This window comes from Spermophilus citellus, assembly GCF_964194105.1.
Source record: "Spermophilus citellus genome assembly, chromosome: 5".
Taxonomy (NCBI): domain Eukaryota; kingdom Metazoa; phylum Chordata; class Mammalia; order Rodentia; family Sciuridae; genus Spermophilus; species Spermophilus citellus.
The window spans coordinates 114,349,258-114,637,615 of NC_138186.1; the positions used below are offsets into that span (position 1 = coordinate 114,349,258).

At 39.4% G+C, this 288,358-nt stretch overlaps 4 protein-coding genes across 4 annotated transcripts; 3 read left to right on the forward strand and 1 right to left on the reverse strand.

Annotated features, from left to right (window-relative positions):
• Positions 1 to 1,675: 1,675 nt before the first annotated feature.
• CRYBG1 (crystallin beta-gamma domain containing 1) lies at positions 1,676 to 53,458 on the forward strand. Its single transcript, XM_081295588.1, has 20 exons — positions 1,676 to 3,293; positions 7,557 to 9,864; positions 13,095 to 13,142; positions 13,224 to 13,342; positions 15,240 to 15,405; positions 17,257 to 17,396; positions 24,039 to 24,165; positions 26,183 to 26,218; positions 26,863 to 27,011; positions 27,642 to 27,768; positions 27,873 to 28,018; positions 34,468 to 34,594; positions 34,929 to 34,961; positions 36,100 to 36,212; positions 37,977 to 38,106; positions 40,764 to 40,903; positions 43,132 to 43,255; positions 43,670 to 43,828; positions 45,651 to 45,813; positions 51,956 to 53,458. The coding sequence occupies exons 1-20, from the start codon at positions 2,599 to 2,601 to the stop codon at positions 52,042 to 52,044; spliced, it is 5,139 nt and encodes a 1,712-aa protein (XP_081151714.1). The 5' UTR covers positions 1,676 to 2,598; the 3' UTR covers positions 52,045 to 53,458.
• A 3,776-nt stretch (positions 53,459 to 57,234) lies between these two features.
• Positions 57,235 to 101,879, reverse strand: RTN4IP1 (reticulon 4 interacting protein 1). The gene is made up of 9 exons (XM_081296562.1): positions 101,180 to 101,879; positions 95,513 to 95,664; positions 94,491 to 94,559; positions 93,505 to 93,629; positions 81,231 to 81,279; positions 73,850 to 73,986; positions 70,231 to 70,414; positions 66,554 to 66,646; positions 57,235 to 57,367 (listed from the first exon to the last, which is right to left on the reverse strand). The coding sequence occupies exons 1-9, from the start codon at positions 101,451 to 101,453 to the stop codon at positions 57,260 to 57,262; spliced, it is 1,191 nt and encodes a 396-aa protein (XP_081152688.1). The 5' UTR covers positions 101,454 to 101,879; the 3' UTR covers positions 57,235 to 57,259.
• An 83-nt stretch (positions 101,880 to 101,962) lies between these two features.
• Positions 101,963 to 139,144, forward strand: QRSL1 (glutaminyl-tRNA amidotransferase subunit QRSL1). Its single transcript, XM_081296556.1, has 11 exons — positions 101,963 to 102,108; positions 107,455 to 107,614; positions 107,907 to 108,005; positions 109,010 to 109,106; positions 117,712 to 117,888; positions 121,295 to 121,470; positions 121,553 to 121,665; positions 123,961 to 124,153; positions 125,029 to 125,146; positions 130,428 to 130,633; positions 138,898 to 139,144. The coding sequence occupies exons 1-11, from the start codon at positions 102,085 to 102,087 to the stop codon at positions 139,116 to 139,118; spliced, it is 1,584 nt and encodes a 527-aa protein (XP_081152682.1). The 5' UTR covers positions 101,963 to 102,084; the 3' UTR covers positions 139,119 to 139,144.
• Positions 139,145 to 200,421: 61,277 nt separating this feature from the next.
• LOC308649794 (small ribosomal subunit protein uS8-like) lies at positions 200,422 to 200,808 on the forward strand. Its single transcript, XM_081295636.1, has one exon. It carries the CDS (start codon positions 200,425 to 200,427, stop codon positions 200,776 to 200,778), a length of 354 nt encoding a protein of 117 aa, XP_081151762.1. The 5' UTR covers positions 200,422 to 200,424; the 3' UTR covers positions 200,779 to 200,808.
• Positions 200,809 to 288,358: the final 87,550 nt, after the last annotated feature.

Here is a 288,358-nt window from a genome sequence, read left to right on the forward strand (position 1 = left end):
TGGACAGGGATAAGTAACCTTGGCAGATGGGCATAAAAAAGACTCCCTACCTTAAGGGCTGACGGGAGGATAAAATAAAAATCTATGGGACTTAGGTTTTGACTCCCGACTTTATTGCTCCTACAAATACACTGTATTACAGTCTCTTGGTCTTCCTAGTTTCCTTCCCTCGTCCCTCTGTGAGGTAACAGCATTACCTCACTAGGCTGTAGGTAGCACAACTACAGGATGTTACACTGCCAGGACTGTCTTAGAAGATGCTTGTTGACCCTGTTCATTGCATGCTCAGGTTTTTTTTTTTTTTTTTTTAATTTCCCTCCATATTCAAACTCCATTGGCTGCTTGTAACTCAAATGAAATGGAATTGCTTTAGGGTGATTTAGAAATCTCCCTGTAGTTAATGTAGTTCACCTTCCTGAAAAGGTGGAGATCTTTTCCGTCTCACCAGCTACCATCTGGGTTTTGAGTGTATGAGTTAATTCTGAAGTGATTGTGACCACACCTGAGAGCTCGGTGTCACTAGGGGCGATTATCCGGCACAGGTTGCCCTCTTATGGAGCCAAGGTCCCTTTCCCAGCCGGCCTCCTCCTCTCCTTGGCCGCCCTTTGGCTCCACCATCCTCCGCCTTTCCAGCGCCGGCGAATCCAGGCGAGCGCCTCGCCCACTGGCGAATTTGTTTATTTGTTCTGAGGTTTCTCCAGGCTTCCGGCAGAGGCGCCTGGTACCGGCCGTTTTGCTCCAGGAAATGTTAGAAGCGCAGATTTTTCTGCTTCTTGGGACCCAGGCGCATAGTTAGGCGGCTCGGACCTCTCCCTTGGCGGGCGGGTCCCAGGAACTGCAGCCAGTGCGCACCTGGGGCATCGCGGGGTGTGAGAGGCGGGTCCCAGCGCGCGGGCTGAGTGGGCAGAGCCCCGCGCGCAGCTCTGTGCCCTTGGCAAGGGGACAGGTGTATGGAGGAGGTTTCGCGCCCTTTTGGTACAAAGTCCCTCCTATTTACTATCCGCGGTGGAAAGGGAGGAGGGAGAAACCTTCCACTGAGCCCGGAAGAGGCGGGACCGGCGGTGGGGTAATCGCTCCGGGAGTTTGAATGCTCGCGCGCATCTCCCATTGGAGAGTAGCGCCCTCCTCTCCCCGCCGCTGATTTGCTAAGGGCGGGGCCAGGTGCTTGATTTCAAGTTTGCTTAATGTTTTCATTTTGCAAGTCTGTGGAACCCAGTTTTTTTTTTTTTAAACCTTCTGGAGAAGGGCTATGATTTTTTTTTAACCCTTCCTCCCTCCAATAAAAAAAGAACGGTGTTCTGGAAAAACTTCCTAAGATGCTTTAGTAGTGTACTGCTGCTGCATACACTAAACAGTATGGCTGTTTTGAAAATGCATCTTTATTGAGGAAGGAAGTAAAAAAACAAGCTAGTGAAAACTGGAGTTGTTTCATTTGCCTATATGATTATTTGGACCTTTCGAATTTTTTTTTAAAAAAACATGAATTTTAAAAAAGGAAATGCTATCTAAGTAATGTAGTGCTGAAAAACTTGTGGTGTTTTAAGAAAAATTCAAAAAGTAAAATGAGAATTTTGTTGGAAAAAACGTAAAAAAGACACAACTTTCGCATTTTCAATTAGAAACTCTACTTCCATTTAGCTTGTAGTAGTTCTGTAATATGCTACTAAAGGGGAAAAACAGATTCTTATATTTTCTCTTCCCTTCCATTTTATTTTCCAGTCCAGAGCACAACCACCAGAAGACAACAGAAGGAAGCCTGTTTTGGGGAAACTTGGCACTCTATTCACGTCAGGAAAGAAAAGGAGCACCAGAAATGGGTTAGAGAGCCCCACCAGCCCAAGTGTCAAATCAGTCTCTCCCAAAGATATAACCTCTTCTAAACTCCCTGAAAGCGAGAGCGACAAGAGTAAGTCTCAGAGCAGCCAACCAAAGCGGACAGACAGGAGCGAGGAGGGATCCTTTCTGGAGGCAGACAGCGAGCATTCGGAGAGTTGTGTCCAGGCAGTCCCCTCTGATGCCGAACCGTCACCTTGCTCAAGCAGCAGTGCAGCGGCTGTGCAGCAGTGCCATGAAAGTGATTCACCCCAATTAGAACCTCTGCAGGTCGAGGGAGAGACTTTCCCAGATGCCACCACCGCTGCCAAGCAGCCGCATTCCACACCAGGGAATTCCTCTAGGCAAGAGCACGCAGAGACGCTCTCCCGCAGTCTGGGGGCGGACCCTTTGCCTGGCACTGGAGGTGAACAGGAGACAGCCTCAGGTGCGAGGAGTGTGCTGGGGTCGCCCACCCGGGAGCAATCCGCCGGAGGACTTGAGGAAGCCCCTAGCGTGGGTGCGCAAGAAAGTTCCCTGCTGCGCTTAGACCCGCGCATCCAGCCAGGTGAAGGCGCATCTGCTCCGCCAGGTGACTGTCCTGCCGAGTGCACAGAAAATAGGAGTAGCTCCGGGCAGGCCAGCGGCACAGCCGCGCGTGGCGATCGCGCCCACCCCGCCAAAGTGTTGACTTTGGATATCTATTTGAGTAAGACTGAGGTGTCGGAGGTGGAAGAACCTGTGGTGATTACTCCCGGGGCCGAAGATTGCGGCGATTCTGAGGACATGGAGAGGAGATCCAGCGGTCGCAGATCGGGCAGGCGGAGGAAATCTCAGAAATCCACCGACTCTCCTGGCGCAGACGCCACTCTGCCCGAGAGCGCGGCGAGAGACGACGCGGTGTTCGACGACGAGGTGGCGCTCCATGCGGCCACCGAGAATGTCTCTGCTGAAAAGAAAGTGAAATCTCCGCGGGCGGCCCTCGACGGGGGCGTTGCCTCCGCTGCCGGCTCGGAGTCCAAGCCCAGCCCTGGCCCCAAAGGGCAGCTTCGAGGGGAGTCCGACCGGAGCAAACAACCACTCCCGGCTTCGTCCCCCACCAAGAGGAAGGGCAGGAGCCGCGTACCGGAGGCTGTGCCCAGCCAGCCTGCCAGCGGCCCGCGGTCTCCTGCCAAGGAGTCCCCACCCAAGAGGGCGCCGGCGTCCGACCCCAGCTCCGTAGCCAAGAGCACCGCGGCCGACTGCGGGGAGGAGGCGGCCCGGGTCATTCCTCGTGAGCTCACGGTCAAGAGCAGCTCCCTGCTGCCAGAGATCAAGCCCGAGCACAAGAGGGGTCCGTTCCCCAACCACTTCGATGGCCGGGCAGAGGGAGGCCGAAGCAAAGACCTGGGCAGATCGTACGGATCTTCGGATGCCGACGGCTTAAAGCCCAGGAACCATTTCGGTGTGGGCAGGTCGACGGTGACCACTAAAGTGACCCTGTAAGTAGCTGCGGAATTGGTCCTGAGTTGTGTGTCTGCAGACGTGCTGGGGGTGGGGAGCTCTGAGAAGTTCACGGTCTTTGCATTTGTGGAAGAATTGTCTGTGTGCTGAATTTTCTCCTCTGTGTTGAACTTTTGAGAGTAAAGGACCCAGTCCTTAATCAATAATGTGAGTTAAGATTTAAGAAGATGGGGGAGACATCTTAATAATTCTTATTAATATAAGTTCTAAGTTAAATTGATATAAAAATTAGGATATCCCTTGAGGCTCACTGTTTATGTGAATAATGCAGATAAGACTTAATGATGTGACACGAGCTAATTATAGCCTTTATTCAAAATGTACACGGGCATACCTGTAAGACATTCTTGAAATATATATGGAGCAAACACTAATATATTCAGTAGCTCTGACTTGTGTCCTATCACTGTGGAACTTAGTGCATTGCCCTAAAGCTCTTAAAAACAACAACAAAATAACTTCTTATTACAAGAATCTTGGTTGCCTCTTTCTCTGATGTTAGAGAGCCTGCTATTTTTGCTCCCAGGTTGAAAATCAGTTTTCAGTTACTGAAGTAAAGAAAAAAGTGTTCTTACTGGAAAATAATTTACTAAGTGAGAAGGCACAAAACAACAGACTGTAACTATGAGTAGTTAGTTAATTGATTTAACAAATATTTATTGAGTACCTTCTGTGCGGAGTATTGTTCTAGGTACTATGGGAGGAAAATAGTATAAATATGATTCAGCATGCCACCCTTGAAATGTTTATGGCCCCTTCTGGCACAAAAGAAGCACACAAATCAAACAACGTGAGGTGATATCTGATAAAACTGCCAAATGGATGTTGTTGCTGTGAAGGCTGGGGGAGTGCAAGGGAGGACAAAATCACTGAGGGATTTTTGGAGGAACTGAGGCTAGTGCCTTGAGGGTAAATGTGATTTGTATAGATGGGCAGGATCAGGATATGATGTAAAACTTCCCCCATTCCTATCCCGCACTCCAGTTAGCACAGGTGAAAAATGATTACGGTGCTCTAGTTTTTCCTGCATTCACACATTTGTTAAGTGAGCGGGTATTTTCACATTAGCATTCTTGAATGGTTTCATTCTGTTTGATTTCTTGGAGAAGTAAGCTTTGGAGTAGAAAGTCTGGTAAACACTTGAGGAAGATTTGCTTAATGAATAACATGAGCTACCTTACCAGCTGCCAACTTAGAGACCTTTGATATAGTCAGCTATTTATTCTGTAACAGTAGCGTTGGAGACATAAGCTGTGAATGATGCTCATTATTTGCAGAAGACCAGTGTGACCCAACACTGAAACCTCCTAAGTGTGAGTTTAGAGAAGTTGTTGTATACTAGATTAAGGACGTTTCACTTGTCTTCCAATCAGGAGAGAGCTGTGAAAAAACCAGAAAAGTTATACTGTTTAGGAATAGGGTGAACAAACAGCAGGAAGTGGCTCTTACAATGGAACTCTTCTTCCTTTGTTGCTTTCTATTGAACTAAACCAACTGTCTTTTTCTCAGAATTGATTAGCTTCTACCTAAAACTTTTCTTTGCCACTCGGTTTATTTAATTTTGTTCTGCACAGTGCCTCGCACTTGGTGAATTGGTAAACTATTTGAGATGGAAAATTAATAATTCTTTCTAGTCCTTTGACCCATTTCTGTTTGAGGGTCAAATTAAAGGGGTTCTCAGACCCTTTTAATGCTTCCTGTGGCTATACTGCAAGTAACGATGTTAATCAGGTTATATTTAAAAAACAATTTGAGACTGAAGAGTTAGAAAAACCATTGTATATTCCCTGAAAAATAATGACAGTATAAAGAAGCTGAATGCTTCTTTATAGTATTAGAAAAATTACTTCTTCCAAGTTCTGTACCAATGAATGTTGAAATTCTTAAAATGATAAGTTTAAAAGAAGGGAGAATTTTCCTCTTAGAATAACTTTGGCTTTTTAGACTTCAGATTCTTTTCCCCTCTCACATTTTAATGAAGGCATTACAACATGAATTATGGGAGCCTTCCTTTTAATCAGTCTGAACTAGGTTAATTGCAGTGACTCTTGGTAGCAGAATTTAATAGCACAGAAAGTCTGGTTGTAAAAGGTATTTTGATCTGGTGTAAATCTTTAATGTGCAGATGTTTCCTATCCTTAGCTATTGGCTAACCTGTGGTGTTTTCCATTTACATGCAAAGGTACACTTTGATGTTTGACTTGAGGACTGTTCCTTGAGCTGATTGGTGGGAATTTTAAAAATGTATATTCCCTGTTATGTGGCTCTCCCTCATTGATTGAGACAGCATTTGTAAACTTTTTGTAATCATCTCACTGGTTTTACAATTTAATCTTTAAAGAGATGCTTATAAGTAAATTTTGCTTTCAAATTTAAGATGTGGGCCTAAAATAAGAGAGCCTCAATATTTTATGAAGTCAATGGGGAAAGCAATGCCTGGAAGAAAGTTATGAGTATATATAAAATTTAGTATTTAAATAAAGTTTAAAAATCAAAATCCAAATTCTCTTTTGAGGAGGACTTGCTGGCAACTTAGCCCAGACTTCTCATTTTATCCAGAAGGATAAGGTGTCTCCCCCAGAGTTATTCTGCCTGTTCCTTCTGGAAGCTCCACCTGCAAGGAATTTCTGTCCTTTTCCACTTTTGTATTCTATGAGAATACACTATCTGATCAACTTATCTGATAGATCTCCTGATAACTCATTGACTCCTTAAGTGATAAAGATGGAAAGAGGAGCAGTCTTTCAGGCCAGTCTAGCCTGACCCTGAAAAGGAAGCAGCATGTATAGTGGATGGGAATATGGTGTCTGAGAGCAGAAGACTTGCTTCCTGGCTCTGCCAATTACTAGCTGTGCAGCCTCAGGCAAGTTACTTATCTTCGATAAGCCTCTACTTCCTCACCTTAAAACAGAATATACAAAGCTGTACATTAAGTAAACCAAGCATTTCTCAAGTGCTTGGCAATCAGTGACTGTTAGTGGTTATTATTTCTCTCTTCCACTTTATAAACACTATAGCAATTCAAAAAAAATCTTTAGAACCCTTTCTTCTAGAAAAGCCACATAGAAGCAATATATAAAACAGGTAAGCAGGAAGTGATTGGTTGAAAGGAGGTGGGCATCCCTGTTCTGCAGTCTCTACTGACCCCAGTCAAGGACTTAAAGAGGACTTCAAGACTTCTTTCAACTGTATGTAAGGGGAAAATAAAAACAAGTCTGTTTAAACCATCTAGGTGTTATTATTTTTTTCTTTAAAGATAGAGAAGGTAGAGTCCAGAGAGGTAAAGTAACTTGACCAAGTTCATACAGATAATTAGTGTGAGAGCCAGAACTAGAGCCAGCACATGCCCAACAGAGCACATTTTGTTTTTATGAAAGAAGGCACTGTGTACATCCAAAGCCATTATTTCCATTAGGGGGTAGTCATATCCAAGAAATGTGACAGAGAGGGAGCCCTTTTGCCTGGTAAGTGGTAACAAAACCAACAACTGAATAAATAACAACTAAATTATGGTTAATGTATAATGGACTTTAATGCAGAAAGGTGAAGCTTCCTTTCTTTTTTTTTTTTTTTTTTAAAGACAAGATACCAAACTCTATGAACAGAATTACTTCAGCTCTATTAAAAAATACTTAACTATGTATATAAAAAGATGGGAAATGAACTAAAATATTAACAGGGGTATCTTCTGAGTGGTAGGATTATGAATGATTATAAAAGTCTTTTTCAAATTTCCTATAGTGAACACAATGTAATCAAAATTTTTATTAAAGAAGGATGGGAACAAAATACTATTGAACAACATTCAATAATAGATGAACTTTTTAATAATCTAATCTTTTGAGTTTTTTTGAGAATTAAGATAAAAGCCATTGATGTTTGGGGAAATAATTTATGTATTTTAAGTACAGGAATGCATTAAGCACTTGAATTTGTTCTACTATTCTTCAGATCCTGTAATATCTTCTGACTCTAGTGCCAAGCATTAATATATGTCGGCATTTAGTAAACTTGTTAGCCCCTCACCCTTAGGATTTCTTAACTATATAATCTTCTCATTCTTAATATGCAAGCAAAACATCCATTAAAAATAAATGATGGCATATTTAGCATAGCTTAAAAATTTTCACTAAAAATGTTATCAGAAAGATATTGGCTTTTCATACTTTTCTAGTAAAATGGCCTGTGTGTTTGCTTTTTAAAACTAAGCCAGTAACTACCCTACTTCTTTTTTCTCACAGCCCTGCCAAACCCAAACACGTGGAACTAAACCTGAAAACCCCGAAGAATCCTGACAGTTTAGCAAATGAGCATAACTCATTTAGCCAGCCAGTTCATAAGGGAAACACTGCTACCAAAATCTCCTTATTTGAAAACAAACGGGTGAACAGTAGTCCAAGACACACTGACATTCGAGGCACAAGGAACATTCCCTCTAATAAGACATTTGTTGGGAGAGCAAAGCTGAATTTAGCCAAAAAAGCCAAGGAAATGGAGCAACCAGAAAAGAGAATAATGCCAAATAATCACCATAATGGTGTGGTGGTGAAGGAACCCTCTACAGAAACCAAAGTCACTCTCCCTAAAGAAGAGATTCTCTCAGCAGCCAGAGAAATGGGAGGGGAGCCCACCGAAGGTCAAGCTCTTGGTCCCCAGCCTAACCAAGATGACAAAGCAGATGTGCAAACAGATGCTGGCTGTTCTTCAGAACCAGTGGTTGCTGCTATGATTCCTGTCAAGGACCGTAAGCTCTTAGGAGAGGACAACTCTGAGGCTGCTGAAAGCAAAAGACCTGGACTTGAAAATATGATTGATACAGCACAAGACACCCCCACAATTCTTGATGCCAAAGATTCACTTCCAAAGCCCCAGGGTACATTGCCTGACTCACAGCCCCAGGATGAGTCATTCAAGAAGCCTTCTCTTCCTCTGCCTGTGGATGTTCCCAAAGACGAATGTGCTCAAGCTCCCATGAGCAATTTTGCCTGCACTGATCTTAAAGCGTCAGAAAACCATAATGGGTGTATTTTGCCTGTGTCTCATCACAGTGAGAAAATTCCCCTGTCCAAACTTGGAGGAGGAGAAGGAAACCCTCCTTCTTCCCCAAAGCCCAGCCCAGAAGCTGTGGTAAATGAATGTCCATCCAAGGTCCTTGTCCAGGTCAGGTCCTTCGTTCTTCCTGTGGAGAGCCCTCAGGAGGTGAGCTCCCAGATCATTTCAGAAAACTCTGAAGTTAAAGAAGTGCAGTTGCCAAGTTGTCACAGTAATGAACTTGAAGTGGTTTCCGTTGCAAGTTGTGCTCCCCAGCAAGAGGAAGTCCTGGGCACATCACCCAAACGCACTCATGGCAAAGAGGAACATGTGGCAAAATCTGTCCCACACGTCACACCACCAGAGTTCGAGAAAGCTCTGCCTATCCAGGCTGAAAGTCAGGGCAGCCAAAAACACCCGGTGGCTGAGTGTAGCCCTGTCAACTCTCCCACCAGCAGAAATCATTCAGAAACTCCTCCGAGGCCAGATCAAAACATGGTGAATGGCAAGGACACCCCTACCAGTCTTTTGAATGTTTCTGCTGGTAGTGATGATAGTGTATTTGATTCTTCCTCTGATATGGAAAAATTCACGGAAATTATAAAAAATATGGACAGCACAATTTGTGTGCCTCAGAAGAAAAAGAAGACCAGGATGCCAAACTCCCCTGCCCCTCACTTCGCTATGCCTCCTATTCATGAGGACAATTTAGAAAAGGTGTTTGACCCTAATGTGTTCACCTTCGGTTTGGGGAAGAAGAAGGAAAGCCAGACAGAAATGTCACCTGCTTTACATTTGATGCAGAACCTCGACCCCAAATCCAAACTGAGACCCAAACGTGCATCCACCGAGCAGAGTGTCCTCTTCAAGTCTTTGCACACTAACACTACTAATGGAAAAAGTGAACTTCAGTCCACTTTAGAAAAAAATGACAAAGAGAACAGGGACATTACCAATGGTGGAGTTAAGAGATCAAGGTTAGAGAAGAGTGCGCTTTTCTCAAGCATGTTATCTTCTTTGCCACAAGACAAAGTCTTCTCTCCCTCTGTGACATCAGTCAACAGTATGACCACTTCTTTCAGCACTTCTCAGAACAGTTCTCTGTCTCGGTCTTCAGTGGTACAGCCCCTGAAGGAGGGTGCCCCGCCCTGTGGCTTAGACAAAGAGCAGCCAAGTCTTCCACCTCACCACTCCTTAAAGGTCTTCAATTTCAACTCGGCAAATGCATCTCATTCAGATCTGAAAAGTCCAAGCCACATGGAAAAACACCTGCAAAAAGAGGAAAACAAAGAAGACCTGAATTCACGAAGCAATCTACACTTGCCAGAATCGAAATTTTCAGAATTTTCCAAACTGAAAAACAATGATGGTATGGAAAAGGCTAATCATACTGAAAGTGTTCTTAAATCCAACTTGCCAAACCATGGAAACAGTGATACCGACTTCATGGGTCTTTTCAAATCAAGCCTGTACGACCCAGGCATTTCTTTTTCTGGAATGCCATTGTCAGATGCCACGGTAAGTACCAACATGGTGTCATTTATTTGGAGTATTGATAAAGCTAGAGGAGAGAGGGATGATGAGCAGTTCATGTTGTTCTTTAGAAATGGTCATGCTCGGGCGCAGAAGTTTTGATTCATCCTTTGTTGGAAACCCTTCTATGTAGAAGGAATTGTCAGGGCCCAAGAAAAAAAGGTACTAAGACTCTTTTCTCAAGACATTGCGTGATCTAGGAGGGCAAGTGAACTACATATTTTATGGCACATATGAGTTTGCAACTTGTATTATGACAAGTATAGAAAAAAAGCTTTGAGAATTCAGAGGTAGATAAGACATTTTTTCTTAACCTCTTCGGTGTAAAAACACTCCATACTATTCTTAGAATTCTGAAGATTTGTGAAGCAGCTTCCTCTATTGGGAAAGCCCTACACAGCCAACAAAAGCTTTTCTTTCTTCCTTCTTTTGGGTTGTGAAATTTTACTTTTATTCTTCCTGTAAGTATTTATCCCCTATAGTTGAGAAAGCATTTTCTGTTTACTAGGAATAAGTTTTCATCAAGGAAAAAAAATGTTTTCCTGCAAAGTTTTAGGGCAGAAAATTTTTGGTTTACATTAGATCTTTCTTTAAATATTATAGAGAGGACAGCAACATATGATTTTGAGGGACAATTATGATTTCTCCATCTTCTTCACCTGACTGTATGAAGTTTTGTTTTTTTTTTCCTTTTGCCTGTTTGTGTGTGCATGTGATTAAACCCAGGACCTGTGCATGCTAAACATATATTCTGAGCAATATCCCAGCCAGAAGTTATTTTATTTTTTTTTTATTTTTTAGTTGTTGATACATGTTTATTTCATTTATTTATATGTGGTGCTGAGAATCGAACCCAGTGCCTCACACATGACAGACAAGAGCGCTACTGCTGAGCCCTAGCCCCGTCCCCAGAGGTTGTTTTCTTTCCTCGGTTTTTTCAGGTGAATTTGTGCCGTTTTGCCACCAAGCTTGATACTCAAGTTGAGGGAGGACAATGAAAGAGGAAGGCAGAATATCAGGTTTAGAGCTCAGCTTTCTTCACCTAGAAACCAGAGTGGAACTGAATAAACAGGAATGGAACTGAATCTCTGTGGTCCACCTGTGAGCCAGCTACCTGGCAAGCGTGGACCATGATCCACCATAGACTGCCCAGGCAGAAGACACCTCGCTCTCTCCTCATCTGGCCAAGGCACTGCAGTATGATTCAGTGTGTTGTGTTGGCTTTCGCAACAATCCCATCAGAGATTGTGATTTGGAAGCTCTTGTGAAATGTAGAGATGGGTTTCCACGGTGGTACAGATCCCCTCTTTCATGTGATTTTGTAAATCCGTGGGTTTCAGACTTTTTGGTCTTAGGATGCATTTACATTTTAAAGCTATATAAAATATGGTTTCTGCCTATCAGAATTTAGTATATTAGAAATTAACATTGAGAGAAAAATTGAAACACCAGAAAACACAAATGCACGTTCCCTTAACCTTCAAAGCAATCTATTGTCACATGTCACAGAGCCTTGTACTCTTCTGCACACTTCTGAGAAGAGAGAGATGGAAAGGGGTAATTGCCTCATGTTATTTTGAAAATAGCTTTGACTTCATGGACAGCCTGAAAGGATCTTGGGAACCTTCTAGGGACATCTGGATCATACTTTGAAAACTGAATTTGCCTATAGCAGTCAGAAATCATAAGATTCCTAGCCAGGCATGGTAGCGCATTCCTGTCTCTAAATAAAATAAAATAAAAAAAAATAAGGCTGGGAATGTGACTCAGTGGCCAAGTTCCCCCGAGTTCAATACCTGGTACAAAAAAAAAAAAAAAAAATTGAGAAATCATAAGATTCTTAACTCTTTCTCTCAAGAACAAAATTTCTGCTAGTCTACTTCCCATTCATTGTAACTTTGTTCTTTTACAATTATTCTTAGATCACTTCTGTTGTTTGACAATCTGACATGTCTGACAACACCATATATAAAATTTCCTTATGAAAATCTAATCAGATGGAGTAAAAAGGAAAAACCAAATGCTTTGGGGTTTTTTTTTTTCATAGGACTTTTTATAATTTTTGTAAAAAAAAATGTTTTTTTGTAGGTCCTATCCTTTGTTGACTATAGAATTATTTTGCTTTAAGTTGTAGGTATTTCCTTTAGTTTGTCCACTTCTAATGTACGCATGTAAAAACATAAGTATATGCTATTTTGATTTGTAATAATGCTCCAGTGGGGTTTCCTGTGATCTTGTGGACAGATCCCACTTTGGTATGATGTAAGAGCAGTCAGATCAAAGGCTAGTCTAGAAGAGGCATTCTGGTCAGCATTGAAAGTAGTTCATGTTTTGTAATATTTTTACATGTATAATTACTGTTTTTATTGTCTTTTGTGTTTCTGGTTTTACTTGTCAGATAGTCTTGAAAATAATTAGTTTCAAAGTCATATAAAAGGTATTCTGTTCATCAGAAAGGGGGTATTAAATATACCATGTGCAGTGTACGCTATGAAATACACTATACTCATTTTTATTTAAACTAGTAGATGTTACTATGAAAACACAATATTTACAGATTCTGGTAGAAAGTGTCTGAACACATAAAACTGACTCAATTCTTTCTAGATAAGTGGTTAGTACATTCCAATTTCTTTTTATGTACTTGAGATTACACGGAGATGATCTGAATTAGAATCTCTCAGTTGATTCTTATTCTGTGAATTGACAAAACATAGGTGTGACTTTTGGGCCCTGAGTTTCTAGCATTGGTGGAAATATTCTAGACATTTAATTGAAGAAAACCTGAAATGATAAAAACAGTTGGGGCAGAGGGAAGCTCTTTTTTTTTTGGTATTAGGGATTGAATCCAAGGGTGTTTAACCACTGAGCCCCATCCTCAACCCTATTTTATGTTTCATTTAGAGACGGGGTCTCACTGAGTTGCTTAGGACTTCACTCAGTTGCTGAAGCTGGCTTTTAACTTGTGATCCTCCTGCCTCAGCCTCCTGAGTTGCTGGAATTACAGGCATGTGCCACCAAGCTGGTTAGGGGAAGCTCTTAATTATATAAACTCAAAAGAGTTTTAATACAAGTTTGGCATAAAGATGGACATGTTTCAAAACTGTTAAACCATGAGGTAAATTTAATCATACTTAAAGAATTATAGGTGGGAAAAAGAGGACTGCTATGTAAAGTTGTAATTATTTGTTGTGTTTTTATTCATCTCATTACAGACACTGAGAGGAAGTAGTCAAAATAAACTCAATCCCCGACCTGGAAAGGTAAGATTATTTTCTATTTCTAGTCTAGATTTTTTATCTTGATCTGATAGGCAAAGTGCTACCACTTCCACTTTCTTGTAGGTGGTGATATTCAGTGAGCCCTATGTCTCGGAGAAGTGCATTGAAGTTTTCAGGGATATTCAGGATTGCAGTTCTTGGAGCCTCTCTCCAGTAGTACTCGTGAAAGTTGTTAGAGGATGGTAAGAGTGGCCCTTGGGCTTCCTGATGTACAGCTTGTGTGTTTTACCTTCTTAAGCACCTTTTTGGTTCTCAGTAGTTATTTATTATTATGTCTTTATCAATGTACAATGCAGAAAATAGTATGTATAGTAAGAAAGAATTTGTATTTAATATGGTTAAACATGTTTCTGATTATAAGAGTAATTCATGTTTATTATAGAAAATTTAGAAAAGTGCAGTAGAACACATATCCCACACAACATTGCTTTGGATTAATTGTACATCAGAGCCCCTAATATACTTTTAGCTGATGAATTTTAAATGAGGTTGTGAAGAATTGCAAGATCAGTCGGCTGTGGTGGTGCACATCTATAATCTCAGGAAACTTGGAGGCTGAGACAAGAGGTTCACAAGTTTGAGACCAGTCTGGGCAACTTATCCAAACCCTATCTCAAAATCAAATAAAAAGGTCTGGGAGCATGGCTCAGTGGCAGAGTGTCCCTGAATTCAATCTCCAGCCCCTCCCTCCAACCCAAAATGTACACACTAGTCATATTGTTGGGCCACATGTGACTTTTAAGAAATACATGACAGTTCAGTACATTTAACTAAAGTTTAATTTATAATTTTTGACAAAAATAATTTTTGATTAAATAAAGAGACTGGTGAGAATATAAACATTTTGACAGTTTCTAAAATTGTTTTACCATTTTAATTGCCTCTTGCAAATGCACAGGAAGTTGAATAGAAAGCAACTGGAAAAAAATCACTGATCTGGCATACTTATCTCTGGTACCTATTTATAAACTTGTTTGAAATAAAGAGGGTAGAGCTCTAGTCTATGGTTTAAAAATTAGTAAGCTTTTCTTTTGGCCTCTGTTCGATTAAATGTATAACACCTTTCCTGTTAGGATTTTAGATACTTTAACATATTTCTCTATGTATTCAACAAATACATTAGAATGAATACATTAGAAAAATAAATTTTCTTTCATTCTTAAATTTGAAGACTGAAAATTGTAGTAAAACAAATTTTGCATAAGTTTTGTTTTTAATTGAACAGTGCTTTTTTTCTTTCTTTTGCAGATTTTGTGGGCTTCTTTTTTTGGAGGGGGGGTTACAGGGACACTCAATCACTGAGCCACATCCCTAGCCTGATTTTGTGTTTTATTTAGAGACAGGGTTTCACTGAGTTGCTTAGTGCCTTGCTTTTGCTGAGGCTGGCTTTGAACTCCTGATCTTCCTGCCTTAGCCTTCCAAACTGCTGGGATTATAGGCATGTGCCGCTGTGCCCAGCTTGCTGGCTTATTTCTTTTCTTGAAAGTATAAACACTTAAGAGCAGCAGTGTCATATATCCACATGTAGTTTTTTGTAGCATTTGACTGTTATTGGGAAGAATAGTTATAAGATACTTTTCCCATTAGTATGCATGTGGTCCTTTGTATTAAGATTCATTGATTTGACCCCAATATATGTTAAAATTCCTTTAAGAGACATGATTTTTACACATCTAAGGAAAAAAAAACCCACCACAGTTAACATCCACTTGTCTGACATATCATTTGCAAATTTCCACTAACTGGTGATTCCATAGAATATTGATAGCTCTGTAATGTTTATAGTGATAACAAACAATTTCTCTATGATCCTGATATTGTTCTTGAATCATCAAAGGCTTCATTTACCAAGTAAAGTTTGTTTTAGGGAAAGTTTGTGCCATTTTAGTTGCTAGAGAATTGGTCACTGATATAATAATAATAATTATAATAACAATGATAATAATAATAAATGTTATATATGTGTGTGTGTGTGTGTGTGTGTGTATATATATATATATATATATATACCAGAATAGTTTAGAATTAAAACCTCTCTCACCAAGATTAGCTAATGGTTTTGCTGTGTTTTATTCTTAGTTGGATTTTGTATGAGAAACCAAATTTTGAAGGACATTCCATCCCCTTAGAAGAAGGTGAACTGGAACTTTCTGGTCTCTGGGGGATAGAAGATATTTTGGAAAGAAATGAGGAGGCAGAGTCTGATAAACCTGTAGTGATTGGTTCAATCCGACATGTGGTCCAGGTAGGTTATGGTAAATCTGAATTTCATTCACTCAGCAAATATTTATTGAATAAATGTTTATTGATTCTTACTTTGAGGGATGTATTCATTTTATTAAATAAGTGATTGGGGAAAATTTGATACTTTATAAATGTTCTATAATTTAAGTATTGTACATTTCAAATGAGTTAGAAAGAATTTTCAGTTGGTTAGATTTTTTTTTCCATAATAAACAAAGACAAATTTGTCTTAAGACTAATCTTCCACCCCTGAACCCTAGTTCCAATCTCCCAAATGGTCTTTTTGTAGTAACCTGGTTGTAATAAGTTCTATGTGAACAGATTTATTTTTTCCCTTTACTTAGTCTTTTTGGCCACTGCATGATTTCTGATTACCTTGAGTAGTTTACAGATACTGTATTTTGGAAACATAATCTAAAAATAATTCAATTGATAGTTCAACTCTGGGGTTTTATGTGGATTTAAAAACTGTTATTTGAGATATTTGAAGTCACTTTATGGATTGCATAAAATTTCTGATTTCTTATTTGTTGATGAGCAAGGTATAATCAACATCATTCTTTTTTGGTGCATGGAATTTTAAAAAATGTGATTCATGGATCTTCCAAGAGGAAAATTAAAATTCCAAGTTTGTATGATAAATATGGGTGTCATGAAGTGCAATAAAAGGCCTCAAAACTAGAACAATCAACAATTTTTGGCAGAGGAAAGCTTTTCATGTTGCTATGTGATTTGAGGTTTAGCTTAATGTTATATCTCATTGAAATGATATTATTTATCATTTAGTACATAAATTGGATGTCATCATTTATTATTTCCTCTTTCAGTGGATCTTAAAGTTATTTCTGGGTTTTCTTTTCTTTCTTTTTTACTACTTTAAATAATGATGTGTGAACCTTTTTTGTTTAACAGTTTCTAATTTTCTGATTTAGTCCCTTGGGTTAAATCATTCTGAATTATACCATGTTGGAAGGCAGGAACACATTTTTTTAAAGAGATTGTGTGCATGGTTTCTTGAAACATGAAACACATATCATATATTCAAGAGAGTTACCATTTTAGTTCATTAATTCCTCATTTTGGTAATGTTTAAAAGAGCCTCACCTGAACTGACCCCCAAAAAATTAAAGTGGAGAACATAGGGCTGGGATGTAGCTCAGGCAGCAAAGCATGTATGAGCTTTCTTTCTTCTGTATTATAGTTCACACAGCTCAGCAGCATAGAAGAGATTTGATAAATATTTGATTAGGCCCTTTGAAGAGTATCTGATGGACCCTGGCTATGCAGGGCATGAAACAATAACCTAAGTGTGGAGATTCATAAATCACCATGAATGTGGGTTTTGGCTTTACATTTTGGACCAAACCAACATATAGCGGTCTAGTCACAGTCATGGAGAGTTACCCCAGTGGTTTTGTGGTCACAAAACAATAGTTGAGGAAGAGAAGGGCAACCATTCTATAGATCAAGATCTCTGGACTTGGAGAGTTGCCTCTAAGCAAAGTAGCCAGAACTCCTGTGACCAAGGAAAGCAAGAGAGGATGTGAGAATGATGTTCCAGAATGCTAAAAAAATGCATTTCTGAATTTTTTGAATGTAATGTTAAGATATATGATTAAAGTAGCGTGTCTACCCTGAAAGAGGCATATTATGAAGTCGTGAGTACAAACAGGATAGAGATAAAATGGCAGGCACTCCATAAAATGTAAGTGTACATTTAAACTTATTTTAATTGGTTGCAAAAAATAAGAGAGAGAGAGAGAGAGAGAGAATAACAAGCATACTGTAGAGTTAAATACATGGTGTAATTGTTGTATCTATATCATATATGTGTATATATATATTTTTTCAGGATTACAGAATTAGTCAAATTGACTTATTTACTGAACCAGAGGGGTTAGGACTCCTGAATTCCTACTTTGATGACACTGAAGAAATGCAGGGATTTGGTGTCATGCAGAAGACATGTTCCATTAAAGTGCATTGGGGCACGTAAGTGTTATATTTCAAATATAGTTTTAATGAATCTTTTTTATGCCTGTATTATCAGAGATAATACTAACAATATTTGGTTTCTGATTTGTTTTCTTGCTAAGTAATTATTGACTGAATGGTATTTTTAATACAATACATGAAGTCCTGATTGTTTTGCACCTGTGTTACTATGATTCACCTCTCTTATAAACAATAACAATTTATTAGAGGAAGTATGAAGGAAAATGGATTTTTAACATAGGCCTTTTTCCTTCATGTCAGAGGAATCTGATGCATTCAAAGCTGAGTAGCAGATATACCTTCGTGGTAATTCAAAGGAGGTGATCTGAAGCATGTACCCCCAATAGTTCAGGCGGGATGGAAGCCAAAATGTGGGGCACTTCCTTTCATATTTTCACACAATGCTGTCAGAAGCCTCTAGGATGTTGTCACAAATCACAGGAAACTGCAAGAATATTTTGAAGGAAATGGGACTATCTCAGATAGGGGAGAAATTAGGATAAAAAGTGCAGACTGCAGCAGTAAAGAATGTGGTCTCTAAAGTAGAGGATAGTGGGAAGGGAGAATAGAAAGAAGTTCAGTAGATTAGACAAAGGAGAAATGAAGGGAAGGGAGAAGGGATGGGAATAGGAAAGACAGTGAAATGAATCGGAAATAACTGTCCTATATTCATATATGAACCAGTGAATCTCCACATCATGTACAACCACAAGAATGGGATCTTAACTAGAATAAGTTATACTGCATGTATGGATAATATGCCAAAATTCACTCTACTGTCATGTATATCTAAAAAGAACAAATTTTTTTAAAAAGAGAAAAAAATTCAAGTGGAGAACATAGGGCTGGGGGTGTAGCTCAGGCAGCAGAGCATGCATGAGGCTCTAGGTTCAATCCCTAGTACCACAAAAATGAGCTAAAGAATTCACATAAAGGGGAGTGCAGAGCCCAAGGCATGTGAAAGGCAGCCACTGAATGTAGGGAGAAAAAGCCACCAAAACTTCTTTATATTATATTTAACATCTCCTTTTAAGATTTTATTTTTGTTGTATGCATGTATTAATATGTAACAAAAGATCCCACCATTATTTACAACTATAATACACCAATAAAAAAATGTGGAGAAAGAAAAAAAAAGGATTTTTTGTTTATGTATTCTAATATGCATAATATATTATTTCAGTGTTAATGCATATTATTTAGAAATATTTACATATTCAGCAAATGTGCATACGTTTTTATTAGTAGGATATGTAGTCTCTCCTGTAAAGTGATGTAGAATATCTGTACAGTGAATGGTAAGGCAGTCCTTCATCATGGTGTTTGAATCCTGTTGAGTACTAAAAATCTTCTTTTACTGTTGTTCTTATCTTGGAATAATGATTTGATTTTGTAGAAAGTACAAACTGGGTAAATTAGAGATTATAGAGTCTGAATTTTGTTTCTCAGAAATTAGAAACTAAAAAACTTCTAGGTAACTTAATAGGGACTATGATTTCCAATTGGATGTCCCTTCTGTCATGGAGCTATCCATTCAGTAGGACCAGACAAACACAAATAAGTGTGTAATGTGTCAGATGGTGAGGGCTACAGGAAATGTTACAGAGAAGGGCAGGTGCAATGCCATTTAGATAAAGTAGTGAAGAAAGGTCTCTGGTGACATTTAAGCAGGGACTTGAAGGAAGTGAGAAAGTCTGCATGGGGTCAGCTGAAGGAGAAGGGACAGGGGATGCCCTAGGCAGAAAGCACAGTCTTTTTGTGGGGGGAGCCCTTCAGGGCAAGCTAAGAGGCCTAGGTGCTAAGCTAGGAGGAGGGTGAGGAAAAAAGCCTCCTGTCCTGGCAAGCCATTAGGCCTTAGGGAAGGAATTGACATTTACTCAAAGTGGCTCCAGTGATGCTTGGAGAATTTTGATGGACTTTGTATTTTAGAATGATTACTCTGATTGCTGAGTACAAATAGACTGTAAAGGCAGAGTAGAAAGAAACTCGTAAAGAAGCAATTGTAATCATACAGACAAGAGGTAATGGTGGCTTAGATAATGTGATTTGCAGGAAATGGGCGGATTTTGGTGCATTTTAAAGGTAAAACTGACAGCATTTGCTGTGTGCATACACACACGCACACACATGCACTACACACCATACACACACAGCCACATACCATGTAGACATATACACATGCATCCCCCACACACTTATTTTTGGCATGTTTCTAATAAAAACAGAGAACTTTAGAACTTCATAGGGTATATAGCATCTGGTCTAATGCCATCATTTAAGCAAGGAAGATAGGCTTTGGTCTCCTTCTCTAGGATAGGGTTAGTTGTTAGCAGAACATGTTCTAGAAAATAGATATTATGAAGTGAAGGGGACGTTTTTCCCTGGGTAGTCTTTGATTATTTTTACTATGAAATACTTGATATAAACAGAAAACATTTATATGTATATGTGTGTGTGTGTGTGTGTGTATGTGTGTGTGTGTATGTGTGTGTGTGTGTGTGTGTGTATAAGTGATGGAGCCCAATAATGGGCCTACCAGCCAACTCATAACTTAGACCATTATCAGCACTGTGGCAGAAAATTGTCACCCACCCTGGTCCTAGTCCCTGAATCTTGCACCTAACCTCTCTCCTAAGATTACCCTTGTTGATGAGTATGTCAATTTGTTCTTTTTCATTACTGTGCAGTAATCATTCATTGTGGAGTATACCATATTGAAGCTCAGTTTTTCTGTTTTGATAATACTAAGGATGGAACCCAAGGCCTTAGTGGCAAGCACTTTACCACTAAGCTACACCCCTAGCCCTCAGAGCCCAATGGGTTTTTTTTTGGATGTTGTTTTGTTTTTTTACAAAGGCTTTCAAACATACATAAAAGTAGAAAGAATAGTTCAATAAACACCCACATATCACCCCCAGATTCAATGATGGGTAATATTTTGCCATTTTTTAATTATTATTATTAGTTGTTCAAAACATTACATAGCTCTTGATATATCATATTTCATACATTTGATTCAAGTGGGTTATGAACTCCCATTTTTACCCCATATACAGATTGCAGAATCACATCGGTTACACATCCACGTTTTTACATAGTGCCATACTAGTGACTGTTGTATTCTGCTGCCTTTCCTATCCTCTACTATCCCCCATCCCCTCCCCTCCCCTCCCATCTTCTCTCTCTACCCCATCTACTGTAATTCATTTCTCTCCCTTGTTTTTTTCCCTTCCCCCTCACTTCCTCTTATATGTAATTTTGTATAATGATGAGGGTCTCCTTCCATTTCCATGCAATTTCCCTTCTCTCTCCCTTTCCCTCCCACCTCTCGTCCCTGTTTAATGTTAATCTTCTTCTCATTATTTTGCCATATTCATGTTATCTTTTTCTGAGCCCTTGACAATAAGTTGCAGCTATCATGTCCCTACACTGTATTGGCTTCAGCCTGAATCTCTTTGTAATCACATTCTCCTGCCTAGCTATCTGTGTCATATCTAAGAAAATTAGCACCATGTCTGTGACAATATGTAGTCTGTGCCCATAAACACATTTTCCCAATTGCCTCAGGAATATCTTTTAGGAGTTGTTTTATTTTTGTAAAGTCAGGATTCATGCCTGGGGTTGTAGCTCAGTGGTAGAGCACTTGCCTAGCATGGGTGAGGCACTATGTTTGATCCTCAGCACCATAAAAGTAAGTAAATAAAAAATAAGGGCTAAATTCTTTTTTTAAAAATCAGGATTCTGTCAAAGTTCATATTAATATGTTTGACTGTCCTGTCTCTGTAAGTCTCTTTTAATCTCTGTTTCCCTTGCTACTGACTTTTTAAAGAACTTAGGCTGGCTGTATTAGAGAACATGCATTTTTTCCTTTGAGATTCATAGCCCATCTTCTTTTGAATAATCTGAAGCTTGGCATGTTCATATTTAATCCTTCAAGTATCCAGTTGGTTTCTATAAATGGCCATCACTTATGTTCAACCATGTCTTAAGGATCCAGCTATAAATGCTGTAAGTTCAGCTTTGCCTGCTAGGTGGTATTTTCAAGTTACTTCTTTAAGAACAAGTGGATAAGACAGGACTGAATTTTTTCTTAGGTGACTCAAAGGGTATTTCTAAAAAAGTAATTCCATAGATATTTTTCATATGCATATGCATGACTATTGTTATTACTTCATCAATATCCATATGTATTTGTCATTAATATATTTGCATACATTTATGTTTGTTAAAAAAGAAGCTCATGCTTTATAGTTGCACAGTTTAAGCACAACTATAAAGTGGTATTTCTTTCTGTATATGGTATTTCTTTCTGTATATTGGCAAAATCTCATTACCTAAGTGCACAGGAAAAGAGAAAGAGTACCTTTAGAAACTGAAATAGCATTGCCTGAAGATAATTTCCCCCTTTCCCCCTTTCCTGATAACCTCATGAATACTGTATCATGTTGGCACAGAATGAGTCACACTGTGTTGTAAACGTCTGTCTGAGTTATCCAGCAGGGTCCCTTGCCAAGGAAGTGCCCTTAAAATGTGGCCTTTTCAAATATAACAGTTTGTATCTTTGTTTTTTTCTTTAGCAATTTCCCCTCTACCCCAAATTGCCTTCCTTCTATAAATGTTATATGACTTATCCACATGCTTCCAGGAAGATGAAATTTTAGTTTCAGATGAATAAATTCCTTCAGAACTTAAAAATACTATAAGACCTAGTAAAAAATATGCTTGGGTAAATATCATTTCAGAATTTCAGAATGATTCATGAGCCATATATCCTGTTTATGAAGAATTAAGCCCATTCACTTGTGAAGGAGTTGAACTCTGAAGGCTTTGTCTTATTAGCATAATAACAGAATTTATTGCCCAACTCCTATTAGTTAAGGTACAGAATCCACTCGTAGCTTTGAACTCCAAAAATACTTAATGCATCCTTAACTGTCATGCTTTAAACATAAGGAAGTTGAAAGTATCCCCTTCTTAGCCTCTGTTTGCATGTGGTTTAGTGGCATTACAGTGGTATTCAAAAAGACAAGCCTCTTTTTTCCTTCAGTTAATTTATTCTCAAGTGTAACATTTGTACAAAAATATACACATAAGTGAATAAGCTAAGTGAATTTTCAGAAAGTGAATACATAAGTATAACTATCACCAGATCAAGAAGTAGAACATTCTAGCATGTCAGAAGCTCCCCCATTCATGCCCCCTCCCAGCCCTGCTCACCTCCACATCTGCTCTTTTCCTGACTTCTAACACTGTAGATTAGCTTTGATCCCCACTAGTAAACCACCCCTGGCCTCCCAACATTCCTTGGTGTGTGTTGACAGGTCTTGGGTCAGATTCTAGTTGTAAATCCCTGTGTAATTAGTAAGTCTAAAAGAAGTTACTGATTTACCCAGGGGAATCTTTAACAGAAACCATTACTAAAAATCATGCCTTAGGCCCAACTGCAAAGAAGAAAAAAGCTAAGAGTCCCAATTTGCTGGTAGAAGATTTCATTTAGGATCATCCTGCCTTTGATGGTGTCTTGTGGGGGTGGGGGGAGGCATATAACATGGTGGAGGACCACAGCCAGACATTTTAACCACACTAACAGATTGGAGAGTTTATGTGATCTCCAAGAAGTCTTGGCTCACGAAGGGGTACCTTAACACCTTCCATCTGAAAGTCACTTCTCCAGCAGCCTCACCTTCCCGGAACCTTGCCTGCAATGAGCAAATTTACCAGACCTTGAAGTCTTTAGAGGCAGTTCTAACAGGCGTGATTTTATGGTTTCCTGCTTTTAGCACAGGAGAGGAGGGTGGGGCCGCTGGTTCCCTGACTAAAGCAGAAGTGACAGCTGACAAGCTTGGTAGAAGGGTGTGGTATTGCACAGTCATTAAAATCAGAACCAAGACCTCAAAAAGCTTTGCAGCCTGGGAACAAGCAGCCCTGCAGACCTTCAGAGCCTCCGGGGACATCACTATGCATTAAGTATGCTCATGGTGATGATCCTGAGTAACTATGAAAAGAGTAAATGAATGTTTGGTGCACTCTCTGCGATGAGAAAAAAATACCATAAAAAAATGATTGGGAGCCTGGTTCTGGAGTCAGCTTTGATCATCCCTGTGTGGCCTGGGGTGATATACTGAACCTCATCTGTAAAATGGGGACGAAAATATTCCTCCCTGGTAGCATTCTTGTGAGGATTAGATGAAATTCTGGGCAGCACTCCTTGTGAGCTTGAAGAGGATGTTAGCTATTATTAATTTTGACAGCATGAAAAATGATTAGGTGGCACTCCTCAGTCTTAGGTTACAAATGAGGTGTTTCCTTTTAAAACAGTCCTTGAGATTTCCCAAGAGGGCCTCTCCAAATACAGTGCAAAAAAGAGAACTCCTTTTATTACTTGGAAGTAATAGAAAGGTTTACAGTTAGAAGCAATTAATCATATGAATTAAAAACAAGTAGGCAGAGCCAGCCAAGGAGAGATGTAGGAAGTCAGGAAGGGGAGCCCAGCTTGTTCCTCCTGACACTATCAGCTAAGTGCAACCGTCGTCATATGGGGCCACATCCTCTGTTCCTTTCCCCTCTTGTCACAGGAGCCCTTTTTACCAGAGAGGAAACACTGAAATAAATGATAAGTTGTCTTTCTTTCCTATTTAGATGGCTGATTTATGAAGAACCTGGATTTCAAGGTGTCCCTTTTGTCTTGGAACCAGGAGAATACCCTGACTTATCCTTCTGGGATACAGAGGAAGCCTACATTGGATCCATGCGGCCTCTGAAAATGGTAAAAATCAAATGTGGTGTTCTTGAAGGTGGTGACTCTGTCAGCTTGACATTGATAATTCACAGGATGTGATGTTGAAGCAACAAACGGGCTTTACGTATGTATGTATATGAGAGTTGAGTCCCGAGAAATACAGATTTTTCTTAATGAGAAATTTTGTCAGTTAAATAAAAACAAACACACACACACACACACACACACTTAGTTGTAGATGGATACAATAACTTAATTTTTATTTATTTATTTTTATGTGGTGCTGAGGATCAAACCCAGTGCTTCATCTGCATGAGGCCCATTGCTGGATAGAAATAATAGAAATGATAACTTCCTAGGTGCTACAGGTCAAAAAGTCGATAAGACTGTCTTTTGCCTTCAAGGCAGCCTCAGCCTTGCAGAGCTGCAGATGTGTGCTCAAAGTATCAGCCTAGTGTAGAAAGTGAAGGATTAAACATGCATGGAAAAATAGGAGGAATGACAAATAAAATTCCAACTTGTGGATGATGTGAGAGAGGAGGGGGATGATTGGGGAAGCTTTATGATAGATCAGATTGAGTCTTAAACCATGAGCAGGATTATTGTAGATAGAGGTGCCAGAGAATGTACTGTGTGTGCCAGGGTGCAGAGTTCTGAAAGGGCAGGACACCGAGGACAAGCCAGTTGTGACAGGAGACTCAGCTGGGTGGCACTTAGGCAGGGAGGGCCTGGGGCTGGATGTCCTCCTAAAGATTTGCCTTACACTAAAGCAGAGCTAGTAATGCTTTTTCTAGTTTCACATTGGCTTATTTTAACAGGTTGAGATGTTTGTTCTAAGACATGTAACCTAACTTTGTAGTCTAAAGTGTTCCACTACCAAGTTGTATCCCTTAGTAGACCAGACCAAATCTTTTGTCCCTGAAGTGTTCCAGGATAGACCTTGATGTTTAAAAGAAAGATATTTGTTAAAATGGCTTGAGTTTCATCTCATTACGATCCCCCATAGTTACCCACTGTGCATGTACTAGTCCTCTAGAACCAAGTATGTGAAACAGACAACTGGCTGGGAGGAACTCTACAGGGCTTGTTTTCCAAAGAAAAGTATTTCAAGAAACAAAGCTTAAACCTCCCTTAGGTGTGTTACAAAGCTGTTCAAAAAGTAACTCAGTAAGGCTTGTGAATGGAAATATGTAGTGCCCAAGTCAACATTCTGCTTTAAACAGTAATAAATGCAGATGAGTTAAGGAAAAAAAAAAAGATTTGCCTTAGCCTTGTATTTCCTCTACCTTATCCTTATATTTTGCATTGGTCTTTGTCTCTTGTGCTTGGGAGGGACTATAGGTTTGGCTGTGACTCTCTTGTCCCCTCATGGGACACTGTGTGTGCCGTGTTGTAGTAGGTGCTCACTAAACACTTGTGGTGGGACTCAAATTTGCGAACCTCCTGCCTCAGCTTCCCAAGTTGTTGGGGTTATATATGTGTGCCACTATGCCTGGCTGGGATTTTTTATATTTAATCTAATAGTTTATTTTATAACTTTAACAGTTTTATAGGTGGTGGATTGCAAAATCAAATGCCTCCAATAGCCAGGCAAGAAATAAAAATGTGGCTGGCTGGGAGTTCAACCACAGGGAATGGTGGGGACAGCAAACCCCAGCCTGCATCCTGCTGAAGGCTGAACTTCATGCAGGATCAAAGAGTGCAGAAGGTGAAGGTTGTTGCTTGTGAGAGTTTAGGTCCCGAGATGTCAGATCTTAGGATTGTTTTCAAGAGAAATGAGAAATACATATTTTTCTTAATGAGAAATCTTGTCAGTTAAACAAAAACACACTCTATGTGCACCTTGAACATACAGACCACTGTGTGGGTTTGTTCTAGGTGGACTTCCTGTATCCTCATTGCTTTGTTGGTAATTTTAGCACTAGTTCACATACATTAAAACAAAGTGGAATGTAATCACACCATGAGATTCACCTTCTATGGATAATATAAAATGGTAAGGAATCAATGAAAAACCATTTTTCTCTGTTATTTTTCTTTTCAGGGTGGTCGTAAAGTTGAATTCCCAACAGATCCGAAGGTAAGTGTGTATGAGTGTGCGTGCGTGTGTTATTCCACTCCACCTCCATGAATATAATGCTTTTGTGACTTCACCTATAAAGCTTCGCCACACATAGTTGCCCCCAAAGGAAGATGTCCCAACTTACACGTGCCATCCTCCAGGCTGGAAAATACTGCTAATGGCACAATTATCATTAACAGTATGTGGAGCCCTGGTTCAAAAGGTTGATGGTTGCATTCAATGTATAATTTTTGGGTGTATTTACTAATTGCAGGGCCTGTTGCTGCTTGCCAGTTAGCCAAGAAGAAACTTTTTCAAGACAAGTTCTCCCTACTCCCAAATGCTGTTATTCCTATTTCCCACATCTATGCCACATACTTTGATGGTATAGATTTTTAAAAAAATTTAAAGCAACTTTAGAATTCTGATTTCTAAGCAAACAAGCAAAGTTTGTCCTAAGTAAATTAGTAAACTATAACAGTCTGTCCTAAGCAAAGTTCTACATATCGGTTCTCAACATTGAACAAAATCCAGTGATTTAAAAACTGTCTTTTATGCTCTGGCTCTGGGCTATTTCACATCAGGTCAGTGGGTGGAGGTGGGGAGACCTACTGCTTTTTTTTAAACTATGTTATCACTGGTCTATCTTATTTCTGTTGTAGGTTATTATTTATGAAAAGCCTTTCTTTGAAGGAAGATGTATGGAACTAGAAACAGACCTGTGTAGCATTGTCACTGATGAGACAGAAGTGACTGGAGATGATCACTTGCCCCTTACATCAGTGGGGTCCATGAAAGTTCTAAGAGGCATGTAAGTAGACAGGCATAACTGGAAGGATTTCTTTTTCCTTTAAACAAGCAGTAAATGTGTCCTCCTCCCTGCCAAAGGTGTTATTTCCAATTCTGTGGCATGATGAATTTCAACAGCTTTACCCACGCCTCTATCTCACCCATTGTGACCCGTACTTGGAATTGACCATCCAGACTAATTAAATCTGCAGTCTTGTTTATTAGAATTATGCTCTAAATTATACTGAACTGTTATAGTTTGCTTTCTAATTTGTGTGATCTTTTGTAATTTTTAGATCTTACCCATTTACTATAGATGTAAAACCTGGAACTAGTCTTAAAAATAGCCAAAAACTCAAAATATTTGAATTATTACTTTAGGAAAGCCTATCCAGTTTTATTTGCTGGGGTTCGCTTGAGTCAGCTGAAATAATCTCAAATACCCTCATACCCTTTTAGTCCTCTGAGGAGCTTGTGTCTTAGGTTATGTTCTTCAACATAGTCTCTTAAATTTTAGAGAATTCCAGTAGTGAGCGCGTTAGTAAAGTAATCTAGCTTTAAAACTATAGGTATTTGTCAGTTAAACTGATGTGTGCATGAGGAAAGTTTTAATCTGAAAATCACTGTTCCATGTCTGTTCTTTCAATTGCAGTTGGGTTGCCTATGAGAAGCCTGGATTTGTGGGTCATCAGTATTTGCTAGAAGAAGGAGAATACAAGGATTGGAAAGACTGGGGAGGTTATAATGGAGAGCTTCAGTCCTTACGACCTATATTAGGGGTAAGTTGAAGGAAAGCTAATGGCTTGTTCTTAGTTTTTCTTTTTCTTTTTTTTAAATAATAAATGGCTACTGTTTAAATTTTGAATATATTTTTTTTCAACAGGATTTTTCAAATGCTCACATGATAATGTACAGTGACAAAAACTTTGGATCCAAAGGTTCCAGTATCGATGTATTAGGAATTGTTGCTAATTTAAAGGAGACTGGATATGGAGTGAAGACACAGTCTATTAATGTACTGAGTGGAGTGTAAGTGAACTAATCCGTTTGGGATCTTAAACATGGATTCTGCCTTGGTTTATGTTAAACTAATAAGTCTGTGACACAGAATAGGCTACTCAGTAAATATATCAACAGCTCACCCTTAACTCAGGCACTTAATATTTACTGCCATGCCTTTTCATAACTGATTTAAAATATTTCTCGTAGCCAAGCATCATGGTGCACACCTGTAACCCCAGCCACTTTGGAGGCTAAGGCAGGAGGATTGCAAATTGTCCCCAAAGGACTAGCCATGACAGCTTAGCATGACCCTCTCTCAGAATGAAAAGGGGTGGGCATGTACCTCAGTGGTAGAGCATCTATGGGTTCAGTCCCCAGTACTGCAAAATAAATAAACAACAACAACAACAAAAAAAAAACTTGTTATAACATGTAATAAAATGTTGGAGTAAGCTTCAGGGTATCTTCATGGAAATATCATTAATTTCTTTTTTTTTCATTTAACTTATATTTTATTTATGATTCAATGAATTAATAATCAAGGATATTTGCATGGGCAAGTTTTTTAAGCAGTGGAGTATCCTTTGATTGAGTTAGTATTTCTCTTTAAATTATATTTAAAATATTAGCATACTAAAGCACATTGAAGTAAAATCCAAACACCCATTTGTGAAAATTTTTCATACCTTAGGCAGATATTACCAATCCAAATTAGTAGTCAGCAAGGGATACTTTGTACAAGCTAAAGTCCATCTGTGACAATGTTTGTTTTGATAGCATTTTCTTACGGTAAAATTAAATAAAAATATGTGACTTGATTGGTCTTTTAGCTTTTAACCTAAAGCAATACCCCTCAGCATTATTTTTCTAATTCATGTCTAAGAAGCCTTCTCAAGTAAGAATCTACATAAGTTCAAGAGTGATAAAGTACGTAGAAATGAATACTATTTATATCAGGAGACTGAAGCATTCAAGGAGGCTTCGGATTCATCCAGTATTAATTACAATTTTTAGGATATCATTAATTTCTTAAGATGAGAATCAAATAATTAGTAATCTAACATTGAAAACCCAAGGGTGGAACAAAGTTGAATGTTTTCCCATGTTCCTACACCTGCTCCCAAAGGTTTCTTCATTATTATTTGGTCATAAAAATAATTGTTTCAATCTACCTGGGGTTAGCAATTCAATGCTTTATTAATGATAAATCAAGTTTTTATTGAACGATGACCAGTCAAGAGGCCAGTGACTGTGAGCCAAACTCAGTTGGCTCAAGTGATAAAAATAGAACTCTGTGGCTTAGCAAACTGAAAAGTCCTAGAGAAGATTTTGCTTCAGGCATGGCTGGATGTAGGGGATCAAACACTGTCATCAGAATTTGGTCTCTGTCTCTTGCCTAAACTTTTTTCTATGCTGGCTCTGTTTCTAGGCAAGTCCATGTCACCTGGCATCCTTTGGTCACATCTGGCTTTTATTTTCCCAACTCATTGATCACAGTGGAAAGTTTTTCTCTTTCCCTCACAAGTTCCAGGTTTGTCTCTGATTCCCCAAACATGGATCACATGCACACAATGGCCATGCCTGTGTGATGTGCAGATCCCTAGCGCTGAGGTGTAGGTGGCTCCTCCATCCTGCAGGAGCCACTTAGGAAATTATTGGAACATAAGAAGTGAGGATAGATGACAGATGTGCAGAAACTTCAGGTGTGATTGTAGGGAGTTGTAGAATTCTTTTTTTCCAGTGTTTGGGATAAACCCAAGGCATCGAGCATGTTAGACAAGCTTTCTATCACTGAACTATAGCCCTAGCCCCCCCCCCCCAATTATTCCTATAATCCAGGCTCATGTCTGTACTAATTTGTTATAAATGGTTATATGAAATAATTTAACACCATTGTTATTGAAAGTGTTTGACGTTAGGGTTTTTGTTTTTTAATTTTCGTGGTACTGGAGATTGTTAATGGTAGGACTCCTGCCAGTGACTGTGAGCCAGGAAATGCTAGGGAAATGTTCTACCACTGAGCTGCATTGCCAGCCCTTTTTAAAATTTTTAAATTTTAAGGCCAGGGTTTCTTCAGTTGCCCATGCTGGCCTTGAACTTATTATCTTCTTACCTCAGCCTCTGGAGCAATTGCGATTGCAGGCATGTGCCAGTGCACCCCAGCTGATGTTAAGTTTTTGGTGTCATGAGTGACATAACCTATTTGCATCAGTCTAGCCTCAAACCTGTTGTATTTCATGGCGCCTCCCACAATAGCCCTGCATATTTGAGATGTTCCTAATGTACAGTACTTTTTACTATTAGAAATGCTCACTAGATTCTCGTGTAGATTCCTGCTTGTGTTGCCATCCTTGCAGAATAATATCAGCTGCTTCTGGATCTTAGCAGTCTTAGAAAATGTGTCCTGTTGTGTCCTATCCTGGAGCCCTTGTATTTTAGAATCACAGTTGACCATCTATGAAAGATGTCATCTGAAATGTATAGCAGAAATCCTTTGAATTGGTGCTGTGACTCTGTGGTATTTTAGATTGCCTTTACAGCTAGTCAGATGGGAAATAGAGAGACCAATTCAGTCTGGCAAAACAGTTGTGTATTTTGATACTCATCTGGCGTGTTGATTAGTCACAAGTCAGTCATTCAACTTAGCAAAGGAGGTCAAAGGATGCTGGATAGCATTTCCTTTTATGTAGATTATGCATTTATGTATATTATGCTGTTAGCACAGGTAGAATTATTATGCCCTGAGCCATTCTTCTTTCCTTTTTACCCAGCCCCTGTTTACTTGAATTGGTTTCCTTTATAAAATGTGGCTTTTATATGTTTCTATTATTAGTCATTTCTAGTTGTATTTCCTGGCTTGGGTTTTTTTTCTCATTGCAGCCGTTGAGTTTTGATGTGGGGGAAGCCGAAGAGAGGTACACATGCACACCACTTCCTTTTTAATTCTTTGGATGAAGCAGTGCTTCTATACTTACCAAGACCAGCTGCCTCCTCATTATTTCATGCACCTTTGTCACTTGACAAATATTTATTAAGGTCTACTGTGTGCAAAAGCATTATATTATATCCTTACAAATGTTACAGCATTTATATAAAATATAATTATTGCTACAAAAGAGATGGAGATTAAGTGCTTTGCACAGCAGAGAGAGATTAATTTCTGGCCCCGAGGAGTTTGGACTCGAGTTAGGCCTTATAGGGTGGGAAGGGTAAGGTATGCCAAGATGAGGAAGACTATTCAGTCTTACTAGTTTCAAAGAAAATTGGTTTTACTTTTAATAGCTTTATTTTTATTGGTTAATAAGCATTTTAGCTGATTCTTTATTTCTTTAGTTTGTTCTTTATTTCTATTAGTTATAGGAAAAAAAATAAAATTTTTTGAAATTCTTGTTCTGTGAAAGTATCTCCCAGGAAACTCACAGGTAATAAATTCCCTGGGGAGCAAACTTGTGATTAGCTCTGAAACAGCCTTCAGGAAGCATGCTTATGAGACCAGAGTTGAGGTTTTGAGGAACTACATTCCATTTCTTATTGGAAAATCAGAAGAAACTCCTTTACACAACTCTTGCTTATCAATTTCTAGGTCTGAGCTATACTCTTCCTCAAATAATGGAAACTGGGCTAATTTTTTTTTAAAATAAAGAGCAGAATGAAATTTTCTGGAGCATAGATAAAAAATAACTGGGCCATTGTCTTAAATTCTTTTTCCTTTGGCCTACCACAGAAGGGCAGGTTTGGTAATTCTGAGCCATTACACTGCCAGGCCAGGACCTGCTAGCACTTGTACATGCCTCTCTCCCGCCCCTTGCCAGCCTTTAAACATCCTGATTCACATGTACAGAAAACGTTTGAATTGGGCCAATATGGCATACAATCTAAAATAAAACAGAAACTCTGCAACATTCGTTTCATTAGTATAATAATACTTACATATCTTTTTTTTTTTTTTCCTTTTTGGTGGTGCTGGGGATTGAACCAGGGCTTCATACATGCAGGCAAACATTCCTCTACCACTGAGTCACATCCCCAGCCTGAATATGGGGTTTTCTTGAGTCCCAAGTATTAGTAGATGCTCACCTCAGATGGTGTATTTGGGTTTCTTCTCCCTCCTCCAGGACCCCCTCCATAACACACAATTCATGGAATCCAGTTGGGGCTGCATCTTGGAGAACAGCAGCAGTCTGAATTCATGTAGCATCTTCATAAGTTGTTTTCCTGTCTCAACTTTGGTGAATTAGATGGGCTTACCTGAGTGTTGTGTGTTTACTTGCATGTAGTTTGTTTTAGTTTTATAGGGAACTGGAGTACCCATATTTGTTAATTCAAGAATAAAGGGGAAAAAAATTTTAAAAAGAAGGATTGAGACGCTTCTCCCAGACTGACTTAGTGGCTGTCCACTCACCTCGGGAGCATTCTCTCTCATCTCTTGCTCTTTACTGGCTTTTTTTCTCTATATACATTAAAGTGGGATAAAAAGCCCTTTAGCCCTTTGTTCTCTAACTTGTTACAAGGCCCTTCTGGGAACACCTTTTTTGAGATATGACTTTTTAACTTAATTTTTCCTTTTTAAAAGTCCTGTTCCTTTTTTTTTTTAATCTCCTTGCTAAGCAGACATCCCCCTCCCTCAACACACACACCATACAGCACCCTGCTACTGTCACTGTCACTGCTCAGCATGTGGTTAGCCACAGGCTGCATGTGCAGAGGCAGTACTACAGGTACCCATGTGCCTGTGACCTCACCAGGTCAGTGCTGGGATCTCAGCCAACTCCCTTACCTATAAAGGAAAACACAAATTTTCACAAAGATTAAAGGGCCTCTTCAAAGTCACCTGAAAGTTAATGTCTTGACCACAGCTGGAACAAGGTCTTCTAGTTACTCATCATGACAAAGAGTAGGTTTTTAAAACTGCTAAGGAAGCTCAGAAATGGGGTGTCCTTATTTTCTGAAAGAGACTGGGATTGGTGTTTATAGCAGTTCCTGTCAGATGGCCAGAGGTGAGTGTTCAAATGTAAACTGTTGGAGCTACTTAACTACCAGTTGAGATTTCTGCAGCGTTCTTTTTCTCCTTGGTGGCTGTTCATTTCCTGGTGATGTCTGGGCTCACATTTTTGTTTAAATTGGCCCTTAGTAAAATCTGAATCTGATTTCTGCATGAACTACACAGATTGTTTTAGGAATGCTTTAATAGAACAGTAAATGGAAGGAAACTACACAAGACACATGACAGGTGGGTGGCAAAGCAAAGAGAAGTAAGCCTCAGGAGATGTAGGTTTGGTCATGTTCTGGCCACTAATTGATTGTGTCATCTTGGACAGGTCACTTTCCATTCAGAACAAACAGCAACAAATAATTCCTTGTCATGCTTCTTACTCATCTAAGAACTTAGGGATTTTGTTTTTTTCATTGTATTCTTAGTGCCAGTCTAGTTCCTGGCACATGGCAAAAGGGCAGTCAGTGTTTACTCAGTGTATATGAATGAATTAACTTTTCTTTGTCTTTAGATTTTTCCCATCTGTAAATTGGGCACACCAGTACTTCCTTTGATAAGTGTAATTTAGTAGATGTGAGAGCACTTTGGAAGGTTCTGAATACAATATATTGTATTATGGAACAATCATTAGATCAACGAATTAACTAAGGAGTAGACACCGAATCTTTCTTGAATACAACAGAATTGAAAAACCATTTTCCCTTCAAAGACTTTATCTTTAAATAGGAAATAACATAGGAATAGTTAGTTTTGTTGATTTTCCTCTCCAAGTTTAGATCACTGAAAAGATAACAAATGAAAACATTCACAAGAGATTTGAGTATTTCTGTGAGTTTGTTTGGTTTTGCTTATTATACCATTCTATGATGCTGGAAATAATGTTTGAAACAAAATCTTAATTAGCTGCATTTTTTTAGCATTTAACTTTTTTAATGTGTTTTATTGTATAATAGAGACATAACTTCCTGTTAAAATTTTCTGCAGAAATATTTTAATGTTTATAACAAAAAGAATTTTTGTTTGTTTATTAAAAGGAATAGGTTCTTCTTGAAAGTTCAATTTGTTTCCTTAGAAGAGAATTAGGAAAATACACAAAGAAATACCCTTATTGGAGCTTCCTCAAGGAATAGGGATTTGATAAATAAGAACACCACAAAGTTAATGTAAAGATACTTTGTTTTTTTGTGTGTCTTTTGGTGATGAAGTCTCACTATCTTGCCCAGGCTGGTCTTGAACTCCTGGGCTTAAGTGATCCTCCCACCTAAGCATCCTGAGTAGCTAGGACTTTTTAGATTTTGCCTACCATTTTGATTTGTCATGTGGACAAATCCATTCCTAAAGATTAATGGAGATTCAGAAATATTATGGTTGTTGATTAGTAAAACAAATGAAGGTTTCCATATGATACCTATTTACCCATATTTATATGACAGTTTTATATGTAAAATAGGGGTGATAATGATCACTGTTTTTGTTTCTTTAGATGGGTAGCCTATGAAAATCCTGACTTCACTGGAGAACAGTATGTTCTGGATAAAGGTTTTTACACCAGTTTTGAGGACTGGGGAGGCAAAAATTGTAAGATCTCTTCTGTCCAACCCATAAGTTTGGTAAGGACTTATATGTTTGTACAAGAATATTTAACTGGGGCTAGGGCTGGGCTCACCGGTAGTGCACTTGCCCAGCATATGTGAGGCACTGGGTTAGATTCTCAGCACCGAGTATAAATAAATAAAATAAAGATCTATCAACAAACTAAAAAATAAAAAAATATTTGTATTAATTTGGGATTTTCATAATGTATACTTCTGGTTCACACACTATTGACTGCTACAGGAAATATTCTGAGGTTATTTTAACAATTGCTAATGGTTCGAAAGAGAAAATTTCTTCAACATGTCTGCTCTATTCATTTCCTTTTTTCTTCCTTTTTAAAATTTTTAGGATTCTTTCACTGGCCCAAGGAGACGAAACCAGGTAATTTTTAAAAATATTCCAGTTTTGTTTTGTTTTCTTTTCTTTTCTTTTCTTTTTTTTTTTAAATAATTAAGGGACCTTTCACTGAAAAGCTGACTTATGTGTTAAGTGTCAGATATGTGGGACATTTTGTTAATTTCACCCATTTTTATGCTGGAAAACCTAATTGTATTTTTTATTTTCTTTTCATCCTCGTCTCTCTACTCCTTTCCTCCTTTTTTTTTTTTTTTTTTGGCTAGGGATTAAACCTAGGGCTTTATGTACATCAATTGTATTATTTATTTATTTATTTATTTTGCATTACAATTATTAATACACCATTATACAATAATTCATCAGTTGTATTTTAAAAATAAGATGTTAACTTTAATGCCTAATTGGTAGCACTGACCCATGTCTAAATTTTTCTTATATTCTTATCATGTAAATTATCATGTAAAGCTGAAATCTATATCATCACATTGAATCAGTTTACATTAATATACTAAGGTAAATATTTCAAACAATAGCATATAGTTATCATGATACGTGGTAGAATGAATTTTCATATTTGCTGTGTCTGCATTAGACAGACATTTTATATGGTCTCACTCAAGCCTTTTGATGATTGCGGACTCCCAAATCAACTGCAGTGTTGCATTTGTTATTTAAGCTTTTTAATGGAAATGTTCAGACAGCCATAATTACAGAGGTACAAACATCACTATAGTTTCCTTTATTGGCATATGAATGTTTCTAATAAGTCAGCAAGTATCTTCCATTGAGAGGGAGGAAAACTATACTATATATTTCCAAAATGCAGTTTATTGTTAATGTTAGAACAGATGAATAATTACTTTTGGCCACAATAAAGCTTTAAAATGCCTCATAGCTTGTTAACAATAGGGTGTTCTATAGAAAGTTGCCTCTGTTGTTGGATTGTCCTTTGATGCTGCTGAATTAAATAGTCATGAATGATATAGCCAACATGTTTCTAATTGATCATTAATACAGTAGTAGAAAATTAAAGGATTTGTAAAGTTCACACCAGTTTGCTGTAACAAGTTAGCAGGTCAGTTTTGGGTCATCAATTCAAAAGCTGAATGTGTTAACATGTTTTAGGGAAATAATTTTGTGTGTTCTGTTTACTTTTGCAAAGATTCACTTGTTTTCAGAACCACAGTTTCAAGGTCAAAGTCAAAGATTTGAAGAAACAACAGATCACATTGATGATTCATTTTCTACCAAGTCCTGCCGAGTTTTAGGAGGCAGGTAAGCAAAACAATGGAGTTGCAGAGTAGGACCACTGGAATAAAATACAATTCACAAATCAATTTTGCAATAGTCATCAGGTGCCTGCACTCTATGAAACCACCATCTTAGTCCAGAAGTACACTCTGCAGCATCTGAGAGCTAGATGCTAGAGGATGTAGACATCAGTGTGGGTTGGAGAAGTTGAAGATCACCTCAGTGTGCAAGGAATTCATATCAAATTCCATACTCCAAATACCTGCTCCCTCATCTATAAAAGGAGAGCTGGACCCTAGATAATCTCCAAGGTACCTCACAAAGTAGATTGTTTTATAGGCAGACAGTAATACAATAGGCACATTCTGTACACTAGGCAGATGAAGAAAAGTACCTGGTTGGGGTGGGGTTGGTGTTCATGCTGATCCAGGAACACACCATCCCTCCTAGCTGGAGCCTCTTGTTGGAAAGAAACAAGCCAGCTTGGCCTGGGAGGGTGATCTCACACTGCAAAGATTCCCCCTAGACCATATATGAGTTTCTTTGAATGCAATAGGAAACCCAAGATGGTTTTCAGCCATGCTGAAAAACAATGGTTTTACCAAAGCTTCCTTAGAAAGGGGAGGGTCTAAGGTCTGGGAAACTTGGTCAGGAAAATGTTGGAGCAGTCTGTATAAGAATTGATGAGGAATTAAATCTAATGATAATAGTAATGATTCCTTTGATCCTATAAGCCACACTAGCATATCACTTAGCATCTCACAGTGAAAGAACACTGGCTTCATGTTCAAATACACACACTGATGGTGAGGCTTCAGAGCTGCTTAGCACATGGCTCCATCCCAACCTGGCTTCTCCTTATCTCTGCTTGATTCATGTATTATGCAAGACATTTACCTGGTTTTGTTGCCTATCTCAACTCTTTTTAGAGCATAAACTTAAGGAGAGTAGGGACTTGTTTTGTTTTCTCCTGTGTCTCTAGATCAGGAAAATGCCTGACATGTAATTGTCCTCAATGAGCGTTTGTAGAATTTAAGGGGGCGGAGGAAACTTCTAGGGAAGCATGATATATCACCATTTTATCAATAATCTTGAGGCCTTGAGAGGCCAAGTGATTTGTCTAAGTCACTGTGATATTTTTGAGTCCTGGCTCAGGCCAGAGCTATTGGAAATGAGGGTAAAGAGTAAAGGGAAGTGTAAGAGAAATTTTGGGAGAATATCAATATATCTTGGTGACTGACAGCTTTGATGGTTGAAGAAAAATTATGACAGAGGACTCCTGGGACTGAAGCTACATGAGCTGGGAACAGGTGGCACCTATGAGAGGAGCAAGGAAGGCTGGGAGGTGGGGAAGTAAAACCAGAGGTCATTGCACAGAGAAGAAAGTTTTGTTTCCAAAATGCAATCTACTTATGAATATGAATTTGTCATGATATGAAATGAAGTAAATATATCCAGATATTTTTGAAGAAAGAAGAGTTAGCCATAAGCCTCATGTTTATGGTATGGCAGTCTGCTTCTAAAATTCAGACTTATTGGGGCTGGGGATGTGGCTCAAGCGGTAGCGTGCTCGCCTGGCATGCGTGCGGCCCGGGTTCCATCCTCAGCACCACATACCAACAAAGATGTTGTGTCCACCGAAAACTAAAAAAAAAAAAATAAATATTAAAATTCTCTCTCTCTCAAAGAAAAATAAAAATAAATAAATAAATAAACATAAATAAAATTCAGACTTATTGAGTAGAAATGCTCAAATTGCATCCTGTGTGTGTGGTTTTCCTACTGTAGCTGGGTTGCATACGATGGAGAAAACTTCTCCGGCAATCAGTACGTGTTGGAAGAAGGCCACTATCCTTGTCTCTCTGCAATGGGATGCCTGCCTGGAGCAACTTTCAAGTCTCTTCGTTTTATAGATGTGGTAAGTATGTCAGTGTGAACACAGGATTTCAGAAATGTATGGTCCACATAGCTGATGATTAGAGCAGGAAACCAGCATCTGGAACTTACTTAGGGATTAATGTTGGAGACAAGAAAACAGTTGCAGTGAGCTCTCCATCCTGTCACTTTTGATGTCTTTATATGTCTGTAATGTATAAATTGTTTACTGTTTTCTCAGACTTCTGGGGCAGGGTGTTAGGTTAGTCACAGGCCACTGTCATTCTGGGATAATTCAAGGACCCTCTCCTGTGTTGTTTTTCCCTACTTCCTACCATAATTCTATCCTTCTCCCTTTCACAGGCACCCATTCTAATGTGTTTTTGGAATATAGCTTGGATAGTCTTGTAAAATGTATGTTTTTGAAAGGTCTGTATTTAGGCTTTCAATTTATATAAACCTTATGCTACAATTCTTGTGCTTATAAATGTAACTACTTAACATTAAAATTTGCAAGAGCCATCCGTTTTGCTATATGTACATGTAGATTGTTAGCTAACTGTACATGTATTCCACACCTTGTGTTACTTATTGGATCCTCATACACTTATCCTGCTGGGACATGTGGGAGTCTCTTGGGGATGACTAGGGAGTTGAAGGACTGGGTCTCACTTGGTGCTGCCAGATCCCACCACCTCTTTCCACTGGTGGGGCACTCCGATTCCTGCTTCCCACATTGTCACAACTGTGTATTCTCTTTCTCATGTCAGTTTGATGGAATGGGTAGGAAGTATTGTGTCATTGTTGGGTTGATTTGTACATCACTGTTAGGTTGGTAGCTCATGTAATTTATTTGTCATATTCTGATTGGTAAATTGCTAATTTATAGCCTTTGTCCCACTCCTTATTTGTTTTTCTGTATCTTTTAGGGTTGTTACTGATTTGCAGAAATTCCTGGTAGTTTTTTTAGACTATTATGACTCTTGTAGGAGAAATTTTCAAATGACTTCTAAGTGTTAATCCAGGTTATAGTGCCCCCTTTTGGACAGAAATTTTTCATTTTGACTTGGTCCAGGTAATAGAACAACACAACTGCAAGATAATTTTCTGATATTTAAGTCTAAGTGTGTCTGCAATTTTAGAAATTTTTTTTTTAGTTCTTGGTAACTGATCTCATAAAAAACTTTAAACATATATACATGATGATTTTAAAGATAGGAAGAATGTGTGAGTTGGCTTTCTATTATCCATGCCTGCCTGTTTAAATAACAAAATGCTATTGAGACATGAAAATAGTATTGGTGAAACATGGAATGATGAGGTAAGATTCATTAGCTTACAAGTAATGGAATAAGACTTTCTGATAGTTACTTTTGCCTAAAATTCTAAAGGCTACCTTCAAGTGTATATTTTGAGGTTTTCAAATGCCATTCCTTAATCAGAGCTTGGCATTTATATTCACAGCTCTCAGACACTTACCTGTAAGTGTCTATATCATCTGTGATGTCCTTTTAAATTTTGATTGTGAGGAAACAGACATTTTTGCCCCTAGTAAAAATATACATTTTTGTGGATATGCAGAGCTGGGGATCAAACCTGGGGCCTTGTTGCAGGCTAGACACTCTACTACTGAGCTGCATCCCCAGCCCTATATATTTTTAATTGTAATTTAATACTTCAGAATTGTTTAATTGATTCTTGATATTAATCTTGAGTGTTGGGAACATTTTGGTAAAAGGCGAAAGATTTATACGATCTGAAGAGAAACCAGAGTATATTGGGAACATTTTGGGCATGCCATTTTAGAGAAAATTGCAATAAACATGCAAAGTAGTCAGATGACTACAATTTTTGTCTTGTTTCCTCCTTGTGTGTTTTATATAACCTAATTCCTAGAACATGCAAACCACCTCCACATATTAATCTGCTCTGTTGATGGGTGGACGAAATCTTTCCTACATGTCAGGGCATATCCACATAAATGAAGCAGTAAAGTGCCGCACCCTTGCCACAGAACTTTAAGCAGGTGGGGAAATAATTGCAATCCCCACCTACTTTTTTGATGTATCATTTATGATCTTAGGAGTATTATCATTAGAGCTTAGTCTAGGGTCATAAGGGTTTGTAATTTGAAAACAAACATAAGCTGCCAACGTTTCATTTTTCTGAAATTCAGTGAACTTGTGTGTTGTTGTTCTCTTTAAAATGATTAACAGTTTGAAACTGGGGCTTCCATCCTGTTTTCTTTCCTCCAGACAATGATGCCTACAGGAAGGTTTGGGAGCGTGAGTATGTAGAATCCTAATCTTATTAACAGAAAAAACAAAAACATTTGAAAATAGTTGCAAAGGGATATCTCCTTAACTAGGAATACTACTGAAAAAGGCTAGGGTGAAAATAAATTCTGTCAAAAGTGTTGATATTCCACGTATGTCTCCATTTCTCTGGCTGGGATCTTTTCCCCTGCTACTTAACATGATTGGCGTGGACCTGTCTTTATGTGCAGTGGGGAAACTTGCAGCCCCTCTATCCTTTCCCTGCACTTCGTAGCATGTAGTCACCAGGCTTCCCAGGAAAGGGAGTTTATGAATCAGCCACATCTGGCAGGCTTGTGCTTTGTCCTTGTACTCAGATAATTTTCACATAAGCTTCCAATTATTAACAGATGAATAACAGAACATTATTTTTGTTTCCAAACAGGAATTTTCTGAACCAACAATTATTCTTTATGAAAGAGAAAACTTCAAAGGAAAAAAGATTGAACTTAATGCAGAGACAGTTAATCTCCAATCCCTGGGATTTAACACACAAATACGCTCTGTTCAGGTTATTGGTGGCATGTAAGTGAGTTATCTACTTGTTAATCCAATAAAATAGATTTTTTTCCCCTTTAAAGAGATAGGGTCTCTTGGGGCTGGGATTGTAGTTCAGTGGTTGAGCCCTTGCCTCACATGCATGAGGCACTGGTCCAATCCTCAGCACACCATAAACTAACTAACTAAATAAATAAAACAAAGATATTGTGTCCATCTACAACTAAAAAAAAAAAACGTTTTAAAAAAGAGAGAGAGACATGGTTTCACTGTGTTGCCCAGGCTGGTCCTGAACTTCTGGGCTCAAGTGATCCTCTCATCTCAACATCATGAGTAGCTGGGACTATAGGCATGTGCCACCACCCCAGGCAAAAAATATAATATTTAAAATCAGGGTTTTAAAAAAGTTTATTTATTTATTTATTTATTAGTTGTAGATGGACATAATACCTTTATTTTATTTATTTATTCATTTTTATGTGGTGCTGAGGATCGAATCCAGGGCCTCACATGTGCTAAATGAGCACTCTACTGCTGAGCCACAACCTCAGCCCTAAAATTAAGTTTTTAAAATATTTCAAATTGACTGATAATTGTATTACTTATGGGGTACAAAGTGGTGTTTTGACACATGTATACATTGTGGGATGACTAAATATTACTTAGCTTATTTATCACCTCAAATATTTATCATTTCTCTGTGCTGAGAAAATCCATTTAAAATCCTTTTTTAGCTATTTTGAAACATACATTATTCTTCATTATAGTTACCTTGTTATTCAGAACAACACTTACTCCTCCTGTCTGTTCCTAACTGTAACTTTGTATCCATTGACCAACATCTCACCCTGGGGCCTTCTACCCACTGCCTGTGGTAACTACCTTTCTACTGTCTACTTCTAAGAGTTCAACTGTGTTAGATTTCACAAAGAAGTGAGATCATGTGGTATTTGTTTCTCTGTGCCTGCCTTATAAAAATTAAGCTTGGTCAGATTCCCTCTTTCCTTCTTTACTTAAATGAATGGACATATAGCTTTTCCTTTCTTGGTAGGAAAAGCCATATGTAAACCATCTTTCGTCTCCTTATTTGAATTTTTAGCTTCAGATAAGGACTTTGTCTTTAACACCTCTTGAAGTCCCCAGGGGAATGCTTTGCATACAGTGCTCAGCAAATTTATGGGGCACCTTTTTTAGCAAAGAAGAAAAAGCTGATTTTTCTTATTCCTTTGAAAGACCAAGTCCTTTGATTTGGAAGCTACAGGTTAAGCTTTTTCTTTGACTAGAAGTGACTGACAGATGGGAAGATTTTTTTTTTCAACTTTGATTTTGAAATTGAGCAGGACATACAAATGAATAAGTAGCTGGGCACTGCTGCACCTACCTATAATTTCAGCAAATTGGAAGGCTGAAGTAGGAGGATCATGAGTTCAAAGCCAGCCTTAGCAACTTAGCAAGCCCTAAACAAGTCAGTGAGACCCTGTTTCAAAATAAAAAAAAATAAAAAGGGCTAGTGATATGGCTCAGTAGTTAAGCACCCCTGGGTTCCATCCCTAGTATCAGAAAAAAAAAAAAGTAGTAGTATCATTAATGTAGTAAATTTTTATTTATAAAATAACAGGTATGGTCTGCCTGTATACATCAAATGTTGGGGTGAGGGGACTGTAGTTATTTTAAAAATTAGAACTACGGGTGGTTTTTTTCAGTAGGTTCTATTAAATATTTTATGATAAGATGGCTAAAGTAACATTTTGGTGTGCCAGCTCCAGCATTTGGGGGGAAGGAACCTGAGTATCTTTTTAACATTTTTATTGATTTTACTCATTTTAAACAAAAATTTATTTTTTATTTAATCTTTAACACTAACTAATGCTGCATATTAAGAATTTGCAAATATTAACTATTTAAATAAAGATCCATAAACTGAGGATGTTTTAAGAACAACTCTCAGGAAGGACTGTGGAGTCCTACTAAAATATCATCTTTATTTCATTGTTTTATTGGAAAAAAAAGATTACCTATTTCTTTTTGAGACTGTACCCAAAATCTGCTATTTGTCAAAAAAAAAAAAAAAAAAAAGGCTGACTTAAGTGTTCTAGAAAATAGTTTCATTCCCCTACCAATGTATATTTAAAGTATAAAGTTCAGTCCAGAATTTGAGAAAGCATTCTAAAAATAGATGTAATTGTTAGGGCCCATTGTCAAAAGAAAATTTCCACTTCCTATGGTTATCTCCTTTCCTCTCCCCTCGCCCCCAGATGGATTACTTATGAATATGGAAATTACAGAGGTCGACAGTTCCTATTGTCACCAGCAGAAGTACCTAGTTGGTATGAATTCAGTGGCTGTCGCCAAATAGGTTCTCTACGACCTTTTGTTCAGGTATGTTTTCCTTTTTCCTGCTGTGTAGAATCTTCTCTGAAATTTTTTTCTTTTTTGAAAGTACAAGTCAACTTTGAGTTTCTAAAGTTTGAAATTGGCTCCTCCCCCACCCCCTCAGTATTTAGGCTCAGTATTTGGGCAACATGAGGTGTGGCTGCTTCAGAAATGCTACCAACATCAGACATGGTGTGTTCCAAGCTCTGGTGTGTCCATAGGCAGGCACCCTGCCCTTGGCACTTTGAAATGTTGTCAAACTCTTATCATTGAGAAAATCTTGAAACCTCTGAGGCTCTCAAGTATAATAATTATCCCTTATCCATACCTCACTTTGGCTTCTTCCAAATATTAATGCTTATTCAGTGCTTCTAACAGCACAGTTTGTATGTGAATATTGCTGGGGTTTTTGTCTTCTAGAAACGAATTTGTTTCAGACTTCGAAACAAAGCAACAGGGTTATTCATGTCAACCAATGGCAACTTAGAGGATTTGAAGCTTCTTAGAATACAGGTCATGGAAGATGTTGGTGCTGATGATCAGATTTGGATTTATCAAGAAGGATGCATCAAATGCAGGGTGAGCTTTTTGGATTAGGCATGGGTCTAGAATACCTTTGCCTAGGAGGTGATTCATCCTTTATCATGCCTTTGATCTTTCTTCAAGTAGATACTACTCATGATTCCTGGAGCACTTTCCAAATAAATTAGAAGGTGTTTTTTTTTTTTTCATGAAAATATTTCTCAGCTCTGATGAACCAGTCTTAGGAACCTAAAATGGGAGGTAAATTTAGTACTGATCCAAGATAGAGTATTTCTATTTATACTCGGTTTTTATATTGTAATAGAAAAAGGAAATGATTGCTATTCTTCTCCTTTCCTTAATCTACTTATTATAGAAGTAAACTCTAGCCCCAGTGCATCAACCAAAATCACTCTTGGTTTGTTTCTGTTTTGGAGAACACACAGTACAGGAGGAAGGGTGAAGAGAGGGCCCTGGGTGCACATCATCCATTTCCTAATGGTCACATGCCGTGAAGTGGAGGATGGCCCATCGCCCTCGTGCATCACTCTTGTCCCCACAGACATTTAAAAGCTGAATGTAGACAGATTTTACGAGAGAGGTTCCCGCTTCTATTGTAGGTCTCTTCTTTACTCCTTAACTTTATGGGCTTGACTGTTGGCTCCAGGTATTTTAAAAACTTGGTGTCCGTGAGTCAGCCTCATGGGGAGGAGCACATTTGCTCATTGGGTCTGCCATGCTTGAGGGAGAATCAGCCTTTCGAAAACAGAAGCACTGTTTAGAAACGCACAGAAGCAGCGGCATGAGAAACAGAAGTAGCTGTAACATAGAAGCATGAAGAGAAGCCCATTTCTGTCTTGGAATTATCTTAATGCAATAAAGTAGTGCTTCCAGCAGTTATTTCTAACAACATTTCAGTGATATTATTTAAAAAACTTTTAATTCATTAGGTAAATGAAATAAGTGAAGTGTCACAACTGATCTCAGTGCTTTTGTCTGGACATAGAATAGGTACATTAGACTAGGTACTGACTGATAGATTGATTGATTGATTGAGGTGCTGGAGATTGAACCCAGCAGGGCTTGGAATATGCTAGGCAAGTGCTTTACTACTGAATTTCATCCCCAGCCTAGAATAGTACTCTTTTAGTGAGCTTTTTAAAAACTTTTATTTACTTTTATAGCACTGCGGTGTGTGAACTTATGACTGTAATACAATGTTTATATATTAAGGGTAAATTCTTTTCAGGGAAAGACTCTTAAACTCCTTGCATTAAAACACTCTCTAGTGAGCTTGTAGTTTCTTCTCTTTTTATAGTGGATAGCATGCCTATTTAGGAAATTTTAGACATTTCTCCTGAAGGAAAGACAAGAGAAGCTAATAAATGCAATTTCAATTTTATTAAAATGATAAAATGCCCTGTAGCCACTCCAGTGCTATAGCATTAGAAGTGCAGTCATATACTAGAAGGTCAAGCCAAGCAGAGGCAGGTGTGTGTGGTTGGGGTGAGGGGAAGAGATTGAGCTACAGACCCAGCCTCAGATCACAGTCACTTCTAACAGAGAAAAATATCACAATGGGGAGTTTCAATGTCCTGAGACTTATCTTAAGAGTAATACAGAGTCTTGTCAAGGGCAGAAGTCTCTTTATGATGGACGAGAATTGAGAACTTTCCATTACTCATGTCCTCTGAAATAAAGGGCATAAATAGTTGTTGTTTGAGCCTAGTTATTCTGGCTAAAAGCTAAAATGCCTCATGTGGGATAAATGAAGTCAGGAACTATGATAATTTAAAAAATCATTTTAACTGGAGGAATAATTGCTGTGAGACTTGAATATGTCTCCTTCTCTAATGCTTTGTTTTTTTCCACTACACAGATAGCAGAGGACTGCTGCCTGACAATCGTGGGCAGCCTGGTAACATCTGGCTCAAAGCTGGGCCTGGCACTCGACCAGAGTGTTGACAGTCAGCTCTGGTGCATGAAGCCAGATGGCAGGATCCACAGCAAACTGAAGCCCAATTTAGTTTTAGATATCAAAGGTAAGGATCATTTCCTTTATTATAATGTACCTTTGCTTCAGTTAAGGAAAAATCTCCTCTGAAAATGATAAGTACATTATGAATGGTGAGTGTTTTTGTTAGCTTTTTCATCACTATGACCAAAACACCTGATAGGAACAACTTATAGGAGGAAGTTTTTTTAGGGGGGCTCACAGTGTCCGAGGTCTCAGTTCATTGTTTTGGGTCCTAGTGAACAGCACATCATGGGGGAAGGGCCCAGTAGAGGAAAGCTGCTCAGCTCATGGAGGGGAGGGATCAAGAAGCAGAGAGAGAAGGGGTGGGGGAGAGACACACCTTCTGGGATACCTCCTCCAGTATCCACCTCCTCCAACCACGCTCCACCTGCCTTCAGTTAGCACCCAGTCAGTCCATTCAAACTATGATGGACTGATTAGGGCATAGCTCTCATAATCTAATCATTTTACCTCCAAACATTCCTGCATTCACACAGGAGTTTTGGGAGGACACCTTACCTCTATCATAGTAAGAGAGCCCCTACTAGGTGCCAGCCACTGTGTTGAACATGTCACACACATTAGCTTGTGAGATCATGCTTCATAGCAGCCCTAAGAGGTCTGTGTTCTCTTCCTCCCTCCTCTTTCTCTCCCCATTTTAAGCCCCAAATCCTAAGGCTCAGAGGCATTAGTCAGTTTGGCCATGATCTCACACCTGTGAGTGCTGAGCTGGATCTGGATACAGGCTCATTTCCAAACCTTTTTTTTTTTAGGTGCTAGGGATGGAAACCAGGGTCCAAGCATGCTAGGCACGTGTTCTATCACTGAGCTACATACAACCCCTACCCTGTTTTTATTATAAAAATAATAATCTAAAAGGCTGTGATCATAGTATAGTTGATGGTTCTCATGTATATACATGTAGCCTTTCATTGAAAAGATCTAAGATCAAAAGGAATTAACAGAGGATGATTTCAGTAAAACATGTGTTCAATGCCGTTTATCCAGGGTAAACGGATGGTGCTTCTTGGAAGAGTGAGTTGGGCCAGTGGTCCTCAAAGCATATCTGTTATAGAATTACCTGCAAGACTGTTTAAGCACAGACTGCTGGGTCTCATCCTCAGAGTTCCTGATTCTATAGATCTGGAGGGATACCCAAGAATTTGCTTTTCTAACAGGTTTCCAGATGCTGCTGATGCTGCTGGTCTGAGGACCAAACTAGGGGAACCATTGATGGTACTTCAAAAAAAAAAAAAATGGAAAACAAAACTGACCTAATATTATAATGGAATTCAGAGAATTACTGTTGTTGCCATTTACAAGCAAATGAAGACCAAGTATTCATGTCATCTGGGGCAGTTTTGTTTTAAATTATTAGTGGGCACTTTTCTATTTCCTATCAAGAGAGCTGGCATGATTGTTTTGCTACACAGTAAACCAGTGATAATGTAAACATACTTCACTCTGTACTCCATTCTAACCACTAGAAGTTGGTTCGATTTTTACTTTAATCAGGGCTGTAGGCCAATGCCGTCATTAAAAACTAAGATGTAAAAGTTTAAAAAAAAAAAAAAAACAACTGTAGTCTGGTTTTTAAGACACTTCTGGACAATGGAAAATACAGCATGAATTTTTTCCCCCTTATTTGTTATTCTTAGTTATACATGACAGTAGAGTATATTTGACATATTATACATACATGGAATATATCTTGTTCTAATTAGGATCCCAGTCTTGTGGATGTACGTGATATGGAGATTCACTGTAATGGATTCATATATGGACATAAGTCATGTTAGATTCATTCCACTGTCTTTCCTATTCCTATACCCTGTTCCTTCCCTTTATTCCCCTTTGTCTAATCCACTGAACTTCTGTTCATCCCCTCCCCACTTTGTTGTGTGTTAACATCCACATATCAGAGAGAACATTCAATCTTTGATTTTGGGGGGATTGACTTATTTCACTTAGCATGGTAATCTCCAGATCCTTCTCTTTACTGGCAAATATCATAAAGTAAGTCCTTTTTATGTCTGAGTAATATTCCATTGTGTATATATACCACATTTTCTTTATCTATTCATCTGTTGAGGGCCACCTAGGTTTGTTTCATAGCTTAGCTATTGTTAATTGAGCTGCTATAAACATTGGTGTGGCTGTGTCACTGTAGTATGCTGATTTTAACTCCTTTGGATAGATGCCTAGTAGTGGGATAACTGGTTCAAATGGTGGTTCCATTCCTAGATTTTTGAGGCATCTCCATACTACTTTTCAGAATGGTTGCACCAGTTTGCAGTTCTACCAGCAATGTATGAGTGTACTTTTTCCCTCACATCCTCACCAACATTTGTTCTTACTTGTATTCTCAATAATTGTATTCTGACTGGAGTGAGATGAAATCTCAGTGTAGTTGAACATTTTATCATATATTTGTTGGCCATCCGTATTTCTTCTTGTAGGAAGTATCTGCCCATTTATTGATTGGGTTATTTGTTTATTTGAGGGTTTTTTTGTTTGTTTGTTTGTTTTGGTATTTTGAGTTCTTTGTATATCCTGGAAATTAACAACCTATCTGAGGTGCGGGTGGCAAATATTTTCCTCCCATTCTGTAGATTATTTCCTTTGCTGTGAAGCTTTTTAGGTTGATACCATCTCATTTATTGATTCTTGATTTTGCTTCTTATCAAGAACATTTTTTTTTTATCAGGGGTTTTGGTAACTGCTTAGGGATAGAAGTGCCTATCAATTCCTGTGATCTCCAGGTAGGTAGAGTGGCCAATCCACTTAACAGTGGAATTAAAATCACAAAGAACTTGAGAAGTTGGAAAGGTGCTTAGACAGGCAGACAGACCAAGATGAATGAAGGCAGAGGCTGAGCACAAATTAAGCAATGTGCTTGCAGGCTGGATGGGGACAAGAAAATCATGTAAAATGTGCATAGGATCCTTGCATATGAGAAAATAAGTCTCACATTCAGAAAATGAACTACTATGTAGCATACATCCCTCATATCACATTTGATATAACAGATTTCTCTCACTATGCAGACAGGCAAAAATACCCATTTTACAATTTTGAGAAGATTACTCAAAATTCAAACTGGCTAACAGTCACTGACCCAGGCCTTTGTTCTTATTTTGGTCAACTCTGTGGCACTGGCACTCCTCATTCCATATAAAATAGCTTCAAAATCCCCAGAGAAGACAAAGAAATGTGACAAAATTGGAAATGTTAGAAAAACTCAGATATATTTAGTCCCCAAAAGAAGGCTAGGCAAACCTTCATGTTTCTTACAGGTGCCATCAATGCCCTATCTCCAGGATTAAGGTCCCAGTAATCCTTGGAGCTTTTCTTCTTTTGTTCCTTCAACAGCCAGTATTCACTGGTACCCACCAGATGGCAGGCTCTCAGCTGAACTGTGGAATACCAAAGTGAATGGTGACCACTGCCTTGGCTCTGACCTGAACTTGGGACTCTAGGAGGTTCCTCTCCAGGGCTTCAAAGCCCCTTCCCTAGAATAGGTTATACATTAGTCAAGTGCCTCATGAGTAAGGACAGTGGCCTGTATATTTGTGAAGTCTCAATATGTAGTATGGCAGCTGCAATAATTACTTAATTTCTTGTTATACTGAATTTAAATTTCTCAGCATGTGAGAGAATGATGCCATCTTCTGGACAGGGAGGTGTAGAGCACTGACCACACTCAATGCAAGGAAAATAATAAGCACATCTGTCCTCTTCCATGCACTTAGTAGGAGCCTGTGGTTTCTGTGAGCTACCCCAGAACCATTCAAATTGCCAGAACCTGTTAAAATTGCTGTAACACTTACTAGATCAAGTGTCTTTCCTCTGTGCTTCTGTTTGGTGAGGAAGTTGTTTGGATAGTCCCGTATTATTCCAGGACTTATCTTATGGTAACAGTGGAAGCCGATTCATGCGCACTTAAACATCAAAAGTCTGGCAGGATTATACTATTAGTAGATGAATGAAACAACTGTATATCACAAAAACTAAAAATGAACCAAAGTAGAAAGGATATCTTTCAGGCAATATCTTTCTATTGTTATGTGTTTTAAGGGAATATTACTGATTTCTTTTAAAGAGGATGGAAAATTTGTTCCAAATTACTCTTCCTCAATCCTATTTGCCAAGAACTCAGATGTAACTGGCTAAGAGTCATTGACCCAGGCCTTTATTCTTATTTGATCAACTCTGCGGCACTAGCACTCCTCAATGTAAGATAGCTTCAAAATCCCCCAGGGAAGACAAAGAAAGGTGATGAAATTGGAAATGTTAGAAAAATTAGGATATTTAGTCATTTCACACACATGGCAGGCATGCGTGTGATCTCAGTACACAGGTGGTGTAGATATGATAGGACAACTGGTGGCCTCATTTACACCATTTATACATGTTGTATGGGAAGGTAAGTTAAACAAAAAACCCACGTAGTGTCTTCCGGTCCCCAAATACGTGTTTTGTTTTTTTTTTTAAAGGTGTTTGTGTTCCAGTTTTAGTCATTTATACTCTCTACCCATCCCACACTATCTTCTATATCACATAGTCCAATAGAAATCTACCTGATTTTTACTTGTATTTTTGTGGTGCTGGGAATTGAATCCAGGGCCTCACATATCGAATCTAGCACTTTACCACTGAGCTCTTCCCTTAGCCCTGAAATATACCTATTTTCTAAAAAGAGAGAAGAAAAAAAGTCTAGAATGATTAAATTCTTCCCAAGGGCAAATTAATGACTCAGATTATTTCTCAAGATCTTTCTAGTCTTCATGGGTCCAATTAGAATTGGTATAATACACATAAAAAGTATATTAAGATACTCTTATCTTGGACTCTAGAAGTACAGCCCCTGGATTTGATCCCCAGTACCACAAAACAACGACAAATTCTATAATCTTGAAGATTGAAAAGAGAAGGCCCTGTGCCCTGACTACTTTCTGAAACCTCAGTGGGGCATGTTGCTTCTTGGTGGAGAGTGTACGATTTACTAGTCCCTACTGCTGACTTGGATATCAAAAGGCCCAAGGCACCTTGCCCCTGTACCTTATCTTCCATGCTGCATGTACCTGGAGAGGCTCTTGACTATTAGTGATGACAAATCGATTTCTTACAGAAGTATAAGAGATGACTTCCTTCCCCATTTGCCTTGGTCTATCATATAAATTTTCAGACCTTTTACAAATGATTTAAGGGAGAGAAGTTGTTTATTTCTTCTTGGCCTGATGATGAAGCATGATTTCAATACCAATCATGCCCTGCAACCAGACACACAGATTTTTATTTCCCTGAAGCCCCTGGTAATGCACCTTGGTGCAGAGGCTTATGCTAAATAAAATAAGGTATCTGAAAGGATGTTTATTCCATAATGGAAAGAAAATCAGAAAGCCTTTATCGGGTTAATGATACTTCACCATCAGGGGTATAAAAGATACTTCTCCATTGAAAGAAGGTGGTTTTAACAAAGTATCAAAAGTTTCCAATAAGTATCCTTGGAAAGTCTTCTTGTAGACATTCTGGTGAAGAAAAGTTATGGGGTTCATGACACGACTCTTACAGTACAAAGGTACTTAGCATTTTAACTGCTGGGTATTTTTGTATGCCAAGTTCCCAGTGGTGGGAGTGCTTCCTGTCTCTGTGTATGCTTCTGGGTGTCATTAAATCCTCCCCTTGGACTTAATATCACCATTTTTTTCATTATTCACAAGAAACCTGTTGCCTCTGATAGCCACTCCCACTGCCTTTCTGCCAGTGTAGGTCTGTTTATTCCTCACTAGGAGCTCAAATTCATGATCTCACCACTGACTCCACTGTATCTCTTTGCTTTTTTCCCCCTCTAGATGTTTCCCTGTTTCCCCCAGTTTCAGGCATGGTAAGAGGGACCATACACTGGCCTTTAAGAATCAGGTAGAAAAGGAGCCCCATGAGGTAGGCTATGCCATGGGAAGCTGCCGGGGCCCCATGATGAATTTCATTAGACTGGCCTATGATAGGTTGAGCCTCTCATCCCACAGGAGTTCAGGGCTTCCTTCCTGCTGTTTCCTTGGAGCACGCAGTTTCACGCCCTGTGCGTTTGCTCTAGAGTATTGGTATAAATTGTGTCTGCTGTTGCCCCTTCACCTTGGGCATATTTCCTCTTTTCTTTCTTTCAGGGGGTGCACAGTATGATCAGAATCACATTATCCTCAACACAGCCAGCAAAGAGAAGTTAACACAAGTGTGGGAAGCCATGGTCCTATGAGCCAGAACAACGGATACAGAGGGAACCTTTCTGGAGGTCTTTCCAGCTGCCTTATTTAAGAAACACAAAGGACAATACTGATGGAGGAGCCAAGTGGAAAGTGGATGGACTTCTTCTTCCATCTTGAATGACACTGCCATGGCTGGGAGAATCATCTCATCTTTTCAAAAGACTGCAATAATTTTAAACCAATACTTTGTCCTCTCATTTCTTGCCTTTCATTTTCTCTCAGTAGCTACTTAAACAGGTTGCATCACTAGCAGCTTTGGGGGTGTTTAAAGATGCGATAGGAAGACTTCAAGATTATGAATGTTTAAAATTATTTCCAAAGATTGTAATGGAGAGAACAGGATCAAGTTTACTTTGTGGACTTAAAAATCCCTTCTACTTTAAAGGGAAGAATAAAAGCCTAAGTTTGTAAGGTAGAAGACTATTGAGCATCTGAGAAACATGCTTTATTAGGCCTGTACCTTTGGTCCTTGGCCTTAATGTTTTCTGGAACCATTAATTATGCTTGATAATAAAGTGCGAAAGCCTTATATGTTCAGAGACATTATAAGTATAAACAAATACTATTTTCTTTCAGTTAATATTTAAAAATTAGTAAACTGATTAATTTCATGTCTATGTCTGCTAACATTTATTAGCAGAATTTGGATTATTCTAGGGGCTGCTCTAGATATCACAAGTGAATGTTTAATGCCTTTCCGATAGCTGCTACTGGAACAGTATTATCATGGCCTAATTTATTAGCCTCTCCTTACTTGTCTGCAAGTACTGAAGCCATGTTCTATAGATTTTTGCTAATCTAACTTCCAGGCACTACTGAGTGGGACAGGCTCAGGTCCGAAGGTACTGGGGGTACTGCAGCCCTGTATCACTTCCTTCTAGTAACAGAGAGGTGTGCAAAGCTGCAGGGGATGATCAGCACTCATATCCAGAAAGTAAAAGAGAAGAGACCCTGAAGGCTGGTGTTGGCCATAGGTTACAGCTCTGAGCACCTGTGAATGCCATAAGCAATTCAAAAATGCAAAGGAAATGTTTCCCTTGCTGCTCTGTTGGTTCTAGTTTTGAACTAAACTGCTAAATGTTTCCTTGAGTACATCCTTCCTCTTTTATTTTTTTTTTCCTGTCTTTGTTCCTGAATACCGGTGCTCTTATTACAAGTAGAACAAATCTTTCCATTTCATCAGTTCAGGTGTTTCCAATTCTGAAATGTGATCCTCCCTGTGGTCATTAGAATAATTTACCTTCAGTTTTAAAATAATGTTTGCACATGTACAACAGCTCCAAGATGTCGGTCTCATTCTTAGATGTGGAGGTCTGATTGTAGGCATTTTGTGTATATCATTACAGAATGGTGGGGTAAGATATTCTATAATAACCTGTGCTGAATTTATCTCTTTGAATAAACTTGTTTCTGGTTAACTATATTGATGAAATCTTATACAGTCCATTCAGAAGCCCTCATCTAACCACTTCTAAGGGTCAGTCAGAAAATTTGAAATAAATGTCTGACGGAGTAGGATAAGGCCAGCTCAGGGGTCTTGGTGTGACAGCAGGGAAGGTTTTGCTGACCACCTTTAACTGCATAAGAGAACAAGTGAGGTCCTGGCCTATCTACTCTCTCAAGTACCTAACTCCTCACTACTGCCCTCAGGGACAAGAGCTGAGACTGCTCCAGGTGGAAATTAAGAGCAGCTAGTTTTTACAAATAGAAAAACATCTTTTTCTTTTGAAGTAATTTGTACTAAGACAACTCTAGAGAAAAGCCCATATCCAACATGCTACCAAATAAGTGTCTAACAGGAAAATACAAAGTGAAATCTTCTCAAAACAAGTCTGCATCAAAAAACTAAAAGCAAGTACCAAAGGCCTGATAATGGAGGTGAGTCCAACAGTCAATAAAAAACACTCACATTAATGGAGATTCTGAAGTGCATGCTGCGATGGGTGTATTGGTGTATTGTACCTAAATGCTGTCATGTGAGGTCAGATAATGGCCAACTAGACTCCACTGGAATGGTGGCAATTTCCCCAGAAAGGTCTCCAGAGAAGAAGCATGTTTCAATTGCTAAAAGAGACCCAGCCCTTATGAAAAATAGGGTTTAAGAAAGTTAGAAACTTTAGCCTTACCTTTGTATATTAAAAGATTAAGCAATCAAATCAGGCCAGATTTTTATAGATGACAATAACAGATTCAAAACTAATAAGTCTGTGATAACCACAGTAGAGCAGGGGAATAAAAAGGTGTATTAGCTTACTATTACTGTGACAAAATACCTGAAATACCCAATTTATAAGGAGGAAATGTTTATTTTGGCTCATGGTTTTGGAAGTTTTGGTTCATGGTCCGTTGAATCCGTTGCTTTTGTGCCTGTGGTGAGGAGCACATTGGGGTGGCACAGTGAAGGAAGATGCTTACCTGATGGAGGCCAGGAAACAGGGAGGTAAGAAGGGGCTAGGATCCCAATAACCCTTCCAAGGCCATGCTTCCAATAACCTACTTACTTTGCTTCCACTAGGTCCCAAAGGTTCCACCACCTCCCAAGATGGCTACAGACTTTGAAGGGACAAAGTCTTCAATACATGGGCCTTTGGAGAACATTCCAGATTCAAACTATAGCATTCCACCCTAGCCCCAAAGACTTATTTCCACCTCACAGTGTAAAATGAATTCCTTCCATCTCTAAGAGTTCTCAAAATCTGAACAGTTCCACCACTGATCAAAAATCCAAGTCCAGGGCTAGGGGCATAGCTCAGTTGGTAGAGTTCCTGCCTCTCATGCACAAGGACCTGGGTTTAATCCCCAGCACCACCAAAACAAAAACAAAAAATCCAAGTCCAAAGTCTCCTCTGAGACTCAAGACAAACTCTAAGCTGTGAGCCCCCGTAAGAATCAAAAGAACATATAGTTCTAGGGTACAATGGGACAGAGTAAATATTCCATTCCAATAGGGAGGAATAGAGGCACACAAAGGAAGGACTGGAACACACCAAGACTGAAACCCAGCGTGGCAAACATTAAATCCCATAGCTTTATATCTACTAGGACAGTTGGTGTGATGTGAGGTCCAAAGTGCTTGGACAGCACCACCCCTACAGCCTTACTGGCTGCAACCCACATGACCACTCTCTTAGGCTCTCTTTCCTGACAGCAGCTTCTCCTGACAGGTATTCCATGTACCTGGCATTTATAACTTCCTGGGATCTCCATCACAACTTCAGCTTCATTCTTTTTTTTTTTTTTATTTTTTTTATTTTTAATTCTCGGCGGACACAACATCTTTGTTGGTATGTGGTGCTGAGGATCGAACCCGGGCAGCACGCATGCCAGGCGAGCGCGCTACTGCTTGAGCCACATCCCCAGCCCTCAGCTTCATTCTTAAGCTTCCTGTATCTCCCTGTTAAGAGTTCCCTGCAGGGACTCTGACCCTGCCACACACTGCCCAGCCTCTGAGGCTTTCCTCTGAAATCTTGGTAGAAGGCTCAATGACCCAGGAACTCTTGCATTCCGCGTACCTACAAAACCAGCATCATGAGGACAATGACAGCCACTGGTCTAAGCCACTGCTAAAGTGTCCTGAGTGCCTTTATGGCTAAACACAAGAAACAAATCCCAGGGAGATAATTCCCTAGGTAGCTCTGTGTAAGCAGAGTGCCCCCAGGACTCTCTCCTCAAAACAAAACTCTAATCAATTCCTGAGATGCCCTGAAGGCATCTTTCTTATTGTCCAAGTGCAAAGTACTTGACTTCTTTTTAATTATGCTGATCTCTTTAGTATCCTCCTGGTCAGCCCCTGAAATGAGCTTCTTTTCTGGCCAAATTGCAGGTTTTTCTAATTTTTCCACACTGCTCCTCTTTGCTCCTGATTCTCACTGTGAATTTGGCTAAATCAGCCAGTAATACCTGTGCTGCTAACTGAATACTGTGTTGCTTTGAAATTTCCTCCTCCAGATAAACTAGTCTGTCACCTTTAAATTCAGCCTTACACAAAGTCTAAGGGAACAGACAAAATATAACTTGCCAGATTTTTAATCCAGATGGCTGCTGGTCAAATTCCTAATAGTGTCCTTACTTATATCTGAAGCTTCATCAGCAGTCTTACTGTCTGCATTCTTGTCAGCATTCTAGCCTTCTGAGCCATCACCAGAATCACTCATTAAATTCCATTTACAGCATTTTAGGCTTTCTATCATCTGCTTCTCTAAACTTTTCTAAATTTCTCTGCAAACAAATTCCAAAGGCTTCTGAATCAAATCAGTATAGTCATAGCAATGATCCCACTTCTTGGTACCAATTTTCTGTGTTAGGTTATTATTGTAACAACTGATATAATCAAGTTATAAGGTGGAAATGGTTCATTTTGGCTCAGTTTTGGAGGTTTCAGTTCACATCAGTTGGCTTTGTTGCTTTAGGGCCTGTGGTGAAGCAGAACATCATGGTGGAAGCAAATGGTGAAAGAAAATGCTCATTTCACGTCAGCCAGGAAGCAAAGAAGGCAGGAAGGGACCAGGATCCCAGTATCTCCTCCAAGGGCATGCCCCCAGTGACCTAGCTTCTTCCTACCAGTTCTACCACTTAAAGGTTCCACTGCCTCCCAGTAACACCACAAGCTCAGACCAAGCTCCAACACATGGTCTTTGGGGGACATCCAAATCCAAACCAAGGCAGCAAGTTAGAAAGTGTTCACTGATGAATTCAAGAAGAAACCAGCTTTTATTTTATTCAATTAACAAACTTATTTATTTTGTGATGTTAGGGATGGCCTCATGCACACCAAGCAAGTGCTTTATCACTGAGCTATGCTCCCAGTCCAGAGTAAGCTTTTTAATAACTTTTCATGATGGTATCCATTCACAAACTCCAAGTTTTAGGACCTTAAAAACATTATCATAATAAAACAAGGTTTGAGTTGCTAGAAGAGAAGGTACCATAGCAATCTGCAAAGGTGCTGTGAAAGAACAGCTTAAAAAGAATATGCAATTCTCATTGACTACAGATAAGTCCAAGTGCTGATGTTTGTATCAACCACTGGCAAGTCATTGGCAAAAAAAAAAAGGTGTCTTTATTTATTTATTTTTTTTAGCCTATCATGGAACTTATAATCTAATATGGAAAAATGTTTGAGGGGGTTGGCTAGAAAAAAGTATGGACCACACGCACTCACCAAATAAGAAAGCCAACAATCACTAAACCATATACAGTATTTATTTAAATGACATTAATTACGGTCTTTCCTCGTGCATGTCCTCTTTCCACCTTTAGGAAAGCTTCCGGAACTTGAGAAAAAGGAAAGGTTTGTTCAATAACTGGTCGAATCTGTAAAATACAAGAAGAGACTGACTGATCAGAACCCTGAAATCTTTCCAGACAAGTGACATCTATAATTAGTTTCTTCACAATATCCCTCAAGGCTGGTCTTTCTCAGGTCTCTTTCCATTTTGCCAAAGTGAAGCGCTCATGCCCAGCCATATCTGCTGCCTCCACCCTTGCCTCATTGCCTCTCTTTTCTCTGAAGTGACCCAGCTCCACCTTGCTCCATCTGACTTCTGCTCTATGCTGTCATGTCGCTTTTCTACTCAGGACCCTGCAACAGCCCCCAAGACAGGTAGTCAAAGACCACTACTCCGGACCTCAGCCCCATGCAGATGCTATGCTTCACCAAAATGGTTTCCTTGCCATTTTCTGAACACAGTATATTGGTACCTTTGCCAGTACAAGTCAGTCCAGAAATACCTCTTCTCTGGCCCTCCCAGCTTGGATCCCACACTCCATTTCCTCATCCCCTAGCCTGCAGTGTGTTCTCCCTTTGAACTGCTCCAGGGACCAGGGGGCCCTTCTCAGAGCTATACTTGTTATAGCTGAGAACACATCTAGGCCACGCTGTAAGGGAAATACCAAAGGAGCCTGATGCCCCAAGCTCCTTGCTCTATCTATTCCCTGGGTCCCCTTACAGATAGTGCAGACTAAGTAGAAGTTTTTTAATTTTTTTTAAACTGTTAATGTAAAGCACTTATAGTATAAACCACCTCTTTTGTATTTCTCCCCAACACCTAGCATCATGCTAGGCATATAGTAGGAGCTTAATAAATATCACTTAGGTGAAAACCAAAATGTGGGAAGCAGAAGTCTTATGTGAGTTCTCTGAGCTTCGAGAGAAACTGTCCCAGGCTATAGTTGCCCTGGGAAGCTCTGCTAAACAGTGGCACAGTTGGTTAGAATTTACAGGAAAGCCATTGTAGCCAGCTCACTGATGGTTAGAGTGTTGCTGGTTCTCTTTAACATACCATTACTACTGCCAGCAACCTCCTTCTGAAAGTAGATTCCAAGTAACACCGTCTTCCCATACAAAAATGAAATTATACTCTTCCTTTTCAAAACTTTAAGCAGAAGTCAATAATTATCCACTGCATACTTCACTGGCCTTCCTCCCATAACTCCAGCGGCAGGAATAAGCTGTCAGAGGCACAAGTCAACTCATACAATTGACAACCATTTTATTTTTATAAGAGAAGAGGTGTTCTTGTGACATTCAAATGCAACCAGTGCAATCCCCCCTGGTATGACTCGTAGAACCCAGATATCCAAAAATCATCTCAAACTCCAAACATTCTCCAAAGATCTAAATCTTCTTCTGTATCCATGAATCACAATAAGCTCAAAATAAAAGCAATAGCTGGTATGTTCTGTCCTTACTACATACTAGGGACTCTTCTAAGGGCTCCCTATAATTTTACCTCATTTAAACCCATAACCACCTTCTGAGATAGGTATTACTATTATTCTCATTTTATTAAAGAAGAAATCAAGGCACACAATTAAATAAATTGCTAAAGTCACACCTAAGTTATAAGGCAGGATTCAATCTGGTGCATCATCTTTGCTCTCACCACTACCTGCTGAACTTTTCATTATCATCTGCAGCTTTCTACCTCTACACCTAGAAGGAAGGGCAAGGAAGCCAAGGATAATAATGACATCATAGCCTGCATCTTGGCCTTTTTTACTTGTGCCAGCTGAGAATGTGGCCTCTAGATCCTTTGTCTAGGCCACCAAGATGACAGATGTGTGGTACATGTGCCAACACTTCCATCTGCTTATGGAGGACATCACTAATTGATAATTCCCCAAGGTGCTGAGCATGACCTCAAAACCTTCTTCAACACCACAACCACTAAGAACTGATCTGCCTGGCATGTTAGATGAAACCTATTTGTATTCTCTGGTCAGAGGAGGGAAGTCATTCAGGTTGATTCCTGTATGTCCCACAAGAAACCTTCTGAACCTGGGATGTTGTTTTGGGGATGCTGTTTATCTGGAAAAGGAACCACCTGAATGCATGCTTAAACTCCACTGTCCTAGGTCTCCTGTTAGAAAAACAAAATCAGAATCTAGGGGTAGGGAAGAGGATGGTGCATTTTAAATAAGCTTCCCAGGAAATGTATGTATACAACTACGGTGAAATTGCTGTTGCTTTCTGCCCTACTCTCAGGGTTCTGAACTTGTATCAGACACACATGCATCCATTCTGCAAATGTTGACTAAGTGCCTGCCTTCTAAGTGCTAGGACTAATGCAGAGCAGGAACACAAAACAGGCTCCACTCCAGAATGAGCTGCCCAAGCCATGGAGCCATGTTCACTTCAGAGCTCTGCCCAGAGCCACAGAGGCTGAACTGATGACCCAGGCAGCTTGCAGTGACTGCACACTTTGATCTGGCTGGTCAGGCCCATTGTGGCAAATAACCCAGGAGGGCTGACCATGGCATAATGAGTCATTCAGCAATTCCCATAAGTGACAATGAAAAAAAAAAGCTTTCGAATTATAGGCAGGCAAATGCCACTGTTGGCTGAATATGTGACAGCAAATGGAGATTAACTGGATAATGAGACAGTGTCTGTGCACAGCCTCACATCAGATCGAGAATGCTTGTTTGTTAAGAACAAAGGGATCAGAGTTAAAATCCAGAGAGGGGAAAGAAAGGTTACTCACAGTGAAGTGGGGACATTTATGTGATGACACTGCTATAGTCCACCTGGCACAGGGAGCCCTGTTATAAAGCAGGCAGGCTCAATACCAGGCTTCCCGCCACATAGACACCGGGGGCTCACAGTCGACCGGGAGATGTCCACTGCAGAAGCCCTTGATCAGTCTTGGATCCAATTGTGGGTCTCCTGAGTATACCTTACCTTCCTTAAAGGCTGTGCCCAGACAGACCCCAAGATTTAGCACCTGCTGCCTGATACCCCTTCTACAAAACAGGGACAAAGGGGATCTCACTAAGTATGGCCTTACCAGCTGCTGGGCCAGCCTCCTATCTGAGGCAGAAACCCTCTTCACCCCTTGAAGGGAGGGTTCAGGAGGACTTTTCACGACCACAAGAATGGGATTGCTGGTGGACAGAGGACATAGCATAGATAGCACTAGCAGCAGGCAAGAGGGAAACCCTTTAGATCCATTCCCATTTTCCCAACAAGAAATATAAAACATCAGAACAAAAATGGATCTAAATATCTGAGCAAGTCTGTTTTGATAGATTAGGAAGCTGACGTGTGAGTGGCTGAGCAGTACATGTGAAGTCAGAGTGTCAGGAACAGAGCCAAAATTATGACCCGGGACCCCTGATTTCATTGTCAAATGGGATGGATGTGGTTTGGGAAGTCCTTCTGCTTACTTCTTTCTCTCACCCTTCAGCCTCATCCTCCACAAGGCAAAGAAGATGCAGATCTGAGGGTGGAGTGTGTGAGGACAGGTTGACAGGTGACAGACTCCAAGGAGGACTTGAAGGCTCCTGGTATGAGTCAAAAAATCCACACACCTGTGGATGGGCACTAGGCACAGCCCCAGCACCCCTTCTTGGACAGGTATGCCCTGACCTCTGTGATAGGCTCAGTGTCCAGGGTTGGTTGGTGTAAAGGGGAAGATGACAACTTTAACTAAGTCTCCTGAGATAAGAAGAGGACGAAAGGAAGAGGTGAGTTTTGCTCCAATTTGCTATTTCTTAGACACTTCCTGCCCCCATATGGAAAACTCAAAGCTGCAAGATAGGTGGTAAGATAGGAGGAGATGGCAGATAAGGGTGCTCACCAAGGGAGTTTTGAAAATAATCCATACTTGTCCCTAGGTATTCCCCTAAGAAAAGACACTCCTTCCAGTTAGAAGGTAAGAGAAAAAACTCAGTATATATAGAAACAATTTCAGCAGTACCAGAAAAACTTCAGAAGCATCAAGGTTAAGAGATTCATGAGATACTTGCCATATCTGGCAAGCTAAACATCTTCTAATGGTTCTTAGGATTCAATCTCTAGTAATTACACTGTCCATGGAGCAAAATCCAGTTGTAACATGAAACTTAAGAGCTTAAAACACAGTCCTCTGCTAAATTAGGCCATTCAAGAAGGGCCTGGGAAATCACCTACCTCAGAACTCGTTATGTTTACCTCTAAAGTGGCAATGTTGCCAAGAGTGGTGGCGTGTGCCTGTAGTCCCAGGAGGCAGGAGGATTGCAAGTTAAAGGCCAGCCTCAGCAATTTATGGAGGCCCTAAGAACTAGGTAAGACCCTGTCTTAAAATAAAACATAAAAAAAAAGGGCTGGTGATATGGCTCAGTGGTTAAGTGACCTTGGTTTCAATCCTGGCACGAGAGAGAGAGAGAGAGAGAGAGAGAGAGAGAGAGAGAGAGAGAGAGAGAGAGAGAGAGAGAGCGCACGCACACACACTCTTAGTCTGTCAGTTTCCCAATACAGTAGCCTCTAGACAGACATGGTCCCTTAATCACAAGTTGGGAACAGTGGCACATGCCTATAATCCCAGTGATCTGGAAGGCTTAGGAAGGAGGACTTCAAGTTCAAGATCAGTCTTGGCAACTCAGTGAGACCCTGTCTTATAAAAAATAAAAAAGGCTAGGGATGTAGCTCAGTGGTAAAGCACCCCTGAGTTCAATCCCTAGAAACCCCCAAAAGTGAGCAAATGAAATGAAAAATCCAGTCTCTCAGCTGTACTAGCCACATTTCAGTGCTCAATAGTCATGTGTGACTGGTGACTGCAGACAGAGAACATTTCCATCACTACAGAAAGTTCTAGTGGACAGCACTGTTCAAAGGGTAACTCTATGTGGCCAACCAATCTCTCCACACCCTATTGGCTGAAGTAGAATGCTAGGGGCCCTTTGTGAATATTCTGAATTGAACTTAAATAAGTTACATAGAAATTCTTCTGATACTGGCTGAAATAAAACAAAGTCTGTATCATTCCTCAACCAAGAAACTTGATTGGTCACCTAGAATTTTGAAGAGATCTGTGAACATTAAGTCATTAGGTGCATGGCATCAAAAGGCTTTAATAATTTTATGAAGAATATATATGTACAAATATATAAAGGGAAAATATATGAAGAATATATGCACAAATATAAAAAGTAAAAGGGAGCCAGGTGTGGTGTTTCCAAGTCTACTACGCGGAAGGATAAGCTGGGAAGATCACTTGAGTCCAGGAGTTCAAGACTAGCATGCGCAACATAGTGAGATAAATAAAAAGATAAAAGGGTAAAATGAAAAATATCCCCATATTTTATCCCTGGGCATCTAGTTTTCTTTCTCAGGGCAATATTTCAAAATCCTTTCCTATCCTTTGGAGATATTTGTGGAAGGTAGAATGATGGTCCCCAAGAATATTCACATTCTAATTCCCCAAACCTGTGAATATGTTACCTTACATGGCAAATGGACTTTGCAGATGGGTAAGGATCCTCAAATAGGGGGATCATGGATTATTCAAGTGAGCACAACGGAATCACCGTGTCCTTGTAAGAGGAAGGCAGGAGGGTTAAGAAAGAAATATGATGACAGAAGCAGAAGCAGAGGTCAGACTGATATAGCTATAAGTAAAGGAATGCAGGGGCAGCCCCCGGAAGCTGGGGAAGGAAAAGAAACAGCTTCTCCCCTCCGGTCCACCCGCAGGAAGAACGCAGTGCTGCTGACCCATTTTTGACTTCTGGTCTTCAGAACTGTAATATACTAAGTTTGTGTTGTTTTAAACCACCATGTTTGTGGTAATTTGTTATAGCAATAGGAAAGCAATAAGCAAATATGTATAAATATTTTCCCTCAAAACACAATCGTTCTTATCAGGAGCAGACTATGGTCTCATGAATCTGTCTCGTCACCTCTTCAAAGTCCTGAAGGATACTGAGAAACACAAGAAGATATAATAAAATATCATAAATTCAAACTCCACCTTATAACATTTGGATGATTACGTACACAAGCAGAAAACACTGAAGCTATATAAGGGATTTATTATTTAACTGTTATCACTAATTTTTTTTGCTTTTTGTAGTTGTAGAAGAACAGCATGCCTTTATTTTATTTTAGCTAGTGCTACTGAGAGAAAGCAAAGTCACAGCTGGTGTTTACAATAGTGTGAGGGTGATGCTGTTGTGAACGGAGAGTGCTCATTATTATGGGCATTAATTCTGTGCTTTCTCCATTTTTACTGGGGCACACAGAGCTAACAAGAATCTACCATAATACTTGTTAATCCAGATACTTTTTTTTGGTGCCGGGAATTAACCTTAGGGGCACCTGACTACTGAGTCACATCCCCAGCCTTATTTTGTATTTTATTTAGAGACAGAGTCTCACTAAGTTGCTTAGCACCTCACTTTTGCTGAAGCTGGCTTTGAACTCAAGATCCTCCTGCCTCAGCCTCCCAAGCCACTGGGATTACAGGTGTGTGCCACCACACCAGCTCAGATACTACTTTTTAATCAGGACAGTTTAAGTCATAAGTGACCAGTGCCATATTGTATTTATATTTCCAGAAACAATTCTCTTATGAAATAAAACCGGCAAGAGGGCAAGACAACAGGTAAATAAAGAGAAAAGGAGTCTGGAAGGTAGGCCTCATGGAAAATTCCAGACACTAAATATAAAAACTAGATTTTCAAAACTGGTTATTGTAATACCTATTAAATTATAAATGCATATGCTTTTTTGACTCAACAATTCCATTTTCATGAATAGAAATGGATATACTCACAATTACGTAATTAACATAAATACTGGATTAGTCACTGAAGCATTATCTGCAAAAAGACTGGAATGATATAGATAATACACCTGTACAAAGGATACTATGTGGCTGTTTATAAAATAAAGAATGAAGAAAGTATTTATATCCTAATGTAAAACAAAGTTCAAAATAGGTTGTTAAAATGTTGCAGAACAACATGTTATCTACTTGTGTTTGAAAGGGGGGGAGGAATTTTCCTGTTGGAGTCAGAATGTCTTTGGAATACATAAGAAATGTGACACTGGTTGTGTGTGACATACAGAATCTCAGTGACTGATGGACAGGAGTCAAAGGATGATTACTTGAAATAAGTTTTCCTATTTCTTGGATTTTGAATCCTGGAAAAATATTTTATCTAAAAACGTAAACATATTTTAAAATAGTTGGCTCTGTGGTTTCGTGACTTTACACTATCAAAAAAGAAATACTGCTCCTCTATCAGACACCTGCTAATTAGACTCATTAAGCACCCAGCCAAAGCTTGAAGAACTTAAACGTCTTTGCCCAGTAGAGTAAATATCTACTAACTGCACATATATAAAATCTGCTTTGTTATCTTTCCCAATTTCCCAGGGTAGACAAACAATGATTTCTCACAACCACAGAGAAGCAGGAATGCAAAAGGATGGCCAACCTTTTATGGTATCCGGTGTCACCTCTCAACTTGCACAGTCCCAGAGTCCTTCACTGTTAGAAACAACTCCCAAACCCAACAGCCTGTGGGTAGGAGAGTGCAGAATCGAAGGCAAGAGGAATATCTACTTGGCCACCATCATTTAAGGATATTTCAAGGACATCTTTTTCTATCATGTACTCTTTCAGCCATTCTACCAGTTATCTGCCAAACTTAATAGGTAGATATATACAAGCCACCTCTCATCTTTGTTGGGTAAATAGTAATTTCCAGGTAGAGAGAGTCACAATATTTTGAACACAAAAGAGCAATGGTAAGCATGTGGACAGTTTGGAGCAGATATTAGGTCAGGCACAATCACATGATGGACTTCTGGAAGATAGAGACCTTTCTAATAATGGGCTCAGTCACATGAAGCACTTATTTATTTGATGATAGTTCATTTCTTTCTTCCTAGAAACAAAATAAACATCCTCATGGGATGTGAGAGACCCCTACAAAGAGGAACTTACACAATCACAATAATGCTGAGCCCCTGTTTCTATTCAGCACACATGAAAACCTAGACATCTACAAAAAGGCAGGGGAAGCAAGAGATTTCTAAGTAGGGGTGTCACTCCTCAGGAGGGTTTTCCAAGCATGAGAGTGAAAATCATGTGATGGTAATGCTGGCCCTGCTCCAATCCCTTTCTCTGCCACTGTAAAATGACTAGGACAAGACAATGTAAACCCAGTCGAAATCAGTCCCAAGCACTGAGAAGGTAGTTGAATTGGTGGGGAGAAAGCACTGAGTTCTGCTCCCACTTAGCAAGCTGAGCATATCCTTTTTTCTCCTGAGCTAGTATTCTTATCTAATACCAGGTAAAATGAGAATCACTGTAGTTATGATCTCATGCAACCCTCTAAGATATACAAGGTTCTCCATCCTATAATTCCATACAATCTCTCAATAAAATCACAAATATCAGCACCAGAATATGAGTCTATTTTCTGGGTTATTCTTCCAGTGATGGAAAGTTAGGGCAGTTAAGGCTGTGTAAGAGCCCAAATGAGCAGGTGTCAGCTTAGGAAACTTTCAGTTACCAAGATCCCTGCAAGGGATAACCAACCTCAAAGCACCAGTTCCTTTCCACAAAGGAGACACTAGTAGCCTAAGAATACTAGTTGTCTACAACCCAGCACTCATCAATCCCTACCTGTGTCCTGGCCATTGGCCTCAGACATACTATTTATTTGCTCTGGACTTTATTATAGTAATTTGGGAATCAGGAGACTGGGAGATCTAATTCTTATACAGCTGTGCTGGGACTGAGATTCCCCTTCTCCTCTGGAAATCGGCTTACCTGCCCTCAGACTAAGTCAGCTCCATGAGCAGTTCTACTGAACTCACAGATGTGTTCTCACCTTTGTGCAGGTATGGCCATCCCAAAGTGCCATGTTTTCAGGACTACTTCCAAAAAAAAAAAAAAATAATAATAACATTCACTGTAAATCCCAACTCTGCCACTATCTAACCAAGCGTCTTTGGGAAAATTATGTAACCTCCATAAGTCTGTCTCTTTGTCTGCAAGCCAAGGAGGGTGAACTAGATAGGTAAACTCTTTTCCAGACTGAACAGTCTACATCTGTGATTTCCAGGATGATAGAGACAAAGATACAAACTTGGCTATGTAAGGCACTGTAAGTCCCGGCCAAGCCTACCTCTGAAGAATTCCATTGATGAGACTTGGTGGGCAGGTCTCCCAGAAATGCTCCACCAATACAAAGGTTTCCAAATAAAAGGTTTACTGATGCACCTACCTTTCCTGCATCCACAAGTTCTGCAATTTCATCTAGACATGGACCGCTGGGCATGAAAAAGGCCCAGCGATAATGGACTCCTTGCCAGAAATGCTAAAAAGGAAAAAGAGATGTCAAGTATAAAAAAGGATAAAATCTGACTAAATGCAAATTCAGGTAAAGGCATTTTCTGGATGTATAAGACAAACCAATTTCCCATTTCTTGCTGACACATGAGCTATATGCCTAGTACCTTAGCACAGTGACTGACAGAGAACAAATGCTCCAAAATGTTTAAGAAATAAATGAACAGAGATGTCCATGTCAACCTAGGCTTCTCTAAGCTGTGACTGATGAACAAGTAAGCACAGGAAAGCATTCCTTAAATGACAGTCTAAATAGTCTTTGACAGTGGATTGCTTCTGAAAGGAGAATTAGGGGCTGGGACTTCTACGCTTTCTCTAATAAGGTTTGAAAGGATCTTTGAAGTACCAGAAGAGATTTTTACCAAATTCAATAATGCTCTAGGGGCAATGAATTACAAAAATATGATCTTAGACAAAAAGCCCAATTGCATTCTTTTTTTCCTGGCTCTGACAAGAACTCGGCAGTTTTAAAGGCAAAACAAAATGTAAAGTTCCATATACACCACAGCTGGATTTTCCCTACAGTTATGGCAAATACCAAGCCATCCCATCTATTATGAGACAAGATGAGCAAAAATCTTACACTGAGAAGGTTCAAAGTTACTGCCATGACCACTTGTAACTGTTATTCTTTATGTCAGAAGTAGGTGGTCCATTACCAATACAGAAGTAAACAGAGGTTCTCTATGATATCTCAACCACCCGTCCAACCAAACTGCTGAGAGAGTGGGGGTCAGTCAGTACTATGCTGCTGCTCTCCTTGCATTGACCTGAAACTGCTAGGTGAGCTTGGACTTCTATTTCACTGAGCTCACTCTCAGCCTGACATTCCCGCAGCATGGCATAAATCACCACAGCATGAGGCTGTGCAATGGAACTCCTTGCTACCCTAGCTCAGCTACTACTGTTATTTCAGTCAAGCTACCTCTTTCAGTCAGTTTCCTGGCCTATAGAGCATCAGTACCACGACCACCTAGCTGACAGAGTTGTAGGAAAGATAAAATAAGAATGTATATAAAATGGGGCTGGGATTGTAGCTCAATCGTAGAGCACCTGCCTAGCATGTGTGAGGCACTGGGTTTGATTCTCAGAACCACATATAACTAAATGAATAAAATAAAGGTCCATCAACATCTAAGTTTTTTTTAAAAAGGATGCATATAAAATGCCTGACACATAAAAGGTATTCAATAAATATTTGTTCAGTACTGAAAGTAAAGACTGGGACAATATCAAGTCAGAGTTTAAGAATGTAGGAAGAAAAAAATAAAAACTAAACTAAGCTGCTGCCCAGGCAGAGCTTCCCACCTAATGTGCTGGCAGTGGCTTACCAGTTGAGTGACTACATAGTTTATCATCCAATCTGGAAAAGTTGTGAGTGAAGAGTCACCAAAATGTCTACCCCAGGACAACAGGTAGGAAGAGTCAAGCTTACTCTATAATAGGTGTGATGAGATACAGACTCCTGTTAATCCTCAGGGTAACATGACAGAGCCTGGGCTAGTAGAAGTCTCTAGGTAGGTTGCTTTTAACTCAGAGCAGCCTCAATATGTTGTTCAAATACTATCATTTTCTGTGTGCTGTGACATGAGAGAGGCTGGGGAACAGCCTCTGAATACTTAATGTGGCTAGATAGCAGAAGCAATGCAAATGGCCCAAGCTGACAGTGGGCCCAGTTAATGACAACCTCAGGAGACATATTCAAGTACTTCACCCTAAGGTCTGGCCTTCACCCTATGGGCTATAATTAAAATATTCTGGTAATTGTTTAGGATATTAAAAAAGGAACAGAAATGGTCACAACTACCACATCTATAATTCTTTACAAGCATGTTACTCTGCAAAGTGAAACTTGGCCTGTAATAGCCGAATTTTTATATTCTGTTAAGGGTTGTGTGTTTTTTCCCAGGCCTTACAGGACAGAAAGTAAACCAGGTAGGAGAGCCGGAAGATGACAGTGAGGCTTTGTGCACAGTCTCAGAAAGACAGTGGAAACTGTTGGAAACAAACTGCTTGGCATGGCCATTATTGTCTTTCAAGCAGGTGGAAAGTAGAAAACAAAGGAAGCAATACCTGCTTTACTCTCTGAGGACAACTCTGAATGTTAACTTGTGAGAGAGGTCTCACTGGAGTACAAACTGGGAAATCTTACAGAAAACTTGTACTTTAAAGTACTGGAAAGTCTAGGCTTTGTGAAAAGAGAAAGACGAGATAAATGACAGTTAAGATTCCTTTCTACAAAGTATCCTGAGGCATTGTTTCTGGCTGCTGTCTGAATCAAGCCAAAATGGAGGACACCAGAAAGCAGAGCTTGGATTGCTCATCTCTGTGACCCATACATATTTCATATGAATTGTTTTATGGTTTGCTCTATCATAACTAGCTTTTCAATACTACTTCTAAATACTTAGTTCATGTACAGAATTCAAGAAACCAAAGTCCTAAATTTTACCCCCCTAAAAAGCTAAACTATTTCCTAGTATGAAGAAGCTACTAAAGGACTGGGGGAGACTTCAGTGGTGGGAGGACCGCCTTTTTCCCGAGTCTGAAGTATTCTGTCTAATTAAAAGAGTAGAATTTATCTTTATTTTTTTCTATCATGTGTTCTACTTCAACACTAATTCAATGATCTGTAATTATCAAAATTTCATAATCTGAAATCGCATAAGCCTTTGTCCCAGTTGTGATGACAACAGGCTATGATGTCAATCAGTGCCATTACCAAGGCTGATATATACTAATCTCCCACTCATCAGGTACCTTCAGTGTGAGTTATATAACTCCAAACAGCCCTGGTAACAGTGGCTTATCAATGGTCAGTCTGACTAACTGAGTACCAGAAACTTTCATAATGTCACCATTAGGGAGAATTTCATATTCACAGGGATACGCAGTGTTAGGACAAATTGCCATAATCCCGCAAAAGCATGATCATTCCATTGGCCTTTGTAGCCTCACTGAAATTACAGCATAATTTCCTTCAGGTTTCTGAAATTTAAAAAAAAGCCTCTAAGACCTCTAAAGGTCAGAAGGCTAGGAATCAGTGATATATCCCAACAGCAGCCATATGCCGTTTTAATGAAGTTTCCACCTTTACATATAAGAGGATATATGTGTTAACGCTGGTGAAATGGAGAGGGCTATCATGTACAGGCAGGAAGGAAGCAGATGGTTTATCCAATGAAATCAAGAAAGGTAATAACATCTAATAACAAGGCTAACATTTAATAAGAGCTTTTTATATATTAGGCATCATGCCACATTCTTCACATGGATTATCTCATCTAATCCTCACAACAATGCAGTAAGGTAGAAGAATCATTAGCCTCATTTTACAGGTGAAGATATTGGACTTAGAAACATTAAGTAACTTGTACAGGGTGGCACAGCCATTAAGTAAAGTCAGAATTTCAAACTAGTCAGTGTGACTCCAGAGACCATGCTGGCAGTCTCTTCGATATGCTGTCACCAAGAGAAGAGAGGGCCAGGTGACAAACCAATTTCTAGTCACCTGAGGTTTCTGCTTGCTCTCATCGAGACTCTCTTTCCTACCTTTAATGTCTTGGAGCCCACGGTGACTCCTGTCTGCAGCATGCCATCTGCTATGCCCAGTTGGTCCATGTTCAGGAGGAAAGGAGTCACCAAAGTCACATAGGTGGCTCCTGACCATTTCTTGAGAAAATTGAGAGCCCACATTTCAGTAGATCCACCAACATTATCAAGGATAAAATCAAACCTGGAGGGAAAAAAAATCAAATCAAAACATCCTTGTCAGTCTTCACTCTAGGCTCTGATCCCCTTCACTCGCATCACAAGTTGGCTACAGAGTTTTTCTCAGAGACAGTTCACAAACCATGCTGCACTGTGCCACTAGCCAAGGATGGCTCCTTTGACAGAAAGGACAAAGCCACACCCTGAATTGATGACTTGTCTCCAAAGTAAAACTGAATGTGACTAACCTTCTTTTGTCATCAAACTCATATCATTTTTTAATACTTTAAGAATGACCTAAGTGTTTCTGAACCAGGAGTGATTTTGCTTCCTACAATGCACTCAATAGAGCGCACACCAAAAATGTATCAATTAAATATCAATAGTTGAGGAACTTACTGTTAAATGTTGAGGAACCCTGATCTAAGCTTTATAAAAAAAACCACAAAGCAATCCATTCATTATAAGTCAAAGTATTCTTTTTTGTTTGTTTGGTTTTTGGTGGCACTGGGGAATTGAATCCAGGGCCTCACGAGTATGAAGCAAGCACTCTACCAGTGATCTACATCCCCAGCCCAAAGTATTCTTTAGTGCACACAAGTACTTGAAAGAAAAGTATGCAAGGGTCTCATCTATAAGAACAATTTGATTTTATTCTTGCCATCTTCAGAAACACTTGTAGAAGCATCCTCTTTACCTTCTGGAATTTTGGTTTTATGTACAGCATCAAGGGAATGCATAAATCTCAACAGCCTTTCTTGTCTTCAATTCTGTTCTAACATGTCAAAAAAAATCATCATACTGGAATCCAAAGAACTGACAGATATTCAAATGCTTAAATCTAACCTAAAACTGCTATAATCCCTAAACTCTACTTAAAAGGGATAAAAACCCACTAAAGCTTTTAAATACTTTTGAAAATAAAGATCTATTTAGAGAATGCATGTGTATAAATTAAGTAAATCAATTGATGAATTCCTCTTGGATAAATCTTTTTTCACTTCCCAATTCGTTTGGATAAAGTTAAACATCAAAGGTTCTAAAACCAGCTTTGGCCAACTTTGAGACTCTTGAGTCTTTCAAGGGATTAAATTAAAGAAAGATGAATAAAAATTAACCGATATAAAATGTACAATGACCTTACCAGATGATCATTCTTCTCATAAGAAAAGTTTCTACTTTGTTCCAAACTTTTGATTAAATAAATGTATGAGACTATTAAAAGAAAATTTAAGGTAGTCCGATATTATAGAACAAGCACTGTCTGAAAAGGAGTTACGGAGGCCAAGTTGTAGACCCACCTCTCTCACTTAGGATTCACAGCATGACTTTGAACATGCAAAAAAATTATCAATCCTCTGTCCCTCATTTTCTCAACTGCATGATAGGGGTAAACTGAAGGACTTGAAAGCCTCTTCTTGCTATAAAACTCTAAGAAGCTGCTACTTAGAAGGAAGAACAAATTACTACAGGTAAATTCAGAGTTAAAACTCTCAGGCAGAAGTTATAAAGATCAATTTAACTTAAGCTGGAGGAGCAGGAGGAAGGGGGAGGGGAAGAGGGAAGACAGAGGAAAAGAGGAGGAGGAGGAGGAAGAAAAGAAGTAGTAGTAGTCCTAGTAATGGCCTGTATTTATAAGACAGTGAGGTTTCTCTACTGAAAAAGCACAAGCAAAAGGAAAATGGCAACTTGTCAGAGATACTGAGGATGAAACTGGAGCATCAGGCTGGGGGGCTAGAGTGAGTGTCCTCCAGCCTTCCATCAACCAGGTTCTCTGGAAACAAATTCCAGACATGTCTAACACCTACAGTAGATAGTGGGGAACGAGTTGGCCGTGGCCTCAGGGTCATGCTGCTCCTTCTAGCAGTGGCAGATATGAGGTAACCTGAACTACCACTATCCAGAAGCCCAGTTTCGGAGACCTGTCACATCCTCACCTCCACATGGGCTTAGACTTTGACATCAGGAGGGTAGCTGTGAGTCCTCAACCATGCCACACATGCTTACTATGCAAGAGCTTACTATCTGCTGTTATCTCTAGTTGAAACAAGTGTTCTTCTATATTCCCTCAATAATTAATAAAAAAAAAATTACAAAGGGGCTGGGGTTGTGGCTGGGTGGTAGAGCACTTGCCTCACATGTCTGAGGTACTGGGTTTGATCTTCAGCACCACATAAAAATAAATAAATAAAGATATTGTGTCCATCTACAACTAAAAAATATATTTAAAAAAATATTATGAAGCATCTATTATGTCCTACTGCACTATAGTTCCAGGTAGAGGGAGATAGCAGCAAGTAGCACCAAAAAAGGAAAAAAAAAAAAAAAAAAAAGAAAGAAAGAAAGAAAAAGAAAAAAAAAGTCCCAGTACCATGGCTTGTTCACTGAAGCCTCTAACTGTTGCTTCCTCAAAGAGGCATTCTTCAACCACTCCACCTATGACAACCTCCTCTCCAATCACTGACCCTCCCCTTTCCCTGCATCAATTCTCCTCTGAGTACTAATGACTAAAACCTTCTCAAACAGAATGTAAGCTCTATAAAGGGAGGAAAGTATCTTGTTCACCACTGGACCCAGTGTTTAGAGCGGTGCCTGGCAAGTATAGATTCATAAAGAGCAAAAGGAGTAACAGTGTGCTGTCTGCTCCCAGTAGCAGCGCCATATTGCTGTTGGAGCTGGAGGTATTGGCTGAGAAAGGTTAGGCAGTGTCAGGTAGAGTCCCTTTTCCTTTCTTTTCTTTTTTTAATCTATGAAAATATACTTCTATTCAATGTGTACAAGAATAATTGGCTTCTGGAAACTAGTTTTTAAAAAAGGAGATGCCTGTGAAATAGCAGCAGTAAAATTCTCCTATTAGCTTTCCAAATACTCCTAGTTGCACTATCAGATTCAGCTTTGCCTGGGCTAATGAGGATCAGATTAATAAACTGGAGCAATAGTCAGAGCAATAGGGCTTGTGTCCTGAATCTGCCCTGTTTGGTCTCTCAGGCTAGACCAAACCTGGCATTCAGACACATTGAGGGCATCCACAGTGCTCTATTACCAGTATTGCTCTCACAACCTTATTGAATGCTTAAAGTGTATGTAGTGCTAAGCATGTGTTTTTGAGTACTACTTTATATTCTTCCTGCAGCAACAGATGCCAGAGAAGGGAACACACTTCCAATTTTGCCTTCAGCCCTCTTGTAAACCAACAATAAAAGTACATTAACTTGAAAATTAGCAAAAGGCTATGTAAGCAAAATAACTTCCTCAGTACACATCACATCATGTCACTGTGCTGTATTAACCTCTGGAATTAAAATGGAACCCATCCAAATGACGTCTAATGATGTAGAATGTTTTCAGATTCTTCTCGAAGATTCCAATATGATTGTGAGGCCATCACATAACCTGAGACCTGTATTATCAGTGGGCCTTATGCCCACCTTCCCAATGAGAACATTGCTGTAATACATACAGTTTTAAGGATTTCAACTGTTCTTCCACGCTTCCAGATTTGTAATCAATTACATCATCTGCCCCAAGCTTCCTCACAAGTTCACTGGCATCTTGAGAGCAAACTGCTGTCACATGAGCATTCCACACTTTCATTATCTGCCAAAGGGAGTGGAAAAATGGACTGCATTAAAAAAAAAAAAAAAAAAAAGTTGGCACCATGTATACATATATCACACTAATCTCTAGGGAACTTTAAGAACTTCAACTTAACAAGAACTATAGGAAGTCATCTGTCAAATATCAGTGAAAATGATTTAACTTTTGTTTACTAAGAAAAATCCCAAGAAAGAGATCTCATTTAAACAAAATAGCTAGTCACCTTGTTGGCATAAAGTTTTACCCATCCACCTGGAGAAGAGCTCAGTGTCTCACCAAGATCAGGAAAGACAGAGATGAGAGCTTAAAAATTTGCATTTTCAATGATAAAGTTAAATGGCTGAAATGAAAAATTGCATGTCCTCAGAAAATGACTACTTTAAATGTGTTCAGAAAATTAATGTACAACACCTCTTCATTTGTATTTCCAAAAAGTATTAATGCAGTCTTAAATCAGTGTATCAAAGTAATCAGCTATCAGATGCTTGGCAATATCTGAAAAGGTACTGTTAAGGGGAAAGAAAACATGGCTATTTTATATTTAAAACACAGATCAGGGATCTCCTCTGGAGTAGGAAAACCTAAATAAATGTGTCCAGGCTTTAAAAATGCAGATGACTTAATTTTTAAAATAAGGAATAACTAGATTTTAATAAAAAAGAAAGTTAAATTTTAATGTTATTCAGGATTAAGTATCCAAAAAGCATCCTACTCTAAAACTCCTCTAATTATTTTCTATAGTATCATATAATTATGTTTTTAATTTGAGAATGGTTACTTGAAGTTCACAAAGAAATTTGTGTGCTGATAGTTGCAGATCATAACAGATCAGCTGTTTTCTCAACTTTGTCCTGAGTATCAATTTCCTGAGTTTCCTTCAGACAAATTGCTAAGGGTCACTAGAATATAAGAGAATTGTGTTTTGTTAACTGTGAATCTCCACTCCAGGGCACCCAAAGGTCAGGGCACCCAAAAGTACTAACTAAACATTTTTTAAATACAAAAAATGCCTATTAAATACAAAAAAAGGGGAGGAAGGAGGGTTGGGGAGAAGGTGGGAAGGAGGGAGGAAGCGAGGAGCAGAGGTAAGGGAGAGAGGAAAAGAGAAAAGAAAAGAAACTGGAATACAGCAAGCATTCTAAAAGTTCTTTTAAAGTGACCTTTCCCAATATAAACCACTACCTCATCTGCCTCTCTCAAAAGTTATGACCTTGATTTTAACAGTAATCACTCCTTGCATTTTAAAAAAGTTTTCGCAACCAAATATGCATTTCCTAGTTGCTATAGTTTAGTCTTGTGCATTTTAAAAATGTGATGCCTTTTAAATCTCTCTTAAATTATAGGCTTATCTTCTATCCCTTTGATTTCTTACATTTTATCTATAGAAAAATCCAGGCCATTTGACTTGCAGAGTTTGCCACTGGAATTTCTGACTGTATGCTCAGAGGGCAGTTCTGCATGTTGCTCTGTCTTCTGTATTTTTTGCTACTTGGCAGATGGATCTGGAGACTGGATCAGATTCAGTTTCAAACCATGGAAAGTGTCTGGCAAAACTACACAAGGCACATCATGTCTAGTTGTTACTCTTTTTATAATCTCAGCAGTTATCAATGCTCAATATCTGCATCTGTTTATTAGTGACTGCAAAACAGTATGGTTCAAATTATTTTCTTTTCACTTAGTAGTTGGAATATTTCACAGAGAAACACCTCCCCTCATATGCTACTAGGTTTACTCAGCTGTATAGTTCATATAGAAGAGGCAGAACAAATGCTTAATTATTTCCCCTTATTTTTCTGTTTATAATAAATTGCTTCTTTATCATCTTCTAAATGTGACCATTTAAAAGAAATATTATCATAATCTCATGAATTTAATTATTATTATTTAAAGCTCAAATTGTCACATCTTTGGGGATTTCTTCAAGTTGGCTCATTCATCTGAGGTGATCAGACTAGTCTTTGATAGTTTCCTTGCTATTTAATATATTCTGGGTTTATTCTTGTACATTTGTGCCCTAGATCTGAACTCTGCCATTTCTCCAAGAAGCCCTAATTCCTTTAATGAGAAATGATATTTCAAGAGATGGCTTTACATACAAACGCACATAAACTACCTCCTGGATTCATATTAAAACTTATAATTCAAGTTTGAGACTACAAAGCTTTTATTTAACCTCTTTTCTGTTACATTTGTATCTCCTTTCTTTTATACCTCCTTTGAGAATTCTGCTTCTCAAAGACATAGGGGATGAGAGAGAATTAAATTTCAAAAATATTAAAATATACCCTAAATATATTTTTTCAATTGTATATTACACAAATAACAGTACTGAATAATAGTACTAATAATTTTAACATGTTCTTATTTTCCCCTTTTAAAAAAATAGTTGCACTATATTTGTTTTTCAAAGCACACAGTTGTAACACACACTATACTCTGACCTTCCAAGCCCCCATTTAGTTTTGTTCCACAGATGACTCTACATTTAACATTTGCCACTAGTCCTTAAAGTGTTTCTCTCATCATTTGCTATCAGAAGCTCATTCTCTAGCATGTTCCTCAGAAAGGGATCAGAAGAACAGTATTTTCCAAGTCGATGCATGTTGAATGTGTCCTTTTTACCCTGAAGGCCAGTATTGTTGTGTACAAAATGCTTGTTCTGCTTTTCTTGGAGTATCTTACATATGTTACTTCATTTTAAAAAAAAAATTAAAGTATTACTATCAAAAAGTCTGGTAATACAATAGCTAAACTGTGGAAACAGCCTAAATGCCCTTCAATAGATGAATAGATAAAGAAACTGTAATATATATACACAATGGAATACTACTAGCCTTAAAAAAGAATGCAATTATGGCATTTACAGGTAAATGGACAGAATTAGAGAATATCATGCTATGCAAAGTAAGCCAATCTCCCAAAACCAAAGGCCAAATATCTTCTCTGATAAGTGGATGTGACCCATAATGGATAGGAGGCAAAGGAAGAAGGGAGGAACTTTGGATTGAGTAGAGGGGAGGGAGGAGAGGTGTGAGGAGGGGTGTGGGGGGGGAGATGGTAGAATGATATGGACATTATTGTCCCTATGTATGAATGCACGAAGGGTGTGACTCTACATCATGTTCAACCAGAGAAATAAAACGCTGTGCTCCATTTGAGTAAAATAATAAAATAAAAAATATTTAAATTTAAAAAAAAAAAGTCTGGTGATAGGGCCTGGGGATATAACTCGGTGGTACAGCACTTGCCTCTCATTCGAGAGGCACTGGGTTAGACCCTCAGAACAGCAAGAAAAAAAGAAAAGGAAAAGGAAAAAAAATGTCTGATGATTGTCTAATTTTATTTCTTTAATAACTCATATGCTGTTTTCCAGATGTCTAAAGGATATTTTTCTTTTTTTTTTAAAGGCCAGAAAGTTTACTTGTAACTTTCACCAGTAATACTCATTGTGGTGCATATTCTTAGAGCAGTGATGAGGCTATGTAATACATAGTTTCCAATCATTTAATTTTAGGAGCTTCTCTAATTATAGGTTTTAGCAGCTGTTTTATTCCCATACTTTGCTTTTCCATGTATCAATCTTGTTTGCCTGTCTTCAATATTTGATACTTTCTTCTTAAATCTGCTTTTTCTTCTGTAATTCATTTTCTACATTCTATTTATCTATATGTGGATATTATGCATTGTGCCTGTCACTGAATTCTTTATAGTTTCATTATGAATTTTTCCAATTCTGATTTACTTTTTTTTCATGTTTGTATCGTATTCTTAATGTCTTTAACTTGTTTTGAAGTAGTAAGTTACATTTTGAACTGTGTTGGGAACATGTTTTTGATGTGCTTTCATTGTCTGCAGATATGTTATTCTATCCTTTTTTCTCATTTTCCCCATAATTACCTTTATGTGATTTAACCGTGATATTTTCTATCGTTCTTTCTTTCTTTTTGGCACCAGGGATTAAACCCAGGGGCGCTTAACCACTGAGCCACATCCCCAGCCCTTTTTTAAAACAATTTTAAGTTTTTGACACAGGAACCTGCTAAATTGCTTAGGGTCTTGCCAAGTTGCTGAGATTGGCTTTGAACTTGCAATGCTCCTGCCTTAGCCTCCCCAGTTGCTGGGATTATAGGCATGTGCCACTGCACCTGGCTTCTATTACTCATTTTTTTCATTTTATTAAATATTTTTGTTTTGAAATACATGGAAACGTGTAGAATAAAAAGGTACAGCTTAACAAATTACTGCAAAGCAAACATCATTTAAGACTGAGAACTAGAAAACTAGCATACTCCTGAGCCTTCCAATAAAAATACCCTTATTCCCTAAGAAGTAACAACACTATCAGGGTGCTTAGGAGTACACAGAAAGCATTCCTCCCTGAAAGGGATGCAGCAGAGCCTCCTAGGGTGCTTACTAAGTCTAATGTTGGAAAAAGACCCTTTCCCCATTCCAAGGGAGGCTGCATCAAGCTCCCTCCCACAGGAGGAAGCCAGTTGGACATCTGACCTCAACAGCAACAGTCACTCAGCCCCAACCTATTCTTGGAGGCTTGGGGCACTGATTTGTTTTGTCTTATTTTTTGAGATAAAGCTTATATATCATAAAGTCACCATTTCAAAGTATTCAAACCAGTGGCTTCTAGTACATTCATGATGCTATACAATCATCACCACTAATTCCAGAATATTTTTATCACCCCCAAAATAAACCTCATGCCTATTAAGCAGTAATTCCCAATCTCCCCACCTCCTCCAGACAACTCATCTGCTCCCCATTTCTATGGATTTGCCTATTCTAGAAATATGATATAAACGATATCACATAATATGTGCCCTTTTATTGGGATTCTTTCACTTAGCATAATGTTTTGAAGGTTCATTCAGGTTAGTATTACACATCAGAATTTCATTCCTTTTTTTGGCTGAACAATACATTATATGTATATGCCACATTTTGTTTATTCACTAATCAGTAGATAGACATTAGAGCTTTAGAGCCATTTCCATTGTTTCACTATTATGAATAATGCTATGAACATTAGTATATAAGTTTTTGCTTGAAAGTATGTTTCATTTCTCTCAGGTATATACCTGTGAATGAAGTGAAAGGATCACATATTAATTCGATGTTTAACATTTTTTTGTTTGTTTTTTGAAATGGGATCTCACCATGTTGCCCAAGATGGCCTCGAATTCCTAGGCTCAAGTGATCCTCCTGTTTCAGCCTCCTGAATGGCTGGGATTATAGGCATGTACCACTGCACTTTACTGTAGTTTTTATCTTGAATGTCCCCTAAACAATCCTGTGTTAAAGGCTTAATTCCCAGATTCATGCTATTGGGAGCTGGTGAAAACTCTAAGAGCTGGGGCCTCATAGACAGTTTCAAGTCACTGGGGGTGTGGTCTTGAAGGGGATCATGAGACCCAGGTTCCTTCTTCTTCCTTTCTTCCTTTTTCATGTCTTAGCCTTGAGGAAAAGTTTTACTACATGCTGCCACCATGATGTGCTGCTTCACCACAGGATCAAAAGCAACAGGGCAAGTCAATTAGGAATAAAACCTCTAAAACTTGACCCAAAATAAACTTTTTCTGTGAAACTTTATTGTCTCAGATATATGTTAACTAACAGAAAGTTGATGAATACAGGGTCAAATTTCTCTACATCCTTGCCAATATTTATTATTTTGTTTTTGTTTTAATTTCAACCATTCTAGTACTAGAATAGTTTTAATCTATATTTCCATAATGACTAATGATATTGAGCATCTTTCCATGGGCTTATAGACCATTTATATATATTCTTTCAAAAATTTCAAATTTTTTTCTATATTTTAAATTGGGTTGTTTGCATTCTTTTTATTGAGTTTTTAAAGTTTTTTATAGTCTAGATAGTAAACCTTTACCAGATCAATGATTTGCAAATATTTTCTACAATTCTGTGGACTGCTTTTTCCCTTTCTTAGTGCCCTTTGATGTACCAAAGTTTTAATTTAATTAAGTTCAATTTGCCCATTTTTTCCTTCTATTGCCTGTGCTTTCAGTATCATATCTAAGAATCTTTTGCCAAATCTAAGGAGCTGGGTATTTACTACTGTTTTCTTTTAAGAGTTTTGTGGTATTAGCTCTTTTATTTAGGTCTTTTATCTACTTTTTTATTTTTATTTTTGTATAGATGACATATGGTAGGGTAGGTGGATAGCTATTTGCCCCAGCAGTATTTAGGTATTTTATCTACTTTTTTATTTTTATTTTTGTATAGATGACATATGGTAGGGTAGGTGGATAGCTATCTGCCCCAGCAGATCTTATCAACCTTGTCAAAAATCAAGTTGGGTAAGATGGTGCAGGCTTGCGATCCCAGAGACTTAGGAGGCTGAGGCAGGGGGATCACAAATTCAAGGCAAACCTGGGTAATTAACAAGACCTTGTCTCAAAGAAAAAATATAAAAGGCTAGGGATATAGCTCAGTGGTAGAGTTCCCTGGATTCAATCCCAGTACCAGTACCCCCCGCAAAAAAAATTGTCTAAAATGTATAGGTTCATTTTGGGATGCTTGATTCTATTTCATTGACCTGTTTGTCTTTTCTTATGCTAGTACTACATGTTTTGATTACTGTGGCTATGTAGTAAGTTTGAAGTTGGGAAGTATGAGTGTTCTTTGTTCTTTTTCAGTATTGTTTGGCATTTTAGGTCCCTTACAATTCCATATGCATTTCAGAATAGGGTTGTCCATTTATGCAAGAAAAACAGATGGTATTTTTGATTGGTATTGCATTGAATAAGTAGATCACTTAGAGAGAGTGTTAACATCTTAACAGTATTTTGGCTACCGTGTTTCTATCTATTTTTAGAATTAGCTCATCAGTTTCTACAAAAAAATTCTGCAGAAATTTGACTGGAAATCAGCCTTGGTTTTGGGCATTGGCTATTTCCTACTAAATTGCAAATTTCCATCTACCTGCACTATGCATGGTCTTCCTTGATAAAAATTCTTTATTCTATGAGATAACCACCCACTCACTCACTTTAAACCTGTGGACAAGTTAACACTGTCTACCATATTAGAACATTTTCCTCTTAGAAAAGCAAGTAAAATTACAGTACATTTACCAAACCTACCTTTTTCTTGCCTTTTAAGGGAAAGTAATTTTTTTATAATATGTGAATTTATAAATTTATAAATTCACGTAAACAAAATTTTCCTATTCACAATAAATAAAATAAAATAAAAAATTGTTTTACCTGGATTGCAAAAGTACCAACTCCACCTGAAGCTCCCAAGATTAAAACACTGCAAAGCAAAAAAGAAGCCACAATTGAGAATCTTTAGTAGATATAACTGGATAAATCAATATTTTCAAAATGTAATTGGCTCAATGACAATCCTCAAGGCAAATAAAGTTAGTTAGCTTCCCAAGATTACAAAAGGATTTTTATTTTATATTAACCAGAAGCTGAATATGATCAAAACAATTTATGAACTTTTTATCAAGAATTCCAAATATCAAAAATATTAATAATTTTTTTAGGTTAAGAGAAAAGTAAGTTACCATTGCCTTACAATTTTTCTTGGCCCAAATCACCATAGTTTCCTCTACAAGAGGGAGATTTGGGCACTTTTTAGTGTTTAGACTTAGCTGCTTTCTACAAAAAAAAAAAAAAAAAAAAAAAAATCACATTCCTAACCACATTCTTGCCAAAGAGGTATAAACATCTGTGTTATCTTGTGTTCAGACATATCCTGCCAAGCTCATGAACTGTCATAAACAAAAATAATCTCATTCGTCCTGTTAAAGCAGATGAACATGTCCTATCAGTACAATCAACCTGTGCTCCAGGCTTTTACCATGTCTACTCACTGTAGCCTCCCTGCCTCCTGAGACCAGGGATGCTTACTCAAGTTTATAAATGAGTGGGGGGATACAGGAGAAGGGTGAGATACTGATCCCTTTAAAACTGCAAATCTCCTAAAATAACACTGAAAACTTGGTGCACAGATGTATTGGCAAAGAGGGGGATCTACACCTATCATCTATTTCTCAAAGAAGTTTGTGATCTATAAAAGATTCAGTGGTTAAAAATCACTGCTTCAGGGCTGGGGATGTGGCTCAAGCGGTAGTGCGCTCGCCTGGCATGCGTGCAGCCCAGGTTCAATCCTCAGCACCATATACAAAGAAAGATGTTGTGTCCGCCAAAAACTAAAAAATAAATATTAAAATTCTCTCTCTCTCTCTCTCTCTCTCTAAAAAAAAAAAAAATCAGTGCTTTACATATGCTTCTATTTTACTCTTGAATTAAGCTACAGTTTCACAGAATTGCCCTTGAACTGTAAGGCTTCAGGTGCCCAGAAAATAGTATTTACTGAACTATACTTTGGTGATATGCTACCAATGGTGGCTAGGGACATTATAAAATTGATTGCATGGTATTTGACACTATATTAGCTAAGGGGATATTGTTGAGAAAATTCTTCATGAGAATTCTGAGTACCCACAGAAAAATATTTTTCTGAAGACTGATGGAAGTATCTGTACTATTTATCTGTCACTATAAATTGTACAACTGTTAGTTGTAGTTCCTTTTTGTCTTGGCTATTACAAAGTACAAAGAATTTTGCCACCTATCTCTAGCAAGTACATTAATCTTGGAATATGCATGCTGTCTACAATCTCAACCATAGCTTCATTTCATTTTTTTTCTTTCTTACCCAATCACAGAAAGATGAGTATTACCCTTTATATCTTAAAAGTTACTACTAAAATTTCTAAGCCAGCTCTTTCCTTTGAAATTAATAGCATTGAATGCAATTAAAAGAAGTCTCCTTGCAAATTATGTTCCTTTTAGAAGAGTTACTTTCAATTTCACAGAATTATCAATTATGAAGTATAGAAGACACTGAAAATCCACTCTTCTAAGACCCGACAATTCACACAATTTATAGCTTTAGTACTTCCTACATGGGGGAAAATGCAATAAAACTGCCTCAGAGATACAACAAAAATTCATTTACCCAACAAGTCCTCTCAATTTTGCTCATTCTTATTGCAATGTAGCTAGTCAAACTCTTCTTCAAGTTCTTCACAATCAAACCATCTCAAATCTCTGCTTTTCCTTTCACTATGACCCTGGTCTCCTCACTCTTTACCCCAAGCCCTATGCATATTGACACATTCCTCCAGGTTCCAAAATGCCTTCACTACTTGCTAAGATGTCTTTTCCCTTAAAGGCCCAAGTGCCAGTTTTCCTCTACAATACCTCTAATAGAATCCACAATCTGATATCTGCACCAAATCCTGGCATTTGCCATACAGTTACCTCACACAAACATTCTGCTTCCCAAGCTCTTCTGCAGGCACTCAAGGACAGAGACCTTCTATGATGCCCCATGATGCCCCATGCTGGCTCTACTCTAGCACATGCCTCAGCAGGTGTTTCTTGATTTTAAAAAGCATCCAGTCAGCACTATCTCCTACAATCAGGGCAAGAATGAAATTTTACCATTTGAATGAGGGGTCACCTGGCTACTTGAAAGTCTGCATTATAGTTTCTTCCAGTAAAGAAAAGCATGAAATTAATTTCTAGTTCTCTCTCAGAGAAGGCTAGAATTAAAGGATACCAAATTTAATGGCTATTTAAGGACTTAACTGCTAGACACATCTCTGGCTTCATTATTGTCAGTTCAGCTCTTCCCCCGTAACTTTTAATACAAAGCAGCTTCATTTCCTGATATAAAAAAGCAAAATGTTTCTCAGCAGGGCTTGGCAGAAGAGGGAGTGGTTCTGCATTAGCAGCTTCAGTTCCTGATGTTGCCACCTGATGGCACCCCCAAAGTGCAGAAGAGGCAAGGGGCAGGCCCAAGGAAGTGCTGTTTTCTTATAAAGAAGCCTTGGGGAAGCTTCATTCTCTGGTCCTGCAAATTCAGTTTTAGGCAGGGTCAACCAGGGCTCATAGTTTTTTTGAACAAAGTAAGTTCCCAAAAGGACAGAGGGCAAAATAAATTTTTAAGTCAGCAATAAATTGATTGGTCATCTAAGGTTTGAAGTCCTGTGGCTAAGGACTCTTCAAAGCTCTTTCAGAGCTCATCTCACAATGGCCCTTCACTTAAGAGCTATTGCTGGAAAATGAAGGTGGAATGAGATGGACATCATTATTCAAAGTACATCTATGAAGATACGAATGGTGTGAATATACTTTGTATACAACCAGAGATATGAAAAATTGTGCTCTATATGTATATTATAAATTGTAATGCATTCTGCTATCATGTATAACAAATTAGAATTAAAAAAAATTTAAAAGAGCTCTTGCTGGGAGATGATGGGGAGATGGGGACATCTTTTACCTAGCTTGCATAATGGTCACACTATACACTCTAATGTCATTGAAGTAGAAGCCTACTTGTTACAGTGAGTAAAAATGTGCTGTATTGTTTGTTGGTTTATATTTAAAAAGTACCTAGGAAATACTATACTTGCAAAAAGCACTCTAATTCAAAATTGTCATGATGTTTAATCACATGCCTCTTGTATTTCCTAGTCTACACAGAAAGCTTCCTTTGAAGTTAGTGGAGACTGCCATAGTGACTGGTATAGAAAAAATGGGGAAAATGTGAATCATTATTATACTGCTATGCATTCTTAAACCCTAAATTTCATCTTATTCTGACACTTCTATTTAATCTTTGAATTCTCCCTAAACAAACATTTAGGTACTAAAGCAATGTTGGCTTCTTTTGCATGACTTAGACACTTTTTATTTAGCATTTGGAGCCTAAGTCCTTTAAAATCACAGTTTTTAGTATTATAATCTTCTGAGGCAGGTTATCAACTGCCTTACAAACAAACAAACAAACAAAAATATGACATCACAAAATAGTAGAAGAACCAGGAGGGAATCACCTTTCAAATTTCCACATTCTGGCTTGGCTCCAGAAATCCTTGAATGCCAGGGCTGGCTCTCTGGAGATTCAGGCTCTAGTTTCAGCTCTCTCACTAATGGAACCCCTAGGCCTTGGATTCCTCACCTCTGACATGATGCCCACAGAGGTATACTCTGAGAGTCAATGAAAAACAATTGGTGCTTTCAGCCAATTTAAGCTTATAGTTCATTTTTCTGTCTTTCTAACAGAACCATATGATCTTCATGATTCTTCCTAGACCACATATTTATGGAGGGGAAAAAAAGATAATCGCAAAGATTAGATTGCCATCTATTTTGTCCTAATGGTTTAGAATCAAAGATGATTTAAATACAGCTAAATCTTCCATTAGTAGAAACAAATGGTCTTTAAGAAATAAGAATGATGCTGAAAGTACATCTCATTTCTCAGCTTTTAAGTCTGGGGGAAGAGATGAATGAAAGTATGTTAGCATAATTTCAATGAGTACAGTAATAGAAGTATAAAACAAATCAATCGAATGTGTCCAATATAGCCTGGATTTGTATGACCTCTTCTTCTAAGCCTCTGTGATTCATATTGACATTTCCCCAATTTACAGGAGAGTTCATTTGTGAATAGGATGTTTGGAATTTTAACACATTTCCCATGAAAACAAAGTTATTTACACATTTGGCAAGGTGCCCAGGGTAGTTGGTTCTAAAGGTTTAGCTAACCCATAACAGGCCAAGAATGTCAAACTCGGGATAAGAACAGTTCTATTATCTCAGATCTATTCAGAATTTCAAGGTACTGAAATTTATCTTTCCAAAAGGAAGAGGCAGCAGGACCTATTCCAAATCAGTCGTTTCTTCAATATTACACAGAAATAGCTAGAGGGAAGAAATTCACTTGATGAGTGATAGTAGGGCAGATCTAATAGGGCAGAAAGAGAAGTAGTCTGATCAAAGGACTGATCATGCATCCAATGAAGCTACAGCTTCAGGCCCTTTTCTTACACATGGTTCTGGGAGGAACCCTAGCAATATAGTTTCATGGACATATTCTTTTGTAAACTTTGCAAAAAAAAAAAAAGATATATCCATCACAATCAGTTAATATGGCTCTCTTTCCACTCCTACACTCTACATACTTGCCCTCTTGTCAGCTGATACTAGGTTTGATTAAGGGGAAGCTAACTTGAACAAATAGTAGTCCTTTCCTATCCATGCATTTTCAGTCACCCATAGTTAACTGTGGCCGAGAAATATTAAATACAAAAGTACACAAGTAAATAATTTATTTGTTTTAAGTAACTCTTATTGAAGTATATTTTACAGTTATTCTATTATTAGTATTGCTGTTGATCTTGAACTGTGCCTATTTTATAAATTAAACTTTATCATAGGTATAAATGTATGGGAAAAGACACAGTATATATAGGGTTCAAAACTGTCTGTGGTTCCAGGCTTCCACAGGGCATCCTGCAATGTATCCCCTGATGGATAAAGAGGGACTATTGTATATTTGTTTTGCACTTAGAGAGAAACACTGATAAGGTTCACAGTCACTCTTTGCACAGAGTTAAATTATTGCTAGCAGTCCTGGTTTTAAAATGCCATCTAAGAGTATTTCCTAGTTCTTGTGAAATCAACTTACTTAAGCCTCATGATATTTTATTAAGATAAGACCAAGTTGGTCAAATTATATTGTTATATTGTGTACATGCCCAAATATATAACAACCAATCCCACCATTATGTACAATTATAATGCACCAATAAAACAAGGCCAGTATAATTGCATTTAGCACTGGATTATGTGAGTAGTGAAGAAGAACAAACAAGATTAAATTAAACAAGGTTTGAGATGTACAGACCAGAAGCCAGTCTTCAAAACATACTTCCAGTTAGAACACTTAAAAAGTTCTAAAATACCATAGGAAAAACATAACAATGTACTAGTTAATAAGTGTTCTTAAGTAAAATCCAGTAGTATTTTTTGGCTTACTTGCTACACAAGAAAACTCGAAATGCCTTGAAATCTTATAGTTCATATAAAAGAAAAACCTGGAAGTCATTGTTCCAAAGTTGACAACAAACCTAAATTTTACATGGCATGAACAGTAATGAGTTGAGCAGAAGAAAAAGAGGGAGTGGTGTTTAGGAACAATATCAGGTTTTGGTTGCTTTAAATAATATCAGGTTTACGGTAAATCACACTTAAATGACACAGGGAATATAAAGGAAGAGTCAGGGTGGTACTTGGTTAAGTTCTGTTTTCTACAAGTTGATTTTGACATTCAAATGGAATGTCTAACTAGAACTCAGTGGACAGGTTAGAGTTAGATAATAGATCTACAAGTTACTGAACTCAAAATAGAAGCTGGGAGTACATGAGATAACCCTGGGAGACATAGAGGAATGTCCGAGAACACTGTGAAAACACATTTAAAGGGTTAGAAGGATGAATGCCTTTAAAAAACAATAAGAAATGGTCAAAAAGGCAAGAAAGAAACGAAAGGAGTCTGGTGTCCCTAAAACCACAGAAAAAGTGAGTATTAAGGAAGTGGCCAACAGTGCCAGATACTTCAGAGTAATCAGTTAAAATAATAAACGGTTAAGCATCACTGGGTTTAGCCACTTAGTCTGCTATGACCCCATGGGAACTGTTGTCTCTTACATGGCAAGGCTGAAAGCTAGATTACAAGGTGCTGAAGAGTAAATGCTTCTAATCTCTTAATTTTTTTTTTAAAGTAAAAGTCCAAGAGTGAGGTTCCTATTATTTCTTCAGAAGGATCCCTGGAAAACAGAGGAGAATTCAGGAAGACGCATTTGTATCGCAATACTCCAGCCTTGCTCTTCTCATAATACAACCCAGTCAGGTGCAGATAAAAACAAAGCTCACAGGGGAGGCAGGAGCAGAGTGGGGAGAAACACATGGGTGGTGAGTTGAAAAACGGGCAGGAAAAGGCATTTGAAAGAAGCAAGCTGTTAGAATTACCAGGTAATCATTTTAACTTCAATATAAGCTATTGCTGTGGAGTACAATCTAATTCTGTATAAACAGAATTAATCAGACACCCAATTTATACTTACCTGATAAAATTTCACTATGGTAGAGTCTAATCTAAAAAAAAAAAAAAAATTGAAGCTGGGCACAGAGCCTATACCTTTAATTCTGGCAACTTGACTCAGGAGGTTGAGGCAGGAGGATTTCAAGTTCAAGGTCAGCTTGGGCAACTAATCTCAAAGTAAAAAATAAAAAGTGCTAGGAATGTAGTTCATGTAGCTCAGTGGTAAAGTGCCCCTGGTTTCAATCCTCAGTATAAAAAAAAAAAAATGAACGAAAGAAAGAAACTGAAAAGTGTGCCTAAATTTACTGTATTTTCAAATGTATACAACTTTCCTAGGCAGAGCATGAAAAGTACAACTTTCGCAGGCAGAGCATGAAATATTCAAGTCCCAGGACATTACCACTAAAAAAACAAAAAACAAACAAAAAAACAACAATAACAACAACAAAACCATCAGACTGTACCATATTCAAAAAAATATCAGGTATAACAACTTTACATTTCTTTTTCTATTAATTTCCCCTTCCAGCCTTGCATATGCTAGGCAAGTGCTCTACCACTGAGATACATCACCTACTTTCTATTCACCTTGAGAGCCCTAATCATATATGTGTTTCTATGAATAAATCATAAAGAAACTATAGATGGGCTGACAGAAAAGGAATACTTTCACTTGACATTTCTGGTGACACCCAAGTGTGGCCAAAGTTGATAATAGCATGCAATACCAAGACTGAATCATCCCCTTGGTTCACTGACACTCAGTTGTTGCAGAAATATAATTAGATAACAATGAAGGAAAAGGCAAACACCATTGAATCCTTAGAAAGTTTTGTTTTAATTTTTTAAAAAAGCTGTTAGTAACAAAGAAATCCTATATAATCTTTCAAGGTATTGATGGGTGGTTTTGTTACTGTTAATTTTGCTTTTTTCCCCCTTAATTAGGTGGTTAGAAAAAGAATAGACTGTTAGTCCTTAATAACAAACACTGACCTGCTTTGTGCAAACTAAAGCAAGCCTGAATGCTAACAGCTAACAGAAAAGAATATTATTGCTTAGAGAAGCCAAAATGTGCTCCATCAATCACAATGAATTATCAAATTGAAAAAAATCCACTTTGGACATTAGAACCTCTGAGTTTTTGGTAATATAAAATCCCATTATATAAATTCTTCATTAAAACTATTTTGAGAGGGGATGTAGCTTGTAAAAGTTTAGCTATGAGGTGCCCCCAAAAGCTCATGTGTAGGACAATGCAAAAATTTTCAGAGGTGAAATGATTAGATTATGAGAGAGATAGCCTGACCAGTGGATTTACCATTGATGTGGATTAAAAGGGTGGAACTACAGGCACATAGGGTGTGGCAGAAGAAGTAGGTCATTGGGGGTGTACCTTTGGGGTTTACATTTTGTCTTTGGTGAACAGAGCTCTCTGGTTCCTGGCTGTCATGTCATGAGCTGCTTTTCTCTGCCATGCTCTTCCATCATGACAGTCTGCTTCACCAGCACAGAGCTATGGAATTGGCTGACCATAGACTGAACCTCTGAAACCATAAGCCAAAATAAACTTTTCCTCCTCTACTTTGTTCTTGTCAAGTCTTTTTTGCCACAGCAACAACAACAAAAAAAGCTAGCTAAAACAGCTTATGTGAGAGAGCACTTGCCTAGCATATAAGAGGTCTAAGGATCCATCCCTAGTAACCCCCCCATACACACATGTATTTTTACACATTTTAAAGTGCTCTTATTGCTTGAGAGTCTCACAAATAAGCAACTGGAGAGAGAGGCCATTATTATAACCCATGGGTAGTAACTTCAATTTAACTGACATTTCTGAGAGCACCAAGTGCAAGTCTATGGTCTAAATATTTATAATGTTTCTGTCCTGCAAAATTCAGGTATTGAAATCCTAATCCCCAAGTGATGGTAATAGATTCTTCATTAAAACTATTTTGAGAGGGGATGTAGCTTGTAATAGTTTAGATATGAGGTGCCCCCAAAAGCTCATGTGTAAGACAATGCAAAAATTTTTGGAGGTGAAATGATTAGATTATGAGAGATATAACCTGATCAGTGGATTTATGCACTAATGTGGATTAAAAGGGTGGAACTGCAGGCACATAGGCAGTGACAGAAGAAGTAGGTCATTGGGGGTGTACCTTTGGGGGAGGCGATTATGTCATACGGTAAAGCCCTCATGAATGGGGTTAGTGCCCTTACAAAAGAGACTCCAAAGAGATTCTGGCCCCTTCTAGGATGTGAGGACATGAAACTCTTGATGAAATAAAAAGTTGGCCCTCACCAGATTGAATCTGTCAGCATCTTGACCTTAAACTTTCCAGCCTCAAGAACAGTGAGAAATAAATTTCTGTTATTTATAAACCATGAGTTTATGGTTTTTGTTTTTATTTTTTGTGTTGTTGTAGCAGTCTAAAAGGACTATGGCTCATGACACAGGCATCCTACAGGTCAGTATGCAGATGAGAATGCAGAAGTTCATGGTGTGGACTACTGAGGTGCTTTACAATGGATTTCACTCTAGTTTGGCTAACATGTGACTAAATCAATAAACAGATCCAATACAATATAAAATAAATAAACACACACACACACACATACATATATAATACATATATAAAATGGCCTAGTAAGATATAAAATTATCTACTGCCCAAAGCTACAGTGTCCTACACTCAGTAACTAAGAGGAAACTGCAAAGAGACCATGAACAGCATGTGGTCATTTGGTTAGCTAATGGCAGAATGAAGAGCAGGACCCAGGGCTCCAATTTCTCAGTTTCAGACCATTACTGTTTAAACAGACAATAACAGTGTACTAAAGAATTACCCACAAAGCTAGCAATAAATTAAGAGTTCACATCTATGTATCCAAGGAAAAACAGCTAGATCTTTGTCTCCAAATCGTTTTTTACAGTATACTAAAATACCCAGACAGCCCTGAACCTGCAAAAGGAATAAGCATTCTCTAACAGAGTATGTATACAACCATGCAGGCATAGAAAACCTACTTTTTTATGTGCAGGTAGGGAGACAAAAGAAAAAAAACATCAATGTTGTTGTTGAGCCTGCAATAATAATAAAGGTCTAAAACTCTGGAATGAAATTTTTGCAGGACTATTAACTAAGAAGGACCATTAGAAAATTCTCTGACAAAACAAATTTAATTTAAACAAAGTGTTTGACCAAAATGGCAACTTCAAAAAAAGGCCACAAAAGTTTAAAAAATAAACAAGGTTGACCTTTAGAATAAGTATTTGTCTTGAATTTTAAGATCAATGGTAGCAGTCATTAGATGAATAACCTCACAATGTTTTGAAATACAGCTTAAACTTTCTTTGAATTCAATGCTCTATCAACACATTAAATGTAAAGTTCAATATTTCATAACAATAGGAATAAGAATGACACAGACTTCATTTATCTTACTTGCACAAGCCTTAGTAACAAAAAGAACATTATTTTAATTTATTATAATTTGACCTATAGCTCTTTCTTTTCTTAAAATCATTAAGTGGTTCTTAGTACCTCCTTTTCTCACAAAAAAAACAAAAACGTTGGTTTTTCTCTATGATAGCAACTTTCTAAAATACAAAAACATTATAATATCCTTGCTAACAATAGTAGCCACCATTTATTGAGTGCCGCCTTCTTTCTCTTTTTTTTTTTTGGGGGGGGGGGTATTGGGGATTGAACTCAGGGATGCTTTATCACAGAGTCACATCCCTAGCATCACCCACTTTTTATTCTGAGACAGGGTCTCACTGGGTTGCTTAGGGCCTTGATAAATTGCTGAGGCTGGCCTTGAACTTGTGATCCTCCTGCCTCAGCCTCCTGAGTCCCTGAGATTACAGGTGTGTACCACTGTGCCAGGCCTGCTAAATGCCTCTTACTATCTGTGCCACCAGCTTTGTGTGTGTGATTTCACTTAATCTTCAACATAAAACTCATTAAAAAAAAAAATCAACTGAATAGGTCACACAGCTATAAATTGGGAATTGATATGAACTCAATCTATATGTACTCAGATGCAATAGTCCTTTGCTTATCCATAGGAGGTATATTACAAAATCCCAAGGGATGCCTGAATCTGCAGCTGAGACAGGGTAAAGGTCAGGTAGTCGGTATAGTAATAAATGATTGAGTGGAGAAGATGAGGAGTGGTTATCAAAGAAAAGACAATACTGCTAACAGTTACCCTCCTGTGATTATACTCCCCAGATTACACTCCCTGGCACACTGGGTTGCTAATGATTAACCCCTGTGCTCCTTCTCCTTCCTGCCCTTAGGCATATATACAGAGAAGAAAAAACAGGTCATGATTAAAAGGGAGGTCCTGGGATCTATAAGAGACAAGACCACCCCCTCCCACAGACACCTAGCTCTGGGGCCCATTCTCTGTGGAGAAGTCTATTGCTGTCACTTTCTTAAATAAAAGTTGCTTCCTGTGCTTGCCTCTGCATTCTCAGGTGTTTAATCTTCAACACTGGGGAATAAGGACCCATGCATGATCTCCAAGACCAGTATCACAGCTAGTAATGAACCCTACATTCACTATGTTTTTTCCCATACATACATACCTTTGATAAAATTTAGTTTATAAGTTGGGTACAATAAGAAATTAACAATAACTTATAAGAAGAAGAAATAATACATGATAATAAAAGTTATGTGAATGTGTGGTCTCTCCTTTCTCTTTCTCTCCATACTGTACTCACCCTTTCAGATCATGATTACCCACAGGTAACCGAAACTCCAAAAGGTGAAACCACAGACAGTGGGGACAACTCTTGAGACTGAGTTGTCCCTGCATTCTTTCTAACTTAAACAGGCATACATTCAAGTCACTGCGGCATCAGGACTGAACCTGAGGGACATCAAGCATTGAGCCCAAGAGAACTCAAGAATATCCAATAGTGTTTTGTCCCTTGATATCTGATTAGAAATATACAAATGTGGGAGCAACTCTTAGTAGACATAGGAAAAAAAAAATCTCTATCTTGACATCATTCTCCAAAAAACATATGAGGTAATTCTTTTCTTTTTCTTCATTTTTTTGATTTTTTTTCCTTGGGTGGGGGCTGTATCACTGAATTGCATCCCTCTTCCTTTTCATTATTCATTTATTTTTAATTTTGATTGCTGAGATTTGCCTCAAACTTGCAATCCTCCGGCCTTACCTTCAGTTTCTGGGATTACAAGCATGTACCACCACTCTCAGCAATGGAGTAATTCTTAACTTTTTTAGGAATCTGAAAAGCTATGGCTCTCTATCCCAGATGTTCACATACAAAATCTGTATTATTTTAGAAGGTTCAGACTCCTAAAGCCCATTTGTGTAGGTCAGATTAAAAATTCCCAATTGATTGGAAATTTTATAACTGAGAATCAACAAAATGAGGTTTAAAAAGTACAAACCAAAACAGAATTCTTTGGAAATTATTTGAAATGTTAGCATCACTCCAGTCATGTAAATAATTCTTCTGACAGGTTTACTACAAATAGCAGGAAAGAAGGGAAGCTGAGATGCCACTGTTGAGACACTTACCGTTTTCCTGTACAATTCTTGTGATTCAGACCGCCAACCTTGTTTATGGCAGACCAGGCTGTGAGAGCCACATACGGCAAAGAGGCAGCTTGAGTATGCGTGAGTGATTTGGGTTTGTGAGAGACCTAGATTTGAAGACAACAGTCAAAAATAAGCAAAGACTTGCATACCTATGAACACAATAAAGCACATTGACCTTCATAGAAATTCAACTATTTTCAAAGGTAAAGCTGGAAAAGTCTTCCAGGTTCAGTGTTTAGTGAACATTTTATCCCAATGGCTGTCTAACTGCCTCACAGAGGCAGTTTAATAATGTTTAGGCTACATGATTAGATATAGCTACTTCACTGTTTATAAAAAGACCACAAGCAATAATCTCATTAGTCCTGATCATATCCAGATATAATCCCAAATAAACCTTGAACCCTTGTAAACATATTCTAACCGACTGCTTCTCTTACTCCCATTTTCTGCAAAGTAATCTTTCTAGGCTTTTTCCAATCTCAAACACCCCCTTTTCCCTTCTAACCTCCCTTCTGTAGCCAATTTCCTCAACATTAACTCCTCCTTTTCTCTCTATTCAAATTGTCAGGTCTTCTGATTATATTTGATTAGACTCTTGTTTTTAAAGATATTCAAAACAGCTTGATACTTCCATGCCTCTGTTTATGATTAATCCAAATTCCCTCTGGGTGTATTTGGTTTCAACTATTTATACTGCAAAGAACAAAGAAGCACAGCAGGGTTCTAGACCTCATTCCAAATCCCTGTTCCATGAGGCAAAGCTAACTGCTCTGGCAAGCAGTGTTATTAAATGACACCAAAGAACTTTTCAATCTTTCAAAAACTCCTATTGTTTATTTTAACTTTCTCAAAATTGCCCATAAAACACGAACCCAATCTGAAAAACAACCAATTATTGCAGAGATATTTGTCAGTGTTTGTTTAAACTTTCTAATGGCACTTTTGCAGAGATGGTGAGTTACCTCATTCCCACTGACCACAACAAATTCTGAGAAAGTGCCTTGTTTCCAAGGAGGAACTGCGGCCCAGACCTGAAACACACACAGACACACAGCTTCAATGGAGACATGGATATGTTCTTATCAAAGTTTTGCATGAAGGTACTCCATGATACATATCTTCCCTTTGAGATAGCTCCAAGCAAAGGACTTATTTTCATGTGATAAATTTCTTGGTATGATTCTGAATTAAGTCAAACCACACTGGAGGCAGGCGCCAGTGTATCCTGCAGTGTTGACTGACTACTAAGAGTTCTAGACAGTCCACAATCTTTGGGATTTGAACCCTGGCCCTAATCTTACTAGGTGTGGGACTTTTTTTTAATAGTGTGATTTCCTCTTCTATACCCTGGGCCTACCTGTACCTATCTTACAGGGAATAGTTATCATTTGAAAAGTAATCAGGACATCACTAGCTACAATATCTTGGCACAAATGTTCAACATGACAGATGACAGATCACATCAAATTTCAGATATTTTACCACTGAATCCAGAAGATAGTAATTGTCATTTCGAGGTTCTTTCAAGAAAAAACTTTATAAGAAAAATAGTCCCAATCCTATGTGTTTTCAAGTCTTATGATTCTTTTTGTGGGGAGGGCGGTACCGAGGATTTAACTCGGGGGCACTCAACCACTGAGCCACATCCCCAGCCCTATTTTGTATCTTATTTAGAGATAGGGTCTCACAGAGTTGCTTAGAACTTGAGTTCCTCCTGCCTCAGCCTCCCAAGCCACTGGAAGTCTTATGATTCTTAAGCACGAAATTTAGAAAACTCAAGTATAGTCAAGCTATTTTTTCATTATTTGGAAAAAAAAAATGTAACAACAGAACAAAGGAAATGAGGGTTCCAGCCAAAGGTCAGAACATTTATTGAAGAGAAGAAAACCAGTCAATGGTGTAGAATATACTTCTTAAAAAGGCACAATAAAATATGCACATTTAGAAAAGTAATAAAAAATAAGGAAGAAAAGGATTAACTTACTTCATCTCCAGGCTTGAAATACTTCACATCAAGCCCGCACTCCATCACCACACCAGAGACATCCCGGCCCAGAGTAAGAGGAAATTCATCTCCTTTCCTTTTAATATGTAAAGGATCACGCTTCATATTTAAAGCTGTCACTCCATAACCACCTACAAAACACAATTTATCTATTTCCTCCAAGACTAAGGACAGAATGATTTTAAAACTAACATAACAACCCAGGTAAAATGTTAGAGTCTCAAGATAAAGATTATGAAACAAAAACTTTATAATATTCTGCCATCACTATGAAAAAATATAAAAACAATGAGTGCTGTTCCATTCAAAGAAAATCAGGTGGAAAATCACAATCACTTATGAAACTAAAGCCACCATTATTCAAAATTTCTTTGAAACTCAAGTTTGTTTGTGTTTTGTAGTACCGAGGATTAAACTCAGGGGCACCTGACCACTGAGCCACATTCCAGCTCTTTTTTTGTATTTTATATGGAGACAGGGTCTCATTGAATTGCTTACCACCTCACTTTTTGCTGAGGTTGGCTTTGAACTCATGATCCTCCTGTCTCAGCCTCCCAAGCTGTTAGGATTACGGGCAATGACACTACACCCAGTGAAACTCAACTTTTGAAACTATCTTCAGTATTTTTAGTATTGTCTTTTATATATTTTGCTCTTTGAAGGTAGTATCTTTATTCATTTATTCATTCATATACTTTGTAAATAATAAAGACATTTGGTGCCAAATCTGGTGAAGACAACAAACATTAATAGTATTAAAAGTTAATAAACAGAAGATACTGGTATACGCAAAAAATTTTAGCGAACACACAAAGCATGGCTATAAAGTACTTAACTCTGATACTCGTCTAAGAATGATAGTCCCTATCTCCTAAAAAAATCTTCCTAGAAAAACAATTTTGGAAAAAGTACAGAGATTCCTAAAAAGGAACAGAGACTCTAAGCTCCATCTATTCTGATACATTAAGTCAGGTTGGTTACTTAATTTCTAAGAATATTTATATAAATATCAGCTACATAAAACTACAAACAATCATAATTTTTGGTTCAAATAAATTGGCTATTCTATCTGCAATAATCCCATGTAGTTCATTACAAAGCATCAATCTATAAAATACCTTTTCTAAGACACAAAACTGTTACCCTCTCTTCTGCCTCACTTATTTCTGAACATTCCTCTTATATTAGGTTCTTCAAGACAGGTACCCTGTCTAACCCTATGCCCCCAGTGTCATATAACTCTCCCTGCCACACAACATGTATGCAGAATCACCAACCCTCTCCAAGTCTACCCTTGCCCCTTGGCCACTCCTGGCCAGAGCTGGGGTTGGGGGCAACATTACATCTCAATTATGGGAAACATCCAGCAAGGGATCCCGAGAACACTTGGCTGGTAAAGTAGGAGGTACCCTGAAAGCCAAGGGAAGAAGGTCTTTTCAAGATGCCAAATTCTACTGACAGGGAAGAGACAGATTTTCAAATAAGGTCAGAAGCTGCTAGAGGCTTTAACAAGACTTTGTCCAACAACATGGAGACCTTGATGACCTTGGTAAAAGCAGTTCCTGTGACACTGTATGCTTGAGAGGGAGTGGGAAGCAAGGAATTGAAGCAAGTGAGAAGAATCAACTCTTTCAAATAGTTGTGTTTATAAAGGAGAGCAGAAAAATGGAGGAGTAGCTGGACAGAGCAACAGAGATAGGATTTTTCAGTGACTTTTTTTTTCTTTTTAAAAAGGGAGAAATTATAGCAATTTTGTATGCCAATTAGAATGATCCAGTAGAAAGGGGAAAACTGATGATGCAGGAGACAATTCTGGAATGAAACCCCAGTAAGTGAGGGGATGACATCAAGAACACAAATAGAGGGTTAGACTTGGGAGCAATGACAATTCATCACAGCAGGAAGGAAAATAGATACAGGGACAGATCCTGACAGGTACACAGTTTGCAGAAGCTGGTTTCCTAATGAAAATCAAGACACGCAGGAAAGTGTTTGAAAGTTGGGATAGTTCCAAAAATATCTTAGCTACTGGCCATTGTGCTAACATTACACATCTGTCATCTGGCTATGTAGAATTGCACACTATCAGGGGGAAAAACAACAACTTCACATGTGACATAAATACTGCATGCTTCTCTTTTCCTGTCTTACATTTCTTTTCCACTGCTAAAACACCAACAATTACTCACTGAACCCTTATGTGGTTTGAGCAACAGAAGCAGGCAATTAGCCATGTCAAAGTTTAGCTGTTTCAGGGCTGCAGATAGGTTTCGGTCCTCTCTGAGGTACAGAGCTGGCAGCTCAAGGTTGTTTTTAGAGTTTTCTTGGTAACCCTAGTATGCCCATGTATTAGGTGAGTAGCCCTAGCACACTGCTACTATCTAAAGTGGCCCCGAATGCAGCTAGATGGCAGTTAGTAAAGAAGAACCTACTGATGACACAAATGAATGTGGACCTTCAGAGTTCCACCCCGCTACAAAAGTTCAACTTATTCAGAGAAACTGGCCAATTTATAAAATCCTAAATCTGTCATCAGTTTCAAAGACTTTAATCCCATCTAAAAACTTTATTGGGAAAAAAAAAAACAGTGTGAATATAATGCTGCTGGTAGTATTATTTTCCTATTTTTAAAATTATTCATTGCCTTAGCCATTTCCATAACTTATTATTTTATGTCTAACTGTAGTGGCCATCTTCAGAAAAACAGCCAGTCTTCATCCTTCAAAGTAAAACAGACGTGGCTCTTGCTTTCTTATCAAGGGAAATAACTGCTTCTGAAAGTTTACAATCATCTACTCATTATTTTATTTCCCCAAGCCACCATTTCAGATATCTTCTGCAACAACAATAACACTTGCTCAAAACAAATCCACGGGCAGGAGGAGAACTTGCAAATAATATTACTCAGTCAAGTCATAAAACACTAAGATGTCTCAAGAATACTATATAAAAGTAAAATGTGTTACAGTATTTTATTAAACAGCAGCTAAGAAAGGTCCAGATGCATGGTACTGAAATAAATACGTATACAACAAAGTGTGCATGCACATCTTGCAAAATGAAATTACCTTCAAGCCCAATGTAAAAAGAATAAAGGATAAAAGAATAAAGTAAAACAACATGCCCAAATAGTCACAGCAATTATTACTTCAAAACAAAAACAAATGTAAATTTAATGAGATAATTATAACCAAGTCATTTCAATTCATTCTTAATAGAGCTTTCTAGCCACAAATACTTTTAAGACTCCAAAGCCTTTGGCCAAATTTCATCACCGAAAGAAATGTGTAACAGTTACTCCCATCACATTGTCTAGATCTATGTTGTCCATAGAAATCAGATGCACGCTATATGCGTAATTAAAAATTTTCTAGTGGCTATTCAAAAAGTAAAGAGAAACAACCAAAATCAGTGTTGCAAATATTACTGGGTTAACATGTAATTAATATACCATTCTTTTGGGGGTTTGGAGAGCGAATGCTGGGAATTGAACCCAGGTCCTCACACATGGTAGGCAATTGTTCTATCACTGAGCTATACCTCCAACTTTGATTTAAAATTCTTTATTTTAATATTTATTTTTTAGTTGTAGTTGGACACATACCTGTATCTATTTATTTTTATGTGATGCTGAGGATTGAACCCAGGGCCTCGCATGTACGTGCTAGGTGAGTGCTCGGAGCCACAATTCCAGCCCCCTGACTTAAAATTCTTAATGAGACATTTTACATTCCTCTTTTTTTCACTAAGTCTTTTATACTGATTGCACTCTTAGTTCAGACTAGCCATATTCAGCTGCTCGACAGTCACATTTGACTAGTGGTTACTGGTCTAAACAGTTAAGTTAAAAATAGCAGCTTTCAAAATTAGAATAAAATGACCTAACACCAGTGAATCTGGACTTTATTTCCCTAATTCAGAACTATGTTCCCAGTCTTTTCAAGGAATCTATGAGATTCCTTTTTTTTTTTCCCAGCAATCTATCTTTGTGGGCTGTTTTTTCTTCATTACTTCAAATATCATACTGTAACAGGTTGACTACAAAAGTATGTATGAAAATCCAGCTATCTTATTAAACCAGACAGCAAAGAGAGATGCAGAAATTTACAACAAAGCTACTCTTCTCACTAACTTTTTGGCTTATTTTGGGAAATAGTTACTTTTCAATATAACCTCTATCAACTACTACTGTTTCAGTGCTTCACATACTTGTCTCCTCCTTGTTATTTTTGTTTCATTTTATATTTTCTCCTGATTTAATTTTATAATGTTACTGTTTTTTTAAATAAGTTAATATTTTAAATTTTTGTTCTAATTTCCAATAAGGTAAATATTTATAGCTACAGTTAACATTAAGTGTCCAGTAATTTTTAAGCACAGAGTAATCTTGAAACTAAAAAATTTGAGAATTGCTACTCTGTCACACCAGTTCTCCATGGGAGGAGAAGGAAATGAAGTCTCAACAGTTTCATAAGTTCCACAACTCTATAAATTCCACAAAATGATTATGTATCATTAATCTTAATTCTGTAATTGTATTTACATAAAAACAAAGAATTAAATTCATCAAACATAGGTCATATACCAGAATTGTTAATGAGGCAATCTGTTGAATGTAAAAACTGTAGGTCTACCCTCAAAACACCTGTCCCTGGTTAAATTAAACTGGATATGGCCATTAACTTAAAACACTGAAGTTAATGCCCTATAATTTACACTGAGGTTAATGATCACAAAAGATGTTTCTTAATTTTTTCAAAAGACACATAAGACTGACATTTTGGTCAAAACTTCCAAAGTTAAAGTAATTCACAAATGCTAAACAATCTTTCGCACTCTAATAAATATAATCATCACATAGTATGTATTTAAGGAATATAGTGCCAGGTGCAGTGGCCCACACCTGTAGTCCTAGTGACTTGGGAGGCCAAAGCAGAATGATCACAAGTTCTAGCTCAGCCTGAGCAATTTAGCAGAACTCTGTCTCAAAATTTTTTAAAGTGGGGGAGGGGGATTCCTGGGAGTGTTAGAGTGCCCCTGGGTTCAATCCCCAGAACCAAAATAAAAAACAAAAAGGAACATAGTTCTTTCCAAGCTTTGTCAGCCCCATCCCAGCAGAAATCAATAGGACAACATTTTGATTCAGAAAGGAGCAAACAGGAACGTGTATTTTCACTGTTGAGGGGGAAAAGTAACAGTAGAAATGAGTAAAATATCCATATCCTGGATACAATCTGTTGCTTTGTCTACTGGACCAATAAAGGAAGTTGTAAGGGGAAAGCAAAGAGGACAGGAATAATTACAAAAAATGCAAATTCTGAACTGATGTGGAAACATAACCATACCTCTGAAGCCTCTGATAGATCACAGTTTACCACAAAGTTCCCAGGAGAGTATAATAGCAAGTTTGCTGCAGACACAATTCACAAGTACCAATTTACAAACTTGTATTTTGTAAAAGATTAAAGTATATCCTTACCATTGAGATTTTTAAAATTTTGGTAAAACTATTTGCAGAGGCATTAATAAAAACCCAAATGACTCCTTTGTGTTAACCAAAATGTAGTCAAATGCAATAGATCTTTTAAAACTGCAATGAAATTCTGGCTTTGAAAAAGGTAATGAAAAAGTCTTTTCAAAACTTACTTCTCATATTAACATCTATAGGATTTACACTTGCAGCATGTACTTTGATAATAACTTCATTTGGATAGTGTATGATAGGTAGCATCATGTTCTGAGTGAAGCGAAGCACTTCATTCTTCCCATATTTATCAATCACCCAAGCGGGCATGACAGTGTTCCTTGGAGAGGTAGTACTAATCTTCCTAAATGAAAGCTTTTGTATGGCTTTGCTTCTCCAGAAGCAGGCAGCAGTACATGCATTTCTTCTCAGTACACAAGTCCGCAAAACTTCCATCGTGAACAGTGTGCTTTGTGCTCCAATAAGATGCAACTGAAGTGGTTCAAGCTCTCCTAAATTCAATCAAATTCTGCCAAACACACTAACCTATTTCAAAATTGAGCACTCGAAAGTGAAATTAACCTAGTGGAGCAAATGAAGGAAGAATACAGACTTGTTATCGTGCTCTTCCCATCAGAAATGCTCCAGTAACGTTCTAGTCAGTGTTCTGTCCATTCTCCTCCCTCCCCCAACCACGGACAGTCCTTTAAAAGGCAACACAAAGAAAATAGCAAACAAGAAGATGTGCAACCTCCCTAGATCCCTATGCTGTCCTGAAACGGGCAGACATTGCCAACAATCCCGATGCCAAGTAAAACCACCACTTCCCGAACACCGCCGCGACCCTAGCCCGGACTCTCCTTGCCTGCCGGCTCTCCTCGCCGAGGGAGAGAGGCCAGGTGGCGACAGCCAATCGCGTGCGAAGATCATTTCCCCCGGGCTGCAATTCGACCAATCGAAGTGCTCGGTGTAGAAGAGTACCGTGACGAGCGAAGATGGCTGCGCCCAGTAGCCCTGGTGGCGGCTGTTGACCTTCTGTTTCTTTCTGTTACCTGGCCCCTGTGGTGGCAGACCGAGCAGGAAGACCATGCTGGGCCGAACCCTCCGTGAAGTGAGTGGAATTGGCCTTTGAGGGGGGGACCCCGGGAGGGTGGAAATATTCGCGGACTCGGTGGACAAGGAATCCCGGCGCCTGATTGAGGATCTTGTTCCAGCTAAACGCCTTCTTTCTTTGAATTGAATGTGGGTATCCAGACTTTGTGGTCCTTAGGCTGTACGTGCATTGCCCATTCTGGAGGGAGGACCTCACTAGGGGAGATGTCTGCACCCCGGAATTAGGGAGTGGAAATGTGCATCCATCGACTTCTTTGTACTAGAAGTTTGCTCAGGCCTTGGTCAAGCCCAGACCCAGGGTCTCTCAGAGTGGACTTTGCCAGATGAGGAGGATTTGGCTGGTCCACTTCAATCTTTGTGTCCCAACAGAAGCAGTTGCTGCCCAAGGGCGCGGCGAATTTGTAGGTTGCAGAATTAAAATGAATAATTGTTGGTTTTTCATTTTTAAAAAGTTATTCTTTAGGCTTCAACTACCGCCAAGATACCTACGATTCCCTACCTCAGTCTCCATGAGCTGGACATCATTTTTGAACACTAAAGTGTATTCGTGAATGCTTTCTGCACATCTCTTCCAAATATCTCATCAGCGAATTAATTTTAACCCAAGTTGTAACAGTACCATAGCTTTTCAACCCCCATCTTCAAAACAAAACCCCTGCTCTTTCTGAATCCTTAATAGTCTTTTTAATAGAATATCCTTTATCCTATTGCTTATTAGAATCTTCTTCATCTTTAACATCCAAGAAATGGCCACCAAGTCTTGTTAATTCCGTCTTGTAAATATGGCTAGAATTTGTTCTCATATTCCTGCTGTTATGACTTTTATTCTGGTCTCCTTGTTTGCTGGCCCAGATAGCTTAACCTTTACAACTATCCGAATCCCACTGCTATCACAGTCACTTAGGGCCCTTGTTAGAACTACAACTGTTTCTCACTCTAAATCAGATCTGTGTGGAAAGGATTCTCCAGGCAATTTCTGAGTTCAGAACCTATTCTCTCTTCCATCTTCCTTTGGTATCTCCACCTAAGCAGTCTCTTTTCTTCTGGGCACCCTGAGAGGGTGGAAAGATTGGCCACAAAAAAAAAAAGAAAAAAAAAAAAAAGGCTAGCTGGCAGCCTTTTAGAAAGCTATCAATTATGAGACTTTTAAATCCACATGTTTTAAATAATAAATATTTCTTCCCAAAAATGACATTATAATTTTACCATCTGAAATTGTATCTGACATATAGTGCTGTCAGTAAAGATCAAGTTCGTTCTTTAAACAAACCCCAAAACTGTTTTAAAATAAAATAAAACTTTTAAAATTATGGTGTCTCCTTTTTCTGTCCCCCCACCCTCCTCATATGCACCTTCTTTTTCTCATGATCCCTTTCTGATGTTGAGTAATTGTAAGAAATAACTTGCCTCATGGGGGAAAAAATGAACGATTTAGGAGAACAAACACAAGGGAAGATCAAAAGGTTATCTTGGCATGATCACTTAATCACTACTTTAACAAATATTTATTTATTCCTACTATATGCAATACATTTGGTGGTTATTTTCCCAGACCAAAAAGTATCTTCTTTTCCCCCTCCCCGAGGTATCTTTTATCCACTCATTTTTTTCCCATATTCTCATAATGATGCCCCGAATTCTACCAACTGGAAACTAATTAATTCAGTATACATTCTCTTTTAAGTAGTACAGATGCCCAGAAGGGTTATACAATTTTTTCTTTCATTGTTCTAAATCACATTTCCCTCCTTAGGTAATACCCTTGTTGAGATAATCAACCAATTGAAGTAGGAGAAAATTTGCTGGGAAAGAAGTTAGGATGAGGGGCTAAACACTGAATATCTGAGACAATTTAGGAGGTGTAAGTGGAAGCTTACAATAACAGAGGAGCACTGGGAAGATGTACTAAAAGGAGGTCAAATGCCCATTTGCAAATTTTACTCTAGTACATTCAGGAGGTGGAGAAGACTCACTTTTACCTTTCTTTTGTGGAATAATCCCAGTGTTTCTAGGGGTCAGATACTAGACTATACTAATCTGAAAGCTTAATTAATTTTTTATTTAGTTGACTTCTTGGGTTTTAATTAAGAAGATTTAATCATTGTTCTCTAGGGGAATAGGTTCCAATTTTTAAATTCAAGTTATTCATTTATTCAGCTAACATTCATTGAGTACCTCTGGGTTCTGGGAACTGGGAGTTAGCATTAGACAGAAACTCCTGCTTTTGTGAAGCCTACATATCTTTTGGTAGGAAAACAAGCATTAAGTAAGAGTTTTCAAAAGTAAATTACATAATTACAGGTAGTTTAAGTACTATGAAGAAAACTTAAGCAGGCTATAGGGGGAGAACTAGTTGGCTTGCTTATGACTTAGTGTAACTGTCAGGGAAGGTTTCTTTGGCTGATATTTAAATAGGTATAATTTTTTATGTTAGGGTTTGCTGGTGAATTGAATGTGGAGTTTGAGGGAAAGAAAAGAAGGGCTTGGGGCCTGGCAATTGACTAAAATGGTAGCATTTATCAAGATTGGAAAGGCTTTAAAAGGCAGTATATTTGGAAGGAAGATGTTCTCAAGAGCTCTCTTTTAGAGCAGGGTGTGGTGGCACATTTCTGTAACCCCAGCTACCTGGGAGGCTAAAGCAAGAGGATCACAAGTTCAGGACTAGTCTGGGCAATTTAGTAAGACCCTGTCTCAGAAGGAGAGAAAAAAAAGATCTTTTTTGGAGATGTTAATTTTGAGATAGCTTCTAGATATATATAAGATGGTACTTCAGCTAGTAGATGATAAATTTAGAGCTCTCCTAGGAAACAGGTTGGATATGAGGATATAAATTGGTCAGAATATAGAAGATAACTAAGCTGTGTGGCTAGATAATGTCACTTTGGAAGTTCAGTATAAAATTAAAGAAGGCCTAAAACTGTCCTTCCTTCCTTCCTCCCTCCCTCCCTTCCTTCCTTCCTTCGCCGGCATTGAACTCAGAGGCACTTACCTGTGAGCCACATCCCTAGCCCCTTTTTTTGTATTCTATTTAGAGAGAGAGTTTCACTGAATTGCTTAGACTAACCTCGATAAGTTGTTGAGCCTGGCTTTGAACTTGTGATCCTCCTGCCTCAGCCTTCCAAGCCGCTGGGATTACAGGCATACGTCACTGCACCCAGTTTTAAAACTTCCAATATTTAGAGGTCAGTAATAGAAAGAACAGCTGATGGAAAAAAAGAAGAAGGAAAAAAAAACTTGAAGGAATGGTCATAGAGGTAGGAGGAAAACCAATATGGCAAGTGCCAGAACACAAGTGAAGAAGTGTTCTAAGGAGGAAACTGTGCCTTGTGTTGGTGCTGCTGAGAAATGCTGTCAAATGGGGACTGAGCATTGACTGCTAGATTTAGGAATCTGCACATTGCTGGTGACCTTGACATGCATGGGGCAGTGAAGACAGAACGTGTCAAAAGAGAGAAAGAGTGCCCATCCACTAGATACTCAGCCCTGAAAAGCTCTCTTAAACCTGTATTTATCAAGACAGTTCTTTCTTAAGTGAACCTCTGATGTTATTTCTAAAAATAATAATGTTATCCAGTTAGAGAGAAATAAATACTTCAATGCCTTGTGTAGAGAGAGAAGTATTATAGTCCTTTAAGAGCATGGATTTTGAAAACAAGATCAGGCCTTGGTTGAATCTCAGCTCTGCCTCTTTCTAGCTATGTGACCTCAAGAGGAAATCAGTTCTTTATCTGTAAGATGGAGAAAATAATATAAGCCCCTCAGTGTGAATGTAAAGATGAAATATAAAGCATCTTGGGTGATGCCTAGATCGAAATGTTAAATAACTATTATTAAATTTAAGTTTGTTACAGGACAAAAATGCTAAGTATTTACAATTTTCCCTTACCCTACTTTCTATACTTTTTAAGAATGATTCTTGAGGAAGATTTCTCAATTTTTCTAAGGAGATATAAAATTTTTTTATTGCTGAATACAAAACAAATGAGAATAAACTTTGCAATTTAAAATCACAATCTTATTATCCAACAGTTTTGTGGGTCAGGTACCCAGGTGTGGAATAGCTGAGTTCTTCGCTCAGTATCACAAGACTAAAATCAACCCCAGTACCAAACAAACAAACAAACAAACAAACAAACAAAAAAAAAACATTGGCCAGCCTGAGGTTTCATCTGGAGCAGTGTGCAGGTAAGTCCTCATTTGACCTCACTGATTGTCCACAGGATCCATGTCCTTATTGTAAGACTGAGGTCACTGTTTCCTTGCTGGCTTCGTGGGTAGTAAAATAAATGAGCTAAGTGGGCAGAAGGTGTGGGATGGCAAGAATTAAGGTTTGAAAGATTTTATGGCTATGGATAATTCTGTAGTCTGAGCTGTAACTAAGCAAACTGGGTAACTGAAAAGGAGAAGCTTGTGCAAAGTGAGATCAAGGGACAGAAAGGCTGGGTGTCAGTATACAAGGACCTAAAGTTTGAATTGAACAAGAATAGCAGTAGGAACAATAGTAACTAAGATGACAGAGAGCTGAGTGCTAAAATTGTCTATGATTGAAAGCCAATAGGAGGAGGAAGAGGGGGGAGGGTGATATAATCCCCAAGGTATCTGTTTCACATAAATTTGGGATTTTTGAAAGAAGGGGAAAGAGAAAGGAATTAAAGAACTAGGAAGATACCTGCCTGCATTCTCTTCTCCCCCATCAGATTCTATGATACATGAAAATGGGGGAAGCTGTGGCCTCAAGGGAAAGCCCAGTTTCCATTAGAGATAAAAGAAGTGCCAGGAGAGAGATTTTTTTTTTAAATGACAAATTTAAAAGTTGACTTTATTTTATATTCAGATATAACACCTGCAGTTTTGACCCAGGAGAGCTATTCAATGTACATTTCATTCTCTTCAAGCTCAGTGATAGCTAATTAGCATCCTTGTTTTCACTTCTTTTTTCCAATTCCCTTACTGATTTTCTCAAATCTGGAGTTCCTAAAAGTGGTCTTAATGAAGATCAGCCCCACTTAAAATTATCTCATTTCTTTCCCTTTTAACTTAGTCCTTTAGGTGTTATCTTCACCCAGACTCTTTCTGTCTAGGTTAACTTAACTACACTGTTATCATTTGCTTAAGCCTAACTTAGGAAAAGAGAGGAGAATGCCATGTTTCTTGACTCATCCTTCAATCTGACCAACATGTTACTTTTCATTCATTCTCTTAAAAATAGGGTTGATAGATTCTCTTGATTTTGAACCAAAGCCTAACTTTGAAATTTTATGTTTAACTACTCTGTTGCCCCTTCAGTATAATAGCTGAACTTCCACAGACTCAGTAACAGGTTTTTGAATTGTATGTATGATAGGTTTCTACAGCACTGAAACAAGGCCAGATTACACCAACAGAGCTCTGTCGGAAATGTCTCTCCCTTATCCAGAAGACCAAGTTTCTAAATGCTTATATAACTGTATCAGAAGAGGTGGCCTTAAAGCAAGCTGAAGAATCAGAGAAAAGATATAAGAAAGGTAAACTACTTCCAGTTATGCTTAAGTCTAGCACCAGAGAAAGAGTTTAATTGAATACAGCAGTTTCCATTTGGCAAGTGAAGCTATAAACGTAAAACATACTCTTATTTAGAGAAGTATAATAAAATGAGGTAAGTGGGTATGTGATGCTTTGTAATATCCAACTGGAATAATTTCTAACATAAATTTTATCTCTGAAGAAATTTTATTTCCAAAAATTACTATTTATTATAAACAACTTTAAATTTTGAACTGTTATCTCTCATAAGCCTCTGTTGGCTTTTTAACGCAGGTCAATCACTTGGAGATTTAGATGGAATACCTATTGCAGTAAAAGACAACTTTAGCACATCTGGCATTGAGACAACATGTGCATCAAATATGTTAAAAGGTAAAGTATAATTGAAGCATTAATAATTTTATTGAAATAGGCATTTTAGATACTAAGCACCAAGATAACCTAATTATATCTTTGAAAGAAATACTTAGGATAGTCTATTACTTCTTTACTATTTGCTCTTTCACAATGCAGAATTATTTTTTTAGAGGCAGGCCAGTTTATGAATGAATGCTACTTTAAAAGTTTTAGAAATCCTGTTTAGGAAGATTCAGTGACTGACCACAAACACACTAAATGACCTCTATCTCCTGCTCATTGAAAATGTGGGGTAAGTATGAGCTGTCATTATCCCTCTTTTATGGATGATGTGAAAATTCATTAGCATCTTCTCACTAAGTTATTTTTTGTTTCCTGACTCCTCCATCTCTTGTAGCACAGAATAGTGACGCTTAGTTTTATTGTTTATAATTCAATAGGTCAAAAGAAGCATGTTTATTAAGATATTTTGGATCCTAGAAGGGGGAAAAAAGGTTATTCAGACTACTGCACACTAAAAATAATATTCTATAAGGAATATGCCTCAGGGTCTTCTAATAGGTGGACTCTTATTAGATGTTTGGGAATATATACTAGAGCTTTTCAAAAGGTAGAAGAAATTTTATTTGAGAATAAGGAGCTCTTTCTGATAAGATACATAAAAATTTCTGATATAATATCTAAGAAGAAAACATCAAGTCAAAGTAAAATAATGATTTGAAATTACTTTCAAACGAATTGAGTACATCTCTACCATGCAATATGTTGTATTACTGTTAAAATCAATGTTTTTAAATTATAAAAATAGTGAATACTCAACTGTCTTTGGAAAACTTGTACAGTTTGCAGGAGAAAAAAATTAACTCTTAGAAGAAAGCACAACTGCTATTCAAATTAGGAATAATTCACCATGTCAATATTAATTGTTTAATTGTGGTTTAAAATCTTATTTCTTGCATATGATTTATTTACATGTGCATTGTTTTCTCTCCTATGATAAAATAACTAAACTTTTTCAGGTTATATACCACCTTATAATGCTACAGTAGTTCAGAAGTTATTGGATCAGGGAGCTCTACTAATGGGAAAAACAAATTTAGATGAGTTTGCTATGGGGTAAGTAAAGTAAATAAAATTGAAATTTTCTTCTCTTGTTTTTCTTATATCTGTACTTTTAATTTCATTAATATAGGTACCTAAACTAGTAAGATGATTTCATGAGGATTCTAATTCCAGTTTCCTAGTCCCACTATGAAATTATATTCAGTTTTCTAATAGGTATACAGTAATATTTCATTTTAGTTTTAGTTTGCATTTCCCTGATGAATAATGCTTTTAAACATTTTTCATGTGTTTATTTTGCCATTCATATATTTTTTTTAGTGAAGTATCTGCTCAAGACTTTGGCCCACTTTTTAAATTGTATTTTTAAAATCTTTTTGAGTTATAAGAGGTCTTTCATATGTTTTGAATTTATGTCCATTACAAATAGGTGATTTGTAATTATATTGTCCAAGTCTCTGTCTTATCTTTTCATTCTCTGAAAATGCCTTTCAAAGAGTAGAAGTTCTTAATTTTGATCAAGTCCAATTCATTAATTTTTTCTCTTATGATTCATATTTTATGTGTCCTAAAAAATCTTTACCTAACTATGATCACAAAGATTTTTCTCATAGAAGTTTTATATTTTAGCTCTTATGTTTAGACATGTGATCCACATTGAGTTAATTTTTTGTATATAATGTAAATAAAGTTGTTGTTGTTTTTAATATATGGGTGTCCAATAATGACTGCATTATTTGTTTAAAAAAAAAGAGATAATCCTTTCCTCATTAAATTACTTTTTTTTGGTCAGAAATCAAGCACATCTAAGTCTACTGGGCACTCTTCTATATTTACTCAAATATCATACCATTTTGATTATTGTAGCTTTATAGTAAGTCTTGAAATTAGGCAGTGAAGAATTCTCTAACTTTGTTCTTTTTCAAAAACATTTTGCTTATTTTAGGTCCTTTCTGTTTCTATATAAGCTTTATAATCAGCTTCTTTCTGCAAAGAAGTTTGATGATATTTGAATTGTGTTGACTTTATAGATCAACTTGAAAGAATTACCATCTTTATATTTATTTTTTAATCCATGAACACCGTATATCTCTGCATTAATTGTGATTTTGTTTACTTTTTCTTTGTGTTTGTGGACTTCTAATATAAGTTCTGCATATAGTTTAATTTAGCCCCAGGTTTTTAATGTTTTTTAATGCTATAAAAAGTGATGCATTTTTCAATATCTAAATGTTTATTTCTATACATAGATATATAATTGATTTTTCTCCATTGACTTCATGTCCATATTAAAGCTCACTTATTAGTTCTAGTTGATCCTTGTGGATTCTTTGGGATATTTTATGTAGATTATCATCTAGTCTATAAGTAAAGTAGCTTTATTTCTTTTCATTTCTTTTACTTCCCTTATTGGACTGGTTAGGACCTTGGGTTTGATATTGAATATAAGTGGTGAAAAGAGCCTTGCCTTGTTCCTAATTTTGGGGGAAAAGTATTCAATCTTTCACCAAAAGCACTGTACATTTCTCCTTTTATTATACTTGTCACATTTGTGATATTTGCTTGCTCTATGTGCTCTGTTTCATAGAAACAGAACCTTTGACTATTGTGTTCACAGTGCTTCCTCTTGCTATTAAGTAGATGTATGTTTAATGATCTAATCCATGGGAATAAACTTAAACATAGATTTTTAGGCCATTGCTTTCATCAGCTGACTAGAATGGCAGCTGTTAAGAATACAAACAAAAATAAACACTGTGAGTGAAGGCAAAGTGGACTTCGTGTGTCTCCAGATATGCTTCTCTAAGGATACACCATCACCTATATGATGTTCCAACTGAGAATGTGTAATGTGAGTCTGATAAAAAAGAAAACATATGGGGCTGGGGATGTGGCTCAAGCGGTAGCGCGCTCGCCTGGCATACGTGGTGTGCTGGGTTCCATCCTCAGCACTACATGATGTATGTACATTCCATGTATGTATTATATGTCAAAATTCATTCTGCTGTCATGTATGACTAAAAATAAATAAATAAATAAATAAATAATTTTAAAAAATAAAGTAAAATAAAGATGATGTGTCCACCGAAAAACTAAAAAAAATAAATATTAAAAAAATTTTCTCTCTTTAAAAAATAAAAATAAATATTTTTAAAAAAATATACAAATTGACTTAAAAAAAAGAAAACATATGGCAAATCCATAATGAGAAGCATTTATTAAAGCATCATATCATGAAAACGAAGGTTGTGAAAAGCTCCAGGTTAAAAGAGGCTATAGGAAGTAAAACCTAAAATTATAAAATTTAGAGAAGAAAACTTGGGAGAAAATCTTTGTGACTTTGAGTTAGGCAAAAAAAAGTATATTTTTTACCATTTTCATATATTTCTTTGGTGTATTATAACTATAATGAATAATGGTGGGATTCATTATTACATAATCACATATACAATATAACAATATAATTTGGTCAATATCATTTCCCAATAGTTTCTTTCCTTCATCTCCTCTCTCCTCCTGGACCTTTTCCTCTACTGATCTCCCTTCTGGTTTTTTGGTAGTTTTTTTTTTTTTTTTTGAGATTCATGCCACCCTAGCCCCTTCCCCCAATCCTTTCATTTACTTTTCCTCTCTTGCTTCCACATATAAGAGAAAACATCACCCTTGACTTTCTCAGTTTGGTTTATTTCACTTAACATAAAAGTTCTTAAGTTCCTACAGATGACATAATGTCATTCTTATTTATGATTTATGGCTGAATAAAACTCCATACACATACACCCACACACACACACACACACACACATTTTCTTTATCCATGAATCCCCTGATGGACACCTAGGCTGGTTCCATAGTTTGGCAATTGTGAGCTGTGGTGCTATAAATATATATATATGCATCTATTGCAATAATATACTGATTTTAATTCTTCAGGATAAATATAAAAAGAGTGGTATAGCTGGGGTATGGTAGTTCCATTCCTAGTCTTTTAAGGAACCACTATACTGATTTCCATAGTGATTTTACTAATTTGTAATTCCACTAACAGCATAAAAGTGTTCCTTTTTCTCCACATCCTCTCCAGTATTTATTTTTGTTTGTATTCTTAATAGCTGCCATTCTAACTGGAGTAAGATGAAATCTTAGTATAAGTTTTGTTTTGTTTTTGGTACTGGGAATTGAACCCAGGGGCACTTAACAACTAAGCCAACTCCCTACCCCTTTTTATTCTTTGAGACAGGGTCTTGCTATACTGTTGGGCTTACTAAATTGCTGAGATTGGCCTTGAACTTGCAATCCTCCCTAGTTGCTGGAATTATAGGCATGCACCATCATGTCTGGCCTTAGGGTGATTTTAATTGCTAAAGATGTTGAACATTTTTCATGTATTCATTGGCCATTTATATTCTTTTGAGAAATGTCTCTTTAGTTTGTTTACTCACTTACTAATTGGGTTAATTAAGGATTTGTGTATTTGTATGTGTGTGTTTTTTGAGTTCTTTGAGACATTAATCATCTGTTAGAAAAGTTGCTAGTAAAGATTTTTTTCTGATTCTTAGGTTCTCTCCACATTCTTAATTGTTTCCTTCACTGTGTTGAAGCTTTTAATTTGATGCCATTTTATTTATTAATTCTTGGGGTTATTTCGTGAGCTTTAGGGATCCTATTGAGAAAGTCATTGCCTGTGCCTAAATATTGGAGTGTGGACCCTATGTTTTCTTCTAGGACTTTCATAGTTTCTGATCTAATTCTTAGATCTTTGATTCATTTTAAGTTAACTTTTAAGTAGGATGAGAGATGAAGATCTAGTCTCATTCTTCTACATATGGATATCCAGTATTACAGCACCATTGTTTAAAAGGCTGTCTTTTCTCTAATATATATTTTTGGTACCTTTTTCAAAGATCAGATGACTGACTGTAGATGTGTGAGTTTGTCTCTTTGTCTTCTCTTCTGTTTCATTCATCTGTGTGTCCATTTTTATGCCAGTACCATGCAGTTTTTGTTACTATACTTCTTCAGTATAATTTGAAGTCAGGTATTGTATTGCCTCCAGCACTGCTTTTTTTTGGGGGGGGGGGGGCTTAGAATTGCTTTAGCTATTCTGGGTCTTTTATTCTTACAAATGAATTTTTAAGTACTGTTATTTTTTCTAGTTCTGTGAAGAATGGCATTGGTATTTCGATGAGGATTGGATTGAATCTATAATTGCTTTTGATAGTATGATCATTTTAACAATATTGATACTGTCTATCCATGAATGTGGAAGGTCTTTCCATCTTATGTTTTTTTCAATTAAGTATTCTATAGTTTTGGGCTGGGGATGTGGCTCAAGCGGTAGCGTGCTCGCCTGGCATGCGTGCGGCCCGGGTTCGATCCTCAGCACCACATACCAACAAAGATGTTGTGTCCACCGAGAACTAAAAAATAAATATTAAAAAAAAAATTCTCTCTTCTCTCTCTCTCTCTCTCTCTCTCTCTCTCTCTCTCTCTCTCTCTCTCTAAAAAAAAAAAAGTATTCTATAGTTTTGTAGTGGTCTTTCACCTCCTTGGTTAGAATTATTCCTAGGTTGTTGGGTTTTTTTTTTTTTTTTTTGTTTTCTACTATTTGTTTGTTTTAAGGCTAGTATGAATGGAATGAGTTTCCTGATTTCTTTATCAGCAGATTCATTTTTGGTGTATAGGAAAGCTATTAATTTTTGTATGTTGATTTTTTTGTTTGTTTCTTTTTTTATTCTACTTACTTGTACATGCATTTTAATTCATTGTACACAAATGGAGTGCAACATTTCAATTCTCTGGTTGTCCATGATATAGAGACACACCATTTGTGCAGTCTTACATGAACCTAGGATAATGATGTTCATCTCATTCCACCATCTTTCCTACCCCTAGAACAACTTCCCACCCTCCCTTTGCCCAATCCAAAGTTCCTCCATTCTTCCCATCCTCCCCCACCATAGATTCACATCCATTAATCAGAGAAAACATTCAGCCTTTAGTTTTTTGTGATTGACTTACATCACTTAGCATAATATTCTCCAACTCTATCCATTTACCTGCAAATGCCATAATTTTATTTTCTTTTAATGCTGAGTAATATTCCATTGTGTATATATACCACAGTTTCTTTATCCATATATCTATTGATGGGCATCTAGGTTGGTTCCACAGTTTAGCTATTGTGAATTCAGCTTCTGTAAACATTAGTGTAGCCATGTCACTATCCTATGCTGATTTTAAGTCATTTGGGTATAGTCTATGGAGTGATAGCTGGGTCAAATGGTGGTTCCATTCCAAGTTTTCTGAGGAATCTCCACACTGCTTTCCAAAGTGGCTGCACCAAATTGCAGTCCAACAGCAATGTATGAGTATACCTTTTCCCCCACATTGTCTCCACACTTATTATTGCCTGTATTCTTGTTAACCGCCATTCTGACTGAGGTGAGATGAAATCTTAGTTTTGATTTGCATTTCTGTAATTACTAAAGATGATGAACATTTTTTCATATATTTGTTGATCACTTGTATGTCTTCTTCTGCAAAGTGTCTGTTTAGTTCCATAGCCCATGTATTGATTGAGTTGTTTGTTTTTCTGATATTAAGTTTTTTGAGTTGTTTGTTTTTCTGATATTAAGTTTTTTGAGTTCTTTATATATCCTGGAAATTATTACTCTATCTGATGTGTGTGTGTGGTAAAAATTTGCTTCTATACTGTAGTCTCTCTTTTCAACTCAATGATTGTTTATTTTGCTGAGAAGCTTTTTAGTTTGAATCCATCCCATTTATTGATTCTTGATTTTATTTCTTGAGCTTTAGGAGTCTTGTTAAGGAAGTCAAACCCTAATCCGACACGATGCAGATTCGGGCCTACTTTTTCTTCTATTAGGTACAGGGTCTCTGGTCTAATTCCTAGGTCCTTGATCTACTTTGAGTTGATTATAATGTGCAACTTTGTTGAGTTTGTTTATTAGCTCTAGCAGTCACCTGGTGGAGCTTTTTGGATCTCCTAACTATAAGACTATATCATCTATAAACAGTGATAAATTGACTTCTTCCTGCCCTTTTTTTTAATCCCTTTTATATTCTTCCCTTGCCTAATAGCTCTAACTAGAATTTCTAGTAGTATATTGGATAGAAGTGTGGTGAGAGTGGACCTTGTCTTTTTTCCAGATTTTTAAAGGAAATGCTTTCAGATTTTCCCCATTCACTATGATGTTGTCTTTGGGTTTGTCATATATAGTCTTTATGATGTGGAGGTAAGTTTCTTCTATCCCTAATTTCTTCAGTGTTTTTATCATGAAGGATGCTGAATTTAGCCAAAAGTCTCTGCATCTCTTAAGATGACTATAATTATTGTTTACATGGTAATTACATTTATTGATTTGCATATCCTTGCAATCCTGGAATAAAACCAAGTTAGTCATGACATACAACCTTTCTAATATGTTGTTGAATATGATTTGCTAATGCTTCATTAAGAATTTTTGCATCTAAGTTCATCAGGGATATTAGTCTGTAGTTTTCTTTCCTTGATGTGTCCTTATCTGGTTTTGATATCAGAGTGATACTGGCTTCATAGAATGAATTTGGTATGCAAAGATTTTTTTAAGGCACATAATGACCAAATCTATTTAAAAATTTTATAAATTGGACTTCATTAAAATTAAGAACATCTGTTTTTGGAATATTACTCAGTGGTCAGTGCTTGCATAAGGCCCTGGGTTTGATACCCAGCACTCAAAATAATAATAATAATTAGTTCATTAAGAACCTCTGTTCTGAAATATTCCACCAAAGAATGAAAAAATTAGCAACAGGGAAAATCTCTTCCAAATGTATGTCTGTGAAAGAAATAGTATGCAAGTTATAGAACATCTTTTCCAACTCAACAATAAGAAAAAAATTCAATTTTTTACAAAATGGGCAAAAGATTTAAATAGACATTTCATTGAAGTTGATATAGGGCTCACAAATGCATGAAAAAATTCTTTTTTTTTTTTTTTTTAGAGAGAGAGAGAGAGAGAGAATTTTTAATATTTATTTTTTAGTTCTCGGCGGACACAACATCTTTGTTGGTATGTGGTCTGAGGATCGAACCCGGGCCGCACTCATGCCAGGCGAGCGCGCTACCGCTTGAGCCACATCCCCAGCCCCAATGAAAAAATTCTTAATGTCATTAGTTATTAGGGGCAAATTAAAACTACATTGAGATACATACACCTATTAGAATGTCTTAACAAAAATGACAATATCAATTACTGACAAGAATGCAGAGCAATTGTATTTCTCATATGGTGGTAAGGAAGGCAAAATGTATAACCATTTTGGAAAAGTTCAGTAGTTTATTGTAAAAGTGAATGTATACTTACCATATGACCCCCTGGTCTCAGCCCTACATATTTACCCAAGAGATTTTTATGTACACAAAAGCACTAGATAGAACCTTTAAATACAATATCTATAGTAGCTTTATTCATAATTGTCCCAGACTGGAAACAACTCAATACTCAATGACTATTGGCTGATAAAGGACTTTACAAAAGAAAATTGAAAGAGGCTGGCCAGGTGCTGTGGTACATACCTGTAATCCCAGGGGCTCAAGAGGCTGAGGCAGGAGGATCATGACTTCAAAGCCAGACTCAGCAAAAGTGAGGTTCGCTAAGCAACTCAATGAGACCCTGCCTCTAAATAAAATACAAAGTAGGGTTGGGGATGTGGCTCAGTGGCCAAGGGCCCCGGAGATCAATCTCTGATACCTGCTCCCCCCACCCCCCGGTAAAAAAAGAAAATTGAAAGAGGCTAAAGAGATAATGACAATTAAATGTAATACCTGACTCTAGACTTGATCTTGGAAAGGGATAAAATGCTATAAAGTACAGTTTAAATCAGCTGACAAAGTTGGATTACATATAGTAGATTATTATAGATCTGAATTTTACTGTGATTGATAACTATAATGTTACTGTATAACAAAATGTCCTTATTTTTAGAAAATGCATACTAAACACATACTAGACTATTTAAAGGTCAAGGTCACAATATCTATAAATTACCTCTAAGTTGTTCAGGGAAAAAAAAATGTGTTTATGTACATTTTGTGTATGTGTGTGTGTATGACAAATACATGTCATATACACAGACTGTGCAAGTGATAAAGCAAATGGGACTAAATATTAACAATAGGTGCATCTGGGTAAGGGGTTCGAAGTGTTTCACATTTATTTTTGTAATTTAAGAATAAGATTAGTTTAAAAATAAGTTAATATTCCATCTATAATGTGTCTCTTAAAACTTATTAATGGAGGGATCCCTTCAAAAGACTTCTTAACTATTTGAATATGTCTCTTTTCAACTGAAAGACCTTAATTTACAAGGGAAATCATTTTTAGTTGATTGGGAGGATCAACTGGGATAAAATTCTTTCTGAGCACACTAATTTTCTCTATACCACAAATGTTCTCCTTTCCCATCTCCCAACTCTTCAACTGTAATAGTGAAAGCTACATCTGAGCAGGCTTCTTACTTTTCCAGTTCAAGCCACACTGGATAACTAAAAGCTCAGTGAGTGTCAGAAACAAAAAATTGTCTCAGAAGATGAGAATTTCACATAAAATGAACTTCTACTAAGGTAAATCATTTCACTTCTTCACCTTAGATCTGGAAGCACAGATGGTGTGTTTGGACCAGTCAAAAACCCCTGGAGTTATTCAAAACAATACAGAGAAAAGAAGCAGCAGAATCCCCATGGTGAGAGTGAGGATTCAAATTGGCTAATAACTGGAGGAAGCTCAGGCGGGAGCGCAGCTGCCGTATCCACGTTCACATGCTTTGCGTAAGATGCTTTTTTTTTTTTTACATTTTTAAATTTTATTTATTTATTTTATTTGTTTTTTTATTGGTTGTTCACAACATTACAAAGCTCTTGACATATCATATTTCATACATTAGATTGAAGTGGGTTATGAACCCCCAATTTTACCCCAAATGCAGATTGCAGAATCACGTCGGTTACACATCCACAATTTTACATAATGCCCTATTAGTAATTGTTGTATTCTGCTACCTTTCCTATCCCCTACTATCCCCCCTCCCCTCCCCTCCCATCTTCTCTCTCTACCTGTACTTTAAAACCCATCCAAATACAAATAATCACAAACCATATGCAAAACCCAGTAATGGAGCAGTTCATACCCTGGCATTTGAATTTCTTTTCAGTCAGTTATTTGTGTTCAAAAATCATATATCAAAATTATATCTTTTGAACATACTCAAGTATATTTCACACTATGTGTTCTTTATACATTTAACTTTAACTTAAGATAATATTTAAACTCTATAATGCCGGGTTTTCTGAAAAACTGGATTTTATGGATCTTACAGAATTAAGAATTGAGCATAAATGGACTACATTGAATTTAATTTTTGAAATAATTTATTTTAATTTTTGCTCCTTGAAATATTTAGGTACTCCATTACTTTAATTCAGTGCTGCTGACCTGTTAGAAATGGTTTATCCTTCAGCTACATCTGACTTTAAAAAGAGAAGTAGTTCCTAATATATATCAATAGGATATTTAAAATATTATTTTCATAAATCTGGAACTAAAAACATATCATTAGGTAAATTTTTTTAACTTTGTTGAGAGCTGATTCTATTTGTCATATTTTGTATTTTGTAAAGAATCCATCCATTTTCATTTTAAGTCCCATTTTTAAAGCATTTCTTAACCATCTAAAATATGGCTGCTATTTATTTTACCAGTCTCAGTTTAACCAAATTGAATGTGTTTCTTCAGTAATACTATATGTATTTTCTCTCCCCTTAATTATCCACTAAAATTAAGTCCTTTCACAAACATTGCATTCAATAAATTATTTATATTTTTTTAGCTATAGAGCTTTAGCTTCTTCCATTTTTTTTAATTTAGTTTTCCTGAAATCTTGTTAACAAGTAGAACCATTTCATTTTATCTCTGTGGAATTTTATAGCATTACATTAATATTAATGAGAGTTCTGACAAGTTAGAATTGCAGGATTAGGTGCTTTTTTTCTATCCTCATCAGCCCACTTAGTGTTCATCTTTCTGAATGTGCTTTAAGAAGATGGCATTTTGACACATAATTCCTATGGAAATGTAAGTTTTACTTTTACACAGCCATCAGTGAGTGCTAATAAGAGAATGTATCTTTTAAAATTGTGAAAGCAACAGTCTGATTTTATGGCTTAAATGGACTTGATGAGAAAGGAAATATAAATTCCATTTTCTGCAGAGCGCAAGTGTCATGTTATTGTTAGGAATGTCACTTAGCCCAATGCTTGACTTTAAATATAATCCGTAGAAGCACTGACCAAAAATAACTACAGATTGAATGTTCCAAACTGTAAAGTATTCTGTTTTGTTCCCCAACTCCTCTTGATTTGTTTCTTTTATCATAGTTTTTAAAACAGAAAGATTCTTGGAATAATACATAGCCTCTAAAAAAGAATGATAGGGCTATATGTAGTGACATGGAAAGTGATCCAAGATGTATTGTTAAGTGAAAAATAAGTTACAGAATAGTATGTACAGTGTGACCCTGATTCAATTAAAATAATAATCACCTAGTATGGATATCAGTTATTACCTGGAAGTATCTGGAGAAAAGTATGTTAAAGGTAGTAACAGGACTATTATAGGGGCTGTTGTAAGAGAAATTTTACTTTCTCTATCATATAATTATATTTTAATTTTTATAAGTACTATTTTTCTACTGAAAAACATTTTCTCTGATATAATTGTTTAAAATTTCACTTTAATTATGATAAAATGCATATAAGATATGCCATCTTAACTATTTTTAAATGTGCAGTTCAGTCATGGACAAATAAAAACCCTTTTCATCTTGCAAAATGGAAACTCTGTAACCCTAACCCTCCTACCAATCCCTGGTAACAACCTTTCCACTTGCTGTCTGTGAGAATGATTACTCTAGGTACCTGGTATAAATGGCATCATACAGCATTTGTGTTTCTATGACTGGATTGTTTCACCTAGCATGATATCCTCAAGGGTAGTTTTTTTGGTTTTTGTTTTTAAATAATAAGAGCACATACTCTGTAGGTGAGTGGATAAAGGAATGAACAGGCACAAGTGGGCACAGTGGCACACACCTGTAATCTTAGCTGTTTGGGAAGCTGAGGCAGGAGGACCCTCAGGAGTTTAGCAAAATAAAAGCCCTGTCTGTCTCAAAATAAAAAGGGCTGGGGATGTAGCTTAGTGGTAGAATACCACAGGATTCAGTCCCTAGTACTGCAAGAAATGGGAGGGAAAAAAAGGAATGAATAGTCCTTTTTCACAGTTGGAAACGCAAATACAAGTAAATGTGAAAAAATATTCAGTAATGTGCTTTTATAAAATTTTTAGTTATCAAGTTAGCAAAAATTTTTAAACTACTAGTGTTCAGTGATGGTACTGAAACATTAAAACAATTGGATTCACTCCAGTTGAGAATATGAATTGACAAAATCTTCCTGACAAGTAATTTGATCATATATATCACAAACGTACAACACGAAACAGATCCTTTTTATCCGTTAACTCTGCTTCTTGGAAGCCAGCCTAAAACTAATCAGACATATGGGCAAATGTTTATGTTTAAAGATGTTCATTACAGTCATTTGTTACATAGTTATTATTTCAGTTGGAAACGACATAAATGTTTACATAAATTTGATCTCTATTCGTGATTCTACGTAGGGTAGGGTAGGAAAAGGGCTCTATCTGAATTTAGGTTGTAGAAGCATGTTATAAAACTGCCTTAATTTGATTTATTTTAAGTATGAAGTAGCATCAAAGGAGGTTATAAGATTTGTATGTGTATCAATAGCAGGTTGTGCTTTAAAATACTTGATAAAACATGTAATCACCAGTTTATATGATGGAATATTAGTAATTTTAATGACATAGTAAAAGGCTCAGGATAAGCAAAAAAAGATGGAAACTTATGATTACAGAATGATCTCAGCTATGATTTTAAAAAATGTTTTTTTAAAAACAGTTGAAGTTAATATGCCAAAATATTAACAGTGTTTGCTTCAGAATATTTAGTTATTTCTTTACAGATTTCTACACATTATTAATTCTCTGAGTATGTATTACTTTTTATAATAAGAGGAAATGACACTGTAAAAATATACATTTAAAAGGATAGATACCAAATATAGTTAGAAATATGTCACTCTTCCATTTAAATTCCAGGGCTTTAGGATCAGATACTGGAGGATCAACCAGAAATCCTGCTGCCCACTGTGGGCTTGTTGGTTTCAAACCAAGCTATGGCTTAGTATCTCGTCACGGTCTTATTCCTCTGGTGAATTCGATGGATGTGCCAGGAATCTTAACCAGATATGTGGATGATACAGCAATTGTGTTGGGTATTTATATGATTCCATATCACTTGAAATTATTTTACTGTAAAACAATATATCTGTCACTCATAAGTGTTTCTCCTTACAGGTATACTGGCTGGACATGACCCCAAAGATTCTACCACAGTACAGGATCCTGTGAAATCATTCGTGCTTCCCAATTTGATAGATGTAAGCAAGCTATGTATCGGAATTCCAAAGGTAACTTCTTTCTTTCATCACGCCATAGAAAAACTGTCAAGTCAAATATACAGCATAGACTTGAGAGGCAATTGGTTGGATTTGAATTCCTGTATTGCCATTTTTATTAGCCATGTGACTTGAGTACATGACTTAAATCCAATTTCTTCATTTGCAAAACGGGATAATAAACATATTGACCTCAAAGAGTAGTGAGGATTAAATTAAATTATCATGTAAAACAAGAGTCTATAAACATTTTTTGTCAAAAGCTTGATAATAAATAATTTAGGCTTTGTGGACTAGACAGTGTTTTTAACTCAGCTGTTATAATAAAAAGCAGAGCCAGATATGGAAAAGAAAAAAGAAGACAAATAGTGAAAAAGTAGCCATAGAAAACATGTAAACAGAGTATGTCTACATTCTAATAAAACTTCTGTTATTTTTTACAATACTACGGATTGAATCCAGGACTATACATGTACTAGACATGCATTCTACCATTGAGCTGCCTCCCCTTCCCTTTGTTTTTTTTTTTTTTTTTTTTTAACTTTTAAAACAATTTTATTTTATTTTTTTTTATTTTATTTTTTTATTGGTTGTTCACAACATTACAAAGCTCTTGATATATCATATTTCATACATTAGATTGAAGTGGGTTATGAACTCCCAATTTTACCCCAAATGCAGATTGCATAATCATGTCAGTTACACATCCACAATTTTACATAATGCCCTATTAGTAATTGTTGTATTCTGCTACCTTTCCTATCCCCTTCCCCTTCCCTTTGTGATTTTATTTTGAGACAGGGTCTCACTAAGTTGCCCGGACAGCTTTGAACTTGGAGTCCTCTTGCCTCAGCTCCTGAGTCACTGGGATTGCAGGAATGTACCACCATACTCGGCTCTAATAAAATTTTATTTTCAAAACTAGCTTACTGGCCAGGTATAGCAGCTATAATCCCAGAGACTCTGGAGGCTGAGGAAGAGAATTATAAATTAGAGTCCAGCCTCAGCAATTTAGTGAGACCCTCAACAACTTAGACCTTGTGTCAAAATGAAAAATAAAAAGTGCTGGGGACATAGCTGAGTGATAAAGCAACCCTGGCATCAATTCCCAGTAACATTCCTCCCCATCCCCTCCTCCCCCCTGACACATACACAATAGCTGACTGGTCACATCTGGTCCACAGTCCATGCTAATCCCTAATGTAAAACACTTAGCCCAAAGGCATGCCTTGCATATAGTAAACCTTATTAAATGTTATCTTTACTATTATTATTATCCCTACTACTACTATACCTATTACAGTAACAAGTAAGTAAGTCATTATATTGTGGATATGATAATTTTAAATTACTGACCTTTAAAAAAAAATCTAACAACATAGTAATGCTAAAAACCTTTCAAAAATTATTTAGAAAGATAAATTACCCAGCAGACTAAAAAACGATTTCTCAATCTCATCACAATTAGTATTTGGGACTGAATAATTTTTTGTTGTGGGTAACTATCCTTTACATTGAGAGTTTAGCAGCATCCCTGGTCTCTTTACCCCTAGATGCTAAATAACATTCCTTACTTCTACCACAACACAACAACCAAAAATGTCTGTAGACATTATAAAATGTTTCTTGGTTGGGAAAAGGAGACAAAACTCGCCCCCAGGTGAGACCGATACTTTTGAGAAATGCTACTTTCTTTAAAGTCTTCCATTCAAGTGACCTTCTTTTAAAAGAATGAGAACTTACAGGCTTTAGAAGGAGATCTAGTTTAGAATCCTAGGATCCTCTACTAATCTGCTATATAACATTAGGAAAGTTACTTTTCTAGTTTCAACACTTTCCCTTCATAAATTCATAAAGAGAACTTTCAAAAAGCATCTAGCTGCATACCTGATACATAATGTACATTTAACAGATATGAGTTCCCCAACTAGATCTCCAATTTTTTTTTAAAGAGAGAGAGAGAGAGAGAGAGAGAGAGAGAGAATTTTTAAATATTCTTTAGTTTTCGGCGGACACAACATCTTTCTTTGTATGTGGTGCTGAGGATCGAACCGGGCCGCACACTTGCCAGGCGAGCGTGCTACCGCTTGAGCCACATCCCCAGCCCTAGATCTCCAATTTTTTAATTGTTATATCCAGCTCATAATATTTAGTATTATGATTTAAACAATCTTAGTTTGGTCTTTCTAGCAACCTGCCTGCAATATAATCCATTTTGCAAGGGAATTTCCAAAAGTCCTGGTATACAAATTTTTATAAAACTATTATCAGTGCTCCAGTTTCTGTCTCTTGGCTTTTTCCTGTAAGGAATATCTTGTACCAGAATTATCAAGTGAAGTACGATCTCTCTGGTCCAAAGCTGCTGATCTCTTTGAATCTGAAGGAGCCAAAGTGATAGAAGTATCCCTGCCCCACACCTGTTATTCAATTATCTGCTACCATATATTGTGCACATCAGAAGTGGCATCAAATATGGCAAGATTTGATGGGCTAGAATATGGTAAGATGGGTGGGGCTTTTTATTTGAGGGGGGAGGGTGGGTACTAGGGATTGAACCCAGGGATGCTTCATCAATGAGCTACCTTCCCAGCCCTTTTTATTTTGAGACAGGGTCTCAGTACTTTGCCTAGTCTGGCTTTTAACTTGCCATCTTCCTGCCTTAGTCTTCTAAGTAGCTGGGATTGTAGGCATGTACCACAGTACCTACAATCCCAGCTTATGAAATTTGAAAATTTAACTTACAGTAATAAAAAAAATTATTGCCTGAGATAGTGTTAATGATTCAGAAAATTAATCAGTGAATCATTTTTCCTTATCATTTTAACATTGTACATATTCTATTCATCTTAAATGTCTCAGGGTGTTCATTTCACTTCTCTGGACTTGAATATCTTTTTTTTTTTTTTTTAAAGAGAGAGAGAGAGAGAGAGAGAATTTTTAATATTTATTTTTTAGTTCTCGGCGGACACAACATCTTTGTTGGTATGTGGTGCTGAGGATTGAACCCGGGCCGCACGCATGCCAGGCAAGCGCGCTACCACTTGAGCCACATCCCCAGCCCTGGACTTGAATATCTTAAAGGGATAGTATCTTGTATTTATGTGTTAAACTCATCTAATGTAGTGCCTGAAACATGGGAGGAGCTCATTAAATATTTGGACACTGGATAATGGATGGCTGAGGGAGGAAGCAAATGAAATTTCTTTCTTGGTTATTTTCTTTTCCCTCCATGATCAGTCCTGTGACTGATAGAGAAAAGGAACTAGTAAGGTCATGTTCCCTAAATTTCAGTATTTAAAAGTATGAATCTTTGCCAGTTTTTAGCCAAAACTTTACTTCTTTTGCAAGTATTGTATATCTTGTTTTTGTTTTCAGGCCACAGATGTGACATTAATGTGTCTACTGAAGCCATGTATGCTGCAACCAGAAGAGAAGGGTTCAATGATGTAGTTCGAGGAAGAATTCTCTCAGGAAACTTTTTCTTATTAAAAGAGTAAGACAATGAGTTTGAGCATTTTTCTCACTCTTGAAAGCTGAAGAATAAGGTAGTAGTATGTCTGTCAGGTCTTATAAGCCAAGATATTTACTAAAGAAATAAATTCCTTATGATTTGAGTTAGAAAAGAACTACTTGTGGCACTTTTGGTTCCTAGTTATTTTTTTTAAAAAAAAATGTTTTTAATTGATGCACTAGCTAAATGATAGGTACAAACTAAACAGAAAGATCTGGTTTGAGCTCCGATTTTAGCCTCATTACTGGCTGTTATTGTGCATTGGCTTATTGTTAAGAGTCTTAAACATAGACTTACAGTGTGATCTCTTGAAAAATTTATCTGTTTACTTCAAAAAAGAATTCTAAAATACTGTGACCCTTACTTAAATTTTCTCTAATGTAAGTTTATTCAAGATCTTGTGACTAGGATTCACAATAGATAGAGTCTAGAGGACGTGAGAAATATGAATAAGCAAGAATGGTTATTGTAATGAGTAGCTTTTTGAAGTTTTACTCCATGTATTCAAGGGCAGAAAGCATTTTATTCATCTGTGCATCCCCTCAAAACCAAAGTTAAGATCATTTTTTTCCAAATTACTTAATTATATCTCATATTAAAAGACTCTTTACCATATTGACCAGACATTTGTAATGACTTAGGAGTAGGAAAAATGAAATATTGTGAAGAAGTTTTCTAAGCAGAGACTTTATTAAGGTAAAGATGTTACATTTGCCATGTATTACTTATTAGAATCATATTGAATGTTTCAAGGCAAAAGTTGATTGATTGCATAGGTCACTGTAAAAACATTAAAAAATATCGAAGGAGAGAAGTTTGCAAGCTTCTTCCATGAATACCAGCTGGGGTTATTAAGAAAAGGAAGAATTACTGATAGTATCCGTAGCTTCTTGGATTGACGTGTTTGTTTTTTTGTTTTTGTTTTGTGGGGTGGGTAAAGGTGAACATGAGTGATAGAAAAAATGGGATTTGGGGCACTTGTTTTTTTGTCTTAAAAAGTCAACTTGTACGTCCAGAAATAGAAAAAGTCTTGGGCTGGGGATGTGGCTCAGGCGGTAACACGCTCGCCTGGCATGTGCGGGGCGCTGGATTTGATCCTCAGCACCACATTAAAAAAACAAAATAAAATAAAGATGTTGTGTCCACCGAAAACTAAAAAATAAATATTAAAATTCTCTCTCTCAAAAAAAAAAAAAAGAAGAAGAAAGAAAGATATAGAAAAAGTCTTAACATTTTTACTTCTGTGAATTAGGAATCCCAGATTTATTTATTTATTTATTTTGCTGTACTGGGAATAAAACCCAAAGCTTTGTGCGTGCTAGGCAAGCACTCTGTCACTGAACTACACCCTCCACCCCTTTTCATTTTGAGATAGGGTCTCCAGGCTGGTCTCAAACTTAAGATCCTTCTGTCTCAGCTTTTGGGGTAGCTGGGATTACTGGTGTGTACCATTGTGCCCAACTTTTTTTTTATTATTTGCATAAATATTTACTTTTGAACCACATTTAAGTCTACTTCTTGTTATCGTCTTCTATTTATTCCATGTGTTCTTTCTTTCTCTTAACCTCTTTTCCTGCCTTCTTTCATTAATCTATAAATTTTTATCTTAAAGAGATATTTTTTTAAATGAGGAAAAATAGGGTTTTTTGTTTTGTTTTGTTTTGCTTTTTTGGTACCAAGGGCATTTAACCACTTAGCCACATCCCCAGACCTTTTTGTGTTTTATTTAGAGACAGGGTCTCCTTAAGTTGCTTAGGGCCTCGCTAAGTTGCCGAGGCTGGCTTTGAATTCATGATCCTCCTGTCTCAGCCTGAGCCACCAGGATTACAGGCATATATTCCTTCACTCAGCCAAGGGTCATTTTATTTTTCTACATAATTATTTCTGGTGCTTTTCCCTCTGTTTTGTGTATCTAAATTTTCTTGTGTTATCATTTTATTTATGCCTAAAGAACTTCCTTTAACATTTCTTACAGTGTAGTCCTGCTATCAGTGAAACCTTTCAGCTTTATATGTTAAGGTTTTTGTTTTGTCTTTAATTTTTGAAAGATACTTTATTGGATATAAAATTCTAAATTGACATTAGCATTTTCCTTCCGTACTTTAAAGGTTTTGTTCCACTCTAGAGGTCTTATTATTTTTTTTATCTTAGTTCCTTATGTATAACGTAACTTTGTCCCTCTGATTAGTTTTAACATTTTCACTTTACCATTGGTTTTTAGGAATTTAAGATGTGCCTTGGTGTGATTTCTTGAATATTTCTTCTGCTTAGGTGTTCTTTGAACTTTTTGGATCTGTGTGTTTATAGTTTTAATAAATTTGGGGAAATTTTGACCCTTATTTCTTAATATATTTTTTCTGTCCTCTCCTCTGGGACACCATTTATATGTATGTTAATCTGCTGGTGTTGTCTCATGGCTTATTCCCCCAGTCTTTTTCTCTCTGTGCTTCCTTTTAGATAGTTTCCATTACAATTTTGAGATCCACCGATCTTTTCTTCTGCAGTATCAATAGTCTGTCAATCCCATCTGGTGTATTTTTCATTTCATATTTTGTACTTTTTAGATCTAGAATTTCCAAGTCAGTCTTTTTATCTCTTCAGTTTCTTTTCTTTTCTTTTCTTTTCTTTTCTTTTTTTTTTTTTTTTTTTTTTTTTTTTTTGATACTGGGGATTGAACTCGGGGGCACTCAACCACTGACCCACATCCCCAGCCCTAGTTTGTATGTTATTTAGAGACAGGGTCTCACTGATTTGCTTAGCACCTCACTGTAACTGAGGCTGGTTTTTGAACTCATGATCATCTTGCCTCAGCCTGAGCTGCTGGGGTTATAGGCGTGCACCATCACACCTGGTTCTTCAGTTTCTTTATCATTTTGTTTTCTTATACCATCTTGAACATACAGAACATGCCTTTTTATGTTCTTAGCTATTATTTCCAACATTTCTGTCATTTCTATTCAGATTCCTTTTTATATGAACTATTTTCCCCCCTCCTTATGAATCATGTTTCTTCTGCTTCTTTGTATGACTAGACATTGAATTTTACATTGTCATGTGCTAGATTTTTGTTGTTTCTTTTAAACAGTATTTAGGTTAAGATGTGGTTACTTGGAATCTTTTGGATCCTTTCAAGCCTTCCTTTTAAGCTCTAATAGTGTAAATCCAGAAAACCTTTAGAGTAGGGCTAATTTAACTCTAAGGCAATATCCTGAAGATTTTCCCAGGTGCTGTGTGTATTTTGAGGTCTTTCCACTTTAGCTGTTAAGAACACACACTATTTCCAGCTCTGTTGAGCTTAGGAATTGTTTGACCTCCTGCTTTTTGGTGATTCTTTCCTCAACTTGGGGGGGGGTGTCTTCTTATTCATGCACAGGCCAATACTGGGCCAGAGACTTGAGGGAATCTTTCAGCACATCTCTTACACTCTCTGTGTGCCACTCTCTAATTCAATACTGCCTTGAAAATTGCCGCTGGCTTTTTCTCCCTGAACTTCTGATTCATCCACCTTGTCTGTGTATATGTCCTTCCTCTCTGGACTAAGGCCTGAAAAGTACCTCCAGGCATTAAGCTGGGGAAACAACATTTGCCTCTCCTCTCAGTGCACTCTCTCCCAAATGCCCTTTGCCTAATATCAGGAAATGGTTGTTTCACGTATTTTGTTCAGTTTTGGGGTTAAGAAGACAGGATAAATCTCATCCCTGTACTCTATCATGTATGGAAGCAGTTCTATTTTTCAACCATTTTTAAAGTAGGAAGGGCCTGGGAACATTGACAAACACTCGTAATCCCAGAGGCTCAGGAGGCCGAGGCAGGAGGAGGCAAGTTCAAAGTCAGCTTTAGCGACTTAGTGAGACCCTGTCTCAAAATTTAAAAATTTAGAAAAAAAGGGGGAGCTGGGGTTGTGACTCAGTGGAGGTTGAGCACCCTTGGTTCAATCCCCAGTACCAAAAAGAAAAATAAATGAAATGGGAAGGAAATTAATAAAAAATGTTAGTTTTATAAAATTTGGGTTTGGGGAATGCTGTTAATTTGTTTGTACTTAGAGTTGGTGCTGGGGCTCAAATCCAGGGCCTTGCTAGGCACATGCTAGGCAAGCAGTCTACCTCTGAGCTATACCCCCAGCCCAAATACAATATTTAAAACAATAACTCTTTGTTGTTGCTGTGCAGTTTGTTTGGTTTGGTTTGATATAGTGTGGATTTAACCCAGGGGCACTGTATCTCCAGTCTTTTTCATTTTGAGACAGGGTCTCACTGAATTGCTAAGGCTGCCTTTGCCTCTTAATAGCTGGGATTGTAGGCATGTGCCACCATGCCCCAAATATTGTGTAAATTCCATGTGATACCTGTATTTATAGCTCTGTAAACACTGTAGTCAGATGGAGATAGTAAGGAATCTGATTTTTACAGCACTCTGTAAATCTTTCTAGAGTAAGAAAGATTTCACATTTTTATCTCATTTTATTTGGTCCTTGGTGAGCCTGGAGATATTATATCCATTTTTACAGTAGAGGAAATTGAGGTTTAAAACAGTTCTTTTGTCAGCCTTCTTCAGTAACTTCAGAAGGATCTGAAAAGTTTTCTTTCCTTTCTTTGCTTCATTGACGTAAGATCGCTTTTATATGTAGCATTTATCCTAATCTTTTAGTAAATTAAGCATGTTTATTTGAATCTCATATCTTTACTCTCTAACTACACTATCCATGGATTTCAACACTGCATGTTTTTCCCAGTTTTTGTTCGTAGAACCTTCCTTCTAGGTGTGTTTCCCAGTGTCGAATTCAGATAGCATACAAGAATCTTAAAAACTTGAGAGTCCTTATAATGAATCATTTTACAATAGATGAAATGAGACATTATAATAGAAAGAAGCTTGGGTGAGCCTCTAGAGACCTGTGTTCTTATCTGCTTTACCACTGCCTGGCTTTCTGACTTTTGGAAATTTATTTAATGACTATGCACCTGATTTTCTTCACCCCCAAATGAATGTTCTTGTTTAGCAATGTCTCTGGAAGTACTGATATTTTGTGATTATATGTGTGAAATTGCACCTAGTTGTGAATTCTGATTAATTAAATGCCGGATGTATAAATTTTCAAAGAAACAGCAGAGTTGAACAAAACTCATCTTTATGTGTTAAGAATCTTAATGATGCTCACTCATAAAAGCCAAGAATCCAGTGGTTCTCTAAGAAGCCTAATGTAAGAGAATTGATTTTTAAAAAATGATGAAGTCCTTAAAGTATCATTTTTTTTCCCCTACAGAAACTATGAGAATTATTTCATCAAAGCACAGAAGGTGAGGCGCCTCATTGCCAATGATTTTGTGAATGTTTTTAACTCTGGAGTGGATGTCTTGCTAACCCCCACCACCCTGCGTGAGGCAGTACCATACTTGGAGTTTATCAAAGAAGACAACAGAACACGAAGTGCCCAGGATGATATTTTTACACAGGCTGTAAACATGGCAGGTGAGAGTCCCTCAAGAGTGTTGTGGTTTTCTTCAAATTCTTAGGCAGGTGCCCTGGTCTTCGATTTAGGTTCTAGCTAGATTGTTCCCATAAAGAAACAGCCTATCCTTCTGAAATACTTAGAAGTGTGTGTGCATGCATTCTTATGCACACAACCATATACACACACAAAAACACACACACCTTCTGAACCGATATGCTTTGTATTTTTTAACTTTTTTTTTTTTTTCTTTTTTTTTATTGGATGTTCACAACATTACAAAGCTCATGACAAATCATATTTCATAGATTAGAATCAATTGGGTTATGAACTCCCATTTTTACCCCAAATACAGATTGCAGAATCACATCGGCTACACATCACATTTTTACATACTGCCATATTAGTGACTGTTGTATTCTGCTACCTTTACTATCCTCTAATATCCCCCCTCCCCTTCCCTCCCATCTTCTCTCTCTACCCCATCTACTGAAATTCATTTCCCTCCATGTTTGTTATCCCATTCCCCTCGTAAACTCTTATATATAATTTTGTATAACAATGAGGGTCTCCCTCCATTTCCATGTGATTTCCCCTTTTTTTTTCTCCCTTTCCCTCCCGTCTCATGTCTCTGTTTAATGCTATTCTTTTCTTCCTGCTCAGCCTCACTGTTCTGCTCGTAGTTGCTCTCATTATATCAAAGAAGACATTTGGTATTTGTTTTTTAGGGATTGGCTAGCTTCACTAAGCATAATCTGCTCTAGTGCCATCCATTTCCCTGCAAATTCCGTGATTTTGTCATTTTTTAGTGCTGCGTAATACTCCATGGTATATAAATGCCACATTTTTTTTATCCATTCATCTATTGAAGGGCATCTGGGTTGATTCCACAGTCTAGCAATTGTGAATTGTGCTGCTATGAACATCGATGTGGCAGTATCCCTGTAGGGTGCTCTTTTAAGGTCTTCAGGAAATAGTCCGAGTAGGGCAATAGCTGGGTCAAATGGTGGTTCCATTCCCAGCTTTCCCAGGAATCTCCATACTGCTTTCCAAATTGGCCGCACCCGTTTGCAGTCCCACCAGCAGTGTACAAGAGTACCCTTTTCCCCACATCCTCGCCAGCACTCATTGTTCTTTGACTTCATCATGGCTGCCAATCTTACTGGGGTGAGGTGGTATCTTAGGGTGGTTTTGATTTGCATTTCCTTGACTGCTAGAGATGTTGAGCATTTTTTCATGTACTTGTTGATTGTTTGTATGTCCTCCTCTGTGAAGTGTTTGTTCATGTCCTTGGCCCAATTGTTGATTGGGTTGTTTGTTTTCTTATTGTCTAATTTTTTGAGTTCTTTGTATACTCTGGATATTAGGGCTCTATCTGAAGTGTGAGGAGTAAAAATTTGTTCCCAGGATGTAGGCTCCCTATTTACCTCTCTTATTGTTTCTCTTGCTGAGAAAAAAACTTTTCAGTTTAAGAAAGTCCCATTTGTTGATTCTAGTTGTTAACTCTTGTGCTATGGGTGTCCTATTAAGGAATTTTGAGCCCGTCCCCACAATCTGTAGATCGGAGCCAACTTTTTCTTCTATCAGACGGAGAGTCTCTGATTTGATATCTAGCTTCTTTATCCACTTTGAGTTGACTTTTGTGCGTGGCGAGAGGAGGGGATTTAGTTTCATTTTGTTGCATATGGATTTCCAGTTTTCCCAACACCATTTGTTGAAGATGCTATCCTTTCTCCATTGCATGTTTTTAGCTCCTTTATCAAATATAAGATAGTTGTAGCTTTGTGGATTAGTCTCTGTGTCCTCTATTCTGTACCATTGGTCCACCCACCTGTTCTGGTACCAGTACCATGCTGTTTTTATTACTATTGCTCTGTAATATAGTTTGAAGTCTGGTATCGCTATACCGCCTGATTCACACTTCCTGCTTAGAATTGTTTTTGCTATTCTGGGTCTTTTGTTTTTCCATATGAATTTCATGATTGCTTTATCTATTTCTACAAGAAATGCCATTGGGATTTTTATTGGCATTGCATTGAACCTATAGAGAACTTTTGGTAATATCGCCATTTTGATGATGTTAGTTCTGCCTAACCATGAACAGGGTATATTTTTCCATCTTCTAAGATTCTCTTCTATTTCTTTCTTTAGGGTTCTGTAGTTTTCATTGTATAGGTCCTTCACCTCTTTTGTTAGGTTGATTCCCAAGTACTTTATTTTTTTTGAGGATATTGTGAATGGAGTGTTTTTCCTCATTTCCGTTTCAGAAGTTTTGTCGCTGATATACAGAAATGCCTTTGATTTATGTGTGTTGATTTTATATCCTGCCACTTTGCTGAATTCATTTATTAGTTCTAGTAGTTTTTTTGTAGACCTTTTTGGGTCTTCTAGGTATAGAATCATGTCATCCGCAAATAGTGATAATTTAAGTTCTACTTTTCCTATTTTTATGCCTTTAATTTCTTTCGTTTGTCTAATTGCTCTGGCCAGTGTTTCGAGAACTATGTTGAATAGAAGTGGTGATAGGGGGCATCCCTGTCTTGTTCCAGATTTTAGAGGGAATGCCTTCAATTTTTCTCCATTCAGAATGATGCTAGCCTGAGGCTTGGCATAGATAGCTTTTACAATGTCGAGGTAAGTTCCTGTTATCCCTATTTTTTCTAACGTTTTGAACATAAAGGGATGCTGTACTTTGTCAAATGCTTTTTCTGCATCTATTGAGATGATCATATGGTTCTTCTCTTTAAGCCTATTGATGTGGTGAATAACATTTATTGATTTCCGTATATTGAACCATCCTTGCATCCCAGGGATGAATCCTACTTGATCATGGTGCACAATTTTTTTGATATGCCTTTGTATCCGATTCGCCAGAATTTTATTGAGGATTTTTGCATCTAGGTTCATTAGAGATATTGGTCTGTAGTTTTCTTTCTTTGAGGCGTCTTTGTCTGGTTTCGGAATCAGGGTGATGTTGGCCTCATAGAATGAATTTGGAAGAGCTCCCTCTTTTTCTATTTCCTGAAATAACTTGAAAAGTATTGGTATTAATTCTTCTTTAAAGGTTTTGTAGAACTCCGCTGTATACCCATCCGGTCCTGGGCTTTTCTTGGTTGGAAGTTTTTTAATTGCTTCTTCTATTTCATCTATTGATATTGGTCTGTTTAGGTTGTGAGTTTCCTCCTGGCTCAGTCTGGGCAAATCATATGACTTAAGGAATTTATCGATGTCTTCACTTTCTTCTATTTTATTGGAATATAGGTTTTCAAAATAATTTCTAATTGTTTTCTGTATTTCTGAAGCGTCTGTTGTAATATTGCCTTTTTCATCCCGTATGTTAGTGATTTGAGTTCTCTCTCTTCTTCTCTTCGTTAGTATGGCTAGGGGTCTGTCGATCTTGTTTATTTTTTCAAAAAACCAACTTTTTGTTTTGTTAATTTTTTCAATAGTTTCTTTTGTTTCAATTTCATTGATTTCTGCTCTGATTTTAATTAGTTCTTGCCTTCTGCTACATTTGTTATTGTTTTGCTCTTCCTTTTCTAGGGCTTTGAGATGAAGTGTGAGCTCATTTATTTGTTGGTTTTTCCTTTTTTTGAGGAATGACCTCCAGGCGATGAATTTCCCTCTTAAAACTGCTTTCATTGTGTCCCATAGATTCCGATATGTTGTGTCTGTATTTTCATTTATCTCTAAGAATTTTTTGATTTCCTCCTTTATGTCTTCTATAACCCATTGATCATTTAGTAACATATTGTTCATTGTCCATGTGATGTAGGATTTTTCCTTCCTTCTTTTATCATTGATTTCCAGTTTCATTCCATTATGATCTGATAAAGTGCATGGTATTATCTCAACCCCTTTATATTTACTGAGGGTTGCCCTATGGCATAATATATGATCTATTTTTGAGAAGGTTCCATGTGCTGCTGAGAAAAAAGTATATCCACTTGATGATGATTGATATATTCTATATATGTCAGTTAAGTCTAGGTTATTGATTGTGATATTGAGGTCAATAGTTTCTTTATTCAACTTTTGTTTGGAGGATCTGTCCAATGGTGAGAGAGGTGTGTTGAAGTCACCCATGATTATTGTGTTGTGGTCTATTTGATTCTTGAACTTGAGGAGAGTTTGTTTTATGAACGTCGCAGCACCATTATTTGGTGCATAAATATTGATAATTGTTATGTCTTGTTGGTGAATGGTTCCTTTTAACAGTATATAATGTCCTTCCTTATCCCTTTTGATTAACTTAGTCTTGAAGTCGATTTTATTCGATATGAGAATGGCCACACCTGCTTGCTTACGAGGACCGTGTGCTTGGTATATTTTTTCCCAACCTTTTACCTTGAGCCTGTGTATGTCTTTTCCAGTCAGATGTGTCTCCTGGAGGCAGCATATCGTTGGATTTGTTTTTTTAATCCATGTTACCAGCCTATGTCGCTTTATTGGCGAGTTTAAGCCATTAACGTTTAGAGTTACTATTGATATATGGTTTGTACTTCCTGCCATGTTTGATTATTTATCTCTTTTTTTTTCCCTAATTTAGTTTGTTTCTCCATGATTAGCTTTCCTCCCATCCTCTGTCTTTACTGAGGCACTTCCCGCTGATGGTTTTGGTTATTGTTTTCCATTTCTTCCTCGTGTAGAGTTTTGCTCAAGACGCTTTGCAATGCTGGTTTTCTGGCTACAAATTCTTTTAGCTTTTGTTTATCATGGAAGATTTTTATTTCGTTGTCGTATCTGAAGCTTAATTTTGCTGGATACAGGATTCTTGGTTGGCATCCATTGTCTTTCAGTGTTTGAAATACATTGTTCCAGGATCTTCTCGCTTTCAGCGTCTGTGATGAAAAATCCGTTGTCAACCTTATTGGTTTACCCCTAAATGTAATCTGCCTCTTTTCTCTTGTAGCTTTTAATATTTTCTCTTTGTTCTGTATATTGGATAGCTTCATAACAATGTGTCTTGGCGTTGGTCTATTGTGATTTTGTGTGCTCGGTGTCTTGTATGCATCTACAATTTGTATATCTGTTTCCTTTTTTATTTCTGGAAAGTTTTCTGTAATTATTTCCTTCAGTACGTTATCCATTCCCTTGGCATGAATCTCTGTGCCCTCCTCAATCCCGATGACTCGTAAGTTTGGTTTTTTTATGTTATCCCAAATCTCTTGGATGTTTTTCTCATGATTTTTTACCAGCCTATCTGAGTTGGCTAGACTCTTTTCAAGGTGATATATTTTGTCTTCATTATCTGACGTTCTGGCTTCTACTTGCTCCACTCTGTTAGTGATACTCTCGATTGAGTTTTTTATTTGGTTTATCGTTTCCTTCATTTCTAGAATTATTGTTTGATTTTTTTTTATAATCTGTATCTCCTGATAAAGATGCTTAACTTCTTCTTTTATCTGTTTTTGTAATTCATTTTCAATGTGATCTTTAAGGTTCCTTTCCATCTGTCTAAGATGTTCCTTGAGTTCTTTATATGGCCATTTTTCTGATGACTCCAGGTCCTCCTGAATATTTAGGCTGTCTTTCATTGTTTGTACTCCTTTTCTTCCTTGCTTTTTTATGCTCATGATACTTCTTGTTCTGTTTGACTGTTGAGTTACTGTTTACTCTTATAAGTTTATTTGATGCTTGGGGGGAGAGGTATTAGAAGGGAAGGGAAGAAATCATAATTTCCGGCAGGTCTCTTTTCAGCGGAATTTTGCTCGAAGTTCATCGGTAGGTAGAATCTGAGTGTATTAATGGATCTTTTGATCCCGTTGCTTTGGAGATACTGAACGTGCTGCTTCCTTGCCGGCCGCCATCTTAGGTCCCTCCGTGAATTCTTCACTTAGCATGATATTCTCCAGTTTCATCCATTTACCGGTCCACGGTCCCACCGCCGGCGCCGGAGCGGCGCTCGCAGCTCCAACGTCCCGCCGAGCCGCCCAGCTTGTGCACTTGATAGACAGCTGTGCGGCTGCACAGAGGCAAGCTCCCTGTGCCTGCTGGGGAGCCTCAAGGGGCCATTTCCAGTTTCAATTCTGCGGGATGTAGTAAAGCCTGGGCCGCGTCAGGGACGTTGGATTGCCAGAGCTCCAAGGCTCCCCCTGGCTGCGAGCCCTCTGCCCACACCAGGGCCCGCTGATAACAAAACCTATTTTTTAACTTTTATTTTGAAAATACTAAAACCTTCAAAAAGTGAAAAATGATGATGTAATGAACATTGATATGCCGTTCTCCAGGATTCATCCTTGTTAACATTTTACCTCATTTTCTTTCTCTGTCTGTACACACACACACACACACACACACACACACACCTTTTAACTGAATCATTTTGAAAGTTTCAGATATCATGACACTTCACTCCTAAATAAGTTAGCATGAATCTTCTAATAATAAAGACATTCTACATAACCACAATTCCATTGACACACCTCAGAAAACTAACAATTCAGTAATAATCTGATTATACTTCTTATTCACATTTTCCTAGTTGTACCAAAAAAATATTTCATATATTGTTTTTTCCCTGGTCATATTGTATTTGTTTACGATAATCTTTTTAAAATCTAGAGCATCACCCGCCCCGTGTCTGATGTTTTTACAACCATATCAGGCTCTGTTATACAAATTTTTTTCAATCATCAAACATGTAGAAAACTTAAGAAAAAGGAAAGTCTATTTTATTTACCCACATTTCTGGTGTCTACAATTAGTCTTCCTTCCTAAAGTATGAAGATTCTTTTAACACATTCTTCCTGTTTAGAGAAATTGTTTGAGCCATTCTTTTAAGATAGTTCCTGGGGCTGGGGATGTGGCTCAAGCGGTAGCGCGCTTGCCTGGCATGCGTGCGGCCCGGGTTCGATCCTCAGCACCACATACCAACAAAGATGTTGTGTCCGCCGATAACTAAAAAATAAATATTAAAAAAAAAAATTCTCTCTCTCTCTCTCTCTCTCTCTCTCTTCACTCTCTCTTTAAAAAAAAAAAAAAAAAAAAAAAAAAAGATCCTGATGGAGCAGATTGTCTCAGATTTGCAAAAATGTCTTAATTTCCCTTTCACTTTTGCAGACTCTTTTGCAGGAATAGGATTCTGGTTCACTGGTTCTTAACGTTGGCACAAGAAAATGTCGTGCCACTTTCTTCTGTCCTGCTTAGTTTTTAATGAGAAATTATCCATCTTTAAAATGTTTTCTCTTAATAAGTTTTTTGTTTTTTTTGAAGAGTTCAGTCTACTTGTCCTATAGGATACCCTGTTCACAATCTGGATTTTGTCACATTGTTTCTTTCTAATTGGGTCAAGTTAAACATTTTGGGCACAAACAGTACACACTTTTCATATCAGGAAAGAGTTACTATTATTTTGTCCCACTTGGTTAAGTAGATAAGGTACGTTTTTCCTTTTATGATTTGTAAGCAACTTATGAAGTGATACTCTTGGGACCATGTGAATATCTTGTCCCCGATAATCTTGAACCCAGTTTTAGCATCCATTTATTAACTAGCAGATTTCTCTATATAAGAGCTTTCTTCTTTTTAAAAAACTGAATGTATTATAAACAGTTATTGTCATTGTTTTTGATACTTGAATTGTCCTAAATTTGGCCAATAGGGATCCCTTCAAGTTATAGGTGTTCTTTAAACCCTTTCCCATTTTTTAAAAAACTTTTTTTAATGGCATAACAGGATATTCTGTGATCTTGTACTTTTTCTGCTTCAAACCTGAAATTCAGACTACCCTGAGCTACTTTCTTATCTAATGGATGGGAAAAAATTCCAAAGCTCAACAACAAACTCTGTTGGCAAGACTGTAGGCAAAGAAGACGTATTTTTTCTGATGGGAATTCAAATTGGAACAGCTACTTTGAAGTGGAATTTCTAATAACATATTCATTTATCCTTTGATGAAGCAATCCCTCTTTATCTAAGAAACTTTCAAGAATAGCAAAAAGCATGTACACAATTATTGTATACTGGGGCATTATATGAAATAGCTGAATATTAAAAACAACCTAAATGCCCAATCATAGAAGACTGGTTGAATGAATTATGGCAAAACCATATAGTGGAATCCTATACAGGTATAAAAAAGGAATGAAGGTCTCTATAAACTGAAAGAATGATTTCTAAGACCCATTATTAAGTAAAGAAAGCATTGTGCAAAATACAGAGTATAGTATTTATTTTTTTAAACTTTATTCTGCTTTTATCTCCTAGCACTAGAAAATAGAAGATGTCTCTTGTTTCTTAAGATGGAGAATTAATCAACTAATGGGTTTCTTCTTTTCCTCAGGATTACCTGCAGTGAATGTCCCTATGGCCCTCTCAAGCCAAGGGTTGCCAATAGGACTGCAGTTTATTGGACGTGCATTTTGTGATCAGCAGCTTCTTTCAGTCGCTAAATGGTTTGAAAAACAAGTACAGTTTCCTGTTATTCAACTTCAGCAGCTCATGGATGATTGTTCATTAAGCCTTGAAAATGAAAAGTTAGCTTCTGTTTCTCTGAAACAGTAACAATAAATGTATCATGCAAATTAAAATGACTTAAAGATTCTAACTCAAGAGAATCAAATGATTCTAGAATCAAATGATTCTAGTAATTAGGTTCATTGTCAACATAGTCATTGCCTGGAATCATTTTTAAAATTCCTCTGATGTAATTAATTAATTATAATAATCTGTCTACATTTATTAAATATCTGATAAGTGTAAAGTACAGGATTTCTACTATAACACCAGATATATATTCCTGAAAAACAATACATTCTGCAAAAATGTTCATTAAAAAGAACAGAATTTATAGTAAAAATAAGCTTAGGACAAAACCTCTCAAAACACGTATCTTTATAACTAAAGCACTAACAAAAACGGTAATTGTACCTCCGGAGATAACCTACATGACCTCTCCTCAAGCAGTAGAGGCTGCTTGAGGGAGCGTTAAAAACCACACAAAAGCAATCAAGCAATATGTTCTCTTTTGAGTACTGTAGAAAGCAGGTGGGAGAGAAGTTCTGCTCATAGGAGGAAGTGCAACCCGCCAGGACCCAGAGTCATGCAAAATTTTGGGGGATGCCTCTCTAGGGAGGAGCCCCAGGTGCAGACACTCCGTTTATTTCTCTAAGAATAGAACTAAAGTGACTGAGAATTTTTTTCCCTTTCTTTCTTACCGTTAAATTTTTACTTCTGCTATCCCAGAGCCTGTGCTTAGAAGCCAGAACAACTCCGTGCTGTGTTGAGTTTATTCTATTTACTGATCACACCTGAGCTTGTTGAGATCTTAGAAACATTTGTTGTAATCTATCAGACCATATTGGACTAGAAAGCTGGTAATGGCGGAGCATGGTTTTAGTGAGATTCAAAATGTGTAAACATCTGAAACACTTGCAGATCATCTGGTGAGGATGCCAAAGAGGCCCTGGCAAGAGCCTGCTTTACCCAGATTCTCTCTTCCCCATAGTTTCCTAACCCTCTTGACTGTCTTTATAAATTTTCTCTATTTCTCTTGAGCCCAAAGAGACTTAATGGAGATTTGTATTCAGTATTTGTGCATATCTAATGGAAACCAATGTCTACTCACTGTGAAGCTTCATTTTTAGATATCTTTATTTTTGCTAGGACACCGCTGTCGTCTCAGGTTGATCAGACTTCCTGACTTGGCACTTACATATTTTTTGATAAATGTAGAAAACTGAATTATTTAATAAAGTCACTTTATTAAGAAAAATTATTTTCTAAATATAAAGTCCATGAGGAAAAAAATAAGAGAACCACTAGAACATTTTATCAAAGGAATTTGATCTGCCTGTAACTTCTTATTAATAGTTTTCCCCTCCCTGAGATCCTCTCACTATCAAATGATCTGATAAACACACACACACACACACACACACACACACACACACACACTTTTTAAGCTGGGTTCTCTATATTACTGATTTTGACTCCAAATCCCTGAAAGAAGAAGTCCATAACAGAGAAAATTACATTGTAGTTGGCTCTCCATATCCATGGGTTCCTCCTCTCCAGGTAAATCTAACCATGGGTCAAAAATACTCAGAAAAAAAGAATTTTAGAAAGTTCCAAAAAGCTGAACTTGAAAGCTTTGGCTTGCATGGAGTACTTCACTGAATCCATGCAAATAAAGTGACAGGACATATAATCTAAAGATGATTTAATATACGTAGGGTGGTTTTTGTCGATTAAAAGCATCTTGGACATTTTATATAAGGGACTTGAGATCTGTGAGTTTTGGAATCTGGTGATCCTGGAGCCAGTCTACCTGAGACACTGAGGAAGCCATCTAGTTGAAGGAGTTAATATGATGTAAAATGCAAACAAATAATCTTTGTCCCAATCTATTTTTAATGTATGTGTAATTTGAAATGAAAAATCTTCAAAGAATATTTACTGTTGTTCCCATATCTCAACTTGAGCTGATGATTTGAATCTGTAAACAGGGAAGTGCAACATTTACTGTTCACATGTAATAATATCAAACTAGTATGAAAGATACCTAATTTGTGTCTCTCCTCCATCTTGACCCTAAATCTAGTAGACCTCATTTTGCCAAGTCACTGGAAATTCAAGTGACAAAAATTCTGTGCTTCACCTAATTAACCCCTGAAATTGTCAGCAACAGAGTGCTTCTGGAAGGTAAAGGTGGCTTCAAGTGTAAGATGAATATTGTTAATAAGACCAAATGAAGCAGACAAACAGAAAAGAGGGAAAGTTATGCCAGGGTAAAAAAATGTGGTGCAGTCACAGAACTTGGCATTCTGATACCACACAGAGTCAGAGGAGCAAATGAGAAAACCAGTGTTCCCTGTCAAGCCAGGCGAACTGTTACCAAGAAGATCACTTGAAACCAGGAGGTGGAATGTTCCCTTTGAATGCCTATTTGACATCACATCCTTTGTTATGACAATGAGCTTGGGCCATCTAGAAAAAGGCAGGATAGTACAGGAGAAGAGTTTCTTTTTAAAAAAAAAAAAAAGTTTCTATTAGGAAATAAACTGTAACTTCTGACATAAGCAAGTATCTTCAGAATTTTAGAATCACCTGAAGGACAGTGAAAAGAAGAGGGTTGGTTCCAGTTTTTCAATCAGTAGACTCAGCAAGCTTTGTCACATTTGAAGCAGGAAGTAAAATACTTTTTTTTTTCTTTTTACTGGTGATTAAACTCAGGGGTCCTCTACCACTGAACTAGATCTCCAGGTTTTTTATTTTATTTTTAATTTTGAGACAGAGTCTAGCTAAATTGCCAAGGTGGGCCTCAAACTTGCAGTCCTCCTGCCTCAGCCTCCATAGTTTCTGGGATTACAGATGTGCCTCCCTGCACCCAGTGACAAATAATATAATCTTAAAACTAGCTTTTATTGTAAACATTTATTAATTACTCTAACCTCCTCTCTTTTCTTCAGATATAATTGTCTATACCAAGCTGAATCCATGTTAAGTAAGCGTTGGGTACAGTTTATTCACTGTGTTCAGAAACATCAGAAGCAGTTTAATAAAGAAGGCCTTCCTCTGTTAGTTCATAACTGAAGCAGCATGTACACTAGAACAGAAACTGAAATTTTGATAAAAGCAAATAATACAAGAAAAATCCAGCCAACATTAGGTAAAAGTAATTACTACAGGGTTTTATAGAGGCTTTTAAAATTTACTTTTCTTTATACTTCCATGGGATATAAATCCACAATGATTTTAGGCAGTTTCTTAAAAATGTTATTATGAAGGTATAAAAGTGAACAGTTGGAGGAAATCAGTGAAGCAAAGCAATAGTAAAGGTGAGGAAGAAGTTTATACTTCTTGGTTATAAAACCAGGACAAAGATGAAAAGCAAAAACGCTTGTGAAGGTGCCTATGCAGATGCTAAGGCTGTAGTGTGATAAAATGGGGCATTTCTACTGGGGTAAACTCACTAGATTTAAAAATCAGACAAACCCAAGTTTGAATCCTATTACTGCCATTTGTGAGCTGTGTAACTTAGCTTTAGTATCTTCATCTGTAAAATAAAGGTAACATCTCTTCCATGGAGTAAGATTAAATTTAAATGGTGCTCTCGAAGTACCTGGCATGATCCCGGACAAAACAGGCAGTCAATAACTTGAAGCTATACATCAGTGCATGCAATCATGAATTTAACTCATTTTCTTATAGAGATCTTATGGTAAACTAATGGCATATGACACTCCTGTAATTTACTAAATGCCTTTCTAGAGACCAACCTCCCCAGTGATTTGGCTTCCTTTGAAGATAAAGTTTAAAATATCTGAAAGAACTGCAGGACTGCACTTTTTTTTTTTTTTTTTTTTTTTTTTTTTTTTTTTTTTTAGTATTTTCCATGAACTTTTGATTTAAAAAATAGGCTACCGATCTGGAGGTCTTCAACAGCACTTGGACTCTGACAACCAAATGAAGCGTGGGATTGACTGGCTCCTTTAAGAACACAGACCCTGCTGGGCTCAAGCAGTAGAGCGTTTGCCTGGCTTGAGCAAGGGTTTAACCCCCAGTGCTGCAAAAAGAAAATAGGAAGTTTTTCAAAAAGATAAAAGGAAGTGTCTTCAAAAATCGCCACACCATATTTCTGTGGGGAACTTTTTATTTATTTATTTGTAATGGGGATTGAACCCAGGGGTGTTCTACCACCCCAGCCCTTTAATTTTCTTTTTAGACATAGTCTCAGTAAGTTGCTCAGGATGGACTCGAACTTAAGATCCTCCTGCCTCAGCCTCCTGAGTCACTGGGATTACAGGTGTGTGCAACTGTGCCTGACAGGAAAATGTTTTTGACAGAGCCAAGTTATTCCTCATAAAAATCAGTTTCATTCCAACATGCAGTCAGATAATTAAGGCTCCCAAATACTGTATCTCAGCTGTAATTATTTTAATAAGGGAAAATTGTAAGGTAGATGGTACGAGCGGCCCACTTGTGCATCCATCAAGAAAAAGAAGTTAATGAATTACCCAGGGGACATCTAATTGTAAGCAATTTCACTCCTTGGTGTGGCTTCCTAGATAAATTAGTTGCAAGATGGGCCTGCAGGTTATCTACTCACCAAAATGATAACTGACAATGTTAGCAAGTTCTCTTAGCAGGACCGACTATCTATAGAAGCTAATCATACATAATGCTTATCATTCTGCTTTGTGTGATGAGTTCACACATCTAAATTATCCAAAACTGGTTTCAAGTCATTAGCATACAAACTAAAAGGAAGTAAGGCTAGAATTCAGAATTTGAAGACTTACCAAGAATCCCGGATATTCTAATTCTAATACAGTATCAGAACCATTCTAAAGGCAAGCATGTAAAAAATCTACGTCTTTTAAAATTATGTGCAAATTATTTTCTTAGGATGCTACTTTATTTCTCCATGGAAACAGCCACTAGAATGCAGGTAATTGGTGCAGAATTTAGATAGTGCTAATGGTAAAAGAAACGAGATACTAAAAGTGAAAATCAGGAAAAAAAATAGAGCTTAATTGGATTGGAGGATACAGGAGAAAGAAGGGAGTAAAGAATGATTTTTATCCCGGGAAATGTTCACAACTTGATAAATGATGTTACCGTTAATAAAAAGGGAAAGAAAGCAAGAATAATTTGTAGGTGCTGAAGATGAATTCTATAACCAATGGAAATGCCAATAGGGAGAATAGGCAATTAAGTAAGATGGTGTTTGGGGAATCAAGGGGTAGATAATGAAGTCTTTATATTGGGTTTTTTTCTCCCCAATGTTTTATTCAAAAGTTTCACAAATAATGCAGTGAACACCCACACACCCACCACTTGTATTCTACTATTAACATTTTAAAATATTTGCTTTATCATGTGACTGTACCTCTATTCATCCATTAACCTACTTTATTATTTAAATATGTACCTCAAAGTACACTTTTCTAACTAGTATGGCATTCCTATTATTAACTTGAATTCAATAAGTTTATGGGTTTTTATGTGAAATTGATATACAGTAAAGTGCACAAATCTTAAACATACATTCCCTGAGTTTTGGCAGATGCACTCATCTGTTAACCCAAAGCCCTATCAATTCTGTCACCCTAGCAGATTTCCCGATGCCCTCTCCTATTAATCTCTTCCCTTGTCCCTCCAGAGGAAACCACCTCTTCCAGAAATTTTTCCCAGCACAATTTAGTTTTGCTTATTCTATATATAACTTTGTATATCATTATAAATGATTAGGGAATTGCAAGATTTCAGCTTTTGAATTTGATCTAAATTGTTTTATCAGGGTTTTCTTTCACTAATTACAAAGGCATGATGTGAAAGATTAGAGAGCGGAAAGATGAAAATCACTTGTTAGTTAGACAAAATAAATTTGACCGAATTTATTTGAGAAAAGAACAGTTCATGAATCAAGCAGCACTTGGAACCAGAAGAGGTCCGGAGGGCTCCACCTTGCAGCAGAGCACTGGGTTTCCAAAGGCTGAACCCAGAAGCAAAGTGGGGAAATCACCTACCTGATGGCCTCCAGTGAGGCTTCTGCCTTATGTGGGCTTGGTATGGTGAAGCTTCTACCTTATTGGAGTATGTTCTGAAGGGAGATCCCTAATACAGAACTAGCTGACTGGTTGCCTGCAATTGGCTGAGGGTCTTTTTTTAAAATCAGGTTCATTGTAAGAATTGTTTCTGAGTTAAGTTCTTATATGCTTATTTAACAGCTCTGGGTACAGAAGGAACCCATGCCAAAGACCTTCCTGTGTTGATTAACATTGTGCATATATGGATGTAGTTATATGTATTTTATTGATAAAACTGGTGTCAGACTTAGCAGTTGTCCAACCGTCACCACTAGATTCCAGAACTTTTCCCTTACCCCACAAAGAAGATCCATACACATCAACAGTCACACCCCATGACCCTCTCCTCCTGGTTCCTGGCAACCTCTGATGTACTTTCTGTGTCTATGGATTTGCCTATTCCAGAAATTTTATACAAATGGAATCATTCAGCATGTGACTTTCTGTGCCTGGCTTATTTTGCTTAGCACAATTTGTTCCAGGTTCATCCACATTGTGGCATATATCAATTTCTCGTTTTTTAAGGCTGAGTAATATTCCAATGTGGACATATATTAGGGTTTATTCACCATCAGTTGATTGGCATTTAGATTGTTTCCAAGCTTTTACCATTAAGAATAATGCTGGGAATCAACCTAACAAAAGAGGTGAAAGACCTATACAATGAAAACTACAGAACCCTAAAAAGAGACATAGAAGAAGACCTCAGAAGATGGAAAAATATACCCTGTTCATGGATAGGCAGAACTAACATCATCAAAATGGTGGTATTACCAAAAGTTCTCTATAAGTTCAATGCTATCCCAATCAAAATCCCAACAGCATTTCTTGTAGAAATAGATAAAACAATCAGGAAATTCATATGGAATAATAAAAGACCCAGAATAGCAAAAACAATGCTAAGCAGGAAGTGTGAATCAGGCGGTATAGCGATACCAGACTTCAAACTATACTACAGAGCAATAGTAACAAAAACAGCATGGTACTGGTACCAAAACAGGCGAGTGGACCAATGGTACAGAATAGAAGACACAGTAACCAATCCGCAAAACTACAACTATCTTATATTTGATAAAGGGGCTAAAAGCATGCAATGGAGGAAGGATAGCATCTTCAACAAATGGTGCTGGGAAAACTGGAAATCCATTTGCATCAAAATGAAACTGAATCCCTTTCTCTCGCCATGCACAAAAGTTAACTCAAAATGGATCAAGGAGCTCGATATTAAATCAGAGACACGGCGTCTGATAGAAGAAAAAGTCGGCTATGATCTACATACTGTGGGGTCAGGCTCCAAATTCCTCAATAGGACACCCTTAGCGCAAGAGTTAACAACCAGAATCAACAAATGGGACTTACTCAAACTAAAAAGTTTTCTCTCAACAAAAGAAACAATAAGAGAGATAAACAGGGAGCCTACATCCTGGGAACAAATCTTTACTCCACACACTTCAGATAGAGCCCTAATATCCAGAGTATACAAAGAACTCAAAAAATTAGACAATAAGATAACATATAACCTAATCAACAAATGGGCCAAGGACCTGAACAGACACTTCTCAGAGGAGGACATACAATCAATCAACAAGTACATGAAAAAATGCTCAACATCGCTAGCAGTCAGAGAAATGCAAATCAAAACCACCCTAAGATACCATCTCACTCCAGTAAAGATTGGCAGCCATTAAGAAGTCCAACAACAACAAGTGCTGGCGAGGATGCGGGGAAATGGGTACACTTGTTCATTGTTGGTGGGACTGCAAAATGGTGCAGCCAATTTGGAAAGCAGTATGGAGATTTCTTGGAAAGCTGGGAATGGAACCACCATTTGACCCAGCTATTCCCCTTCTCGGTCTATTCCCTAAAGACCTAACAAGAGCATGCTACAGAGACACTGCTATATCGATGTTCATAGCAGCACAATTCATGATAGCAAGATTGTGGAACCAACCTAGAAGCCCTTCAATAGATGAATGGATTAAAAAAATGTGGCATTTATACACAATGGAGTATTACTCTGCAATAAGAAATGACAAAATCATAGAATTTGGAGGGAAATGGATGGCATTAGAGCAGATTATGCTAAGTGAAGCTAGCCAATCCTTAAAAAACAAATGTCAAATGTCTTCTTTGATATAAGGGGAGTAACCAAGGACAGGGTAGAGACGAAGAGCTGGAGAAGAAGATTAACATTAAACAGGGATGATAGGCGGGAGGGAAAGTGAGAGTTAAGGGAAATTGCATGGAATTGGAAGGTGAGCCTCAGGGTTATACACAACTACATATAAGAGGAAAGGAGGAGTAGGAGAAAAATTATATAAGTGGAAGAAACGATTTATAGTAGAGGGGGTGGAGAGAGAGAAGGATAGGGGAGGGGAGGGGAGGGGTGAGGGGACAGTGGAGAATGGGATAGACAGCAGAATACATCAGTCACTAGAAAGGCAATTTGTAAATCAATGGAAATGTAACTGATGTGACACAGCAATCTGTATACGGGGTAAAAATGGGAGTTCATAACCCACTTGAATCAATCTGTGAAATATGGTATATTAAGAACTATGTAATGTTTTGAACAACCAACAATAAAATAATTAAAAAAAAAAAAAAAAGAATAATGCTGCTCGGCTGGGGTTGTGGCTCAGTGGTGGAGTGCTTGCCTCACATGCATGAGGCAGTAAGTTCAAACCACAGCACCACATAAAAATAAAATAAAGATATTGTGTTCACCTAAAACTAAAAAATAAATATATTTTTTTAAAAGTATGCTGCTGTTGTAACAGTGCCCCAATGAAATTAAAAGTCCCAAGTTGTTTGCTCCCACAATTTACTAGTTGTTATTTTCTCAATGGGAGATTAAACACACACACACACACACACACACACAAAAAAAAAAAAAAAACTTGCCCACCAAGTATAGATGGTGGCAGCAAAGGTTGAAAAACAGGAACTGTGACCTCTTCTCTAATTACACAGCTTAACTAAGTCTACATGTGTATATTTCCCAGCTTTTGTTTTTATGAATTATAACCACTTTTTTAAGACCAGTGGAGACTGATTATCTTCTCCCCAGGTTTGTCCAAACTGCATTAAATTCATTTTTCCTTTTACATCATTTGCTTGTTTTTTTTTTTTTTGTTTTTTTTTTTTTGCAGGTGGGCAACTGAATCCAGCCAGCTGGAATAAGGCAGTTTCTCTGGCTTTGCTGCTAACACTACAGACATGTGTATACAAGTGTTCTGTGAACACATTTTCATTTTCTTGGATAGGTACTTAGGTGTGGAATTGCTGGATCACATGGTAACTCTGTATCTTTATTCTTTTCTTTTCTTTTTTTCTGTGCTGGGGAAGGCACTCAGAGCCTTATGCAAGCACCCTATTACTGAGCTATATCCCTTGGGCCATATATTTAGTTTTTCTGAAGAATTACCAAACTGTAGCATCATACATTCCCACCAATAATATATGAAACTCCCAGTTTGTTGACATCCTTGCCAGCACTTTTTGTTGTCTGGATTTATGATTCTACCCATCCCAGTGGGTATGAGTAGCAACTCACTGTGGTTTTGATTTGCTATTCTCTAATGACTAATGAAGTTGAGTATCTTTTCATGTGCTTACCAGACATTTATATTCTTAAGAGATTCCTTTGCTCATTTTAAAATTGGGTCGTCTTTTTACCGTTGCATTTAAGAAGTTTTTAAATACAGATGGCTCCCAACTTGGGATAATCCTCTTAATGATTTTCAACATTATGATGCTGTGAAGATGATATGATTCAGTAGATGATAGACCAAATTTTGATTTTGAGTATTTTTTTAATTTTGAACTTTCCTGGAGCTAGCGATAGGAACTATGCTCTTGAGCTTGTGCTCTCTCACTCTCCCCCTCTCCCCTACTCCCCCTGTCCCTGTCCCTGACCCTCTTCCTCTCTCTCATTGCTGGGCAGTGTGGGCAGTGGCAGTTAGCTGCAGCTCCCACTCCACCATGCAAACATTGGAGTGTTTCTGTCTGGAACGCTCAACTTCTATACAAGTGGTAGGCTTCCGCTAACATGTAGTTGAAGTTATGCTTATGAGAAGGGTGGGTGAAGAGAAAGATGTGAACTCACTTCCAGGCCCAATTTATTCATGCTACCTGAAAGTCTTTCTTTACCATCCATTCAAGAAAGCAAACCAGTTGGGCTGGGATATAGTTTAGTAGTACAGCACTTAGATTCTATCCTGAGCACCACAAAAAACAAGAGGATGAAAGAGAAAGCAGGCCCATGTCATAAGGACTGTGTTGCTAACTATGATGTTCAGTAAGTTATGTTTCCATGTAACAATATTTCCAATTTACAATGACTTTAATCAGGATGTAAACCCATCTTAAGTTGAGGAATGTGGGCGTTGTGTGTGTGTTTCAAATATAAATCCCCTATCAGATATATGGTTTGCAATTATTCTCATTCTATGAGATGTATCTTCACTTACTTAAAGATTTTTCTTAAAAGCTGGTAGAGTTTTTTTCTTTGGAAGAAGTTCATTGATCCATTTTTGCTTTTGTGGCTCTTGCCTTTCATGTCATATGCCAAATGTATCTGTAGTATATGCTAGTAAATGATATGAGGAAGGAATCTAACTTTTCAAGTACCAATCAACCCAATACCTATCCACACTATTTTTATAATCCAAATGCTTATTCCTACTTAAGTTTGATTTGGAGGCCACTGTTCCATCTATGTTGGTTTTTCTTAAGGTAACCCCAAAGTAGCCTGAGTGTAACATCCAAAATAAAAGTGATATCCACAGTTTTGCTTCTTCTACCTTTACAAAAGCAGGTATTTTGCACTCTAAAGGTTTTAGTAAATGTTGATAAAATTGAATTGAATTGGAAAAGAGTTGAAGGGAGAAGTGTGAATAGCACAGACCAGCCGACACTGTGCTCTCTTCTCATTCTCATTGTTCCATTTGTGCTGAGGTCACCTCTGCTCTTGCCCAAACTGCTCTTTCCGCATTTTCAATACAATCATAGTAATCATTGGTTTCCTTTATCAGATAGTTTGAGTTCTCTCCACTTTCAGAGCCTCAGTGGTAAGGTGGGATCTTGGGCCTCGTTCCAGCCCATGTGTTGTGAGTTAAGAATCTGGGTTGATGCCTTAGAATTTTCTTGTCTCCAGCAATGTTCAAAATGGTGGGTGCTCATTAGCCCAAGTTCCTGAGTCACTAAAGTTCACAGAGCTTCTCTGTCAATCCAATGGATAGCTAGCATCCAAGAAATAAAACAATTAAAAGCTTTTGTTTTAAGCCACTGAAATTTGGGAGGGAATATTGATAAAGCATAGCATAGTGCCTATCCTGACCAACACACCAATACCATCCTTCCTATGTCTCTTTGTTTGCTGGTCTTTCTTCTTTTGTTTTTGTTTATTATTTGTTTGTTTTGCAGGGCCTTATACATTCCAGGCAAGTGCTCTACCACTGGTCTGCTTTCTTGAGGGAGAAGTCAAGGAAGAGTTACAGGTAGAACATGAAGAAATTGGGCCTGGAAGTGAGATCCCTTGGTATCCTCACCCTTCTCACAGACACAACTCCAGTTACATGTTAGCGTAAGCCCTATGTAGAAGCTGAGTGCTTCAGAAGTACTCTAGTGTTCAGAAATTCCTGAAAAATTGATATTTCTGTAAAAAAATAAAGTGTTTTATTTAGTTCTATTGAAAATCCACAATTTACAGAGAAAGAGGCTGGATGTGTAACTCAGTGGCAAAGTACTTGCTTAGGATATATAAGATCCAGGATTCCATCCCCAGCACCAAGAAGAAAAGAAAAAAATCCTTAACTTACAGACAGGGAAAACAATAACAACATTCAACCCAGCCTAGAAAGATCACTGTAAAGAAATGTGAGAACTTGGGATATAACTCAGTGGTGGAATGCTTGTCCTCCATGCCAAGACCCTGGATTTGATTCCCAGCACTGAAAAAAAAAAAAAAAAAAAAAAAGAAAATGTGTGGGATTCATTTGATAAATTTGACAGATATGACAGAATCATACCGTTTTCAATCCAGTCCATGGCCTTCTATTTGGTGGACTTTTACAACCCCTAACAATTGTGATACATCCATCTTCCAAATACACTGAACACGGAGGCCTTAGCCCATTGGTACATGGTTTATGAGCAATTAATATTTTAAAAATAGGTATGTATATAATTTGGTAAATCACTTGGCAAACTGACATCTTAACCTAGAGTTTTTATAATACTAGAGCCTTCGTGATCATGACCCAGATGATATTAGAAAAAGAGAGGTTTAGCATCATGTGTCAAAGAGTTTCAATGCACACTGGCTTTTTGTTTTGCTAGATGATTAATTAGATTTTTTTCTTCTAGAAGAAACAATAGAGCTAAGTATTTCAAAGGAAATTTAAGTTCATCCCTTCAACTCTGTATGAAACATAAAGCCTCCTGGTGTGAAGGCACTTTTACTGAGAAAAGATCATATGTTTTGAGGCATAATGAATTTCCAGTGTGAAATAATTACTAGTGAAAAGTTAAAACTGCTATAAAATTAACTTTGAAATTAACCTACCAGCTAAATTAACTGCCATCCTTATAAGCAGGTAACTTGAAATATTAGTTAAAATATCATGTGCTATTTTTTTAATATTTATTTTTTAGTTTTCAGTGGACACAACATCTTTTTTTTATTTTTTATGTGGTGCTGAGGATGGAACCCAGTGCCCCACGCATGCCAGACAAGTGCGCTACCGCTTGAGCCACATCCCCAGCCCCCTCATGTACTATTTTTATGAGAGCCTCAGTGGTAAGGTGTTTCCAAGCATAAATATTATTTTAAAATATATTTGATCAATCTTGTATAAATATTTTATCAAATGTCTATACCACATAAAAAGACTAAGCAAAAAGAAAAATACTAATATATTTACATAGAGATCAGTTGTTATCTCCTTTGTCCAAAATCCTTGCCTCTTCTTCCACCTTTGTGCGCACACACACACACACACACACACCACTTAGGAACTCTTCTCTCTTTTGCCATTGCTTCCCCAAAGAACCTTAACCTTACATATATCTGTCATGGGTTTTATTGCACTCTATTACACCTCTCTATTTTTTTCATTTTCTTTTTTGTAGTACTAGTGATTGAACCCATGCTAGCCAAGTGCTCTACCACTGAACTCTATTATTTTATTTGAGAACAGGGTTTTGCTAAATTGCCAAGCCTGGTCTTGAACTTATGATCCTCCTGCCTCAGTCACTTGAGTAGTGGGGATTATAGGCCTGCATCACTGTGCCTGGCTTGTATTAAATTTTCTTTTGAGATGATCCTATCTACCACACTACATACAAATTCTTCAAGGCAACAAAAAGTTCTTAGTTATTTTGTCTCTTTCAAGTCCCTTAAAATTTAAAAGGCAATTAATGTTTGTTGAATGATTTAATTAATCTCATGAAGTTGTTAATGTACCACTATTTCAATCAGACTAAAAGATACAAATAAATAAAAAGAAGTTGCTTTAATTGAGACTGAGCTGGTGGTATATGCCTATAATCCCAACTACTCTGGTGACTGAGGCAGGAGGATCACATGTTCAAGGCCAGCCTGAGCCATGCAGAAAAGCCCTGTCCCAAGATAAAAATTTTAAAAGGTCCAGTGGTGTAGCTCAGTGGTAGAGCACTTTCCAGACTTGTGCAAGGTCCTAGATTCAATCCCCAGTGCGTGCGTGCGCGTACACACACACACAGTTATGTTCAAGAGGTTAAGTTGTCACTTTCTGATTATATAATTGTGTGCCTGTGCCTGAAAGAGCCAAGAGAATTAACTAAAAAGGGTACAATTAATAGAAAACTTGAGTAATTGGCTGCTTACAAAATTCATGTTCATAAATCAATACGTATGCAAACAAGAACCTATTAGGGTTACCTTGTTAACACAGTAGACATTAGCCACATCTAGCTATTTAAATAAATTAAAATAAATAAAATTTAATATTTGGTTCATTAGCAACATTAGCCACATTTCAAATCCTTGATGGGCACTTGAAATTTGAGGGGAAATAGGTAATCTAAATCAATTTTGCACAGGCCATATGAAAAAAATAGTAAAAGTCAGGAAATTTCTAAAAAATCATAATCCTAATAAGGGGAAAATATCCTAAAAGATATTAAAACATGTTATAAGACAATAATAATTAAAATATTTCCACAGGCAGACATAAATAAAGCAATAAAAATTTCAGAAGTTTACTCCAACTCCCCAAAATTTTGGTTGTAACAGAGGCCTTTCAAATCAGTGGTAAAAGATGAATTATTCTGTTACTAACTTGGTAGCCATGTAGAAAAGTTTTTTGGATCCCTACCTCATTGCTTACTCCAAAATAAGTTCCAATGTAGCAAAGGTTAAAACATAAGAGAAATCTACATGTCAACAACAGAGATGTTGTAAGAAATACATTGTTAGGCAATTTTTTTTGTTCTGTAAACATCATCAAACTAAGATAGTTATGACATTACTAGTCAACATAACTATGGGATTATTGTCATATATTTGATTGTCATTGCCCTAAATATCATTGTGGGGCACATGACTGGATGTTACAGCATTGCTCGTAACAAAGATTAAAAACAAACTAAGTGCACTTTAATAATTTAGTGCATTATGGCATATCCCTTCCATTTAATACAATTTAGCCATTGGGAAAGAAATTTTGTAGCTGTATTATGTTCTGATATGGATTGAAGAAAAGTAGATATAGCAAGCTGACATTTGTGTAGAATCTATGTGCAGGCTTGTGCAGAAGATTTCTCTGGAAAGGGAAATACAAGGAATTTGTTTCCTCTATAGAGGAAAACTGGTAGCTCTGGGGCATGGTGAGAAGATGTGTTGGGGAAAACCAGTGTATTATTTTTCTTCTACTCTCATACCACAATACAAAGACTTCTGAGTCATTATGTATGGGAGTTTTCCCCACGTTGCAAACAAGCCATTAATTCAGCAGCAGCAGACTCAAGCTGAGTGTCCTCCATTTCAAGTCAGTTCTGACACTAGAGACCAAGTCCAATCCTTCAAGTTGAGGGCTTAGTTACATAAGTCAGAGAATGGGAGCAGGGACTTGGCACTCCTCCCTCCTGGACCCTCCAAGTGCTGAGCTGTCCAGAAATCTCTGAACCCTCTGGTTTGGGGTTCTTATGGAGACTTCATTGTATAGGAATGATTGCTGAGAATTCTGGGGGGTGGGGACTCAGCAAGCCTGTCTATTCAGATTCTCCCTCTGGGCAGCAGCATCCCTTCCTCTAGGGTATGGGGCAGGACCCCTGTGGTTTCTCTTCTGATCGACCATTGGACAAGGATAGATTAGAGAATTTCTTTATGGTGGGCTCCAAGACTACTTGGGGGAAAGAGTTTCTATGACCTGCCTCGAGGAAGGGAAATTCTAGTTCCCACAGTTGTCTTGGGGAGGGAGCCATAAGCCGGGAACCATGGTCAAAAACCAAAGAGTATATATCATAATGTCATGGAAGCAAACTTGATTTTCGGCGATCACTTTTTGTGCCATTGAATTTACACAATATATATGAATTAACTATTTTTAAAAACAAGTCAAATAGTTTATTTTAAAAACCAAACCCTGAAACTTATTTTTTTTTAAATTATATATCTTCCTTATTTTTACCCCTGCCCCAAGTTCATTAAGTTTTTTATATAAGCTGCTAAAAGCCTATGGGCAGTGATTTCAGGCTTCAGTGCAATAAACTTGTCTGGAAGGCTAGAATTTGGCAGGCTACTTAATAAGTGTTCAGCAAGTAATGGAGATCTGACATTAATGTACTTAGTGCTTGCTCAGATGTAATTTTATATTATTTAAAGAAGACAAAAAAGAAAGCAAACAAAAAATGTGTTCTTTGTTTTATACAAAAGCAAAGGGCCAAAATAGCCTATAGTGCAAAAACGAAAATGGGTGAAATGACAAATTACTGAATGAGTTCAGAGAATGCTCCATAGAGGAGTGCTTCTCAGAGTGGGTCTCAACTGTTCCCAGTGCTCTCCCCTGAATATAGTATACCATCAGCTTTTGGGATCCGTGAGTTCCAGATTCAATCAAGCATGGCTTAAATCAATCACGTATCAAAAATATTTGGAAAAAAGAATGTGTCTGTAGTGAATGTATACAGACTTCTTTCCTGTCATTCCCTAAACAATACAGCATAACTATTTGCATAGCATTTACATTGTTTTAGGTATTATAGAGATAAAGTTTACAGGCTATGTGCAAATACCATGCCATTTTGTAGGAGGGACTTGAGCATGATTTGGGGGGATCCTGATACCTGTCCCCCGTGGATACTGAGGAACATGTGTAGATGGTGCTTTCTGTGACTACCATTGCTAAGATCTTGCTGAGCCCCAGGCACCTCCTCCATCTATCTCACCACTTCTGTTTTGCTTTAAAGGTTCTAAACTTATACCAAACAATCTCCAGCAAAAGTCATTTAGCATTTACCCATAGAAATGGAATTGTCTAATTCCACCATTCACTGTTTGACAATTTAATTTTTTTAATATTTCATTGTCAATGGATCTTCATTTTATATATTTTTACATGGTACTGAGAATAAAACCCAGTGTCTCACACATGCTAGGCAGCCCAACAATTTAAATCTTTTAAAAGGCAGAATAACTGTTTAACACAAAGTTCTTGAAACCAGATGAAATTATTCTAGAGCAAGCTTATTTTCTAACAAAAAGTACCCTAGAAAACACTTGGATAAATACCTTCCCTGTTAATGCAATTTACCATAAATGATTTATTTTTATCAGCAGTTGTTTTAAGATTCTAGACAACTAACTGAAACACAAAGGAACTCTGTTGTTAATTGAATTCATTGTCCAGTATTTATATACAGATCTTATCTCTGAAGCACAGCCCCTTTGAGCCTCAGTTTCCTTATCCACCAAATGGGATAATGTCTGCTTTATTGACACTGTCGAATTACTATGAGAACTGAAGATGTGAACAGAATTTGAAAGACGTCCAACAGTTTTAAACTGACTATTATCATTCCTTATTTTAAAAGAAGCTGTGGTTGTGGCTCAGTGGTAGAGTGCTTACCTAGTATGCGTGAGGCACTGGGTTCGATCCTCAGCACCACATGAAAATAAAACGAAGATATTGTGTCCACCTAAAACTAAAATAAATAAATATTTTTTTTTTTTTTTAAAAAAAGAGGTAACTGCTTTTTGCCCAACATCTTAGCAAGGCTGCAGTGGTCACAACTGTCCTCCAAGATTCACGGTCCCACTCAAGAAGGATCAGGAAACAACTCAGGACAGTAAGACAAGAAAAAGACTCAATGAACAAATCTGGGCCAAGGCCCAAAAGAAGACCAAAGGCCAAGTTCACAACAGGCTCATCAAGAAGGATCTGTGTGACTCACCCACAAAGCTACTTCTGACCATTGCTATAAGGAAACTCCAAATATAAGCTTATAATCCCAGCTGTTGTCACAGAAGTGTCACAGTCCCCACTGCAGCCCTCAGCAGCTTCTTACTAAAGGACTCATCAAACTGGTTTGGAAGCACAAAGCTCAAGTAATTTACACTGAAAACATCAGGGTGGAGGTGCCCAGCTGCTGGTGGAGGTGCATGAACAGGTCAAACTGATTATACATTTGGAAAAAGAAAAGTTTATTAAATTAAAAAAATAAAGAGACAACTAGTGAATACTTTTCATCTTCACTGACACTAAGGTTGTCAGGGGTCTAGCACCGGATTGATAGTTTAGCTTCCATCCAGGAAGACAAAAATGTAAAAACTCAATGCAAAATGCTTTTCTTTGCTATTAAAATCTAATTAGAAAAAACTATTTTAGAAATATAACATTTTCTTGGTGGGTAGAAAAAGTGGGGTTGTTCATAAAGGGAAGACAGGAATGCCTGAGTAAATTACAACATTTATGCAGCTTGTTTCATAGTAGATTTTTATTTTAATTTCTTTTTGGAACCACTTTTGAGAACTAATCATGTAAAAAGAAGATTTTCATTTTTATACTCTTGGACCTCATACACACACAAACACACACATTTCTTTTCCCAAACACAGCATGCATTCTGGTTAGATCAAATTGAGTGTTCCTGTTACTACACGTATGCTATGGTGGATACTGGGATGAGCCACCAAGTCCCTCCTGAGTGACTGGTCCCGCAGCCACTGAAGTGCTGTTGGAAGGTAGTTCTCCATCATCTGCCTGTTTGGGAATTTCAGAGATGGTCAAGACCCCTTCCCAGAGTGGCCATCAATCAATGACTGTAGGACACAGGGAGCTGGGGACGCCCTTGCTGCAGTGGGGGACAATTCTGGAGGGAGCCCAGTTATTGAGCTCCCTGTGTAATCAGCCACATTCTCTCTCTACCCAGTCCTGCTTCTTTGCCTTTCCTTTTCTACTATGAGTACGGACCCCCAGAGTATTCCCTAGTCAATCTCCTGCGTGCCAATATCTTCCTTGCTGAGGAATCCAACTTATGAAAATCTGGTACCAGCAATGGTCTGAGAATGCAATGGTAAGATGGGATTTTGGAGCTGTGTCTCATGCCATCTTGTCAGCAATGAGATGTCACTGATGGAGGTTGGGGGAGAGCACAAGGCATCAACACAAATGTTAAACCTGCTTTGGTGATAGTAAATGCTCTAAATGGGTATCATAAAAGGTGCAGAGCAATGTGGAGGAATTAATAACGACAAGGATAATAAAAGTGACTATTGCTATGCTCAACTGATATTTTGGAAAAAGATAATTAAAGACAAAGAGTGATTAATTGACTTTCAAAGCTAAATGTTAAAACCAGAGGGCCTTTTTGGTTACACAGAATAAATCTCTTTTCTCCAGTAGCAGAGATACAGAGAAAGCTGAGAACCAGACTCAGAACTTATCATGAGGGTAGCTCCCAAAATGGTTAATCTCTCAAATTAGGCAAGTTTTTTATGCCAAGGTCATGGCCCTGTTGACAAAGAATAAGAGGCTGATGATAGGATGGTGGCATCTGGGTTGAGGTGCCTGCAGAATTGAGCCAGCACTACATCCTTGCTGAAGTTTGGGCCAGTACTCTCCTCTTCTGAAAGACAATGCAGAGGCCATACCCCTATAAAACATGTGGCCCCTCAGATCTGTCCCAACCTCCTATCCCGGCCTCTAGGCCAATCCCTAGGTGAAGTCACAATATACTTAACTGGAGAGGAAAGGCACAAGGAATTGCAGCAGTAAATACTGGCAGAAGCCAGGAGAAAACACATGGCACAGGATTTCTGAGGGCGTTGGATGAAGGCAGGTGAAGCATTACTTCAATGATAATGTTTATTGGAAATTTATTTATTGGATTTAGTCAATGAGTGACAAGGGTCCAAAGGAGATGGTGCAAACGTGTTGTTAGGATGGCTCCAAGAAACCAGGGGAAAGCAATGGTCCACTCTGAGAATTGTCTTGGCAGATGGCAAAAGACAGACAGCAAAGCTCAGAGAAGCAGGCAGGTCAAAGTGGATAGACCATTCATAGGGAACGAGCTGGCAAGATTGGCTCTAAGAATTCCGTGAAAACTTCCCTCTGTAGACCAGGGATGAAGTTCTGTCTTTACACAACTGGGCTCCTGATAGTAATGAAGATCATAGGATATCTCCTACCCACTCCCACCCCATCTGCACCTTCTATTACTCTAAATAGAGTCCAGGTTAGTACCTAACCATCAGAAGCCAGATGGATACAATTATTGTAATGAGTGGTAGAGTGTGAACGACAGGCCAACGGCTTGACCTGCGGAGAGTTGTTATTATTGTTGGATATACAGTGTCCTTCAAATGTTCAGAGGTGAAATGATGGGATTGTGATAGCTGTAACCTAATCAGTCCTCCCTAGTTTGAATGGACTGACTGGGTGGTAACTGTAAGCAGGTGGGGCAAGGCTGAAGGAGGTGGTCACTGTGGACATGGCCTGGAAAGGTTCATCTTCCCTGCAGCCCCCTCCCTCTCTCTCTTTCTCTACTTCCTGGCCACCATGAATGAAGCAGTGCTCCCTCACCACACCCTTCGGCTGCCGTGCTGTTCTTCCTCATCTTGGACTCAGAGCAATGGAGTTCAATAAGGAATGGAGTTCTGGCCTTTGTGACAGTGAGTCCCTTGACTCTGAAGACCCATCCATAGCTTTTTCTGGTCTCTGATAGTTGAAACTGACATATCCCACACTGTTTGATTCCTAACACAACACAACAAAACAAACAGACAAACAAAAACAAGAAAAACAAAAACTCAGCCAAGAAGCAGCTCTGATTATAACAGCTGTGCTAACCGTGGTATCTTTGCCAGATCCCATTTAAACTTTACCAACTGCCCAAACAACGCTTCTTTTTCTTATAAGATTTAGGACTCCTATTTGGAATCATACATTGCATTGATAGGTCATTGTTTCTGCGGTCTTTCCCTGCCTCTAATATCTTCAGAGTACATGCTTTTCACTGCATAGAATGATTGCCCATCTACATGTTCAATGTTTCCCCATCACCAGTCTAGAGCCATAGCTCTTGCAGGGAATTCTACAACAATATGCTGTGCCTTTTCTTAGTGCATCACATTATGCATATAATGTCAACCCATCCCATTTTGGTGATATTAACCTTTATCACTTGTTACTTTGAGTCTGCCAATTTCTTCCCACTGAAAAGTCAACAATTCTCTCTTTATACGTGACTGGTATTTTATGGAGAACATCTTGAGATATTGCTGGTACCTGTTCCTCACCAAACCTCTACCCACTGGACATAGTATCCACTGATGACCTCTTTCTCTTTGCCTGATTTGTTTATGCCATTGTGGACTCATGGATTCCAATTTTAATCAAGAGTTACAATGTCATACTCTCACCATTTATTTTTTAAATTGCCCTCAATTTGGCCAGGGGAAACCCATTCAATCTGTCACCTGTGTTCTTTTTCATGGCCTCCTCCTTCATTGAGGATTTTTTCTTTTGCAACACAAGAGGCTGCTTCTCTGTCCCACCCAGGGGAGAAGGGTATATAGAAAACAGATCCCCGGAAAGGACAACTTTATGTGAAACTTGTTGGAAGTTTTCATGAACTTCCCACAATATTTTTGTTTCCTCTAAAAAAAATTTTTTTTCCTACTGGGGATTGAACTCAGGGGCACTCAACCACTGAGCCTTATCCCCAGCCCTATTTTTGTATTTACTTAAAGACAGAGTCTCATTGAGTTGCTTAGTGCCTCACTTTTGCTAAGGCTGGCTTTGAACTTGCCATTCTCCTGCCTCAGCCTCTAGGAGCCACTGGGAATATGAACATGCTCTATCATGCTGGGCTTTTTTCTCTAAATTTATTCTTCCTTGTTTTTTTCCTTTTTTACTGGAGGCTTTCTCCCAATACTTGGCCCTCTTTGGCTGGCTGTCTGCATATTAAGTGAGGTCCTGAAAACCTTTGATTGGAAGATATGTTGGAGAAGGAAAGGAGAGATGATTCATGAACTTTAAGGTTTTAGGGTCATTTGTTTATTCATTTAATTTGAATAACAATAAATCTTTTTCTTTTATGTGATTTGGTCAGTTTTTGTTTGTGTTTTTTTTTTTGAGAATTTTAATATTTATTTTTTAGTTATTGGTGGACACATCTTTGTTGGTATGTGGTGCTGAGGATTGAACCCGGGCCGCACGCACGCCAGTCGAGCACGCTACCGCTTGAGCCACATCCCCAGCCCCTGTTTTGTGTTTTTTTTTTTAATTGGAAGAATGTGCCAGTCTCCTACCTGGAAAATAGGCACCTGAGAACCAATGTTCTTAGAGCTGAGTGGAACAAGGAGCTGGGATCCCACTCACACATTAGATTTCCATATAATATGTTCAGTGTGGAACCTGTACCCTCAACTGTGCCTTCAAGTCTGGAGTCCCCAAAACTTGGCCTCTCCAAAGAAGGACTCTCTAGCAGAGGGGATACAGAAGATTCAGCCTGCCTCTTCTACAGAGTTTTAGCTGGTCTTATTTTCTGCTTTATTCTCTTTTTTCTCTAGTTCCTGAGCTTTGGGGATGTTATTTCACCAGCATAAGCTTACTTCTGGACTTTCCCTAGGGATACTTCTCTAACAGGGGTAGTTTTTCCCCAGGGAACATTTGAGAGTAACTGGGAACATTTTTGATTGTTACAACTGGGAAGGGGGTGCTATTGGCATTCAGTGTTCAGGCAAGCATGCTGCTAACCATCCTATAATGCATCTGCAGAAAAGAATAGGAAAAAAATGTATGTGTCCCCAAATGTCAGTAGCACCAAGGCTCAGAAACCTTGCTCAAATCATTTAGTGCAAACGCTTCCAGCTTCCAGTTTTTTAATGTTACCTCATTTTTTTCTCCCATTCCTTTTGTTTTTGTGATTTTATGCCTATTTAAATCTTTCACTGTCATCTAAGAGTTATTTCTTCAAGGAGAGATAGCAAACATAATCGTTTAACTGGTTCATCTAACCAGAACTTACATGGCGACATCTGTATTTATATTTGTTAAAAGTAATTACTGTTACTGTTAATTACTGTCTCTAATACTGGCATAGGCAAATGTTTAGTGTTAGAAAGAATATATTAACCAAAGAACTAAACACAATGCAGGTGAAATCAGCTAGAAATGGACTTTGTATCTTTCGTAACATTGTATATAATTGTTCTGAAGAGAAGCAGTTAGTTTAAAAAATTTTAAAACCCATAAATGAAAGCTGCAGACAGCAGTAACTACAATTGACATGTAAAAATAGCTGCATAATAGCTGTCTTCATAAGAATTGACCAGAATTTCTGTGCAGGACATTTGGCAGCCCTCTCTACCCCTCCATACATTATTGTTTAAACTTACCAGACTTTTCTGAGTTATTGGCATTTCTCATTGGCTTGTTCTGGACAGTGGAGTCTGCTTAAAATGAAGCTAGATGACCTAGGACTTGTTGCATTTACTCAAAATTTTAAGATAGAAACCCAGTAAGTCACCAATAAAGAAGATTTTAAGTAGCTGAGTCTAAGAACATAGAATAGAGACTATTTAGTTTGTAATCAGACTCTATTCCTTCCAGAGAAAAGACTCTGTCATTCTCTAAAAGCGCCATGTGACAACAGAAAGTTTACCTTGTATATATAATGTATTTTGGTATTTTGTTACAGCATCTCAATTAAAAGTATAACACTTGGGGCTGGGATGTAGTTCAGATGTAGAGCACTCACCTAGCATGTGTGAAGCCCTGGATTCAATTGACCTTATTACTATTGCCAGCAACACACACACACACACACACACACACATTATAATACTTGTATGAAGTACTTGACACATGAATAAACCCACTTATTTATTTAAATGGAACAAAACTATTTTTATGAAGTTAATTAATATTTTTTGTAGATAAAAATGTAGCTCAATGGTAGGACATGTGCTTAGCACCAAAGAAAGAAATTGTTCTAGAGTAGAAAACAGCATTAAAACCCTGTAAATTATCTTCTCTAACTCCATCCATTTACCTGCAAATGCAATGATTTTATTCTCTTTTATTGCTGAGTAATATTCCATTGTACATATGTGCCACTTTTTTTTTTTTTTACCCATTCGTCTATTGAAGGGCATCTTGGTTGGCTCCACAGTCTAGCTATTGTGAATTATGCTGATATAAACATTGATGTGGCTGTGTCCCTGTAGTATGATGTTTTTAAGTCCTTTGGGTATAGACCAAGGAGAGGGATAGCTGGGTCAAATGGTAGCTCCATTCCCAATTTTCCAAGAAATCTCCATACTGCTTTCCATGTTGGCTGCACCAATTTGCAGTCCCACCAGCAGTGTATGAGTATACCTTTTTCCCCACATCCTCACCAACACTTATTGTTGTTTGTATGCATAATAGCTGCCATGCTAACTGGAGCAAGATGAAATCTTAGAGTGGTTTTGATTTGCATTTCTTTAATTTCTAGTAATGATGAACATTTTTTTCATGTATTTGTTGATTGATTGTATATCATCTTCTGAGAAGTGTCTGTTCAGGTCCTTGGCCCATTTTAGCCAATCCCCCCCAAAAAAACAAAGGCCAAATGTTTTTCTTTGATATAAGGAAGCTGATTCATAGTGGGATAGGGAGAGGGAGCATGGGAGGAATAGATGAACTCTAGATAGGGAAGAGGGATTGGAGGGGAAGAGAGGGGGCATGGGGTTATAAATGATGGTGGAATGTGATGATCCAAAGTACATGTATAAAGACACGAATTGGTGCGAATATACTTTGTATACAACCAGAGATGAAAAATTGTGCTCTATATGTATAATAAGAATTGTAATGCATCCCACTGTCATATATAAATTAAAAAAAAAAAAAACCTGTAAATGCCAGGCACAGTGGCACTAGCCTGTAATTCCAGCCACCCTGAGACGGAGGCAGTAGGATCACAAGTTCAAGGCCAATCTCAGCAAATTAGCAAGATCCTCAGCAACTTAGTGAGACTGGGTCTCAAAATAAAAAATAAAGAGGACTAGGGATGTAGTTTACTAGTATAGTGCTCCTGGGTTTAATCTATCCCCTGCCTCTCACCAAGAAAGATGGAAGGAAGGAAGGAAGGAGGGAAGGAAAGAGAGAGAGAGAGAGAGAGAGAGAGAGAGAGAGAGAGAGAGAGAGAGAGAGAGAGAGAATGAATATATAGGTTTAGCTTTGTTATTTTTTCAGTGGACTTTGGGAAATTAATACATTTCCTGTGAAGAAAAAAAAATTAAGTGAAAGAATCAATTATGTGGTTACAAGAAAGACTTTTGCATACCTTTGCAAGATAAGATTGGTGAAGTTTCGTGAACTCGGATGAAATAGAAATTAAAGTAAAACTTTCAGGAACAATTTGTAAATTTATTGTCAGATTTTTTCCTGACTTTAATTCAAGCTATTTTTCCTTTTAGTAAACAATGTTTTTAAATATTGAATTAAAGGTTCCCTTTATAAAAGTTAAATCTGGTTGAAAATTATATACATACTGCCCTGACATTTTCAGATGTGTCCTTTTTTTATGGAGAACCCCCATGGTTCTCCAAAACACAAGAGAAATAAGTCAATAGGCAAAACCTAATAACTTTCTATATACAATGTTAAATAATTGCTTCAATTTTATAAATAATTTCATTTGCTATTATTTGATGAGAAGAGTATTTAGCTAGCCTGAAAAGGAAATGTAAGCCTCAGTCACTGTAGCATTTATTATAGATAAAATGATTGCAAAACTAGATTATTAAGTAGTTCTTGACGTAAAAGACCAAAATATACCATATCACTTCTCACTGATGCCATTTCCCATTCCCATAATGAAGGAAAGTAAGAACAATTGCATTTCAAATAAAAGATATTGGCTGATAAGATTCAATCAATTTTAAACTCTCAGGAAGTTTCTTCCTTTTGAGAGATGTTAGCAAGTGTAGCTATATGGGGCTGGGGATGTAGCTCAGTTGATGGAGCACTTGCCTAGCACATGTGAGACCTGGGTTCAGTCTGCTGTGTGTCAAAAAAAGAAAAAAAGAAAAAGAAGTCTAACCATGACCTGGAAGCTAAATTCATAGTCCCTGTAACCCTATTGACACAGAAAATGTTTCCCACAGCTATGCCAATATCATCCCTTCCAGTCATTTTCATCTGTGACATTGACATAGATAATTCATTAAATTCTAATCTATGGCATTGATGAGCAAATTCATTGAATAAATGTATGTCTATCCTGTCAAATACTAGGGAACAAATGAGAGACTAAAATAGCTAATTGAAAATTCTCCCATCCTTGAACAAAAGAGAACTTTTAAATTATTACTAAGTATATCAATCTCTTTATTAAAAAATTATAAAATTCAGGTGGGTTAAAAGAAGACATCTGGAATCCTGTCATTTCAAGAAAACATGGATGATCTGTTTCTATAATATATATTCTTCTAAGCTACTGTATGTCCCTTAGAAAATGTAGGAAATGAAGGAAAACTTATTAAAAAAAAATAGCATCTGTCCTATCCACTGTCTCATTCCATTTTTTTTTTTTTTTAAATATTGGGGATTGAACCCAGGGCCTTGTGCATGCTAGGCAAGGGCTCTATCATTGAACTAGTATATCAGAGGTCCTGACATGATCTCTTTCCTTTGAAAAGCAAAGTCCATCGTGTAGTTTCTGTAGGTCAATTAAGGGTCACCAGTAGCCAGCTATGCAGCAATCAAGCCTAGACCTAGCAAGTTTGATGTGTCACATAACAGCCTGCTCTAGTCTCTCTTTTGTCAATAGCTTTGGTTTCTAATGGTACATAAGACCCTTCCAAGACTAGAAATATTATGCATGCCTAGACTGGGGAGGAGCTAGAACTCACAGGCTGGTTCCTTGTCTTATAGTTCGATGGAAATATTATAATGTTACCTCCCCGCTGTTTTTTTTTCCATACTGCAATGTTTACTTCTAATGAACTTAATATTTTTATATTTACAGATGTCTAGGCATGTTCAATAGGAGCTTCCAAAAAATTCAGACTAATTCAGCCTAATGCAAATAAAACCAAAAGATAGTTCTCACTGGGTTTTTACAGTAGTACATGACCAAGATTTCTGAAAAGAATTTTAATAGTTAAATAAATGTCTTCTCCCACCCCAAACTAATTTCTTATCTTCTGACAAACAGAAAAAGAAAAGAAAATGACTGGACTAAAGATGCTTACAATGGCAGGCACGTTCACACATTTCCTCCTGATGTCCCCCGCATGTCCTCACACTTATTTGCAACCCATTCCTGGTTTAACAATTCCAGAAACTGGCAGAAAGAGTACATGCAGGGGAAAAAGGATGCTATTTTTTATCCAACACGAACAGTAAGTATTATGGACTCAATTGTGGCTCTCTAAAATCCCTATGCTGAAGGGACTTTGAGAGGTAAGTAAGGGTAAATGAAATCATCTTGATGGGCCCTAATCCAATAGGACTGGTGTCCTAAGGAGGAACCCCAGAGGTAGGCACGCAAAGAGGGACAACCATGTGAAGAAGCAGTGAGAAGGTGGCCATATGTAAGGAGAGAGGCCTCAGAGGAACTCAGTCTTGCCAACACCTCCATCTTGGGCTTCCAACCTCTCAAACTGTGAGAAAATTAAATTTCTGTTGTTTAAGTCACCCAGGATGTGGTACTTTGTTATGGCAGCTGGAGGAGATTAATCCACAAGGCAGAAGAAAATCACATAAAATGCCCCCCTGAAGAAATATCTAGACTTTCCCCTTGATAATTCCCTTCAATCCAACATCTTACAAAACACAAAAGGATGTATATAAAGTTCAGTAACTGCCAAACGATTAAACTTAAAGCTTGACTATTTACAATCAATGCTGTCTTCTAAAAGGTTATGTCTTAGAGGTCTTGTCCAATATGTGTGTGTACTCTCCCTTCTAACTCCCTAATAATGCTCTCCTGAGGCATTTCACAGATCCCTAATTGCTTTTACATTTTCCAAGTGCCAGTTTTCTGATAAAAGCTGTTTACTGCCTCACCACTTCTGGCAGAGGAGGTGGGGTGGGGGGAGGCTGTTGACAGAGCTGTTTCTAAGAAACTCAGCTCTTGTTTTCCCTGGATACAGTCTGTGATAGGAGAAAAGTCCCAAAGGACAAACTTTGGAAACCAAATAGAAAATACCAAGCAGGGTGCAGTTACTTGCAGGGTGATATTCATGCATCATTCAACAGCTGTGAACTGAGCTCCTACTCTGTGCCAGGCACTAAGGATTAACCATGAACAAACTCACATTCTAGTTAAGTAGGATGCCTTCATTAATGAACCCTGCAACTCATACTACTTTAAAATACAATCATGTGCTTTTTGAAACAAACATCTCACATTTTGAAGGCACCACAGAGAAATCTGTGGGTTGGAATGAAGAGAGTGGGGATGGAATCTCCAAAGAGCTAAGTGTCCAAGGGGAGTGATACAGCTGTCCCCTGAGGAGGCAGAGACAATGGCAAACAGGAGACAGGGGCTTTATAAAGAAGAGGTGACTTGGTGGATGGAAGGAGCCTTGGACCTCTCACAGCTCTAAACTTAGGGTCAGCTCCAGCTCAGTATGATTGGTTTCTTGGCATTTTCCCCCATGCTAGCACAGTTTCTGGCAAGGAGATGTGAAGTTGGACTAGTCCTTTGGGTTAATTAACATAACTGTGACGCCTTCCCTGGGTGCTAGAATTTGATTTTAAATGTCTCCTGCAGGTCTGTGTGTTAAAGGTTTGGTCCTCCAGGTGGCGCTATTGGGAGGTGGTGGGGCCTAGTGGGAGGCCTTCAGGTTATTGGAGGTGAGCCCTGAAGGGGTTAGTGGGATCCTAGCTCCTTCCTGGCCCTCTTTCACGTCCCAGCCACCAGGTGAGTAGTTTTGCCCTGCTCTGAGCTACCACCATGGTGTATTGCTTCACAATAGACCCAAGAGTAACAGGGTCAACTGATTGTGGATTCCAAAATCTCTAAAATTATGAGCCGAAATAAACCCTTCTCTTCATAAGTTCATTATCTCAGGTATTTGTTATAGTGAAAGAAAACTAACAAAATGGGGGTCATGCTAGAAGGAAGGAATGTCAGAAGGGAAGGCTGAACCTTCCATTTCTGGGACAGGAGAGAGATATATGTGGTGCATAAATTGCAAATCCCAACTATGAAACCACCATGAATATACACCACTCATCCCACACCAACCTCAGACCCATCCCTATACAAAATCCCATACACCCCACAACAGAGCAGAGAATAGCTCCTCAAACAATACTGCTATGATTTAAGTATGTCCCCAAAAGTTCATATACTGGAAACCTAATCCCCTAGTTTAGAAGTTAATTGTATTTAGAAGTGGGGCCATTTGGGAGGTAATTAGGATTAACTGATATCTTCAGGGTGGGACACCCCCCCTCCCCCACCCCACCATTGCCCTAAAGATTTTGTAACAAGGGAAAGAAACTTGAACTAGCTTGCTAGCATTTGAGGTCCTCCACCAAGTATCATGTAGTAAGAAGGGCCTTACCAGATGCTAGGACTATATACTATATACTTGGCCTTCTGAAATTCTAGAATCATGAGCCAAATAAACTATTCTTTACAAAGTATGTGGTCTCAGGTATTTTATTATAGCAACAGAAAGCAGACTAAGACAAATACTCAAGATCAGTCAAAGCCAAAGCCAAAGCCATTTCTTTGGGAAATTTTCTGAATCTACTCACATGAAAAATAATCAGTTCATAGAAAACTAAGGGTTTTACTGCTTCAGGAAATGGGGAAATGGAGAAGAAAAATGCTGACAGTGAGAGATGACAAGAGCAGGCCTGGGAATAAACTTCCTATTGAATATCCCACCCAGAGACTTTGTCACTGTCATATGCCAATTTGAAATCCTGACATGATTCCCTTGTATATGTATCTACTTTCTAAATAAATATCTATCTATGCTTTTTAAAATAAAATAAAATTAAAAAAATCCTGATGTGAGTTCAACAAATGAATTTGCTCTGAAGTTGAAGGAAGAAATTATTCAAATTTCCAGGGATATTGGGACAGGGGGCGGGAGAGCAGTGTTGTTTCTCCTTAATTTGAAATTTTGTGTATTATGTGGTATCTGATACAACTTTTCATTTCTTTTCTTTCTTCATTGCTGAGATTTAAACCCAGGGCCATACATATGTTAGGCAAATGTCCCACCACCAAGCTACACCCCCAGCCCAGAACTATTTTAGATCCAAATAAACACTCAGATTCTAGCCTATCTTTCAAAACAACAACTAAGTCAGTCTCTTTTCATAATTCTCATGCTCATGCCCATCTGTGCTGATTCTGGTTTGTTTTTAGTGTTTGATTTTTTTGTTGTTGTTTGTTTGGGTTTTTTGCATCTACCATCTTCTGCGGCTAAGACTGTGCTAACTTCTTGCCATGGTGGCCCCAATGAACCATGCTTCTGATACTCATACTCTTCTGCAGTCCCTTTGCTATAGTTTGAATTTCAAATGTTCCAGAAGGCCCATGTATTAAAAGTGGTGCTGTTGGGAGGTGGTAGGACCTCCCAACACACAAGAATCCAAACACACAAGACATGAGGCCCAGGGGGTGTATAGGTCATTGGGGGTACACCCTTGGAAGGTATAGTACAGCCCTGGCTCCTTCTTCTTTCTTTCTCTTTGCTCTATAACCATGAGGCGAGGAGCTTTGTTCTACCATGCACTTCCACCATGATGTCCTGCCTCACTACATACCTAAAAAATGAGGACAACCAATCACAGATTTGAGCCTATCAAGCAGTGAGCCAAAATAAGCCTTTTCTCTTTATAAATTATCTCATCTCTTTGTTGTAGTGATAGAATGCTAACATATTCCTCCTCTTGGGACTAGTCCTGTGATTACTTTGACCAATACAAATTGGTGGAAAAGACATTCTGGGACTTCTGAACCCAAACACTGAGAAGGTCTGGAAGCTGCTTCTTTTGTATTTGGGGAAAGCTGGATACTTTGTAAGAAGGCTGACCACCCTGTGACAAGCGGGATGATAGAAAGTCCTAGTGAGGCCCAAGGAAGAGCCACATGCACTTACAGATTCCTGACCAGCTCCACCCGACATGTCAGGCATGAAGTAAAGAGGTTTTAGACAGTCCAACCAGTAGATGCCACATGGAGCAGAGACAGCCATCCCTGCCAAGGCCCTCCCCAAATGAAAACTATGAGTAAATAAATCATTAGTATAGTTTTAAGCCACTAGTTTTTGGATGATTTGTTACATAGCCATTGAAAATCAAAACATCTCTCTCTACCAAGTTATTCAAACCACTTACTTCAAAACCTAGGTCAAATCACCTTCTCTGGAAATTTACTTAAAAAACTCAATACACATGATCTTAGTTTAGCATTTGATACTGAGTTTGGATATGCAATCCTATGTTTGCTCTTTTTCAGTTTTATAAATTCTCCCAAACGTTAATAATAATAAAGGCTAATGTTCAGCATCATGAACCAGGCACTATGATTGGGAATAATATCTCCACCTTGCAGATAAGGGAACTGAGGCACAGAGAGATTAAGCACTCGTCCAAAACTGGCTCTGTATAAGGACACTTCCAAAAGTGCTTGTCACTCTACTGCTTTGGTGACACGTGTGTTCTGAACTTTGCATGCTAAAAAGGAAGCTGAGCTGGAGAAAACAGCATAGCACTTGTACTGTAGGGAAGAAGAAGGAAGAAGGAAAGAGATTAGAGTGAGACACAGAAACTGCAGAGTACAGTCGGATAGACTTGGGGGCTTGGGGCATCTATTGGGCTGGGTTTATGATTTATGGGCTTCTGGTGGCATTTGCACAAAGAGAGCCTCTACTTTGATTGAGGCGCATGGGAGATGACCTGCCGGGTTTTAAAAAATATTTTGTTGTTTGTTTTTGTAATAACTCCATCTTGTTTGTACTAATTTGAATGGGTTTCTGTCCCTTATAGTTTAAAAAAAAATCTGTCTAGGAATGCCTCCGAAAGATCCCATCTAGATGACCCAAGGAGATCATAAAATGTTTTAAAATATATTTACTGGCTATGCAATTTTCTACTCAGGAAAACATAGGTTTCCTGACAGATTTTATGTTAGGAGAGAAATGAAAGACCATGCCAGGAAACATGAAGTTCTCAGGAAGTAATCTGGTTATAAACATATTTCCTTAATAGGATACAATTTGATTCTAACTCTCATTACCTTTTGACGAGAACAGTAAGACACTGGTTGTTGAGTCAACGATTCGTGAAGCTCTCTCAAATGTTCACAGCCCAGTGGGAAGCACACAGCAGATGCCATCATCCATCCTCATTTTACTGAGTTCTCAAAGGGTTTGGAGACATCTGAGATCACACAGGCAGGAGGAAGCTGGCCTGGTCTTCAGGTTCACGGGCCAGGGCTCTCTCTACCACTGCATATTCTGTCTTGTTGCCCTTTTTGCGCATGTGGATGTCACAGGTTGATTTCTTTCTGGCCATACTGATCCCCAGGTTCTGTTACAGCCTTTCTGGGGCAAAGTGCTTTGAAGAGAGGAGTCTTTATGATATCATAGTCCACTGGGGAGCTCTTCAAAATATAGTGATTATTCTAAAGTCATATGCTTGCCCGTGATTTCTGATGACCAAGAGTTTCTGTGCTCTGAGGAGCATTCTAGCTTTGAAATATTTTATTGAACCCACTTTCACCAACATTACGAAGATCGCTTGAACTTCCCTGCTTCACAAAGGTGATCATATAGTCAAAGTTTTTGGCACTCTTAGCTGTAGCAAAGCATTCAGATGGGACAACTGGGTGCTTTTTACTCACTTCCTATGGAGATTCTGAGACATTATTTCATAAGCTCACACCTGCCTACTCCAAGAGTGACAAGGTCCTATATTCCTTATGCTGCTACTGTCCACCCTCTCCCCAAACCAAGAGGCTTATTCAATTTTTCTTTCCTTTGGAAATTTTTTCAGATTTAAATTGTCATTGGAGAAGATGTACGCTTTGTGAAGCTCCAACAGAGATTTAAATTTGGAAAAAAAAAAAAGTTCAAGAGGATTTCATAAATAGAAATAAGTGCTAATGGCAGTTCAAGTGGCACTCCGGCCTTCCTGGTTTGACATGGGAAGGTCAGTGTGCCATTTTGCAAGGATTTTCTACTCAGCTCTTCCAGTCAGGCATGCCGTCCTCCAACCTCCCTTGCACCAAGCTGAAGGTTGGCTCTTACACAATCAGGCTGATGCCCCAGGGGCTGCGGAGAAAAGGGTTGCTGGGCTACCTTGAATGTTGAATTGCTGCCTTGTGTCCTCTTTGCTGGATAAAAGCAAGGAGTGGCTCTCAAGTGCATAGCTTTCCATCTCACTAACAGAACAATCTATCTTCCATTTAATTGAGAGACACATACCTGCTTATGGGATGACAGGGGAAATGGCTACACCCTGATGGTAACGTTTCTCAGCCCATTTCTCTGTTTTTGTCTTATTATTCTTTGATCTCAAATTGAAGGTAGGAAGTTGCCAAGACCTTCTGATCCAGTTCCCTCTTGGGAGGTTTTGTCAACAAGAATCCAGGAAATCTTTGGGTTTGATTTGCACAAATCCAGGAAAATCATAACACGACTTAGTGAATTGGTTTGAATCAAAACAAGCCTTTCCAGAAGGGTCACCCTGGTGTATATTTATTTTCAAATGGGCCTCAGTCATTCCTTGACTAATAAATATGTCAAGACATGTCGCTTAGGGTCAGCATATCTGTGCTCTAATCTCAGGACCCAGATTATTTTCTCACCAAACTACATCCATCAGAGTTGAACCCAGGCTCTCATTGGTCTCATTTTCTCGTGGGCCTCCTGGGCTCCCACCCACTCCTCTTTACACTGAGAGCCTGGGATAGATTGTGGTTAAATGTCAGGGTTTTGACTCTAGTGCTAACCGCTGGGATAATATCTGCATTTGCTGGACCTAAGATATTAAAGGGATTATGCTTGGTCAATTTTGTGTGTGTTTGTTTTTAACCTCTGCACAATTGGTATTTGGGGACAAATAACTCTTTATTGTGGGGAGAGTCCTACATGATATAGGATGTTAAGCAGCATCTCGGACCTGTATCCACTAGATGCCAGGAGCCCTGCATCCACCCCCACATACTACAGACAGACCCTGACTTAAGACGGTTTGACTTATGATTTGACTTTATGCATTCAGTGAAAACCGTATTTCAAACTCTGAACTTGGATCTTTTCCCAGGCTAATGATAATGATGCAGCATGATACTCTCCCATGATGCTGGACAGCAGCAGTGAGCCACAGCTCCCAGTTAGCCATTCAATCAGGAGGGGAAGCAACCCATGCTCTACAGTACTAGCTACTTACTACCTTTCTTAACCTACAATGTTCAGTAGGTTAAGTATATTAAACGCATTTTTAAACTTAGGATACTTTCAACTCATATGTTATTGAGATGTAATCCCATCATAAATCAAGGAGAATCTGTAGTATGTGTCTTTAAACATCACAAAGGTCTCCTATTGAGGACAAATTCTTCTAGACTGAAATTTGCTTTGCTTGGGATTCAGAGAAAAAGCCTACCAAACTGGCCTGTTTTTACATAGCTTTCATGACACTCTCTGCTAAGGCCCAAATCTTGGCTTAAACAAAGCAACTCTGTTCATATAGTTTCATAACAAAAAATTGAGAGTTCACATACAACAGACTTTTTAGTAAATGTTTTGTACATTACTTAAATAAATCCTGCCAATAACCCTTTGTGGTTAGTAGATTTGTGAATGATTCCCATTTAAAAAGAAAGCAACTGAGGCTTGGCCAGGTAGATGACTTGCCCATCCGTGGTCACCCCGAGAGTCAGCGACAGAGCCAGAATCACAGATGCATGTTCAACGCCACCCTCTATACCACAACGCTCTCCTGTCCATTTTGTGCAGACTGTAAAATTGGTCAGTTAGGATTCCTAACATCAGGCACAATCCAAACAGACTTTGTGGGTTTAATAATTTCTGAAAACTCTTTTGAATCTGCCTCCTTTCATTCCATATCTTTATAAACACCAGGGGAGAAATAATCATTTGAACAGTTAAATTGATTTAGGGCAGTAAAATCCACTTTTTTTTCTGTCTTGAAATTACATCAAATCATTTACCATTCTGAGTGGACTACAGTCCCTTGGGCGCCTCTGCCACCCCACGTCCTCCCTGCTGTTCCTCAAGCCCCATTACCTGCCCTTATATTTTCCCTTTAATTTTCCAAACAAGACTGCATTTTATATTTCACATATTACTCCAAGGGACAATAAGGAGGAACTCCACAGTCAACATGCACAAAAGGAAACCAAGTGAATCAAAAAGAGAAGACTGTGGACAAGGAAAACTGAAAATACAAATATTTTCCAGACCCTTTGAAACGAAGGCTTGAAAAACCACAGTACTTTGTAAAATATCACATTTGATTGCTAGATTAAAAAAAAAAAAAAAAAAAAAAAGCTCTGGACATGCTCTTTTGGTGCACCAAAGGGGTAAGAAGGAGGTTTTTACTGGTCTTAGAAACCGTACCCCAAGGTCAAGGCCAGGGCTTTTCTGATGTGGTAAAAAAAAAAGTATTAACAGAAAATTTTTTAACATTAATTTTTCCTGTTTTTCTTCATGTAGCAGGAGACTGTGGATTCCTGAGTCTGGAGTCTCCTGTCTGTCAGCAACTGAGCCCGGGTTCAGGGTTAGGGGGCTGACATTTAGACTCTCATGGTGAAGCAAAGAAAAGAGCATCTATAGGAGACCAATCTGTCCTGTAGCTGTCTTTGATGGGGTTGGAACACTCTACCCCAAAACATGGCACCAGAGCATGTGAGAGAAAAGAGTAGAAGCAGGAAGCTCACTCTTCTCTTACCTCTCCCTCGCCCTTTGCCCCTGAAGCACATCCTAAAACCTTCATTCAAGAGATGCCCTCCTATCCCCAAGGAAAGGAACATCCTCATCTCTGAAGACAAGCAGCATGGAGAAGAAGCCAAACACACAGACCTTGCTAAATTCCCCAGCTCATCAGCTGTACACCAAACCCCTGTTGTCCAATCATCCTGCTCCACAACTCTGCACGTCCTCCTCAAACCTAGCATAAAAATACACAGCTTTCCTCTTTCTTTGGGTCTTCATTCCTGAATGTTTCTGTGTCACACAAAACTTCTATCAGCTCAATCTTTATGCTTTTCTCTTGTTAGTCTGTCTTTTGTCATAGGAGCCTCAGCCATGAACCTGAGATGGAAAAGAAAGACATTTGTCCTCCCCTATACCTGTTAGAGGCACTGCAGGTGTGCTGCAGACCTTAGCAATCCCATTTTCTGGGGACTCATCTATGATCCCCATTAGAACTAACAGAGGGACTAGAAGTGAATTGTTCATATGAAAATAAGATTAGAATGTGAAATTACATGTAAAATTTGAAAGCAGCATATTAATGACAGTTTTTACCATAATTCTCCCTGTTCTCTTTCCAAACCAGGGACTACTTAGAATCCTGTGCTGCATGAAGAAGGTACAGTACTAACTACTTACTACCTTTCCTAAAAGAAAAATATGGCCTGAAGCCTTCTCCTTTACTTCCCACTTTACTCTTCTCTTATCTCATAAATTAATGAGCACAGAATTTTTTGAAAAGAGGGGTATAAACATTTTAATATGCTTATGTTTAGATAGAGTTTGGTGTTTTCCAAACTGCAGATTCCAACCCTTTAGAGGTCAATAAAATCAGTTGGGTAGGTTGCCAACAGCCCTTTAAAGCAAATACACACAAATAAAACGAGGATCTAACAGCAGGTCTGATTTGAAGTTTTGTGAGGTGTATCCAGGAAGGTCACCCTCGAGTCTTGTCTGGAAGGGGACCTAAATCTAATTTCCATTTCAAGAACTCGCTAATCCATTTGTAACCAAACCTTTCCCTACCAACCTAATGAATTTACCTATTAAATGTGACAGAGTCCACAGCCTTCTTCCCCAGCACGTGTACATGCGGATAAATGAGTTTAGAGCAGTTTTTTTTTTCTAATATGGGTGCTCCAAAAAGAGGCACAAGTAGTCAAATATTTGAGAAACACTTTATTCCTCATCCTCTTTTGTAGATGCCCAGTGCATATTAGTCTATGAAAGAACACAGTCAACAGATGAGTTTAACTTGGTTCAACTCAATAGGTCCCAAATACATTTGACTTAGAAACCTTTTTTATTTTAAATTCTAACTTGTTATATATGACAGCAGAATGCACTGCAGTTCATATTACACATATAGAGCACAATTTTTCATCTCTGGTTGTATACAAAGTATATTCACACCATTCGTGTCTTTATAGATGTACTTAGGGTAATGAGGTGCATCTCATTCCACCATCTTTCCTACCCCCATGCTCCCTCCCTTCCCCTCCCACCCCTTTGCCCCATCTAGAGTTCCTCTAACCCTCCCATGCTCTCCCTCTCAACCCCACTATGAATTAGTCTCCATATATCAGAGAAAAAATTCGGCATTTGGTTTTTGGGATTGGCTAACTTCACTTAGCATTATGCTAGAAATCCTTTGTTAAGTAAACTCTATCAGCAGTTCCACTACCCTTGACCCAGGCCTTAGCCTGACACCTCCTTCTTTAGGCTCCCCACAGCTTGCCCTGGGACTGCTGTTACACAATGCACAGTCTTCACTCAATAGCACATAGTAGATCCTTCCCGCTTCCTGTTGGAGAAGGAAGTAAGGTTTATCAATTCCCTACTCCATGCCTTGAGAACCTTCAGCCTGGGAAGCCCAATCGTCACATTCTCTTCTCAGCCTTTATTTAGAAAAGAGGATTTCCTAGTCTAGGTTGATTTCTGCAACTACTGTTTGTAGCATTAAGTTGGATTCAATCTCGTGGCTAGTCAGTTGATCTCTGTGGATGAAGTCTGTTTGTTGGTTTTTATTTTATATCCCTTTTTCTCTCTCATCACATGGTATGGCACTAAGAAGCATAACAGAGCACCTGTCTGTGTGTGCACAATGAACTCAAGAGCTCAAGCCCTGGTTTTTTTCTATGTTCAAATAAGACATGGGCCATGCTGGCCAGGACACGTGGACTGTCCTTGGAGTTCATTAACAAATGAATTTATGTCACTGCCAAGTAGTCAACACTCCAGGCTGTCTGTTAGAACCAGGTGCTGAGAGAAGAAATGTTTAATTTTTCCATGTGGCAAGGACTCTGTCAGATAAGGGGGCCAACCCAACGAAGTCTGTTTGCACAGTTAAACCCTAGGTCTAGATCCTTCCTTTTGCCTCAGGATTGTCTGGTTGCTGGCTGGAAGCTGGTGCCTATGCAGATTTCTCCCTTTGACCCCCACCTCCTGGTGGACACCTGGTTCTAGTTCCCTCCAGAGTCAGATGGTTTGACTATTTGAAAGCTGCTCTTTCAACAAACTTTTTGTGCTTCAGAAATGAATCCTGCTTTCCAGAGCCTGGGCTGGGCAGGATTCTCCCTGTATTGACTACAGCAGCTGTATTTTGTGCCCAATAAGAGCCAAAGGGACACACCCACTGGCTCAGAGCCACCTTTGGCCTTGAGGGAGAACTGCCCCCAGGGCCAAAGTAAGTGGTGTCCTACTTGAGCTGCTTCTCCCCTCAGCCTGCTCCCAACCCTGCCCCTAATTTTTATCTTCTGATTTAATTTCTACTTATTTTCTTCCCATATATGTAAGCAGCTTCAACCAATCCAGATGTGTTGCTTTTTAACTGATAGGCTCTAATCATCATGTCACCAAATTCTGAATGTCCCTGCAAAACAAGGCTCGACCCTCTCAAAGTTTCACTTGTTTATTTTGCCCATTAATGACTGATTCTGCATACTAGAAAGATCTAGGCTCTATGTACCTGACTATGTCATAACAATGACACAGTCTTTGTCCTTGTACTTGGGTGCTGATGAGGGAGACAGATAATAAACAAACCAAGCAAAATATGTAGAATGTTTGTGACAAATGCCCAGGAGAGAAAACAGCACAAAGTGTGGCAGGAAGTATGGCCATGGTGGCTGAGATCCTGGATGGGGTGGCCAGAAAGGATTCTCTGACAAGTGGGTGTTTATGCCAAGCCCTTAGAGCTATGGGAGAGGCATGTTCCAGGTGATGGGGTTCAGGACATACTACCTCAAAATATGGGGGCAAAAGAGAAGAAGCATTTAGGTCAGCTTACCTTCCCCCAACTCCCTTGCAGCATGTCCTAAAACCTGGGAAGGATTTTCTGGTCTTCCCCTGAAGTAGGTCCCAAGACCTTCATTTAAGAGGTACACCCCCTATACCCAAAGGAAAGGAACACCCGTATCTCTGAAGAAACAGAGACACTGAGAGCAATCTAGACAAAGAAGCATAGCTAAGTGACCATAAGGCCATTATCATTACACTATACATTGGCCAGTCATACTTCACCATGACTACCCACTTCTTCCTCAAGCCTAGCACACAAAAAATACCCATTCCTTCAGGTCTTCATTTCCTAACAAAGGCTCCCATGTCATGTAAAACTTGTGTTAAATAGTATTTTATGCTTTTCTCTTCTTAATATTTCTTTTGTTATAGGGACCTTGGCCATGAACTTAAGATACACAGGCCAAAGGAAAGATACACAGGCTAAAGGAAAGATACACAGGCCAAAGGGTCAACCTTTGGGAATATGGGGAATATGTTAGCAAAATTAGTGTAGAGGTAGTGATTGGGCTGCTGTGAACATTAAATGTTTATGAAGTATTTGGCATATGGACAGCTTTCAATAAATGGTAGTGTATTAGTCAGCTTTTTGTTACTATAACAAAATACCTGAGACAGGTTACTTTATAAAGAATACAGGCTCATTTTAGCAACGCTCATGGGGGCACATGTCTGAAATCCCAGCTATTAGGAGGCTTAAACAGGAGGATCACATGTTTGAGTTCAGCCTGGACGATTTTGTGAGATACTATCACAAAATTTTAAAAAATAACATGTGCTGGGGATGAAACTCAGTGGTAGAGCACCACTGAATTCAATCCTAGTTCATCTGGGCTCATGGTTCTAGAGATACAAGGTCTAGAGGTCACATCTAGTGATGATCTACTTGCTGGCAAAGTACCAAGGCAGCACAGAACGTCATATAGAAGAGACAGGAGTGGCATTTCCATATCTGTGTGTCTAGGGCCTTTACCTCTTTATAATAAAGCCACCAGAATTCAATCCTAATGACCTTCTGTAATCGTAATTACCTGCCAAAGGTCTCACTTCTAGACACCCTAGTTGGATTAAGTTTCCACCCTCTTAGTATAATTAACACATGAATGTGGAGTTTAAACGTCTTGCATGAGTTTTTGGGAACTATAGCTATAATTATGATAGGCACTCATGAGATGTTTGTGATTTGAGTGCTACAAACAGGTGCATAGCATCTAGTCAAGTAGCCCTAGGTCTATTTCTTGGCCTCAAGCCAATGGTTTTATTACACCTCTGAAAACCTGTGTGACCCCAGCATCCTTCCCACTGGCATTCTTTCTTATTCCTCAGAAGGGTCACAAGGTCATGGTCGAGGCAAAGAAGATCTTGATGAGAGGTTTTCCTTTGCCTACTGCAGGGCTGTGGTCCTCCAAGTGTGGTTCCACTGAGTAGCAGCACCACCATTGCTTGGGTACTTGTTAGAAATGCAAAATCTCAAGCTGAAACCAAGTCTACAAAATCAGCAGTGTTGGCCAGGGGTTCAGCAATTGCATTTTTACAAGCCTTCCAGGTGATTCTTATGCATGCTTGACTTTAAGAAGCACTATGTCTCTGTGCTCAGAGTCTCCCAGGGCTGGGGAAGGCGTCTGTGGGTTGTTCAGTCATTTCCTTTGTTCTTTAGACCCAGGTTGTGAGAAGGACCGTTTTTCATGTTATTTTAAGTTTGCTGAGAGTCCTCTGGCTGTTAACTCCCCAGGATCTCTCCAGAAAGCCCATCTGCCTCTCTAGACTGATGTCACCAAAGTCTGAAAGAAAATGGCTCCAGGAAGGCTCTGAGATCCACCCAGAGGAATTCCTTTATCCTACTTCCTTTCTCTAGCATTTGCAAAACTGGCACTGACTATCTCTAAGAGCTATTTTAAGTTTTGTTATTACAGAATTAAACAAACAGACACATTTTCAAATCCAAGTTTCAAGATTTTTCAAATGAGACCCAGCATGTATTACTCTCCCTGTCTCAGAAATATGTTATCTTGCTGTGAATCAGATAATGCATGATGCTCCAGGAACCAGGGCCATTTCCACTAACTTTCTGGCATGAGAGCCAAATGACCCAACTCTTCCATAGGAAACAGTGCAGTCGATTTACAAAAATAACTCTATGGAGCCTCCATTGCAATGACCCAGGGAAAGGTAGACTGAAGCAGAATGGGGGCGGGGTGGGGGGAGAAGGTCTTTGGAAATCTGATTCTGTTGCTTCTCAGTTCAAATACTCTGGTCACTTCCATTGTATTAAACAGCATTCTCAATGATAATATAAGACAGAATGACCTGGAGCTCTTGTTTGCAACGTAGATTCCTGGGACTCTAAAAAGTGATTCTAATACATGTGGCCCTTCACATTTTGGAATTTCAGAAAAGATAGAGCTTACATTTCATAACTTCACAGGAAAAGGTTCCTCATGTTGCAGAAGCTAATACCCCTCAAGAACATCCTCTTACCGTTCTCCTTCAGCCATTTGGAATGTTTGTTCTTAATTTTGGTAGTCTTCTATATATTTTATAAATGTTCTTCTGCTTCTAGTTTACTTAGAAATGTATAATTACACATTAAACTTTCTACAGAATATTTTCAACACTGATATGATAGCTTTTCAAAATTTGGTTCATTGATGTAATAAATTATATCAATAGATTTTCTGATATTAGCTCATCTTGGAATTCCCAGAATAAATCCTGCATTGGTCATGATTGCTATTCTTTGAGTATATTGCTCAAAATAAAATTTGTTATCTTTTAGAATGGTTAATTTTATTTTTATTAAGGTAAATAGTTTTTAAAAGTCAAATTTTCCAGAAAATGTGTAACACCAAATAGTAGTCCTTGCTTCCTCCCTACATATTTGCTTTTCTATTCCTTTTTATTTATTTATTTATTTATTAGTTGTAGTTGGACACAATACCTTTTCTTTCTTTATTTATTTTTATGTAGAGCTGAGGATCAAACCCAGGATATCGCACACGCTAGGCAAACGCTCTACCGCTGAGCCACAATCCCAGTCCTACTTTTCTCTTCTTTAATGGTGTACTTATTCTGCTCTTTCTTGATATTTCTGTATTTGATATTATGTACAAACTTTTGGATTATAGAACTTGGCTTCTTTTCCTGCACATACCCTACATATACACACACTGACACCCACATGCCCCCAGGGACTCATACTCTTCCTCATGCCATGTAGTTATATCATACTTTAGTTTGATTAATATCCAGTTTACATTATTATGACTATGTAAATAATATTCCCAACTAAGTCATGCAATGAACTTCTATTAAATTTCCTCCTGTACAACTTTTGGTTTTTCTCTAGCAATAATAATTTTCTCACTTTTTTTTTTTTTTTTTTTGCTTTCTTGATTTTCCTCTATATTTATCACTAATTCACAATCAAATTCCGTGACAGAATTAAAAATATCTCATTTTTTCAATGCTTCCAGACATCATATATTCTATCAAATTTCTCTTTTTGGAATGGATATCCCACTTGGAGCCTTTGTACTGCTCCAATCAGGACTGGTGATTCTCTTGGCCTGTGGTACAACTGTCATCTTCCCCTTTATCATTCTTTCAGAGATTTCCTTCATATCTCTCTCTTTCTCAGTTCTTATCTTCTTTCTTGGTTTACTCTCATATTTTGATGGAATATCTTCAACAAAAAGGCTTATGGAAGTTAGAGTTTAAGATCCTGAGGCCTGAAAAAAAGTTTTTTATTTATTTTTTTATTCTGTCTCCATATTTGATGGCTGGTTTAGCTGGGTATAGAATTCTAGATTGGAAGCAATTTTCTCTGAGAATTCAAAAGGCATCACTCCATGTTTCCTACAGAGATATCTTACCATTCTCATTTCTCTGTATGTGGCTTGATCTTTCATTATTTTGTCATCAGTGCCATGTAATTTCACAATGCTGCGTTTTGTGACAGGGAATTTTTATCCTTTGAGTTTGGCTCTGGATAGACTTCCTCATTTGGGGAAATTTCCTTGATAATTTATTACCTCTATTCTCTCTTTTGGAACTTCTTATCATTAGTCTTCTTCAACTGATTCTTGAATTGTATGTCTTGCTTTCTCTCAGTATGTTTTCTTGGAGTTTTCTTTATCAATTTCATCTTCTAAGTAGGGTGCTGATAAAAAAAATAACCAGGGGCAGTGGCACATGCCTATATCACAGCAGCTTTGAAGGCTGAGGCAGGAGGATCTTGAGTTCAAAGCCATCCTCAGCAAAAGTGAGGCACTAAGCAACTCAGTGAGACCCTGTCTCTAAATAAAATACAAAATAGAGCTGAGGATGTGGCTCAGTAGTTGAGTGCCTCTGAGTTCAAACCCCAGTACCTGCCCACCCCCTGAAGTAGGATACCCAGGAAATTTTTTCTTTCAAACTAAGTTTTGCATAGGACATATTATATTCAAAAGTAATTTGTTGCTTGTTTGAAATTCAAATTAAACTAGTAGTCCTAAACTTTGCTAAATATAATAATACTTCCAACTCTTCTACAAATCTTTCTCTTCTAGTATCATTTTTAATCCCCAAGATTTCTCTTAAAAAAATTTGGCAGCTTTTTTTCTTCTTTCTTTCTTTTTAAATTTATTTTAAAAGTTTAGGCCTCACTGTGTTGCCTAGATTAGGGTGTGGGCCATACATAGTTAAAATTCCACTACTTGGTGGGGACAGCAGCATAGCACACTAAAATCTCTCTCCCTTGAGCTTATCAATCCTCTGGCTTCACCCTTCTGTGTCTTTGTTGTTGTGTTGTTTTATTTTGTTTTTAACTTTTTATTTATTTATTTATTTTTCCTGAGGCAGGGTCAGGGTCTTGCTATATTGCCCAGACTTGCAATCCTCCTACCTCTGTCTCCCAAGAAGCTGGGATTATAGACATGCATAATTATACCCAGTTACTTTTTGCTTTTTCCCCTCTACAAACTTCTTTTTTCTTCTCTCTCTCTCTCTCTCTCTCTCTCTCTCTCTCTCTCACACACACACACACACACACACACACACACACACACACATTACCTTTCCTAACATGTCTGTGATCCTTGGTTGTCTGCTTATGTTTAAGTGATGCACTAAACAGCTCACTGGGAGTTCAGCAAGTGTGGGGAAACCTGTTAATGGTTGGTCTCCCTGCACCACTGTCTGTTTCCTTGAGGGTTTCTGTCAGTACATTTAGGGGTTTTTTCTTCTGGGTTGGTCAGGTCACACAAGAATTCCTTCCTTTCCCTCTGTGGAGGCATAAATATGGCTTCTAGTAAAGTAGTAAGTAAGGCACAGAAGACAACAAGGGCCCCACCTTTCTGTAATTAATCTTCCACCTAATATCCATTTTTCATTTAGATTCCTTGCTTCAGCATGCCTGGTCCAGCATCCCTCTAGTTTTACCTCTACAGAGTCTTCTGCCAAGAAAAAGTAGAGGGCCACTTTGTATTTGTAAAGTGAGGTTGAGGTTGAGAGCCTTTTTTTTTTTTTTTTTTTTTTTGGTACTGAGGATTGAACCCAGGGGAGCTTCACCACTGAGCCACATCCCCAGCCCTATCTATCTATCTATCTATCTATCTATCTATCTATCTATCTATCTATCTATCTATTTTTTGTTTTGAGACAGGGTCTCACTAAATTGCTGAGGCTGATCTTGAACTTTTAATCCTCCTGTCTCAACCTCCCAAATTGCTGGGATTACAGGTGTGCACCACAGCACCCAACTCTGAATCTTGTATAGATTTTTTTTTGTTAATTTTCCTGTTTTTATCTCCTCTTGGAGCCCCCATTTTCACTTGATTCCTGTAAGTTCTGAACTTTTCTGGGGGTGAACTCACTTCTGGTCTGCATTCCGGCTTTCTATGGTCTGCCCTGCCAGTTTTCATTTGTATGTCTGTTTTCAAACTACCCAAAATTGTGGGGCCATTGCTTCTTCTGCTTTTTTTCTTTTGGGGGTGGTAGTGGAGGAAGGGGCTGGGGATTGGACCCAGGACCTCACGTGTACTAAGCCCCGTCACTCCTGTTTCTTTTGTCCTTCAGCTTTATGCCTCCTTAATAATTTTGCTGTAGTTTTATTATGGTTTTGGGAGAAGATAGTGGTAAATATTTCTGTCACTATGTGAAATTTAACCAAAGTTAAATTTCATTTACAAATTTGCATCCATTCATAAGTAAGATTACTTTATAATTATCTATGCTTTTTATTTTTTGTGCTGGGGATTGAATCCAGGGCCTCTCATATGCTAGACAAATACTCTATCCCTGAGACACACTTCCAGCCCTTTATTTCATTTTATTTTGAGACAGGGCCTCACTAAGTTGCCCAGGCTGGCTTTAAACTTGCGATCCTCCTCCCTCAGCCTCTGGAGCAGCTGGGGTTACAGGTGTGCACCATTATGCTCAGTTTTGATTCTCTATTCTTCTTTCATCAGGTTTTAGTATTACAGTTTTGTTGGTTCACAAAATGGTTGCCCTTCATCTTTTTCTATAGCTTAGAGTAGTTTGAGCAACAGGAATTATCTGTGTTAAATTTCAGATAAACATGGTTACAAAGTCAACCTGAGAAGATTTTTAATTGCATTTCCAATCACTTCTGCAGCAATTGACCTGTTCAGGTTTTCTACTTCTTCCATCGATTTATTAATTTATGTTCTACAAAAAAAAAAATCATCTGTTTTCATTAGGGTTTCACATACGTTATTCCTAAGTTTCTAGTAGAAGTCTCTTAAAATTCTTTTAATTTGGGGCTGGGGCTGTGGCTCAGTGGTAGAGCGCTTGAGTGGCACATGCGAGGTGCTGGGTTAGATCCTCAGCACCACATAAAAATAAATAAAATGAAGATATTATAAAAATAAATAAAATAAAGATATTATAAAAATAAATAAAATAAAGATATTATAAAAATTCTTTTACTTTTTATGTGTATTCTATCTCCTATCTCATTTCAACCCTTGGATAGCTTTCTTCTCTTATTCTTTTTTCTTAGAAAACTTTGGTTATATTTTTCCATTTTATTAGTCTTTTGAAGAGCCACATTTTGATTTATCCTTTCTATTTTTTTAGTTTTCTGTGTAAATTTGTATCTTTGTTAATTTCCTTTTCTCTTTGGTTATTGCTCTTTTTCAAATCTCTTAAGATGAATGTTTAGTTCCTTTATTTTTTATCTTTCTTCCTTAAGAATGAATTTATATAAAGCTATAAATTATCCTCTGAGTAAGCTTTCACTATGTGCCCTAGGTTTAGTCTTAGCTGTTCCTTTCTTCTCTCTGTAGCTTGCAATTTTGCTTTAAATTTTCTTTTTGATCCATTTTCTGTCTAGTAAATATTTCTTGATTGCCATGTAAATAAGTATTTTTGTCATTTTATAATATATAACTAATTCTGTTGACTTACAATCAGTTGATCTGTTAGATCTCACCTCTTTAAAAATATATATATTTTTTCCCTGACTGATACAGGATTGAGTTTTTTTGTTGCTGTATTATCAGGGGCAAAGCTTAGTGTTTCATTGACACACAAAAAAATGTATAAAATGTATATTGTCTGAGGAATAGGATATCTAAATATAGTCATTAAATCAATTTTACTGATCATATTGTTCATTTCCCTCTATTCTTAGTTATTTTTTAATCTACTAAATTTTTTGAATCATGGGAGAATATATAAAAGTCTCCTACCATTTTATATATAGAGAGATATATGTATATGTATATTTTATATATATATTGTATTACTGATTGTTTTTGCTTTAGATTTGGCTTTTATTTTGTTTGCTACCTGTAGGCTTTTACTTTTTATTATTATTATTTTTTATGTCACTAGAAATTGAACTCAGGGAACTTTACCACTAAGACTAGAGTATTCTGGAGTAGTTTAAGTAACAGGAATTATCTGTGTTAAAATTCAGGTCTCTTTTTATTTTTTATTTTGAGACAGGGTCTTGCTAAGTTACTGAGGCTGACCTTGAACTTGTGATCCTCCTGCCTCAGCCTCTTGAGGCACTGGGATTAGAGGCATGCATCCTGCAGGTCTGTGTTTTTTTTTTTTTTTTAATAAACGGTGTCTTTTATATTACTGTTACATAATAACCCTCTCATAATGCTTTTCCTCTAATATTCCATCACATGTAATAGAAGTAGTAATATTTCTACTTGTGTTTAATTTTTTGCTTGAATTGGCCTATTCTTGATTTTCAACCTCACTTTGAAAAAAAAAAATTATTTTTGGTACCAGGGATTGAACCCAGGGGTATTTTACCACTGAGCCACATCCCCATCCCCTTTTATGTTTTATATTGAGACAGGGTCTCACTAAATTGCTTAAGGCCTCAATAAATTGCTGAGACTGTCTTTGAACTTGAGATCCACACGCCTCAGCCTCCCAAGCTGCTGGGATTACAAGTGTGTACCACCACGCCTGGCTGAAAAATTTAAAACTATGTTTTAGATGTGTTTCTTACATATACAGTTTTTAATTTTTAAGCCAAACTTATAGTTTGTCTTTTAAAGAATTCAGTCCTCACATTTTGTTTATGATTGCTATTTGTATTCTTCCAAATTACTTTTTTCCTGTAATTTTTTATTCTGTTTTTTTTTTCTCTTTTGTTATTTTCTTTTTGGTTACTGAGCAAATTTTCCCTTCCTTGTTCTATTCTGACACATACTTCTCCCGTAGAATTTGAAAACATGATACTAACTGCAGGTTCAACATCCCTAATCTGAAAATCTAAAATCTGAAATGCTCCAAAATCTGAAACTTTTTGAGTATCAATATGACATCACAAGAGAAAAATTGCACATCTGAACTCAGGTGACAGTCACATTCAAGATGCAGGGACACTAAGAATATTGTTTAAATAAAAATCTTCAAACTATTTGTATAGGTGTCTATAAACCATAAATAAATGCTGTGAGTAGACTTGGGGCCCATCCCCAAGATATTTCCTTATATATATGTAAATATTCCAAAATATGAAGACATTTTGAAATGCGAAACACTTCCGGTCCCAAGCATTTCAGATAAGGGATACCCAACCAGCATCATCCCCACCAATAAGCCCCAGTTCCCCACTGAGATGTTGCAGCTTCCTCCTGATTGCCCCTTCACTCCATCAAGAAGGGACCTTTAGAATCATTTTCCTTTCTCTTCCTCCTCCCATCCTTAGACCCTTGGACTCTTGTTTATTTCTCTCCCTCCATTAGAGATGTTGCTGGTTTTCCATTTAAGTGCCCATCCTTCTTTGTCCTTCCCCACTCAGACACTCCTCTTATAGCTCTATTTTCCTGGGATGTGTTTTGTGTTTTCTAATTGATTATCCTGACTCTGGCTGCTGGCCCTTTGTAAATGGGATGTTATTTTCCCATGTGGGCTCATTAGGTCTCAGGGAACAGTGTTTATGTGTTCTAAGTGATGTGAGGCGCATAGATGATCAAAGTGAAGAGATCTCAGTCCTCACAGGCTGAGCTGCAGAAGCTGCCAGCACTCTGCTCAGCACCTTTTCGCGCTGCCCCTGCTTCCGAATCGAGTACCCAGTCCCCCATGCAGCGCTTCCTTGGCCTTGGTAAGAAAACCAGCAAAGCTACACTGGGTCTGCATTGACTTTAGCCTCGATAGCCCAACTCTTTCAAGGATTTGATGACTTCTGTGCTTCACCTTTGACATTATTCTCAAATCATTTGCCCAGTCCTCTAGGAGGAAAAAAAAAAAACCTCACCCATTCTGTCAAATAATGAAACGCACTTGCCATAATTAGATATGGAATATCCCCTCAAAGGCTCACAAGGTAAACGGTTGGTCCCCAGCCTGTGGGGCTATTTGAAGGTGTAGAACATATAAGAGGTGGGACCTAGCAAAAGGAAGTGAGATCACTGGGGTTGTGCCCTTGAAGGGACTATCAGGACACTGACCTAGTTCTCTCTTTCATTTTCTGATCGCTGTGAGATGAACAGCTGCCTCTGTCACACACTCCTGCCATGATGCACTGCCTCACCACAGACCCCAAAGCAGTGGGGCAAGCAACCGTGGACAGCTAAGAGAAACCTTTTTTCTCTTTAACTTGATTTTGAATTTTGTTACAGTAATGAAAAGCTGATTGAACACCCCTGTGGCACAAGACCTCACTCAGCCACCCAGAGGAGTTAGCAGCTACTAACTCTCAGTTACTCCAAAGAGTAAGAACTTTTGGAGTTTATGGTGGGAAAGAGGGAAATTGCATCCAGAACATCATATTCCCAGAATCCAATTTTGTCCCATATGAATTATTTCCACATCCATTAATCACAAAGAGGAGCCTGGATTGAAAGAGCAGAGTGGGAGTAAATTGCTGGAGTCCCCGATCAAGACCTAAAAACCATCTCTTCCCACTCCCAAGCATCAGATTGGTGCACTGGGGAGACAGATGCCAACTACTGTGGGTCTACACAACATTTTTAACAACACTGCATGAGAGATAAGAGTTACGGCATTTTCACAACCAAAAATTTTTTTTAAAAATCAAAATGGCTTAGAGTAAGAATGGAAGTCCTTCCTAACCCTGCAGTATCTGATCAGCTACCTACCTGCAAGAAGGAATCACTTCCAGGGCCCACTCAGAAAGTGTCCAGATTGTGTCGGTTCTGGAAAGGAAGATTGAGTGGGCATATTATTAACCTAAATGGAATTAGGTTTCTGTTTCAGTAAAGATCCCCATTAGGGCTGAAAGCAATACAGCTACCATAGTTCAGCAGTGACCACTCACTGCCTGCAGGAAGAGGTGCTTGGATTACACCCGGCTATGCACCCTGTGATCACTTTGCAAAAGGCAGTAACTGGAGGCAGATCTTTGTGGTCACCGTGTCCTTCAGGGGATGGCCTCAGAGGAATCCTAGCCTGGATGTGATCAATACCCTGGACATCCATTTACTCATGTATCAGCACACGACAAGAAACTGGCTGGCGGTGATTAATCAACTAATTATGACATGTGCTTCCCTCCCGAGTACGTGCAGCTTGTTGAACGCGTTTGTATTTTCACATGGAGCTGTGATAGAAGGGGTGTGGTCACAGTGTCTCATCCAAACTGTGTCCTTTGCGAAGTTTTTCATCACCAGGGCCTACCACGTTGGGACAAGCAGCAAATTCAAGAATTTTTTTTGCCTTGTTTGATAAAAATTTCAATCCTCCTCTTTTGAAAGACTCAGGGAAGAGATCACATACTGACAGCCTGTGAATTGTATCAGCCCTCAGATTTGTTTTGTATGAGCAGCGGATTTTTGTTGTTGTTGTTGTTTGTTTGTTTTTAATGAATTCACTGTCAGCCTTTAAAAATCAGAATATTTAGTATAAAGATCTGAACTTTTTGTTTTCCTTGAGGCCGGGTATTGGCTGTGGTAGGCTCAAATCCCTTGTGGCAACTGGCAGAATTGAACAGCAACTGTCCTTGTCAGATGGGGCGAGTGCTCTCTCACGCCATGCTCTTCACATCCACAGTGACATTCTCCCATTTTGGTCACGCGACTGACTGCTGACTTAGAAGGGCAGTCTTGGAGAAAAAGTCATCAGAAAGCCACAATTCTAGTCCCTACGACACTGGGAAACACTGGGTACCACACTTCACAATTTTAGACCTTTGTCATGTGTCAGGGCCCAAGGCCAGGGAAGTCAAGTGGCTTGCCCAGGGGCATTATTCCATCGGTCGTTCCAAGGCACCTCTGATGAAGGACCTATATACAGGCCATGGACAAAAGTGTTTCTATTGTCCAGAGGTAAAGTAGGCACCAGGAGCTGAATGGGCAGGGAGTAGGGTGCCAGCCATGGCTCCTGCCTCACTTGCCAAATGGGTCTAGAAGGACGATCCTAAACCTCTTCCTGTTTCCTCAATAGAGGAAAAACATTCACCTCTCCAACTTTCCTGGTTCTTACACATCTGTTACCTTGGATCCAGGAGAGAAATTCCAAGAATCTCTTCAGAACCCACAGCCTGCCTCTGACTTGAAGATCCTCTGTCCAGGTCAGAATCCCAAAGAAGTGTCCCATCCTGGATCCTACCCACTTAGTTAGGAAATCTTCCTGATACATTTAGAGATAATAATAATGATCATAATAAAAAGCCCCAGAGGCCTTCCTGTTGATTTGAATCTGCTCAACCCCCAGGAGAGAAAAAAATACCATCAATTCTGCAGATTTAATGAATATAGGAATCACCTGGGAATATTGTTAAAATGCAAATTATGATTCAGGTCGGGGAGGGCCTTGAGAGTCTGCATTTCTAACAAGCTCACAGGCAATGCCTTGGCTGCTGTCGCACAGACAACACTGAGGGGTGATAGATGTACCCCCATCCCTGCTCATGGCATTTCTTTCTGGAGGCTTGGCCTGTTTTCTTCTCTATCTTAGCCTTCACTTTTTCCAATCCTTTTCCTGTCTTCTTCCATCCTTCTTCCCACCACCTCATTTTTCCTACCTGATCTCTGCTCTCCCCCCACCCACCTCCATTCAAAAATGAGAAAAAGACTCCTGCCCTTTCTTCTTCCAGACATTTATCTCCCTTCCTTCTCTCCTTAACTGTGTAGTGCCATGAAGATAAAGGCCACCATTTATTGACAACTGCAAGTCAATCACTGTCTAAGTGCATTACCCGTATTACTGAATTCTCCCCACTGCCCTACAAAGCATAGAATACTGTTACTATGATTTTAGAATTAGAAAACTTTGAATTGATATCACTAAAGAGAACTTGTCCTAAATTAGGAAGGAATGATCTGTGCCTAGATATCAGATCTGTTGGAGGCCCAAATCTCCAACCTTTCTACTACATTACCATATCCTGCTTATATCAGTCAAAACAGTTCAGAAATCAGGCATGACTTGAGCAAAACAAAAAAGTACCACAGTTTCACTCCAGTTACACATCCTGTGCATTTCCCTTGACTCTTCTTAAGTTGATACCCTATGGAATAGCTCTGTTACAACGCTGGGACCTTCCAGGAAACTGAGTTAGCCTGGAGGCCTCTACTTCAAACCTGGATTCTTGCAATCATGCCAGAAAGATTTTAGACATGTCGCTCAGATGAACAGACAGGAGTTCATTAGAAGGAACAAGACAGGAGTAAAGGGGATTCTCTTAAGGGAGAGAGTGGGTCCTCTCAGAGAGGAGAGGGACAGCAGCATGCCTCTTCTGCTCTCTAATATTTTTGGTGGGGGTGTGGTCCCAGGGAAGTTTCCAGAGATTCACGCCCAGATGCACCTCTTGACTTTTGAATGAGAACAAGATGACTTCATACTTTCAAGTCCCCACTGCCATGACAACTCTAGGTCATTGGCCCATGCTGACTGGTTCTAATTGGAACCTATTCTTATTGATTTTATGGTTAGTGGGAATTATCCTCATCTCCCTGAGTTCTGGGATATGGTCTGTGCAAGGGTCGCAAAGTCCCCTCCTTCAGAGTAAGTTTGTTTTCTTCTTAAAAGCATTTCAGAGCCCACATCTCTCCTGCAGATAACAGGTAGTTTGCTAAGGAATGTAATATATCCTACAAACTTAAGCCAGGCAGGGCTGCAGGTAAATTGCGTTTTAAAAGTGAAAGCAGGTGGACTTCAGCACGATGGGCCCATTTTATAGAATTATTTCCTTAACCTCCAGTTCCCATCACCCACGTCTGTCTGTCTCCTGTCAGCTTGGCATATCAGTAAGAGCTGTTTTAGGATTGCTGAGATTGGCCAGGAGGGGATCTAAATGGCAGAACAGTATTGCTATTATGTCCACATTTTCAACGTACTCTTGTCAAAGAGCAAAATTACAGCTATTTATTTGAAAGATCTTATTTTCAATTATAGAATTGAACAACACTCATTCCATAAAGTAGAATAAGTATTCTGATGGGAAAAGCAGAAGGGGTTGGTTTTATAAACTGAAAAGGGATGAAGAAAGCAGAAACTGAAACAAAAAGTGGATTGGTCATTTTGATTTTTAAATTACATTTAAAAATTTGTTCTTTTTAGATATACATGAAAGTAGAGTGTATTTTGCCATATTATACAGACATGGAGTATAACTTATTCTAATTAGACCCATCACTGTGGTTGTACCTGATGTGGAGTTTCACTGGTCATGTATTCATATATGAACATAGGAAAGTTATGTACGATTCATTCTAGAGTCTTTCGTATTCCCATCTCTTCTCCCTTCTCTTCCGTCCTTTTTGTCTAATCCAATGAACTTCTATTCCCACCCCCTTATTGTGTGTTAGCATCTGCATATCAGAGAGAACATCTGGCCTTTGGTTTTTTGGGACTGGCTTATTTCACTTAGCATGATATTCCCTAGTTCCATCCATTTACCAGCAAATGCCATCATTTCATTCTTCTTTATGGCCAAGTAATATTCCATTGTGTGTATATACCACATTTTCTTTATCTATTCATCTGTTGAAGAGCACCTAGTTTGGTTCCATAGCTTAGCTATTGTGAGTTGAGTTGCTATAAACATTGATGTAGCTGTGTCACTATAGTATTCTGATTTTAAGTCCTTTGGGTATACACCAAGGAGGGAGATAATTGGGTCAAACTGTGGTTCCATCTCGAGTTTTTTGAGGAATTAAAAAACTTTCCATAGTGGTTGCACCAATTTGCAGTTCCACCAGCAATGTATGAGTGTACCTTTCCCCCTACATCCTTGCCAACATTCATTGTTACTTGTATTCTTGATAATTGCCATTCTGATTGGAGTGAGTTGGAATCTCAGTATAGTTTTAATTTGCATTTCTCTAATTGCTAGAGATGTTGAACATTTTTTTCATGTATTTTGACCATTTGCATTTCTTCTTCTGTGAAGTGCCTGTGCAGTCTGGATTGGTTATTTTAAAGTTACCATCCTTATAAGATTGGGTCAGGGAGATAGAATAATAGGAAAATAATTAATTAGTTAAACTTTTTCTTTTCTTTTCTTTTCTTTTTTTTTTTTTTTTTTTTTTTTTTGGTGCTGAGGATTTACCCAGGGCATCCCACTGTACTCAGATTACTTATTTTGTATTTTATTTTGTCTAAGAATTAAAGTGGAGGATGTCAGTATCATGCCAATTGAGATGTCTATTTGAGAAATTTTGCTGTTATCACTAATCCTGATTTCTCAGAAGTTCACAGGAACAGCTTAGGTTCATGTTGGTGACTGGAACCTTAGCGTGAGTGACTCCATTTTGATTTTTAGCTTGGACCAGAACAATGGCCTCCTGTTATTTTTTTAAGTACACTTTGATTAGGCTTATAGCTATAAATGTACAATGTGTAATCTTATATAACCTTTAGGATATTTGATCAACTGCATGAAGCCTAAAAGAAAATGCTAAGTCTCCTATCAATTCACACAGGCTCCTCCTCTGTTGGGTACAAGATCTCTTTTCTCTCTCAAGTTTTTCCTTCATGACTCTACCTTTAGCATCCCCTTCATCTATTGTTATTCTCTGTCCTACCTATGGGTCCTGTCCTCCCACCTGGGACCATGTATCTTATCTTAATGTTTTTGTGTCTTTCAGATTCCTCAGACTGCATTATCTACAAGCCAATCTAAAACAGAATTTCTCTTGTTTGACTGTCTTACTTGGCTTTTATTAAATGTGCCCCCTCCCATCTCCTTTTAATTCCCACCAAAGATGCCACAAGGTGTGAGAGGAGAAGAAAAGGTAAGGGGTAAGATATGAACAGTCCATCTTGATGCACAAAATTTAAAGCAGTCTACATCCACTCAAAAGGAAAAGGAGGAGTCCAAATTCTAAAGTATAGAACAGAGGGAAATTGGGAGCAGTGTAGTGTGGGTAAAGGACCCCAAACCCAAGAGTCATAAGGTTTGAGTTCTAAATCTATCTTTGCTTCTAATTGTCTCAGCAATCTTGAATAAGTGGTGTCATTTATTTGTTTTTGAGGCAGGGTCTCACTATGTTGCCCAGGCTGGTCTTTTTTTGTTTTTTTTTGGTACCGGGGATTGAACTTAGGGGCACTTAACCACAAAGCAACATCCCCAACCCTTTGAAATTTTTTTTTTTTAATTTTGAGACATAATCTCACTAACTCGCTTAGGGACTCACTAAGTTGCTGAGGCTGGCCTTGAACTTGCAATTCTTCTGCTTTAGCCTTCTGAGTAGCTGGGATTGTAGGCATGTGCCACTGCACCGACCTTCATCTTTAAAATGAGGAGATTATATTAAATGTTTACCAAGATTCTTTGATCTCAATTCTTCAGTGTCTTCCCTAACACCTAAAATGAAATGACCCAGAATTGTGAAAATTTAGACACAAGCTAGGTTGAATCAATGTATGAAAATAATAAAGTAGATGGTGATTAATAATGGTAAATGAATGATCAGAATGAAAGACAAAAAAATTTATGGTAAAAAATGACTAATACTACAATTTTTCTTTTTAAAAAGATTTAAAATTCTCTCCACCAGAATAGGCACCTATTATCTATAGATATCACCTATATGCAAAATAAGTACTTGGGGCAATACATGTTCATGAGATTTTAGGTTCTAAATAAATCTTTATTACCAACCAAATATGCTACCTTGGCTAAGCTGTGCAAATTTTTTTCTCAAACAGCATTTTTCTCAATGCCAATTTCTTTATCTTTAAAGTCAGGTGACTTTTAATGATCACCATGGTATTTTGCTCTATACTACAGAATTTTAGTATCCCATGCTCTCTCGGCCTCTCTCTCTCTCTCTCTCTCTCTCTCTCTCTCTCTCTATATATATATATATATATATATATATATATATATATATATATATATATATATACTTATTTTGTATTTATATATATATAACAGGCATGGAAATCATCATGGAAACTTTCCTTTAATCTTGGTCAAGTCTCCACACTCACTATATATAAAATTTCCATTTAAAAATATTTTCCAATAAAGGTACTGAATCATAAAACCAACCAACACTTTTATTCTAAACAACAGCAAGTAGATCAGAAATGCAATCAGATCAACATAGATAATTTCCTTCATGAAAGGTCATAGAATTTAACATACATGGTATTTTCCATCTCTGAAGTTAATATAATTATGTTTGCTTTATGCTAATTCATCTGGCCCCAAATGTTTCAAACTAAAAAAAAAAAAAAAATGAAAGACAAAACCTTTCTATAGCTGCCTCACCCTCCACACTCACACACATCAGAAGACAGAACACTGGGCCTTCCTCCCCGCTGACTCTGAGTGTGTGTTTAGTTTTGTGGCTGGATGGGAGGGAACAGAAGAAGGGCAAAGGTACTTATCTCTTTGCATTTTGGAGCTGTCTGGTTCCTTAAAATGATAAAGTCAGTCGGCACAGAGTTCACTGTGCCCTTCTGCACCTGGTCCTTAGGAAACTTGACCTCCTCAACTGGGTCATGACTGCTTTTCTGGGACCCACTCTGCCTCAGCCCAAACCACTGATATAGGAGGCTGCTCTTGGCCCTCTTCTTGGGGTGTCCTGCAGAGAATGCTCCTCTCATTCTCTTCCTTCCACAACTCCCCCCTGGCCTCAGGTACCATGGCCTCTCTGCCAAAATCACGGCAGACACGATATTTTGATTCTCTGGCCTAGACTCCCCCGTCCTTTCTTTCATTAACTATTAAGAGATTTCTTTTAAAAAAAAATAGCTGTTATCACCTTAGGAAACCTAAGTCCTACCATTTTATATCTGAAAGGCACCAAGAAGTCCAGAATGTCAGAATACTTAAATCAATGAAAAGACGAGTTTGAGACAATCTTACATCTGCTACCCTTCACTAATAACTTGGACCTATTTGTTTTTCCTCTTCACCAAGAGCAATAAAAATAAAATATGGTCAAGTATATGGGATGAGAATTGACCTAAGTCAATTTGATTGTTCAGTAATTATCAGGTTCTTGTGCCAAATAACTGACATTAGAGGAGGGTAGAGACTCTACATTCCTTTCTACCAACTCCTTGGCCCCAGGTGGTTCATAATTAGATGAAAACTAGTCTTAGGTCAGTTTCTGCCAAGCATACAAAACTTTATTAGAAAACAGGCATGGAAATCATCATGGAAACTTTCCTTTAATCTTGGTCAAGTCCCCACACTCACATACTAATAAGCACCTTGCATGAGAAGGAAGCAGACATTACAATATTCTGGCAGTGGCTCAGATGGGCTTCTGGTAGGATCAGATTGCAAAGCCCTCGTACAGATAGATTCTGGCCCTGGAGAACTGCCCAAAGTGTGAGGCTCCTGGACTCAATGCAAAGGTGTGCTCTCCCACACCAGGATGGTGGGACCTAGTGCAGTCTTCTATCTAACCTCATAACTGGACCATTCTTTACCAATTAAAGGAAAACCTTCTTTACATCACTTATGCTAATTGATACACCCTCCCATATAGACTTTGTAACAATTGTCATAATGTTTCCATAATCATGTCTAGATGGTGCTTTCCTAATTTGGTACCTTCAAAGGCTATCCATGCCCCCTGGAGTGATTATTAGAGCAAATGTACATTTATGTATGTACATATGAAATATATTACATATATATCATACATATCATAGTGTCTACATTTTAAATTCACAGAGAACTTTCTGGCATCTTCTGCCTACAAATTTGAAACATGATGATTTGAAATATAGTGATTATAATCAGGGGCAATGTATATTATATTCTTGAAAATCTCTAAGAATAAATTTTAAGTGCTCTCACCACAAAAGTGGCGAGTATATATGGTAACGAATATGTTAAGTAGCTTAATCTAGCAATTCTACAATGTAGACTTATTTCAAAATATCATGTTGTACGTGAAAAATGTAATTTTTATTTGTCAACTAAAAGCCAAATTAATTATTTTTGACATGTTAAACCTGTCCACCACTCCTACCTACATATTGCAGAAGAAATTATAGAAATATGCCAATAAAATTACATTATTATTTTCAGTTTGCATTCCATCTCAATGTCTATTACAGAAAATATGTTTGAACAGAGTACAGAGTAAGAAAGGCAGTTGAAAACAAGGTGAGGAGAGAAACAACCTAGGAACCTAGGAAGTTGTTTTAGCTTAATTAAATTATTTTGGGAAAGCAGAGTTTGTTAAAAAGGAGAGTCAGAGAAGAGATAGGGGAAGGAATAGGAGAAAGATTTCTCCACATACACCCTCTCTACAAAAAAATCCCAAGCCACTCATAGAGGAGAGACTCCCTTCCTGGGATTTACAGGCCAGACACTGGTTATTTAAAAGGAGTTCATGGAGCCACAGCTCAGTAAAGAACATCGTGGAAAATGCCATTGAAAGAGTTAAGAGCCATTCCTCTCCTGTTCATCCAAGGAACAAACTGAGTTCTCTCTTTCTCTTAATAATTGTCTCATTTTATTACTAGTTATTGTTGTTAAATTCTTACTGTGCATCACTTATACTTTTTATCTTCCTAGAAAACTGAGTTATTGTTGTCATTGTTGCTTTTTCCCCAGAATCATTTACCTTTGAAGACAGCTCAGACCTTTGTTCCCTGGGACAGGATGATGACTCACCTGATCAATAATCTTCTCCTTCATCATTTATAACAACTCGAGCTTTGTTCCCTTTTACTCACTGTTGACATTTGCTTGGTAATAAACTAATAAATTTTTAAAAAAACAGAATAGTTTCACTTGGCAAAATCTTCAGGAACACCTTCAGCACAATTTCCTATTAGTTTACTAAATGTGATCAGTTGCTGGTGTTGAACTTTCCTCTATAGAGAGGAATTAGTGGAATAAGAAAAGCAATGAGTCAGAGAGAAAAAGAGACCTAGGTTCTTGTCCCAGCTCAAGTGCTCACTCAACGCGTAATAGCTAGTCCCTTCTCTGAATTGAGACTGGACTAGAGGACCTCCAAGGTCTCTTTCAGGGTGTAGCAGTCATTCCTTTAACAGTTTTTTATAGAGAATTACCTACATGTGAAGCATTGTTCTGGGTTGTGACTAGAGGATACAGTAGTGAATAAAAGAGACCATGTCCCCAACCTCATGGAACCTACCACACTCCAGTGGGGGAAGAGAAGGAGTATGTTCTTACATGCATCTGTGATCTGTCATATTATTTACAGAAGGAAATAAAGTGGAGAAAGGAGGGAGACTGCTGTTTTATATTGGAGAAGAAAAGGCCTCACTAATAAAAGGACATTTGTGCTGAGATCAGTAGGAGCTGGAAGTATGAGCAGTGTGTTTCTCAGGGCGGGGAGTGTCTTCTGGAGGGAACAGCCAATGCAAAGCCCCTGAGGTGGGAATGTGCTTAGCTTGGTCAGGGGACAGCAAGGCTGCCTCTGATGCTGCAGCAAAGCAGAAAGGTACATGGAACTGGGGGTGGGGGAGTGGGGGAGTGGGGGAGGCGGGGTGGGGGAGAGGCTGGGGCCGGACACATGCATGGAAGGTCTTTGGCTTGAACTCTGAGAAACTTGGGAAAAACCACTGGAGGCTATTTGAGCTGAGAACTGCCGTGGACTGATATGGAAGCAGAATCCCTCTGGTGGCAGGCTACAGGGGATATAGAACAAATAAAAAAGGCCAAGGATGACAGTGGCTCAGAGCAGGTTGGGGTGGTGGGAAAGGTGGTAAAAAGTGGTCAGTTTCTAGATAAATCAAGGGGACAAAACCAACAGTTATGAGAAAAAGAGAGGCGTCAAAGACAGAGCTGGGGTTTTTGCAACAGGAAGAATGAGGGATGTTTTCTGTTTGTTAGAGTAGAATGAAGTTCAGTGTGGGACATGCTAAGAACAAGATGCCTGTTAGCTGTCTGGGAGAAGATGTGGCAGGCTGTTGATATACAAGTCTGAATTTAAGAGAGGTTTGAGATAGACACACATGGCAGACCCTGGTGTTGTCTTGCCAGCATCAAACTAATCACCTATGACTTGGTGACTAGTTCCCAGGCCTGCTGTAGCAGATTGCAGGCTTAAGGTAGCCTCTATGATTTCTGCCTCCTGGTATCCTCATTCCTGTGTGATGCCCTCCACTTTCAGTAGTGTGGGACCTGTGATATGAGTGGAATGAAGTCAACAAAACTAGATTAGTGTGACTCTGTGCACATGTGTTCCATAAAATGGAGTGGCTGTTGCTAGGGCCTTCCTTTCTCTTGCTGACTGCAAGTGGCCATGTTGAGTAATCCTAAGTGGCAAAGAACTGTATCCCTTAGGAATCTGGCCAATAACCAATCAGTCCTATGCCCACAAGAAACTTGTGAGTGGAGAAGGAGGCCCTGAAGACATTTCCTGTCATAGAACTGTTCTTGGCTTGTGCACAGATAGAGAAGAGTAGAAGTCCTAGAGAGTCAATGTCCCCAGAAGCAAACTTTAATTAGTGAGTACTAGGAATTGATGTGCAGAAACCCCAGCTTCCCAAGTCTTTTGGGGATGAATCAGTAGTGCAGTTAAGACCCAAGGACAAGCAGGTCAAAAGAACAGAAGGAAGAGTCTGGACACAGACACATGCTGGAATGGACACTTGTTTATAATATAGATGGCACTGAAGAGTGGTAGAAAAAGAGAGGTTATGTCAATAAATGATGTTAGGTCAATGAGATGTTTATATGGGGAATAAGCAAAACTTGTCCTCTGTCTCACTGCATATGCAAAAATCAGTTGCAGGTGGATGGTGGATCTAATTCCAAAAGGGAAAAAAACAATAAAGATTCTAGATAAAAACAAAAGGATAATTTTCTATCCTTGGGATGGGCAAGGATTTCTTAATCGGGAATTGTAAAGAACTAACTGTAAAAGACTGATAAATTGGATAACCACCTAAAATTAGGAATCTGTTTATAACAAGACACCATTAAGTGAACAAACCACAGAAAGGGATAAGTTGTGACATTTTAAACAAATATTCTATATTTAAGCCACATAAAGTCCCACAGATCAACGAGTAGAAAAATCACATAAGAGAAAAATGGGGGAAGGTCAGACATTTGTCAGATCCCTGTTGAATGGCTAATAATATATGAATGGGGCTGAACCACTTTAGACATCAGAGAGTGAAATTAAAACCATAGTGAGATATTTCTATATATCCATCAAAAGGATAAAGTTTTAAAAAGGTGTTTGCTGAGTATTAGCAAAGATATGAAGCCACTGATACAACAACTTTATTTAATTTAATGTAATTTATTTATTTATAGGGGCACTGGAGATTGAAGGGATGCTCTACCACTGAGCTATGTCCACAGTCTTTTCCACTTTTTATTTTGAGACAGGGTCTTGCTAAACTGTTCAAGCCAGCCTTGAACTTGCAGTCCTCCTGCCTCAGCTTCCCAATTCACTGAGATTACAGGTATGTGCCACCATGCCTGGCTGGTACCATTACTTTAGAAAACTGGTACTATTGACTATAGCTGAACATATATATACACTGTGATACCATAGTTTTATTCCAAGTTACATACCTGAGAGAAATGGCCCATTTGGTCACCCACAGACATGTACAAAGATTCTTAGCAGGATTATTTGTAATAGTTAAAAAAGGAAAACAGCTCTTTCCGCCATCTTTTTGTGCCACCATAATGGTGCGCATGAATGTCCTGGCTGATGATCTCAAGAGCATCAACAATGCTGAAAAGAGAAGCAAACGTCAGGTCCTTATTAGGTTGTTCTCCAAAGTCATTGTCCTGTTTCTAACTGTGCTGATGAAGCATGGTTACATTGGCGAATTTGAAATCACTGATGATCACAGAGCTGGGAAAATTGTTGTCAACCTCACAGGCAGGTTAAACAAGTGTGAAGTGATAAGCCCCAGATTTGATGTGCAGCTCAAAGACCTAGAAAAATGGCAGAAAAATCTGCTCCCATCCCATCAGTTTGGTTTCATTGTATTGACAACCTCACCTCGCATCATGGACCACAAAGAAGCAAGATGAAAACACACAGGGGGGAAAAATCCTGGGATTCTTTTCCTAGGAATGTAAAACATACGTATAATAAAATGCCTCCGTGGACTCTTCTTCTAAAAAAAGGCAAACAACTCAAATGTCAATCAGTCACAGGATGGATGAACACGGTTAGTCCAGCCACACAGCGAAACATCGTTCAGCCTGAAAGTGGACAAATCACTGCCTCACACCACACCAATGAATCTCACAAGGACTGTATTGAACAAAAGAAGCGTTTGGGATGAGGCTGTGGAATGAAACAGGAAGAACTTTAACTTCATCTAAGATACTGTTCTTGTTTTATACAGAACTTATATGTGAAACAAAAGTTAAAAATTGCTAACTTTTTAAGTCTGGATAATGAGAACACAGAGGCTTGCAATAACAGTTTTTGTAGTTTGGGGTATTTAAAAATTATGCAGCCTCCTCCAAAAATAAAACCAAGCCAGTATCTGGTGTGTGAGCAGAGGCAGTAAAGATCCCATATTAAGGCCTTTTATTTCTTTACTAAAACTCCTAACTTTTATATCAGGGTTTAATTTACAATTCTCATTATTTTGCTTCATTAGTGTTTTAGTCAATTCAGGCCGCTACAGCAAAAAATCATAAACCAGGTGGCTTGAATGACAGAAATTTATTTCTCACAGTTCAGGAGGCTAGAAGTGCAAGGTCAGGTGCTAGCAAGGTTGGTTTCATTCGGTGTTCTCTTCTTCTGGCTTGAAGATAATCCCTGAGTGTGCACAAAAAGGTCGTCTTTTGGCTTGTAAACAGTCACCATCACACATCATGATGACTGTCGACAAGCCAAAAGAAGACCTCTTTGTGCACCCTCAGGGAGAAAGAGCAGGTTGTCTTCTTATAAGAGCACTATTCCCAACATGAGGGCCGACCCTCATGATCTCATCTAACCCTAATTACTGCCTAAAGGTCTTACGTCCAAATACCATCACAATGGGGGCTGGCATCAATTTTTTTTGGGGGGGGGCATACAAATATTCAGTTCATTGCTAGATTGCTTCATGTGTACATGCTACAAAAATGAGATTGCAAATTCAGTATCTTCTATGGTTCTTTGCATAGTGAAGGGCACATCATGAAATTATCAATAAACATCTGAATTATTTATAGATTGATTGGAAGAAATAAATTTGGTAATTTCAGGCAAGACATTTAATGTTCCATGTCACATTTTCCCCATTTGTGTGAATTCTTTCCTCCCTTGTTTTTATATATATCCCTTATTGCTATAGTGGCCTCATTAAATATTTATTGAACAAGTAAATGGATTTTAGGGAACATCCATACATAAACTCATATATTTTCCCCATCTGGCACATGTAAAGCCATTTTAAGCCACATCTCATTCATTGGTGGTTGAGCCTGGCAAAATGCCAATACAGGTATCTTTATAGAAATAACTGTTTAAGGGCTGGGGATGGGGCTCAGCAATAGGGCACTTGCCTGGCATGTGTGAGGCACTGGGTTCAATTCTTAGCACCACATATAAATAAATAAATAAAGATCTATCAACAATTTAAAAACTATTGAAAAAAAAGAGAGAAATAACTATTTAAAGTGTGGTTAGAAAAAAATAAAATAAAATAAAGTGTGGTTAGCCCTTTATACTTCAGTGTGAACAAAGAAACCGAAACAGTTCTGATGGGTTTTGAGCTCTAGGGGTCTAAGGGAGGACAACTATGGGAGTTTAGAAAGAGAGAGGCTTAAAGGCGCCAAACAGTAATAAGTCCTTTGTAATTTTGCTTAAAGCTCCAGAATGTTGATAAGCAAAGACAAACACAACAAACAACAGCAAAATCCTCAAAGTATACACTGCTGCTGCTGGATTTACTTCTCCTGTCTCTATGATTTCATGGCCTTGATCTGAAAAGCAGCCCATTCTCACTAAGGATCTTTGCGTTTCTCCTGTGCCCACCTGATAAGGTGCCTGGCCCCGTTCCTCTCCCTCATGAGCCTTTCCAGGACCAGGGCTGGGAGCCACCAGGCAGGAAGGAGAAATTTTCTCTGGGTGTTGTGACAACAGCAAGGGCATTTGTCAGCCCCTTGCTGCCTCCACCCACAGCAATCCTCTGGCAGCCGCTCAAGCCCAACCTCAGGCCCTAGGTTCAGGCACTGTCTGGGTGATGTAGGACAGTCAAGAGTCTGGAAAAGAAAGGGCCTGTTTTGATACAAGTAGCTTCACTAATTTGTACAAAAATCACAGGATCCCCCAGACTGGTATGTATTCGAGAAACTCACTCATAAACAGGATGCCCCCAAGAACATGGGTTCTGTGGCTCTCCTCACACTTAGAAGGATCCAGAAGCAGTCAACACCGGTTATCTTCTCAGTTAGTCAAAGAGTGGATTACCCACATTCCTGCCCCAAGTTGTTTAACCTGAATCAAATCATAAGGAAACAATTAGGCAAATCCAAATTGAAGGATGTTCTACAAAATATCATTATAATGCTAGGCCAAAATGCTCCTGCTGCTGCTGCTGCTAGGAAACTGACTAAAGAGATGTGACAATTATATGCCATATGTGGTCCTTGACTAGATCTTAGCTGAAAGGAAAATTTAAAATATATGTGTGTGTGCGTGAAGGTCATTATTAGAATGAGGAAATTTGAACTTGAACTGTACATTAGATGATAGCTTTTTATGAATACTAACCTTCCTCAGTCAACACCCTACTGATTGTACCATCATTGTGAGGGCTCTAGGAGTTATGGCTATTTTTGGAGATATTCTCTGTACAAGTTAGGTGTAATGGTTAATTTTGTGTTTTAGCTTGACAGGTCACAGGGTGCCCAGATTAAATATTACTTCTGGAATTTGAGTCTGAGGACTCATAGATGGCTTCTTTTGTTTCCTCCTTTCCTTTTTTTTTTTTAATCATTAACATTTATTGATGGGCTGAATAAATTCAGTACCCAGACTATAAAACATATACAACTTCCTTCTTTAAATTAATTTATTTTTATTTTTATTTTTATTTTTTTTTTACAAAGAACCCTTACAATAAGGGTCATTATTACATTTAATTATTCATAGAATCACAATAGAGATTTCAAGGGTCACATCCAAAACTAAAGTGCCTCAAAGAGAACAGAAGCAAGGTTCCCTACTTCTGAAGCTGGGAAATCCATTCTCCTCTTCCCCTGGCCTGGGATTTATACCATCAGCCCCCTTAGTTCTCAGGCCTTTGGACTCAGACTGAATTGTACCGACAGCTCTCCTGGGTCTCCAGTTTGTAGGTGGCAGACGGTGGGACTTCTCAGCCTCCATCATCAAGTGAGCAAATTCTTCATAATTAATCTCTCTCTCTCCACACACAAGCATGCTTACACACATTCACACGATCAGTAGGAGATGGAAAGAGACAGAGAGACAGATCCTATAGGCTAGGCTTCTCTGGACAACCCTGACCAATCCATCATGGGTGTGTGTTTAGACCTCTCTGGCTGTGTCCTCATCTGTAACTTGTGAATGTAACTCCTTCACTGGGTTGTGGTCAGGAACGTGGGGACAGCACATGTCAGTTGTGCACATCATCCTTACTGAGGCTCCTATTGTTAGTGAACAGAGGACAGGCAGAGGGAGCTTCCCTTTTGCCTGTTTTATCCTTAGTCTCCTCTTCTAGTAGGTTCTTCCTACTTTTCTAGCTGGAGGTTAGCATTTGAAAACTGATTTAGCTCTCAGGAAGACCTCTTCCTCCTTACCTCCCCAAAGGGAGATTTCTTATTTTTTCTTCCCATCTTAACCCTCCTATTTATATATTTGTTATCCTAAACATTGAACTTTTGTTCAACTATAATACATCTTGCTCTGGGGAAATTCATAAGGCCCTTGAGCCTGCAAATCAGATTAAGGAAAACTAGAATGTTTGTGGCCTCTGTCAATTGATGCCACAAGAGACAATTATCCCCTTCCATGCCACTTCCCTTAGGGTCATGCTCAGAGGCAAAGTCAAGTCAACAAGCATTTATTGAGCATCTACTGGGTGACTAGTGCTGTACAGGTACTACCGGGTACAAGGAAATGGATATCATATGGTGATCAAAGAGCTTACAGGAGGAGATTTAATTTATGCAAGTAATATAACATGAACCATCATTCATGGGGAGAGAAAATACTGTTCAAGATTCTTTTAACAACCAAAATATAATATGAAAATGTCCTTGCTTTCTATCCATGACTTCCTGTAAGCCGTGGGTTCTGCTAATTTGCTAAGCCTGTTGCCTATATTCATCATTGAAGGAAATACTAAATTGCAGTTAATAGGTAACTTTCATGGACCTCTGAATTCTATAACCACACCTCTTGACAGTTCCTTAGGTTAGGAACTCCTGGATCACTTAGGAAGCCTTTGGCTGTTAGAAAACATAACTCAAATTAGCTTAAATTAAAAAGAAATGCAACATGTTACCTAATGATGGATGCTTTGTTTCAACCCAGGTACTTTCCGTCTTCCCTCTTAGCCACTCTAGTCTGTAGGCTGGTTTCCCAGTTGCTTGCAGTTAGCTACACAGGTTCCAAGTGAAGCATCCATGTGGCGATGTCCTGAATCAGTGAAAGAAAGGGGACAGCTTCATAAGAGGAAGCCTTGCCAGAGGTCTCCAGGCAGACCTTCTTCCCTATAATTAATTGTTCACCGCAACCAGTCACGGTGACCCTAATCACCTTACTCATCAGAACTTACCTGGAGTCAGGACACCATTGCTGAGTAGGAGAGAGCTGGACTCCTAACCAGCCCTGAGGTCTTGTTTGGCAAGTAGAAGAGGAGGCCACCAATATAGTAGGGTAGATCCAAATCTGAATCGTTGACATATTTGGGCAGGTGGAAAAGAAGGGAGGCAGTTAGGGGAAATTTCATAAACAAGAATGCAAAGTAGAGTGTAAGAATAGAAATGCATTCCGTTAGTTTTGCATTCTTTATGTTGCAAAAGACACATCCTAATAGAATGCAGAAACGGAAACAAGCACAGGGCTTCCAGTAAGATTACAAACTGAGCTAGAACTCGGGACTCAAAGTTTACAGTCGGCTGAGGGGAAATCCAAGAGACAACTTATGGAGAGCCCTGATGAGCAATGGAAGTTTATCTAACCGCATCTGGACGACACTGGACAGCTACCATGGGTTCCCAGCAGTGACTCTTGAGTAGAGAACAATACTCGGAGGAGGGCCAATCTGAATTGAACCAGCAATGTCAATGTCTTTACAAGTTCAAATCCTGTTTAAATTTTATTCATTTTTTTATGACAAGCCTAAGGCACCAAGTAGTTTCTCTTTAAACGTGTTATTGCCAAGTGGGGCTGGGCTGCCAGAGAATGTGACCTGAAATATAGAAGAAATTAGCACATGCATTCTAGATTGTTCCAGTGGGATGTAGAGTCTACTTGAAGTTTGTTAAAGCAATGCCAAGGTGAGTTGTTTTCTCTCTCTCTCTCTCTCTCTCTCTCTCTCTCTCTCTCTCTCTCTCTCTCTTTCTCCCCCTCTTTTCAGTGAATTTGAGTTTTGTGGGCTGGAAAATTATTTTTCATCTCATAAGCCTAATACCATCAGTGCAGAACCGGCAGGAAGTAGGATCATCCCTTCCTTCCCTCTCACTTTTTAAACTGCTTTATCATGATCTGCCCCAGCAGGACCCTTTGCCCTCTGAGCAACCCAGAGAGCTGCTGGGCCCATGGAAGCAATGCTGCCTGTGCCTCTCTCAGGACTGCAGGGCAGGAACCACTCTCTTCCTCAGCCTCAGCTTATGGTCACTAGCCCATAAGACTTAGCATAGGGCTAAATTCAGCACATCTTGCAAACTTCTATGGGTGGGGGCTACTAGGACAAGTGGTTTGCGCCACAGAACAGATTCTTTTTATATTGGCAAAAACCATACACTTAGCAGTTATCTAGATTGAGGAAAAAATACCAGTAAATATGCTGCATAAAATAAAATTCAAAGTATAGAGCAGAGAGGAAATAAATCTGAGAATTTTCCCCCAGCCATTTTTGAACCAAGGTTTGTTATGGTGACCCTCCCACCTGTATTTTCTGCCCCAACCTGCTTTCTCTAGTGCAGACCCCTATTTCAACCCCTTCAATGGCTCCTTCTTTCCCTCAACAGACCAGTCAGTAGGGGTTACAAACCCTGTGCGAGTCAGCCTCTTACCCACACCCCACTCAGGAACCACACATGGCAGATTTCTTGCCTGCTCTCTTGGACCTCTGGGCCTTTGCACATGCTCTTCCCTCTGCTAGGTGCCTTCTTCTCAGCCCTCCTGCCTGGCTCCTTCTGCAGCATCCTTTAGATACAGCTTAGGTGTCATCTTTTTTACGATGTTCTTGTCTACATGCTTGGTGAGGTGCTGGTTGATGCCTCACGGTAGTCCCTATGGTTCTATCTGAAGACTGATCTGGCTCCTCACCTTCTCCGCACTAGGATTAAACTCTAGATGACTTGGGAGGATGTGCATAGGTTATATGCAACTGCTACACCATTTTACACAAGGGACTTGAGCAACCACGAATTTGGGGACCCTGATGGAGGAGTGGGGCAGGAGCATTCCTGGAACCAATCCCCTACAGATGCCAAAGGATGCCTCTACTTCTCTAGCCCTGGTTAACAATCCAGTCCTGAGCAGCAGTTGCAGGTTAAGCTCCTTACCAGACCTGTGCTCTGATCCTGGAAGGCGCCCAGGAAGGTGAAGCAACAGTGGCCACCCCCAACATATTCAAATTATCTCCCTCAACACACACACACACACACAGACTCACAACACACTATGGTAGCCTTCAACAAGGTGGGTTTGTGTCTTGAGCACTGGCATGTATGCTGTTCTTTCTTGTCACTGGGCCTCTTAAACTCATCCAGTATGGCCAGGGGAGCCTCCTTGGTGCCCTGGATCATACTATTGTAATTCTATTGACCCCCTAGGGCATGATGACCACTGCAGGCAGTCTCCATGGATCCTCCTTTCTATAGTGGGATCCACTTAACTCTCTCTGAAAAGGGTAAGAATAGGCTCTAAAAACCTGTCACGTGCCCTCTCCCCAACTCTTGCCACTATCTGGTGCTTGGTTTTCTAAGGTAGCCCTGTGGAAGGGTAAATGTGGAGATGCGTACCACACCAGTTCCCCTTTATCTGTGGGGATACATTCTAGGGGGACCCAGTGGCTACCTGAAACCATGAAGAATACTGAACCCTATAAAATATACTATTTTTATATATAAAAAATGTAATTCCTTTTTCATCTTATCTAAACACTTATCCTGCACAGTGATGATAATTTTTGTAGTTGGAAGAGGAACAGCAAAACTAGCATGAACTTTATCCTCCTTGATATTTTATGGACAGAATATTTGTTCTTACTATTGACCCTAGCAAACTCAGCACACAATATTTTTTCTTTCCTTATTAAATCAAGAACTTTCTCTTTTTTACTTAAAGGCAGCACTTTATGGCTTCTCTTTGTCATGTCCAAATTCTGCCATCACTACTCTTGCCCTTTGGGACCATTATGAAGTAACATAAGAGATACTTGAACAAAGGCCCTGCAATACTAGTGCAGACAATCTTATAACTGAAATAGCTACAAAGTGACTAAAGGGCAAGTAGTATATACAGTGTGGATACACTAGACAAAGAGGTGTACTTGAGTCTCAGGCAGGATAGAGTAGGCTGTCAAAAGATCCCATCATGTTACTTAGAATGACACATGATTTAAAACTTAAGAATTGCTTATTTCTAGAACTTTCCATTTAATGTTTTCAGACCACAATTGACCACAAGTAACTGAGGCCACAAGGAGAGACGTTGATAAAAAGGAGGGGGCCCTACTGTTTTCTTCTACCTGTTCCAACATGGCTTCTCTAAACATACCTTCCCAAGGCGGTCATGTCAGGAAAGGTTGGAAGGACAGTGTGATGTCTTCCCTGAAGGGTAATACAACCAAACTCAGTGGTGTCCCCTTTTGCAGGTAGATGCCCACAACTGGTAGTGCTTCAAGGTGTGTGTGAGGGGTGTGAACCAGAGACATAGTCTGTCACAGGTGCAGGCAGTAAGGGAGAGCATTGTCCATAGACAATTGAAAAGCAGTGATAAAACCAAATATGGAGTGTGTGGTTCAATGCTTCCCTAGCATGTGGAAAGCCCTGGGTTCCATCCCTAGGTCTATAAAATGAAAGAGAAAAAACCTGCTTTTATTTTGTTTTGTTTTGTTTTCACTTATTTTTGGTTCTGGGGATTGAACTCAGAGGGCACTTTATCACTGAGCTACATCCCAGTCCTTTTTATTATTATATTTTTATTTCAAGACAGAGTCTTGCTAAGTTGCTTAAGGACCTTGATAAGTTGCTGAGGCTGGCCTTGAACTTGAGATCCACCTGCCTCCACCTCTGAGTTGCTGAGATGACAGATGTGCTGCCTTTAACTATCACCACAAATAGTGGATTGTGCACAATGGCTGAGATAAAATATTCCTCTTTCACAAAATGGTTCTGGGGTCTAAAATTCTAATTTCTATAGTGATTTTTAAGCTAATAATATACATATGCTTCAGAGTTCCAAACTGTATTCTTTCTTCATTGCTATGCATTGTTCTCTACACAGAACTCCCACTCATACCCTCACCTCACACAGTCTCACTGCAGCAGGAAAAGTCCAGAAAGGTCAGAATCCTTCCGGGTTTTCACCAAGGCAGTAATATGTCCAACTCCTGGGGCCTTCACATATCTGTGTTTCAACAGTAGAGTTGAAGCAGACAGGAACACAATAGTGGTCAAGAGGAAAGACATGGAATTGAGTTACTTTCATTCTAGGTAACCACTTGGAGTTTTCATTTGCATTCAGAAATTTAGTAGTGAAATAGAGCATGAACCCCCAGCTATACCTTTTCTTTAACCTTTTTTAAAGTAAAATTCACATGACATAAAATTACCCATTTTAAAGGGCACTCAAAGGCATTCGGTGCATTCTTGATGTTGTGCCACCATCACCTCTATTTGGTTCCAAAACATTTTCATTGTTCCAAAGGAGACTCTGTACCCTTTAAGCAGTCCCTCCCTACTTCCCCTCTGTTTCCATTGGTAACTACAAATTTTAGTTCTTACATAAACATTTGACTAGTTTTTAAATAGAAATTACTCTTATTTTTCTTTCTTCTTCTTTTTTTTTTTTTTTTGATAGAGTAGGGACTAAACCCAGGGTTCACCGAGTCACATGCCCAGCCCTTTTGATTTAGAGACAGGGTCTCACTGAGTTGCTTAGGGCCTCAATAAATTGCTGAGGCTGGCTTTGGACTTGCAATCCTCCAGCCTCAGTCTCCCCAGCTGCTGGGATTATAGGCTTGTGCCTTTGTGCCTGGCTTACTCTTATTATTCTTATTTGCTATGAACTGTAATGTTATCATCCTGTATGGCAGCAGATAGACAGATATTTTTCTTTCCTTTTTCAAAAATCACAGATCTGTTATAAAAGTATAATCCATTCTCTTTATTTTATTAGGATTTATTTTATTTTTACTCCTTATTGGCATGACTATATATACGAAGTTCAATTTAAAAGATCACTGAATGTTTCTTTTCTGATCATATCATTATTATCTGTGCTATTTTATGATTATTACTAAAGATAATTTTGTCATACAAATGAGGATTCACAGAAATGGGTCTATTCTGGGTATCAAATAAGCCAGGTACACACCAGCCACAGTCACTGAAATGTAGCTAAGTCCCTGTCTGCTCATCGGTATGGGCTGTCCCTGCTCGGCAGCTGGCGTCCTTCACCTGCCTGCCCTGCCTGATTCCTGCCCTATGTTCATGTAAGGAAGAAGAATAGGAGAAGGCTCTTTCCCTCCGCCTCCTGGGTTCTCAAGATGGGGCCTTGCAAATAACACTAACAAAAAAAAAAAGCCTAAACAAAAACAAACAAACAAGAGAAAAACAGTTTCTTGACATGTCAGCACACATACACACAGGAGAGACTCAGTGACCAGCAATTTCAGGGGTGAACTTGGGGCTTTTATAGCCTCTTAACAAAGCAATAAATTTGTAGGGAAGTGACCTGACAAAGGGAAAGGACTTCAGGCTTCTGGAGGTAGATACTTGAGAGAAACTTGTGGAAGGGAAGAGTTGTTTTAATGAATTTGTTATATAGGTTTGTCTCCTTCTGTCTCTGGGATGATCAGAGTCTGGTGTTAGGAGTCCAAGCCAGCTTTTAGGCAAATCATAGGGAAGAGGGGCAGAGAGTTTTTATGTGTTTGCTTCTTTCCTTCCTCCTTCCCTCCCTCCCCTCCTCCCTTCCTTCCACTTTTCCTTCCCTTCCTTCCTTCACTAGGGATCAAACCCAGGGCCTCACACATGCTAGACAATCACTCTCCACTGAGCCACATCCGCAGCCCTTTATATTTTTATTTTGAAACAGGACATCGCTCAATTGTCTAGGCTGGCCTCAAGAGCTGGGATTTCAGGCATGCGCCACCACACCTGGCTGTCTGCTGTTTCTCAATCATCTTCAACTCAAAAAACCTTCATGCCAAAGTGGCATATTTGGGGGTGACATATTCTGACCTGCAGTAGCCATTGCTAGAGCTGGCTTCACTTAGTGGAGACTGATGGTCCTCTGGCTTCTTCATTTTCTCAAGGTACCTTGCTTCCCAGGGGAGCCCAGCATTTCCAGCTTCCACTTTCTCTCATTACAGAGTCTGACAATCACCTCCCAGAAAACTGGCTGAAGCAGGTAAACTTAGCATGCTGCCCAGGGGCACAGGCTGACCCTCAGCCCAGAGTGGGGCAGGCCCCAGCACACCCCAGCAAACCTCACACAGCTTCTTACTTCAAGCACTCCGCAGTAGACAGGCGTGTCTGAAAATAAACAAACTGGGAAGTATTGCAAAATATTCTCTCTCAATAAGTTCCTGCCATGCCAAAGGCATGGGGACTTCCTGACTTATACTTTGAATAAATCCATTCGTAAGTTTACACCAGCAGCCCCCAGCCTTCACTACCGGAGATTTTTGAGTTAGTTATTCCTATTATGGGAAATTGGGGTTTTGTTTGCTTTTTGTTGTGTATGTGTGTTTGTGCCTCTGTGTGTGTGTGTGTGTGTGTGTGTGTGTGCATGTGTGTGTGTGTTGTTTGGTTTTGAGCTATGGACTGAATCCAGGGCCTTGCACATCATACTAAGAATGTGCTCTACCTCTGAGTAGAGCACACTTTTTTTGATGTGTGTATGTAAAGTTTAGATGAATGTCTTTTTTTTTTTAAAGGAAGAGAGAGATATCCCTGTACTCATGCACAGGTATGGAGGTGTTCAATTTTATTTATTTTTATTTTTTATTTTTTTTTAAGAGAGAGTGAGAGAGAATTTTTTAATATTTATTTTTTTTAGTTTTCGGCGGACACAACATCTTTGTTGGTATGTGGTGCTGAGGATCGAACCCAGGCCGCACGCATGCCAGGCGAGCGCGCTACTGCTTGAGCCACATCCCCAGCCCTGAATGTCTTATTATTAAAAGAAATGCTGAAATAATATCACCCATTATCTACTCCAAAGTGCCCAAAAGATGTGACAACCAAATTGGCTTAGAGGTTTTTTGACTCTCTACATACAACCTCACAGTGGACCTTGCCACATGCAGAGGTAAATTCACCAAAAGGCTGATAAAGGTGAGCTTTGGGGTCCTCGCTTGCATAAGCTCCTTGGAACTCTCTGTACCTAATTTCGTATTATTCATAATTTATATTCTTTTTCTTAAACAGATACAACAACTACTTTCTCCTGCTGTGCTCACACAACAAAAAACAACTTCTTTGCCCAGATGTTGCTTCCTTCTTCATACAGCCACTCTCCAGCAGACACCAGCTAGTATCCGCTAATTTTACTCAATTCTGACTCTGTCTACATGGCAACGGCATTGGATCCCACAGGTTGAATGCTCAGTCCCACAGGACCGACCCTCATTTCAGATGCCAATCACAAGCCAACACTGCCCAGCCAGTTATACGTTGGAGTTCCCATGATCCCTCCTTGAGTCTGACTAATTGTTAGGGTGACACACAGAACTCAGCACACTTTACGTATGATCACCTATTTATTACAAAGGAAATCAGAGGCTAAAGATGGCTACTAGGTGAAGCGATGCATAGGACAAGGTGTGTGGGGAGGGACAAGGAGCCGCCATGCCTTTTCCAGGCACCTTCACCTGTTTTGCAATCCAGGCATTCATTTGAATCCTGCACTTCAGAGTTTTTAATATATTTTTTTAATGAAAGTGTCATTATGTAGATATAATTGATTAAATCATTGGCCGCTGGGGATCAGTTTGACTTTCAGCTCTTCTGCATTCCCTGGGGGTCAGAAGGGAAGTGACCCTCTAACCATGACTTGCTTTTTCCAGTGAGGAGCCCCCATCCTGAGTCTCCCTGGCCCTCTAGCCACCAGTCATCTCATTCACATACAAAAAGACACTTGTCCCTAAGGAGATTCTAAGGATCTTAGGGTTTTAGCCAGAAACCAGTGTCCAAGACCAAATATATACTTCTTATTAATATCACAATATCACATCAGGGTTCCCCAAATTATTATTTTAATGCCAAGCTCCACAAATCCTGAATCGACTCCCAACTCCTACATATATCCCTTCAATGGAACTGTGTGAGGATTTTTTAAGGCATCTGGGTGAAATGCTGGGTCATCAGCTGTCCTACACTTTTTATCTCATTAGCTTGTGCCAGATCATTCTCCCACCTGTCTGCCACCAGTGTCAGGAAGATGCTCTTAGCCCTACACGCCTGCCCGCACTTGGCATTATCCAGCTCTAACTTTCCCAGGCGAAAAGCTATGTAATAGCCTTATGGCAAGAAAGACAGCCTTAGAGTGGAAGGTGATCTGTCCTCATTGCTTTAATTTGCATTTCTTTGATTCCTAATTTGCAGTTTATTCCTTATTCTTGCTAGGTTTTACATTTCTTGTTTGTAAATTTTCTGCTTGCATATTTTGCCCATTTTTCTTTTGGTCTTTTCTTGTTGAGTGTCCAAAGTTCTTTGTATATTCTAATTATTGATCCTTTGTCACTTTCAGACATCATAATCTGTTGCCTATTTCTGAAATTTAATTCAACTCTACTGTCACTTTCTAACAGAAACCCTTAATTTTGATGTAATCAGAACTATCAACCTGCCTTCTAGTTTGTACTTTTAAAATCTCATTTAAGAATTTTTTTATTTGTCCCAGGTTATAACTCTTTTCTTCTATTAACTTTATAATTTTATCTTTTGTGGTTAGCTTTCTAATCTGTTGTAAATATCTTTTGTATTTGGTTAGGTAGAGATTCAACTTTATTTTCCTTCATCCTTTCTTTCTCTGCCTCTTTTCCCACTATCATTCCCTAAGCAACCTATTCACCCCCCATTAAACTGTTGGTACCTCAGTTTACTAGGGGGTGAATGGGTTGTTTAGAGAATGATAGTGGGAAAATCAACTTATAAAGTTTGTTTTAGTTCACAGTTTTAGAGATATAAGTCCATGGTCACTTGGTTATTATTTTGGGGCCTGTGGCAGCACAGTACATCCTGGTAGGAGTAAGTGGCAGAGGAGACTTAACTTCATGGTGAACAGAAAGCAAAAAGAGAAATGGGCAGGGTCCCAGCATTCCCTTCAAGGACACACTCCCAGTGACCTAACTTCCTCCCACTAGATTCTACCCTTAACCTTGGAATCTCAATAATGCAACTGGCTAGTAATCAAAGCCTTCAATACATAGGCTTTGAGGGGAACATTATAGATCCAAATTGGAGCAAAAGGTAAACAGAGTCCACCTGTGAACTCTATATTCCATATCTCTGCCACATGAAAAACAACTTTGGCCAGGTATGATGGTGCATACTTACAATCCCAGCTACTCAAGAGGCTGAGGCAGGAGGATTGCAAGTTTGGGAACAGTCTGGGCAACTTAGACCCCTTCTCAAAATAAAAATTTTTTAAAAAGGTTGAGTGGTAGAGCTCTCTCCTAGCATGCACAAGGCCCTGGGTTCAATGACTAGTACTGCAACAAACAAACAAAAATCAGACAACTTTGTAAGGTGTCTCAGCATCTGAGAAGCAGTATCCCTCTTTTTACTCTACCATTTCAAGATTGATTTAGCTACTGGTGAAACTTATTTTTCCCTATACATTTTAGAATAAGCATATCAAGTTTCTCCCCCCTCAAAATTACGTGTGTGTGTGTGTGTGTGTGTGTGTGTGTGTGTGTAATTACTAGGGATTAAACTCAGGGGCATGCGACCACTGAGCCACATTTCCAGCCCTATTTTGTAGTTTATTTAGAGACAGGGTTTCACTGAGTTGCTTAGGGCCTTACTAAATTGCTGAGGCCAGCTTTAAACTTGCAATTCTCATGCCTCAGCTTCCTGAGCCATTGGTATTGCAGGAGTGCACCACTACGCCCAACCTACAGCTATATTTTTTATTGGGATTGTACTAAATTTATAAATTAATTTGAGGATATTTGACATCTTTCTATTTTAAGTAACAGAATCCAAGACCTAGTACATCTGAGAAGAGAGAATTATAAAAGACTGACATTAAAGAATGTCTTTGAGAGGGTCTCAAACCCTGCCCTTGCCATCTACTCTACATTATTTATTGGGGCAATAAAAACCCATATTCTTCAAGAGAACTAGGCTCAGTGAGAACTATGGTTCCCCTCCCTGGGAGCTAGCCAGGGCCTCTGCAAGCAGATCCGAGAAGCCCTCTTCTGAAAAGGCACCAACAAGGGCTGAGCAAGGGGCCCAGGATGTGACCAGCTCAGGGGACCCCCACTCCTCACTCCCCAAAAGGGGGAGCAGAAAGCAGCTAAGCACTGCGGGCTTCAGAGCCAAAGAGACTGGGAGCAAGAAAATGAGAGCATGTGGGCCTGGTGACTGGAGGCCATGGTGGGATTTGGAGCATGAATGGTAGATGCCAACACATGACTAAAAGGAAAACATGCCAAGTTTCGGGTGAATCGATGCCAAAGGAAGGCAGAGGATAGTGGTGAGCCAGAAACCCTCTCACCAATGCCTGAGTGCTCTTGTACCCTTTCTCTGCACAGAGACTGCGATGGCCTCCAGGGAAAAGATGACCCAGGGAGAGGGGAAAAAGCCAGACACTGATAATTTATTCAGAGGTGTTTAAAAGTTAAAGCAAAAGTTATCATGAATTCCTAAGTTCCATTTGACGGAAATAGTTGCATTTTATTTTACCCTTGAGATATCAAACTATGGTGGTTAGATAAATTATATGTCCACTGTGTAACTTTTAGTCTCTGCAGACTGCATTTCAGCATTAGAAAAACAATCTGTTAAGCAGGGGCTTGGAGAATTAAACAAAGAAATGTAACATAACTACAGTCGGGCAGGTAAAGAAATTGAGACATAAAGAAAACAAAAACTTTGCTTCCCATGAAAATGAATCAATGGTAGACAATCGTGGCCTATGGTATCATCTCCAGACCTTTTGTTCTGAATGTCAATGAACACTTTGAGAAGATTCTGGAATAATCCCTGACACTACAGCACCACTCAGAGATTGTGGAACTTTTCACTGTGGCCTCCTGTTTCCTGGGTGATGTCACTGCCACAGGGGCACCGTCCAGCACCTGGAGGGCTGGTTGGGATCCTGCACTGCTTTGTGACATTCTATTTCAGAGAAAATGTACAGCCCCTGGGATGGTGAGGCATACTGTGGCCGGTCTGGGAAGACCCTTTGTTCTATGGGAAGAGAGGAGTGTGGCTTTTAAATATCCCTCCGTATTTGCAGATATAAACATCAACATGCGCCTGTAGTCTCAGTCACTCAGGAGACTGAGGCAGGAGGATTGCTTGACTGAGCACAGGAGTTCAAGGTCAGCCTGGGCAACATAGTGAAACCTCATTTCAAACAAAAAAAAAAGAAGAAGAAGAAGAAGAAGAAGAAGAAGAAAAAGAAAGAAAAAAGTCCTCTAAGGAAAGGCAGATTCTTCTGCCAAGAATATCCACTCCATTTTAGTCCTGGAACCAAAGGATCTCGCAGTGTTTTCTGCATATAATCTTCCTCGTCAGGCCAGCATAAGTAGACAACAAGTCCCCTCACTCCTGCCCCTTAACAGTTCTACGGGAGCCTGGAGAAAGTCTTCTTCTCTGAAGAGGGTCTGATCTCAAAATCTTTGAGTATCTGCTGGTGCCCCTGCAGTACTTGCCAAGGGAACTCTGTCCTGCCATGGTCTCTGATTGTTGTGTCCAGGCAGGTGTCTCCTCCCAAATGACTCTTCTCCAAATCTGACGGCTGTCCATCAGCCTCTTGTACATGTGCTTCCACCAGAGGCTTAGACACTTTGAGTGTGTTGCCCTCACCCTAGAAGGTGCTTGTCCACAGCCAGCTCCTTCTGCCCATGCCCTTGTTGCTCTGCTGCCATGGGAGACATGAAGTTCCAGAGGACTCACAGAGTTTACCCTGGGAAGGAAGACCCAAGTCTTTCCCACCCTAGAAGCCCCCACACTGATCCAAGGCACTTATTTATTCTATACCTGGTTTCCTCAGCACTCAGGTGGGTCAGGAAACAGCAACCCCAAATCTATATCCATGCTTTCATCCTCTGCTTGGGTACAGCCTACAAGCTAAAAAGAAATTAAAATAATAATAATAATAATAATAATAATAAATGAAAACTATAAAGAATTCATATTTCTGTACCCCTGAATCAAGTTTTACTAGAACACAGCTATACTTAATTTACATCTTGTCCCTGACTGCTTCTGTGCTACTACGGCACAGACAAATGGTTTCAACAAGGACATAAGGACCACAAATCCTAAAATGTTTACTGTCCAGCCCTTGATAGTGAAAGTTTGCTGACCAATCCCTGGTTCAAGCTGACCTCTCTCTGTCATGATGGCTGTGTTTAGGGGAAGCTACTGCTGCTCTCAGAATGGTGGGGGAACAGATGGAACAACTTCTGCCACTAGCCTGATAGCCACCAGAATTGGGCCATTGGCTTCCATCATTGATCCAACTCTGTCTCCTGTGAGCTTCTCTTTCCCTTAGTCTGAAACTCTTCTCTCCTCTATTACCTCTTGCTTAGAGTTACAATCTTTTGCAGTTGGGACCTGTTATGATCTATTAAGGCCCCAACTCTTACATGCTTGGTTCTAAGCATTCTACTAAGTATTTTTTCTTGGCATTTCCCTGTTGAAATTTCCAAGAAAGAAATGGGGATTAACACAGCTGTGTGTGTGTGTGTGTGTGTGTGTGTGTGTACATGATCATGTGCATGCCTGGTTATAAGTTACTGAACAACCTACTGATTGGCTGCCTTTTGGTTAGGTGTCTTCCCTGAACCAATCTTCTCTAGGAGCAGGGTCATACAGAGCAAAGCACCACCACTTAAAGCTGCTCCTGGGATTTCCCCTCGCAGGACTAGTGGGAATGACAGGTAATGTGGATACTATGGAAGAGATATAAAAATTGAACCCTACTGGGCTGGGGTTGTGGCTCAGTGGTAGAGCACTTGCCTAACATGCATGAGGCACTGGGTTCGATCCTTAGCATCACATAAAAATAAATAAAATAAAGGTATTGTGTCCATCTACAACTAAAAAATTTTTTTTTAAATTAACCCTACGCTACTATAGCACTATAAGCCAAATTCACTAGGAAAACTTGGAAGCACAGATGGCAGAGAAAGAAAAGTATCCATAACCAGATAGCATTGGAGTTAAGGGAACCTCTTGTCATCAGGGCTGGCTCTTCAGGGGTAGCCAAGAGGTCAATATCCATAGGAATTAATACAGTGAGGCTGTGTTGTAACCAAAGGGTTTCACGGCAGCCAACCAGACAGGAAGGCATTGTTCCAGATGATGGGTCCACTAAGAGCCAGTGAATGATGTACCATGCCTGGGGTAGGTTCCAGTCCTATGAAGAAGAACAATTAGAGCTAGGCAGGATCTCCAAGTTGTCTGAAGTTCAGAGACAATCACCAATCCCAGTGGGGTGCAAGCAGACACCCAAGATAAAAGCTCAGTCTTACAGAATATGTATGGGGGGGTATCTTGGGTGTGTGTGTGTGAGTGTGTGTGTGTGTGTGTGTGTGTGTGTGTGTGTGTAGGAAAACATTCATACAACTCTGGGGATATTTATTAAGCACAATAACACCAAGGATCAGTGGATCAATAGTGGTACAAATAACTTGAGAACACCACCTACAACATGGCTATGTTCCAGGCAAGTACAGGGTGGGTCAGTAGTACAGGGCATCCATCTAAAGCTGAGAGGCTAGAGAAGGCAGGAACACAGAGGGATGAGTGAGGACTTGGAGAATTCAGCACAGATGACTCTTTAGCTCACCTTGACATAAGTATTTAGCAGGAACAAAGGGAGGAAGGTAAGAAAACTTGGTTTGGGAGGAAAACCAAAATGTTCTAGGCCCATCTGACATCATCCCCCTTGAGTCTGAATTACCTGCATAGATAAAGAGATTGTAAGGAAACCCAGAAGGTAAATTATTCCCATATGCAGACCACAGTGATATACCTGGGGAAGCCATCTAGGTAATCTCCCCTGAGGGTTGGTAAGAACATGCAAAGAGGAAAGCCCTGCAGGACCAAGCCACTCTTTCCTTCATTTTCAAAGAGTAAACCCTCACGGGTCTTTTAAATTGCTCTTTAAGTTTGCTTCCATTTGTTCACTATGAAAAATTTATTTAGGTGATCTCCTCAACTGTTATAACTATCTTTATTTGTTGGTCAACAGCAGAAACTTGGCTAGTTAGAAAAATGGCTTCTCATTGGTAAAATTGATGATATGTTAATTTACATAAAGAATGCTAAAAATGGCCAGGTGTGGTGGCACACACCTGTAATCCTAGCGGCTCAGGAGGCTGAGGCAAGAGAATCAAGGTTTCAAAGCCAACCTCAGCAACTTAGTAAGACCCTGTCTCTAAATAAAATATAAAAAGGGCCAGGGATGTGGCTCAGTGGTTAAGCACCCCTGAGTTCAATCTCCAGTACCTAAAAACAAAGAATGTTAAAAATGGATTTTTACAGTTGAATCTAATGGTGTTCAAGATAACTTAATTGGCTAAAACACCAAGGACACTCTTCACTCTAACATAAGCTGGGTGTAAGATTCCAGGCATCCTTTAGTCCTTTAGTCATTGTCTCTTAGAATGATGTCAGAAGTGTGATTCTAAACTTATCTTGGGCTCAGACAGAAATCTAGACAATTTTGCTTACCTGGTACTAATTAACATCTGGTCTCTAGAATATTGTTCTGTCATTGAAGAGAAACTTTCATGTGAAGAATGGACAGAACAGATAGAGGGTCAGAGAGCTGGAACTTCTCTGACCTTATAGAACTAGCTGAACAAATGCTTTTGGATCTTCTTACTATTAAATATGTATGTGTGACAGCCTTTGGACTGAGACCTACTTTCATTATAACATAATAGTAAGAAGGGTTATGGGGCGATGGGATCCATCAGATCCCACCACATCTTGGCCAGGAATGACAACCACAATGATGCAGAAGTGGAATATTCTATCTATCAAGGCTGAGTGACATTAATCCACTTGTCCATTTGACAATTATTGCTTACATAATTTTTGCTTGCCAGGTGCGTACTTGGTACTGAAGGATGGTGTTACCTGAAGGCAGATACAATCCCCTCGTTTAAGAAGCTTCCAGTCTAGGAGGTAAATGGCCAAGCAAATCCTAACAACCAGTGGTGAATATATGGCAAGGGAATAGAGAGAAGTGGGTGCAAAGGGGCAGAATATGCAGGAGTGGGAGGCTGATACAATTCCTTGTTTGGGCTGGAAAAATTCAAGTGCTAGAATTTATCCTACAGGCCACTGGACAAATGTCTGAGGTTCACTGCTGTAACCTGACTCTATTATGGAATTTGCAGCTCAAGGATATCTTTTTTTTTTTAAGATGGACAGCAGGCTTTTATTTTATTTGCTTATTTTTATATGTGGCGCTAAGGATGGAACCCAGTGCCTCACACATGCTAGACAAGCACTCTGCCACTGAGTCACAGCCCCAGCCCTCAAGGACATCTTTGAGGTCCCATGGTCATCCTTTTTCCATCAGTTTGAGGCCACGTGGACACCTGGTCTCCTCCTATTTTTATCACAGAGGGCAATGAGGTTGAAATCCGCATGATGCAGTTGGCAGATTTCATCCCCAGAGACAGAAGCATGAAGAGGCTCAGAGACTGGCCTAAGGGCATTTATTGAGTCAACAGTAAAACTGGGAACAGAACCCAGTCACCTGACCCGGGGCCAGCTCCCCTTCCCTTGACACATCACCTAAGGGGGAAAATAATCTTCTGAAGTATCAAATAGCTGTGGTCTTTTGATGAGTGAGCAAGCCAACGAATGAACAATGAGAAGAGTGGGTATTGAATTTCCCTTGACATAACCTCTTCAGAAAATGCAGTGGTAGATGCAAGAAGAAGGTAACTTATGTTATAATGAAAGCAAAAATATTTTTTAAAAAGCCTCAGATGGCTAATAAGCAGGAGGCCCAGCTATGAGTGTCATCATAAAGGAAAGCAGAAAAAAAGAATCACACGTATAATATCCCAGAGTTCTCAGCCAGGCAAGATGACTGTTCACGAGTCACACCTTTCATGCAGCTGGGTGAGTGTCCTTTCTCATGCTCTTAGTTATGGAGGGACATGGGAGAGGCATGTTTTCGGCACAGATCATTTAGAGGATGTCCTCTTGAGATTTTGGACACATGTTAGATGAAATCACCATTGTTAGATGAATTCTTGCCAAGATGAGAAAAAATGGTATGTGCCATTGGAAAGAAGATTCACTTCTCTTTGTGATCCCGTCACTTATACGGATCCAGGAAAAGCCTAGCCTGAGGACTGGGACCGCACTGATCCTTTGATAAACCCAAAGGACCATGTGTTGAAGGCATAGTCCCCAAGGTGCAGCTATTGGGAGGTGCCATGACTTTTAGGAGACGGAAACTTATAAGTGGGAGATCATTAGGTCATTAGGGTTGTGCCCTCAAAGAGGATTGTGGAATCCCAGCCTCTTCTTCTTTCTCTTTTGCTTCTGGGGGACATGAGGTGAGCAATTTGCTTCTCCATGCCCTCCCTGACATTGCCATCCAGCATCCCCACCAAAGGCCTAAATTAAAAGCAATGAATTTGCTCCATCATAACCTGAAACCTCTAAAATCATGAACCAAAATAAACTTCTTTCTCTTTATAAGTTGATCATCTCGTGTGTTTTGTTATAGTGACAGAAAAGTGACTAACACACTCCTCCAATCAAACATATGTAAGAATGACGAAGGAATGGGCTTTTAAATTTTAGATTATGAATCCTGAAAAGAATGAAATTGCTTACAGAATTCCATGTTTGTTTTCTTTTAGGAGGAGTTTCTGTGAGTTTCTTCGAGATTGTGGCTTCCTTGGCCTTGGAGAGAAACAATATAGTTTTCCTTTCACATAGTTGTGCACTACACCAAAATAGTGTCACATCTGTGGCTCAGCCCTTCTTTGCCCCAGTGAACACCAAAGATTAGGTTTCTCCATTCTTCCTTTAACAAAACAAAACAAAAATAATAATGATGAGATTTTGTGATGTTACCTTTATGGGTTGATTTGACAGAAGTAAGGGATGCCCAGATAGCTGGTAAACATTGTGTGTCTGTGATGGTGTTTCCGAAAGGGATTAGCATTTGAATGTGTACCCTGAGAAAAGAATATGGTCAGCACCAAAGTGGGTGGGCATTATCTAGCCCTCTGAGGGACCAGATGGCACAAAAAGATGGAAGAAGGGTGAATTTGCTCTGTTTGAGTTGGGGCATCCATCTTTTCCTGTCCTTAGACATCAGTCCTCTTGAATTTTCTGGCCTTCATACTCAGACTGGGACTTGCACCACTGACTTTCCTGTTCTCTGGCTTGTGTATAGCAGACTGTGGGACTTCTTGCCCTCCACACCTTGTGAATCAACCTCTAATAAATATTTCTATCAACTGCATATATTCTATTGGTTCTGTTTCTCTAAGGAATCCAGACTAAATCTGCTTCCTTAATATCCTTCTGTTTAAAGGACAAAAGAGGTCAGAGAGGAAAAGATTTTCCTTTGACCGTTTAGTCCATTTGTACTGTATGCTGAAACATTTCTATGGGTGTGATTTTGTAAGTGCAACCAAACACCATCTATCAGTGTCATCAAATATTTAGCATCCAGGCCCCAGGGCAATGTGTGAAAAGAAAGCTCAGATCTGGTGTGTTCATTTCCCTTCCCTCATGAGAAGATACCCAATAGATGGAAGAAGGGAAGGCAACATTCCTGAAGTTGGTAAATTTTCCCTGATTTTCCAAAGCTCTGTAATATGGAGACATGTATCTCTAGACCAACTGTAGAAGAAGAAAACCCTATTCATAGGAAAAACATTCCACTTATCAGGACAAATCCTTTGAGGTTTTTCTAGGTCAATTTCATGAAAGAACTGAAAGCTAGTTTACAGTTAAGAAAAGCTCAGTGGGAATCTCATTCCTGAGCTCTAGAACCTGCACCCAATGCCTACCCAGACATCATGTCATTAGAGGGGTTCTCGGAACCCACTGTCTCCTCTGCCCACCCCTCCAACCTGCTCCATTACCCTGGTGGAGTTCCCAGCATCGTTCACTGGATCGTGCACAGACTCTTCATGGGGGCCCCACCCTCTCATTGTCCTCCATCTATTTCCTACATATGGAGATGGGGATCTTTCCAAAATGCAGATCAGATCTTGTCACTTTCCTGCTTAAGGTCCTTCAATGGCTCCCGACAGGCAATAAAGATCAAACAAGGCTTATAAAGAACTTCTTTGTCTGGACTGGTCTCTCTCTTCAGATTCTTGACTTGCCACTCCTATCCCCTCCTACTTCATCCTTGAGCAATGAGAACTCTGAGTCCCAGATGAACTGGCCCTGCAGTCTCTCCTGTGGCCTTTGTACTCTCTCTCTCCTCACCGGACGGCTGCTAGGCTTTCAGATCCCAGCTTTGAAACCCCGTCTTGACATAACACATATGCTCCAGTAGCACAGCCTGAGTCCCATTCAAAGCTCTTGCCTCACTTGAGAATGCAAATTCCTATTTCTTTATTTGGTTGTATTCGCTAATAAAATGTATGCATCTGTGTGACATTTTAGAAAAGCCAAAATATAGTGACACAAATCACATCAATTGTTACCAGTGACTGGGGAAGGGGTAGGAAGTTAATGCAAAGTGGCCCAAGAAAACTTCTCAGGGTGATGGAAATGTTCTATTTCTTGATTGTGGTGGTGGCCTACCAGTGCTTTTGTCAAAACACACCAAACTGTTCACTTAAAATGGGCAAATTTTGGCCAGGTGCAGCAGTGCACACCTGTAATCCCAGTGGTTTACACCTGTAATCCCAGCGGTTTGGGAGGCCGAGGCAGGAGGATCAGGAGTTCAAAGCCAGCTTCAGCAACAGTGAGGCACTGAGCAACTCAGTGAGACCCTGTCTCTAAATAAAATACAAAATAGGGTTGGGATATGGGTCAGAGGTTGAGTGCCCCCAAGTTCAATCCCCAGTACCCCCCCCAAAAAATGGACAAATTTTATTGTGTATAAAATATACTTCCATAAGTGTGGTTTTAAGAAAAATTAATGTATGCTCCCTGAAGGTAGCTTTATACTTAGAACAAGTGCCAGAACCATAGTAAGTGCCTATAGTGAGTAATTGTTAAATGAATGAATATTATTCCCTTTCCCCTATCACTTTGCACAATTACCATAAAATTGTGTGTGTGTGTGCGTGCGCATTATAGCCTGCCTTAGCTATGAATGAGATTTAAGTTGTGTTTTGTTTTCAGTGCAATATGCAAACCCAAGACCTGTGCACATGTTATGGTAGAAATGTTTTCGGGACAAATTCAGGAAAAGGTGAAGGCACGACGTTGAGTTAAGACAGCAGTTCTACCTGACCTAGGCAAGGAGAGGGTGAAATGCTTCGGGGGATGGCCAGTGGCAGTTCTGAGGACTGCTGCCCTCCAGTTTCCTTTCTGGAGCCTCAGGCTGCTCTGGGCTGTGCATGCAGCCCGTCCTGAAAGCACAGACAATCCCATTTCCTGTTCCCTAGCTGTATTCTCCATCCTCATTCCCAAGCACCAGGCAGCTTGGGATAAAGCAGAACAGGAGCTCCTGCCCAGACCGTCACATCAACGTCTGGACACTGGCGCCGAGAAACTACCTGGAAACAAGAAGTACCCTGGCTTCAGACATCTGTGACAGAGGCACAGGTTGTGCTCGCTTAAGGAACACTGACCTAGACCCAGGGTTAATTCTCCATCGGGTCTTCAAGATTAGGAGCGCTTTCTGTTTATGGAAACCAGCACGGACAATCTCTACTAAAAACAAAAGAAAATTTTGAATTGGGAAAGATCAGCTCACTCTTTACTTAATTTTCAGATAAGGAACACTAGGTGAGAAAGGAGGAGAGGCTTGGCTGGACTAGGACTGGAACCTCGTTTCTGTGCCTGAGGGTCAGCTGCCAGCTTCCCATGCTACTTGGTTTGTGTTCAAACCCTGCTTTGGGGGCACTATTGGGACAAATGGTCCCAATTTGCTTAATTGATTTTAGAAAATCTTGTTGAATCAAAATAACAAATCTCAGAATTCAATTTTCTCTCAGATGAAAAGAGCAAAAAAAAAAAAAATCAAATGGACCCCTTAAGATCACACAACTCACGTGGGTCTGCCCCCTAACTGATCATCTCCCTTCAGAGGGGACTGTTTCTCTCCCACTTGTCCAAGTGCACATAAAACTCATTCATTTCTCTCTGTGTTGCTTGACTCCACCACTTTTCCTCTCGCACACCTGGTGGAAACTGTTGAACAAATAAACAGACAATCTCATTTGTAGGTAGGTGGCTTGGAATCCAGAGTACATTTTCCAAAGGAAACAACGTCACCAGAGGCTTTGGGTTTCCTGGGCCAACCCACAAAGCCCAATTGATCTGTCACACCACTGAAAAGCTATGTATTTACAATACAAAGTAAAAGGAAAAAGAAGTGTAGTTACCATGCAGGTCACCAAATCAACAAAACAAAACCTGAACAAGAAATGCTTGCCCAGGTCAAACTTTAACCCCACTGCCCAGCTCTGCTCAGAAAATGAAAAGGGTTTCTCTCGCTCTCTTTCTTAAATGAGTGATCACGCCTTGAAATTAGTGACTTCCTCTACTAACAGCTGAATCTCTCTCTGACAGCTGCTCAGATCAGCCAGGCATGCATTACTTTCATCTTTAATAAACAGGCTCTCTGAAGTCAGTGGCTGGTCTCCATGACAACCAGATCACGTTTTTCCACTGATGTTGAGGCAGAAAGGAGGAAGGAATAGATGATTTTTTTTTAACTGAGGGGTGAAGGCAGAGAAAGACACATATGGGGTACAAGGAACTGTACTCCATTTCTTAGTGGGCCCCAGGCTACTTCCCAGTAAGAATACAGAGTGGTTATTTATACCTTTTAATACACATGGAGGAAGAGGAGTGTCGATCAGAGGTATAAGAAAGAAAAGAAAGAGATGGCTTAGGGAGCATAGTACACACCAAGGCCCACAGTGTCTAGGAGCTTCGTGACATTGAATCCAACTGCATTGTCAACTGATGTGTGTGCCTGGCCCTGTGCTACCTGCTGCAGAGGTTATTTATAGTAAGGAATACAAACAAAAGAGAGGTGATGGCAAATATCATGGGAAGGCCATGGCGGGCCTCCAAAAGGAAGTAGAAACCCTGCCTCCCCCAGCTGGGAGCAGGTGCAGCTCTCAGCTAGTCCCCTTCTCCCTCAAGTTCAACCACACTTACTTCTTGAGCATTGGCTGGGATATTAACAACATTAATCTAGCAGCTGGTCACGCTGAATCAATAGTTTTTTGATAGTTCACTGATGCAGCATCCACCAGGCCTTTCACACCTGGAGACCCACAGAATTTTCACCTCTCTGGTGGGTCAACTTGGTTTGCATGACTGGGATCTGATTCACTTTCCTATTCTAGGCTAAGGCCCCAGACACCCTGCCTTACTCTTGCCCATGGCTTTCCTTAGGGACCTCAATCATTGTTTTATATCCTTTGATGGTTCTTGCTTTAAAGGAACTGGTCATCCAGAGACATTCTGATAGGACTTCTCACTTAATTTCAGCTATTGTCCCCTGCACGAACTATGTGCTCCCAAACCCCAGCAAGAGGCTGGACAATCGATTAGAGCAAGAACTGAGCCTAAGTTTGTATGAACCTCTGAAACTAGCTTCTGGACAACTAGCTTAAGTTTGTGTGGGCCTATGGACTACTAGCACTTCCTCATGTGACCATCCAAGGCCTGTCTGCCTCTGGGTTCCAAATTCCTTATGCCCATGAACAAAGATGCTGCCAAAATAGGAAACATTATTCCTGAGCCCAAGAGAGCTATCACAGAGGTAATATTTGAAATGACTCTTGAAAGGTGGCCAAGATTTGGAAAAATGAAAGAGAGGACTTTTCTGTCAGAACCACAGCCCCTGACAAATGTCATAGGATGGTAGTGTAATTTCTTGATTCAAAACTCCTTTAGGTTATCTCGACTCCCTGTCCCCACTCAGCAGGTGGTGGTCTAGGCAGTCCTGGTTGAAGGAGTCAGCTCCTGCTGGGCCATCTGTTAGGCTGACAGGCACTCATTCCCAGCATCCTCCTGCAGTTGGGTTGTATAAATACAACCAATACTCTCGGAGAGTTCTTAAAGTGAAAAAAGATTAAAACTAAAATTTACCAAACACAGTCATTATTTGCAAAATAGATGAGGCAGGAGGAGTAAGCAGGGACCAGTCATGAAAGGCTCTTATAGGTCACATTAAGGACTTTTAAAGAGATAATGTTGAGCTATAAAACAATTTTAAGCTGGGAAATAATATGATCATATGAGGCTTTACGAAAACTACTATGCTATACTGTATAAATAAAGTACTATGCTGTTGTAGACACAGAGGAGGGAGGGAAGGGCTTGGAGACTAAAAGGAGCCAAGAATCCACTTCTCCTGCCCAGCTGTCTCTTGTAGGGTGCTATGATTTGAATGTGTTCATATTCTGGAAACTTCATCCCCAATGCAACTGTGATGGGAAATGGGACCCAATAAGAGAGGATCGGCAGAGCCCTCATGGATGGGTTAATGCTTTTATCAAGGGAGGAAGTGTGTTAGTTATTTTGAGAGTGGGCTTGTTAAAAAAGCATTCTTGCTCTTGACTCTCTTGACCTTCTGCCTTCTGCCATGGGATGACATATCAGTAAGATCCTTGAAAGATGCCAGCCCCACGCTCTTGGTCTTCCCTATGTCCAAGACAATTAGCCAAAGAAACTTCTAATGTTTGTAAGATTTTAGTCTTAGGTATTCTGTTATAGCAACACAAAACAAAGACTAATGTCAAGGAGACTCACAGCCTGCAGGCGTCAAGCGTGCAGGGGTGCCTGTTTCTAGGTCTCCTCCACTGGGCCATCTCTTGTTTGTTTTTGTTTTTGTTTTTTTAACTTTCTGTGGGCTTCCCCTACCATCTCTTTGCCCCTGTTTTGTCTTCTGTCTGGTTTTCCAGCTGTGAGTCCTTCCTACCCCATGCTCCATACACCCTCCACCCTTGTTCTGCTGCTTGCTGGAGAAAGAACCCAGGGCCTGACACATGTTAAGCAAGTGCTCTGCCTCTGAGCTCCATCCCCAGCACTCCCATACCCCCTTTCTCAGGTGCTTTCCCACCTTCACCCCCACTTCAGCATCATGCTCTTGACTTTCTGTTTCCTGCATTCTGCTTTGGTTAACAACAGGGAAGGAAAGCTTCCTGTTTTGCCCCAGGAAACTGCCCCCCATCCCACACCACCATTTTTGGGGGAAAGAAGTGGCCCCAGAAGACAAAAATAAGTACACTGGTTTTTCTATCATAGGAACAGAATACCAAAGACAACTGGCTGTTCCAGTGGGTTAGCAGAAATATCTACTGAGACTTTACCACTCACTTCCCAAACAGTGTATTATAGTCTGGAAGTTTCTCTTAACCCTCTTTTGACCCGAAATACCTCCTCTGCTGAAGCCTGAAAGCTCAGTTATTAAGCCAGTCATTTGCTTGTGTTAATCATTACTTACTCCTAATGATCTTCCTTTGAACACAAAAAAGTTCTCCTGGAAGGGAAAACACATTGGCTTCCTAATGCCCTGAATGGAGGGGAAAAGTACAAAAGACTTTCAAACTCTTCTCATGGGCTTGGAATATAAATCAAACTTTGAGTGCAGAATCAAGAAAATACATTTAAATTATGGAAAGGATAATTTCCATATAATTACTTTCTCTCTTCTTCTTTTTTTTTTTCAGTGCTGGGGGCAATCCTAGGGCATGGTATATGTATGTTGGTCTCACGCTCTGCCTCTGCCCTTGGAGCTGCATCCTAATCCCCTAGTTTATCTTCTGTATTTTCTATTGAACTATATAATAGATGAAATAAAGTATGAAAGTTTTAAGTGCACAGCTTAATGCATATGTATACACTCCTGCAACTCTGGTAACCACCTAGATTAGATGTATTTCTAGCTCCCCAAAAATCTCTCTATACTTCTTCCTAGACTAAATTCCTCTGAAGACAACTGCTTTTCTGACTTCTATTACCATATATTAACTTTGTTTATTCTCAAGTATGAATGGAGTCATGTGATGTCCTAGTTTCCTTGATTTATAATGCTTCTTATGAGATTCATACATGTTGTTACATATATCAATGACTTGTCCTTTTTTATCATTGCATAGTATTCTATTGCATGAATACACTATAATTTCTATATTATTTTTCTGTTGATAAACATTAGGCTGTTTCCAATTTCTGAATATTTTGAATAAAGCTGCTATGAACTTTCTTAAATTTTTATTTTATTCATATATTTTTTATGTGGTGCTGAGGATGGAACCCAGTGCTAGGCAAGCACTCTACCACTGAGCCACAACCCCAGGCCTCATGAACATTCTTTTGAGGGATAATATCCTAGGGATTGAATCCAGTGTCTTGCATATACCAGGCAAGTGCTGTACCACTAACATTCCAAGCCCTTTTAAAATTTTTTATTTTGAGACAGAGTCTAACTAAATTTCCCAGGTTGGCCTTGAACTTGCAATCCTCCTGCCTCGACCTCCCAAATAGCTGGGATACAGGTATGTGCTACCACACCAGTCTTGCTCTGAACATTCTTTATTGTTGTTGTTGGTCCTGGGGATTGAACCCAGAGGTGCTTAACCATTGAACCATATCCCAGCTCCCTGCCTTTTTAAAAAATGTATTTTGAGATAGGGTTTCACTAAATTGCTTAGGACCTTGCTAAATTGCTGAGGCTGGCTTTGAACTTGCAATCTTCCTGCCTCAGCCTCCCGAGCCACTGGGACTACAGCGTGTGCCACTATGCCCAGCTGAACATTCTTTTATGAGTTTTTGTGAACATGTAACTAGTTTTTCTTAATCCCCCTACAGTGGGATTATTAGGTTATAGTTCATATAGAAATTTAATTTTATTAAAAATTGTCAGCTCATGACCACCCTCAAAAGTTGGAAGAGGTTGACTCTCACCTCAAGAGCTTCTAAGAGAGAGCAGGCATCTAAATTGACACCCCAGTAAAGCTGTAGTTTTGGAAGGAGATAATTCCCTAAAAGAACTAAAATGCCATCAGAAAGGGAAATGGATGTTGAGTAGCCAAAGAATTGCCACATGTTCATTATGGCCCTGTTTCAACAGTATTAAGTTCATATAAACATGTTATTAGCAAAAGAGGAGATGAAAGAAAACCAGTCAGAGCCTATAGGGTGAGCAAGCAAAGGGAATTTCTTTTCTTTTTTTTTTTTTTTTTTTTTTTTTTTTGATACTGGGGATTGAACCCAGGAGCACTTAACCCAGCCTTTTTCTGTATTTTATTTTGAGACAGGGTCTCACTGAGTTGCTTAGTGCCTCACTTTTGCTGAGGCTGGCTTTGAACTCAAGATCCTCCTGCCTCAGCCTCCTAAGCCACTGGGATTACAGTTGTGCACCACTGCACCTGGCAGCAAAGGGAATTTGACATGACAATAAAGCTCAGCTAATTTGTGAACCTGTTCTCAAATGGATTTGAACTGGACAAGATTGTTCAGTGGTAGAGCAATTGCTTAGTATACATGATGACTGGATTTGTTCCCCACCATCACCAAAAAGAAGGGGGATGGGGAGGGGAAAGGGAAGAAGCAGAAGAAGAGAAAGGAGAAGGAGAAAATGATCCCTGGAGTTACACCAGGATCTTCTTCACGTGTGGGAAAACCTATTAGAGGGGGTCCTGGGTGTTGAGAGCCACAGCCGAAGGGGCCCCAGCAAACTTCCAGCTGCCAGCAAACTTCCAGCTGCCAGCTGATGATTGGCTCACAGCGGCCCCAGCAACTTCTAGCTGCCAACTGATTGGCTCCTCTGCGGTGATGCTCATTGGGCTGTTTCCCCGCCCTTTCAGACCACAGAGCTGCTCATTGGGGGACTTTTTTTTGGCTCTGCCCACGACCCAGCCAATCAGCCTCAAGAGCAGGAGGAGTGGGGGGGGGGGGTTGAGAGGCTTGTGGGAAGCCGGTGGTGGCAGTTGGGCTTTGAAGGTTTTTCCTGAGGAGCTGTTTTGTTTGGCGTGTGTGGTTCTAAAAATAAAGTTCGTTTCTTTTGACAAGTGGCTCCTGAATTGTGCCCAGCCAGACTTCTGCACCTGGGTAAAAGTGGTAAAAAGATCACAACATAAATATTGCTTTCTTGTTCAGGCCCTTTGTCCCCTAGACTCTGTAAACACAATGCCTATGACCTCTAAGCTTCTCAAAGGGCTAAGGACACATCTGAGGCCTGGGGATGTTTAAACGCTTAATTCAGTCACTCTTCCCAGTCTTGGGTGACAGACCTGCCTTCAACTAACAGTTCCTTGAGACTCCAGTCCATTTCGCATTGCTCCAAATTATAAAGCCACCAGCAAAACTGAGGGCATAAGCTGGTGATACCGAAAGAGTAGGAACAAGTAATTACTTGATGTAACTTTATATCTAGGAAAAAATTATGAAAATTTGGGAAATTAGAAAAGTTTGGGGAAATGTATGAGTTACCTGAAATGGGTCAGCCTGGATTTTTGGAGCATGCATTTTGTACAATGAAAAAAAAACTGGTCTGGGGGTTGTCTTTGACAACAACCTGACCTGGAGCAAGCCACAACCTTTATTCCTCTATTTCCTCCTCTGTTAAAATAAAGAAGGTTGATAAAATTAACATTGAAGTTAGGTCAATTCCTTGATCACAGAAATTCTTACATATAGTCTTAAATGAAGGAAGTAAAAAAAGAAATGACGTTAACTTTTCTGACACATCTTCCCTAATGCTCCAACGAAGACCAGACACACATGTAATAAAAATTATCTCGGTCCAAAAAACCATTCTCGGCCTCCAAGTTATGTAGCCTGTGATTAGCGGAATCTACTTTGCCATAATTGAGCAGGGTAGTTCTGGAGGGAAAATTATACCAAATTTCACTAAATGTGCATTCATTTGAAACCAGAGTTTCCCTAGGTTAGCCAAACCACTGGGCCCGACATACCGTACTGATTACATAATGGGAGTGCCTTCAACAGCCTTCCATCTTAGGTGAATTGGCTTTCTAGTCATCCGTCTAGGGCCCACTATAATTTATTTCTTTGTGGTAAGTGGCAAACATGTCTAAATTAGTTAAATTGCTTTAATATGTGGTAGCTTTTAAGGATCAAAAATTATGACTGCTCCTTCCAAGAAACTGTCAATACACAACATGTGTACTAAATCTCCATTTTCATCTCTTTGTTTCATTTCTGGTTCTTCCAAATGACTTCATTTTTGGTTGGTGGTGCTAAATCCACTTTTGAATTTTCCTAAATAATATTTTTTTAAAAAAGAGAGTGGAGAGAGAGAGAGAGAGAGAGAGAGAGAGAGAGGAGAGAGAGAGAGAGAGAGAGAATTTTTAATATTTATTTTTTAGTTCTCGGCGGACACAACATCTTTGTTGGTATGTGGTGCTGAGGATCGAACCCGGGCCGCACGCATGCCAGGCGAGCGCGCTACCGCTTGAGCCACATCCCCAGCCCATCCTAAATAATATTTTTGCTAATTCTCTGACCAAGTACTTTGCTTCAGTTAGCACCCACCACCAAGCAACACAGCTGGGGTCAATTACAAATAGCTGGATGGTGAGCTCTTCATCCTGTCCGGAGCAAGCTCAGTGACGTCCTTGACTAAAACCAAACCTCAGGAATAATACCCTGACCTCCTCTCATTCTCTGTCCTTCTCAGAGAACGGTACCAGTCATGCTGCGGGTCCACGTGAATGTAACCTGAGCAGGTTGAAAATGTGCAAACACATTATTAGCAGCGTGTTTAAACAGCACCTTTCCCTTCGGTGTTCATAATCCTTTAAAGTTATGATATAATTACTCCTTGCGGCATCACTTGAAAATTGATGCAGCACAGCAAGAATTATATTTGTCAAGAAACGTGACAGTTAGGAATAAATAAAAATCACTTCGCATGTCTCACATAGCATTTTTACTTATTGGTAGGATCAATGTATCCCTTACTTCTTTCAAAAAGAATTTGAGGCAGCATACAAACTAATATGGATGGCATAACTCGAAATAGGAATAAAACCAAGATGGAAAGAAGGAAAACTTCTCCCAAACAATACAAGAAGCCTTCAAGAAAAAAAAAAATAGTGACAGGTTTGATTATACTGAAGTCTAAAAGTTCTAGACTCAAAGGCCAAGCAGCAGACCAAAAGATACAAAATTAACATCTATGACTTTATAAAATTGCTCCCAAATTCATAAAAGACCAACCACTCAACTGTGTATTTTGTGCAAAGAACATGGCTAGACCAGAAGAAATATAAAGATAAAAATTTTGTAGGGAAAATGTATGATTCTAATTCCTACAGGAGGAGTTTCAAATCCAAACAATATCACAGTTTTCAACCAACCACCAACCGAGTAGCAAAAATAAAGATAAATTTTTTAAAAAGCTATAACAAAGTGCCATATGAACATTTGGTTGTTGCTTTTTTTTTTCTAGTGCAAATAATGCTTTCATGAACATCCTGGTACTTATACTTTTTAATACCTATACAACTATATTTTTGTAAGATAGGTTTCTAGAGGCAAGACTGAGGCAAAAGTTTTATGCATTTAAAAAATTTATAAGTACTGCCAACTTACACTCCTAAAACATTGTACTACATTATACCTACATCTGCAGAATATGAGCATGTCCGTTGCCAGGTTTGATCCCTCTGAAAACTCATGTTGAAATTGAATCTCATTTGTCAGGGTAAAAACCGTAATCTGACTGTATGGCTAGACAAGGTCACCAGGGTGGGACCCTCCTGATTGGAATTGGTGACTTTAAAAGGAAGAAAGACGGGCATGCATGCTCTCTGTCTCTCACCATTTGATGCCCTGTGTCAGGTCTCTGGCAAGGTCATGACCATATGTGGCACCTTAACCTTGGACCAGAACTGTGAGCCAAAATAAACCTCCTTTCCTTATATCCTATCAAGTATGGGATATTTTGTTATTAGGCAAAAAAAAAAAAAACAGACTAAGACCCTCACTTCCCCATAAATAAGCAATTATCATACCACCCAGCAATTTTACTCTCAGGCATTTATCCCAGAAAAAACAAAAACGTATGTTCACAAGAAAACTGTACATGAATGTTCATAGCACTTTTCTTATAATTGAAAACAATTCTGACATTCTTAAATGTTGAGTGGTTTAAAACCAACTGTGGTAACTTCGTATCATAGAATACCATTTAGCAATAAAAAAAAAGGTGATGCACACAACTAGGCTGAAAGCCCAAAAAGTTATGCTAAGTGAAAAAGATTAAAAAAAAAAAACAGTTCTAAAAGGCTACAAACTGTAGGATTCCATTTATATAACAGTTCTTGAATACCCCAAAGTATACAAATGAATGGTTGTCAGGGGTAAGGGAAGAGGAAAACAGTTGAAGCTATAATGTATGTAGGATTTTTTTTTTTTTTGATCTTATGATACTGTGAACTTAAGACTCAAGGCTCAGGCATGCCAACTGAGTGATCTGCCACCAAACTTCACCCCTAGCCCCGGTATGGTATAGGCACACAAGGGATCCTCATGGTATGGAATTGCTCTATGTTTTGGCTGCTCCATATACAAACCTACATGTGTGATAAAAATTGCATAGAACTAAGCATACACCCAAATGAGCTCAAGTAAAACTGGGGGAGTCTGGAAAATATTAGCGGATTATACCAATGTTCATACCCAGTGATAGGGTACTATAGTTTTTGCAAGATGCTACCACTGAGGGAACTCGGATGAAAAACTACATGTGATCTTACTGTATCATTCCTTACAAATGACATGTGAATCTACTACCTCACAATAAAAAGTTTAATTTATAAAAGGCTCTATTTTATGGCAACTTGTGGATGATTACCTGCTTCAAGATGAAGCTAAATGTCTCCTTCCAGGCCACTGACTGCCAGAAACTCATTCAAGTAAATGCAAACTTTGAACTTTTTAAGAGAAGCATATGGCCACAGACGTTTCTGCTGATGTTATGGTTGGCTTATGTGGTCCAATTCAGTGGTGGGAATGACAAACAAGGTTTTCCCATGTAGCGGGGCATCTTGACCCATGGATAAGTTCACCTGATACTGAGTAAGGGGCATTCCTGTGATAGACCAAGGAGAAATAGAGAGAAAAGGTACAAATCTGTGCACGGTTGCATGGTGGATACCAATCTGAGCATTCTCAATTTTGTTATTGTAACAAATGGAGAGAAAGGTATTCCTGGACCTATAAATACTACTGTGCCTAGTTGTCTAGGGATCAAAAGAGTTAGAAGAATCCACAAAATTCAATCTGTCTAAAGAAGATGATGCTCACCAATATGTTGCCAGAAAACCCTAAAATAAGGACAGTAAGAAACCTAGGACCAAAGCATAGAATGATCAGTGTCTTGTTGCTCCAGGTGTCCTGCTACACAGATGCTGGCACATTACTCTGAAGAACAGCGTACTAAAAATAAAATAATAATAATAAGGAAGAGGTTGCAGAATATGCTCAACTTTTGGTCAAGAGAATGAAGGAAGCCCAATAAAAATGCCAAGGACAGATTGCCAAGAGACACAGGCTGTCCTCCCTGAGAGCTTCTACTTCCATGTCCAATCAAAAGTGAGAATTTTTAAGAGTAACAAATAAATAAGATCAGACTTCAAAACCAAATAAAGATATAAGGTAGATCCATATGATGTAACATGAGCTCTTTAATACACTGTTAAGTGAGAAAAGCATGTCACAAAATCATAGGGACAGAATGATTCTATTTGCAATGAGCAAAGACACATACCAGCTTGCATGTCTGGGTAAATAGAAAGTGCTGGTTACCTCGGAGAAGAAGAGAAGGGAGGCTTTGGTTTTGGCCTATATTCTTCTATATTGTTGCAGTGGTCTACAACTAACATGTTTTACTTTTGTGATCTAAGTGTGTTTGTTTTTAAAAATATTTTTAGTTGTAGATGGACACAATAACTGTATTTTTTTAATGTAGTAATGAAGTTTGAGCTCAGTATCTCACACATATTAGGCAAGTGTTCTACCACTGAGCCACAACCCCAGCCCACTTGGTTTGTTTTTAAAGGAGAGGTTCAATATGCCAATAATGGAAGCTGACCCATTGGTCTAGAGTCTGGGTCTCAAGCAAGCTGGACCAAGTACAGGCAAATTTCTTTGAAAACAACCAAGCAAAAAAAATCTCAAAGAGGAGCAAAGGGTGTAGAAGGCTAATGGGCCTGGAGTGGGATGGCAAGGAGAAGAACATTCTAGGAAGAGTTACGAGGAGAAATGCAGAGGCCTGGAAGTAAGAGGGAAGCTGGAGAAGTATGCTTTGGGGGCTGACCAATGGTGATAAGAATAAAATGTCATTTTGGTTTTCCATTTGGGTTGAGGAAAAAGTGAGGGGGTTCTCCTTGGTCCTTCCTACAGGAATAGTCCTCAGGGAACCAACATGGGGATTCTGCCCTTACTAAGTATGTCTCCTCACATGGTGCATTTGTACCTTCTGGGACAGGAGATCACACCAGTCTGGAGTCTCACTGAACCCCTTATTAGAAGAATTCAAGTCAAGACTCTATCTTCTGCTCTCTAGTCCCTATCCTGGAAGTGAACCCAAATGCCATTTCTAGTCTGTAGGGTGTCCTATAAAGCTCAGTATCTAACACCCTCCCCATTAAAGAGATGGTTATTTCCTTTTCCCCAGCACCCAGTCACCTTGATAAATGGTCACTGGTCCCTCCAGGCTTTGGGAAAGTTACAGAATCCTTTCTTCACAGAGCCCTGGCTTGGTGAACTGGCTTAGATCTAGGAGCTGGAGAAAAGGCCCTGTGTCCCCACTGTGAAGATGCAAGTTTGATCTCTGTCCAGCGGAGCATGAATTTTTCACCTGTATATATAAAGCAATATATAAAGTAATTTAGTAAGCTGCCCATTCATTTCAAGGAATCTGGAGATTAGTTAGCCATTGCTACAGATCCCTGCATGTCAAACACTCTGATTCTTTTTCTATCCCCATGGCTTACTGAGGAAATTATATTTTCCTCATTGCTGGTGGTCCCAGTAAGACCAGGGAAACCCATTCCACTGCGCCATCACCACTGTCATCTCCGGCCTTCAAAGAGAGTCACCTCAGCTCTTTCAGGATCCTGGTGCTCCTCTTACTTGTTGAAATGCTCTTCAGGTTCTCCAGGGTGGGTGGGTAGGTGGTGGCTGAATGGACTGCAATAGATCCATTTTGCACATTCCCACTTCCCAGAGCTCCCAGACACATTCCTCTCCTATATTCGTGTTATTACTCAAAGCGTAGTCACAGACTGGCAGTATCGTGGTGTAACCTGAGAGCACATTAGAATCTCAGGCTCAAGAACTGCCAAATCAGATCTGCATATGAACAAGATTCCCAGATGATTTTTAAGGATGGAAATATGTGCTTCTGAGCTGCAGGCTCCCAAACTTTAATGTGCATCAGGTTTATTTGGAAAGCACAGGGTCCTAGGTCTCATCCCTAGAGTTTGGGCTTAGTCAAGGGGTGAGGTTTGACAAGAATTTACATTTCTAACAAATTCCCAGGCAGAGCTGATAACCCAAAAAGCCACCTTTGAGAACCACTGTTCTACCATATGCCAGAAAAGTTAACAAAACTTCAACCTAAATAACCACAGGCCATCATTGTCTCCCAGCTTTGTTTAGTCAATCTGGCAGACTACAAACATAACTCCCTGGTGCCTGAGCCAATCCAGAATCCTAGATGATGTCGCGTGTTTATAAATCAGCCTGATGGAGTCTAACATGTCCTCCTCCTTGGTCTAACACCCTTAGATTCTCCCCCTGCATATTCTTCTGTGGCTACCATTGATCACATTCTTGCAAGGTCATTCAGTGGATGGGCTATTTTATCCCGGAGCAGGTCTCATATATTCATTTCCACTTCTGGCCTATGTTGGGATCTAATTCTTGCTATGGGTCTGGAGGCAAAGCAAAGAGAGAGAGTAAGTCTGAGAACAGGCACCAGTTTTTGAGGCAACTGCTCCAAAAAGAGTCGCTGAAAATGTTTTTTATTTTGCTTTTGTTTTTCCAAAAAAAAAAAAAAATTATTTAGGAGAATTTGGTTCCCAGCCTCAACATCCCACCAGGGTCTTTCATTAACATTGGAGATCTAGAAAGGTTAACTCTTTAATTGGTCCTGCAATTCTGCAACTCTTGAAAGGAGGCCTGTGGCTTTGTTTTTAACTGCAAAAAACTGTAAATTGTTGAGAGACCCTCAAAGTTGCCATGGACACTGGACTCTATAGGGGTGTTCTTCAATATGTATTCATAGCTCTTAATACATTTTTGCCCTTATATACTCTCTGCAGTTTGAATAAGCAGCTGGGTACCTCCTGAGTCTTTAAAATCACTACCTTTGACAGAGCAAGTGTCACAGACACTTGACCTCCCAATGTCTTAGCCTCTGTTTACTTCTTATCTTGTGCTATAACAACTGATTATTTGAGTTAGTGTGATATTGTGCTCGCAGATTAAGTAGTGTCCATTTCCACCCTTCAAACCTCTCTAATTCCCTGCAACGTTATCTTTTAGCTCTGCAAACATCATTGACTCAATCCCAGAATTTTGAGGCTCTATTTCCTGATGCAATTTTCTCAATTACCTAAGGTGCCTGCAAGAAACAGGCAGTATATGCAAACTAGGATAATTTAAAGAGGAAACTATTTACAATGGTGTAGATGGGGTATAGAGAAATCACCAGGTAGAGACAATAACCAGGAGTTAAGACAACAGAGCACTGCCACCCTCAACTTCAGGAGGACGTCTTGTGGAGAAAGCCCCATAAAGGGGAACAATGGCCTTCAGTCTGGGGACTCAGATAGCCTGTGGCAACCACAGAGAGAGAAAGAGAGCTGGGGGGAATAAACCTTGCTCCAATCTCTAATTTCTCCCACCAAGGATTCCCAATGGCCAAACCCAGGTGAAAGCCAGAGGCAAGAGAGCTGGTGAATAGAGTAATCCATTTAGCCTCTTGGGTGGAGAATGGATCTGGAGGGGAATGTGCAAATCTCTTCGGCACAGTAAAAAAGGCCAGGAGTTAGTTCTAACCAAACTGAGTCCCAGGTACCCCCACGAAGCAGGTGCTTGGATGGTTAAGATTAGAGAAAAGCTTGGGCGAATGTGAGCTCTCGGTAGAGAGGAAGCCATGAAAGTGAATGAGACGGTCTAAGCAAACAGAGTGAGAAAAGGTTGTCCTGGAGAATTCCATCATTTAAAGGTCAGGTAGAAGAGGAGATGCTGGCAAAGCGACAGAGAAAGGGCCAAGGATGAGAGAGCAAACCCAGAAGAGTGTGGTGGCTTTGGTTCCAAGAAAAAAACACTTCTGCCCAAACAAGGGAGGTCACTTTTGTTGAAGTCTGCTGAGGGGTCACGGGATATGAAAACTGAGGAGTGCCATGAGATGTAGGGTCACTGGGTTTGGGAAGAGAGTAGAGGAAGTCAGCAGGAAGAGGCCGAAGAGCAAATGGGTGATGAATAAGGCAAACAAGGACTGTGCCCCTCTTCCAATCGGCAGAAGAAAAGAGAACTCTGGAAAGAAACTTTGGGGTCCAGGAATGGAAGATTTTACAATGAGAGTGATTAGAGCATGCTTAGATGCTGCTGGAAAGACCCCATTACAGAAAAACAGGTCAGAGACAGAAGAAGATATTAGGTAACATTCCTTCTCTGAGAAGCCTGCACCCATGGAAGGGGGAAGAGATTTGACTTTGCAGGAAGAGAGCATCACTTCCATTTTGTCCGGAGGGGGAATAAAGCAAAGGATGGGCACAGGCAGCAGGAAGTGAGGTAATTCCTGCCTTCGGGGGGAATAAAAGACATCTGCCAAGAGGGAGAGATGAGATCAGGTCAGAAGTGAAGAAAGTTTGAAATGGTCATTAGAGACTAAGGGATGGAGCCCAAGAGGACAGTGGGATTCCCTGGGTTGGACATGGTTTGAGGGTCAGTGGCAACAATGACCAGGAGAAGATTGCTATGCTGGGGATTTCTTTTTGGCCATACTGCCTAAGAGAAGACTTAAGAAATGGAGTAAACCGGCCAGTAAGTTTAGGGTATCAACAAGATAGTGATTGACATAATGGACCACAGAATCTAAAGTGACTTCACATAGAAACAAAGATGGATTGGGTTAATGGATAAGGAAATGTAGCGTGGCCCAGGCACTAAGGGCTCAGTATGAGGAGGTACAGAACAGGTAGGCAAGCAGACTAGAATGACAGGGAGCTATAGTCAGAGTGGGAGATTTGATAGATGACAAAGTCCAGGGTGTGAGCAAGAAGTGGGTGCTGTATGAAAGAGATGAAGGAATGGAGAGACCAGAATTTTGCCTGGGTCATCCATGGGTACAGTGACTTCTCCCAGGAGGAAGATGAGACTGAGGTGTGAGAGCTAGGAGGCAATATTTTCTGAAAGGGAGTGTCCAGGAGGCCAGGGAACAAGAACTCAGCAGTTGAACTTCAGAGGAGTGTTTGGAGGCTATATCAGGGAATGAGGACATGACCTCTCCTTCTTCTTGATCTTGGGTAAATACGATATAGAAGAATTCTTAGGGCTGCAAGAGAAGCGATGCTCTCTGAATGAAGACAAGCTTCAACTCAGGCAAGGAAATGGAGGTTCTCCATGGAAGACAGGTACCAGAGGAGAGCTCATCAGGGTTGATATACCAAGGCACCCTGATGTGAACAGAGGCAGCAGAGTTGGCCAGGGATAAAGAGGGAAGGTGTCAACTGGAACATGTTTGGGTCACAGCTTGTGAAAAGAATTGCCATTAGAACAATTTCAAAATCAATGACTGTGTTCAGAAAGCAGGATTCCTGCTTTTCAAAGGCCTCTATGTACACCAACAATTGCCCTTCACTTTCTCTGGTGACCCTCTGTGTCTGTGCGTGGTCTGGCTGCAGAACAGTGCCTAACCAGCAGTATTTTCTCTACGCTCAGGGCTGTCCTGGGGCTTCTTTGGTTCCAGCTGCCGTTTGCTGAATCTGGCAAAATATTTATTTTGTCAGATTTGTCTCTTTATTTTCTAGTTTGCCAAACATGGGAGTTTTAAAAGACACCCCCCTACACACACACTCCCTCCCACCAGAGGATGGCTTTAAGCCAGCGCTCCTGGGATGGTTTTCTGTGTGTCTCTCATCTCGTCATTTGACCTTGGGCTTAGTGTTGTTCTTCACTGATTTTCTCAGCATGGTTCTAACCCCTCTTCCCTTTGGCTGGGATATCCACCCTCTGTTGTGCCCATTCTAAGCATATCTGGAGCAACCAGTGGGGTTAGTAGACAGCCAGGATGTCTCCAAGGTCCCCAGGCAGTGTAGTGACATCTGTTATTAATAAAAGAGAAGACATAGGACTAAACTTTCAAGACTTTTAGCTGTACCTTAGATAGTAAACAAATGCTTAGATAATCAACAAATTCAGAAGTCAGTGTGCAATAGTAAAACTGAACTTCCCAGTTTTCCTCTTACCTTCCCTGTAAATCTTCTTTCTTTCATCTTTCATGCTAACCTCATTTCTAATCCTTACACGACAGGCTGTGACTTCATATTGATGAATGGGCCATCAGTATTTGCCATTGTTTTCTTTTTCCTATTTCCTGAGCAGCATACTCATGCCCCATAGTGGATCGGCCAACTTAGAATGCAGATCTAATTGAGTGTGGAAAGCACAATCAAAAAACTATTTTCTCTACACAACAGGTTGGCTTTGTTGTATAAAGTTATAGCAAGCAGAGCGTGGTGGCACATGCCTGTAATCCCATCACTCAGGAGGCTGAGGCAGAAGGATCGCAAGTTCAAAGTCAGCCTCAGCAACTAAGCTTAGGCCCTAAGGAACTCAGGAAGACCTTGTCTCAAAATAAAATCCAAAAAGGGATGGTGGTATGGCTCAGTGATTGAGTGCCCCTGGGTTCAATCCCCAGTACAAAAGAAAAAAAAGAAAGAGAAGCAGGAGAAAAAAGAGGAAGACAGAAGGAGAAAGAGAAAAGGAGGAGGAGAAGAAGAAGTTGTTATAGCCATCTGGAGATTTTTCAGTCAAAGCTCTTCCCATAATTTTCAGTTCATCGAATTCAGGGTCATCTCTTTAATTTTGCATTGCTATTATTGTTTTTGGTGGTTGCTATTGTTAGAGCCCATGATATTTTCTGGGTGGCGCTGTAGTGGATTGAGTCTATCATTTGTGCTATGTTTAATGTCATCTACCATCTAAAATGCTTACCAACTGCCTCAGTGCACAAATTGCTGTCCACCAGCCCCTGCTTTCTCCTGAGGGCCTAAAGAAAGATCTCCTACTAGAGAAAGCCCCATGATGTCGGCAACCAGAAAAAGTTTCAAGAGCAACTCCATGGACCTGTCAGTTTGTTCTTTATTAATATAAAATAAATGACAATGTAATTGAGTGTTACTAAGGGATAAATACTTTTGAATTACCAAATGCCAGGACCCCTCTGATATTGGAGACCCACTTTAGGAATCTGGGTAGAAGAACTGACTTAAGATACCCTACCCATCCATACTTGTTCTAAAATTCTTTTGCTCTAGGTACAACTTAAATTAGCTACACGAGGTTAAAGTGAAAGCCTTCCCACTGGATTGCTTTTGCTTTCTGCTTCTTCTTCTAGATATGAACAAGCAGACACAGGTAGCCATGTCCTTCTGCAGCCTTCTTGAAACCTGAAGGGAATCAACCTTAAGGTAATACCACTCACAATATGAACAGAATGGGAAGGAAAGAACATGGGTCCTGGTTGAGATGGGTGAGTTGCTAACTCAATCAGCTCTGGAGTCTACTCTGCCTTTGGAATTTCAGTTTTGCCAAGTAATAAATTTCCTTATATTCAAGTCACTTTGATACAGTGGCTATTGCCACAGGAAGCATTAAAAGTGCCACACAGGCTCATAAGTGGTCTGATCTTATTAAATAGGGTCCCAGCAGGAATTATGAGTCCTTGAGGGGAATTTCTGTCAGTCTTTTCTTCATCCCACTCAGCCTGAGTCCTAGCTGTGCTTTGGATTAGTATTCCTCGATTTCTTCAGCTTCCCCCCATTTTCTCCGGCTCCCAGAAATCATTGTTATTCTCCAGCTAACTATAACGTTTAGTTCAAGTTAGTGTAAACTGGAGTCAAATCCACATGATATTTTAGAAATGTTTGAAGACCCCATCTCAGGGTGGCCTGAGATTTTCATTAGGAATGGAGACTATACACTAGGGTTGTTTTCAGCAGTCAGCCAAACCCCAGGAAGAGTTTTCAGTATCAGCACTGCCTCCAAATATTTGGGTTCTCACCTCAGGCTCTGTTGTACTTACAGAAGTTCTTGGTTTACATATGACCTTGTATCTAGTCAGTGACGGGGTTAGCCTGGGTTTGAGGTCAGAGTCATCTAAATGGCTGAAATCATCCTGTTGGGAGTTGGCTGAAATGGCTGTTTTTGATCAAATTTGGGGGGGGGGGGATGCACCTGATATTTCTTTCTTTTTTCTTCTCTCTCTCTCTCTCTCTCTCTCTTTTTTTTTTTTTTTTTTTTTTTTGGTACCAGGGATTGAACTCAGGGGCATTTAATCACTGAGCCACAACCCCAGCCCTTTCTAAAATTCTATTAGAGACAGGGTCTTGCTGAGTTGCTTAGGGCCTAAGCTAAATTGCTGAGGCTGTTTTTGAATTCTTAATCCTCCTGCCTCAGCCTCCTGAGTTGCTGGTATTACAGGTGTGAGCTGCCACACCTGGCTGCAGCCAGTATTTTTTCAAATATTTTTTCTACTTCATTCTCTCTTTCCTCTCTTTCTAGAACTCTAATTACCCATATCTAGACTGGTTGATACTGTGCCACAGGTTACTGATGCCTCATTCTTCTTTTTCTTTTAATTTCACTTTTTTTTCTTACATAATATCCATTGACCTGTCTTGTTCACTAACAATTTCATACAGCATACTCATTATTGCATTACTTCCTAACGTCATAAAGAGTGTTTCAATTTTAGATATTCTATCTAAAGTGCCAGGATTTCTTTTTTTTTCTTTCTTTCTTTTTTTTAATTTTCATATCTCTCTTGAAATCTCCCATTTCTTCACCTACAATATGTGTATTTTCCTATAGATGCTTTAGCATATTTATCATTTATCATAGGCCCACTAACTCTAACATCTGGGTCATCTGTGGGTCTGTGTTTATTGTCTTTTTATTCTTTTCATTATAGGTTATATTTTCCTCCTTAATTGAGCATTAAGTAACTTTTTTTATTGTATTCTGAAATTTTGGAATGACAAATTAAAGGTAAGTTTGGATCCTGCTATCCTTCTCTAAAGAAAGTTGACCTTTATTCTCGCAAGCAGTTAAATTATTAGCATAGTGTATCTTGATCTTTTGATGAAACACCAGAATTTCTGTGGCGATAGAAATGTTCGTTATCTATGCATTCCAATACAATAACCATTAACCACATGTTAGCTATAAGCATTTTGTATGTGGTCACTGTGAGTGAGGAACTACATTTTAAATCTTTGATTCTAATTGAATTTCAAAGGCCATGTGTGCTAGAGGTTAATGTGTTGAATAATACAGCATACTCATTATTGCATTAGTTCCTAACGTCTTGGTTTTAACAAAGGGTAGATCTATTTCAGTTCTACCTTTATTCTTAGAGTAGGGTCACTAATCTTGAGAAGTAGTCCTTACTCCTCCTGTTGCCTCAGTGAAAAGCCTCCCATGTTTTCCAGGCCTCTGTAACTTGGTGAGAATTGAACTCTAAACTCCATCTACCTAATGCCAGGTAACAGCACTTTCTAGTCTCCCAATGTTATTTTTTTCCCCTGGGCTCCATGCACCTACCCTGCAAATGCAGAGTTCAGGAATGAGGAAAGTTTGCACACAGATTTAGAGGCTCCTGCTCTGAGGTTCCCATCTTTGTGAGATTTCTTCCTCAAACTCCTACCTGATTCTTCAGCTCAATCGATTGCCAATTTCTTCATGAACTCAGATTCTCTCCACCATGGGAAGTGGCCAGAGCTGTCCAAGGCAAAGCCTCTAACTTTTGTCTGTAGAACCAAATAATGTTAGTTGTTTTCCAGGAGTTTCAAACATATTCTGTTGTAATTATTTTGTTTGGGGTCCAGAATTTATAATTGTCTTTGGCAAGAGGGTTAGTCACATGCAATTTCCTCTGCCATCATCACAAGTTGGAACTGATCAGAATGGCCACAAAATTATAAACTAAACACTGCGTTTGCTGGGAAAGCTTGGCCACCCTTTGTTTCTAGCATATTCTGCCATGTTTCTTTGCACCAAAATATTAGTGGGGCTTAATATTTCCTGAATCAATTCTGACAACTGAAAATTTTCTTGAAAGAGTCATACTTCAAAGTATTATCTATAGTTGATAATTTAGAGTGGGTGATCCTTTCCTGAAAGTAGTTTTTGATAGGGCTAATGAGAAAGAACAGAAAGTTCTTGGGTGCAACTGTCTTCTGATGGCAAACAGCAGAACTCCTGCCATGATTTTGGTTTAAGCAAAAAGAAAATTTATCAACTAGTCCTGATTAAAATTCTGCTGCTCCAGACACAGCTGGATTTAGTGCTCATAAAGTATTATCAGAACCCAGAGATTTTGTCTGGTTTTGTTCCCAGCTAGCTTTCAGATCTGCCTATGCCACTATTAGAATTAATCCCAGGTTTCTGTGGCCCCCAATGGAATGGAAGATGCTTCAGCCCCGAATCCACTCCAGTATCCAATATAGGGGAACAAGTAAGAACCTCTTTCCCAGAAGTACCTGGGTAAATATCATTGCCTCTCATAGGATCTGCCTGGACCAATCATGTAGGCATGAAATAGGATGAAAGGATTAGGTTATGCTTGCTCATGTGCTTCCCCCCACATTCAGAGGGGTGTTGATTTCATCCAACCCACAGGGACTGAGAGTGGGGGAGGAGAAGTTCCCCTGATGAAAATCTTGGTGCTTAGCTACTAGAAGGGCAGAGACACATTGGGGCAGAAATCACAGAAGCTCACTAAATCGGGTATCGGAGGAGAAAGGAAGCCAGGGGCCTGGAAGGGGTTAAATGCTTACAAATTAGGCAGAGAGCCTAAAAGAGAAATGCTGACTCTTTTTCCACTTAGCCCCTCAGCTCAGAGCTGCAGAGAGCAGGTACTGTGCTGTATATCACTGCCTCCTGGTTAGTGTGCTTGGGGACTAGCAAGAAGTGAAATCCATGAAATTTAGATATCACAGCGGTATCTGAAAAAGGTATCAGGTGGAGAGTGGCTTTTAATGTGGAATCCAGGCCTCCAATTAGAGGCTTGTTCCACTTGCTAAATTTGGTTTAGGTTAAATGCCCACTGACCTCTTGTCCCTATAGCATTTCATCACTGTGATGAATACACAGGCACCAATCCTCTCCCCCACCCTCTCTAATGGTACACAATCTCTATGCCATTAGAAGTCCGAATTATTTTTCCAGATAAATTGCCAGGCTGTCTTCTCAATCCTTCCATTAGTGAGGAAGCAATCCAAGAAAAAAAGAAGCCAGCGTCAACAAGCAGCCATGCCCCAGAATGTTCCCCTGGCCTGGACCAGCAGCCCCCAGGGCTTAATAATGAGCAACAGCATTGGGGGTAGGGAGGACACCACCTTTACTCTCCCCCTCCAGAAAACCAGAGAAAACATACAGGACACCAGCAACCACTGGAAAATACCTGGAATCTCCCTATCCATGCAGTCCTCATTGGTTGCTGCTAAGCACCTTTCACCTTAAACCTGGTAGTTTTATGTAGTCTAGAGAAAGTAAGAGGACTATCCCTTCCCTTAATAAGTAAAAGGACCATCCCAATTTTTAAATAATACCTGAACTTTTAGAATCTTATGCTTTTAAACATGCCTCACTTTTGCCATCAAAAAAATAAAATAAAGGAAGAAAAGAAGAATTAATATTCAAAGTGTAGGGATTTCTGCCGGGTGAGGTGACACATGCCTGTAATTCCAGTGGCTCGGGAGGCTGAGGCAGGAGGATCGTGACTTCAAAATCAGCCTCAGCAAAAGAGAGCCGCTAAACAACTTAGTGAGACCCTAAATAAAATACAAAATAGGGCTGGGGATGTGGCTTAGTGGTCGAGTACCCCTGAATTCAATCCCTGAGAAAAGAAAGAGAGAGAGAGAGAGAGAGAGAGGGAGGGAGGGAGGGAGGGAGGGAGGGAAGGAAGGAAGGAAGGAAGGAAGGAAGGAAGGAAGGAAGGAAGGAAGGAGAAAACCTTAGGGAGTTCCATAAAAGTTTTCTACTTTAGAATTTCCCTTGCTGATGAATGACAACAAATTGGGAATTTATTGTTCACAGGACTTTAGGCTTTTTCTGTCAACTCTGAGTACATAATAATAATACATAATAAAAGAGAAACACAGTGCTGGGGACTAAACATGGGACCTTGTACCTGCCAAGCAAACCCTCTACTACTGAGCCCCACCCCCAGTCCTGGAAATATATTTTCAACAAATTTTAAAATGCAGCATGCAAAGAGGATTTCCTACCAGCTCTCTTCGTACACATCTTCCCTCTGGAATAATCTCCTACTCCTTTTAGAAAATTATTTGATTCTTGCTCATTTTATGGAATGACCCAACATACTTCCCTCAATCACCCTCCTGAGGAGTTGGTCTCTTGAAGGGTCAAGGTCTCTTTTAGCGACATTCAGAAAGCTTCACCCTCCCATCCCCTACCCAACCTCTTCCCTTTCTTTGCAGGCCACCGCCCTGAGGACACCTGCTGCTGACCTCATTCTCAGCTTTGTTTCCCGATAAGATTACTGGCCAGGTGCTGGAGTCTTTGGCTTGCTGGGTGGTTGCCTTGTACAGTTCCTGTGACCTACACTGGGGAAGAAGCAGGCTTCTTCATTATTCATGATGGCCTTGAGGTCCAGTTACCAGCAGTGTCCACCACAGGGGCCATACAGAAACTCGCTTAGCCAGTTTCTTTCCCTGGCCTGTTCCAAGCCTGACTTATTGACAAAAACACTGAGTGTTTCTGTATTCCCAGGACTGAATCCCACCAGAACAAGCCTCGGTCTGTTGCTAAACTCTGATTCTCATTTCCTCCCCCGACTTTCTCTCCACCCCCACCTCCCTTTGCTACAAAGCTATGGACCATCAAGTTTTAATGCAGTGTTGAGTTGTTGATTAAAACAGCGTGTTATTTTCTGAATGTCAAACAACATATGACAATAAAAGGGGTAGAAAATATCAGGAAAACAAATGTGTGGTTGCTTGGGCGCTGGATGCAAATGCACAAATGGCTGAACTTTAAAAGCTTCCATGTTCATGAGAAGTCTTGGAGCATTAAAATTGATGATGGTGATTAGGTTGCCTTTCACAGCAGCAAAATCTGTATAACTGAATCCTCATGGGCTTAGCCACTTTCAGGCCAGGCATATTAACTTGGCTGGCTGTGAGGCTACCTTTTGTACACACACAAACACACACACACACACACACACACACACAGTATTTAACCAGGAGTGCAGTGGGCCCCAAATTAAAACCATATTTTGTTAGCACCACATGTTCCAGCCTTGACAGTATTTATCAAAGGGGAAGCTGCTGGATTTATTGAAAGAAATGAACTTCACCAGGCTCTGGCAGTCTCAACCCCGATAGGGAGTTGTTATTTTTACCCCGCCTGTCTAGTAACGCTGCTGTTATTGGCTCAAGGCTATTTACTTGCTTCCTGCATGGCAGGCTACTGCTACCTCCCTGCTGGTCCAGAGTGCCTGCTTCCTCCCCACAGCAGGGCCCCGGGAATGTCATCAGCAACACAGCCATTCTTACTTCAAGGCTCTGTTTTGTGTTCCCTTGTTTTCTGTGGAGTCTTTTCACACACACACACCCCCAAATCCAAGTTTATGTCTTCTCTGATCTCTCCAGACCTGGTCCAGGGATAGGAAGCAGGGCCATCACTTGGAGTGGTGATACAGATGGAGACTGTCAGTCCCCCCACCCCAGACCTCTCGAATCTGCATTTCAGCAAGATCCCCAGGGGATTTGTGGGCACTATGGAAGCTTGAGAGTTCTGCTGTGCTCCCACTTACCTTTCCACCAGTAGCTCTCGGTAGGAGTCTCCTGTTACTCCCTACAGGAGTTTTGTAATTGTAGAAATGTATATAGGGTTTTTGATTGTCACAGTAGTGGGTACCTGGAGGAGGCACTACTGGCATCATGAGAAGGGATAATGCTGGAGAGCCTGTAGCATATATAAGGAGGAACTGGCACATGTGTTACATGACTTTTTTTTAAGATAGAGAGAGAGAATTTTTTAATATTTATTTTTCAGTTTTCGGTGGACACAACATCTTTTATTTTTATGTGGTGCTGAGGATCGAACCCAGTGCCTGCGCATGCCAGGCGAGCGCGCTACCGCTTGAGCCACATCCCCAGCCCACATGACTTTTTTAAAGTACTGCTGGGCACTCTTTGTTTTTTACTTTGGTAGGTAAAACACAAACAAAAAACCTCTATGTTTAGCTATCTGAATCTGGAACTTGTTTTGTTGTTGTTGTTGTTTTTAATTTTGTTTTGTTCTTAACATATGGACACAAAGCATTGTTTGCACAGACTTAATATATACTGGATTTTCTACAATTTCAACTTTTTGAAAATCCAGGAAACATGCTTTATCAGGTTCAGAATTTTACCTTTGTTCACCACTTTGGAAAAGCGATATCCATGTTTGTACTGCTTGTAGCTTCTTCTCCAGGCCAGTCTGGTTTAGTCTGCATTTGTAGCTGTCTCAATAGCAGTGAAATTTTTAAAATCTTTTTATTTTTATTTTATTTTATTTTCTAGTACTGGGATTGAATTCAGAGCCTTGAACATGCTCAGCACATGTTCTACCACTAATCTCAATCCCAGCCCCTCAATAACAGTGACTCAATATCTAAGCACTTTCTTCTGATATAATCATGTCTGAACATTTATACATTAAAATACATTATTTTATTATAAATAATTTTAATTTTTCTTGATATCAGAGTTAAAAGACTTCATTATACTGATTTTGAGCTAGTTATATTGTGCATGTATAAGTTATTATTCGTGATTTTTATTTGAAGAAACTGAAGGGGCCACTTGAACCTATTTATTGCAAAAAGAAGGTACTGGGTATAATAGGGCTGGAACCTTGGTTTTACATCACTCATTTGGCCCTTATTCCATACTGTTTTGTAATCTTGAACATATTTTTAAGAGACTATGTATTATCTCCTGTATTAGGCAATACATCTCCTTATGGTGGGGCTGTATAAACTTGGCCTTCTACCTACCACTGAGTTCAGCATAATGCAGTGTCAGTCCACTTGAGCTGCTGTAACAAAAATACCACACTGCACGATTTAACCATTTCTCACAGTTCTGGAGGCTGGGAAGTCTCAAATATAGTCACAGCAGGTTCACTGTCTGGTTAGGGCTGTCTTCCTAATTTGCAGATGGCTCATTTCTTGCTGTATTCTCACAGGGGAAAGGGAAAGAGAAAGGGGGGGGAGGTTGCGGATTTCATCATGGGGGCTCCACCTACATCACCTAAACTAAACCTAATTGCTTGCCAAAGCTCAAGTGCCATTACATGGAAGAGGTCAAATACTATTACATTGTAGGATTAGGGCTTCAACCTAAGTGTTTTCAGACACAAACATCCAGTCCATAGAATGCATATTGAGCAATCAATATCTCCCCCTGCATGCCGATTCTCCAGTGCTTGTTTGCTTCCTTTCTTTTTGTGATGCTGGAGATTGAACCCAGGTTTTCACACATGCTAGGCAAGCGCACTACCACTGCGCAATGTCCTCCACTCTTTTTATTCCATTTTGAGACAAGGTTCGCTAAGTTGCTCAGGCTGGCCTTGACTTGAACTTGCTATTCTCCTCCTTCAGACTCCCCAGTAGCTGGGATTACAGGCCTGGCTCAAGTGCTCTTGAATTCCTGTTGTGTGTAAAGCATTGGCTTCTAGGCCACAAAGGTCATTGAGAAAAGGGTTGGCACGCTCCTGCTCATAGGGCAGGCTCAGGAAACAGAAATATGATGCTATATTGTTATCAAGGAAGAAACAGTTTCAACACATATATAAGTGCAGAGTGGCAAACACATTCAGAAGTTCCTCTCCTTCAGTTAGTTGTTATTTATTGGATTGAGCACCATCTTCTTTTCTGCATTCCTGGTAAGCTTTGAGAACTGATTTCAAATCCTTTGGTTCCTTTGTTTTACCACCAAGTTTCAGTTTCTGTCAAGCAAAATCTCTTCTATTTCTTGGAACAAATTCCACAAGCATAGTCTTTCAATCATATGGGATAATAATAAGTTTTTTGGTTTTTGTTTTGATGGGTGGGTGTCTGTGGCATGTAGGTTTTAACCTGCTGAATGTTTGAGTAGGCCTCATTTTCCCCTCCAGTAGAACAAAGAAGACAAACTAGACTGATGGTTCAAAATCTGGCTGTTTCTGGGGAAATGTTTTAAAAATACATCATTCACTGGGCTCTACTCCAAACATGTTGAAAAAGACTTGGGAGTAGAGGCCAGGTATTGAAGACTTTTAATTGTATCAGGTTGCTCCAATAGATGGTGATGTTTATTGCTTAGACAAGTGGATGTACAAATGACATGGGAGATCCTGCTGATGCAGACTTTGCTTTATCAGGTACAACATGGGGCCTAGGAGTCGATTCTAACAAGATCCCAAGGGACATCAGTACTACCCAAGAACCAGGAATAAAGGACTTTTAAGTTTCTTTCAGCTAAATATTCTCCATCTACAAGTGCTAAGAAGTAATATTATTCAAGATGACCCATTAAAAATAGTCTACATGTAGTGCACGATGACCTAGCTAAGGTAAATTGTCATGGTAGGGTGGAATCATTTCCTTCATATATAAAGTTTAGGTGATATTTTTAAATAATCTAGGATTTATTATCCATAGTTTAGTATCTCAGAGTACAATGTTGAAAAAGAGTTTTCAAAAATCTTTAGATCAGGGGCTGGGTTGTGGCTTAGTGATGAGAGCTCTGGCCTAGCATGTGTGAGGCACTGGGTTTGATTCTCAGCATCACATATTAATTAATTAGTTAATTAATTAATTAGAGGTCCATTGACAACAACAAAAAATATTTTTAGGTAAAAAAAAAATTTTTTTTGACCACTCAGCAAGCTTTGCACTTAGTGGTACCGGAAGTTCAATGCCAGGCATGATTGTAGTGTCGGATGCTCTCTATCCCGATCTTCCCCCATCAGCTGGCACATGCCTGAAATTCCTACTTATGAGATAACTCCATAAATGACGATAAACATCCCCAAAGAGGGTAAATCAGTCTTTCATAGGAAAGAGTTGGTGGGGTGGGGGTGGGATATACAGAGGAGAAAGCTGTTTCAGGAAAGGAAGCTGGGGCTGAAGTACACTCCACCTTCTTCATAACTTTGTCCCACGAGACTGCCATGATTAATCAAAACAGTCTACCAAAAGGTCTTCCTGAAAAACGGCCTCCATTCCTTTCTGCTATGTCTTGAATGTTTATGTCCCTCTAAATTTTATACCAAAACTTAATTTCTAGTGTAATAGTATTAAGAAGTGGGGCCAACTGAGAATGGTGGCACACACCTGTAATCCCCGTGACTCAGGAGGCTGAAGCAGGAGGATTGCAAGTTTGAGGCCAACCTGGGTGACTTAGGGAGACCCTGTCTCAAAATTAAATTAAAAAGTTCTGGGAATGTGACTCTGTGGTAGAACACTTGCCTAGCACATGTGAGGCTCTGGGTTCAATCCCCAGCACAACGACAAAAAGGAAGAAGTGGGTCATTCAGGAGGTGATCATTCATGAGGGCGACCCTTACCAAAGAGGCTCCACACAGAGTGTGTTCCCTTTTGCTCTTCCATCTTTGCTGCGTGAAGACACAACGCCCAAGGTGCCATGGTGAAGCAGAGAGCAGACCTCCGCAGACACCACACCTACTGGCGTCTTGATCCTGAACTTCCCGGCCTCCAGAACTATGAGAAATAAATTTCCATCAGTTTTCAGTTCCTCGGTGTCAGGTATTTTGTAACAGCAGCATCCTTTACCTCTTATTGGCGAGTGACAGCCCTCGGGCATCTTCATCCCACAGGCCTTCTGCTAACCGCTCCCTGATGGATTCACCCAGGCAAAACAGGGGTACAAGAGTGAGCCCCAAGGAGATAGGCTTGTGAGTCCTGAGCTGACCAAGGTGGCTGGGGGAGGAAGAGAGTTTCATGCAGGAGAACAGATGTGGATGCTTGAAAAAGAGGAAGGTGTGGTGAGCTCCGGAAGAGAAGAGGCCACTGCGTGGCTAGGCTGCTTCTGTAGCTGAGCAGCTGCTCACGCACAATGCCACCTCCTTGTAATCTCTTGTAACTCACCAAGGTCAGGACTGCCAGTGTGAGACGTGCAAATAAAAATGAAGGAATTTATCTTTCTTCCAACAATTTAGACACTTGTCCTCCCTGACAAATTTGGATTTTGTTTTTGTTTTCTGCAGTGCTGGGGATTGAAACCAGGGGCACTCTACCACAGAGCTACATCCCCAGCCCCTTTTTATTTTTATTTTGAGATAGGGTCTCACTAAGTTGCTGAGGCTGGCCTTGAACTTGCCATCCTCCTGCCTCAGTCTCCCAAATCGCTGGGATTACAGGCGTGTACCACCAGCAAGGATCCCCGACAAACTTGTGAGCCTCATGACACCCACACTCAGGAGAGCAGCAGGCAGATGGAGGATCTTTCTGTCTAGCTGCTTCCCAGGCTGTATTCACCTCTGGGCACAGTGAGCTCTAGAAGACCTGGAACCATCTCTAAGAGCAGGGATACCCTGGGCTGCTGCAGGACATTGCAATTGGGGAAAGCTCACTCTAACAACTTCCTTCTCCCTGGGCTTTTTTGTATCTTTTCTGGCTTCCTGAAAAGGTGTGTGGGTGTGGGGCAGAGAAGAGGTGTTCCCGATTTAAATTATATCTATACATCTATAAACCACATGTCCACTGAGTACCAGCTGATGCGCAGACTCAAAAGTGGAAGCTCAGTTAAACTTATGTCAGGGGAAAGGAAACTCTTCAGCTCCACCAAGGCCTACAGAAGCACGACCTGTCTAAGAGGGATCCATGACAGCCACCAGGGATGGATGGAAGGACTCCTGCCCCTGTTACCTGAGGGTGAATTGGACTTGGGACACAGGCTCCATGTTATGCCTGGAGAACTAAGTCCATTTAGGGAATAAGGGGAATTTAACTCTTGCTTACACTAGAGGGTTCATATTCACCCAGTCTTACTTCTTCAGCATACCAGCTGGGGCTGGATGAGTCTACCATAACACCACCGCCTGAGGCTTGAAGACCAGTGGGAAGAGGGTCTTGCTGAGGGGTTCATGGTGTGCTGAGAGAAGGGCCTTAGGCTCATGAATTTATACCATTGACATAAGAACTGCACTTTTAGCCAAGTGTGGGGGTGCACACCTGTAATACCAGTGACCCTGGAGGCTGAGACAGAAGGATAGCAAGTTTGATGCCAGTCTCAGTAACTTAGAGAGTATAAAAAAAATTTTTTTTAAAGGGATGAGGCACAAGAGTTGTAGCTCAGTGATAGAGTGCCCCTGTGGGTTCAACCCCAAGCACCTCCCCACAAAAAAAAAAAAAGAAGAAAGAAAGAAAAAGAATAAGAATTCCACTTTAGCTAGGCATGGTGGTGCACGCCTATAATCCCAGCAGCTCAAGAGGCTGAGGCAGGAGGATCATGAGTTCAAAGCCACCTCAGTAATTTAGTGAAGCTCTAAGCAACTCAATGAGATCCTGTCTCTAAATAAAATACAAAAATGGGCTGGGGATGTGGCTTGTGGTTAAGTGCCCCTGAGTTCAATCCCCAGTACCAAAAAATAAAATAAAATAAAGAACTTCACTTTCTCACTTTCAACTTGGGAATGAGAAACAGAGGCTCCCACTGGACCCATTCAGCACATGCCAAGTCCAGCTTGGACATAAGCAGATGTAAATGGAACTCCTGGGCCGTGACAGGTTCTGCATTAGAAAGTTATGATCCCACCATAGAAAATATCAGTAGCTAGACACAAGGAGGGGCTATGTGTCCCTACCCTGACAAGCTTGCCACCAAGCAGAGCCATTGCAATAAAAGCTAGTTTTAGCACAGGACAAATGCAGGACCCGTGTTGAATACCAGATAAAATTAATCTTAAAACAACTCATTGGCTCAAAGAGACTTCTCTTTCTCTCTTCTTCCTGTAATACTCTGCAACCCCAAGCCAAAAAAAAAAAAAAAAAAAAAAAAAACAGGAGAAACATTTGGACAAGAGCAATTGTTGTCCTTTAAAGTGTCTCTCTCTCTGGCCCTCCTTGGGCACTCTCCCCACAGGGTGATGAGTCACAGGGGTTAGAGGATGTGTCCATCCAAAGCCCATACCCCACATTCTACACCACACTTCAGAAACCAGGTTCCCAGAATTCCCTACCCAAAGGCCCTGGGCCCACTTCAGGCCTCTTCCCAGGGTCTGAGACCTGGAGATGGACAATTATTAGAGTTCCATGGTTGAGATTCCTAGGCCTGAGGCATGACCAACAGAGAGCTGTTCATACAGAATAGGATATACAGACCGGAGTGTCTTTAATCTGCAGGGTAGAGTCAGGGAGGAGGGCAGAGAAGAGGGACTTGAGGTGAGGAGCTGGCTAAACTCTGAAGCAAGAATTCTAGATTCAAACTTGCTATTCTGGGTCCCATTGAATATATAGTTTTTTCAAAGGAAGTGGGTAGGACATATTCTATCTTACAGTTTCTTAGCTAGATTGGCAGCTTCTAAATATTTAGACGTATGGTAAGTGGGTCTCCTCTGCATTCTTACCCCAGCCTGCAAATGCAGGGACAGGCTTTCTGGAAGCAAACATAAAGAGTGGGCTCTCCTATGGTTAGATGGCAGGAGTCAAGGAGGGAGTGGTCTTAACTTTAATATCACATCATGGGTCTCTACACGGATAGCATAATTATTGGGCTTGCCAATTTTTATTCCTTAGTCATACAAGGCAATTCCCATCCAAAAAAAGAAAAAAAATGCAGGTGCCACTAAATCAAGAATTATTCTAACACTTTTTTTATACGAATTAAGCAATCTAAATTGTTGATACAGACTAGAACTAACTTGTGTTTTAGCCACTAATTAATGCATCCTAAAGAGTTAAAGCAGATTAGGATTAACTTGTTCACATACACATCACATTACTCATGCAGGAGTATTAAAAAGTAAGTGACCACAAACACAGCCTTACAGTTAAAGCCACCCCCTCAACCAGCCTCTCAGCCTTTGTTCCTAACCTGGAAGAACCCAAGGGGCAGTAGCCCACAGCATGGGGAATCTACCAGGCCCTAGGAACCCAGAACACAGGGGCACGTCGGCTGTCAGATTACATCACTGTTTTAGGCAATTATTCACTCCGTAGGATTTAGGATTTGGGGTTCCAAGACATTTACTGCACAGTATTTACACAATGTCTTTCTTTCTGTGCCAGGTCTACATGTTAAGCAACTTCCCTTTATCTGTTCTTATGTTACAGGAGCTAAGAACTTTCTGTTGACATTCACTTAGGGGCTTTCCATAGGCAAGTCTGACCATGACCCATCCCATGCTGATTTTCCAATTCTTTGCTCTTCATATAAACTTGAGTTCCTCTAATAATTGTTCTTCAGCTTTTTCAGGAAATAATTCGAATGCAACACTGAGCTCAGAAGGCAGGATCAGAACTAAAATTTGTGACATTCAAAATCCTAGAGCTCAATTCATACTTCTTAAAGTCTAATAAAACTCCACATAAATAAACTGCAAGACAATCTTTATCATTTAGCACTTAGGAGTAGCAGATATAAATCCTACTTTATGGATGGAAAATTTTTTCTTTCTTTCTTTTTTTTTTTTTTGTAGCTTCACTTAACTTCTGTTTCATCCTTCATTTCACCAAAGAAGTCAAAAGTTTTGTCTCAATCCATTCAGGATTATCTCTTTGGGGCATTAAGAGGTAGGGGTGTGTGTGTGTGTGTGTGTGTGTGTGTGTGTGTGTCTGATCCCCCGTCATTTGTCCACATTGGATTGGCATCTACTCAAATCACCATTGTCACATTGCCTTGGACATCCATCCATGCAGATGGCAGCCTTGCTCCCACCCAATAGGTCCATTAAAACTAGCCACTCTTTCCCTTTCCTTCTGAGAAGCATGGGAGCCATTCTGTTGCTCTCAATCCACACTGGGATGCGGGAACTCTGTTAGGCTAATCTACAGCCTAGATAGACACCAAATCCATTTCTTTAAGGTCTTCCCAGCTTCCTAGGGTTCTACTCTTGAAGAAACAGTTTCTCCCTCTTCATTCTCACAAGCTAGTGAGTTCTATCACCAACCCTTTCATCCACCTGAAACACACAATCCCACTTTCAAGAATCCCTCAATGCTATGCATGGTGGTACATGCCCGTAATCCCAGCAACTCAGGAGGCTGAGAGGTAGGAGGCTTGTAACCTCAGCAATTTAGCGAGATCTTATGCAACTTAATGAGAACTTGTCTCAAATTTAAAAAAAAAAAAGGACTGAGAATGTAGCTCAATGGTAAAGCATCCCTGGGCTCAATCCTATTACCAAAAAAAGAACTAGAGTATCATTAAAAATGAGACAGATTTTGGGGCTGGGGTTGTGGCTCAGTGGTAGAGCGCATGCCTAGCAGGCCTGAGGCACAGGGTTCGATCCTTAGCACCACATAAAAGTAAAATAAAGATATTGTGTCCACCTACAACTAAAAAAATAAATATTTTTTAAAAAATGAGACAGATTTCAACATTAGCTTGCTCTCCTCCAAGACCTGCAAGTTACCTGGCTCCTTAATCCCTGTTAGATCTGGGGTTCTCTTTCCCAAAACATGGCATGAGTATCCCCTTCAAGAAGTCCTTCCTCATGTCTCTGATCCTATTCTGGTCATACCATGGCTTGAGCAAGTAGGTCCTATCTGTGTTACAGTTGTATGTGTTCATATCATTTCTTCCTGTCTTCCGTCCAATTCCACTGGACATCCCTTGTAGTAATCCCTAATCCTTTAGCACAATGGTCTGCGTACAGAGGAATCTAATCTTGCAGTTTGATTTCTGGATCCCTTCCTTGACCCTGGATAATCGTTTATCAGTAAACAAATTAGCCAAGAATCAGCCAAGGTTTCCATAGTGAATCATTTTTTCATTTCCGCAGCTGGAAAAAAATAAAATAAACAGTACACGCCACTTTCCTTTCAAAGAGGAATTTCAATAGAGGCCTGTGGTCAGAACATCAGTGGCAGATCAAGTCTGAGAGTTTTGACATGTTTAATTCTGGAAAGACAATCAACTTTTATTTTGATTCTGTGTTCCTCTACATTCCTTTAGGTTAAAAGAGTAAAAGTTAAAAAAAAAAAAAAAGGGATCAGAATATTGGCAACAACAATGATAAGTAAACATCGTCACTGGCTGAGCGCCCATCAGCAGACCTGCTGGGAGCTGAGCCCCACCTCACTCTCTGGGGCACCAGAGCTGAGTGAAAACTCTGAAGCTGTGCTTACCTGGATCCCCCAGGTATAACCCACAAGAGGCCAAGGCTGCTTATGTCTCTTGCAGTAGCTGCTGTCCCCTTGATGTCCAACGCCCTCTTCCCACCTCTGCCTGAGGAGCAGCTAGAAGGGCCCTGCCTCTGGCCAACCTCGGTCCCCTGTTCCCAAGTTGGTAGCAGCTCAGCCCTAGGAAGCTTTGCCAGGGACGGAGCTTCTTTCCCTCTGTCAACTCCCCATCCTCACCCCACGCCCACTCCACCCTCACCCCACCTTTACCAGCCCCACCTGCGGCCTTACCAGGCACTGAAGGTGACTTTCCCCTCTCTCTGCCACAGGCTTGGACACGGGGTTCGGAGTCAGGCTATGGTACATTTTGACCCCACCTATACCATTTTCTTCTCTTTGCTGAAACTCAATTTTGTCATCCAAAAAAAAAAAAAAATGGAAATAAAAATACTTGTGTTATGGTGTGGTGAGAATTAAGTAGTAATGTTAATAATAATGATAGTATCTGTGATGACCAAGGGACATCTACAAGCCAGGAGTCATGCAGTGTTTCATACATTTTCTTAAAGGCCAACATGGTGCCTGGCCAGAGCATGTGGTTGAAAGCTTTCTTCCTCCTCTTCTTCCTTCTTCCTTCTCCTTCCTCTCTTCCCTAAGGAATACAGTACCCAGGGAAGGGAGGGGTATCTGCTCTGTTATGGAGGTTTTATCTTCTCAAAGTAACAACTTTCCTTCTTCCACAGACCACCTGGGTGCACCCAGGCCCCCAGACTCTCCGCCCACAGGAAGAAGGGGATCTCTTCCCTCTCCTATCAGAGCCGCCTGCTCAGCAATGAAGCTCGATTTCTGGTCCCAGATCCATTCCCACTTTGGAGCTCTGCTCCTGGTGCCCCATTTCCTCCAGGAAACATGGATTTTAGTAGGAAGATTAGATACTTAAGTATCTGTCACTGTTGAGGTGTGCTATGATGAGATGGGTGCCTATGAACAAACGCACAGAGGTGTTGGCCAAGACCTGTAGAGAGGCGAGGAAGAACTGCTTAGCAGCCTCGCTGAGACAAGGAACATGTTTACACCAGAGCCAGGGTCCAGAGCAGCAGAAGCTGTCAGAGGTTCTTGAGAGAATAGCCCAGAGTGAGTTGGCCACCTGAAGGCCCACATACTTAGATGGCCTGTCACTGGAGATAAGGCCAGCTCTCTGTTCTCCTGAACCACACACAGCAGGTGCCCTTCCCCTGAGAACCCATTCTTTCCCTTCCAGAAGGACAGGCAGGCTGCTTGTGCCAGGCACGCTGCAAAACACCTGCAGAAAACACAAACCTGCGCTTGAGGAGTGAAGTCTCCATGGAGCAGAAGGGCAGAAGCCAGCTAAGCATAATGCCCATCCCATCCTGAGAGAAGCCACCAAGGGGCCCTGGGAAAAGGGAAGCCATACCCCAGACTCAGGGAAAAGGCCCTGCAGAATACCAAGAGCTTGCGGTGCGTGATTCCCAGAAGGATGAAGTTCTAGAACCTTTGCTTAGACCTCCTACAATTGGAACCGCCATTGCTTCGAGCAGGTTGTGTAACAGGGAATTTGTTTGGAACCAAAAGACAAAGTCGTGACACAGCCGGTGTGCACCCCATTCTCCTCTGGGAGCTGCTCTCCCACAGAGGCCTTGCACCGAGGCAAACCGTGCCCCCCACTACCCAGGTCTCCCTGGTGAAGCCCCCTACATGGTGTATTTTACATCCAGCCTCGTCCCCTGTGCCACTCCATCTAAACCTTTTCTCTGAGGACTGTAGTGTTAAAAAGTCCTCTGAAGTCAGACAGCCTAGATGAGCGACCTTAACTCCACAGGAACTCAGTTTCCTTATCTGTAAAATGGAGAATGACATCTATTTCATAGCTACTCTAGGGATTAAATTCGGGGGAGTCAAAGCACCCAGCATCTTTCAATAAAAATTAATTATAGTATCATATTAATTATTATGCCTGACTTACTAAACACAGTATTTTCCTCAAATTCTAGAAACAGAAAAACATTTCAAAGTAAGTTGCACTGCCCAACACATACATGATAAAGTTGTCATGAGAAAAGTCTATGGATTTGGTAGGGATTTTCTTGTTGTTATCATTTCAGTATATATTTACATTGATAAGGTGTATCCCTAAAACATTTGTAATCTATTATTTAAACACCTCGAAAGCCTGAAGTCATAATTAAATAGTATAATTCAACTATATTTTAGTTATCTGCACATTTTGTATGCCAGAGGAACACAAGTTCAAGCCAGCCTGGGCAACATAGCAAGACCACAACTAAAATAAATAAATAAATGAAAATTCAAATTAATTGAGTCAGATACAGTGGTGTATACCTGTAGTCCCACTACTCAGGAGGCTAACTTCAGCCCAGGAGTCCAAGACCAGTCTGGAAAACACACACACACACACACACACACACACACACACACACACACACATATATATATATATATATATATATATAGAGAGAGAGAGAGAGAGAGAGAGAGAGAGAACCTGTTATTATCAAAATAAAATCATATTGAGTTGGGTTCAGTGGTGCACATCTGTAACCCCAGCAGCTTGGGAGGCTGAAACAGGAGGATTGCAAGTTTGAGGCCAGCCTCAGCAACTTAGCTTATACCCCAAGTGACCCTTATAGTATTATATTAATTAGTGTGCTTGACTTAATGGACACAGAGTATTTCCTTAGTGAGACCCTATCTCAAAATAGAAAACAAAAAGCACTCCTAGGTTCAAGCCCTAGTATGAAAAAAAAACAAACACTGAATACATAGTTTCTGAACTCATTTCAACTGTCATATAATGAGAATTTACCATATCATTAGTCTTTTAAGACACTATCTTTACACTTACATAATATTCCACAACAAATCTATGATGTAATTAACCTGATCACTTACTTCATTCAGTTGGATTCTTAAATCACTTCTTATTGTTCCCCATCTTAATGTGGACAGACATCTTTATGCATAAATCTGTGTGTGCTTCTCTGATTATTTCCTCGATTTCCTTAGATCTTATGGCAACCTATTGTTCAAAAAAGATCTATTAACAATATTGAAAGAACTGAACACTCTCTTGAACTGTTTCCACCGGTTATTATTGTTGTTTTTACTTATGTATCTCCAGTGGTAAGATACTTGCTGAAGAAATATGTTTAATTATAGAGTTCTGACCCAGAATCACTAGAGATATCACATAATATAGTATATGCACGATATTTCCTTTCTAAAATTCAAAAATCTGACCCTAAGGTTTTTGTCCAAAATGATGGCTCTTCATCATGTTTATTTGCAACCAAGTTGGTGAGTTTTAACACTTTTGCCCTAAATACTGATTCAGTGGTCTTCCAAATATTTGTTTTGACTGTTTAATGCATTCTAGTAAATTCCTAGGAAGTTGTAAGAATGGTTCAGAAAGGTCTTGTGTACCCTTCATTTTCCCCAATGTTAACATCTGGTACAAGCCAGGACACTGGCATTGGTGCAACCCCCAGATGACACTGATTTTACACACACTCATTTGTGTTTCTATGCAACTTTATCACCTGTATAGATTTATGTAACCACAACCACAATCAAGATGCAGAACTGTCCCATCACCAAAAATTTGTATTCCACCTCATTTCTTGCCCCATCCTTACCTCTGCCCACCCCCCCAGTAATTTTTTAGTCCCCAGGAAGAACCTCACAAAGAGATCTAAGGCATGTCTTTCCCATCCCAGCCTGCTTGGTGCTATCACTTCTATGGGCTACCTAGGGAAGCTTAGTATGATCTCCTCTGAGATCACTCTTCTAATACCTGTGCTCTACTGCCCAGGCTTCTGCCTCCAGGATCTACCAAAGTCAAGAAACCTTAAACAGGTCAAAGAGGGCAGTGAGGTCACTCATTTACAAAATTGTGACTGGACGTCCTGTAAGAAATGAGGACACTGTCCATTCTCCAGCTCAGTGTCATCTTTTGCCACATGAGTCCCAAAGCAGAATTGCATCTGCCTAAATTATATATACACTCTTCTTCCTGACTGCAGATTCCTTGTCTTTGGGGACCAGATATAAGCCCTTGGGCTGGGCTGAGCAGACACTGCCTGCTGTAGTTTGAATGGTTGTTGTGAGCCATCCTTGAGCTGGGTGTGTGAGCTGTGTACATTTGAGCATATGAGGGGACCAGTCTGGCATTGCACACTGATTGGGCTGTGCAACACAAGTGTGACTTCCTCTCAGTCTGCCTGCCTGTGATCCCACATAGCACCTGAGGTGGGTGTGACTAGCCAAGATGTCAATCAATCTGCTGACCACAAGACACCATCAAGCAAGACTCCACCTTTCAAATAATGTCTTCTCCCAATAAATAGGGGGTTTCAGGTGTGCTCATTCTCTTGCCTCTAGCCTCCCTTGCTCCCCTTTCCCTCCAGTGTGGGAGCTGACCCCTGAGGTCGCAGAGCCATCCCTGACCCCCCAAAAAGGTATTTTGTGTCTGAGTAGTCTTTTTGTTGTCATCCGTGCAGGATGTGGGCAATAAACGGTCTCCCGAAATTCATGTGTTGGAAACTTAATGCCCAACTCAGTTTCGGAAGTATGAGCTAAGTAGGTGTCTATCAACGGATGAATGGATAGAGAAAGTGTGGTATATATACATAACAGAGTTTTATTCCGCCATAGAGAAAAGTGCATGATGGCATTTTTCAGGAAAATGGATAGAACTAGAGACCATCCCGTTAAGTATAATAAGTCAAACTCAGATATTTGAGGATCTTATGTTTTCTCTCATATGTAGAAGCTAGAGAGGAAAAGGAAAATAAAGATGGGGGTAGAAAGATTAAGTCTTGAGGACTCTGCCCTTGTGACTGGATGGTCATTATTGCAGGAGTGGATTAGAAGATGATTTGTTATCTTGAGAGTGGATTTATTATAAAAGCAAATGTGGCTGTTTCTTGCTCTCAGAAGCTCACTCATCGTGTGATCCTACCACCATGTTATGACACAACAAGAAGGCCTTTACCATATACGGCCCTTGATCTTGACTTTCCAGCCTGCAGAGCCATGGGCCAGTAAATTTCTGTTCTTTAAGAATTACCCACACACAGCCACATCATTGTTCATAGCAGCACAATTCACAATAGCTAAACTGTGGAACCAACCTAGATGCCCTTCAGTAGATGAATGGATAAAAAAAATGTGGCCTATATACACAATGGAGTATTACTTAGCAATAAAAGAGAATAAAATCATGGCATTTGCAGGTAAATGGATGGAGTTAGAGAAGATAATGCTAAGTGAAGTTAGCCAATCCCCCCAAACCAAATGCCGAATGTTTTCTTTGATATAAGGAGGCTGATTCATAGTGGGATAGAGAGAGAGAGCATGGGAGGAATAGATGAATTCTAGATAGAGCAGAGGGGTTGGAGGGGAAGGGAGGGGGCATGGGGTTAGAAATAATGGTTGAATGTGATGATCATTATTATCCAAAGTACATGTATAAAGACACAAATTGTTGTGAATACACTTTGTATGCAACCAGAGATAGGAAAAAATTGTGCTTTATATGTATAATAATCATAATGAATTCCACTGTCATATATAAATTTAAAAATAAATAAATAAATAAATAAAAAGAACCACCCACTTTCAGGCATTCTGTTATAACTGCAGAAAACTGATTTAAACAATGCCCTTTCTCCTGATTTCTCTACCTCTGTTCCTCAGGGGGCCTCTGTTCAATAGTTCTTCCTCATGGTTCTCGGTTCTCCTAGGTAAGTAGATACCTGGGCTGGGGGACCTCACTGCAAACTCATCAGATGTGAGCAAGCTAAACTGCAAGTCTAAACAATTTAGACTTAGCTTTGAGAACCCCATTTCCTTCAGGACACATTAGACAGTATTTAAGGGGAAAAAAAGTGCTGGGAGGGCAACACAGAGGAAGAGGACTTGTCTAGAGTGTGCAAGGCCCTGAGTGGATTCCCAACACACACACACACACACACACACAATGAAATAGCCAACTTGAGTTCAAAGAATAAGTCATCAGTTTAGTACATCCATAATCTATTCAAAATAAAAGTTTCACTGAGTGTTATGGTTTAGATCGTGAGGTGTCACCCAAAAGCTCATGTGTGAGACAATGCAAGAAGGTTTAGAGGAGAAATGATTAGGTTATGAGAGCCTTAACACAATCAGTGCATTCATCCCTTGACAGGGATGAACTAGGTAGTAACTGAAGTCAGATGGGGTGTGGCTGGAGGAGATGGGTCATTGTGGGCGTGCCCTTGGGGTGTATTTTATGCTTATTGGGCAGAGCTCTCTCCTCCCTCCCTCCCTCCCTCCCTCCCTCCCTCCTTCCCCCCCACTCTCTACTTTCTGGAGTGATGTTCTGAGCCTCTTTCCTCCATCACACTCTTCTGCTATGATGTCCTGCCTCACCTCCTTTCCCAAAAATGGAGTTGGCCATCCATGGACTAAGACCTCTGAAACCATGAGCCCCCAAATAAACTTTTCCTCCTCTAATTGCTCCTGTCAGGTCTTTTGGTCACGGCAATGAAAAAGCTACTAAAACATTGAGTCTAACTTTGTTTAAAAGTGTTTGTTGTCTAAAGAAGGTAATAATCCTCTCTCCTTCCTCTACCATCTAATGTAAGAAGTATTAATGGTAATTAACTTGGTGTGAATATTTATACATTTGCTAAGGAAATTTAAGTTATAGAATAGCAAAAGATCGCAACTTAGTTAGAACAGGAACTAACATCCCAAAATGAAGAGCTTCATGACCTCTTGCAGGAGAGGGTAACATGTTGCATCATGTTAGGCAAAAGCTGCGATTGTCTATCTGGGCATTAAACATGATTAAAAGGAGTGCATGTGAATGCCAAATCAACAAGAAATAGGCTGTGGTGGATTTCTAACCATAACCACTGAGATTAAACAGGAACTGTATTTCCAAGAATTCCTTTTCCTGTATTGTTCTAGGTTAGAGTTGGCCGCAAGAGACATTTTGCATAAGATTTTGGAAGGTAGGTGTGAAGAAGTAGCCGTATTCTCCACACCCTGAACAGCCAGTGCTGGGGGGAGCACTGAGCAGACGGGCTGGCCCAGCCTGTTGGTACAGGACAGCACCAGACCCACAACTCCTCCAGCTCCCACAAGATCTCCTCCAATGGTTTCTATGCATCCTGGGCTAGGTGGCTAGGTGCAAGCACAGCTTTGTGGCAAAGAATGCCAGCTTCTCCTGCAGGTCACAGAAGAATCAAGTTTGGAGTTGATAAGAGAGACACATAGTTTCCAGTTAGCTCTTGTGGATTTTAGATGTTCTTGTGGGTCCCTGTTTGTTGTTGCTCTGCGTTGTTTTGACCTTGTTCTTATCAATACCCTTCTCAAATGTCCATCTGGCTGACCCATGAGGACTTCAGGCTCAACACCAGACACTGCAGGGTCAGGGACACCCATAGACCGCCTCCCCCAGCCTCCATAAAGGCAAAGATAAGGCTCCTAGATCCCTTATGAAAAGATGCAACTCTGCATCTTTGATCAAACCCTGACTAATACAGAATTAATATTGATTACTTCACAGAAGCTATAACCAACTGAACTTGGATTATTTTTTTATTGAACAGAAGATCAGGTTTTAATTGTATATTGATTAAAGTGGTAAAAGATGAGAAAGAAATAAAAATGCCTCGTAAAGATGCATGGAAATACATATTTTCTGCCCTGAAAAATAAATCCTCAGTAATGTTAAGTCCTTCAACTCTGACACTCAAATGTCCTGCCTGTTATTTGGAGAGAAAACATCTTTACAAATGCTAATCATTTATTTATTCAACCAAGTAGGGGTTTTTTTTGGTTTTTTTTTTTTTTTTTGGTACTAGAGATTGAACCCAGGGGCACTTAACCTCTGAGCCACATTCCCAGACCTTTTTTGTATTTTTTTTAGAGACAGAGTTTCACTGAGTTCTTAGTGCCTCACTAAGTTGCTGAGGTTGGTTTTAAACTCGCAATCCTCCTGCCTCAGCCTCCGGAGTTGCTGGGATTACAGGCATGCCCAGCCAACTAGGTATTTTTTACTTCTCAGAAATGTCTGTCCCACACAATATGCCCCACTTAGACTCAAATACATACCAGGTATGGTTCAGGAAAATTACTTCGGCATTTTCTTTTCTTCCCCTGAACCTGATCCCGATATCCTTTCACTTGGTCTCCCAAACTCCAAACTCCAAGTTCTGAGGCTCTGACTCAGATCCCTGCTTGGAACCCGCTGGTTTCATGTTCACAGTGCACATCCTCATGTCCAGACCCCTGTCCTCCTTCAGGTCCTTCAGGCCTTCGATAGTTCCCTGGTCTTGGCAGGTGCTCATAAGCCCAGCTCCTACCTTTGCCTACCTGGACAGCACTTCCTAATGAGAAGGAACGTGGTCGACATCCAGGTACCACACTCTCAAGCCAACAACCTGGAGAAGGAGAAAATTCACATACAGAAAAACAAAACAGGCATCTGAGAAGTCTTGGAAAGCATGGTCCCTTCTATCCAGCCCAAGGTAATCAGGGGAAGCTTCCTGGATTAGGTGGTCTTTGAAGGACTACTAAAAATTCAGCATAACCCCGGCTATATTCCAAGGTACAGGGATGAGTTGGCACTACGGCTTGACGTGTCCCCCAGAGTTCAAGTGTGGGAGACTTCATCCACAATCCAACTGTGTTGGGAGACAGAGCCTACCAAAGAGATAGAGAGCCCTCATGAGTGGGCTAATGTTGTCATCAAAGGTGTGGATTAGTTATCACAAGAGTGAGCTTTCACAAAAGTATACTCAGCCCCCTTGTGCTCTCTTAGACTCTCTCTCCCTTTCACCTTCTGCCATCAGGTGGTGCAGCCAGAAGGCCCTTTCCAGATGCAGCCCCTTGATCTTGGAAGACTCAGCCTTCAGAACTATAAGAAATAGACCTCTGTTCTTCATAAATTACCCAGTCTCAGGTATTTGGTTATAGCAATACAAAACAGACTAAAACAATTGGGAAGGTAGGAGAAGAAAAATGCCTTGGATAATAGGAAAAGCCAGAGAGTTGAGACATGAGTCTTTTGAAACAAAAATTGATTCAATGATTAAAAATAGTGCAGAGAAAACATTAGGAAATACAAACAAGTTTCCCTTTTCTCTCTTAAAAGAACTGGGGAAGCTATGACCACCTCTAGTTTGTTAATTGTCTTTCATAAATGTCTTGCTGAGGTGACAAACATCATTGCAGTGAATGAGAGGAAAACTGGGGTGAACATAAAGGCTGGTAGTGTCACTTCCAAATTAAGAAGGCGCCATTTTCACAAGGACAAGACAGAAGTCCCATTGCAGGCTTTGTCAGGTCAGGGAAGTACACGCCTCTCCAGGACTCCATGAACACTCTTGATAGACACCTAGCTGGTGAACATTGCCTGAGAATGAATTTTTGAATGGATAAATAATATATATATTAAAAAACTTCCCCAGGAAAACACACAGAGGAAAAAAATTTATTGAAGATATTTTTGTCATAAGTAAATATAGCATCACCTCTTTCTGAGAACTTATGACTTTGGTGATTTTTCTAATAAAAAATACAGCTTGAAAGACATGAGAAAAATCACTATTCTCTGAAAAAAAAACTGTTCTGACTACGTTTCTATAGACAATCATGCTCTCCTTAGGATGCTCTGGCTAGGAAGATGAAACAAACCTAGAACATTTGAGGCTTCTCTGACAGATATCATTCTAGTTAATACAACTGGAGACATTCTCTGTACCCTCACTATTTAAACAAACTCCATCTGGAAATTTTCTCATTCGTGCTAATAAAACAGTTACTCTCAGATTCATCAGACTAATTAAGTAAACTAGAGATAAATTACGTCTAGGTTTACCATAGACACCGCAAAATCACTATGATCCACCTCAGAACACTGTACCTGGAAATGGAACAACCAAGTGGAAAGTTCCAGAAATGGAGGGGACACAGGAATCACTTCCAGACATAACTTGTATAAATCTGCAATCCATATGGTTCAGTCTTAGGCTGACGGCAGAGTCAAAAGAATACAGTCCTCCACAACAAGGAATTTCAAAGACTCAAATACTTTTTTTGAGGTTCTTAGACACCAGGAAGGGAAGGAAAATACCTGTCCCATGAGAACACTTATGAATTCCCCTTGTTCTCCACCCATTTCCCTCCTGTGTGTCCTGAGGCATCCTTATCAAGGACCCCCACAGGTGTTTGTCCAAGCTCCCCACACATGCATTCTGGTCTTTTTACTTCCTCTCTTCTTTCCATCCCTTGATTATGAACATTGATATAAATCCTCTCCCACTGATCACAAAGGAAGTAAAAGCACTTCCTCTTTAGGATAAGAAAGAGGCCAAAAGTTGGGCAGGCGCTTACGGCATTATTTCTGGTTATCTAGGAAAGAGAGGAAGGCAGCAGACACTCCCACATTAACTGTCCTTTTTCTGCTGAACCTACTCCACCGAACAGAGATAGAGGAACTTCATTTATACCAACAACAGGGACAGGGAAAAAATTCAGAGTCACATATTCATAAAATACCCATCTTTCAGCCATCATCTGTTGGTTGATGTGTTGTTGCTATTGTTGTAAAAGAGAAAATGTAGGATATTAAACAACACATGCTTTTAAAATTAAGATGATGCAACATAAAACTTGAAATAATGAGAGCAACAAATAAAAATAAAAATAACATAATAAATTGTAAAAACAGGCATCTACAATACTGACATCTACAATTATATTTCTTAATTTTAATAGCATGAAGTAAGTGTGAACAATAGAGACTAATGTTAGATAGCTTGCAGGAGGGTCATATAAAAATATTTCCTCCCTCATATAGAGGCTACACCCTAACTCTGGCATGGGAAAGCATCATAATATATCCCTTGTAAACCTTAGGTACTATGCCATCTCTTAGGGCTATACCAGTATTCCAGGATCTTTGAAGTCAGGTTTATAACATTTTAAAAAAGTAAATATTAACTAAAATCTTGTTCTTGTGCATTCACTATAGGGTGGATTTTTAGTTTCCAGATTGGTGCTGGGATAGGGAAGGACCTGTGAGGAAGGAGGGCTACTTGGGCTCATCCACCCACCTAAACAGAGGCACTAAAATCACTGGAGAAAAAGGCTTGATAAGGACCTGTGGGCTGATCCCCTTCAAATGTATGGAGGCCAAAAAAATGTGGAGAGAGAACAAAAGGAGCCCAGCGGCCTGAAGTGAGATTGTTCACATATAGGCAGCTTTATAAGCCTGTTTTCATAAAGATTCCCCTCCATAAAGCTTCTACGCCTCTCTTTGAACTGGTAAAACCAGGGCAAGATGCACCTGCTCTGGGAAAAGTCCCCTTCTTCCCGCCTACCCGCCCCCAAGCAATTCACTACAGCTCTGCCCAGCAAATTCATTGACACGGCCCTGGAGCTTCAGCCAGAGACCTCACCCCCAAGCCAGACAAGGACTGTACCCTGGTGGGAAAGTTATGAGAAGTGGCAATAACAACGTACACACACACACACACACACACACACACACACACACACACGGCATAGACGTCTACACTCAGTGTGAAGTCCCTGATGCAGTGGTTTATACTACAGTCAAGAGATTGTTTTGAGCAGAGTCTGACGGCGCATGCCTAGAATCCCAGAAACTCCGGAGGCTGAGCAGGAGGGTCATAAGTTAGATGCCAGCTTCAATAACTAGTAAAGACCTAAGCAACTTAGGGAAACACTGTCTCAAAAAGAAAAAGAAAAAGGGCTGGGGACCTGGCTCAGTAATAAAGCACCCCTGGGTTCAATCTCCAGTACCAAAAAAAAAGAAAGAAAGAAAGAAAAAAGAAAGATTTGTTTTATAGAATCCTGTGCTTTGCTTTTACCATGGAATTAAGAAAGCCCCAGTGATAATACTAATTACAGGACCTTGAGAGAGCCACCAATCTGCCCAGAGCTTCAGTTTCCTCATCTGAAAACTGAAGATGATAAAACCTACCGGGTAGGTATTTGTGAATATTTAAAGAAATTATAATAAAAAGCAACTCGCCAGAAGTGGTAACAAGCAAGAATAGAATTTGGAATGTGCTTGATTCTAGCATGTTCTCCAAAAGTAAAAATTGAGGTTGGTGAGAAAGGTGGTAGCTGGTGAATGCATGGCTTTGAGCTTCTCTGCCTGAGAAGTTTGATTTTGAAATCTCAGGCTCTGAGAGGCCTCTGTGTGGGGACAGGTAGCCATTGCGCCACGTCTCGTCACGTGGTCTTCAAAGAGGCTTGTAAAGCACTCAAAGCTCATTCAACATTCCCCACAGAGCTCTTCCCCTGGTTTCCTCTCAATGCTCCACTACACACCTGAGGGACAGAAGAGGGAACTCTGAAGCAGGAAGAGCTGCCCAGCTATTCCAGGAGTTTTCCCAGGGGAGAAAATGTGCTTTCAGACATGCTCAACTGGAACCGATTGGGAACCAGATTGTGTTGACTGAACAACTTGAGAAACATTTGCCTCTAGTGTTGGTAAATTATAACATTAACTTCCGGCATCTTAGATATTCAACTGTTTACTTTTAAAACTCTCTCGCTATTAATTTCTTGTTTGAAATTTAACACAATACTCTATTTCCAGCTTTTATCAATTTAAAGTTTGAAGAAGCCTTTATAAGCTAATTAGGGGGAAAAAACCCTCGTGGTATAGGATAAGGAAAGAAAATGTCTGTATAAATGATCAGGCCTTCATCTCCTCATCTGTAAAATGGACTGGGATATCGTCATGTTGCTTTGGGGCTCTGAGAACTGAAGGACTTGGGGACAAACAAGACAGCTAAATCTCCTAAGGGTTTGACTGTCACTGTGGTTTCTGTGCCTTCAAAGGAGTGGGGATTAGCTGCCACTTAGACACAGGAATGCAGCTCTTTGATTATTTTGGTGTCTGTTTTCACAGGCATTGAACCTGAACCTCACAACCGGTGAGACCTGACCTGGCCCCTCCTCTCATTTAAAAGTGGGCAGGCCCGGCTGATACTAGACACCCTAGAGGTACAGCCCCCACAGATGCCACTGTCATTAAACCCTGCCTTGTTACTCACAGGTGTTTGGCCTTGGTTAACCGCAAACCCGCTAACCATCTCGCTGGAGGCCCACGGAACAAGGAGGCTGGCTTCTTATCCAGCCCTTCAGGAATCCGATTAGAAGAGTTACTTAAAATGTTAAGATGTTGCATTCCTTCAGTCCTGGCTGGAACCCATAGGGACTACATGCAAGATGGCTGGTCCCAGGTACTTGGCTCCTGGATGAAATAGAAACCACCTGGTATCTTTGAGTGGCATGGCGCAGAGAATGGCGGGGGTGAAACCAGAGCTTCCTGGCAATTACCTGAAGCCCTCCGAGCAGGTGGCAAAGGAAGAAAGCCTTGGCTTTATTTAAAGAGGCAATTAAAGTTCAAGGAGGAAAGGAAGTGTTGTTATTCTTAATTTTTCACACTGTCCCTGACCTTAATCTCCATTCTACAAATAGCCCAGGATACTGTGCGCTGCCAGCAGAAGTATATGGATACCCCTGAAAAATCTATGAATGATTTACAAGCCAGGTCAATAACTAAGTTGTCCAAGAATGTGTACAGCACATAACTAGGGATTAACTCTTTAAATCTCAGAAGACATTCTTCCCAGCCTGGCATGAGAATGAGGGTTGAAACAAAACAACAACAACAAAAAAATCTCCACACAGATTTGATATGCCTTGGGGGAATAAAATGTTTTCAATCCATTATTTGTCAAAGATTGAGGATTAGTTTCCCATCTTGGTCAATGATTAATTTTAGGGTTTATGGGCTAAAGTTCCCAAACCCATAACTTTTGTAATTTTTTTTTTTTTTTTGTACTGGGAATTGAAGCCAGTGGTGCTTAACCACTGAGCCACATTCCCAGGCCATTTTATTTTTTATTTTGAGACAGGGTCTTGCTAAGTTGCTCAGGGCCTCGCTAAATTACTAAGGCTGGCTTTGAACTTACAATCCTCCTGCCTCCGCCTCCCAAGCTGCTGGAATTATAGGCATGCATCGCTGCACCCAGCTCCCGGTTTCTTTCTATTCTAGCTCTATGCTGAAGGGCCCAGTGGCTTTTAGGGGGATTCTCCCTGGACCTGACTATTGTCTGCTCGAGGACCTACTTGATGGCGATTTTAATTAATGGTAGATCCAGATTATTCCTAAAGGAAAAACCATTATTCACTTGGGGGGAAGAGGGTTTATAGTAGAGCAGCCTCTTTGTACCTGCTGTATGCAGCACAGCCCCAGTGGTCTATTCTAGCTGAGGTGTCAAGGCTAAAACCCCTGACGGAGTTGGCAATGTGAGATTGTGTGGGGGTGTAGACGGGAGAAGTTCAGAGAAGAAAGTCAGGGCTTGGGAAGGCCTCTCAGGTAGGACTGGACCCGGGCCTCAAAGGACCCATGGGTTAGGGGCAGGACACCTGAGAAAGAGACAACAGCTTCCACCACACTGTCATTCTAGCAGCCAGCCTCTGCTGAGTCCATTCCCATGTGCCAGACGTGCTAGGTGCTAGGTACACCACTGAGAGAAGGATAGGCCTGTTAAGGGCTGTACTATGTCCCTCAAAATTCATACGCTGAAGCCCGAAGCCCTGTATTTCAGAATGTGACTGTATTTAGAGAGAGGTAGGTGTTTTTAACAGAGGTGATTAAGTTAAAATGAGGCCATTAGGCTGGGCCCTAATCTGATCCGACTTGTGTCCTTACAAGAAGAAATTTGAACACACAGAGACACCAGGGGTGCACAGAGAAGAGACCATATGAGGACACAGTGAGAGGGTGGCCATCTGCAGCCCGAGGAGAAGGTCCTCAAGAGAAGCCAAACCTGCTTCTTGACACCTTGATCTTAGATTTCTAGCCTCCAGAACTGTAAGAAAATTTATTTCCGTCGTGTCAGCGCTCCAGTCTACGGTATTGTGATAGGGCAACCGGATCAGATTCACACCATGCCCCAGCCCTTCTAAGGTGGGATCCACTGAGGAGGACCGACCACAAATAAAATCATAAATTGGTCCATTAATGAAAACCAGGCAGGGCACTAGAAAGGACAAGGTGCCTTGAGAGCATCTGAAGGAAAAAACTGGGCAGAGGGCACACCCTGGAGCGCTGATGACCAGCCTCGGAGGGGAAGAGAACAGGGAAACAGGCTCACCTGAACTGCCACTGTGGTATAGCACGATGACAAGTCGAATCAGGAGACTGCAGTGCCTCAAAATGGTCAGGAGTATTCACGTTCCTCTCAGAGGCAATGCCGAGCTCCTGAGCTATGGGGGGGTTCTAAGTGGAGGAATGTACCGAGGAGAGGAACGCTTGGGGAAGATTTTTCTTGTAAACAGATGCTAAAGGGGCACAAGCCTCAAGGCACAGGGACATGGGGTACAGGGAGGAAGGTTGGAACGAGTGGAAGCAGGGAGGGCCAAGGTGGGGGAGAGCTGCACACAGAAAGCATTTTGGAGGAAGTGACAGGTCTTGGTGACTGACAGGAAACTCTTTTTTAATTATCTTGGTCCATCAGGGATGCTGCTGACCCGCAGGAAGGCCTTTGGTGAGCCGGTCTTCAGAGTCGAGCTGTTGCCATGGCACCCAGCCTTGTGCTAGGGGCAGACAGACGAAATGGCGAGTTCCTCTCATAGCCTTCCTTCTCCAACCCTATGGGGCGCACCACTGAGACCCACAAAGCTTCCTGAGTCTGCACAATGAATATCATCGGAACAGTGGCAGGAAGGCGTTTGATGGTAGCTTTGAGACTCAGTAAGAAAGTCATATCTGGCTTATGTCCACAAAGCCATATTGCAGAGTTCTCTCTGAGGGTCTTCTAACTTCTGGTTGCCTTTTCAACTGTGCACAGCTGGGGCAAGAGGGGAGGGGATGCAGGTAAAAGAAATTATCGTCAAAGTAACGAACTTCCCACACATTCCCCACAAAGGGATGCCAGAGTCTGACTGACAGAAACAGGCCAGTAGTTGCTTAGATCTGCGGGGAAGGAAATGAATATATAAAAACACGAGGGCTAAAGTTCCTAGGCACCTGCTGGCAGCCAAAGCTCATTGATTCGCAGACACAACCAGGGAGAGAAAGCTATGTGAAGATCCTGGGTTGTCAGGAGCTGGATGGAGTTGTCATCAGTGTTAAAAAGAGAAGATGTCACCAGGCATGGTGGCACATGCCTGTAATCCCAACTACACAGCCAGGGCCATTTAGGGAGACCCTGTCTCAAAAGAAAAAAAAAAGAGCTGGGGAGGTGGCTCAATGGTAGAGCATCCCTGGGTTCATTTCCCAATATGGGGTGGGTGGGGGGAGGAGTTGCCTAGCCCCTGGACAGGAAATCATGGTTCCATGAGCCAAAGTTCACATCTACAGCCAGCTGCCAAGGCCAGAGCTCACAGTGAGGCACAGACAGGAGAATACCAGCCCTCTGTCTTGTGGTGCCCAGCAGACTCCTTTTCCATCCACCAAGCAGCCTATGGTTAATTTGAAAATCAGATTAGAGGCACTGCTTTGTAAGAGACCTTCATTTGAAGCACTAAGCCAAAGGGAACATGTGGAAATAAAACACAGGCTGAAAGAGTCGGGCAAAAAATTCCTGACATGGCAGCTGACTCTAAATGCATTATTTAGACATTGGAAAAAAAGAGAATTTTTAAAGAGTGGATCATTTTAGTCAATTATTTGTGCATGGCTGGCAGAGTTTATTATTTTCTTATTAAAAAAAAATCTCTCTTAGGAGTATATAGCTTCAGGATGCTCCATCTTCCCCTGGAAGAAAAGCTGGTTAGCATCTATTTTGTAATCAAGGTGTGGTCTCAGGACCAGCTGCACTGACATCTCCCAGAAGCATGGTAGAATTGCAGAATCTCAGGCCCCCACCCAGTCCTGCTCAATAGACTTTGCACTTGCACAAGATCCCTGGGAGCTTTGCATGCACATTCAAGTTTTAAAAGCATTGCTTTACAGCATGTTAGGCGAAAAGAAGCGCTGAGAAGGACTGGGTAGCTAGGAGCTGGCTTAGATCGATTATAGCCATCTCAGTGCCCACTTCTACTCACTAGGCAGGGGAACTAGCAATGGCTCTTGGGCCACAGAAAGATGGTTTAGGCGGAAATGGAGGATGCAGAAGAAAAGAGACAGGTTTCCACTTCAGGACTAAAAGGACAACAAGTGCCCCTCCCTTGTAGATGCTGCCATACATTCTTACCCTTTATCCACACAAGGCCACGCCCCTGAAAATGTAGATTATGCAAAAGCATCCTCCACAAAGAGAAAGAAAGAAGAGATTTATTTTTTCAGTGAACAAAAGGTAATGGGCACTTTCTAAAAATTTTGCTTGGTTGGGTATGTCCTATAAGTCATTTCCCTCTTGCTCACTTTTCCAAAGAGGCTGCATCCAAGATAATGACCTCACTCTGGGTCTGGTTGAACAGCAATTGTTCCTGGTGCCTATGACTCCCACCTGTTAAGATCAGTGAGATGTACTAAACCAAGAAGGGATTTTGAGTAGACAAAGCTGTGCTTGAGTCCTGGCTATTGTACTTCCGAGTGGCCCTGGGAAAGTCCCTTTATTTCCTGAAGCAGAGACAGTAAATTAAAAATGCTGAGTGTTAATTATAATTATGCATCATTGAGTGGCAGCATATCTGCATAGCTCAGCTTGGCTTGACTAATAATGGCACTATTATTATCTTTGGGTTATAGTTGAGGAAGCTAAAGTTTTGAGTAGTATGGTCCAATGTTATACAGCTAGAAAATGGCCAGACCCTAGGCTGGTAGGTGTCAGGTCTGTCCCTCAGAAGACGGTCAAACCCGATACCACCACCTGGATGACCCCAACGCAATCTGTCCCTTCCATCCCTTCCATAATCGATATTCTCACCTTTTAAGGCAGAATTACAAGTGAACCCGGTTCACAAAGGGTACTACTCATCTACAGTTTATATTAGGGCAGTCATCAGTGTTCACATCATTTATTTTACCACCCGTTGGGCTGCAAAAGTCATTATTGATATTTCATACTTTGTTCGGTCTTTATTCTCCTTTGCTTCTGATCCCTCCTCCCCCCAAATTTAACTCTTCATGTCAATATGAAAAATCTCAAAATGAGATGGTAAAACAAACACCCCATTGATTCCCAGCTATAAAATAATTAGCCTTCTCCCTCTCTCTCCCCTCCCCAACTCTCCTACTGCCCCTCCTCCCAGCTCTTCTTTTTTCAAAAGTATTTCAAGCTCCCTCCCAGGCCCAGAGGATAAGTATACCCTTAGCATGGGTGAAACAGAGAAGGCTGAAACTGAAAGATTGAATAGATTTGAATTAATACAACTTTCTCTCAAACAAAAGCATTTAAGAGAGTTCAGCAAAGGTTAGGCATGCGGAGAATGCTGCATTTCCTGGTATCTTCTGATTAGCTTTTAAGATAATTAATGGAGATGGAAGCGTTGCTTGAGCAACAAGGCATTCCTGGAGAGAAGCAGGAAGGACAGAGCTGAGGATCTTGAGCATTAACGGAACTGGATCTCCAGCTTCTTTTCCATCTGTCAACATCCCCCTGGCTCCAGTGTCATCTGGATGACCCCATAGTTAGGTGACATCCAAACTCTTGGCACTTTGCAAATGTCTCCCTTAACTGGACATCATACCCTTTTCCCGGGAAAGATATTTGCTCTCCGTATTTCCAGGGGGCAATTGCTACACACACAGTCCTCGTTACAATCCAATATGGTGGCCTCGGTTATTCTTCTCATTTTGCTGATTAAGGAAAGACATCTAGACAAGTTTAGTAATTTTTCTAGTATCACACAATAAATACTGGGACTGAAATTAAGCCCAAAACCAAAGCTATAACAAGATATAGTGTGTTTCCTTCTCTCCCCTGTTTTATACCTATATTTCTACCACACAAAGTAACAGAGAAAAGCAAAAATAATCAGAACAAAAGTTCATGCATGTTACCATGGCTTCTTTTTGACCATCTGACTGGCCACGTAGCCATCAGGATAAAATATTCAAATTCAACCAACTCTGGTTTTCTTTCTTTCTTTTTCCTTTTTCTTCTCTTTCCTTATTTCTTTCTTTCTTTCTTTCTTTCTTTCTTTCTTTCTTTTTTTTTTTTTTTTTTTTTGGTATGGGGATTGAACTCAGGGGTGCTTTAACACTGAGCTGCATCCCCAGTCCTTTCTATTTTTTGATATAGGGTCTCACTAAGTTGCTGAGGCTGGCCTCAAACTTGCAATCCTCCTGCCTCAGCCTACTAAATCACTGGGATTTCAGGTGTGTGCCATTATACCAAATTTTCTCATGCTTCTTTTTATCTTTCCTCAGATCATAAACATCTTCTGAGTAATGATCATATTTTTTCATTTTTATATCCCTCCCAACATTACCACATGTTTAGAGAGTATAATATGTCATTTGCACATATTTACAGTGGGCTCTGTCAGCTCTGTAGCACATATACAGCCTCTTATCCCTCCCATATCCCAGCTGACATTATTAATCAATCACAGTACTCTTGTCTAGGAAGGCCAAAGAGTTTCAGGATCTTTCCATACACCTTGCTTCAGACAGCTACTATGGATCAATTAGAGTACACTAGAACCTCTTGGTTCTTCCTTGTCTAAATCTGTAGATGGGCGCTTTCCTTTGGTCTTTCTTATGTGAGCAATCACTACCCAAGTTTCAGTTAGGAGGCGGCACAAAGAAAAGTCATCATAACACAAAAATATTCACTAAAGAAACTGACTCTGTTCCTATTTCAACCCCTCCTCCGTCATCTCTCCTCCTTTAGCACTAGCCAGCACCCCTGAAGTCATAGTCAATAATGTTCCTTCCTGTTTTCCACATACTGTGCGTGCAAAAATGCAAGAGATGGCACATTCTGGAAATACACACGTTTTGTGCAGTGAGTGAGAGTTATTGGCAAACTGTTAAAATCAGACACATGAAGCTATTAACAAATAAAAACCTGAGAAAGTTACCGCAGTTAACAATCGAAGAGAACATCTGAGGGTGAGGGTGATAGGTGCTTCAAAAGGGATCATTTGAATATCAAAGGATGGAGCTGAAACCCCTGGGAAAACGGATAAAGCCCTGGAATAATTTTGCAAAGAAATGACCTTGTTTATGCATGTACTATAAAAACCAAACATGCAGTGAAGGATTGTATCATACCCGTGAACAAGCTGGCCAGAAAACAATGATGCCAAGAGAAACAATCAAAACTCCCATTGTTCTAAGGATCAGGGCGAGACTTGATTTTACCTTTAGTTCAATAACAGAGAAAATACTTCCATATGAGATGAAACTGAAATTTTGTTTTTCAAGGTAAGGTCCCTATGACAAGCTTTCTTCACTGTTTCCTAAGACATGTGTCTCCCATATTAAGAGAGATCTGTGAGCCGGGTATGGTGGAGCAGGCCTGTAATCCCAGCATCTTGGGAGGCTGAGGTGGGAGGATCATGAGTTCAAACCCAGCCTCAGCAACTTAGTGAGGCCCTAAGCAACTCAGTGAGGTCCTGCCTCTAAATAAAATACAAAAAAAGTGGGGGAGGCGGGGACCTGTGAGGAGCTGTCTCTCGGAACCAATAAGCCCTGAATAATGAGGGTCTCCTGTACCTCTTCATTTTTTACAGCGCTGTGACCAAGTAGGTTGTTTGGGCTTGGTTGTTCAGGTGGGGAAACTGAGGTCCAGAGGACATATCAGTGGGCACATACTCCAACATTCACCTGGGTCAGCCTGATTCCTGTAGCTGAGCTCTGCTGTTAGCTATTTCCCAGAGGACTTAAAACTGTGTATTGAACAAAGCAGGGAAGCGAACTGATCAATAAGTCCATCAACAAGTACCACCTACCGCTTGGAAGAGAGGAGGATCCCCCACAAAGGCAGCCCTAGAGACTCCTAATCCCCACAGTGTCCCTGGATCCCCTGACAGGCCCAGGGGCCCCTCCAACTGTAGGTCTCTCCCTCCAGGTTTGTCCCAACTCTCAGGGTCTTTTCAGGAGGCCTGAACTTCCTATTTCAGGTCCCCAATAAATGAGGCCTCTCCCAACATGACCCTCTTCTCTCTTCCCCAGAGTGTCACTTTCCTTCAACCTCCTGAAATGAACCCACTCTGTGTTCCGCCCCAGCGCCACCCCCGTCTTCTGTCAAGCAGTTGGCACCGTCTTCTTGCCCACAGGGAACAGCCCAGTGTGTTGGGCCGTAGCTATGGACATGCCTCTGCCAAGGGAGGAAGATGTGCCTGACCGGAAAAGAGAAGGGGTAGCCCTTCTTTGCCAAAAGTGCGGAATAGGTAGGTTGTTGGCGGGTAGAAGAGCCCAAGGTGGATCTCCACTTCTGCTTTTATATGGAATTTGTAATCCAAGCTGGATTTGGGAATTCATTCAAGGAATTATCTTTGAGGGATGGAAAATTTAAGTAAAAAACAAAAACAAAACAAAACAAAAAAACTAGTCCAAACCTCTTTGCAGATGAACCCATGAAACTTGACCTTGTCAGTGATTAGCTGAGGTCACACAGAAGGTTAGAGTCAGCACAAGGCCTCAGATCTGTGGATTTAACATTTCCTGGGTCACATCTGTGACTTGAATATATCCACATCTCATACACAGCTGAATCACTAAGTGGATCAGAAGTAATAATGGAAGGGTGAGACTGGTTTGATTAATTTTGTATGGTATTATCTCAAGTGAAACTTCATCAAGAATTCAAAGAAAAATCATGTGTCCCAACTCCTGATCCATTACATTTTCTGCCAGATTTCTCAAAAGGTTAGATATCTTGGAGATTTTCTTCCAAAATGGAGGGGGCAAGGAAGCAAAGTTTGAGGGGAGCCTCCTTGGTGAAGGCTTCTGGACAGTCCTGCTAAGTGGTTAGAACAGTGGTCGTTGAAGCAGACAGAATAGAGTTGGCTTCTCAACTTACTAGCTGTTTTACCATGGGCAGATGAGATAACCTCTCTGTGCCTCAAAAATCAGAACAGCCATCTCCCAGTGTAGTGAGGTTTAAATCAGCTGACGCATGCAAAGTGCCCAGAGTAAGATTTAGTCAGAGTAGACTTCTTCCTATCCCACCTCTCCAGGGTCTCATTCCTCCCAGACTTCTTCCAGATATTTAGAGATGTCTCCTCCACCCCCACTGTAATGCCACCAACTTGCAGGGGATACTATGGCGCTGAAGTAGGTAAGAGGCAAGAGGCAGAGGAGCCTGGCTGGGCAGCACAGACCCTATGTGCCCATGATGCCCAGTGAACTAAGCCTCTTGCTAACCCTGCAGGATGCCTTCCCTATGTTCTGCTTCCTTACCGGACTGCCCAGCAGAACCTATTAAAAGTGCCAGGCCCCCAATCTCATTTCCAAATAACCTCAAGTCTAAAGTACCTCCCACAAATCCATCAGCATTACCTGAGGAGGGGCAGGGGCTCTGGACCCCAGCCAGGTGTCACATACCTGCCTTCAGGGCCAGGAAATGAGGCGCCTGGGTGAAACTACATTCCAAAGCTTGAATGCCATTCACAGTCAACACAGGTCCAGCGGCCCAGGTAGACCAGCAGGTAAGGCAAAGGGTGGGGTCAGTGGGGGAGAGGAGACACCAGACTATAGCCTTTCACTGGGACACAGACTACTTTAAAAGAAAGGGTGTCATCTTAGTGGCAAGAGCCCCAGTTTATGTGCTTGGTTTTGTCACCACCTACCAAGTGTCAGATTTATTACCTGTCACAGTGGTTTTGAAAGTGTAGTCCAAGGACCCCTAAGAAGAGATCATGAGATTTAAAATTTCTGATATGGTAAGTATCAATAAATATAAACCATATAATCTAAAGCTCTCTGGGGTCAGCAATAGGATTTGTTTTGTTTTGTTTCAACACTTAGGAATACACCAGGGCATTCAATCACTGAGCCACACCCCCAGCCCTTTTTCTTCTTTTATTTTGAGATAGAGTCTGGCTGGTTGCTAAGGCTGGCCTTGATTTCCAATCCTCTTTCCTCAGCCTCCCGAGTCCCCAGGATTACAGGGGTAAGCCACTGCATCTGGCTAATTTTTAAGAATTTATAGGAGCCCTGGAACCAGGCAGTTGCTCCATGTCTCCCTGTCCTGCTGAAGAGCCATGAACCTGGTACAGGCCCGGGCGGTGCCTCTGATGCCCACAAGCTGCCACCTCTTATAATCAGAATCCCATTTCATTCTAACTCCAGAATGTCCACTGCCAAGAAAGCCTGTGCCTGGGGAAGGGAGGCTGGGCCTCATGTGGGGGGCTTGGTGGAGCTGCTGCTGTCTGAGCAGGGCCCAGGGAACTCAGGTAGCAGCTGAGCAGAACATCAAGTGAAGACAGGTGCAGGGGCTGGCCAGACGGCCCAGGGCCTAGAGGTGATGCTGGGGCCTCATCATCCACATGTAGGTCAGTCCTTCCACTTGGTGGGCCAACCCCAGACTCCCCATAAGCTCCTGGTTCTCTGGCAGTTGAGAATTTACTGGGCAAGTCCTACAGACCAACATACCTTAAAAGTCACCTGGGTCTCAGCTTCTCTGGGTTAAGCTTCCCTTCCCCTCCCGTTTCTTGAAACTCTCCCCTCTTCCAGCTTCCATACCATCCAGATCAGCACCATCCAACAGAATTAAAATGTGAGCCACTTACGTGATTTAAAATTTTCTAGAAGCCACATTTGAAGAAAATGGGTAAAAATTAATTTTAATAACATTTCACTTAACCTCATATATCCAAAATATCATTTCTTTATATTAAGGGCCACTCCTTTGGGAATTGCCCTTGGTTTTGCTTGCCTGCCACATTCTTTTTTGAAAGGATTATGTCCTCTCCCTTTTGCTCTGCATTCCAAATCTAAAATGATGTTAACTGCTAAATAATCTTTTGATTCACAGAACCCAGAATATCTGGTGACCTTCAAATAACATCAGAATATATGACACCCTCTTCTTAGTCTGTAGCTCTGTGCCTCAACTAAAAGCACATAAACTGCTGTGAGGTTTAACTTGCAGAAAAGTCATATGTTTGTGTTAAGAAAATGTAAAAACTAGGGCTGGGCTATGGATCAGTGGTACAGTATTTGCCTAGCACATGTGAGGCCTTGGATTTGATCCAAGCACAGAAAGAGAGAGACCAAGAAAATACAGGACCCAGCCCCAGGAGGTTGAGGTTGATTGCAATATTCTGACTACAGGTGAAAAAAAAAAAAAAGACACATATCCCAAATGATGAAGACCAGGCTCAGCACATGGCCTTCCTGCCAATTGTCTCACTGCTGCTCCTTTCTCTCTCTGTAAAAACCCTTTGTACACTGAGTTCCCCTAGATGGAGCTTTGAGGACAATAGCTCCTCCGTATTCCAGGCTCCCTTGAATAAATCTGATTCCTTCCTGAATATTGAAATATTATCCTGAATATTGGCTTTCAAGTGGTGAGCAGCTCATACCTGTGTCTAGTAACAATTTCAACATATAATCAGAAGCAATTAGTAATGAAATATTTGACATTGTTTTTTTTTAAGAGAGAGTGAGAGAGAGAGAGAGAGAGAGAGAATTTTTAATATTTACTTTTTAGTTCTCGGCGGACACAACATCTTTGTTGGTATGTGGTGCTGAGGATCGAACCCGGGCCGCATGCATGCCAGGCGAGCGCGCTACCACTTGAGCCACATCCCCAGCCCCATTGATATTGTTTTTTGGTACCAAATCTTTTGAAATCCAATGAGAATTTTAGCCTTTCTGTACATCTCAATTTAGATGTGACATTTTCACTGGCAAACTTGATCTGAATATAGATGTTAAAGAATTTAGACTTGAAAAAAGTAGATGCACATACACAAGTTGTTCCAAGCATATTTAAGTGTTCCAATAACTGAATTAAGTAGTTAAATATCAATTTTTAAATTTAATTTAAATGAAATTTAAAAGTTAGTTTCTCAGTGGCAGCAGTCATATTTCAAGTGCTCAATAACCATTGGAAAGCGAAGATGTAGACTGTCATCTCCCCAAGCCCTACTCATTCTTTGTGATTAGCTAAAACTTGCAATTAAAACAAATGTAAAATACTTTGGATTAAACAAAAAGGAAAGAAGAGAAGGGAGAAGGAATGGGAAAGACAATAGAACAAATTGGACATAACTTTACTATGTTCATATATGAATACAACCAGTGTAACTCCATATCATGTACAACATAAAAAGGAAATTCATATTCCATGTATGTATAATATATCAAAATACATTCTACTGTCATGTATAACTAAAAAGAACAAATAAAAAGATTTTAAATAAAATAATTATAAGAAAGCAACACGTGTTCATTATTCAAAATTCAAACCTTATGTAATATAACATAATATATACTGTATTCCCATCCCTCACAGACACTTATTGTCAATAATACAGTGCATATTTTTCAGATTTCTTTTCTTTATATATATTGTTACATTACTGTTATTATTAATTTTTAATTTAAAAAAAGATAATCCTCTTTACTCTTTCCTTCAGTTAAACACACAGGTATCAGTGCTAGAAGGGATGAAAAAAACTGATAATGTTTTGCTCTATAAGCTCATATTCAAATGGGGCAGAAAAAAAATTAAATAAAAGAAACAAGAAAATAAACAGTATAAATGTAGTTGTAAGCATTTTGAAGAAAATGAAATAAATTTTGGAAGTGACATGGGGACTACTTTCAAGAGGGCAGTGAGCCTCTCTGAAGAGGTGATAATTGAACTAAAAGAGTTCATGAGCCAGGTATGGTGGCACATGACTATAATTCCAGCAGGTAGGGAGGGTGAGACAAGAGGATCAAAAGTTCAAGGCCAGCCTCAACAATTTAGGGAGGCCCTAAGCAACTTAGCGGGACCCTGTTCATAATATTAAAAAACAGTTGGGGATGCGGGTCAGTGGTTAAGTGCCCTGAGTTCAATTCCCAGTACAAAAAAAAAAAAAAATTCATGACTTAATCATGCCCTTCAAAGCCCCTACCCCTTAACACCACCACAATGGGGATTAAGTTTCAGTGTAGGAATTTAAGCAGATTCTTGTAGACCAAAGCAAGCACAGGATGAAAAGCAGCTCTCTCCTTTCTGTGCTGGACACCAAGTTCCTCTCCCTAGAAGCAGGCACAGTCACCATCTTTCTCATTGCCTTCCAGGACTGTGGCTATGCTTTATTTGGGTCCTCAAGGTGATAAGATTAGGCGTTAAGACCTTTGGGAGGTGATCCCTGCTGTCATTTATCTCCATCACCATCTCTTAGAGAAGATCCCTGTCACAGTAGGTCCATACAACAATCCACTTACCTCAGCCCCCATTGAAGGACACCTGGGTTGTCTCTCCAGTTTTTGCTATGAGTAACCGTTGGGCAGGGGTCTTCTCACAGCTGAGGGAGTTTAGAGCTATATCCTGAAGTAGTCTACCATGGGAAGGTGAGTGATTTATTCAGCCAACTCATTTTTGAAAATCATTTAGCCGATTTCCAATTTTTGGCATAACAATACTATAATGAACATCCTTGCACATAAATCTCCAAGATTAACTCTATACAAAGAAATTACTAGGTTAAAGTGTATTTGAATTTAAAATTTTATCAATCATGTTGATTTTCTCTCCAAAGAAGATCTTACACTAATTTAATGTCTCCCAAGCATGTATAAGAGTATCTCTTGGGCTGGGAGTATATAGCTCAGTGGCAGAGCACTTACTGTGCATGTATGAGGCCCAGGGTTCAATTCCCAGGACACACACACACACACACATACACACACACACACACACACACACACACACACACACTTCTTTCCTTGCAGCCTCACTAAAATTATTTATTATAAAACTCTGAGTTGGGTGTGGTGGAATTCATAGGCAATTCTAGTTATTTGGGAAGCTGAGGCTAGAGAATCACAAGTTTTAATCCAGGCTGGGTAACTTAGTGAGATCCTATCTCAAAACAAAACAAAACAAAACAAAACAAAAACAACTTCTGTGAGTGCTAGGGTATAGCTCTACAGCAGAACAGGCATGCTAGCCACACACAAGGCCCTGGCCTTAATCTCCAGCACCAAAAAATAATAATTAAAACATAAAAACTCTATGATTTTTGACAATCTAATAGGTGAAAAATATTAACTTGCTGTTAAGTTTTAATTAGCATTTAGTTAATTAATCATGCAATTAGCCATTTTCTTTAAGCTTACAAATTATTTATATTTCTTTTTCTGCCTCTCCAGATGTCCTTTGCCCTCTTTTTTTCCTATTGAGTTGTAAATCCTTATTAGTTGTAAAATCTTATTTAGTTGTAAAACTTTTAAAAATATCTTCAGTAAAGTAGCCCTTTGTCAGATGCCTATGTGCGAGTACGTGCACACACACATACACACACACACACACACACACACACACATCTTCTTTTTTTCTATTATAGTGCTGTTGGGGATCAAATCCAAGGGCTTGTGCATGCTAGGCAAGTGCTCTACCACTGAGCTAAATTCTTAGTTTTATATATATATATATATATATATATATATATATATATAAAAATATGATGTCCTAAATGGTCTTAGTCTAGATCTAACATGATATTATTAAATTTTAAAATTATTTTATATTTGTTTCTAATATTATTATGCTTTCATTTTATTACACTTAAGTTTGTGGTCCATCTGGAATTTAGTTTGATATAAAGAATAGGGACAATAATGCCTCCCCACCCCCACCCAGGTCCTGCTCCAGTCGTGGGGATTGAACCCAGGGGCACTTCATCCCCTGAGCTACATCCCCAGGCCTTTTTTATTTTTATTTTGAGACAGGGTCTTGCTAAGTTGCCCAGCCTGGGCAGATGATGAGGGAAAAATCACTCAAGCCCTTGAGTTCAAGGCCAGCCTGTGCAACTCTGGGAGGCCCTGGACTTGGGTGTGTGGGGGTGGGGGGGGGGCAAGTAAACAAAAATGTTCATAATGAGTGATGTAGGAAAAGTAATATATATAACTTTGAGGTAATATGTATAATTTTTAAGCAAAAACTAAAAGGAAAATGAATTTGGAGGCATCCAAAACAGAGCAGTTGCCAGATATAATGAAAAGTGCCCAGGGTGGAAAGCCAGAGCCCTGGCCTCTGTTCCAGCTCTGTGGAGTGCACGGGCTCCCCTGTCTGTAGCTTCCCTCTCTCGTTTATCCAACAGAGAAGTGATGCCAGAAAACCCCGAGGTTCCTTCAACAATTACAAAGCTTAAGGTTCCAGGACTGCCGTGGAGCCTCTCCCAAGACTTTTTTCTCACTTCCCATGGAATCTTCCATGAGATTCTCCAGGATGATTCTCCTGCCTTGAGGATTCCTGGACTGTTTTGCCCTGAAAGCCTAAGGTCAGGACTCTAGAATAAGTCCTCTGTTGTCACAATTTTCAAAAGCCTTTTCGATAATTTCTCATGAAACAAGAAATGTCCCACCTTCCTGGGTCTTACCCTTTGAAAGAAACTGTACTACCACCCCAACCTGGATGAGGGTTTCATTTCAGCCAAGACACTGGGGTTGTGGTCCCTGGGGAGCTTCTGACCCTTGGGAAAAAGGAAGTGCTGAGTCTCTCCTGATAACAGAAAGAGGCCACTTCTGAGGAACCTTCCACCGAGGCTTCGAGACCAAGCAAAGGAAGAGGCTTGTAGAAAAATTGCATTTTTTGGCCGCTCTGCAGCAACCAAATGAGGAAATCCTCCAAAGAGTTATTTCAAAAGAAGTGTTGCGAACTTGGAGTTAGGGGGAAATTACTGTCCCTTTTTTATGATCAGTATTATTTTTCTAGGTGTCCATAAAAGGCATTTAATACACAAGGCAAATTGAAATGAGAAACCTAGAGCTGGGGTTGTAGCTCAGCGGCAGAGCACTTGCCTAGCATGTGTGAGGCACTGGGTTCGATTCTCAGCACCACATATAAATAAATTAACAAAATAAAGGCCCATCAATGTCTAAAAAAAAATACAAAAAGAAATGAGAAACCCAGAGCCTGCCTTTGACAAGTCTTAGCTAAGTTTATTTAAACAGTAGGCTGTGTGGATACAAATGGGAGTGTGGAGGAGGAATGGAGATCATTAAATACTGTGAATTCTGATGGGTGTGAGTTTTGGATCAAATGAAGTTTCCCTTTAAACATATTTGTTAGAACTTCATATTTTCAGATAAGAATGAGAAGCAAAAGAAAAAATATAAAAAGAACTGAACATCCATGTTCAGAGGCCTTG

Coding starts and splice junctions, on each gene's coding strand:
- CRYBG1 (XM_081295588.1), top strand. CDS start 2,599: ATGGAGAGGAGATCCAGCGGTCGCAGATCGGGCAGGCGGAGGAAATCT. Junction 3,294..7,556: donor GTGACCACTAAAGTGACCCT/GTAAGTAGCTGC, acceptor TTTTTCTCACAG/CCCTGCCAAACCCAAACACG. Junction 15,406..17,256: donor CAATCCGACATGTGGTCCAG/GTAGGTTATGGT, acceptor ATATTTTTTCAG/GATTACAGAATTAGTCAAAT.
- RTN4IP1 (XM_081296562.1), bottom strand. CDS start 101,453: ATGGAAGTTTTGCGGACTTGTGTACTGAGAAGAAATGCATGTACTGCT. Junction 94,560..95,512: donor ATTTCAAGCCTGGAGATGAA/GTAAGTTAATCC, acceptor TGTGTGTTTCAG/GTCTGGGCCGCAGTTCCTCC. Junction 70,415..73,849: donor CAGTTGAAATCCTTAAAACT/GTATGTATTACA, acceptor TTTTCCCTCCAG/GTTTGATTTTATCCTTGATA.
- QRSL1 (XM_081296556.1), top strand. CDS start 102,085: ATGCTGGGCCGAACCCTCCGTGAA. Junction 102,109..107,454: donor TGGGCCGAACCCTCCGTGAA/GTGAGTGGAATT, acceptor TATGTATGATAG/GTTTCTACAGCACTGAAACA. Junction 107,615..107,906: donor AGAGAAAAGATATAAGAAAG/GTAAACTACTTC, acceptor TTTTTAACGCAG/GTCAATCACTTGGAGATTTA.
- LOC308649794 (XM_081295636.1), top strand. CDS start 200,425: ATGGTGCGCATGAATGTCCTGGCTGATGATCTCAAGAGCATCAACAAT.